The sequence below is a fragment of the Emydura macquarii genome, unplaced genomic scaffold, assembly GCF_026122565.2.
Source record: "Emydura macquarii macquarii isolate MOO-44397 ecotype Brisbane River unplaced genomic scaffold, CSIRO-AGI_Emac_v2 contig_3328, whole genome shotgun sequence".
NCBI lineage: Eukaryota > Metazoa > Chordata > Testudines > Chelidae > Emydura > Emydura macquarii.
Genome location: NW_027133465.1, coordinates 1,375,220 through 1,663,577, shown reverse-complemented (window position 1 = coordinate 1,663,577; position 288,358 = coordinate 1,375,220). Strand labels below are relative to the sequence as shown.

Sequence of the window (288,358 nt, the reverse complement as noted above, 5' to 3'; positions counted from 1 at the left end):
TCCATTTTTGAAGTGTCTATATTTGGTATAGAAAAGAGGTACAGAATTAGCATCATTGGCTTAGCTAGGCAACACTTAGACCCCCACTTACTTTAAGACTTCAGGGACTATCAGCATGGAATATCAATTAAAGAGTCTGTCTCTCCATTGATGTCTAATGACATCACTTCTGACAAAACAACAACAGAAGCCAAAAAACAACCTCGGGTACAATGCTGAAAGCCTCTAAGACTTTAAGGCATTGGATGGAGGCAATGCTTCTCTGACAGAAAGCAGGATGTCACCTGTGTAGAGAGCAATTTTATGTTCTTTTTCGTGGATTATGATGCCCCGAGTCTCTATCACTGCAACCACATAGTAAACGGAAGAGGTGACAAAAGACACACCTGCCTTATGCCACTCTTTCAGGAGAAAGTCTTTGAATAGCTCCTGAACAATGGAAAACATATGGAGAAATGTAGAACAGTTTGATGGAGGTAATCAATTATGTCCGAATATTTAAATTTCTCCAATGCTAAAAAACGATAATCCCAAAGAACCCTCTGACCACCATCTCTGCTTCTAATGATAGTAGGTTGCTTGTATTTGTTTAGTGTGATGAATGGTGTTTAGTGTTTACTGAACATAATGATTGTTAGCTTAACCTTGGACTAAAGCCAGATTGGTCAGCCATAAATTAGTAGTGTTAGGTCTAAAGATAACTGGTCTGCTAATACTTTCGCCAGTGTTTTATTGTCAAGATTAATTAATTAATGATAATGGTCAAGAGTATGGTAATATCCTGTTTGAAAACAGGAATTGGGCAATGTTCCCCGCTCAGTGGAGTGTCAGACTATTTGAAATATCTGAGACACTAGCAGCTCCTGAAAAGATTTATAGAACTCATTGCTAAACCTGTCAGGCCCTGTAGATTTGATATTTGGAAAGTCCATTGTTATATTTTGGACTTCATCACTTGATATCTGTGCTTCATATTGTGCTTTTGCTCTTCAATAATCTGTAGAATTTTTAGGTTCTCCAAAAATTGTGCATTTATGTTGCTGCAGGAGGTTTCTAAAGAGGAACAAAGATTGAGTGAAACTTAAAAAGTAACCACCTTTTTTTAATCCAATCATTTAGGATTTTTTGGTTACAATTACAGGTACAATGGTCAAGGCATTAGTGGGATGATATATTTCTGAACACCGATGGCTGGTTTTATTTCCATATTCAACAAACAGATTGATGTGATAGAGTTCTCAAGTTGAAACTGATTCTTCAGCTTAAACTTTTATTTCTTGGGAAGCAACAGTGAGCAGAGTTGTTGTAGAAGAGACTACAATTTCTTTTCCCAGATGACTTATTTTGCTTTGGGTTTCAATCACATGCCTGTATATAATGGTCAATCCACTAATATATGCCTAAAATACTTCTGAAACAACATGTGAGGATTGTCATTGATTTCAAAATGATGTTGTCTATACTCTTAGGTAAACCAAAAACCTTTCATATTAGAGTCAACTCTCCATCTGGGTTTCTGGTTTTTGCCAAGATGTGTTTCAAGCAAGGTGTATATAGTGCTTTATGTGAGGTAAGTATCGCACCTATCTTCAAAGCTAAATATTTCCAGGCTGCTTCAGCCATATAAAAATCAAACCTGTTCTCAAAGAGGAACCACAAACTTTGTAATGGGAAAGTAAACTCTTTATCAAAACTACGCTTTGCCCCCTCTAGATATCAACAAAGTCTTGTTCACAGAGGCAGAATTTAGTGTTTTATATTATCTTATTTATCTGAAAATTAGGGGAGTTTCACCCGATACAAGTTTTAGAAGACCTTTAAAGAAAGAATTCGGTACTTATAAGAAAGCGGGACCTGCTAAATAAATCTGATAGAAAGTCTTCTTCTTTCATATGGCTTGAGTAGGTAGAAAGGATTACAAATGTATATGTAGATTTGATAGGAAATGAGAGATACATACACCATCAAGACCATCAAAGGTAAGGTTGTTATTAAATCAGAACTGAAATTGTTCCCTTTTAATTAGAATATTATCACTGAATCCAAGGACATGCATAGGGCTAATAAAAAAACCTGAATTATTTAAATTTCTGTCATTTAACAAACAGTATTGCCATTTTAATTATATATCTACATTGATTTAACACACACACACACACACACACACACACACACACACACACACAAGTTTCTTTCAAGACTTTTTTGGGTTAAGTTTTCTGCTCTTGAGTCCCCAGTGGAGTTAGTAAGATCTATGTCCTTCATGGCAGCTTTGAACAGAATTAGGTATCCATAAAGTTATCTAGTCTGAGACCTACAAGTCAGAGACGAAGACCATTTCATACAGTGCAATTTGTGTCTCATGGGCTCCATCTATTTGTAGCGCTAGTAGTTTTGTGATCCATTCAACATAAAAAGCTTCTTGAATCAGAAGTTTTGCCCCTTCAGTGAAACCCAGCAGTCATGTACTGAGTTGATAAGTAGAGATGATGGCATCTACCAGTATTTTCAGTCCCTTTAGTTTTATCCTCAGAGTAATTAGTTTTGTTATTGTCGAGTGGCATATTGGTGTATTCAAATACTGCTGTTTGTTTCACTGATGTTGGTTTTAAAATCTGTCTACCCTTTTGGTGAGATGGTTGAAAGAAGATTTCAAGAGTCATGTGGATTTCTGAAAATATTATTCATTAATGTGATCCACTGTTTGGAGGATCTTAGGAGCTAGATCATGAGTTCTTGCAGACTGCATGGGTCCACCATCTTGACCGTCTTTCAAATTTACTCCCACCTTTTCAGACCTGCGGGTTTTGGCAACAAAATTTAATAGGGCTGTCTTTCTTAGTGCTCAGAGAACTTATCATAGAGGTTTTGAAAGTTATTTCTGTGATTTAATTGACTGAGGAGCCAAAAATTAATACTTGAAATGAGGAAATTGGAAGAATTCAGCCAGCAACTCAGAGAGATGCAGTTTAACTATCACATGACCTTGTTCTTTCTTGTTTTGACACTGCTACCTTGGCTCCAGAAAGACTACCCTGGATCCTTTGCAAAGGAGATTGAAAGCTCCATGCAGAGAGAAATGGTTTCCTTTAAAAATCCTGTTACAAATAATATAGTGTATTCACGATCTAAAAGCAACAATCCTCCAGTATTTTTTTAAACAAATGTCACCATTTATGAGGTTGTTTCTTAAATACAAAACTATTTGGGGGTACATGAATTATATAGGAAATTTAACTGGCATGGGGGGAAAAAATCATTCTGAATCACAGCTGCTGCTGCTTTGTACACACAAAATAGCAGCACAAGAAATACACTGCCTGGTGTTAAGTAAGGCAACATCTGCCTGAGAAAAACATCTGGACTGCTGCTGTATTCAATAGACAGTAAAACGTGTCTGAAGGAACCCCTGTGGGGATTGGCAAAAATCAGCTGCCTCTTAGAGTTGATCTTTAACGGTCAAACGTAATTGTACCAGGAACCTTGGGGACACTTTAAAGTGGTCATATTAGAGAAGAGATTGCCTCTTGGATGTTTGAACATTACAGCAAGGTTTCATTGTGTTTAAAATATAACCAAAAGATCTTAAAGATACATTACAAAAGCTCCATTTGCGGACACTTTTCCAAATTATTTTCCATTGTCCCTTAACAGTTTTCCTTCATTTTCTCCCCTACCGTGTTTCTAACAACTTATGTCAAAATGAGTTCCCATGTTTACTTGTTTGCATACCACTACCGTCAGCTATGCTTTGAGGAATGACTGCTGTTAATTATCTTCTGTTAAACCAAAAAGTGCACAAAACATTGTTTTCATGTAGGTCTCACATAAACAAAAGCAACTGGGTTTTCCCCTTTAATGGTATAATTAATGGTATAATTGGAGGTAGATGCTCTGGTATACTCTGCTCCTTTTGTATACTTCTGCTCATTCAGGTGGCACAAATGGAACAGAGCTGGCCACAAAACCTTAGTTGAGGATTTCCCAACATGGGAGTCCCCCTTGGAAGCACAGAACCGGTAGAGCTGGTGCCTACACCAATTTCCCACCAGATGCCAACACAGGGGACATGTTGGGGGCTGGGAGGGAGAGAGGGGGGAGAATGTTATGCTCTGGCAATCCTCAGCTGGCAGAGGTCCTGTGAGGATCATTGCCAGCTGGTTCATATTAAATCAGCGCACTGCCTGCTCTGACCTGTTCCTGAGTTTGAGCCAGAAGCTGGCTGCAGCAGGGAATGTGGCCCTCTGTTTTTAACGAGCTATCTATAATCCAAATGATACGCCCCAAATTATAGGAGTTTCAATTTATTTCATACACTGGTCCTAAAGTGACTTGATAAAAGCCAATTCACTCCATCATGAGCTTTGTGGCATTTGTCAGGATCTTTTGAACTGCCTCGTGAGACAGAGCCACTGTCTCTACAACAACATGCAACTACTTGCAAAGACTGCAAAAATCAGGGCAAGAACAATATTGACCACAAGAATAAACTGCCTGGCACCGGCACAGTAAGCCATGAAAAGTGGACTGAAGACACCGGGGTCCTTGCCTGTCTCTCCTACAAGCCAGGAGAAAAGAGGAGCGAGATTGTGCCAAACGACACAAAATAATCACACCCTGACACCAAACTGCAATGTGTACTTCATGGCGTTGCATCAATGCAGGAGAACGACGGATTAAAATGACACAGTGCTTGGCCATAATTTTGCAGCTCTTCACAACATCATTTGATGATAAAGCAGCTCTCCAGCTTTTAAGCATCTAATGAGTACCACTGACTTAAACAGAAAGCCTCTTTCTACAGATCCACTGGCCTTCTTTCCCAGAGCCATTCACAACATAACATGAAGGCCCTGGGTCCTTCAGGGTGAGAAGGGCTATCTTATAGAGATTTTCACTGTAGATCATTGTGATGGCATGGAATGACAACAGAGTCTTTTTCACATCATCCAACGAATGCTTTGCTGTGCACTGTATTGTGACCCCCCCCCCCCTTGTGCTAGGCGCTGTACAGATACTCAAGGGACACTCCCTGTGTCAAAAAGCTTACACTCGAAATAAAGATAGACAAAGGATGGGGAAAAGGAAGCATTGGCTACTTTTTACATCTGAGGAGCGGAGGCAGAGAGAGACTCAGGCTTACGTGCAAAGTGGCTCGGGGGGGGGGGGGGGTGTCCCAATTTTCGGCTCTTTTGAACATCTTAAAGTCCTAATTTTTAGAATGTTGATGCTCAGCACTTTCTGAAAAACAGCCCCTTTCAAGGCATCTCAGGATGGGTATCCCAAAATTAGGGCACCCCAAATCGTTAGACACTTTTGAAAATTTAGACCTAAGTGACTTCCTCAGGGTCGCACAGGAAATCTGTGGAGTAGGTGGGACTTGAACCCAAACCACCAGTCTCCGTCCAGTGCCTTAAACCATAAGGCCATCTTCCCTATGTACCTGTAACTGCTAGTTCACATTCACAAACACATGCAGTGATGTTCTTCCTTAGTCTCAGACGCGGCAAACACAATCGGCCAAATTCAGGCCTGGTGTAACGCCACTGATTGCAATGGAGTCACACCTGGAATGAAGCTGGAGCAATGCATGGCTTGGGCCATGATAGTTCTGTTGCCCCATAACAATCCACTTCAAATACTGATACCCTCAAATTATAGTGTTACTATGATAATGTTTGCAGTTAGCCACCGTGCAGTAAAGTTACAGGGCCAGCTCCTCTGCTAATGTAAATCAGCATAGCTTCACTGACTGCTTTTATGCCAGCGGAGAAGCTGGCTCAACATATGTACCGCAGGGAGATAACTGCCTTTATATGTCACAGGAGGCAAGTCTGGAACCAACAACTGGAGTTATTACTCAGATACAAGGAAGCTGCCTTCTGCAAGGTGTAATGCAAAGTAATCAGCCAGCGTCATAATACAAGGACTACACAGACACAGCTTACTCAGGCTAATGGCCTTGATAATATCACTGCAGAGGCCTGGAAAGCCGCTGCCTCAACATCCTCTGCTGTCGCTGTCAATATAAATTCCACAGCAATGGAAGTAGGGGCAATGTCTGGATCTTCACATGCCACGTGGATGAAAGGAAGGAAATCTATTTTGGTGCTTAAAGGATGGAGTTGGCTTCTGGTGCAGAAGGTCAGAGAGATACACTAGTAAGTTGCTGAATAGGAGCAGACTCAAAGGGGACTAATGAAATAAAAGCCAGATAAGGGTCTGGAACAAGATCCTGTACACTATCAATGCCCTGGGATAGTGTAAGAGAGACACATGGGAACTGAGACATAAGGGAAGCAGGGTTTTCTTGCACTGTTGACAATAAATATGTTTGTTCTACGGTGGAAAAAAAAATAGTTGGAACGAAGAGGCCTCGCAGCTCGCTATGGAAGAAAAGGCTGTTTGTGCTGCACACAATGGAGAATTTGTTCAGTCCAGCACAGACAGACCCATCACTGAAAAACTGAATTTGGTTTTTTGACCCCTGTTAGCTCGGTGTATTGAGTCCACCAGGCTGGTATTTCTCCCTCAGAGTGAGCGAAACTGAGCTCTCTCCCCTTTCACAGGGTCATGTGAAAACGGACTGTGTCGGTATATTCCTAGAAAGCCCAAGCCTGCAAGGTGCTGAACATGTGCTGTGTTCCACCCAGCACCGACTGACCACACTGGCCTCATTCTGATCGCACGTCGGTTAGTGGCTAAGGGTTTGGTTCTCTGTTGTATCCGAGCCCTGTGCAGTGCAGTGCAGAGACAGGGTGGGAGGATCACAGGCCGATGACTGCAGATCCTTCATTCTGTGACACCTGGTTCTGGCACAAGTTAATGCTGCTGAAGGGCTGCTCAAAATTATGCCAGCAGAAGAGCAGCACAAGGCAATTCTGCTCTGCCATGCCTCTTTCCTTACCCCTCCCTCCTGCCCTCCCACAACGTGCCCAGCACATTAAGGCCAGGGAGGGCAACTGGTGCAGGAGTTTGACTAATGCCAGCAAAGAGTTTGCCTGTTCAATGAGGATTCTCTACTGGCTCCTTTCCATCCGCTTCACCCCACTCAGACATTCAGCAGACTGGCCGAATCCAGGCCCAAGTGTTTTTCTCACACCACTTGTGCTTTGGAACATGGGCCTTCCACATTAAGAGTCATAATCCGTATTTCTGCTCCTGGCCCATGCTGGAGCCCAGGAGTTCAGATGTGGGTGAAAAAAATGTAAAAATCTGGAAAAGGGGCAACATTAACTAACCTTTTTTCAATCTCAGTAAATATTTTGATTCAGTTTGAGTTTTGGGTGAAGGTTCGAGGAGGAGGAAGAGGGTATTTTATTCCAGTCAGGCCACGATCCGGGCCAAGTACTTAAAAATGTGTGCTACTTCAAACGTGAGAGTAGTTTCATTGAAATCACTACTCATGCACTTACAAATGTGCTTTGCTGAATCAGGGCATTATTCCTCATAAGGAGACGCAAGACAGTCTTTGGATTAATGCACAGGGCTGTGAATCAATTGTCCCAGGTTCTATTCCTAGCTCTACCTCCACCTTCTATATGACCTCTGTCAAATTGCTTGAATGGCTCTGTGCCTCCGTTTCCCAACCTCTAACATAGTGGTAATATTACTTCCTTATCTTGCAAGAATGTGTGAAGCTTAAGTAATTTGATGCTTTTAAACACGGTTAGATCCTAGGATGAAAGAATCAGCTTCCAGATAATACTTTAATATAAACAAAACGGTGTGGAAAATGAGGGAAGCAGGTTTGGATATTTCTGAACTAGCTGGTGCCCAAATTCATAGATTCTAAGGCCAGAAGGGAGCACCAGACCATCTAGGCTGACCTCCAGCATAACACAGGACAAGTGAAAGTTGTCATAGTCCTTGATAGCCCTTATGGGCTCATTATGGGCACAATTCTGAAAGAGCTAAGTGCTCCCATTGACTTCAAGGAATTAGACAGAATGAGATCTGACTAATTCCAGTTATGTAAATTGTGCCGACACCTGGGACTTTGGATCGATACGCTGTGTGTGTATGCATGCCGGGAGAGAGAGAGAGAGAGAGAGAGAGAGATGGATGGACACACACACACAATTCCAGTCAAGAGAGCAATATGTACAATAAATAAAAATACTACTAAATAAAAGTAGAGTGGAAATTCCCGTAAGAATTCTTATGTGATCTTCAGAGGTTGCCTGTTTATGGTCAGGCTGAAAATCCCAAAGGAATATGGCTCTCGTTAGGCAACAGGTGAAGTGAGATTTTGTTTTTATACAGAAATCTGTTCGCTGTATTGTTTCTCGTTTTTTCCTCCGTTTCTTCCACCAGTTGTGATCTGTCCATCATGTGGACTATGAGCTCTCTGGGACAGGAAATGTCTTCTTTGTAACTTGTTTGTACCCCTTCTAGTATACTGGTGCCTTGACCCTTAATGGGGATTCCTAAGGCTCAGTAGTTGAAACAACCATCAAAAAAAAATACCCCATCAACTGCTGGTGGAATATAGACCATGATGCCCCCAACTACCCATCAGGATGAAAGAGCATAAACTGGAAAGCAAGGCAGCACTGTTGTGTTCTTGTTGTACGGTTGCTGGTGAGTATTTGCTCAACCGTACACCATACAACAAGAACACTAACCTAGCAACCTATCCCTGCAACGAACCCCGTTGCCTACTCTGCCCGCACATCAATTCTAGTGATACCATCACAGGTCCTAACCACATCAGCCACACCATAAGGAGCTCATTCACCTGCACATCTATTAATGTAATATATGCCATCATGTGCCAGCAATGCCCCTCTGCCATGTACATTGGCCAAACCGGACTGTCACTACGCAAACGAATAAATGGACACAAATCAGACATAAAAAATGGTAACATCCATAAACTAGTCGGAGAGCACTTCAGTCTCCCAGGACACTCTGTAGCTGACTTGAAAATTGCCATACTTCTACAAAAAAACTTCAAAAGCAGACTTCAGCAAGAAATTGCATAGCTGGAACTCATATGCAAACTTGACACAATCAGACTGGGTCTGAATTGGGACTTGGAATGGTTCTCTCATTACAAGAAGTAATTGTCACTGTTCACACATTCTCACCTTCTAATCAACGGTTGTGAATAGGCCTCATCTACTCTAACTGAATGGACTTTGCTAACACCTACCCTCCCCATTGTTGTTTCTTACCCTTGGATGTATATATATACCCCCTATCTCATTTTTATTTCTTGCATCTGACAAAGTGGGTTGCAGCCCACGAAAGCTTATGCCTGAAGAAATCTGTTAGTCTTTAAAGTGCTACAGGATTATCATTGTTTTTATAGACAAGGCTGTGACTACAAATGACATCAGCTTAGAAGCCAAGTTGGAGCATTTACATTGTATTTAAAGAAGATTAATCATCCATGATGGTCGAGGTTATGTTTTGGTGGCAAAAACAAAAGAAAAAACACCTTCACCTGAATGATTGAAGTCCCCAAGGTGTCTGGATAAACCTGAATCTATGAGAGAGGATTAACTGCAGAAGCAACAAAGGTTTTATCTCCCTTCTCACCTTAGTGCCATTTCCCACCTCACACCCTCCTGATTTCTGAAGAAGAAAAAAACCCAAAACCTCTGCCTTTGATTTTGGTCACAGCCCACAGCAACTGCTGCCTGGATCAGGGCTGTGAAGCAAACACACTCAGAAATCTCTGCAAAGCACTTGACATCCTAGGCAGCATGAAAATACAATTACACACTATAACGCTGTACCACGGCATACCTCTGACAGCAATGCAAAAACACCTGTTCCTTCCTCCTTCTGTTCTGTGGCATCCTCAATTATGATGTCCCAGGTGCTGTATGTTATGTTGCTGGGTTGATTTCCTCCCCCATTTACTAGCTCAGCTATGGCTGGCTTTTATTTTTATTTTTCATTTATTTTTAGAAAAACTAAAAATAACAGAATGGTTTGTTCCAAAAAGACAAACAAAATGAACTTTACTGTGGCATTTGGAGCTGCAAAATGGTGCATATGTTTGGACTGAACAGAATGATCTGTAGACATTCGCCCACTGCCCTGTCCTGCTCCTCCTGAAAATCACTGCTAACATATCATAATAAATAATACATACCACCTAGCTCTTATGAAGTGTTTTTCCATCAATAGATCTCAAAGCATTTTACAAAGGAGGTAGGTACCATTATCCCCATTTTGCAGATGGAGGGGAAGTGGCTTGCCCAAGGTCACCCAGCAGGCCAGTGACAGAACTGGGAACAGAATTCAGATATCCTGAGTCCCAATCTAGTGCGCTAGCCACAAGGCCCCACTGAATGAAATCATCACTGACTTCAGGAGCCCCTGCACATGTGGGTATGGAGGAATAAATCAGTCTGGGCAAGGACTGTCCTGAATCTTTGCCTGAAATTAACTATTTTTAGTGGTCTGCAAAACAGTGAGATGGGTTTTGAATGTGCAGTTGCCATTTATGCCTGGCTCTCACTTCCTCGTTTTCAGCTGGTACCAGAAGTGGAAGTATCCCAATGATCTCAAAGTGTTTTTACAAACATTACTGTAGTATATCCATGTGACCTAAGGAACTATCAACATTAAAGATAAGTTTTAGTCAGGGGTATTTTTAGTAGAAGTCATGGACAGGTCACAGGCAATAAACAAAAATTCACAGCCTGTGACCTGGCCTTGACTTTTACTATAAATACCCCTGACTAAATATTAGCTGCTCCTGGGGAACCGCTGCTCTGTGGGGCCCTGGGGGCCAATGCCTGGCCCCTGCTCCAGCAGCGGGGGCTAACTGCCCCTGGCTGCCTGCTGCTCCGAGGCCTCCAGGGGACTGCTCTCCGACATTCTCCAGGGCCACCACTCCAGTGAAATCCATTACTTCCGCAACCACCGTGACAGACTCGCAGCCTTAATTATCATCACCATTTTGCAGACAGGAAATCTTGAGCAACTTGCTCCAAGTCATTCAAGAATCTGTGTCAGAGCAAGGAAGACAGCAGAACCAACTCCCAGCCAGTTGTTCTCACACTGGACAATACGGTCCCTCTTTTGAGAGTACCAAGCAGACCTTTAGACAAGAGACACTGTAAACATGGAGACTTTAATGGATACTTCGTCATGTTGAGGTTTCATTTGAAAAACCACCTCCAAACTTGGAGTTTTTACCAAAACTACATAACGTTTAAGCTTCATGCTGTGTGGATTTGGGAGTTCAGCTAGACTGAACCCCTTTCTCAGTCTGACATATTAGTTTGGTGCATAGGAGTTACATCAAAAAGGCCCAAACAGCCAGCATCCATAACCACAGTCTAATCAGATCTACAAGTTGCCATTAAACAGTCAACATTTACCAACAGTTACCACAGAGCAGAGATACGACGTTTCCACATCTACTGAGAAGGGGAAATAACTGTGGGGATCCTAGCTAGCACTGTGTGGTAACTCTTGGTTCAATAAGGGGTTTTTAGGTTGGTTGGATTCTGAGGATTTTTTTAAGTGACAAGCACCGTATGAGCACACAAGGAGAGCTAGAGAGACCAAAGCCTAGCGCTCAGCCATTATCGTCAGAGGAGGAACAGAACACTCCTGTCAATGCCATTGATTACAAATAACTGTTTTCAGTAACTTATAAATCTATCTATATCGAGAGAGAGAGAGAGAGAGAGACACACACACACACACGTCATGTTATGTTATGAAAATTAAGAGGAGGGCTGAGCTTGTGGTTAAGGGTATGGAACTGGATCTCAGAAGATTTTAGTTCAGTTCCCTGCTCTCCCATAGATTTCCTATGTGATCTGGGCACATCACTCAACCGCTCTGTGCCTCAGTTCCCAACCTGTGAAAAAGGGGGGAAAGGGGGAATGATCATTCTTCCTTTCCTCCCACCCTTTTATTTAGCTTGTCTGTTTAAGGTAAGTCTGCACAGCAAAGACACTCACAGCTGGCCCATGCTGAATGACGCAGGGCACAGGCTGCAGGGCTGTTTCACGGCTGTGTAGACGTCCCAGCTCTAGGCCCATGCAAGGTGGGAGGGTCCAACAGCTCAGGCTCCAGCCTGAGCCCGGAAGTCTACACCACCACGAAACAGCCCCACAGACTTAGTTCACTGGCCCGGGACAGCTGCAGGTTTTTCTCTGCTGTGTAGACAAACCCTCAGACTGTAAGCTCATTGCCTCAGGGATTGTTTCTGCACATACATGCATGGTCTAGTACAATGAGACCCCCAACCTGGTAACTACAGATAACATTTTCATAAGTAGCTAAGGCAAGAGTCTGAAAGTCACTTTTGAAAATGGGACTTCGGCTAAGTCACTTTGCCTCTTTTGAAAATGTTCCCAAATGTAATACAAACAAACCATCATCATCACAGGTGATTCTCTGTAAGGCATTTCCAAGACTAAGCAAAAACCTACTTTCATATTCAGAAATGACTTCACCCACCATTGACAAGCGGCCATGTGATGAAACAGAGCAACTCCTTTCCGTCAGAAAGTCAAAAGGAAAAAATGAATGCAATTGAAACTGCTTGAGAAATGTATGCAGACAGAAAGCAGTTATCCAAAATGGAAGTTCGCCAGGGCACTGGGGCTAACATCCTTGCTGTTGTACCAGGTGTAATAGGACCTTCTAATGAAAAGTGCCATAGGGTCTTGCGGCATCTCTGTTTCATATCACACCCAACTAGATATCACGATGCCTGTCTAGGACTGTCACGGGGCTGGGTGCGCTGTGCTGTAACATGCCCAGCAAGAACTACGCATAGTAACTCCCATCTTCTCATCATTTTCGGAAGAGTTCAAGAGGAGAAGGCACACGACAGCGGGATGGACACGGCTCTGAGTGGGGCGCAGTGGACACATTGAGGACACAGTGTTATTATACCTTTTTGTCTGTTTGCCCAGATTCACACTCATCCCTCATGATCAGTGAGACAGCAGCAAAACCACTTGGCGCAGTGCCACATTTTCATTTTTTCCTCCATCTAATTGTCTTGGATACTAAAACATGGATCGAAACATAAACAGCAGCACGCAGAAAGGAAATCAAGAGCTAGTCAGCTGGCCTGGCTGAGAAGACATACCAACGCAGGACTGGGAGCAGAATCAGCATTACCCGATTGAAAAAACAACTAGAGTCCTGTAGTGCCTTAAAGACTAACAGATTTCTGTGGGCATAAGCTTGTGCCCGCAGAAATTTGTTAGTCTTTAAGGTGCTACAGGACTGTCATTGTTTTTGCTGTATTCAGACTAACACGGCTACCCCTCTGGAACTTATTACCTGATTGGGAGGCTTTCTGGGTTATTTTTATTTTTTTACATGACTCAGAATGGCAGCCAGGGGACTGAATTCTGAAAGAAATAATACTTCAAATCCTCATGCCAAGACATAAAAGCCCATACAAAGAAATTGATTCCATTCTGAGCTTGCTTCGTAGAATGCTTCCTCCTCTGTCATGGCCTCTGTATTTCAGCAATTTACAAGAGCAGAGCAAGTCCAGGTTTTATATTTTGCCATGCAGGCAAAGGACTTTTGTGGTATAACTCAAAAGCTTTGCTGGCATGTCCCTCCCGACCCTCCCTAACTTCTCCCACCCCCAAAGTTGGACTTTGTTTCAAGGAGCAGCTTGTGCATTTCAATGCAGCCTTAATTTGATTTCCCAGTAGGGATTGATTCTCTCTTGCATGTGCTCTTCATATGGCAGTGAGGCTGCTGAACCTGTTTTTCTAAGTGCAGGCTGTTGATGCCTGCTCAGCTGTTTTCCAGTGAGTCACTGACTCCACACAAATCAGTTATACACTGCTCCAGGAACAAACACTGAGCCCTGGTCATAAACTGATACACTGGACAAGGCAGCAGACAGGAGAAAGCAGGATACGTCGCTGTCACAAATACTTCCACAAGCTGCAGTAACCACAGTGAGAAACTGACTGGGGGTGGCCAACTTTTTACCCAATAACTTGCTAGAACCCGGAGTGCTGCTCCTACCTGGCACAAATATGGAGTAAATATGGAGTAGCAGCCAGTGGAAATTAAGGGTTTTGACATGCTTCCTCTTGATTCACACAGCCTCATACACACAATCATAATAAAACTATCTAATTCTTATATAGCACTTTTCAGCCATAGATCTCACAGAGCTTAACAAAGGAGGTTAATGTCATTATCCCCACTTTACAAATGGGGAACAGAGGCATGGAGAAGTGAAATGACTCGCCCAAAGCTGCCGAGAAACCAGGTCTCCTGAGACCCGGTGCAGTGCTGTATTCACTAGGCCGTACAACTTCCCTGCAATTGCAAAGCTAATGGCAATCAGGAAGTTCCCCTATGCTGACCCCATGTTAGAGAGGAGCACTGGAAGTAGCATAACAATTCTACATGCTGCGTTTTCCAGGGTGGAAAATGAGAGGTGACTAGGACAAGATGGGTCTTCCATTGTTCTTCCGAAGGAAAGCAGGTGAGAAATATTCTCCCAGTTCTCTGGCAGATCAAATACATAAATAAATAAATCCAGCAATAACCTCTTCCCTAAAGAGAAACCCATTTTCTTAGCAGCTCTCAGGTCTCCACACTGATCCTTACACCTAACAGATGCCTTTGATAAACTTGGTGTTTCTAACATGCCGGTGGCTCGCAGGAACAGACAGTGTTTGTGGTGGTTTCATTCCATCACCCTTCATGTTCTTAGCATCTATGGAACACTGTTGGGGGAGCTAGCGAGATGAACTGGGCAGCATGGAATCAGCGCGCTGGCACCTCTCACCCCTGTATTGTCTATTTCATTTGATTCAGACAACGCAGTCACTTGGCTTTCTGCAGGGGCTGACTGAGATTGGGGCTAGGGTGGGATCTAGCGGGCTGAAGGAACCAACTCAAATAAGAAAGGTGATGTCAGTGGAGCGAGGGAAGTGATCAGAGGTGGAAGGGAGATAAACAAGCCTGTGTGCATAGGAGGGTGTGTGTGTGTGTGTGCGCGTGCATGCGTGCGCTGTTTTACCCAACAAAGATATGCCTGCCCTTTGTGGCAAAGGTGTGCAATATAGGAGACATGTAGCATCCCCAGCTGCTTCCAATGTCTGGAAAGTGGTAGTTGCTCTGTCTTTGTCTGGCTAGCAGCCTGTGGTGTGGTCTGCATCCAAAAGGAATATATACCTTTGTCACTGCCAAACTAGGTTATATAATGCATTCTATTTAGGTCTGCAACTGATGCCCATCCAGATATGTCAGCCAGTGCAGCATGCTGATGACCTGCTTCCTTAGGGAGTTTCACACATAGGCCATGATACACCCAGTTCCACACATTGCACAGGTTTCTCATTCATATCTGGGTGCAATTCAAGGTGTTTGTTTAGACCAATGGTTTCAATTCTCCTAGATACCATCAAAACTGCTTCCTTCCTTGTACTCTTGCTCATGACTTAAAAAGTGTTGAAAACGTCTTGATTTATACGACATAAATCAGGGCATTCTCAGGGGAATGATCCTTGATTTTGGAAATCATTAGTTCACTCAAGAGAGCCTTGCTAACCATCGGGGTATTTCAGGGCCTATCTATTTATTCAGGCATTCCCTGACTAGCATGTTGTTGGGGATGAAAGGTTCTTTTGGAATAGCTGACACTTTGTCAAGGTAACTGATTTTTGTAGGTGGCCTTGTAATTTCTTTAGGGTAGGCAGAAGATATACTTTTTTTGTTTAAAGTGCAACATGAGACATTTGGCAAAGAGGATTTGATAGTATTTAAAAAACTGCATTTGAAAGAAAGCAAGCTACAGATTTCTAGGGACTTTATGTCTTCTGATATCAAATTTGTCCTCTCCTTTCTTCATCTTCTTGAACTCTCATCTTGACAGCTGTAGGTTAAGCTGCTACCTCCAAAGGCAAAGGGAAAAATAGGCACTCTCTCCAAACCAGACACCAATGCTGCACGAATGAACTTTCTGACACACGGATGCGAGGGCAGTTTTATTCATCTGCCTTTGCCCACTTGGAAACACGGAGAATGGCAAATCCATGCATTATGCTACCACATCCCTTCAAGCTGCGATTTTGTAACATATCCCCCAAGAAGGGTATAGTCAGACTAAACAAGGATTTGGAGGGAAAGCCTAGACAGTTCGGGAAATAGGCGACACTCTTCCTGCTCATTCAGCATGATGCAGAGGAAAGGGATGACTGTGCCGCTGGCAGTGCCATCTTTCAGATGAAACACAGAACTGCGTTGTGCCCTCTTTTCATTAAAAATCCTGTGACCAAAAGGATTTCATACTGTAAAACAAGCTACAATTGCAAGGAAAAAGAGTTAGATTCTAAGGAGTTTGTTCGTTATAGCTCTTTTCACACATAATGACAGGGGATGGTAGCTTTATTGTCCTGGCCCAATTTCACCTTGATTTATTATAACTGTCCCTGTATTGTCAACTGGTAATAGTATTTCTCATGTCCTCTCCAAATTTGTGGTGTGATGATGCAGTGAGCTGTCCATCTATTGCTGTTTCAGCCCAGAGGTAGTTGCACTACAGAGCGAGGCATATTTTACAGTAACAGCCAATAAAATCTGTAAAGCACTTTGGGTTCTAGATGGATGAAAGCGGCTACACAAATGCCAGGTCACAACCATCAAAACCAGGCAAAAATAATTCAGTCTCCTCTGCAGTTTGGTGTTCCCCAGCTGATGGCTCAACAGCTTGCCAGAGGCCTCTGAAAAAGAAAGAGCAAGGGCCCACCTCAAATTATTCTTCTGCTCCATTCCCTCCAGGAACACACACGTGTCTAGACAAATCCAGCGACCTGCAGAGAGCAATTAATACTTGATCCTCCAACTAACTAGCGATACAGCCTTATGAGCCCTCCTTCAGTATGAGGAGTGGAATGTGCGGTCAAGTCAGCCTGAATAATGCCTGTCTCGTTTATATCAGAACATTATTCTATTTGTTTTCCTGTTTGTTCTCTAACCTCTTTCCTTGCAAATGGCAACGCCATTATTAAAGCTTGTGCTGACGAACATGATCAACATGGAAGGAACATCTTTGATGTATTTAAGTGAAGGCTCTGAGCCCCGGCGCAGAATTGCTCTCCTATTATTTCATAATAAAATGGTATTTCCACTGATTAAAGACTCAAGGTGAAATTTCAGACTCACTGACGCCAATGCCAACACTCCCACTGACTTCAGGGGACCAAGATTTTACTGTGATACCCTGCTTCAGCTCTCACTTACCTTGGTGTCACTCCACTGACTTCAGCAGCGCTGCCGTCTGATTTACACTTTCATAAGCACGAGGAAGGTTAGGCTGCGTTGGTACACGTTGCTGACCACGGCAAATGTTTATTCCTCCTCTCCCAGAGTCTCCCTTTTGTCTGATCCCAGTTTTAGTCACAAGTGTCCACAAAACACAACTCCTCCTTTATGCTCACCTGGCCCATCATTATCCCACATCCCTGGTCTTCATACTAGCAGCACGTAAAACCGAATTAATTTCAGGCCTTAACAGAACATACATTTCCACCACTTCAGTTAAACTGGTTTGTCACATCTTAAGCTAAAGCATTGCAGCTTTGTATACAGAAAAGCCATCAATATAAGTGTTCATTAAGCCTTCTCTACATCATTCATAGTATACACAATATTATATCTTAGCATTCCCTTTTCCTTTCTCAATTAAACAGCCATAGGCTTTTCAACCTCTTCTCATAGAAAGAGCCCTTACCACACACCACCCTGTTCCTCTAAGAATTTCTAGAGATCTCTAGACATGTTCTATTTCCCTATCCTGTTTTAGCAGACGAGACCAAAATGATACCACGTTCAAAGACAGGACCTAACACTGATCTATAGAACGGCATGGTAGTATTTTATGTAGTAGTCTCTTCTTTCTTTCTCACACAAGCTATCTATTTGGACCGCCACCGTGTGCTGAGAGGACATCTTCACAGAGCTAACCACAACTTTGGCCAGGATTCTCATTCCCTAGAGGTTACAGCTAATTCTGAATCTCTTTTTTCAGTATTCTATTAATCTGCCCTCCTACATCAATTCCTCCAAACCCTTCATCATCTTGGTAGTTCTTCCACAAAATGAGATTATTGCATTGTAAAAAAAATGGGGCACTCAATCTATTATACCTTAATTATTTTAACACTTGAAGATATAATGGTTCCTTTAATCAAAAAAGCTAATGAACCAGTTATTTTTTTTTATCATCTAAAAGTTCCAAGTCCAGTGGAAGTAAGCAATCTAAAGAAGGGTATAGGTTGCTAGATGCCTTCTGGATTGCTCCTTCCATAGTCTAATTAAACTCATGCTAGAAGTTTCCTACTGCATATCCTTTCATAACTTCCAAGAGGTAATGACTTTTTTTCTACACTCATCCTTCTCTCTTTCTCATTTGCTTGTGAATTCCAAATGGATTCTGTTTGTTGTAATTACTTTGATAACTAGAACTCACTTGCAATGCATCAGGTTAACCTTAATGGCATTCCAAGCTGACACTCTCAATGTTTATTCATTCTTCTAACTTCTTCACTCCCACATTATGTAATTGTATTTTCTTAACCCTAACCAAACTGTGCTTGTTCTCCCCTGCCTTCTTTGGGATGATTTACATTTTTCTAGCCTGTTTATCTTACTGTGTTTATTATATCTGCATCAGTTGTTTTTACATCTTAATACCAATGGATTTTCCTTTTAATTACAGCAATCTGATTTCACTTTATTTAAATGCTGATTTATGTTTGTGCTATCCTCTTGTATCAATTTTATTCCAACTAGATCCCAGTATAACCTAATTACTTGTAGTCTTGTCATTCCAAGCTAATGCTAATTAAAACAGTTTTATCTCTGCAAGGTATTTAAGATTAACCCTTCCATTGGTCTACCGTGAAAGTGAAAAAAAAGGTAAATTTAAGGTTTAAAGAACTGATGCAGAAAGCACATAGAAAGGACTGTTGGTTCTATGTAATTCCATCATACAACGTGATATAATTACCAAAATTCATTGTCTGCTGTGTAAGTGATCCTGAAAAATCCACCCGTGTCTCAACCCATCTCCTGCCAATGGCCCTTCTCATGATTATAATATATAATGTCATCTGTGGCATTAAAAACCTGTGGAAGACTAGCTTCTTCCTTTCCCACTCCTTCCCTCTCTTACTCTAGTCCTCTGCCCAATCCACCTACACTTTCATTCCCTCCCTCCACATTAATTCCATACCCCTTCACACTCACCCCCAGCTCACTTTCTCTATGCTGCTCTTCCCAATCACATACATACAGTCAAATGCTCTGAAAAAGTAATTGGCATGCAAATATTTTCCCCTTTGGACAAGGGATGTAAACTGAGGCACGGAGTTTAACTGACTAGTCCAAGGTCACAGAGAAAAGTTGTAACAGAGTAGGGTAGCCCTGACTCCCAGTCCTGTGACTTTAAATAGAGTCAATCACATTTATTTCTTTATCCATAAACGATTAACTTACACGCTCCATTATTCCATGTCAGTGTGTGGAGTCAGAGCCACGTGACAGGTTTACCTGGACTTTCATATCCCATCATTCATAACCAGAGAGATCAGGGGGCGACCATGTCTTTGACTATAACAATATAATAATATATTATGGTGATACCCTCAGCAAACTAGTAAAGTTAGTACAGAAATCTGGCAACAGTTTTCCAGCTGAATCCGAGAGCAGTTATCATATGTACTCTGCTTATGAACTTTCCCTGCTATCTTAACACTTTTCAATAACCCCTCTGATCTCCGCACTGCCTTACATCACTGCAGACTCCCAAAGCCTCTCCCAGTCTCATACACCACTTTACCAGTCTCATACATCGCTCTCCCAGTTCCACTGCTCCCAATCTTACATCCAACTCCTGGCAGGATAACTGGTTTACTGCAAAGGATCGTCTACACTGTCCTGAACTTAAACTGACGCCCCCACTCCTTTAATACTTCACAATTTACCATAAATCTTTCGGTGTATCTACGAATATGCATGATATTCTATCTTATACAGGTGTTTGGCCCTCCAAAATGATTTCCACAGGTTGCCAGGTAACGAGAACACTGTCGATGCATAGTACAAGCGACAGCAGACTTAATTGTTTTTCACATGCACCCAAATTAAGAGACAGCTAAGGCTAGTGCTTTTTCTAGCTGATGAGTAAGTGACATCTTTGGCAACACAGAAAGCTACACAGTGTGTCTGTCTGAGGCTAATTGATTTATAAAACTTGCCGACAGACGGATGTGAACAAACACTCCCAATAAACAACACGATTATAAATTAGCTTCTTCCAGAGGAGGTAGGTTAAAATACACAGCAAGAATAAGTAATGGGTGCTGGAGATGACAATTATTTATTTGCTGCACTCAGTGATGCAAGGCAGGCCCTACTCCTCTTGCCTGGCCTGGTTTTCCATTGCACTTGTAGATGGCGGAAAGAAAGAAGAACAAAGGGTCATTTCAAAGAAAGAAGAACAAAGGGTCATTTCTACAAACCCAGAAATATATTACAGGCAATCTGCAAAGCTGGGGGCAAAAATTGGCTCAGTGCGTGTGTACGTAGTAGTAGATGGTTTTTAGGCACAGAAAACTGATTGTTTATATTGCTATTATGGGACTCTTTGTTCTGTCTTGTTTAATGACCTCCATGCCCCCAACTCTCAGAACAATGCAACTTCAGAACCTTATCACTGGGAAAGGGGAGTAATCTCCAAATACAGTTGTGTAATTTTCTTAAGACTTCTTGGTCTCAATCCTGATCAATTTGAAATCAGTTTGATGGAAGGAGATCAGGGCCTGTGCTAACTGGACATCTCTTATGTGAATGACCTGAACACTGTTCCAAAAAATGGTAGGTGACTTGCTCAGTGTCACAGAGCAAGTCTGTAGCAGAACCAGGAATAGGAGGAATATCTCCTGGCTCTCAAGGCTACCTTTCAGCTGCCAGACCACCTTGTTTCTGGGCCAGAGACCACTGCTCTTAGCTCCAGCAGCATTTCATTCCATTTCTGAAACCAACTAGGAATTAATTACAAAGAAAAGTGAAACTGACTATGCTAAATTGCACCCTCTCAGCTGCATGAAATGCAGAAAACATATATAAAAAAGTCAAACAAACAGGCGAGATAGTAAAACGTAGATCATCAAAATCCAGTTCCATTTTGAATAGCCTCTCATCTCTGTTTTCTTCTTGAGTCCTCAACATAAACTCAGTACAGTCTTCTGAGTGTATAAATATCCCTTTTGGTGGGGTTAATTTATTGCCACAAAGTCCCACTACCATAAACCGGAATCCCCCCAACACAGGCCAAACAGTACATTTGTCCCAACACTGCAACACCAAATGTGACTCTGGCTTCTCTCACAAAGCTCCAAGGTACGGCTCTCATGTCTCGTCACACCTCAACCTCGCTCCTCCAGCTGGGTTGTTTTACCACCCTTTTTCCTTCCCAGGTATGGTTACAACTCTCGCACGGAGATATCCGCCGCTCACCCTGCCACCACTCACCAGCATTCAGCCCTCTCTGGCTCAGAGAGCCAGCAGGCATCTCCCTCTGCTGTTCTCAGCCTTCACCCTCTCTGGCTTGGGGAAGTCTGTAGGTGACCCACGACTGCCTTTCTGCCTTCTGCTTCCATCAGCCTGATGTGGCTTCACTGCTCAACCAGGGAGCTCTGCCCCTGAAACTCTCAGCCCAGCTCTGCTCTTCCTCTAAGTTCTCTGGACTCCCTCCCTTTCTAAACTCCGGGTCTGAAACAGGATTCTGAACTCTCATGTACAACTTCCAAGGGCAACGCCGCCCTGCTTGAACATCACACGAGGGAGCACACGGATTAGAACAGGAGAGCTGGGCCCAGTTTCGTTTAATGAGCCAGTTACCCTGTAACTCTCTGCTTTTCCATCCTCAACACACCTCAGGGTGCTAAGATACCTCAGGCCTGGGCGCCATGTACCGTCTGTGCAATGGCTGGGCACAGCGGAGTGAAACAAAAGGATATGGCAGAGAATTAAGGCTGGAGTGTCGGCGTTTCTGCTTCTGTTGGCAGTTTGTGTCACACAGTTAATTCCCTTTGCCTTCGGGGCACATTGTTTGTGTGCACACATGTTTTTAAACGTCATGGCAGTTTAGCTGGCGCACGGTTGATCATCGCTCCCCGAAGAAGGGAAAGGGTTAACCTCCGTGCGCCCCTCCAACGTTTTGCACAGGGGAGGGGGAGCCTACTGTAGCTGCGGTGACTACACGAGTGTGCCCTTAAAATGGAGCAAAAGTCATTAGCCTTTAATCTTTATAACTGAAGGGTGATACTCAGCCTTACAGCTCTGTGTTTAGACACAAGAGCGGAGTTAATTGATCTCTTCATAACAACCACCTTGCCCCTCTCCCTCTGTCGCCCAGCAGTGGCATTCCTTCCCTCCCGTTAGAGAGTCCCAACCCCTCCACAATAAGCAGGCGCTCATGCTCTCTGCTCCCCATCCCTCTCCAGCATGACAGCCACTTCTGGGCTTTGAGCCAGAAAGTAGCAGAACGGGCTTCCTCCGAGCCACTCGCCCCCTTGCTCCCCCATTGTGAGGCAGACCGCAGGATCCAGCAGTAGGAGAGGGAGAGCTAAGGTCTCAGGCAAGGTGGAAGAAGGGGAAGGTGGAAGTAGATGGAGGTGGGACCGGCTCCTCCAAAGGCATGGCCCGGCCTGTGTGCGCAGCACAGAACTGCGGTAAGGATCCTCCCTGCTGGAGCTTCCCCAGGGGCAGTGTGTCTCTGCCCTTACTCAGGGCCATGTGCCATTTGCACAGTCTGGCCTCTCTCATTTACCTGGTCAGGTAAGGGGAAGGATGATCTTGTGGCTCAGGGAATCGGCAGCCCTGGGTTCTGGTCCCAGCTCTGTCTTGCCCCTGGCTGAGTCACTTAGCCTCAGTTTTCCCATCTGTAAAACAAGGGGAGTACTTCTGACCTACCTCACATGGTTTAACACACTGGTGTCTGCAGAGCAACCCGCCCATGGAAGAAGCTACAGGGCGCTACAGGAGATCTGCCAAATTCTGAACTGCTCCTTGAGACATATTTCTCCCAGGGGTGAGTTTTCGTAGAGGGGTGGGCGTGCAGGGAAGTCTCCCCCACCCCGCCCCCACAGACACTGCAGCAGTCAGCCCTCCTTTACCACCACTGGCTGCAGGGAGGCGGGGCAGGGAGCATTGAGATGAGCAGAGAAGAGGCAGACTGGCTCCCTAGGTGCACGCAGCTGCCCAGAGCCCCCAAATGCAGACACCCCACTGTCCTCCCACCCAGCAGCCCAAAGGATGAACCCCAGCACCCACCCAGAGCTCCTGCCTCCAGTGAGGATGAGAGACCACTGAACAGAGGGGCTAGCGAGGTAGGTGGGGTACCTTGGGGTACTGTTACAGTTGGGTGGGTAATGGGCACTGAGTAGCTGGGAGATGCTAAGCAGGAGGGGTGTTGGGTAGCCAGGTGTGGTGCCAGATGGGACTGGGGGGTCAGAGGCTACTGGAGATGGACAGGTGCTGGGACATTTGAGGATACAGCAGGAACTCGAGGACCCAGGGCCTGCTGGAGATAGGTGCTGGCAGTGATGCTTGGAGCTAATGGGGGTGCTCAAACGTTGGGGGGTTATGATGGAGGAGTCTGTGCCGCTCACTTGGAGAGTTAGGATCCTGGGACCAGTATTAGGTGTCTTGTGCTGAGATCCAGCAGGGGGAGTAGAGAGACCGGCTCCCAGTCAAGAGCAAAAGTGGAGGAGGCAAACGCCTGCTGCTGGCCCAAAATTCAGCTGGATGCTGAGACTCAGGCTGAGATGCTGGCAGGTCTGACAAGGCTGTGAGATGCGTGACTCTCGGCAGCTCTGGGAAAGTGTCACTAATTACTGTTGTCGTTAGCAAGCAGCAGGATAGAATTCCTCGCAAGCAGCTTGCCACGAAAAAATACCCAAGCCGGCCTTGAGGAGAGGAGGCTGCTGCTCAATGCAAAGGAAACTAAGTCAATATTATCTTTCAATAACAAATCCAAAAGTAGGCAATCTGTCCCAAAGAGTGAGCCAACATAAAACACGATTTGCAGGAATATGACAGATCAAGGGGCCTCAGCTGAACAAATTTGCATGTGCAAATATTTGGGCCGATGGGCTTGATGGAAATTTAAATGACAAAGATTGCATTAGCAAGGAGAGTCACAAACTTAAGCTTTTGTTGAAAAACACAACAACCCAACTTTTCTTCTGTTTAACAAAAGAGATGTTTCCCTTGGTCCGGAAGCAGCAGCCCCCTTTTGGGTCTCTCTCTGTTCTGATGACTCTCCTAGTCTAATAAACTACTGTCAGGCAAGTGTGATTAAAGCTCACTTCTTCCCTTGGACACGAACAGCACAACTCTGGCAGAATGTCGCAGTCACAAGTATGATGCAATGCAAGATAGTAGCAGTGCAAGACAAAAGCAAGATGTTTATGGAGCACTGACGCACGGTTCTGCTGCTGTGGGATATAAGCTCCAAGAAAAAAAAATATTCTTCAATTTATGCTAGTCTCTCTTCACCACAGCTCACCTGGGGTTTATACAGCCCTCTCTGAGTTAGTGGGGTCGAAACAGCAGCGTGACACCACCTTAGAGAACACTGCAAAGAGGGAACACATCACTTCTATTCCTTTTGGTTACTTTTCCATGCCTCTGGTTTTTTAAGGCATGAAAGAATGGGTCATTCAAATGACAGCTCAATTTTCCATCTTGAGCAGATGTGGGGGTTCCATCAAAGAAAGAAGGGTCTGCATCACTTACGTCCTTCTTTGCTTTGCTTAAATTCAGCGCTGGCTCTTCAGGGGTAAAGACGTTCAAACACCAATCCATGATTTACATTTTCTCCTTTAAAAAAATGCCTTCTTCCGTATTGTTATCAAAGCTAATGTGAACTGTGAGAGAGCAAGCCATTACTTGGGTCCACCAATGTGAATTTAAGTGACTAACTTTACCCACCCATCCTTGAAAACGTTAGCTGTAGTCTGATAAATATGTAATAGGAAAGGATGGTGCCAGATTTTGGGTTTCTTATTCTATTGTATTTCTGAGGGCACAGCAGAGCCTCGCTGTCATTTTGTTCTGCTCACTGCAAGAGGCTGAGGAATAGCTTAGCTGCGCTCAGCAGTCATGTTATTTTTTTATTTTGTACAGGCTGGGATTTTCCAAGGCATTTAAGGGACTTAGACTTAAGGGACTTTTCAATGGGATCTGAGCACCTAACTGCCTTCAGGCACCTTTCCATATCCCAGTCCCAGAGCCCCAAAACATGCAAGGTATTTCACAGTACAAGCAGAAAAACGTGTTCCCTGCCCCCCAGAAGCTTGCAATCTAATATTAGACATTACACCTTCCAAGGCAGGGGAGGATTGAGGCAAGAGACCGGGTTTGCTGCAGTAAGGGGCCAGGCTCTACCCCCACCCCACACAGCTTTCCAGAGAAGTAATTAACCACTGGGACAATTTGCCAAGAGTTGTGGTGGATTCTTTTTTTTAAATCGAGACTGGATGTTTTCTAAAAGATCCACTCTGGAAGAATTTCGGGTACGTTCTATGAACTATGCTACAAAGGTCATCAGACTAGATCACAATGGCCTCTACTGGCCTGGGAATCTATGAATTGAATTCCCACCACTCTTTTGCAGTGGTACCATAGCACTTACACTACAAAAAAGGGCATATATTCCAGCAGTAAAGGCACTGGACTGGAAGACCTGGGTTCTAATCCTGGCTCTGCCACTGACCTGATGTGTGACCTTGGACCAGTCACCTGACCTTTCTTTCTCTATCTTGACTGACTTGAACTATAAACTCTTTGGGACAAAGACAGTCTTCTACTGTGTCTTGTACAATAAGGCCCTGGTCTTGGTTGAATCCTCTCAGAACTACCATACTCCCTATAATAAACAATAATCATTTAGTCTTCCACTCCCACGCAGGAGTTTGTGCACACGTGTGCATCCATGCACAAGATACTGGAGAAAGTGGCTGGCCTTGATTTTGGTGAGTTTTTCTTTTACAGCTCCTTGGTTTCTGCGGGGCATAGGAATTGCTAGTGATGATCCAGAATAAAGGAAGAGAGTATGTTGCATGAACAACTGTTCGAAAGGAGGAAAATAAACCTGTACTATCTGAGTAACAGCTAGACAACTGCAGAGGTCAGAGTAGCCAGGGCTGTAAAAAGCTTCTTAAACTGTATGCACTGCTGTTCAATTGCTTTGCCCTTTCTCCCAAGCCTCCCAGGGAATTATACTCACTCTGGAGTTTTATGAAGAGGAGCCCCGTGTATCTGTGGTCTGCAGCATTTCTGTCTCTACTTTACAATGCTGTTCTGGGTGTCTTTAAAGATTAAAAATGAATTTAACTTTAGCTTTATTTGTGTGGAGACCCCCCCTCCGCCCAACCACGGAGGACCTAGGAGGCTTTCTGCCTTTCTTTCCCCGTCAAAGATTATGCACAGACCCATCACCCAATTACTCTCTCTCTCTCTCTCTCTGTCCACTCCCTCTCCCCCGCATCATGTACATGTTTGATCACTGAGAAAGTCTGTAAATAACAAAGAGTTTCATTCTAATCTCCTGCTGTGAGAGGACACTTTTTGAAAAGGAGGAAGACCGGAGGAAGGGAGTCAGTGTCACAGGAAGCCTGTATAATAAAGTATAATATAGTTGTTTCTTTTCTACATCCTAGTTTAAATTATATTTGATTGTAAGTGCCTAGCAGCAGGGACTCTCTCTTACTGCGTGTTTCAGTGACAAGCATAATGAGACCCTGATTCTGACTGGGTATCTAGAAGGCATTGCAGTCTTTAATTATACTAAGTCTCTGATTCAGCAAAGCACTTTACGCATTTCTCAATTTTGAGCATGCGTGTAAAGTCCATCTCTATCCAAGGATGCTCTGAAGCACATGCTTAAATTAAGCACATGCTTGTGGTATTTTGCTGCCTTGGAACCCAATCTGGACCCAAATTTATTTTTTGTAGAAAGAAGTTATCAAATCCAAAACCAAGAGAAAGGTTCCCATTTAAAACAAAACAAAACAGGAGCAACAAAAGTTATTAAACAAATAAATAGCCCCTGGAAGTGCAGCAAACCCAAGTTGGAAAGTCCCTTGAAAAGTCTCTTGAAGTGCAGCAAACTTAAGGTGGAATCTCCATCCTTAGAGGTTTTTAAGGTGCGGCTTGACAAAGCCCTGCTGGGATGATTTAATTGGGGTTGGTCCTGCTTTGAGAAGAGAGTTGGACTAGATGACCTCCTGAGGTCCCTTCCAACCCTAATCTTCTATGATTCTATGAAAACCAAACTTTGCAACACTAAGAATCTGAAGAGTTAAACAGACTATAAACAGAAGTGAAATTGTTTTTATTGATTTTCGTTGGCCAAGCCGAATGAAAGAAAAAATAACTAAAGAACATAAACAATGACAAGTCAACTAGATTTTTAAAAAATTACTAATAGCCATTTACATTTTAAAAACAAAGAAAGGAAGTAAAGAAATATCTGTTGACGGCATGCACAAATGTATTTTATCTGGCTGCATCCTTTAAGCAACTGGAAGAATTGTTCATTTCCATAAATGGTTTCTCTCTTTCTTTGGGGTGGGTAAAAATATCTGGTAAATATTGTTCCCTTCAATTCATGGGCTGTAAATAATGTCATATGCTTGGAAACCTGCTATAGAACTAATGGGTTCAAGTAAGGCATTTATTTACAAGTAAATACTGCATTCTGAATATATTATGATTTTTCAGTTCCTTGAATATCTAAACGGATCAGGCGACGGACCATATAGTGAATTAAAGATGGAAATACGCTAAATGGAATGGAAAGGTTTCCACATTCAAATGTTAATTGTATTTTTTTAACACTTTGTGTTGCACATATAAAGGAAGAAAATGAAGACAGTCACTATCATTGTAATGCCTGCACATGGGAGCTCAGACACCATGGTGATGAGCATGATATAAATACATAGGATGAATTTCTTAAGGCGCACCTTGGTTCTGATAGAAACTGAACAGTGAGCCAAGGAATCAACTCATGGAAAAATCCATCAACCAATTTACAGCACATTTCATATTTTTAGTCTATTTAGTAAATGTTTTCCTTTAAACATGACAGACAAATATTCTTAGAGATCTTTCTATGGATCCTAATATTTAAGTAAAAATAGCCAAACCTGACCTGAGAATTTTAGGCTCAGATTCAGCAAAACACTTAAGTCCCAATTCAGGGAGGTCCTTTTGCATGTGAGTAGTCCCTTTGATTTCAAAGGAGTTGCACTTAAAGTTAAGCTTAATCGAGGCCTAAAGTCCTTCAATGGGATTTAAGCACATGTTTAAAGTTAATTATGAACTATTATGCCTTAGTGAATTGGGGCCTTACAGTCCAATCTAATCTTTCCCTATGCAGGGGAGGCCTTCAGTCATTACATGTCCCAGAATACAATTTTCCACCTTGTTCTAATATAGAACTTTAATAGCTGAGATCTGTCTTCTCCACAGGTTGCCCCTCTGTAGTACAATTGAGGATGTAACCCACATGTTCCACTGCAGGATAGTAACGTGATCCATTAGCTCCTGATAATTTACTAATGTGGCTCTCAGTTAGACAAACGCTTGGATCCAACCTTGCAATTCTTCCACACATCAAATTCCCTTTCCTTTCAATAGGAGCCGTATGTACATAAGAACTGCAGGATCAAGAGCTATTATGACACTATTGTAGCTCTCCAAAAATTACTATTTTGTTCTTAAGCTTGAGGTTTAAATTCGACTTCACATTTTTATTTTTTAAGCAATAAAGTTAGTTTAAAATAGAGATCTAAAAACTAGACTGATTAACTGTGATGTTGTCTGGTGAAATGCTTTTCCCTCCCGTGCAGCTTCACCAGCAATGAGAGGAGGGTGGGATCTGAAAAGCACACTACTTCAAGAAGTCGATACTGTGGGTTACACAGTCTGTCTCTTCCCACCTTGGGTTGCAGTTCAGTGAAAAGTGCCAGTCGCACTTATAGGAGTCATAGGAGATAGACACATAGCACTAATTAGCCTCATGTCTGTCACTTTCCTCCCATAGCATCATCAGGAATTTTAATGGGATAGTGGGCTGCACTGAAAAGGAAAGTGATCTCTGATCCTAACAATGACCTTAGTGCCACAAGGCATAAAACATCTCAGTCCTAACATGCAAAAGAATGGTGAGGCCATATCCAGCAATGAAGAGATCTGTAACATTCTAGCTACATACAAGAGATCTGGGGCTCCCCACCAAGGCCAGGCAATCAACCACCCCACTCCAGGATCAGGACGCAGGGCTGTGCCTCCACAAATACTACTCTGGACTGTGGGTTGAAACAGAAACTATAGTTCCTGTGTGCATGCTGCGAAGGCCATTGGATCAATACAGGGGCAGATCCCATGGCTGCAATTAACACCATCCTCTGCAGGACTGAGAAGCAGACTCCTTCCCCCGCTCGGAAGGGAGATGCACAGATCACCTCTTCCCCAATGCAGTTCTTTTGCTGAGTGCAGTCCCAGTGTGGAACCTGAGTGGTGCCAACTTCCAGCAGAAAGCCCTCCTTCACAAGGAAAATCCTATGTGAAAGAATCGACTGCAATTCTAACCAACCACAAATATACAAGGGTAGCATGCTGGAGTAACAGTCAGGTCCTTTATACTTCGACGGTTCATGCTTGGGAGCATGGGCCGTCTTTTTGTTCTGTGTTTTGTTCTGTCTGCCTAATGCAACAGGGGACGACGTGTAAAAGGCACATTCCTTCCCCCACTCCCTTTGTGGCCAGGTGTGGCATTGTAGGTACGTCATGCCTTAATTTCCCCAATTGTGTCATCAATAAGTTCAACTAGTCTCTTGCGTATCTAACAGCGCCCCCTTCTGAGTGTCTGATTTATGAACGGAAAGTGCAACTGAAACACAAGAAGGACCTTCACCCAGGCTTCTCGGCAGGAAAGGCAGATTCGGTCTGACTTTATCAGTCTCACCTGAGGCTACCCACTCCCACATCCAGGCCCCCTACCTGGGAGGCACTTTCATTCCTTCCCTGAAGCCAAGAGCTCTGCAGGTCCAGCCTGCTGACTGCAGCTCTTCCCCAGGCAGCACACAACTCTTCGCCGGCTGGCCCTCTGCGGTTACCTTGAGCTTCCTCCCAAAGTCACTCTCCCTGGGAACCTCCTCTTCCTAGGAGCACCCCCTTCAGCTGAGCGATGGTAGCCAGTTATCAAGTCCAGGCGCTCGTTAGCCACCAGCCCAACGCCTACGTAGTTAGTTACCTAAATGTGGGGCAAGATGAGTTCATTCTCCTGGAAGACGCCTCTCACAGGGAGGCTCCCCTTAAAGGGGCCACCCACCCCATGACACTAGCCCTCCTAGTCATGACGGTAATACAAACAGTAAATAGAAATACTTCGAGCCCAAAGCAGCAAGGAAATACAGATTTCAGGTTGAAAATCTAGGCTACTGTGCTGTCTTCCTTTACTTAAAATAAATACATATTAGAGTATTCTATGTAATGGTCCAAATCCTGTCAGCGAAGCTACTGAAAACTGTTCTGTTCTGTTCTGTAAGGTTCCCCTCCCCAACTTTCTTTTAACCCTGTTGGGTCCTGGCACTGTGAGGGGTCTACGAAGATGGCCTTGTCCCTTACAACATTATAGTGCTCATATGACTAGACATGACAAAGTGAATAACAGACGAAGCCACGGTGTAGATTTTCAGCCTTAACTCTGGATTTCCCTAGTTTTGGTGTGCAGCACACAAAGCCTCGATACCATTTCTACCATGTGTTGTGTTTATACTGGTTCAATTTCCTAAACAGCAGAATCTGGGAGAAAACAACCACAATAACCACAAAAAGCTTTACTGGCTCAAGCCACATTGCTAATAATTCTCAGCGGGTGATCTGGCAGTCAATAACATTTCTGATTGTCACTCAGTCTATCGTGCAAATGCATCCAACTTCAAAGCTTTAATGATGTAGGCTTAGAAAGGGACAGGAAGGAATTGTTTTCTAACACATGGACATAAGATAAGACTTTGCACTTGGACAGCTGCTGAGATCTCAGAGCACTTAAGCAAAAATTAATGCAGCACAACTCAACACCCTGGGAGGGAGATAAGCGTCTTCATTCCACAGATGTAAAAAAAAAAAATTGGGCCACTGTTATCACACTGAAAAGTTTGTACCTGCTATGGCCTCAATCCCGCCACTACAATATCCACATGGGGGGAATCCCCACGCCCAGTCACATCTTGTGGCACGACGGTGGCCTGCAGCTGCAGGTGAGGTCTATGATACCAGAAAAATATATTTCTCTATTTTTTGTGTGTTTGACAAACCTTTGAGCATACCTGATTTTGCTATTTTCCCGTTGAGTCAGCTAGACCTCAGTCCTAAAACGAGATCTGTGCCAGTAGACCCTCATGCCGACAGGGAGGCCTCTGGGTATCAGTGGGTCATCAGACTGACCTCACTACAGGATCAGGGCCCTAGGCTATGTCTCCCTTGCTGGAAAGGCCTTTCTAAACACCAAGGGGAGCTGGGAAATCTCTACAGACACTTTTCAAAAGCTACTGCGGAAATCCGAGCATGCTATGTAAAGTGTGTGCCATCAGAAAACGGATTCACTTTTTACAGATCCATTTAAAAAACATTAAGTTGACACTGTTCCTTTAAGACCTTTGCCCAATGTTGCAGAAGAAATCATTGGCAGAGTGAAGAATAATACCCTGATCTCAGCCCTCAGATATGTGCTTTAATCACAAGACCATCATTTTCCCTCCCGACAACTTAACGGAGCTGGTGGTTTTCAGGGGGACAGTGCACATTATACTTGTCGGGAATATTGTTCGTTCCTACATCATTACAGTACCCAGCTTTTTTTAATGCATCTCCTACTGTTTGGATTCGGGATGCTTCTCGGTTAGTGAGGAAATCAAATGCGAATCACACTGGTGATTCCTCTGCTCTAGGATAGTGCTGTAGCTGCCAAGGGCGAAGCAGGCTGTCTTTCTGTTTTGAAAGAGTCGGCGCCCATTGGCTTCCCAAAGCTGAACATGCAGATGAGAGTCAAAGTTATGGAAATGTAGTCTTTTACTGTATCATTAGTTTTGTTTCCACATGACAGAAACTCATGATTTATTTTGAATATTTAAACTTGGTGTAGATTGTTTTTCAAACAAACAACCCCTACGACAGAGTTACTGCAACATTTTGGACCATAACTGTGGAGTACTGTAGGATTTTTTATTTTATAAATAGTTTAATTTATCTACAACATGTAGTCTAGTAGTGAGAGCAGGGGACTACAAGGCAAGATACCTGGGTTCTATGCCTGCCTCTGCCCTGACTGTTGGAAAATCACTCATTTTATATGCCTCAGTTTACCGATCTGTCAAACGAAATAGTACCTATGTTACAAAGATGCTTTCAGCCTTAAGTGATGTTTGTACAGGACTGTGCCATCTTTGGATACAAGGACAAGTACCATCTGCGCCACGTGCAACTATCAGCTAGGACGAGATTAACCTACTTCCTTGGCTGACTCAGCCTTTGGGAGCACTTCTTATTGATTTCTTGGCTGCTACCTGCACGTTCCTGGTTCAAGGCTTGGTTATGGAAGTGTGTGGGGCCCGGAGTCAATGAGATTGATCCTCTTTTCATTCAACCTGGTGTAAATCAAGAGTTAACCCCATTTAACTCAATGGAGCTATGTTAAGGGGAGACTGCTGGGAGAAGAGGCCCAGCAGGTTGAGGGAGTCCACTCAGTTATGAGATAAGGAGCTCTGCTAAAGGTACATTCTTCAGAGAGTCACACCAGATCAGTTCTGCAAAGTCCCATGCAACTCTTTGAAGATGGCTTTGCGTTCCCCCATCATACAATGGCCGGATTTACTAAGTCCCCGATCCAGCACGTCAGTACCCGAGTAATCTTATTAACATCAGTGTGACTACTCAGATGTGCAATAAACAAGTGCTGACGTGCTCTGCTCGACTGGGGCCCAAGTGTGTAGGAGAAACACATTACCACAGACAAGTCTCAAACCAAGAGCTTCAGGGGCAGCAAGAGGATGATCTACGAGGAGTTAAGAGGCACTCTTTGACTACGCCAAGCTGGCCTCATGTGGAAGTTGCTCTTTGCATATTTTACAGATCGAATTGGACTGTGAATAGCTGAAAAGAGGCATAAAACCCATATAGCCCATGCTATTTCCCTATAATTCTCTACCCCAGAGTACCTCTATATGGGCAGAGTTTTACTATTTGACATGTCATTTGAGCTTCTGTCTTGTGGAGGTGATCTCATGAGAGATTACAGACCCCGTTCTCCGCTCAGGTACACTAGAGTAAATCAGGAGTGGCTCCATCAAAGTCAAAGAAACTTCACTGACGTAAAGAGAAGAATCAGGCCCTACGTTTCTGTAGCTCTGTCGTTAATATGCATATGCAGTAGGATAGTCAGGGCCTGCAGCAGACTGCATCCCAACACGGATCTGATAAAGAGAGGATATTTACAGGGTGTGGTGCTAGACAATTTTTTTCCCACATGAGGCTAAGGATTCAAATTATAGAGGAAATTGTTCCTAAGCACTTTTTCTCCTCCCTGCTGGAGGTTAAGACAGCACGTGTCACACCATCCCCCAAATGCATGTTTATCGATGAGACGCGACATGGGAATCACCTTCAGTTGGTCAAAGACAGTTTGGGAACAAACAAAAAAGGTATAATTATTTGTGTTCGTCATTTTCTTTGGGTTTGTGTATTGGGTTTTTTAGTAACAATGCATTCATATTAATTCTGTGTGTCAACAGCCTGCCGAGGCATTCTGGGAAAGAAAGCTAAGCTATTGTCTAGTCATTTTCATCCAAATGTTTGGGAAATTATAGAAAAATAAAAAGAGTGACGTGCACAGTTTGCTTGTAATGACGATTGAAGTCCTTCCCTGAAGCCTGATAATGGCAATAATTTGGGCTGCTATTATCTGTCTTTTTGGGGTGGGGAGTGGGGCCTGCATTTCTAGATTTCAGAAATTTCCAGCCTCTGTTAAGCATGATTAACAGAAGCAATAATCTAGTCACTTTCTGTAACTGGATATGACTGAAGCAACGAAGGACTTCGGTGTGCTGCTTCATGAGACAAGTGCAGTGCTTGGAGATTGGAAATTCAGCCGTCTCTTATCTTCCTGCAGCAGTAGGAACGTCTGGATGTGTGTGGGGATGCCTGGAAAGAAATGAACTCATGGCCTTGGTCTCAGACATGTCAAGCCTCAAGGCATTTATTGCCCTTGAGTTCATTACAAGGCTTTTAAAATAAACTTTGTTAGGAGGATCACTGAGTTTCCAGCATATGTACTTTCCACATCTTCAGCAGGTTTCCTTTTTTACATCTCTCCCAAGCTCTTCTTTTAACTACACAACAAGCAAGTTCCATAGAGGCAAAATACAGCATTTCATGACCATGCATATTCTTTGAAAACCAAGATTCAGCCACACTGATGGGAGGTCAGGTTGCTAGAACCAAAGGCAGAACAATGGGAGCCAAAGGGAAGAAATAGTCTGCTGGCTAGTAAGGGGCTGAAAACCTCAGCGAAGGGTTTGCAGGCACTTAACCTGAATGGATCTGTGTGTGTGCAGATTGTTACCCCCCAAGTTAAGAGGAGAATGAAATCCGCATGTATAATAACTGCTCTTGTGAGTTCAGAAAGGAAAGTTTCATCTCCACCGAGATTAACATTTGCTTTCAGTCCTTTTCATTCTTTTTTTTCCTCCTTCCTTGACAACGACAAATAGGGTACAAAGAAATGGAGAGGAACAGAGGTGAGTGCTTCAATACAGCAGCCACTCAAGCTTTAAGTGGAATGCTAAAAGGACAGATACTGAAGAAGGGATGCATTATTTTAACTCGCTCCCTGCCAGCTTTAGCAGTTCAACCCATGTCCTATCTTGGAGGAGGAGGAGGGAGAAAACAAAAACATCCACTAAACTCCCAATGAATCTGCCATTGTTTTCTTGGGCTACCTTTTCCTTTGGTGTCCTCGTTCACAAACCTGACACTAGTGCTTTCCTGAGACGAAATGGCAGAGGGTTTAACTGCAATTGATTGAGAGTCTTTTAAAGAACAGGTATGATCAAAATGTATATAACTGTATTGCCTATCTAGCCAGGGCATATTCTTAGCAGCAAAATAGGACATGGAAAACCAAACCAATATTTGAATACTTATAAGTGCTTTTGATTTGCAAATCTCAAAGGAGTTTGCAAAGATGGGCATGCACGCTTGTCACCATTTCACATGAGAGGAAGCCGAGGCATATGAAGTTTGAGAGATTAAGCTGCACGGAGTCACAGTGGAAGAACTGAGAACAAAATGTACGAGCCCCATCCTTCCCCATCCTATGATGGAAAATAATAGCAATGGATTCACCCTGAGTTAATGTCAGCTTGGGCAGAGCCAGTGTCCGAGAATCCATTGGAAAGCCAGTAGATAGCAGTGGGATGTGTTTTCAACCTCACCCCACCACGGGGAAGTCTGTAAGAGACAGTGCAGATCACTTTAAAAAATAAAATAAAACTCAGCCATAGCCAAGGAAGAAGTTGCCAACTTGCTTCAAAATTAGTTCCCATTGGGTAGCAAAAAAAATTTAGTGTAAAGGCTCTATTTACTTAAAACTCAACGTGTTTTAATGATTATATCAACCAATAAGAATGCAGCTTTCTTTAGAAAAATAACTGAAGTACAATAGAAACATTAATTAAAATTAATTATTTAAGACTTCTTGCTTAGTGATTTAAATAATGATTTGAATCGCTGATTTAAAATCGCCTTGATCTAAATCAATCCACCCTGATACAGACTGATTTTCATAGCATCCACCCTTATGCTGTGGAATACTTTTTTGCCTTTTTAAATTGAAAAGGACGCCTAGTAAACTGATACACAGTGGTATGTTGTGTGTTCATAGCTAACAGGCCACTTGCACAGAAATATGAAACAACAGAAGCTACAAGATGACCATGCATCTGTAATTAACAGACTCAAAGTTTGGACAAAAGGCTCCTCCCCATATAGCACATCAAAGCATATAAATATTGCTAGAGTGGTTGCCACTAAACTGTCAACATTTGCCTGCAGATATTCAACAACTATTGCCGATTAGATTCCAATAGCCTGACCTGTGTTAGCACTTTATGCCACAGCATGTCTCATTGGGTTCAGAGGGACGGCTTGTTGAGGGAGGTTCTTAATGGATGAAATCCTGGGCCCACTGAAAATCAAGATGAGTTTTCTCATTGACTTCAATGAAGCCAGGATTTCACCCCATATAAGCACAAAGGGAGGAAATATGGGATCACAGATACCACTGGGCAGTAACAGCTGACAAAACACGCTGATTTTTGTAGTGATTATTGTATACACTATGGCTGGCTAATCTTCTAGTGTGGCTGTCCCAGAGTTCAAGACCAGAAGCAGAGCCCTCATGTTTTCATTTGGTGACAAAGCTGTTTTGTGAGGCCTTTCGCTACCACTCACTTGGTTTTACAACTAAAAAGTGCAATCGAGAGCAAAAGACAACACTTCCCACTCTTTGTTCCCACATCACTATAATGCAGACCACACAGTGCAGACTGCTTTATCTCAGCCCATCTTTCACGTGCCATCAATTTGCTGCAATGAATAAATTAGAAAGATTGTTTACGGCCGGGCATGAACCTCCAGGAGCCCCATTGGCTGGTCTGGGTAAACATCCACAAGTTCAGCTGCCTGAAGTTTATGCAGACGTTGGGCTGGACTGTCTTCTCCCACCCTCGCTATCCTCCAGCAATTCTAAGGCATATTCTGCATCTGCAGAATGAGAGAATATTCCCTAACTGCCTGCAAAACTTGTGCACAGCATGCATTCAACAAAGGGAAAATTGGCATGGTCAGAGGATGAGGTGGAGTCCTGGAATTACCAAGCTAAGTGGCATGCTTCCCATCCAAATCTGAATACTGCCAACGAGAACTAAAGCGAATGCTCTTTAATGCCATATTAACTCATACCTTGCATCTGTCTCAGTTGGAAGGATCAGAGACTGCAGATGCGATGGCAGCAACCAATGATAGCAATGTAGTTGTGGTGTCATTATTTGGGAGGGAGGTCCATCAGTGGAGTTCACCACAGACAGGCATAGGTCTGCCATGTTTCCACTGTTTTTCCTCCTCAGGATTGCCGCACAGTGTAGAATTTGGAGGACACGACTCCTACCTTTTCCACAATACCACTAGTCCTGTCATATCCAGGGAAGCACGTGGCAGATTTGCAGCAGCAGTGATAGCCAAGCCACATGCTGAATTTTGCCAGTCATAGCTACATTTCAGTATGATTTCAAGTGGAAGTGGAACATACAGCCTTAAACAGAAAGGAAATAACATTTACTTAGGGTTGACTCACGTGTGCTCTTTGCCACAGCTGATTATATTTGATAGTTATACTGGAGCGACCAAACTCCATCAAAGATGAGCCAAACTGTCAAATTGCCAGAAGCCTGAGGGTTGTTTCCAAACAAAATGGAACAGGACACAGCAAATCCTCCTCTTCGATATGAAGTTGCGGTCCATGGAGTCCACAGATACTAGTACCCATCTTACAGTCACCTTCGTCTTCAACTTGTCATGTTGAATGAAGAAGGAGCATTGCATGCATCATATTGTCTAATGAAGTGCATGGAGGAAAAATGAAAACTCAGTGGCCCAGTTTTATTACTGTGTGCAGGACTGTACACAACTACAAGGATTGGGAATACAACTGCCCACCAGCTATTCTAAAAATCTAGGCTTTGTTAAATCTGGAGATAGTTGCTGCAAGACAGAAAAGAGTCAAACTTTTGGAAGAGTCCAAAAGAAAAATCTCACTACAGAAGGAAGTGGACAACTGGAATTTACCCAGCTGCCCAGTTTGGCATAAGGAAGGCGAGGGGATCAGAAGGAATTACATAAGAAAAAAGCACATTTGACACAATGCAACTTGCTCATGGTCATTATCCAATCAGCACCTTTCCTATCATGTTTCAATCCTCTCTCAAACTTCTCCATGAAGTACATCTGATTAGGAACAAATTAATAATAGTGGAAACTTGCCAGAGTCAAATTTTCAGTGACTATTTAAAAACATAAAAGATATTTGGGAACCTTTTTAATGGCATTAAGCATATGCAGATGTATGGTGAACACAGAGCTCTTTAAAAACAGCATCTGCTACAATGCGATAGCAGTACACAACTCGTCAGGCTAAAATCAACCACGCACAATAGTCTGCATCTTCAACTACATTTGAAGAAAAAAAACATTGCTGTACCTTTCACAAAGGGGACGTATGTGCGTGAATGAGTGTTTTAATTTTAAACATCTGCCTTTATGAACTAAGGCATTGTCTGCACGGGGAAGCTAGTGTGCAGCAAGCCAGGGGGTGAATTTACAATGCACAAGCTAAACTCTGCACTAACTCCCCACATGGACACCCGTACTGCACACTAAAAGTGCCTTTGTGCAGAAAGCTAAACCACACAAAGGCACTTCTAGTGCACAAGAAGAAGTTAGTGCAGAATAGCTAGTGCACTTCAAACAACCTAGCTTACTCCACACAAACTTCCCTGTGTAGACAAGCCCTTGAGTGACTGAATATCTCAGAATCATGGAGGTAGGTGATGATGATAACAAAGATCTTCGAAGTTATCTAGTCCACCCATCTCTTTTATGACAGGTGTGTGTGTGGATGTGTGTGAAAGAGGGAGAATGATGGTGATACCCTTAAAAATAGGTAAGGGTTTAAAATAAAGCTCAGTAGTCCTTTGGCACCAAAAAGCCAGCCCTGAATGAAAGCATTAGGATTTATGGCAAACACATATACACACAAGAATCTGTTGAGAGTCTCTGAGTTAAGTTTGGAGGCAAGAACAACAAGAGTGATATCGTGGTGGGTATCTGCTATAGACCACCAGGCTAGGAGCATGAGGTAGACAAGGCTTTCTTCAGACAACTAACAAAGGTTTCCAGATCACAAGCCTTGGTTCTCATGAGGGACTTCAACCACCATGACATCTGCTGGGAGCGCAATGCACCAGTGCACAGACAATCCAGGAAGTTTTTGGACAGTGTTGGGGACAACTTCCTGGTGCAAGTGCTGGAAGAACCAACTAGGGGCCGTGCTTCTCTTGACCTGCTGCTCACAAACAGGGAAGATTTGATAGGGGAAGTAGAAGTGGGCGGTAACCTGGGCAGCAGTGACCATGAGATGGTCGAGTTCAGGATCCTGACAAAAGGAAGAAAGGAGAACAGCAGGATACGGACCAGGGACTTCAGAAAAACAGACTTTGACTCCCCTGGGGAACTGATGGGCAGGATCCTCTGCAAGGCTAATATGATGTGGAAAAGGCTGAAGTCCGCAATGGTGTTTTTGCCTCTATTCTTCACAGACAAGGTCAGCTCCCAGACTACTACACTGGGCAGCACAGAATGGGGAGGAGGTGATCAGCCCTCAGTGCTGAAAGAACAGGTTCAGGACTATTTAGAAAGGCTGGACACGCACAAGTCCATGGGGCCGGATGCAATGCATCCAAAGATGCTGAGGGAGTTGGCTGTTGTGATTGCAGAGTCATTGGCCATTATCTCTGAAAATTCATGGCAATTGAGGGAGGTCTCAGACGATTAGAAAAAGGCAAATATGGTGCCCATCTTTAAAAAAGGGAAGGAGGAGAATCCAGGGAACTACAGTCCAGTCAGCCTCCCTTCAGTTCCTGGAAAAATCATGGAGCAGGTCCTCAAGTAATCCATTTTGAAGCACTTGGAAGAGAGGAAGGTGATCAGGACCAGTCAGCATGAATTCACCAAGGGCAAGTCATGCCTGACCAGCCTGATTGCCTTCTATGATGAGATGACTGGCTGTGGATGTGGGGAAAGCGGTGGACATGATATACCTTAACTTTAGGAAAGCTTTTGATACGGTCTCCCACAGTATTCTTATCAGCAAGTTAAAGAAGTATGGGTTGGATGAATGGACTATAAGGTGAATAGAAAGCTGGCTAGATCCTCGGACTCAATGGGTAATGACCAATGGCTCAATGTCTAGCTGGCAACCGGTCACAAGCGGAGAGCCCCAGGGGTCATTCCTGGGGCCAGTTTTGTTCAACATCTTCATTAATGATCTGGATGATGGAGTGGATTACACCCTCAGCAAGTTTGTGGATGATACTAAGATGGGGGAAAGGAAGATACTCTGTTTCCTGTCCCTGCCTTCCAGTGTGACCTGGACAAATTGGAGGATTGGGCCAAAAGAAATCTGATGAGGTTCAACAAGGATAAGTGCAGAGTCCTGCACTTAGGACGGAAGAATCCCATGCTCAGCTACAGACTGGGGACCGACTGGCTAGGCAGCAGTTCTGCAGAAAAAGACCTGGGGGTAACAGTGGAGAAGAAGCTGGATATGAGTCAACAGTGTGCCCTTGTTGCCAAGAAAGGTAATAGCATATTGGGCTGCATCAGCAGGAGCATTGTCAGCAGATCAAGGAAAGTGATTATTCCACTCTATTCAGCTCTGGTGAGGCAACATTTGGAGTATTGTATCCAGTTTTGGCCCCCACTACTACAGAAAGGATGTGGACAAGATGGAGAGAGTTCAGTGGAGGGCAACAAAAATGATTTGAGGGCTGGGGCACAAGACTTATGAGGAGTGGCTGAGTGAACTGGTCTTATTTAGTCTGCAAAAGAGAAGATTAAGGGGAGATTTGATAGCAGCCTTCAACTACCTGAAAGGGGGTTCCAGGGAGGATGGAGCTAGGCTGTTTTCAATGGTGGCAGATGACAGAACAAGGAGCAATGGTCTCAAGTTGCAGTGGGGGAGGTCTAGGTTGGATATTAGGAAAACCTTTTTCACGAGGTTAATGGTGAAGCACTGGACTAGAAGATGACCTCCTGACGTCCTTTCCAACCCTAATCTTCTATTAGTCTATGAATCACAGTGAAAACCCATTTGCCCCTTACAATGGACATGCATCTGAGAAGTGTTCTTTTCAAAGACGCTAGTGCCACTTCTCTATTATGTCGTCTTTCCCACCCTTTAGGATTTCAGCATTATTCCTTGTGGAAATTCCATGAGAAGGACTAATGAAGAATAATACCGGGATTTCAAATATTCTTTGGCAGCATGCACAAAAAGGATTATTCTAATTCCTTTGTTCCACAGAAATGAGAAACTATAGCTAATAATGAATACGCTAATTGATAAATCTATCTTTTCTTTTGTGTTTCCATATTTGCTTCTGTTACAACACCACCAAGCTCTTATAGGATACTACTGTTAATCATCCAAATACATGATAACTGGCAGTGTTCCCCCACTGACTTTCTTTAACATTTCAATTCAGAAAAAATAATGGCTGGACTGGTAAACTGGACATTAGAAAGTTCTAATTAAGGTTAAGTTTGCATACTGATTTCAAGGTTGATTCCCTTTGCCCATTGGCACAATATGGACTATTTGTAAGTAACAGCAGGACGTTAATCACATTGAAAGAACGCATTGTCCCCCTATTTAGACTTGCTGAACTTGTTCTTTTTTCCCTAAGTGTTCTGTATTCAGCGGGAGAGGTATTACTATCAGAATTTTATAAAATCCAAAACAATACCTTTCAACAGCTATTCTGCAGGATGAATTAAAAAAATATTTGCTCCAACTAGGAAAAATAAAAGCTGTACCAACATCCACTCCACGTCATCTCTTTCTCTATGCTAAGCAATACTCTGGACTATCTTGCAAATAAGCATCTCTTTCTGCCAAGACATTCACAAGCTTAAATCGGACAGAGCCAAAGTGAAGATGCTTTCATTTGGTCTTCCTCTCTCTCTCGATGTTTTTCCTTGTGTGAATTAACGTTCTCCCCATTCCAATCCTCATGTTTTTAAAAACTGCCCATCTCATGGAAAAGTTTTGACAAGCATTCTATTTAGAAACATTTCTTCCTTCCACTATTGCTATGGACATTCTCAAGAAAACAAAACTTTTATTCCTTTTTTTCCCCCCTCTGGGTCTTGCTGCTTATTCTTTAATCACACATCTAGTAAATCATCATCAATTTCACTGAACCTAGTTGCAGTGTCAGGACAGAGTTAAGACTATACAGAGCAACATTTTCAAAAGGGGGTCTATTCTGGCATGCATTTGAGCATATACAAACATGATCCCTTCCATGTGTCAATGAGAAAATGTACATGCACAACCCTATTTATACTCAATCTGCATGTGAAGAACAGAGAATTGAATACCTCCATTCTACTATTTGCATGCACAAACTGTGCGCGCGCGCGCGCACACACACACACACACACACACACGAGGCTTTTTTTTTTTTTTTTTAAATATTTGCTGTAAATAAGGGAAAAGCAACAGAGAAAAGATGACACATAAAGCAACAAAGATGCTATGCTAAATTCTGCTCTGACACCGCTGTGAATCTGAAATAACTCCTTTGAATTTTATATATTCCCAATTTATACCAGCAGAATTTACTCTTCACTTACCCATCCTAATTCAAATGTCCCTTGTCGATCTTATCAAGGAAGGAAAAAGAGAGAGAATATATGATAAAAATAATACTTTCTACTTATTTAGCTTGAGAGAGCCAGGCATTAGAAGCCTTTATCAGAAGATGAAACTGAGTGCCTGAGATTAAATCATATACCAGTGCTGGACAGACAAAGGAGAAGTATCCACACTCCTGACTATCAATCACCTGTGCTCTAACCATTTGACCACACTGCTTCTGTAAAGGTTAATTGCCTCTAAATAGATTTTTTTCCTTCTTTTTTAATAAATTGGCAACAGCTCTTTAAAGCAGAATCTGTAATGACCCGGGAAAGTTTCCAGTAAATTAACTGACCGGGATTTTGGAACAAGCTCCAGGAGGGACTACCCTCCAGCCCATCCATTCCACATTTTGCACTGAGCCCAGTACATCCTGTGAAAGCACAGTGTACATGTACTCCCTGCAGGTGCTGACATGAGCAACAAAAATGATGATGAACCTCTCAGATGAGTCTCAGCTGCTTTGATTCAACTAGCACTAGACATAGTGGATTCCAAAGTCTTTTTCCACATCAGTCAATGAAGCAAGAGAAAACAGAAGAGATTTCAAAGCAGCCACAGGGATTGGAAGGCCCAATTCTCTGGGTTGATCTTATTAATGCCTGGAGACCTGGTACTTAATACTTAAATTATGATGTATTTAAACACTACTTATCTAATGCAACAACAAGTACATCCTGCAGCTGCCTGCATCCCGGAGCCTGGAAATTCAAAATGAAACTGCAGCCACCTCCTTACACAGCAATGTCAATTGCACCCCACAATTCCTTTAGAAAATCTCAGTTTTAATTTCCAGGTGAAAAAAAAGTCATATATAAACAGTAGACCTTCTGCTTTCACAAATTATCTCCATGATGACTCTTTGCATCCCAAGAACTTGCTCTATTCTCCACTCTTTACTCAGAGTTCCCAGGTCTCAGGAATTCAAAAGCATCTGAAAGATTGTCCAAACAAGCTCAGGGAAGCTGCTAAGAAAGGAAGAACCCTGAACACTCTAGCTTGGTTCCCATCCAACCGCGCCCTCTGCCAAGAAACACAAAAGGAACACTGTGGTATTTTATTTTTCTAGAACTCTAGACATAAGACAGGCTCTGTGATTTATTTATTTATGCATCTAACAGTTCTTCATTCTTTTAAAATATCTGAATTCCATTTCACAGTGGCAATGGGATTCCCCCGGGAGCTTATTTCAATGCTATTATTGCATTTCAAGTGTTTAGTCACTTGCCCTTCATTGTCCATCCTTGTGCCTTGTTACACACCACATAAGGCATTCAGTAACAGCCGGGAAATACACAGCTGTGTAGTGCTTTAACACAGAAGAATAGGAACTTTCAGCTGACTTAGCCTGGAAAATTAGAATCCGCAACCATTCTGTCCAGTTTTAGCTCCCACTCACTCCTGTTAAAGCTGAATATCTCAGTCTCTTGAGTTTCCAAGGGCCTATCCCTTTCTTGTGTGTGTCCATGGTCCCATCCTGTGTCCTGAGCATATATATTTCTCTCTCCAGTTCCAGGAGTTTCTCCTCCTTCTCTCAGCATGCTTTGCCTATCCTCTCAACACCAGTCCTTCCCCCACTAAGTCTTCTCTCTCAGCCATCTCCTACATCTCTTCCTCACCTCCCGACACAAGTCTCCCACGTGCCTTCTTCCTGGGATACTGCCCCAACCCTTCCACTACTTTTCCAACTAAAGCCTGCTTTTTTCTGTTCCCTGGAACCTTCTGGCATTCCCACTCCATCTCCAAAAACCACAGCATCTCCTTTGGCGGTTCCTCTTTTGCTCAGGGGTACAGGGTTTTGAAATCTATTAAGTCATCATTTGCTGCCAAGCGCACAGGCGAGGCCAGAATGCAGTGTTTGTGGCAGGTCCTGATAAAGGAGCATGAGCCAGTTGCTCAAGTAGTTTGGGCTAATCACGAAGTGGTGCTTTGAATACCAGGGGCCAGATCTTCAGTCGGTGCAAATATGCATCGTTCCAACTTCAAAGGAGCTGTTCCGATGCATGTCTGCTGAGTCTCGGCTCTTAGCATGGAATCACCGATCTTGACTCAAAGTGATACCATAATTTGGGACAGCTTCAAAATTACTTGGTTTGCATTTTACATCCTTAATCCAGATACAGATTCCTCCTCACCCAGCGAGCCCTCCATTTCCAACACTGGCTGCCTCAAAACCAAGGAATTATTAGATACTCAATCTGGAGTTAACAACACGGTGATTCTATCCCGCACCTAAACCGTCTTGTAAGATAATCAGACTTCTTTTGTTGTGCTTTGATTTATAACTCTTACCTGAAATGAAAAGGAACACGAGAGCCATGCTGCAGACTCAGCAAGCTCAGAGCCTAGTTTATAGATGGTACTGTACTTTAGGGATTAAATCTGACCCACTCCCCACCCTCCCGCATAACCCATTTTGGTTGATAAATCACGACCACGGTAATGAATAGTCTATCTCCATATGTCAGCTCAGAGGGTGCTCTTCGGGGAGAACATTAAAAGTGACCTTCCACTGATGATGTGACACAAAAATACACATACACAGGTGGTGAAGTGATCTATCTATAGAATATGTATTGGGCCAAACCTCAGCTCTCACACCACTATCAGCATGATGTAACATTTTGACTTCGGTGGAGTTATTCTGGATTGAAGATGGGATCAGACCAGAATTCAGCTCATGTGGTCTAAGGCTTCAGGTCGGCAAAGTACTGAAGTAGGTACCTAGCTCTCAGCACTTGAGTAGTGCCACTGAAGTCAACGGGATTACTCACATGCTTGAAATTAAGCACATTCTTCAGGGCCTTTCTGAACTGGGACTGCACTACCTGATAAAACAAAATCTGAACATGTCTCTGCTACAGCATCTGTTCCAGTCATGGTCAATGTTTCCACCCCTGGGCCAGAGCCTCAGATGACATAAATCAGAGTAGCTCCTTTGAAATCTATAGAGCTATGCAGATTTACATCAGTTGAGAATCCAGCCCCAGCCTTCAAAGCCTTCCATCGGATTGGCCCAAACTACATGCAGAACTGGCTCACTCGTGCTATCCTGGCCTCACCAACAACTCCGCGTTCATCCCATTCCCATCTCACTGCAGCAAACAGTTACATAATAGATTTCCACACCCACTGAAGTCACCAGGGATAGGCCTACTCTAACACTTATGTTGGTGTAAATTATGTCCCTGAGGGGTGTGAATAAGCCACCCTTTGAGTGACATAAGTTACACCGACCTAAGCGCCAGTGTGGACAGAGCATCTCCTACCAACATAGCTTCCAACGCTCATTGGGGGTGGATTAATTAAGTCGATGGTAGAGCTCTCTCCCGTCGTCTTAGAGCAGCTACACAAGTGTAGCCATAGTCTAGGACTACTCAGATTGCTCAAGGTAAACATGCGCTTAAGTAACTTGCTGAACTAGGCCTAACACACCTTCAAGATGAAAGGCACCAGAGATCTGTAAGAAAGTACACTCGTGTAATGATTGCTGCTTCACCCCCATATCTGCTCCCCCCATCAGATACACATACCTCTCTGATGCTGACACGCCAGGGGGTCAACACTGCCTCATTCATATTCCTCCCACTGACTCACTTCTTCTTTCGTGATGCCTGTAAACACTAACCCACCTCAGCCAAAAGCTCCCTCCAACTCACCCCTCTGGGGTAACTCCAGGGTTTATATATCTGGCTGCTCAATTTCAAGACATGCATGTTTAACCTGTGCTAACTGTGTGGCTCTCTGTCCCCTTCTAGTGGCCAGACCATGTATGGCAAGTTATGAGGGGGAAAAGAAAATAGAGCTGCAGTGTACACCCAGGTGCTTCACATGCAGTCAAGGAGTACAGGTCACAAAAAGCCACTACAGCCCATCTTGTTCTGCGCCTCGTTCCCTGGGTTCCCTTAAGGTGTCTGAGACCCTAACAGGTGATTGGTTCACACCCCAGCCACCACTCGAGGCAGAATTCCTCTCTGGGAGCTCCCTGGCACAGTTTGGTTCAGCATCGGTGTCGCCAATTCTTGCAAATTTTTTCCAAGTGAGGGGATTTTGGTTGGGGCTGGAGCCAGTCTCGTGATGATGCAGGAAGCTCTAGCTCCCTAGCAAATTTGAGCCTTATGACAGACTGCCCACTCCATTGGCCCACCTCCTGGCGCTGAGCAGCCAATCAGAGCTGCTGCAGGCAAAGCTATTCCCTCCCATACAGTATGAAGCCAATTTCACAGAAGGGGAGGACGGAGCTAAAGAGCCCAGCAGCTCAGGTCAGTTCCACTCCCTCTTCCCTCCTCATCCCACAGCAACTGACCTGGGAAGCGGCAGAGGGGGGTGAAGAGTCCCTGGAGCTGCCCACCTCATCCTGTAAGGGAGAAAGTGGACCCCACTGTAGCCCCCCAAGCATGGAAGAGGGAGGTGAGGGGGTGAACTGATGGCAGGGGCTGAACTGATTGGGGTAGGGCAACACGAATTGCTCAGCAGAGGACAGTCAGATGTGGGGGTGCAAGCTCCTTCAACAGAAGCCAAAATCACCTTACCCAATACATTTGGGAACATTGGCAACACGAGCTGTCTCTCACACACACACACACACACACACACACACACACACACACACGTACGTCCTGGAGATGGAGAGTTCAACGATCAAGAGACAGACCGAGAAAACACAATATAGTCTTTAAAAAAAAAAAAAAAAAAAAAAAAAATTCTTCTGATATTTTGGGCCAACCTCATGATTTTTTGAGGTCCAACTTGTGATTTTTGATCTCTTGAGGTTGGCAAAAACTGAATACTGCCCCCACACTTTGGCCAGGGCTAGGGAAGAACAGTAGAGCCAAATGCAGTTCCATCAAGATGTGCAATGACACGCCTCCTTGGTCATCTGTGGGGACCGAATAAGGGACCTGTGGATCTAAAGCACGAGCCACTATCACTTGAGCTAAAGGATCAGAACCATTAAGTCAGAGACATTCACAGACTCATGGCCTGCCATTTACAGTCTAGCCATCACAGGGAAACAGAGAGTCACGCTATGTTAGCATGCAAGACATATACATGTATTGAAACTAAGTACCCAGATACATAGGGCCTGATTCTCCACGCTGCTACACCACTTAATTGTCCCGTAGAACTCTACTGAGTATCAGTTCCATAGATTTAAAAAAAAAAAAAATATATATATATATATATATATATATATATATATATATATATATATATATATATATAAATAAATAAATGAGTAAGACATTAAATAAAAATAGACAAGATAACTAGCTAAGCCCTATACAATATGTTGGGTAATAACCTTCTCCATTATTTTTATGCATGGGAACCTTTACCTTAAGATGAGAGGCTACCATGCTTGAGACAAGGGGAAAAGGAAAAAAATAAAGCCAATGACATAGCTGGTTAAGAGTATCACAGAAAATAGAACAATTACTTCACAATTTCATTAGGAATCATCCACTTTTTAAATTGCTAATGGTCCTCAGTCATTAAAACAATTGTATATTATTAACCTCATTAGAAATTTCGGGTCCCTGATGGCGATAAAACCCCTTAGAAAAGGAGGAGAACATAAGTATTATTCTTCATTAATTAGGGAGAAAAGTTTCTTTTCAATTCCTTAAGTGTTTGGGAGTGATCTGAGAGAGAAGGAAAATAAAGAAGAAAAATTAACAAAAAACTAGAGTAAGTACATAAAGTTGGCCGATGACAACAAAGTGGGTTAGCCTGGGATGTGAGAAGCTGCCTGTTTCCACCTTTTTGTGCTAGGAGAGACATTTTACTAAATATTCAATTGTTAGGGATTTGGCCTACAATGAATACTATTGCTTGCCGAACTAAACAGTTTGAGAAAAAAACAACAACAAAAGCCGATATAACTTTGCACTCATGAATCACGGTTGCCCGTAACTATTTGAAATAAAGATCCGCTTAAACTCCCAAGACCTGAAAGCTTTCCTGAAGAGAAATAATGTGGTTCCGTTCCATAGCACTGAATAGCCACTTCACTTCTGCCTCTCCAGTTCCAAAAGCAGCCAAGTTGTTCACATCTATCCAGGGGCCCCGTCCCTCTGTCTCTAACCCTCTGACAAGGCAAATCTTTGATAATCACTGTCCTAATTGGGAAGCTTCAGATGGAATAAGCTGGGAATACAAATAAAAGCCAGGCTGAATTCTCTTCTACTCATTCTTTATGTGCTTCAGGCTATTAAAAGCATGTCCTTCCCTGTGTTTGACCTTAAAGCATTAAAGTCATGGGGACAAATTAAAACAAGTGCAATTCCACTGACATCATCTGCTTGTACCAGGGATATGTTTGGGACATGCTATCCTTTTGTTTGGCATACGCTGAATAAGACCATTAAACCACACACCCACAAACAGCCTGATTCTCCATTGCCCTGCACCTTGTGTAATCATTTTAATCAGGGCAAAGTGAGTACAAGCAGGTGTAAAACACAGCCACACTGGATCAGGTTGCATTCTGCACCTGTTTGGCATTCATTCTGCACTAGCGTAAATGGCTACATAAGGTGCAGGGCAATGAAGGATTAGATTTGTCTACCCCAAAAAGTTGCACTGGTTTAACTTCAATCAGTTTAAAAACAGAGTTAAGACAATGCAAATATACTGAGCAGATACACTTATATCGGTTTAAACCTGTCTTTTTTTGGTTAAGGTCAGGTCTACTCTTCAAATGCTTCAGCAAAGACACTACCTACACGAATAGGAAGGCTTCTCCTGTCAGCATAGGTACTCCACCGCCACAAGATGCAGTAGCTATGTTGACAGGAGAGGGCCTCTCATTGACCTAGCACTGTCTACACCAGAGTTTAGGCCGATTTAACTGTGTTACTCAAGGGTGTGGCTTTTTTACACCCCTGAGCAATACCAACCTAACTTCCTAGGGTAAACCTGGCTTTAGCCTGCACTGTGATTTATGGGTTCAAACTAAACCAATATAAGTCAAATTTAAATTGAAATAAGACAGTCCCAAATATTTTGTCACACCAATTTAACTGAACTGATTTAAAATTACACCTCTAGTTAAACCTGTGCAACTCTGTGCGTAGATTAGGCCATGGGCCCAAACAGGAGTTCAAAGAACTTAAATTCACACTCATAAGTAAAGCTTCATCCATTCCTCTTTTGTCCACATTGTGTCTATTGTTGACAACACTATTGCCCACCACTTCCACTCCACCCTTGAGGAACTCCTGGATAACACAGAAGGCTGCTTGATACTTTACAGTCACCATGCCCTGCCATTAATTCTACTATATCAACTCAATTCTATTTCATGTTATATAACAGTACATGAAATTTTGCAGATTGTGCTGTATTCATATTCAATAAAATCATCAAAAATGTTTCCCCCTTTCCAAGGTTGCCCCAAAAACAGACCCCCACATGGTTAATGTGAGATTAGAGTATCTTGAGTCAGATTGATCCTTGTTTCAAGTCCATTGCCATTATCAAGAGTAACACTAAGGACTTGTCTACACATACAGACCATCAGGAACAACCCCATGTGTAGAAAAGCCCTAAGAGCTACAGAGATATTACAGTTGAGTTACATGAAGCATGAAGTCTGGTGCCCCGTCTTTCTTCAACAGAATGAATTGGGAGGGGAGGAAAGCAAAGAACACAGTGTTTCCCCTTCCTGCTCTCTTTCTTTGCTTGGAAAGACAGAGATGGGTTTGTCAGCTTGCTCAGGTTTTGGACACATGCATTACTCAGTACTAAAATAGCCATGGTAGCATTGCACATGGGGCGAGAGGACAGCAACTTAACATGGGACCCAGGCACACATTTAAAAACAGAAACTGGCCCATACTGAGCAGCCTCTGCTCCTGCCTTGATTTGTCTGGATTAGGGATAAGCAAACCAATTTCAGATAAAATAAAAATCACAAACCTGCCCCCTCCAAAAAAACTAATGAAATTGTGCCCATTTTTAGACCCAAACTAAATATTTTTAAAGGTTCTGAAATAATTTCATTTTTGCATCTATTTACACATTAAAATTCTGTCTGTGGCCAAAAGTGGCAGAAGTTTCAGACCTGATTCTGTTGCTACCCACACCAGTACAAAATGAAGGCAGAGCGGGTGTCTTCTTCTTCAGCTATCCCTCGATACAAGGATAATGTCTGTACAAAGGGTTCATTGGTGGATTTTTAGGTGGCTAAAGAGCCAATTCGTGCCCTGCAGATTTTCCCACAGAGGTGACAGGTGTAATCTTGGAGGAGACATAGTTGTTGACTAGAGTGTTGTGTCCTTCCTTTCCTCCTGTGTCGCTTCTGTCTCATGATCACGCCTGTTCTCCGCAAAATGGGCTATAGCTTGATGTATGATAGGATGCCACTGCGTTCTGTTCCATGCCAAGTTCTCCCACTTTGTCTGATTGATACCACCCTTTTTAAGGTGTACTTTCAGTATGTCTTTGAAGCTTTTCAGGTGCCCTCCACAAGCCCTTCTTCCCTGACTTAACTGAGAGAAGAGGACTTGCTTCAGGAGGCGAGTGTCAGGCATATGTACACAATGGCCAGCTCAACGGAATTTGTGTTTCATGACCTGAGTTTGTACACAGCTGATGTTGGTTGCAGTGAGAACGCTGATGTTATTGCTTTGGTCCTCCCAACTGATCCTGAGGATCCTCCTAAGGCAGGGCTGCTGGAACCACTCTAGCTGCTGGAGATGTTGTCTAGAGATCACCCAGGTCTCACACCCATAGAGGAAGATGCCTTGTAGACCAAGATCTTGGTACCTGTTTGCAGATCTGGGTCATCGAAGATTCATTTAATAGTCTTCCAAAGGATGTGCTGGCACAGCGGATCCTGTATTCAATTTCTGTGTCAATGCTGACTGTTTGGGAGACGTGGCTGCCAAGTTATGGGAAACGCTCCATATTCCAGGGGTTCTCTGCATACTGAAGGTCGGTGATGTCAATTCTCGTGATTTAGATTTTGTTTGGAGACGTCTGAAATTGAAGAGTTGGCCATCCATACAATACTCAGTCCTGAGTCCATCAGGAAGGCGGTCACGGATGAGAATCAGGATCATGTCACAGTAAATGGAAAAACGTGTTGGCGCGGTGACACAGCCCTGTTTGACACCAGTGTGAATGATGAATGGGTCGGTCTCTGAGCTGTTGCACAGAATGGGTGGCAATCATCCCATCATAGAGTAGTTTAATGGTGGAAATGAATTTCTGTGGGCAGCCAAACCTATACAGAACCTTCCATAAGGATCATGACTGATGGAGTCAAAGACCTTGGTTACGTCGATGAATGCCCTGTACATTTCCTAGTGTTGCTCTCTGCATTTTTCCTGAATCTGTTGCACCATAAAGAACATGTCGGTTGTACCTTCAAGATGACCTGAAGCCACACTGTGATTCATGTTGAAATTCCTCTGAAAGGGGGAGTAGGCAGTTTAGTAGGACCCAGGCAAGGATGTTCCCTGTGATGGAGCGGAGGGCAATACTTCCGTAGTTCTCGCACAAGGATTTGTCCCATTTTTTTGAATATTATAACAATGTTGGCGTTCTTAAGGTAAGGTAAGGTGGAGTTTCTTCACAGATCCAGATTTTGTCAAAGGAGTTGGTGGAGTTTGCGCTTGAGCATTGTTCCCCCAACTTTAAAAACCTCAGCTGGGATGCCGTCTGGGCCAGGTGCCTTGTGATTTTTTTGTCTTGGTGATGGCACATTAGACTTCCTCAAAAGATGGGGGATCAGGAAAGGTGTTCCATTGCTAAACAATGTGGAAGAAGCTCAATGATGTCTTCAGAGACCATAGTTTCACGGTTTAGTTGCTTGAAGAAGCTTCTCATGTCAACCTGATCTATGAAACCCTGGATCTCAGATGCCTTCTTTTGCCAACACTTGTTTTTGATGTCACGGATGGATGTAAACTTATCAAGTCACAAGGGATTTACGTTCAATTTGCACAGATGTAAATGACTACACAAGGTCAGAGCAATTGAACAATGAAGATCCTCATAAGCAGGAAATTTGTTTCAGCCTATTTTTTTCCCCAGACACGGGAGGTGTGGGTAAGTCAGATCAACTCTCAATAAGCATGCAAACTTCTGGATGGTTTTGCAAGTCAAACCCAAGCTCTGAAACATCACTCATCACTGATCCAGAACCACATTTACAGGGTGGGGAAAACCCTAAATGCTAACCACACAAGAGGTTGTAAAGGGGTAACACTCATTCTTCTGAGTATCAAAGCCAATATATTATGTATTCATAGATTCACAGACAGAAGGGACCATTATGACCATCATATGACCATTATGATAATCTAGTCTGATCTCCTGTATGACATAGGCCATAGGACTTTCCTCAATTAATTCCTGTTTGAACTAGAGCTTCTCTTTTAGAGAAACATCCAATCTTGGTTCAAAAATTTCCATTAAAAGAGAATCTGCCATAACCCTTGGTAAATTGTCCCAATGGTTAATTAGTCCCATTGTTAAAAAATTGCATCTTGTTCTAATCTGAATGTGTCTCGCCTCCACTTCCAACCATTGGATCGTGTTATACCTTTGTATGCTAGACTGAAGAGCATTCTATTATCAAATTTCTATTTCCCATGTCGGTGTCAAGTCACCCTTAACCTTCTTTTTGTTAAACTAAATAGATTGAGCTTCTTGAGTGTGTCACTATAAGGCATGTTTTCCAAGCCTTTAATCATTCTCATGGCTCTTATCTGAATGTTTTCCAATGTATCAATATCCTTCTTGAATTGTGGACACCAGAACTGGATACAATATTCCATAATTAGGGCCCTGAGAAAATCATGGGGTTTTGGTTTTTTTTTTTTTTGGTTTTTTTTTGTTTTTTTTTTTAAAGAAAATTCACAGTAGACTCACAGGTAAAGTAGCAAATTTCACAGAATGTGCACAGAACGCAGTCAGTGAAAGGTCACCGTAGCCAGTGCCACCACCACTTGGAACATGTGCTACAAGCCACATGCTGGGTAAGACCCATAAGTGTGAACATCCGCTTCCACCTCTTTGCTGAGGCTGTTCCAAGTGCTAGCGGCACTGGCTATTGCGCCTCGCCTAAAACCGGCCACTGAGTCCTCCCTGAACACAGGCACTGCTGCAAGACACACCAAGCATGAGACCGGCTCGTGCAGATGCCCGCTTCTGCCTCCCCACTGCTGGAAAAAATATCACAGGATGGGGTTAATTTCATAGTTTCTGTGAAGTCCGTGAAATCATAGTTTTCTTAGGACCTTATCCATAATACTCACACCAGTGCCAAATACAGAGCTAATATAACCACGTCTTGTTCTTATTCAGCATCTAAGGATTGAATTAGCCACAAGGAGCCCATGTTCAGCAGATTATTCACATCATGAACCCCAAATCTTTTTCAGAGTCACTGTTTCCTAGGATAGAGCCCCACCATCCTGTAAGGATGGCCAGCATTTGGATGTATTGAAACACAGAGTTTGTTTGCGTTCACCTTAACAAGTGATCCAGATTGCTCTGTATCAGTAACCTGTACACTCTTCATTATTTACCACTCCCCTAATCTTTATAGCATCTGCAAACTTTATCAATATTGATTTTATGTTTTCTTGCACATCATTGGCAAAAGTGTTCATTAGCATAGGGTCAAGAACTGATCCCTCATAATCTTGTGAAAAGTTAGAGAAAGATATACAAGAAGGTACACGCAATAAAAAAAGGGTTAGAGATTTAAACACGACATTGGAAACAACCGTCTCAGGCAATAAAACTTTCCTTAGAAATGCCCCCCTTGTATGGATGGGGATTAGTGCATCTAACTCTGACCTACTTATGCCACCGTGTCCAATATCCTTTATGAAGAAAATATATTTCAAATTAATGCACTGAGGTTATTAGGATTCAACTGACATCTACAGAGGACTAAAGATAAGACAAGGGAAACTGAAAACCAGTATATACGTGCTCCTCTCACAAAGATGTCTTCAAGCTCCCAATTTTCTTCTCATTTACAGTATGGTTACTAAAGCAATTATGCTGTCAGCACAAGACTTTGTTCATGTCACATACTGCAAGAACCTCTGGAACCTATTTCTGCTACCATAAAAGAATTCTGTGGTAGGTTTCTTTTGTTGTTGGTGGTTTATTGGGGGAAAAGGGGAGGGTGTGGAGGTAATTGAAATACACAAAATCGTGGTTCAAATGATTATTCAGCAGTACCTCTGTCTTTACATCCATCGCTGTTTATCCAGGGGAAATAATATGCCTTGTAATTATTAATGATCCCATGGCACTTTTTACCAAAATTAAGAGGGGTCTGAAGAACATATACCAAGGAAACCCAGGTTGTTTTGGTATCACCAACCCAGTTATCAGTCTTCCTAACAGTCAAAGTTTTTTTTAATTAGTATCACCAAGATACAAATTCCATGTGGGAAAGTTAGGTGTAACTATCATTACTTCAGTTTTGACCCCAGGCCTCTTTTTGTCTCACCTGCCTAACCTACATTGATATCAAGAACACAAACTGACCTGAATTTCTAGAGAAAGCCTAACCAGAATGGCCACAGGGAAGGGTGAACATTCCCTCATATTTGTTAGCTAGAATTCCCAGAGATGCACCCAGGACAAACACCCCTTCCAAGACAATCTCATGAAGAGAGGAACCTAACCAATTGGATTTTCAGATTGATGAATTCCGACGGGGATGATCACCCTAATGAGACATGGGGCAGGGGAAAAAGGGAGATGATGCCCTTAAGGCCGCGAAGGCTGTTTCTCAATTTCTCCTCGATGAGGAGCTCTGTGATATCCATGGTGAGGCAATCCCTATGAGTGGCTACTGTAGGCTCATGAAGTCTGCTTTACCTGGATGAACACTATACAATTTTACAGCTTGTCTGCCTAAGGAGTTGGCCTATGCAGAGTTTTCCCAGTCTGTCCTTAGAATGCCCAATACAGCACATGTGAAGGAGATAGATGCATGGAGTCTAATTTTGACCTTGATAGAACATGTTTTCTGGGAATTTCCTAGTCTCCATCTCTGCTTTTTGGGAGGCTCATCAGGAGGGAAGATCTAAGCCCACAATGGCTCTCCTGAGCAAGGTCTCAAAATATTAAGGATTTTTATCAGCTAATTTTGGGATCCCTTCACCTTGTACCTCAGGCTCTGATTTGGAGATCTGGCCTTCTTCTCATAAGGGTGAACTTGACTCCTCCTGTTTTTGCCTTACTGTGGGCCTTCCACCTCACTTGGTCCAAGGAACATAAGGTTCATGAGGAAACAAGGGTGGGGCTCTTTCTTCACCCCTTTAAGTGATGTTCCTAGGCAAAAGCATGCTGGACGTGTTTATCCCAGCTGAGTCCTGGCTCAGATTCAGAAAGGGAAATACCGAAGTCTGGATGATGGCTGGTATGACCTGCTTTTAAGAGGATCTAGTAATTTTGTACTTTTTGGTCTTGCCTTTTGGGGTGTCTTTTGTCACCCCAATGAAGGTGAGGAAAGGGAGCTTAAGGACCCACCCAATGATATCCTGGCAGATGAATCTGTTCCTATTTTGGGCTCAGACTTCTCCACATTGGGTTGGCTGCTTGTGCACCTCCCCTCAATTTTAAAGTCTGTTGACTTAAGGGCCACAGAAGAGGGTTCCAAAGCAGAGGCTCTGGCCCATGAGCTGAGATCCTAGGGAGTCAGCCATTCTCAGACCTTAGGTCTCTGATGAATTAAAAGAACCCTGAGAAGGCTCCTTAGGCACCAGTCTCTAGAACAGAAGGTCCTGGGAAATGTTGTTGAAGCTGGGTACAGGCCATCTGAGTGAGGCCTGCTGAACATAAAGGCTGGTTAAACCCCTGGTTCAGAGAAAATAAGTCCAGGCAGATAGTGGTGGTTAGATACCCCCCGACTCCTCTTATTGATGCTGAGTATCTCCGCTGGGTCTGAGCTGTCTTCCAAACCATTACTTCATAGGGTAGGGGTGGTAGCAGATGGTAGAAGCAGGAAAAGGGTCTACAGTAAGAAGCAGTAACTCCAGGGTAATTTTGTACTCATTCCTGCATTGCTCTTGTTCTTTCCTCCTGGGTGGAGGGATTACCTCTGCCCAAAAAATGTCCTGTCCAGAATGTACTGGACAGTGGTTCAAATGCATGCTATTAATCTCGGACAAATCCTGGTCCAAAGAAAGGATACAAATACAAAAACTGTGGGACTGCCCAAGATTCAACTATTTTGGCAGATCAAAGCGATAATTCAATTCATTTTTAAATGTGACATACAACTCTGCTGAAATATTCATACTTGGGAATACAGCTATACTGAACACAATGTATTATATGAACTAACAATCCTGGATCTTCAGAGCCACTATGACAGCTACATAGCTAATCTTTCCAAAATGGAAGTAATACTCAGCCTAATGCAGAACAATGAGTTTGTAATTTACTAAATCTAACAAAAATTTAGAAAGGACTCCTTGCTGGTGTTTAAAAGGAAATTAGCAGACGATCAGACCTGGAACCCTTTTCTAAAATGGCACTGAACAGATCAAAGCAATCACAAGTAGAAATATAATAAAACTAAATACCCCAGAAGACAGGTTGACTAGATTTTTGCTTATCGGAGTTGCAAATGTGACTCTTATTTTAATAATTTCAGACAAAGAATGATGTTCTGAATTTCTATAGCATATTTAATCCGAGAATGATTGGCGGTCAGATATTACTATGCCATAAATAAATGGGGGGAGGAAGATATATCCTGTCACCTGGGTGTCTAAGAGATTTTGAAACCAGCAATTGTGCTGTTTAATGTTATTATAACATCCTCTATACCGAAGATGTAAATTGAGGCACAGAAAGTGACTTGCTTCAGGTCACACAGCCAGCTGAGAACTAGAAACGGAAGTCCTGACTTCCCAGTCCTTTAGCTTAAATTAGGGTCACACTGCCTCCCTATTGACTAGTTAGTGTAATTAAAACTGGAGGTGGACTAAGCAGAGAGCAGTCAGAAAGTCTGAGTATGTGGTTCAAGTACCACAGTGCTAGCACACAAGGAAGTGGGGGAAAGGGATGTCAGAGCCTGTTCCTCACATGCAAGCTGAAAGGCAGGGCTCTCTCCATAACACGCAAGAGAGCTAAGAAAGTAGACCCGTTATCTTCCCCAATAGGAAATGGTGTGCTGGCTGGGGGTTTCCAGCCCCCCAAACTGTCTAGCACATACGCTGTAATATACAGGAAGTGCAAGCTAATGGAGCATGTACTCGTATCCAAAAACAGAGCACAGTGCCTTTTACTATGTGTCCCTGTGGAATCCTGCCCTGACTAATAGGATCCCTACAGTTTAGGACATACAGGGCAGAATCTATGCTAATCAGGATTTAGCTTTCAGTATCAATCCATCAGTCTTCTTTGTTTTCCCTTAAAGGGGGACCCTCCCAGTCAGAGTGACCTTATCTTCATTCCAAAATGATAGTTTCTTGCTTTTTTCTTGCTTATGGTAAGAAATAGATGTAGAACCAAATTCCACTTTCACTTTCAGTGGGATTATACCTATGCAGAGGCATAGGTTAATACTGGAGATGAACTATACTAAACTTCCCTTACTCCCTGTTGCAGAAGACTTCAGGTAAATTACCTTGTGAGACAAGAATTATCTGGAGCTGGTCCAACTCCATCACGCTCAGAAATCTAACAATCAATGCAGCATATTTTGCTGAAGTTCCAAAAAGACTCCGGTGAAATCTCAAAGATGAGCTGAGCGACAAGAAATGGGGACTTGCTCTGGAAATACCCCACATGCACCACCTAGTCATGGAAGAAAATTGAACCTCAAATACCTCTCCGATTACCACTTGACTGGAATCGGAAAGTGGCTGATTATGATATCTGGTGAGAATTTATTTTTAAAAGCTTAAAATTGGAGGATTAATTATATTCGGTAAGTACTAATGGCAGAGATTCATGAAATGATCAACAATTATCTTATTCATCCATCAAGTGTCAGAGAATCACACAAGGATGTGTAGAGGGAACCTGAAGCATTACATTCCGAATGGTATTTTTGAACAAAGCAAAACAAAACACCACAAAAAGAGTTCAGCTTCTCTTGAAGATTTCTCCAGACCCTCCCATACCCACTGTTCAAATAAAAAGATTCCCCCATCTTAGGTTCTTTTCCACTCTTTTTCTGGACACTATCAACCTTATAAATCCATTCCAATATCACACTCAGAACAGGCCTGAGCTGTCCAGGATTTAATGAAGTTTCTGTTTAATTTGAGAACAAATTAATGCACTCTGATTAAACCTGGACACTGTTTAACCTGAAATAGATTGAAAAATGCTGCTCCATTGACATGCAAAACCTTCTTGATTACATTGCTACTCATAAAACTACATATGCAATGGCACAGTTATGCCAAACCACTCAGACAACAAAAAATCTAATTTTCAAAGATTTACATATGTTCCTCAAAGACAGATATTTCAAACTCACAACATAGTCACCAACCAAACTTTAATTAGAACTACAATTACAATACCATGCATTCCACAAAAGGAGATCTGCTATTTATATCTGCATATGTATATTTCACTCGGATTCCCAGGTGCTCTGCACCCTCACCACTACAATTTTGTTTAGTTAAGAAAGCCAAAGGTTAGCGCTTAATATTTGAGCTTGAGAGGGATGCCAAATGTACTGTACAAATGCAAAAGGAAAGCTTTGTATCTTTTGATCATGGTTTTTCAAATGAAACTTCTTCCACCTATATCTACTTCAGATCTTTTGCTTTCAGATATCCCCCAAAATGCAGTAGTTAAAGTAGAGAGGGAAGATAGGTCTGGGAGATGGTAAAAGACCTGAAACTGCAGCTAGACTTGCCTATGGAGAGTTAATTGGAGGCCATCCCCAGACTTCAACAGGACTCCCACACAGGAGCAAGGGTTCACACATGCAGATCTGTTGGCAGGAAAAGGTATAGCAGTGCAGTTAAGGTAACCATTGTTAACTAAGGTAGTATAGTTAAGAGAGGTAAATACAGTAATGCAGTGAAGCTACTGCAGTTAGCTCAAGTGTTCGCTAAGTTAATCAGCGAACAGTTATACTATTCATTTCAAAACACAAAGGTTGAATTCAGTTGATTCCCACCCTCAACACCGAATGTTCAATGCTGCATTTTGACAGTCTTCTCTCAAATCACAACTCCCACAGACCTCAAGGCCCAAGAGGGGATTTTTGAGAACAGGGCCCACATATGGTAGAACGTCTCCTAATGTCGATGTGCCACAGTCACCCTGAGAAAGTCAGCATTTGCCAGCAATCTGGGAATTGAACTTAGTAAGGACTGAGCATAAACTAAAGACAAAACTGGGGCCTCCCCTTACACAGGTGTGTCATTAGAGGGAGCAGAGATGGGGGCGAAGGAATAAGGAGCTTCTCTCTCCCTCGTGCAGGCTGCATAATGGGTCCAGAATTGCAGCCCTTGTGCTCCGGTAAGCATAGGATCACTAACAGGTTACTGCCCCAGGAGCAATTTGCTAGAAAGAAGGCAGTAAGTACAAGAAGACACAGCTCTACTCACCTCACATACAAGCTAGCACAGCTGGCCCACCACACAGCAGGGAAAAATATGCTGAACTTCATAAAGGCGTGGCACAAATGATTTTTCCCACAGTGCAAATGCTCTTGATCCCTAGCAGCCGTGCAGATCCATGCCACCCCAACTATGGGCTCCGTGCTATTAGCACAATCTAGCCTTGAGTAAGGACATCAAGACGGTGTCATTAATGTTAGTGAAATAATAATGATGGGGTACTTTTTAAAAGAAAAGTTTCCCAGCTTGTTTTAAGAGCTATGCATAAGAGCTTGCACAGAATAATCCAACTGTGATTCTATGGGTGGTAAAAATTAGGAGTTCTTACCACCTAAAAGAGTCATTTTAAATTTCACAAATTGTTAAAGGGAAGCCAAAAGAATGACACGGGGAAGAATGTGAAGTCTCCAATATACCACAAATAAAAACAATTATTGGGTTATAGAACACAGGGCATGGAGGTCTGATCTTGATTTACAGAAGGCTGCCTGTCAGAGCTGGATGTCTACTTCCAAATATCCATTAAAAGCCTACAACATTAATTACGAATGGGAAAAGATAAGAGTTCAATTCATTTTGTTATTTTCTTGCAGACACTCCATGGCTGTCAGTTTAACTTTAAAAGAGGCCCAGAGTGAAGATAACCCTGTAATGAGGATAACTTGGAGCTTAAAAAAAAAAGTGTATTTACCCCACATATGGTTCTAACAGATGTGGTTTTAAATTACCTTTGGGACCTAATAATGTTTTTTGAATGGACTGAATGCTAAATACTTGGCTTCTCCTATGACAGACACGAACAGTCAGTGGTTTAAGCAGAAAACTCCCAATTCATGTCTTTAGCTGGCATGCTTTTCATTTTCAGCCACATTGGTTTGCATGATTTAATACTTCGGACCGTAATGCCCTCGCCAGCAACAAAAAGGATGAAATATCTTTAAAGAAATAAAACAAAACAAAACAAAACACTTCTACACAATACCAGTCTGTCTGTATTGTTTCTTACACAACAAGAAATCCTGCAGCCCGGCATTGGAAACTCACCAGAGAGGACAGCCGAGGAAGAAAAATGTTAAATAATTCAAAGCCACTAACATCAAGTCTGATGTAGGTATAAAAATAGTTACAAAATACCACACTATACATGTTTTCATTACAGGAACTTTGGCTTACTTGAAGACATAAAAAAAACCCAACCTACCACTAGTCCATTCTATAGCAACTTCATTAAAAAGGCGTTCACAACCACATCTATTTCCAAACCAGCCTTCAGATTTTCATAACGATTTGATATTGCTATATTGAGGAAAACAGCCCTGTTCCTTTGCTCGAGATAAGGGCCTGATCCAAAGTCCATTAGAGTCCACGGAAGGCTTTGAATTAATGGGCTTTAGATCCAGCCCTAATTCAGGCAAGGTGCTCCTAATATCAAACCCCTGCACCTTGTGCAATCCAAAGTGATGGGATTATTACAACCAACTCCCCACCCTCTCAGTAAATAAGTAAATAATAAAAATCCTCTCCATCACACTGTCCACTCCCAAATACAGCCTGAAAGAGAGGCCTTCGTGAAATATTCAAGGGAATATGATGTAAATGACCATGTAGCCTGTGCCATTTCTGCAAAAGTTACTCAAAGTATTTTATTTGCATAGAGGGGAGGGACAGATAAACAAACCTGAACATCAGTGTGCACATTCATTTTATTAGCAGCGTGTGTTTTTGAAGTAGGGGAGAGGAAGTAACTAATATGCAAAAAAAAAAAAAAAAAACCCAAAACAAACAAACAAATTTAATCCAGGCCTTTTTGTTTCATGAACAGCATAGATGTCACATTATTTTTATAGCTCAATGTTCTTGGGGAGGGAAATGGAAAATCAAGTCATCTCTACAGAACTAGCATCCCAGTACTTGGCAGAAGTTGGTAAGCTCCTTTCCCCTTTTCCCCTTCCTAAAATCAGCCTCTGATATCCCTTAATTTGTTTTTTGTTCCTTTCTTCCAGCTAGACACTTGCTGCCTGATTATCTCAGAAGTAAACATAAAAAGCAAAATTTTTTCAACAAAACATTAATTATGCAGAAGACATAAAATCATGCAAAAACAAATGATGCAGGTGCATAATAACGCAATTCCCCAGAGCCTGTGATCGGCAGCTTCTAGCGCAGACATCTGCAAACAGCTGACATTTAAAGGCATGTGTGGGGTATGCATAGGAGAAGAGAGGCAGATGGGGGCACTTCCATATGAGTCATTTCTTCTTCTCTCCAACCCCAAATGATACTATCATTAGCACAACCAGTAAACCACTAAGACCCCAGTCCTACAATGAGCCCCATGCAGGCAGACCCCTGCACACATATTCAGCCCCACTGAGGGCACTGCGGTTCCACGTGAGGGCAGGTGTCTGCCTGATCGGAACCGATTGTGGGATAAGATTCTAAACAGAATCCTGGAGCATATCAGTAACTTCCAAGCCATGCTAACCTTGAATCTAGTGACCAGATTAATAATTTTAGCACAATTAATTTTAATGAGTCGATACGTTCAAAAGGTTTTTGTTTTGTTTGTTTTTGTTTTAAATCATTCATGGTGGAATTTCCAAAAAACTTGGCTTATAAGCTTTGAGGAGCCAGCATTTTCAAGGCGAGGTAACTAAGTAGGGTGACTCGACTTGTACACCCAAAAATGGAGATACGCACTATTTGCACCAGCTTTTAAAAATTTGTACCACCTTTACATTAGATAATTTAATCCAAAGTGCATCTACTACTGAACTGTCTGCATTCCAGGGTTTTATGTCCCAGTGGTTTTCAAAAGTGGCCAGTAATTTTGGGTCTCCAGTATGAGACACATTGGACCTGTTCCTTTAGAGGTGCCAAACACCCACAGTAAAACACTTCAGTAAAAAAAACAAAAACAAACAGAGGCATCCAAAATTAGGGGCCTTTTTAAAAAAAACATAGGCCTAAGTGACTTGTCTAAGGTCATACCGCTAGTTTATTGCAGAGATGGGAATACAATCCAGATCTTCCAATTCCCATTTTGAGGCCTTCAAATCAAGGCCATCTTCCTTCTGCTTTGTCACCCAGAAATGATATTTAGCTTTGCTTTTCTAAGCATGTAAATAGTTATGACAATATTCTTTGAATGGCTGAATCACATTAACAGGGTTTACAAAGGAATAGTATTGTCTAGGCATAGTTCCATGCATTAGAAATTTCCTTCCTCTACCTCTTTACATATATTTTCCACATGTGTTGAAAACATGGCCCTAGTTTTAGAGAAGAGATTCTCTCACTATTTCAGTTTGTGATTGTCTTGTACCCATCCTGGGACCCAGCATGCAATACACAGCTGACAAATCATGTGTCTTGGAGAAATCCCAACATCTGAATATAGTTAAGAGGTAGTCCACAGTAGTAATGCTATAACAGCACACAGAAATCCTGGGACAAGAGGGTGTGAATCATAGCAAACGCAGATGGGAAAAAGTCATTGTGACAGGGTGAACTAGCCTTAGCTCATTACCAGTAACTATAGAAGTTATCGCCCCATTCATGTCTCATACAGGTGTTCAAGGTCAAGTAATGAGGTAAGGCTGGAGACAAAATGCGCTGCTCAGAGGAAATACCAGAAACTCATAACCATAACAACAAAAAAGCCCAAGAAAAACCCAGCTACTCAGTAGGGGAAAGGGAGCAAAAACTTTTGAGAAGGCAGAACTTCCAGTGGTCACAAGCTGTTGTACTGTGATCTGCAGGGGGAAAGGGAGCAGCTTCTTTCCACTTTATCAAAATTTTGCTTTGTTGAGAATGTTACTTTTCAGACAGCACTCGGAAAAGCAAGTCTAAAAGCCTGAGAGTCTGCTTTTTCACTGCCCAGCCAGCTGATCCTCTCCACAAGCTTCTACTCACAAAGTTCAACCCCTCGGTCAAGATAGTGTGCAGTTCTCTCTATTGAGTACGAGTGAGCCTACTGGCTGGTTAAGGAACAGCAATGGATGGCCATTACGGTAGTGCTAACCAGGAGTGACAAAAGACCTCAACCATGAATAGCATAAGACAGAAGAAAATACAAGAAAGGTTTCATCAGGACTTCACAAGGATAGCCACCTTTATAAATGGGCTGTGAAGACACAAAGAGGACACTGAGACCTTGCTTCTAAACTACCGCAAGGTCCTGTCACCCCACTCTGGCAGCATACAGGGGCCTTAAAGTGAGCGTAAACATAACGGAGGCTCATTTTAAGACACCTTTACACTGCAAGACCCATGTGAAGGGAACCTCAGTGTAAATGAAAAACAGGCTTAATCTAAATCAGATTTGCAAAACTGCCATGAAAATTTACAAACCCAACCGCAAGATTTAGTAATCCATCCTCTACAGAAAGTTGAAGATTAAAAAAAAAACCAAGTAATGATATACTTTCCCATTTTTTGTCACTTGTCTGTGGTTTCTAATCATCAAAGTTATTGTTAGAGTACGGCACTGTCATCTAAATGAAGATTCTTCTGACAGAAGGCATATGAACACAGAGGTGTGAGGCTGGGCAATTTGCATGACTGCTCTGTCAATGCTGCATCTCCTGGGATTTCTTTCCTTTTAATCCCATTCTACAAATCCTGCAATGCTGGATCCCTTTGATGCAGCTTTGTCTGATTCTCATTAATTGCATTCCCTTCTTCTCCAGGAAGCTTGAGGTTTTGTTACGTGCTAATCTATACATGTGATTATATGTTTGTTTTATATATATAAAACAAACACATACACACACACACAAGTAGATGACAAAACTTCTTATTAATAGGCGGGGCTGGAAATACTGCCTATTAAGGTTGCCCAACATCTCCCATTATAAGACCCTTTTTTCAGTTGTGTTTAATTTGGTCAAACTAACTGTTCAGGCTGAAACTTTCCATGCTGGGTGTCTGCCCGAGACTGAATTTTTTTTTTTAAATCTCAGAACAGTTCAGCTGTTTCCAACAACAAGATTAGGAAACAAGTACACTGTTTCGCCCGTGCTAAAAATATTGGTGACCACTTTGTTTGAAATGCTCTAGTGCCTGCTGTTTTGGACTTGGGACTCGAAATTTGGAATAGGGGTAGCCTTTATGTCAGGGAGATGCTTTTTGCCATGCCCATTAAAATCCCCACAAATCTGGCTGCGTTACTAAGCCATTGAAAAAAAATAACAGTTCACACATTGCTCACTAGAGTCTCTCTGGAACTTACCAGCTAAAATCTCCAAAGATTCCATCAGCCCTGAGCATGCTCCAGCACGGGCCTCAGCCAGGGGCGTTGGAGCTGGGAGTGGCTGGGAGAGGGACGGCGTGTGGAGGGCCCGTGCTCCCTGGGCAGTTCTTACTTCAGCCAAGCTCTGGCTTCCAGCCTGACCCCTGGGCAGGGTCTCAGGGGGGGGAGAGGAAGAGCAGGAGGCACGGCCCCAGAGAGGGACAGTGCCTCGTGCCTCCCCCTCTCCTACCAAGGTTCCGGTGCTGTTGGGCTGATCATGACTTTGCCCTGCAGTGGCAGCTCTGGGCTGCTGAGGATTGAGCCAGATCCCAGAAGTGAGCACAGGGAGACTCTCTCGCCTGTGTTCTCTATGCCCCTCTGTGGGTGCCCAAGCAGCATGGAGGAAGAAGCGCTCTATTCAAATGCGGGGGCAAAGAGCCAGACCTGGAAGGGAGCAGATTGGGACATGGAGCTGAGGGGGGACAGGAAGGAGAGAAACAGAGACTGGGAACCAGAGAGCAGAAACTGGGACTGGCTGGACAAGGAGACTGAGATTAGGAGACAGCAGTGGGGGAATGATGGCAGGGGAAGGGAGACAGAGCTGACAAGGAGCCAGGTTACATATGTGACCATGTCATTAAAGACTATCATAATGCATATGCACAAGGGGGCCAAAATTAATGGTGTACAAGCAACCTTAATTCTGGCATTTCTCACCGTGTGACTGCTTGTCTTTGCAACTTTAATAATGTCCTTTTAACACAGGTTGTGCTTTTTTTGTGAGTTATATGCATGGTTTTGTTTAGCGTTGACTCACTGATAAAAACAAAAGAAGACATTGTACTATTCAACAATAATCCCAAAGCTAAATCAGTGGACAGGCAAACATCCACCAACCTCATGTTTTATACTGCTGTAATAGTAGTACATATGCTGCCAATACTGCATGCGTTAATTGTAGCAGTGAGGCAGAATTCTGAATTATGGCAGTTTTCCTATACTGTAGAAAATGCCACTGTACGAAAGCTTGAGGTGATATCAATTAAATCTAATTGAATTCTCTCAATTTGAATGGATTGATAAATGTGATTAAGTGTGGCTCAGCAGGTCTGTCCACCTAAATAAGCCATCAGCAATTTATCCCGCTGTTTTTTTCTAATCTCATTTAAAAGTAGGATGTGTCAAAACCTAGAAAGGAAATCTTATCTTGGAATCAGAAATCTGAACTGTCAACTTTATTCACTTTTTTCCTTCTGTTGACTGCCAATATATTCATCCACCCTACGACTCAGCTCTGCAATCACACATCAAGAACAAACATTTCAATAACCAGAATTTTTGTTAAGATTATTTTATCATAAAAAATATTTCTGCCGATATTTTCTGTTGTTGATATGAGACCGAGTGTCAATCTGCCTTCAGAACAAGCAGCTTCATTCACAGCAAGTTTATATGCTAGCCATAAGGTTTTATGTGCATGAGGATCAAACTTCTCAAGGAATGTAAACTTTCTGCAAGAAGTATTTGTCACTCCACACACCAAAGAAACTTGCCCTAATATTCGTATTTCAACTTTACGGCTGGCTTAAAAATTTTATTGGAAACAATTATTCAAGAGAACTGGCGAAGAAAAATATTTATAGGAAAATAGTTTGACTATCAGCAGAGTGACAGTGGAATGGCACAGAAGAATGAAGATTGGATTTTTTTTTGCGTGTGTAGAACTACGAGTAATATAACAATCTTTACCACCGCTCGTTCTGTGGTAGGGAGATTAGGCAAAGATCAAAATTTTCACTCTGATTTCTTTAATCTATAACAAAGTGGAAAAATATTTTTTAAAACTATTTCATTAGAAGCTTTCCCTCTGAAAACATATTGGTCAAGGATCCATGAATAGCCAATTCACTGGCAAATGGTCCGTATTATTCTGTCAAAGCACCCAGAAATGCCAATCTGTCAGATCAAAGCAGAAACAGAATATTTCAGCTTCTAGTTATAATAAACTAGACTAGACCTTGTAACAGAGCAGGTAACTATTAGTCTTTAAATCTGAACTGAGTTAACAGAGTTTCACCTCTTTGAATCAAACCTGGAAGAGGCAATTTAAAAAATTCTGTTGTTTCAGTTTTACATATTGTGTATTAAAAACACACACACACACACACACACACACACACACACACACACAGGAAGGGGTTTAATAACCAGGGCCAAAAGATAAACAAAGAAAGAACAAACGAACAGGAACAGGTTTGTTGTTTATTCAATTATTATTTTTGCATTAAATGTTAAAAATGACATTGATTTTAAATCCGAATAAAAAATCATTCATGTCACACAACATAAATCTTGCCAAATCTCTCTCATCATTCTATCACTGCAATATTTGTAACTTTTGATCTGGGAACATCAAGTTACATAAGATTGTGGCTCTATTCCCTTGCAAGGATGTGATTCTGTCAGAAAATGAACCACTGAAGCAGAAATTCTAACAAAACTGGAAATGACTTTCCTGGGAAGGAGGAGGATAGTTTTGTTTAAGTATCTCAAGTTATTTTTGGGTGGAACCGCAGTCAGTTTTTTGTTTTGTTTTCTTGGGCAGAGAAATAGTATAATGCCAGGTTTAAAAAAACACTAATAATATGGACAGACTATTTTAACTGAAGCGTTGCACACATTGGAGAAGGAAAGAAATGGCATTTGTTATAATGCTCCCTAGGGAGAAAAAGAAACCCTCATATCACAGCTACATCCCTTAAACAAAACGAGAAATCAGTATTTCAACTACCATCATGCTACCTGCACACAAAAATAGAGCGACTGCATTTTAACTATTCTAGTAAATTAATTTAGAGGTTACTGCAGTAAACAGAGAATGCAACTTTCCCTCTCACAAGCTTCCTCCTCCCACAACCCACCAAGAAGAGAGATGGCAATTTGCCCTCTCCCACCAGCTTAGCAACACCATCAGAGAAGGGCACCTCCTTCCCCCTCCAAAATCAGACAAGCAATTTTCCTCTCATCCACCTTTTTCTTCTCCCAGTAGCCTTCATTTCAGCCATACCCTCTAAAATCAGAGAAAGCTAATTCCTTCTCCCATTTCAGCCCCTCACCTCCTTTAAATTAAAAAGAAATCTATGAAGACAATTTGCCCCCTTTCCTCCTGCCACAAAAATATTAGACAGCTCTCCCCTCCCACCACCAGCTCCCCAAAACCCATATCTGAGAAACACCCCCTCCAAAAGGTGATCTCCTTCACAATGGAACACACAACAAGTACAAGAGACTGAATCCCTGCTCCTGTAAACACACACACACACACGCGCGTGCGTGCACACACAGACAGAGACAGCTCTCAGCGGGATCCCTGGTATGAGCAGAGCATGTTAGTGCTGTGATTGGAGCTCCCCATAGCAGTGGCTTTTGGAGGGAATCAGGCTGAGGGGCAAAGAGGAAACAGGTTGTTTGCAAACACCCCCTACCCTAGCTCTACACAGACCTTCTGCCTCTTTCCCAGGAAGATCCCCGGCAAAGCAGTGGAACCCATCCCTGAGATGAGCAAAAACACAGGTAAGGATTAACTACTGCTTATAGTAAAAGCCCCCTCCCCACAGGCCTCTTACACAAACCCCCCCATCTGCTGGAAACAAACACCAGACATTTCTCAGCACAAGCCTTTGCTTCCCAATCGCATTGTTAAGGATCATGGCAGCAGGAAATCCTAATGGCCCTGAACAGCTTGAGCTAGGAGGATTTATCTGGCAGCTTGTAAGAGGCTGGGATCGAAGAACCTAAGCAAGGAGGGAGACTTGGCAACTGCCACAAAATAGCAAACACCAGGGCGCCCTTATCACAAGCAGCATCAAAAGAGGGAGCCCAGCCCCACTGTTTTCAATCCTTACTTTCTGGTGGGGGAAAAAAAACCCCTCCACTCTGAGGGTTAGAGGGATTTTTTCCCCTCTATCGTACATACAAATATATATGCTGCTCTGCTTTCTTCATCAGAGCCTATAAAAGTGTTACAGGCTGACACAAAGGGGGCGTCTGTCGAAGTGGGTTGCAGCCCACGAAAGCTTATGCCTACAGAAATGTCATTTGTTAGTCTTTAAAGCACTACAGGACTCTCCTTGTTTTCGCTGTATACAGACTAACAGGGCTACCCCTCTGGAACAAAGGGGGCGGTGTCTGACTCTGAAAAGCCAATGAAATACATTAAATACAAACTACTGACTGAGGATCATGTGCCCACAAACTCCACACCCCCCTCAAAAGAGAGGAATCGGTGTTTACTCTGACTGATACCCAGCCCTTGACTTCTTGTTCCTTGGTCCAATGTGGACACATGTGCCTGGGTGCTGCTGGCACAGGTGGTTGTGGTACATTACAGGTGTATGTGGTAGTTCCTGAGTACTGCAGGCACAGATGGTGCACATGTTGGAAGCGGAACACTTTCCACCGGGGGAGGGGCTACCCCAAAAGCAGACTATTTTATTGGGGTCTGCTAGGCAGAAAACTATGAGACTTGGGTTGGTTACAGCATGTTTAATTTGTCCTCCACCATTTCTATAAACTATGGTCCATAGCACAGTAACATGGATGACCTGCAACACCAAAGGACAAGTGAATGTGCAAAGGTCACAGCTAACTTCAATTTCAAATTGTCTTTTGATTTTGTCATTTTGTGCCATAAAACCTTAACTCTCTTTTAAAAGTTGAACATGAAAAACTCAATTTAAAAAGACAGGGAGGCAGATTTGGGGAGGGGTGTGAAGCCATAAAGAACAAAACTTTCCTAAAAGGAACATAAACTGAGCAATAGGCAACCCAAAGACTGGAAAGTTTTGGCATCAAGTATTTAGGCAGACCTATTTTGAATATATGAATAAAGCATTTTAAAATGTGTTCATAATCCAGCCAATTGACTGGAAAGACAGTCACAAATACATAGTTTCTAATCATGTTTTCAAAATATGCACTATTACTCACCTGGTTGACACCATAATGGTTTTCAACCCAGGACAGTCCAGCATAATAGCGTAAATAAATAGTTCCGCATGTAACCTTTATGACATTTCTTTTAGAAGTACTGCATGTACGTTAATAGTTGCCTCTTTCAGAGTTAAATACCACAGCAATTTTATACCATTAATACATTTTTATCAAAATAAATACATCGCTCTAATAAAAGTGGCTAAGGAATCAGTGTGTTCTATGTTATGCAATCACATTTCATTTTTTGATATCCAAGTTATTTAGAATTTAAAACCGAAATATTTTCAAAAATGCAAACCAGTTGTGGGGATGCTGGAGAGGCTGGGGCAGAGGTTACAAATATAATTGCCAAGAAAGGGGTCTGTCTCCCAAGTTGCAGCCAGGCAGATTCCCCCCCCCCCCCTTTAAACTGGGAAGTCTACCCTTTTGCAACACAGATCCAGATGTAAACACACAGGCGCACGCTGATGGAGAGAGAGGGGCATAGGGGAAAAAAGGGCTGGTGGCAATAAATAATGGCATCCTCTTTTTTTGCTGCTATTAGTGATGAATAAATAACATGAATACCTCAATACAATCAGGATGAATCTTGCAGCCCATCTCAAAGAGAGATCTAGCTAGCTCCTCTCCTCCTTTCAGCCTTTCTAGGAGGACCGGCCATCCCCACCGACCCAGAGTAGTTGGGAGAGACGCCTCCCAAAGACACCTACATCTTACAGGCTCGGGGTCCCGGCTGCACAGGAGGGATCCGGCCAGCCAGCCTCTCTCCCCGCCGCTGGGCTGAGCTGGGGCTGAGCTAAGGCTGCGAAGCGGGCAGGAGGAGGAGCGGCTAGACCGTGTCTGCACAGGGCTAGAGGGAAACCAAGCCAGGCACGGCTGGGGGAGAAGCCAGCCAGAGGGGCTCTTGGAACCGGGCGTGGAAAGTGACCCCGGGGCGGCGATTATTTTTTTTTTAAGTGTCTTGCTGCACCAAAGGGGATTTTTTTCCCCCTCTGGCGGCGGGTGGGCTGGAGGGAGAAACAGCGACGGACCGAGAGGGCTCCGGCTGCAGGCTGCTCCCCACACCCCGAGTACGCGTGTGGCTGGGAGGGGAAGAAGGGGCCAGCTGGAGGCAGAAAATACCCACGCACTGTCCCCAGCCCGAGGCCGGCCGGCCGGCTTACCATTGCTGCAGGCTTCCCCCGCCCGTGCAGCGCCGCTCCGGCGTGCGGCTCCCGCGGCGCGATCCCCAAGCGGGCAGCTACCGCCCGGCACGGCCGCTCATCCCAGCCACACCAGCCCGCCCCCGAACGGGCTGCTCCGGCTCCGGCTCCGGCTCCTTCCCAGGCAGCAGCGCCCCTCCTCGGGCTGGGCCCCCCCCTCCAAAAAAGCAGCAGCAGCGGCGGCGGCGATCCCCAGGCTTCATGTGACGCCCCCGGCTCGCCCGGCTACACACGGGCAGCGAGAGGCGGCGAGCCCCGCTCAGGTCCCATGAATGGGCGGCGGGAGCCAATCCGCCACTGCCTGGGAATGAGAAGCGCACATGCACTCCCAGCCGGTCTGCACCACTCAGGCGCGAGAGGGGGAGGCCGGCCCCGCGCAGGTGAGGCGGCCGCGGCTCGTCCCCATTCCGGAGTGGCACGGTTTCCACTCCCACTCCGCTTCGGGGTGGGTTCCCTGCCGGCCGCTGCGGCGGGGTCGTTCCCCCCCGCCGCCTCGACGAATGGAAGGAAGAGGCGCTTCCTTCCCCGCCGCTGGTTTATGCTCCTGGCAGAACGTCTCGCCTCTCGCTGCGATTTGCTCAGAGATCACACATGGAAAGACGGTGGTGGGCTTGTTTTTTTTATTAGGCATCTGTGATTGTATTGCTCTTTCTCTCTCTCTCTCTTTTACAAATGCGGCCGGGGGGGGAAAGGAGGCGGGCTGCAAACACTGAGCTGCCGAGCTCAAAAAAAGATTATTTCTTAATGATGAGAAAACACCCAGTGCTGTCAGCTGGTGCCTTTGTAAAAATCATCATCGTTCTGGGGTTTTGGGTTTTTTTTGAGCTGAACTTCAGTGGCAGGCAATCAAAGTGATCACTGCCATTTAATGCTCTCTTAAGAGAGGAAGGATGGTTATGTGATTACGGTACTGGCTGCAGATCTGGGTTTAATTTCTGGTCCTGCCACTGACGTCTTGTGTGACCTTGGGCAAGTCACTTATATTCTCTCTGAGTCTTGAATCAGCACGGCTAAATACTATTTCCTTTCCCCCCCAAGACTTTCTCTCTCTAATTAAAATCCAAGTGTCTTGGGACAAGGGTTGTCTGTACAATGGTGTCTGCGCAGGGCCTAATGTAATGGGGCTCCAATTTTGGTTGGGGCATTAGATGCTACTTTAACACAAGTAATATAGACTAATAATATTTTACTATGCAAAAAGAGGATGTGAATGTAATGTAATTGTGAAAGTTTAATCATTGCATGTTGCCTCCTACACTTGGACTTGTCGTCTTCTCATTCATGAAACAACTGTCCTCTTCAGTGTCAAGTATCTCCTCAATATTCACTCTTGCAAAACCTTTCAGTAATTACCAATGAATGGTTTCTGCAACATCTTAGACTCGAAGCCTCATGCACTGTGCTATATAAGGCTAAAATGTTTCATCTGTGTGCATATTACATGAAAGCTCCTTGGGACAGGGACTGTGTCTTCCTGTATTTTCACAGTACTGTTTGCATGAAAGACGTGGTGCCAAATAACGACTAGATTCCATGGAAATCCCACATGCAGAATAATTGCAGGAGTGGGCCCTAAAGTTGTACTGTGTGAAGACTGTTAAGACTGCAATACATAATTCAACAATTCAGTGTACACTGGAATTGGCTTTACACATAGTACCTTTAAACGAGGTAGCGGCAAGACTGTTGCATCTTGCTTTCCCTTCTCTCATCCTATAATTTTCAACCCTTGGGAAGCGTGAAAAGGTTCTTGTGTGTTAATCCAAACCCAGAACACAAAGCAGAAGGGCACCCTGCGAATCAGTATCATAGTAACCAGCAGGACTCTCACTGCTATATGGAACAAAGATCTATTATGCAGAAGAGCAGCTGTTAATGCTTTTAAAAATTATATATATTAAAAATGAACTATATTTTAATTGCTGTTATTGATTCTGAAATACATTGCAAACCAGGAACCCAGATTAGGGGAAAGGTAATTTGGGTCTGTAGAAGGCTAAATTTTAATAGGAAAACGTATGTATCTTCCAGAATATACCTCACCCAAATTCAATAGTAATTGTATAAACCTTTCAAAAAATCGTACAGTATGCAAGCTTCCAAAATTTCTGAACAAGAAACATTTCCATTAAAATGCCAAGAGGCAATTTTCCCCTTCTTGTTCAATACTAAATCAGTCACATGAACAGCTTGCATTTGATTTTAGAAAGGAAATGGAACATCTTCACTTGCAACTACATATAACTTTTGCTTTTCCTGGTTCTTCTAGTGCTCTCACTGGTTTGTAATGCTTTCCCATAGTTTTGAAGTTCTTCCATTTCATCAAAACATTTACTGCAACTATTGTATTTTTGAATAAATTTAACAAAATTATTAATAGAAACTAGTGCGCCTGAGTGCATGAAGGCATATTTAGTGTTTAGATGCTGCCTGATAAATTCAAATTTAACAGATCAGCATTCTTTACATGATTGGCCGTTCCTTGTTAACTGAACGAGACAATGATGCTTTTGGAAAATTGAACAATAGTAAATTTAATGGGAAATCTACTTTGCTTAGGAAAATCTCCTTGCTTCAATTCACAACAAATTATTGTGTTTGAAGAAGTGTGCTGCATGCAGATTTTCAGCATGTTTTTATGAGGCAGTTCATTTAAAAATGCCTGTGTTCACCAGCACAGACGATCATATCATGCACATGTCCTGTAATGTAGTAAATATGCAGCACTGCCCTGCTCTATGCAGATGCAGGGTATGGAGTCATATTTTTTTCAAACACAGTGTTTTTGCAGAATGTGTAGCTTCTTTACCTTTGCGAGGTGACTGAAAAGACTAATGCATTAGCCTATTAGACCTTCTGCTCCAGGGGGGGACAAAGAGATCAAGTCCTGGAGCTGCTGTTCAGATTATCACTTAATGGTCCTGATGTCAGGTTGTGTTTCCATGCTGACATTTGCTCCCAGAAAACAATGAAAACGCAGATCATAAAGTTCTCATTCATCATGCAAAAAGTAGCAACATCTGCTGTGGTCAAAGGTGTCTTGCTGGAGAAGTTCAGCAGCAGAGGTGTCTTTAGCTGATTAGGTGTGCCCTTTCCTATCGGTACCACACCAGCTGACAGCCATTGCTAACCAGTTTTTTTTTCCAGGAGGATAATTGAAAGGCATAGATGCCTGTATTTTAAATGAATGGTAATGAAACACTGTACAGACCTATCCAGACCCTCACCTTTAGGGGACATAAAAAGTACATAACCCATTGTTTATAATAATTTCCCCCCTCCATTTTTTCTTTATATTTTTAAAGGAGAAGCCATACCCTTTCACCTTCTTAATTCTTTTATTCACATAGTCCCCTTCTTCAGTCCTTAAAGCTTGTGCGGTCTATGCAATCCAAATCTAGATATATACCGTTCTTCTCTCTTTCCAGCACAGGAGCAAGCCATTTTCATAACTAAACAGATTTTGCAAACACTTACTCTTATGAGAGTAATCCTGTTAAAGTCATTGGTATTATTCACATAAGAGTTTGCAAGATTGGATAACAAAGGTTTCATCCTGAAGCGCCTACTTGGATGAATCATCCTGTTAAAGTTAATGGGGTGACCAACATGAATAAGGCATATAGGATCAGGCTCCAAGGACCACCCAGAACTATTCACAGAGCAAAACATTAAGGATGTGCATGCGTCTTTGAAGGGCAGGGGTCCCAATCCCACAATTTGTCATGCATTGGCAGCCCCTTCCATCCATGCAAAAGCAGATCAGGACCTGAATAGGTAACAAAGTCTTCCGATCTGATGCAATCAAGATTCAAACCCCCTCTGTGTCTAACTTGCTCAATAAATAGGAGCATTTACATTAGGATGCATGACATAGTGATGTTTTAGGACCAAATCCTGCAGTCTTGACTCTCAGCCAGATTGTACCCTCTGTGCGAAAACCCACAGGACGGGGGATCATAAGGCGAGCTCCACTCAGACCCTTCCATTGTGGAGAAGCAAACAGCTCTGTGCTCTCGTGCCTCCAGCCTGATTCTAAGGCCCTTTGTATCTGTCCCTAGCTCTGCTCGAATTGCTAGGGGTTCCTCCAGTGCTGGCTTTGTGATGAGGGTTCCACTGAGTAGAAGGGGAGGCGATGCTATGTCTGGGATTTTATTGCTTTCTGAGCTGATTTCCTGCCAGATGCTAGAGGGTGGGGAATGATGCACTTCCCTCGTGGGCTGACAGTAATCCACTGGATCCAAGACCTGGGGAGGACAGGACTGAGCAAGGACATCAGCACTGGGCCCCAAAATAGCAGGCTGATTACAACAGCTTGAGCTACAACACCATGCCCGAAGCCTCCCTTTCCTTGACTACAAAGGGCCAATTTCTGCAGTCATGCCATAAGGCCCAGTCCAATGGCCACTGAAATCAATGCACATCTGAGATGGAGTTGAAGATAGGAGCAGGCCCTCAGTCATTACCCAGGCAAAGCGCCTACTGAAGTCAGCTGGAGGTTTGCCTCGGTAAGGATTTCAGGATTCGGCCCACATTCTTGCAAACCTTTTTATTTGTGTATTGCAGAATATGCTTACAGTACAGTGCCAATAAAAAAAAAGCTATATACGGTAAGCACAGTAAAATCAGGAGCACAGTTAAAACCATTTACAAACAGCAGCTGAGCTCTGCAACTGACATCCACTTCTATAATTCTGTCAGGGACCATGCACTCTTACGGGTAATATATACAAGATAATTATTTATAGGCAATTAGATGTAAGGTCTTGTAAGTGTATAGGTCTCTATTCTCCCTGGCCTGGGCCTATTATTTTCTCTTTCCCTCTGAATTATTTATAATTTAACTCTGTAAATGTATTTTTTTAAAACTCCAGAAAGCATTTTGCAATGCAGTTTGCATGAAAGGCGCTCACTCTACAAATAAAGTGGCCGACTATTGTATAAACATGTTTCACAGACCATATGGGGCCAACTTAAAATGTGAGACTGATTCTCTCATTCTAATTTATGTGGAACCAGGGTTCTTTCATCTACAGAAATCCTACTCATTTCTTACTCAAGGAGCAGGAATATTTGCATAAGGAAGAAAAGGTTCATGTCAAAAGGAGTATGAATTGCCCAGAGGATCAAATTACTCCTCTCTACTCATGTATTTTCCTCTCTGAAAACTTAAAGCATCTTTTTAAATAAAATCCATGTGATATGACAGAACAGCTTGGAACATTTCTAACTTACTGGGTATCCCCTGTGTCACTAGCCATAAATGCATTGAAACAGTCCCCAAATTATTACTCTTTTATTGTACCAATATATGACATCCTATTGATTTTACTCACCTCACTGTACAAAATGGACAGAATAGATAATCAAAATGTTTCTGTTTTTTAGTAGTGATTTAAGGCTCTGAATCATGAATAAAGACAGTTTGATACCAAATCTTTTTAATAAAGGCACTTCGCTACCATGCTAATGGGTGCAGTATAAGAATCTATTTTAAAAAGCCACCAGAGTCGGAACCGCTGTTAAATTATAATGGGATATTGTAATCTATCAGACAATATTCGGAGTCGAAACATAAGGCCACATTTTCCTCCCATGTAGAGCACACCCCTATTGCAAAGGGGAATTTATCTTATTGGGACAAATGCTGGTCTCTTATACACCAGTGTAATATCATCCCCTAGTTCTTAGATAATGATACCTAGTCCTGCTAATTTTAAATGAGGTACCCCAGAACTATGTTTGTGTGAAACGGAATTTGGCTCAGTTAAGATTGTATACGTACATTATTTCACATGCCATGGGAAAGAAACAACTATTTCTCTTCAGAACAGTCTCAGTATTATCAAAAGAATAGATCTGAACTGGGGACATTCCTCCCTTCAAAGAATAGCATGTGAGAGAGAATTACGAATCATACTTTGCACTTCTCTAAGAAACACCTTTCATCCAAGCATCTCAAAGTGCTTTAACAAACATGAACTTACTAACGACCTCTGAGATGACAAAGCAAGCACACTGTTCTCTGATTGAAGGGAGAAAAGATGGGCTTGTGCTAGGCTTGAGAAGATATGGATTCAATTACTGACACTGACGGGTTTACCGTGAACCTGGCTGAACACCCACTCCAGGGAGGAAAGGGCATCAAGAAATCACCTGCATGGGCTACCTACATCACCAATCCCCACAGGGGAAGGAGAAAGAGTAGTCGCCACTGAGTTACCGCTCCCCATCCTGCACAGGGGAGGTGGGAATAGGCAGAGCCTTGGCTCCTCCCCTCAAAGAGTATTTTCTAATATATGCACTGGTCCTGCCTCAGCACAGGGAGCTGGATTAGATGGCCTCTCAAGGACCCTTCCAGCCCTACATTTCTATGATATATGTTTCCCGTGTATTCTCCAGATAGATTATCTTAGTTTCCTGACAAATCCAATACCGATAAGGAGGAATCAGCTGAAATATATACCTTGTGTGCCATTAATAAATACTACTACCCATAAAAATGTAGCATTTATAGAACGCTTGACATTTCCCATGCATTTATTATTAATATTAACCAATTTATCTTCAAAACACCACACTGAGGTAGACATTATCATCTCCCTTTTACAGAGCAGACTGAGACACCAGGCTAATTTCTGCTCCTAAATTACATTGGTCTGAGTCTGGGTGGTCCAGCCGCTAGAGTGCTAGTCTGGGACTCTGAAGATCCAGATTCAGTTCTCAGCTCTGCCACAGACTTCTTGGGTGACCGTGGCCAACTCAATGAGTCTCTCTGTGCCTCAGATTCCCACCTGTACAATGGGGATAATAGCACTTCTTAGCATTAAAGATTGTGAGGTACTACGGTGATAAGGGCCATAAGAACCTAAAACAGATAGATGTAAATGACCTGATACAAACTCAGGGATATTAGATACACATCCCTATGTGTACACAACCTTAAACCAGGGCTGAAGGAAATTCAAGCCGCCCTATGGAGTTAAAAAACCCTGCTTGCAGACATTCTCTTCCTTGACTTATTCTCCACTGAAGTTTACAGGTAACAGGCCAAATTCAGTTCTCGGTCATGCTGCAGTAGGTCTGCTAAAGTCAGTGGTTTTATTCTAGTTGTTCACCAATGTAAGTGGCAGCCCATTGTCTGGGCTGGCAGACTCAGTCAAATGGGAAGAATTCAAATTTCCAATCTGCAAGGTAATTTACATTTCCAACTTGCATTGTAATTCGAAACAAACAGGGAAGTCAATAGTGTTGCCTGAGGTTGAGGAAGGTCCTTTATCATTTATATCCATTTATATCCAGAAAGAACAGAATCCAGTCCGTCAAACCCTTATTCACATCTGTCTGTATACATGTGAAAGTCTAATTGAAATTAGTCACCTAACTAGGTGTTTGCAGGGTCAGATCTAAAATACATTTATATCTGAGTTTTCACGAGCAGACACATTCTTCTAGAATTGCAACCCAATGGAATTTTGAAATGACCTTAATATTCTTTCAGGTAAAATAAAATCCCACATAAGTAAATTTCCTGCAATCTCTTGAAAACCAAAAATAGAAGAATCTCATCATGCAAATCCTTATATTCTTGAGTACCTATTAGAAGTCAGTGGCTACACTTATGTCAGTAGGGGTTGAAGACCGAACCCTCTGTTTTGCAAGAGCAACTTTACCAATTGGTGATATCTAAAGAGAAGGAAGAAAGGGCTGGTTACTATGCTTGGGATGTTAAGGAAGCATAAGATTACTGGGAAATATAGAGTGAAAGCTATTCTGAATGCTCCAGCAACGTCTCTGCATGTTTTGTACTGCACTGAATAATATTAGGTGTGCTCCTTATTTCAAAAAAGACAGGTAGTGCAGCGGATGGGTGTTTGTTGACATCCTGCAAATCCAAATAAAAATGAAACCAGTGCCGTTTATTTCAAAATGCAATGAACGACATTACACTATGGAATCTTTTATTTTCTCTCTTTTAAGGCTGAGTCTAGCACTGCAGATAACAGCCATAAACAAGCATTAAAGAGTACAAATAAACACAACATCAAGGAGCATTTTAAACTTACTGTTTCGTCTATTGCTCTTCAAACCATTAAATCAGGAATTCAGGTTGACTGCGGTTTGTTAGTTTTCTTTTTAGTGATGTACAGGGCCTGATCTCACATCCGTTTTATACCAGTATGACTCTATGAATTTTACTGGAGTTTCTCCAGATACAAATCAGTGTAAATTAAATCAGCCAGACCCTCTGTAAGCCAGTGGGTTAACTCACTGGCCTATGCGCCAAGGTGATCCTCAAGCTATCTTTACTGAATGATTTACTGAAATCAGAGTAATTGCTAAACTACCTGGAGAAATGTTTGTATTTCAGTGACCTGATCCTGCAATAGACTATGTAGCCCAATCATCTTCACACTGAAGTTAACAGCTGATTTTCAGGTTCTTTGTTAGTAAGTGGATTGATTAATCTTTAATTCTATAAGGATTTTAGGGTATGGTTTTTGTGAAAGAAGCCAAACAAAATGAGCAGCTGATTTTGCAGACTGTCAGTCACATGAATAGTCCCCTGGGTAGATCTATGCTGTAAGTGAAGGTGTGATTGTAGCATGGGTAGGCATATCCATGCAAGCTTTCATCTAGCTAGCACAGGGTAAGAATAGTAGTGTAGACGTGGTGTCACCCAGGGGCTCTAGTGGACTTGTGCTCTGCCCGCCAGCCCATGCCGTTACCCTTGCTAGCTAGATTAAAGCTAGCACAGATATACTTACCCGTGCTCCAAACACACCTTCACAATACATTCAAAATTTTCCAGCATAGAATTAAAAGGTGCTCCTGTTACACAATGATAAAAACAACATGGTAAGCAAACCCTATGATTTACCCAGATAGCTTAAGCTTCTGCAGTGCTAATTGTTATTACAACCTCAAGCTAATATTTGAGCCATTCTCTTTAGCAAGACTGTGTAACAATTAGATTATGGGATTTGGGGCATTACAAAGCGAGATAAAAATGACAGTTTTGTCATAGTCTACGGTGTTTTGTTTATACAGAAATAATAGTAATGATGATAATAACGATGATAATATCTGTCCTATTTAGGGCCAAATTCTGTTCTGTACCTGGTTAAAAATCTGGTGTAAGTCCCTTGACTTTAACAGTTATCCCAGATTTACATCAGAGTAACAGAGATCAGAGTGAGGCACTTAGATCTTAATTTTGGGCCCAATTCTGCAAACACTTCCGTGCAGATGCTTGCCACCATGAGGAGCCTCGTTAGCTACTGACAATAGCAAATGTCGCATTGACTGCATTTACAGAATCGAGCTCCTATGGCATCTCAGCGCAGCGACCATGTTTTGAACACTGCTGGCATTTAAACAAATACATACCTTTGCCAAGGATTAAATAACAACTGCAGCAAATGAGGTGGGCACCGTTTCTTACAATCTGCACTCTTTATATTTCTCAGTGTGTGAAGGTTCTGAAATAATTTGGGCTTGGATCCTATGGGAATGGGTGCTAAGAAAAAAGCTCAGTTACCTAGAATAACATAGGCTTCATCTAATTGCCATCAACATGTTAAGCTCCAAAGGGTTGGTACCGAGATCTTGAAAGCATTTGAGCGGGGCCAGCCCTAGATCAAACGGTGCCCCAGCCGAGGAGAGTCTTTGGTCCCCCCCCAGCATTTGTTAAACTTTTGAGTACCTTATTTTTTATTGCATTTGAAGCCCATTTCACGGAATACCTGAAACATTTTACTTCATACATTCTCTTTTCCCTTTTGTCGCTAACAAGAAAAACAGCAACCCGAGCCCAGCACCCCTGAAGCCTGGTACCCCAGGCAGTCACCTGGGCCATCTGCCCCTATATCTAGCCCCGCTTTCTAGAATTTACAGATGAAAAGAAAGACCGTAAGTCAGGTAAATTCTTAGGAACTGCATTGATTTTCTACATCATTTTTTATAATTAAAAGCAGAATATTCTCTTTTATCTCCTGACGAACAACGTTGTTCCCAAAAAGAGCCAATAAAAAATCAGCTCTGTAACTTCCGTACCAGGGGCCAGATTTTCAGCTGGTATAAAATTCGGCATAGCACCCTCAACCTCAACAGAGCTAGGCCACTTTATACCCGCTGAAGATTGAAGCTTTGCTGCCTCTGACCACCTGCCTAGAAGGCACTCAGCCACCTTTGTGCAAAAAACATCTCCAGGTTGTGCTGTAGTTTGTTGAACAAACCGGTTGCAATTGACACTTACTATATTTCTTTTGAAATAAATGTGAAGGCCAAGTTCTTAAACTAGTGATGTGGATGTAAATCCATCATAGCTCCATTAAAGTCACTCTAGAATGTACACCAGCATCAGTGAAATCAGAATTTGCCCCTTTAAGTTTATGAAATGCAACATAAATATCTTCTGTGTTACGGCTATCACACAAGAGACCAAAAATAAACATAATTAATGTCAATGGAGCTGCACCAATACAGCTCAGGATCTGACCCAATATTTGCAGACCAAACCAAATTTCTCTATTGAAGCAACCTATCATTTCCCCCTCCATCTATTACAGATACCTTATAAAAGCTACAAAATAGAAGCACTGTCCAAATATTATGATGTTTCTGCTTACCCATAGGCTCCCTTTTCTTCAAGGTCCTTCAGTAGGAATTCATCCTGCAGACCGTAGATATTTGGTTGGAAACTTGAAATACCGGTTTTAAGCAAAATTAATTTGAAAATTAGATCCAGACTCAAGAAGGTAAAATGTGTCACTTAAAAATGCTGATTTAATTTATTCAAATAAAAGCCACGTAGTTCAAAGAAAGTTCGGGAGGTAAATATGCTGTCACCAGCTTTCCTCTGCAAAGAAAGCTAAAGCAAAAAACGCCTGTGCTAAGGTAGATCTCTGCATGTGAAATGAAGGAGCGTCAGGTTTAGGCATTTGATATATTTATTTTTTTTTAACTATGGCACAGGGGAACAGGCACTCGCTCAACCTGTTGTAATAGAACATGTGGGTTGCTAGTTGTTGCAATGATATTGCAGCAGCCTGTTCATTAAAAGAGAGACTGTGTCTTTAGTGGTAACGATTAATTTCCTGTATATAAAAGTCTCTGCATTGCTAGCGCTGGTATTGATCTTTGTTTTGTTTGTTTTTTCCTTTCTTTTAGAGGGCAAGGAGGAATGCTGTGAAGGAAGGAGAGGTACTGTATATGATTCTAGTTTTGCTGATCTGACAGTCCTTTTGCTACCTGATTTCACTTTAATAAGATCTTCCTGTTACCCAGATACTGCAGCTCAACAGGGAAAATCCATTAATCAAAAGACTGAAAGCTTGAGGTAAAAAGCTGCTTTCCTGAGGTTGAGCATATGGAGGGTAAGGGCGGGGAGGGAGATAACAAAGTCATCTATGGCTGCTTTGCAAACAGGTGGGAAGATAGCTTGGGTAAGTGAGAGATAGGGACATTATCTTCCCTAGAGATTAATCTCCAGTGGAATTCCAGCCTTTCTAAGGGCAGAGGGTGAGAGGCAAAGGGAAAAGTTAAATACACTTTAAAAGGTAAAAACATTGGAATGGACTGGGGATTCTCTGAACATGGGATATGGACACACTTTTTGTCATCTGTGTGTGCAGGTGCACGTTGGAGAGAGAAAGACCTTATGATGAGGAGACGTATATGAGAGAGAGAGAGAGACTGGCTGACCTCTGGCAGGGAGGGTGTGTGTGAAAGAGAAAGATCTTATAACAGGGAGGACTTTGGGGAGATGCACTTGTATAAGTTTGAATGTGTGTGCGTGTGCATGCATATAGTTTTCTTTTGCTGTAGGAATTCCTGTTATTGTCCAAGCCTGTTTCTAAAAATGAACTCCCATGCCAAAATGTTTACTGTGCATCCCTCTCAGATCTGCCCCTGTGAATGTCAGGGAAAGACAGTCTAGTTTAAAAGTTGGTTCTAGGATCTAGTATGAAAATGCTACATTTAGTGTTTTGCGATGCTTAATGTGGAAATTACAATCCATTAGCTACTTCAGGAGCTTTGCTGGAGGCCCTCTTTCAGGGGTCAGCTTTGAAATGCTCATTTCTTGGCCCCAGGCTGTTGGAGGTTACTATTTTTGCAGGCTTTCAGGGAATAAAAGGGATTAAAATAGCCCCCCCACTCCCGGCTTGAGAAATTTCAACATAGTAAAATACAAGAGCTGATGTAGTTCAATCATGAAAAAAGTGCCAAGTTCTCTTTTCTCCCCACCGCACTCTACCCTAATAGTAAATACTGTCATCATCATACAGTATTTGCTTCATAAACTGGCTGGAGTGCCTGTATACAACGGCCCTCTACTGGAGGGAATCAGAACAGCTCACCTTTGTGTTAAGGTTAACAGTTAATGGAGGCTCTCCTTTTGTTCAAGTGGTAGGAGATTCTGTCCCTGCTGTGACTGAAATCCCAGATGGCTATGTTGTACAGCGTAGCAAAAATCATGGCCGTGAAGTGGCCAGGGGTTATGACAATATCTTGCATTTATACAGAAAACTTCAACCACAAATTGGTCACACTAAAATCGCTTTCCCCGCCACTGAAATGCAGCTGCAGGGGCAGAACACAGCAGCTCTTTAACAGTGCACAGAAACACTAACAAATAATTTACAGCAGAAAGTGGGGGAACAATACAGTATCCAACTGATACAGCAGGGAGAATTTAGGCTGGAAAATTTCAAATTTAATTAAGTACCGGGGCTCAGGCTGGCAATATTGACAAGAAGGGCAATGAAATCTTTAATGAGCATAGTTTTACATCTCATCTGAAAGCGTGCCTGCTCCAGAAGCAAAGTACTCCCGTATGCCATGCTGTGCCATAGGCTTAATCCAGACTCAAAAAAGAACAAGTGTCCTTTACTAAATCACCATTAACACCCTCTGCAGCGTCTTTGGCTGGCCTTTCACCAACCACGAACCGATCAGGTTCAACCCTCCACAGCTTGCAAGATCAGACAAGGTCTAAGGCAATGGGTTAAGCAGTGGGAAAGAAGGAATGAATGGAGAGTGGAAGAACCTGCTCTGATGCACTTTTTCCTTTCCCCACCTCCCGCGAAGCCCCCATCCAATATGCTATTTGCATTAGAGAGCTATCATTTAGTGATTCAGTATAATTACTGATATATTGGGTTACTTTATCATAAGGGTTGAGGTGTTGCTGTTCTTTCCCCCGACCCATCACTGAATTTTTCATGTCCAACGAAAGATATTAAAATTATACTGTCCAGGAGGTGGGTGAAGGTGGCAACCATGGCTCTTTCCAGTAGCCTCCATCTCTTCTTCACTTTTCCCCCCCAACGCCTTTCTTTAAGGACCCACACAGGGAATGATAGCTGGAATAGCCCATGCCCTCATCAAAATTTTGTCCATCAATTAGGCCTAATATCCGACACACCAATTTTGGTTCATTGATTTCTGTTTCCACATCTTGTTTTCCAAGCATGATCTCAACATAGTCCTTGAATTAGATCAACATGGCCTTTTTGTCTGGAATAATCTGGTGCTCGTGCTGTTTCCCATCAATATTTGTTCTTATAAGATAGTGTAATATCTTACGGACTTTCGCCTACTTTCCACAGCCGAGTTCACAATTAGGGTAAATTTGTAGTCCCAATTGTCAGGGCAGCCCCCCCAGCCACTGGGCCATCCTTCCACTCCATTTTGTTGTATCACCTCTCAGGAAATCTGAGTTGCTGCTTAGCCCTCAATATATTAAAAAAACGCAGTGCCCGATCCTGCCTGAGATCACTGCGCAAGATGGACCTTCTGCCTGAGGCTTTCTGCCTCCGAAAGGAGCTCATCATCCTTCATAGTAGTGTTCCCTTCAGGCCCTGCAGCCTTGGGATCTCCCTGGCTCCAGAGACTGGACAATGGGGAGGGGACAGGCCAGGGGAGGAGTGAGCGGCTGAGGGTTCTCGTGAGGGGATTCTCACCACCCACCCACCAACCTCGCAGAGCTCAGGAAGGAAATCTGGGCCCATGTTGCTTTGCCATGGCTCATAACCACTCTGGGAATAGCCATATAGAAAGGTCCTATGGGCTGGCATCAGAAGCCCTGTCAGTCCAGCGACATTGGACCTGCAATGCCAGGAAGAGGGGAAGCACTGGCGTCCCAGAGCCGGCAAGGGGAGACAGCACCTCCATGTGAAAGGCCCAGGCCTCTCATTGGTCCCCTGGCAAATCCTGCCGCAAGACTCCTTGCAATTTCCTCTTCTTCATCTGCCCTCTGATGAGTTTTCTGCAGGAAGGGGCTCCCAGGCCCTTGTTTAGTCTCGCCCTCTCACAAATACGCTAGTCTTTAAAAATATCCCCCTGGAGCCAGAAGACCATTCACTGACAAGTGCATGCAGGTTGTCTAGTGCAGTGCAGAGCTAGAAGACAAGAGTTGTAGGGTGTGCAAAGCTTTGAGTCACCGGATGACAAAAACCAGATTATGTTTTAATCCCAGCTCTTTCACGCCTCCGCCTACTCCCCCAGAGCCACCTGGTTTTGTTCAGGATGACTGTTCACTCCATCATCCCTCAAGATTGAACTATGTTGTCTCCACTGCATGCCTGTGCTAGTCCAGAGAATAGATTTCCATTTTGCTTCCCATATCACGTTTGCCCATCCTGAAACACAATGGCAGAACAAGGCCTGCCTTACCCTTAGCATGAAAGATTTAAACTCACCATCAGTGAAACACAACAGAGACATGAAAAGGAGGGGTAGCAGAGGAATAGAATGATCTATCATATCTTCTTATTCTCTTTGTGACATTTCTTCCTCCTCCTTGGAGGCAAAATCTGCACTCACTAAATTTGCACCTGCAAAATTAATTACAGGGGCAGATCCAGGTACTGCCACTTCTAGCCATATGATTTGTACCTGCATTTCCAACTACAGGTGCAAATGGCACCAGCAAAAGAGAAGCCCATCCTTCAGAAAATTTGGCCCACTAGCTTATCTTTTGAAATAATGGGCTACATTCACACCTGGCATAACTCTACTGAAATCAGCCATATTACACTGGGCCTGAATTTGGCCCTTTATGACTTGCATGCCAGTGCTAAGGAAGAAATGGTAAAATATAACAGAAAAATTGTGTAAAATCCATGATGAACCCTAATGGCAGTGCTCTTTTCGCTGTAAAAGAGCTTCGCACGTTGGTCTCTGAGGGAGCAGAAAAGAACAGACTTTCCTTCTTGCTGCCTGATAGAAAACCAGAATTCCCTTAGGTTCAAGCAAGGAGAAACAAGCAGATGACATAGAGCAAACTGACCATAGGACAGATGCTTTATTTGCAATGGCATTTGGTATACATCTGAAATCCCTGATTACTTCCCACTGAATTCATTCATTTGGCCATAAAGATTACACACATCCCTGCCGTTAGGTGGTAATGCTGCAAATATATCCTGTAAAACTGCTGCCTTCCTGTTTCCCAGTGAATCTGTCACTCCTGCTTTACCAGGACTACACAGATCACACACCTGTAAGTAAAATCCAAAGGCAAACTAAGTTGGAGGTTGATTTTCCTTGCAACAGGAACACCCAGGAAAGCACTTTGTTTTAGCATTAGGGACACTTCGCCTTCTTGTTTACAATAAGCAGGGACCTGGGAGCAGGGACCTCATTTGTTATGGGGTGGGGGAGCAGTTGCCCACCCAGTCCTTGGTTGTCTCTTCCTCCCTCCCCCTCCACCACATTTTTCATAGTTCCTCGCCAGCCGGCCCGCTGGTGTCTCCCTTAGGCCTGCAAGGGCTGCTTGTTGGTATGTTTACGTTGCAGCTGGGAGCCTGCCTCCTGGCCCACCTAGAGAGACTTGCCCTAGCCTGGCTCAAGCGGGCACACTAGAAATAGCAGTGTGGACATGGTGGCGCTGACAGCAGGCTGGGCTAGCCACCCGAGGTCAGGCCCGCCCTGCCCTTTGAGTTCAAGCTCAGGTTCCAAGCCGAAGCCAGCCCCGATGCTCCTCCAGCCACACTGCTATTTTTAGCATAGCCAAGCTAGTGCTTGTCTGTCTGCCCCAGCTGGGAGGTCCATTCCCAGCTGCTGTGTAGACACGCCCCGCGGGTGAGGCTAGGGCTCCTAATTGCCATGTTGTCAGTTCCTTCCCCCTCTCTGCACCGCACAGGAAGCAGCAGTAGCAGCCTGCGCTGAGCACAGAGCAAGCTGGGCTCTGATCCCTGCCCCAGGCTGGCCATGGGTCAGACACCACCCTACCCTCACACACACTGGCCTGCCTCCTCTCCACTCCCTGGGATAGGACCAGCCTGCCACCTCCCCACCCCCTTTGAGGTGGAACCAGCCCCTAGCCCACCCTCAAGCAGCTGCGGCCTCCACGGGGCAGTGGAACCGGGGTTGCCGGCATAACTCACCTTGAAAGGTTTTTTTCTGAAATGAGAACCCTGCCTGGGAGGGGACACCATGAAGTCAACAGGCAACTTTTCAGGGACTGCCACGCGTGGCAGCACTGCAGCGAGTCCTCCATGCCACCGTGGAAAGGATGAGGCTGGGAGGTTGATTGGGGATGAAGCAGTGACCCTAACCTTGTTTCCAAAGGTGCTATTCCTTCTGTAAGCTGATTTGAAAAAACCGGATGTGCTGTATAGAATTACAGCCCAAAATAATATGGCATATGCTTAGCAGCAAGCGTCTACCATTTACGTCTGTACCCATGAAGGCACAGCAGACATCCTGCCAGGGAACTACTGTAACCTGTGTGACCTGTCTCTCCCCCCAGGACTAGGAAGGCAGCATTGCCTAGCGCTTAGAGCTGAGAACACCAAACTGACTCTCCAAAACCTGGGCCAAATTGCTGAACTCCTGTGCCTCAGTTTCCCTCATCTGTAAAAGGAGGATAAATATTATTACCCCTTCCTCCCACCTTTGCAAAGTGTTTTGGTGACCTCAGGTGAACAGATATATTAGCATACAATGTGGTTATCACAGCATATTTCTACCTGTGGTCTTTTGCAGTAGAAATGGGGTTTTTTTTGTTTTTTTAAGAAGAGCTGCACGGAGTTTGAATAGGAGTAAAATGGACTGGTCACAATTGTAAGAAATAATACAGCTAGACAGGCTTTTTTGCAGCTCTTGTGAGCCGGGGCTTGATGTGGCAAGACCTTGAGTGCCCTTAATTCCAGAGAGTGCAGCGCCTCTCAGGATCAGGCTCTTGCAGATGTGTTTCTTTGTGCTCTGTCCTGTACAAATGTTCGTGATGGTCTGCAAAAAATCAGCGCAGGGACAGAATCAGGTGTACTCGGACAAGTGCAAATTCATATTCTGTCGTTGGAGCCAGCCGCAGCAGCACTCCAGCCTCATCAGGTAGCTCTGTTTAAATCTGTTCCCAATCACTTGGTTTCTAATAATACCAGAGTATTGTCATCCAGTGGATAACCCTCCAGACTCAGAATTTGGTGGCCTGCACCCTATTAATGGCTCTGCCACTGATATGCTGGTGGCCAAGTCACTTAATCTCTTTGTGACACTGTTTTTTCACCTGGAAAATGGGGACAGTGATGCTTTGTAAAACTGCTTTGAGATTTATGGCTGAGGAGTGCTACCTTGGGGATTTGGCCCACTAATATAGATGGAGCCAAACTGTCTTAGAATCATATGTAAGAAAAAATGTCCTTAAAATCCTGGGGTCCTTATCGAGGCTACAGCATTTTAACCCCACCCCCAGCCCAAACTAATGTTACTAACTTATTGGGGCCCGTCCATGCTAGTCAACTTGAAACAAACCACGTTGAAATCATTTCCACACTCTCTTTAGGGAACAGTGCAAAGAGGTTTTTTGATAACTATTTACATAGGGCCAGATTCTGATACCTACCCTGAAGAATCCTGCACTGTGCCAGCCACCTGTACTGATTTCAAAGTAGGGTTCTACTTCACATCAGGAGGGTTTGGGGATCCATTCTGTACTGAGGATCTTGTCCTGCTGCCACTGAAGTCCAGGATTGGGCCCCAAGTCTAATTTAAAGTAAATAATAGATCCGATTCTTGATCTTTGGCATCAGTTTTGCGAAGTGGTCTGTCAGTGGAGGTTAGATGAATCGATGGTCCCTATATTGGAAAACACTTACAATGGCAAGGTTGTTTTTTGTCCTTTGTTTTAAAAGTCCATAACGTAATCGGCACAGTAGCTCTTAACCCTCAGCACTGAAGAGGCTTCTACTACATAGCGTCGGCCCATGTGAAATTATTCCCCCTCGTTGACAGCAAGTGACATTGGCGGGCCAGTCCCGTTCATATGAATTTCCGCACTAATGCAGGCCTAGCATTAAATGACAACAATGGCAGTTTTGCTAATTTATGCAGGCACTGAAAGGGAATCTAACCCATAATTTTGTTATGTTTTCAGGGCTTGACTTTTGTTTTAAATGTCAATAGGGTGTGCAAATGTCATGCTCATCTCCCTTAGGGTTTGGCTCAAATTCATATGTAGATACTTCTGATGACTCCACAGATTCATGAGCCTAAGGAACACAGTTTAATACAAGGAGGGGAGAAAAAACTGACAGCAAATAAAGCATAAACATTGTAGAAGCAATGGAATGTATCTGTGCACCAGGAATTTAATGTGATTTAGATTTAAGCAATATTGACACAACACTAAAAAATCCCAAGCGAGCCATGTCCTACTGTACCTGAGTTTTCATCTGAGCTGCTTACATTATTTTTTTGGTTGTCGGTTTATACATTTTTCTTGTTTATTTTGAGAGTAAATGTAATGAAACATACCAGACTGACAGCACTGGAAATCGTGTTCACAGAAGCAAATTTGCACAGATAACGGCAGTGCAAACACCCGTACACTTCCCTTAGGAAGTGACTCAGCCGTGTGTCATGTGGTGCCCCTGCTAGATGTGAGAGGGTAGTTCTGTCCTTTGCGCCTCGGTCAAAACTTGCCACCAAATTAGTGGCAAGCTTTTTAAGTGGATCTGTGGTTCAGGGGTGGAAAATTTGTGCCTCCTGCACTTAGCACTACAAGAATTGCTCATCCAGGATTCTGGGGGCACAGTTCTTTCAGGGTGTGCTGTCCCTTTAAGGTAGACTACAAGTGCCTACCTGTTTTTTCTCAAGATCAATGGCAAATTGGAACAGGTGCAGAGAAGGGCTACTAGGATGATCCAAGGAATGGAAAACCTGCCTTATAAGAGGAGATTCAAAGAGCTTGGCTTGTTTAGCCTAACCAAAAGAAGGCTGAGGGAGATATGATTGCTGTCTATAAATACATCAGACGGATAAATACCAGAAAGGAAGAGGAATTATTGAAATTCAGCTCACCAATGAGGACACAAGAACAAATGGATATAAACTGCCCATCAGGAAGTTTAGACTTGAAATTAGATGAAGGTTTCTAACCATCAGGGGAGTGAAGTTCTGGAACAGCCTTCCAAGGGGAGCAGTGGGGGCAAAAAACCTAGCTGGCTTCAAGACTGATCTTGATAAATTTATGGAAGGGATGTTATGAGGGGACAGCCTAATTTGGCAATTGACTGGTCTTTGACTATGGGCAGTAAACATGCCCAATGGCCTGTGCTGGGATGTTAGATGGGGTGGGCTCTGAGTTATTACAGAGAATTCTTTCTGGGTGTCTAGCTGGTGAGTCTTGCCCACATGCTCAGGGTTTAACTGATCACCTTATTTGGGGTTGGGAAGGAATTTTCCTCCAGGACAGATTGGCAGAGGCCCTGGGGGTTTTTCACCTCCCTCTGCAGCATGAGGCACGGGTCACTTGCTGGTGGACTCTCTGAACCTTGAAGTCTTTAAACAATTTGAGGACTTCAGTAACTCAGCCAGTGATTAGGGGTCTATTACAGGAGTGGGTGGACGAGGTTCTGTGGCCTGCATTGTGCAAGAGGTTAGACTAGAGGGTCATAATGCTCCCTTCTAACATTAAGGTCTATGAGTCTATGCATCCTGGAAGTGGTGGTTCACAAGGTGCATTGTCCTCTAGGGAAGAGAAGTTGTCTAAAGCTCGCCCAGTTCCTGGGAGAGAGGCAAGAGCTGTGATGGGCCTCCCTGATTGATGGAAAACGCTTGGAAAGGGTTCTGGGGAGAAGTGCTCAGAAGGGGCTTGGGAGGCTAGAGAGCCGGATGCAGTCAAGTGCTAAGAGGGTGTTGGACAAAGGAAGCTCAGAAAATGTGGGACACAAACTGGGCACTAAACCTTCCTGGTTTGGGACCTAAACCTTCCTGGAGCTTCCCAGAGAGGATGAGAGGAAGTCTCCCTTTCACTTCCATTGCACCAGGGCTTGCGGATTGCATCCTACATGCTCAAAGGAGGGCTGTGCCCCAGAGCTGCAGAGAAACAAAGATCTTCTAACTGTGGCTCTTCAGCTTTCAACACAAAACCACCCTCTTCCCATTCGTAATCAAAGGAGTCATTGGTTCTCTTCCACTTTGCTATTATTGACCTTTTTGCAGGGAAATATCATGGATCTGGAGCCTTGCTATACAAGAAAGGAGCATGTTATAGGTATCTATAGGGTTATAGGTATCTATAGGGCTCCAATTTTGCCATGGATTGTTTCACAATGCAAACAGATTTATACATACACCCCTCCCTTCAAGCTAGAGGGTTGGCTTTTTTTTAAATAAAACAAAAATCAATAAATGAAATGTTTCTTGGCCAAAGGTCAGTCCCTATTGCAGTAAGTGGGTTTATATCACAGAAAAACTTTTATGCACTGTAGCAATTCCAGTCATTGGTGGAATGAGGTTTAAATGAGCATGGACAGTATCTTTTGGAGGGTAGTCCCTCAGATCATCAAGGATGACATGACAGAAAGAGATGCACATTTGTACTACTTTCATTCTCATATACCTTTATGTTGAGTGTATCCCTAAATAAGTCAATCAACCTTATTCTTGCCTGCAGAGTTTAGAGTAGAGATGGGTCCAAGAAAGTAGCTGAGATCCAGATTTTCCTGAAAATCAGGAGGTGTTTGAATCCCCGTCTTTGATAAAAATGAGCCCATATCAGAAATCTCGATCCAGAAGTCAACTTTCCAATAGCTCAAGGATATTCGGCTCCATCTCTGCTATTACCAAGAATATCAGAAGCCATAGTGATGAGCCCTCTATAAATATTTGTAATAAAATAATTATAATAAGTTTAACTAGATCACACAACAAACACCTCCCAATCTTGATCTCAGAAATAAAACATTTACTATCGAAGACTTGCTTGTAAAAATTCAGTCTTCCTAGCCCTCCACTTTCAATTATTGTCTCTTTCTTTTGTCCATCTGCTCTCAGACTGGTTGCTTCTCAGATCCCTTTTTTGCGAATAGTGAATGTGTTTGAAGCTGACATCAATGCCGGTCCTTTCGGCAGCACACAGAGGGTGTCCAGCATTCCAGAGATGTTGGCAATTACCCCCGCTTACAGCTTGAACATTGCTTGGCTAGGTGACATTCCCAGCAATGTGCGCAATGTCTGACAGCCTAAATCGCCCCGTGTCAAAGCAGCAGTGTTACTCTATGCCACAGGGCTAGCTATGTTTGCACTGCTCCTCAAAAAAAAAAAAAAAAAAAATGCTAGCAGCGATTGTGTTTTTGTTACTTATTCTGCAAGATGGCTTCAAAGTAGTCTGTTGCACATGAGTCCCAAAGACATGGCAGATTTTACTGCCAATCTCTCAGTCTAAAGATGACATTTAATATACATTACAATAACTGCGTTGCGGGGTTTACATGGCTAATGAGTGTTCCCAGAAATAAGTCTTGGGTGCCACAAGATATTGAGTTTCATGTTTCTGTGTAATTTTATAAACTAACCCAAATCCAACCGTTCAAAATAGCAATCCGATGTTCTGATAATAACTAAAAACTTGGACTGCTACAGGCTTGCACCAGAATTGCTGACTTAAGCCATAACATGAAGGCTGCATAAAACTTGAGATTGTTGGTTCCAGGGTAGTTCACGCAAACCTTTCATTGATTTCAACTGAAGGATGTTTCCCAAGAACTGCAGTTGATTCTGATGCAAAAAAACCCCAACAGGTTCACTCAACCAAACACATTTAATAGCACAATTATATGGGCCGATCTTCAGCTGATGTAAATGGGTGCAACTGCAATGACTTTAATGTCACTTCACCCATTCACCCCAGCTGAGAATCTGGTCCTCATAGTGGTTAGCTTTTTCTTTAGGTGCATAAGGCCCAGTCTCTTGCAATCAGTGCATGACCAGTGAAGGGAGATACAGAGAGATTAAACAGATACCATTTGCAGACAAAATATTTGTTCTAAGTTCAGTTTGACTATTTCTCTTTACCATTTGCAGCCCTTTTTCTCCACTTGCCTGAATTGTATTCTACTACTGATCCATCATCAGAACATACCACAGTCCAGTCACTTAAATCTGTTCTCTCTCTCTCTTTCCTTGTGGTGTTAAAAAAGCTGCTTCTGCAGTGATCCTGGCCACGTCTGACTTTCTTAAAGGACTAGATTTGCCAAAGCAGCTCCCTCTGTGCCACCTACTCTGGAATTCAGATCCTTTCAGTGATGCCTTCACAACTATTTCTGCTCACAGCAAGACCACATGCACACGCACAAACTTACCCTTCATCCAATGATTTCAAAATAACCTTTCAAACATTAAAAATCCCTCAGCTCCCCTGTGATGTAGGGAAATCTCCTCTTCCTTCACATATGGGGAAACTGAGGCACACAGAGGTTTCATGACTTCCCTAAGGATACACAATGTGACAGAGTGGGGAATAAAACCCAAGGGTCCTGAATTTTGGGCCCATTGAACTCAATCGCAAAACTCTTATTGACTTTAATAAGGCCAGGGTTTTGCTCTTCGTCTCCTGTTCCGATTGCATTTGCATGCTTTTCTTTGCTAGTAACTGCGTTGCCTGACAATTTGAACTGTCTCCCTGGCATTTCCTCCAGCTCTGTTGCTTACTGTGTTCACAACGCTATCATTACCGGGATAAAATCCTGTCTCCTATTCTATACCTGTCTTCTGATCTGGTTTTTTGCCAGCCCCTCACTAGCACAGATCTGTGGGTTATCTGTCTTTCAGTTTTAACTTTGTTTTTACAGAAGCCATCACCCATTGACGCCACTGGGAGTTTGCCTGAATAAGGGCTCCAAGAAACCTCCAAAAAATCAGGCCTTCCTGATATGCCCACCAATTGTTTGGCCTTTAACACCACAAAGCTTATACTTCGCTACATTTCACTGCATGAGTCATTTTACACCTACAAGCCTAATTCAATTTAAATCTCATAGAGTTGTTGCTGAGTATTCCCATGTCAACAGCAAAGATAGCCTTTTGTACACTCCTCCAAATCATTTTAATAAGCAACATGTGGTCTGATCCTGCATTTTTTATACCCACAAAACTTCCTTTGATTTCAACAGGCATGCACAAGAGAAGCAGCATCTTCCGCAAAGATGGGATCCCTGAAAAACTCCAGTTATTTTACCTTCTCCTTTCTGTCCTACCTTGTTCCTCATCTATGAATCAGAGAAGAAAGCTGATCTTATAGTTAAAGCACAGCCTAGGACTCAGGAAACCTGCTCTCAATTTCTGCTGCAGACTTCCTGGGTGACCTGGGGCAAGTCAGTTCCTTGTCTGTAAAACTGAGATCACAGCGGCTATTTTCCCCCACCCTTTGTCTCTCATGTCATCCTTGATGATCTCAGGGACTACCCTCCAAAAGATACTGTCCATGCTCATTTAAACCTCATTCCACCAATGACTGGAATTGCTACAGTGCATAAAAGTTTTTCTATGATATAGACCCACTTACTGCAATAGGGACTGACCTTTGGCCAAGAAATATTTCATTTATTGATTTTTGTTTTATTAAAAAAAACCCCAACCCTCTAGCATTTATGGAGGGAGGGGTGTACATATAAATCTGTTTGCATTGTGAAACAATCCACGGCAAAATTGGAGCCCTATAGATGCCTATAACCCTACAGATACCTATAACATGCTCCTTTCTTCTACAGCAAGGCTCCAGATCCATGATATTTCCCTGCAAAAAGGTCTATGCAGAATATAAACTCCTTGGGGCAAGCAATGTCTCTCATTAAGTGTATGTACATTGCCTAGCACACTGGGGTCCTGATCTCAGCAGGGGTCTCTAGGTGCTACTGTAATGCAAACAAGTAAATAATCATATTAATTTGTAATCAACTTCCAAATCAACCAACTTCTGTTCAGTGTGATGATTAAAACAATCATTTGTGCAAGATAAAAGCTTTTCTGATACAACAGTAATTTTTCATAGCAAAAAGCTGTTTTTCCACATTAACACAGTATTGTTTGGACAGGCAGGTAGAATTTGGAAACATTGCTATAGCAGCCTTCAGCTCTTCTCTCTAAAAGCTCCATTTGAAACTGCTGCCTTCCTGTACTTTGCATTTTATTACTGTAGCACTGTAACAATGTACTAAAAATAATCTTAAATGTAGTTCCAGACGACCATCTTGTCACTTGAGGATTCTAGCCATTTATGAGATGTGATAATCTCCCTTCTCCTAACTACTTTTCTCAATTAACGATCAAGTGCTTTCCCTCCACCATAAACAGGACTTATCTCCCCAGGATAACTGACTTTGAACCAGATGTCTGTCTGTCAATCAAATCAAATCCAGTTTAGGTATTTCTATAGCACCCATTGCGCCAACACACAAAATACTGTGTCTGTAAAGCATAAACAGAACTTTACTGAGTAAAGTTAAACCAATTAATCAAAAGCCAAATAAAATAAATGTAAAAAAAATCCAACTAAAATCCCTACAGTGTGCCTTGAAGACTGACAGACTTGGGCCATTGCAGGAGTGTCTGACAAGAACCCTTTGACACCCATCCCGGAAAGCTCCAGGCAAGGACAAAAAGCACATCCTGTGGAGGCTCAGATAAGTGGGTCACAAATGTAGGCCTTAGAGATATTATGTATATTCTAATCGTGCCATGAAGGCCCAGCTGAGACTGGGGCTACACTGCGATTGGTGCTATCCAGTAAGAGAAAGTTCCGGCCCCAAAGGGTTTCCGATTGGAGGATGTGCATTATAGGTTGTGCCGGAGTCCCAGAGGAACAGGCTCTGGAACTACGCGGGGTGAAGCCAGTCAGGACTCTAGTGGAGCGGGTCTACCCTCGGCTCCCTTCACACCCATGCAGCCGCCTTCTGAATCTGGCTTTGCAGCGTTCAGTCCCCCCTGGATGGGACAGTTGGGGAGCTCCTACAAGCTCCCAAAGGTGCCGTGCACCCTGCCTTGCAGTCGGAAGCGATTCAGAGCCAGCGTGGAAATCGAAAGGGTTTATTAGTTCTCAGGATCACAGCGTAGAAAGACTTTGTTAGCCGATGAATCAAAAAATTACACCAAGGACCAACTGCATCCCCCACAGGGGACTGGCCCTTCCAGCCAGCTGCCCCCAGACACACCCTCTTGCCCCTCCTCAGTCCTTTATCTCTTTCCCGGGCAGGGTGGCCACCTCTCCTTGTTTCTCCCTGCTGCAACCGGTTCACCCAAGGCAGAGGGGTCCTTGCCAGTGTCTGTGTATGTGTGGCTGGAGAAAGGCCCATCCGCCCTCTGGTGGTCTCTGCAATGATCACATATCCTGGTCCCGTCACCAAAATACACAAGTAATACACAGGGGAAACTGAAGCACGCACACAGTATTCAGAGACAGCATTAAGAATTTCTCCACTTCGTCACATAGATCTCTGTTCCTAGATACAGGTAAAGAGACATGAACTGCTACAATTCAGACGTACTGAAGTTTGGTGAGCAAGGACATATGGCCGTCAGAAAGGAGGGAATAGAGATGAAGAAGGAATTAAAAAAGAGTTTGAACAAAGAGTGGTCAAGATAGAGTCTAATGCGGTCAATGTTTATAGGGCCTCCAATTCACAAACCTGAGATATATGTAAGTGACAAAAGTGTCCAGGGACAAGCTGACCAGTGCCCATGTTTCCATTACGATACCAAAGCCAGCTTTCTAGAAGGTAGCGGTGAGGAGTGTAAGGTGACGATGTTCTTGTTATAGTAAGCACTGAAAACACTGGGCCTAGTTCTCTCACAGTAACGCATACCAGGAGCAACTCCACTGAGAGAGCTGACTGTATTTTAAAGAAACCTTATTGAGGGCACAGGAACAAACCATCCCGATATGCAGAAAGAATAGCAAATATGGTAGGCGTCCAGCTTGGCTTAACAAAGAAGTCTTTGGTGAACTTAAACACAAAAAAAGAAACTTACAAGAAGTGGAAGCTTGGTCAGATGACTAGGGAGGATTATAAAAATGCTGCTCAAACATGCAGGAATGAAATCAGGAAGGCCAAAGCACAATTGGAGTTGCAGCTAGCAAGGGACTTGAAAGGGAACACGAAGGGTTTCTACAGGCATGTTGCCAACAAGAGAAAGATTAGGGAAAGTGTGGGCCCCTTACAGAATGGGGGAGGCAACCTAGTGACAGAGGATGTGGAGAAAGCTGAGGTACTCAATGCCTTTTTTGCCTTTGTCTTCACAGACAAGGTCAGCTCCCAGACTGCTGCACTGGGTGGCACAGAATGGGAAGGAGGTGAACATCCCACAGTGCTGAAGGAACAGGTCCAAGACTTTTTAGAAAGATTGGACATACACAAGTCCATGCAGCCAGATGCAATGCACCCAAGGGTGCTGAGGGAGTTGGCTGATGTGATTTCAGAGCCATTGGCTATTATCTTTGAAAGCTTGTGGCAATTGGGGGAGGTCCCTGATGACTGGAAAAAAGCAAATATAGTGCCCATCTTCAAGAAAGGGAGAAAGAGGATCCAGGGAACTACAGACCGGTCAGCCTCACCTTAATCCCTGGAAAAATCATGGAGCAGGTCCTCAAGGAATCCATTTTAAGGCACTTGGAAGAGAGGAAGGCGATCAGGAACAGTCAACATGGATTCACCAAGAGAAAGTCATGCCTGACCAACCCGATTGCTTTCTATGAAGAGGTGACTGGCTCTGTGGATGTGGGGAAAGTGGTGGACGTGATATACCTTGACTTTAGCAAAGTTTTTGATATGGTCTCTCACAGTATTCTTATCAGCAAGTTAAAGAAGTATGGGTTGGATGAATGGACTATAAAATTGATAAAGAACTGGCTAGAGCATAGGGCTCAACGAGTAGTGATCAATGGCTCCATGTCTAGCTGGCAACCGGTCACAAACGGAGTGCCCCAGGGGTCTGTCCTGGGGCCGGTTTTGTTCAACATCTTCATTAATGATTTGGAGGATGGGGTAGATTGCACCCTCAGCAAGTTTGCGGATGACACTAAGCAAGGGGGAGTGGTAGATACTCTGGAAGGTAAGTATAGGATACAGAAGGACCTAAACAAACTGGAGGATTGGGCCAAAAGAAATCTAATGAGGTTCAACAAAGAAAAGTGCAGAGTCCTCCACTTAGGAAGGAAGAATCCCATGCACAGCTACAGACTGGGGACCGATGAGGTAGGCAGCAGTTCTGCAAAAAAGGACCTGGGGGTAACAGTGGATAAAAAGCTGGATATGAGTCAGCAGTGTGCCCTGGTTGTCAAGAAGGCTAATAGCATATTGGGCTGCATTAGGAGGAGCATTGCTAGCAGGTTGCGGGAAGTAATTATTCCCCTCTATTCGGCATTGGTAAGGCCGCATTTAGAGTATTGTGTCCAGTTTTAGGGCCCCCCACTACAAAAAGGATGTAGACAAGTTGGAGAGAGTACAGTGGAGGGCAACAAAAATGATTAGGGGGCTGGAGCACAGGACTTATGAGAAGATGCTAAGGAAACTGGGCTTGTTTAGTCTGCAAAAGAGAAGAATGAGGGGGGATTTGATAGCAGCCTTTAGCTACCTGAAAGGAGGTTCCAGGGAGGATGGGGGTAGGCTGTTCTCGGTGGTGGCAGATGACAGAACAAGGAGCAACGGTCTCAAGTTGCAGTTGGGGAGGTCTAGGTTGGACATTAGGAAAAAGTTTTTCACTAGGAGGGTGGTGAAGCACTGGAATGGGTTACCTAGGGAGGTGGTGGAATCTCCATCTTTAGAGGTTTTTAAGCTGAGGATTGACAAAGCCCTGGCTGGGATGATATAGCTGAGGTTAGTCCTGCTTTGAGCAGGGGGTTGGACTAGATGACCTCCTGAGGTCCCTTCCAACTCTAATATTCTATGATTCTATGATTCTAATAGATGGTCCCTTGCTTCCTAGCTCATTCATGAGTGCTAGGTGGAAACTGACCTGCAGCTCTACAGGGTGGAAGCTACCCGTACTTCTTCCCCTACAACAGAGAAAGATGGGGAAATTGGAAGAGATCAAATGAGAACCAACCAAATTCCTCGTATGAATTGAAATGAACTTTTTTGGAGGTTCACAAAGGATTTTATTTCTTTTTTTCTTCACTTATGTGCATCTCCACTTTTCTGGATCCCAGCCATGGCTGGGAGCGGAATAGCCAAAAATACCTCAAGAAAGATGGTTTGCATAGTATATGGGTTTTTTTTAATTTAAAGCAGCATGCAGTGGGAATCTTATAAGATTTCCTGCCCAGTTTTTCAGAGCCAAGAAGTCCTGAACTAAATCAAACCTCCAAACATTGAGATATACTCATCCTAACTGGTATGGTAGTTACAGCAGGGGACTGGGAGTCAGACGATCTGGATTTCAGTTGTCTTTATCACTAATTCACCAAACTAGATTGGGCAGGACACTTTTTCTGTGCCTTGGTTCTTCTACCTAAAATAGTGATACCACCTTTGTAAAGGGCTTTCAGAACTACAGAATGAAAAGCGCTTAATGAGCGCTAAGTATGGCCACGCCTCTTATCTGCACAGTGCTGTTGTGAGCCGGTCCACAAATTTGTAAGGCACTTTTGAGATCTTGGCAAGCAAAGTGTTAAGCATTAAGATATAATTATAGCAATAAATTGTTAGGAAATTAAGAAGAGACAATTTTTAAACACTGATTTTTGTAGAGAAAGAAATTTTTCTGAAGCAGTAAAAAAAATAAATTTGCATCAAGACTATCTGATGTATTAATAATTCCATAACAGGGATAAGAAAGATAGAACAGTATTAGATATGAAAAAATAAATTCCACAAATGACAGTGGATCTGGGAATGAATTATGAAGGTGATTTCTCATTAGTATGGATCTTTTCCATATCTCGTTAGAACACCACCTTATAACCCCTGCCTACAACGTATACCTTACGTTATTTTCTTCTGCAATAGCTTTTTGTTCTCTTAGTGGGTTTTGTTTACAAATTATCTTACTAGGTCGTATGTTAAAGAACTTCAGTTTGCTGGCACATTCCCCTTCTTCAGCCTGTAACATGTAATATAATTGATTCCCATTGTTTTCCCTTTGTGTTAAACTGCTAAAAAACAAACCCCGCGCAAATTAACTGCAGCCTGGTGACAGCTGCAGTGAGAGGAGAGAAGATGACTTCGTAAACTAAAGAATGGCTGAAATACTGTGCAGCTGTAATAATAAATGATAATAATACTTAGCACTTTGGTGGCGCATTCCATACATCATAAAGCGGTAGTTTGGCAGCAGCTTTCAATGCAGCCCTGCTTCCTCCTGCAGGTGTTCTCGAATTTAGGAAACGGTTATGCTTTCAAACGTTCCAATTTAAATTTCCTATTAGTCTTTAGAGATCGCTTAAAGCAGTGGTTGCCATCCACTGGCACATGCACCTGTACTGTGCTTACTGGTACACTAAACTCCCCCCTCGCTCCCGTAAAGACGGGGAATGTGAAGCTGCCTGTGCTGTGCCACTGGTGTAGAGCTAATGTAATGTAGGCTTCAGTCCCCTTCTGCCGCTGGGTTCTACAGAACTGGGTGGAGTATCGTTTTCCCCATTTTAAACACGGAGAAACTGAGGCACTGAGATAAAGTCTTCCTGACTTCAATTTTTGAGTGCCCAGTGTCACGCTGGCTGGATTGCAGGGGTGGGGGGGGGGGGGAGAGACATTTATTCTATTGTTTGACATCAGTATGTCAAAATCATAGTAATTTATGTGAGATATGCCATGTCAGGTACTGTTAGAAAGGCTGTAATGTGCTAAGTAAGATGATGATGTTTGTGTTCATGTGTTATATGTGTAATGGAAGTTATGGATATGTTTGAGATATCTATATTTCAAATTGTGCTGTCTGGGACACACCCCAGACAGGATGGCTATAACAATAGCCTGCTTAATGGCCCATTGAGACATTCACAGGTGCAAGGGGCTCAGGGGGAGAAGCCAGGAATATACCTGATGAGTCACCAGGACTTGCTCATGTGACTCTGGACTCCATTTTGGTTCGTGTGAAATTCCACAAGCAGCATGGCAAGGGCCAGAGGACATCAAAGGTAGAGGCCCGGGATCCATTTTGTCTTCAATCCTGTTCAGCTTTCAGCCACCTATCTACCTCTGGATCAATTCATCTGCAACTGAACTGAAGCTGTGAAACAAAGGACTGCGACCCATCCAGATACTGGATGTACACCAGAGGGACTATACAAACCTGCAAACTCCACAATTCTTCTAGAAACCTGATATATATGGACTTTCAAATCATTCGTATGTATCTGATTTGCTTTAATCCTGTAACATTTCTCTTATAGTTTGTTTCTTTCTTTTTTATAATAAACCTTTAGTTTTAGTTACTAAAGGATTGGCTGGCAGCGTGGTATTTTGGGTAAGATCCAAACTTGTATTGATCTGGTACTTTGGCTGACCCTTTGGGGTTAGGAGTAACATTTTTCGTAAAGAGCATGGAGTTTAAATAACTGGTCTCTTTACTGGACCTAGTGGCTGATTGGGAGCCGGAGATTGAAATGCAGTAAAGGGGGCTGTGGGCATTTGTGTACTGGCTTCTTGATAACCGGTTTGGGGAATCAGAAGCACAGTCTGTGGCTGGTTGGGAAGTCTGACTTCAGTATCACCCATCAGTGTTGGGAGAATCTGCTCTCCTTTTGCAGCCCGCCCTGCCCTTGGCATTTTCAGGTGGCTACCCTGGCCACGGACGGGTCACACCCAGCTTGAGACTCTATGAGGATAATGATGATTACTCACTTGAACGCTGGGGCAGAGATGAGACTTGAACTCTTGGTTCCCTGCCCAAAGTTCCAACTAGTAGACTGTACTGCCACCCCAGCAACGCTTGGGGATAAACAGACAGCGCCATAGGTCACAGAGCCATCCAGGCTACAACCCAGCCACTTTTTGGCTGAGTGGCACTGTAACCCCATGTTCCAGGTCACCATGCCACTCTCTCAAATTTGGAAAGGGGGATTGGGAAGTTCATGAGTTGGGAGGGGTCAGGCAGCTGGTGGAGGGTGGTGCACCTACACAGTCCTTGCACGGTACGGCTGCCTGCCACACTCCTATTTAATTGTGAGAAATCTAATGTACATCACAGCTTGTGCTGTGCTATCTCCCAGCCTCATGATTTACTGGTGACATGCCGATCCTTACCTAAAAATGTGATTTCAGCATTTTTAATTGTAAATTGCATTTTAAAATATATTAAATGTATTAAAATATATAGTAAAAGAAAAAGAAAAGAAAAGCCCCAGGACTTGGGCACCCTTAATTAATGGTAACAATCATCTCAAACTGGATTGCTCATCTCACCAAATACAAATCATGAGTATACGACAAAGATAATAAAATAAGGCCTGTTCATAGCAGGAGAAATTGCTCAGCCCACTCCCTGCGATAATAGATGTGGTAATGTTTTGACTACCGCCTCATGTTTACTGTGGGCGTTAGCCGAGACGTTTCCATGTAAATAAAACTCTTACCAAGCTCAGAAAAAATGTCTGCACAGAGCAATTATTGCACAGGAATGGAGAGCATCAGGGAAATTGGCTTCTACATTGATTTTATGTAGGCCCATTGCAAGGAGAAAGTTTATCATCATCACAGGAATTAGGTCAGGTCTCCTGTTCGAAAGCCGTGTTGCCCAAGGAATAGGGCCTGGATTGTATTCGCATAGTTGCTGCTGAGTTACTAGGTAGCCTTGGGCAAGTCCCTTTGTTTCCCCATCTGTAAAACAGGGATAATGATATTATCCATTTTTGTAAAGAGGCTTGAGATCCATGGATGAAAAATGTTAGGGCTATTTTAACTATGTAGTCCATCCCCCGGCCACTGCAAGCCTATCTCCCAGAGTATATTTTCTACTGATTTGGTAATAACTTATTACTATAGATTAGACAAAGAGTAGGAGAAACGAAGTGTTATTCCCATTTACAGAAGGGAAACCGAGGCATAGACAGCTTAAATAACTTGCCCAAGGATCCACGGGAAGTCTGCAAGCAGAAAGGAACTGAATCTGGGACTCTGGATGTCCAACCCATTGCCTTAACCACAAGTGTTTCCTTCCTCTGTCACAAGCAATGGGGTTCCCACTGTACTCTCTGGGAGACTATACCACCATTTAATTGAACTTGTTACCAGAGAGCCTTTTCCAATATTCAGACTATACTTTTCAATGAACCCAATTTATATACTCCCTACATAACCGCTATTCCTACAGAAATGCCACTTGCACCATGCAATGCTGGATTAAATATAAGGATTTGTTAAATACTAGAATAAAGTTTCTTCTAAAACCCTAATGTGTTAGGACAGAAGTTCCAGCTATCATAGGTAGGAGTTAGTTGCTCCATTTTCATCAAATTTATCCTTTAAAAACATCCCTCATGATGGATGTTAAGGTCTACTAGCACCTGAAATATCTCTTCTCTTTCTATGGCTGGCATTAGGTTCCTCTGACTTTCAGACACCTCCAGTGCAGATAACTGACAGCTATCTCACATGCCTAGCAAAACAGAGTGTAATCCACCATATGACAGACAAATGTACTCTGATTGCTTTAGTGCTTAGCAATGTGCACAGTAACATCCTCCCAGAACTGGCACTCTCCAACAAACACTGTATTATTTCATCTCCCATGGTCATTTGGGATCTGTCTGTAATCACCTGGGCAGCATAAGTAGGCTGTAGATATTTGTTCTTCAGCAAGCCAGCATATGCAGGCCTACTGAGGCATTGCCCTTCTCTCCATCACTAGGAAGATTCTTGCTAGAATGTAACTGAATCGTCTGCTTCCTCTCCCAGAGTCTCAGTGTGGCTTCAGACCATCATGAGGCGCCACTGACATGATTTGTGTAGCTACGCAGATCCAGGAAAAATGCAAAGAGGCAAGAACAGGAGCTGTATATGGCCTTTATCGATCTGAGCAAAGTCTTCGACTCTGTCAACCATGAGGCTCTGTGGAATATCATGTCAAAGTTTGGTTGCCCAAGTAAATTTATCACCACTATAAGATGCCTCCATGACCAAATGACTGCCTCCATCCTGTGCAGTCTCTGAGCCCTTTGCCATCTGAACTGGAGTAAAGCAAGGTTGTGTACTCGCACCCACTCTCTTCTCCATTTTCCTAGCAATTATGAAAATGCTAACCCAAGACCATCTTCCACCAGGTATTGGCATCCAATATCAGACTGACGGCAACCTTTTCAACCTCTCTTGCCTATGTGCCAGAGCTAAAGTAACATCGGCAATAATAACCGATCTCCAGTATGCAGATGATTGTGCTGTCGTGCACACTCACTGGAGAATTTACAAACAGCCCTTAATTATGTCTCTGAAGCTTACAAAAGCCTAGCGCTAACTCTGAGCATTGGCAAAACAAAAGTCTCCACCAGCCTACTCCTGGTCAATCATCAGACCAAACAAGGAAGATCTACATTGACAGAGAGAAACTGGAAAATGTAGAACATTGTGCCTACCTTGGTAGCCATCTCTTACAGAGGGCAAATGGATTGGATTGGATTGGCACTCTTTCGTCTGCGAGAGATGGTGGAAATTGCAGCCTATGATGAAGATGGTTTGCAATGTCTCATGCGACTAAATAGTGCAATCCGAGACTAGCATAATCTTTGGCAGTTATTGCAAACGTGTGTCTTTTTCACTTGCCAAGGTTTCCCATCGGTCAGGTCAATTCCAAATTCCTTCATATCTTGCTTGCTTGCTTGAAGCTTGGAACGTCCTGTTGTTCTTGTTCCCTCTGATAGCTCCCCATATAGTATGTCCTTAGGTATGTGTCCATCTTCCAACCTGCTCAGATGGCCCAGTCAGTGCAGTCATATTTATTTGAGCAGGGCTGTCACACTAGGTACATTTTTCCTTTGAAGAATCTCTGCATTGGTAAATTTTATCTTGCCATTTGATGTTGAGCTTTCAGCATAAACGCATAAATGGAAACTGTTTAACCTTGTCTCCTGATGAACGTACGTTGTCCATGTTTCCCCACCATACATGAGAGTGCTGAGGATGCAAGCTTTGGTACTCTAGCATTTTGATCTTGATGGTAAGCTTGGATTTGTTCCATTTTCTTTTAGCTAGTCAACTAAAGGTGGTGGCAGCCTTTCCAATGCAAACATTTAGTTCTTCATCCAGTGAGAGGTTGGTAGTCACTGCAGAACCTAAATAGCTAAACTTTTGGACTACTTCTAGCTGACTGGCATTAAAGGTGATTAAAGGATCTTGTGGAAGCCCCTGTCCTAGTACAACCATTTTCTTAATGCTGATGGTGAGAGAAAATGCCTGACAAGCACTTGAAAGGTGGTCCTTGAATTCTTGTAGTAGATCTTTATCGTGGGCTATAAGGGCAGCATCATCAGTCAATAGAAGTTCCCTGATTAGCACCTTTTTGACTTTAGTCTTTGCCTTAGGTCGTGGGAGATTGAAGCGTTTCCCATCCAATCCTGTGTGGAGATACATTTCATCTTTCACATCCTTAAACACACAGTTCAGGAGTACTGAGAAGAGCAAAAATACATCCTTGCTTCATTCCGCTTTTCGTCAAAGCTGTCTGAAGAAGACGCATCAGACTAGACATTTGTTCTCATGTTGCCATGAAATGAACGTATAAGACTTAACAAGGTTGATGGACATCCTCACTTTTCTAGTTTTGCGAATAGACCTGCTCCACTGACTGTGTCAAATGCTTTGATTATGTCCAAAAAGGCAATGTACAATGGTTGATTTTGCAATCTACACTTTTCTTAAAGTTGACACAGAGAAAATATTATGTCTATAGTTGATCTTCCAGCCCTGAATCCGCACTGTGATTCAGGGTAGACACAATTTGCCAGCCATTGTAGGTGTACTAAGAAAACTTTTGCGAAAGCTTTTCCTGCTACACTTAGTAGCGAAATACCCCTGTAGTTGTTGCAGTCAGCCTTTTCATCTTTGTTTTTATACAGAGTGATGATGTTTGCACATCTCTTGTGGCACCTCACCCTCTTCCCAGCATTTAAGTAGCAACTGATAGAGATATGGTAGTAGGCTTTCTTTCCCACACTTAAGACTTTCTGCTGCAATGCCATCTTTTCCAGGAGCCTTGCCACTTGATAACAAATCAATGGCCTTGCTTAGCCTTCTACAGTGGGCTCCACATCTAGCTCTGGCATGACCTGTAGAATTGATATTTGATCCAGTGATTCACTGGTGATGTTCCTTTCTTGTGCATATAGCTCTGAATAATGTTCAACCCAATGAGACAGCTGCTTACTTTTATCTGTAATAATTTCACCACTTTGTGATTTAAAAGGGGCAACTTTATTGACAGTGTGGCCTAGAACTTTCTTCATCATACATACTTTGAGATTTCCTGTATCTGAAGCTGTCTGTATGCAAGTGTACGCAAGTGGTTATGCTGGAACGTAATGTAACATGGCACCATGTTATTACATAGAAAATAAACTTTAAGACCAGAAGGGACCTTTATGAACATCTACTCTGACCTCCTGCATAACACCTAGTAATTCCTGGATCAATCCCAATAACTTCTGGTTGTGTGAAAGCATCTATTTTAGAGGGACCGATCTCTATTTAGAGACTTTGGTGAGGGAAAATCTACCATATCTCTCGTAAATTGTTCCAGCGGTTCATTGCTCTCTCTTAAAATCTGTGCCTGATCTTCAGAACCTCCCTAGTTTCATCTTTCTGTCACTGGATATTGTCATACCTCTACAAGTGAATTAAAGAGCCCTCCACTACTGGAAATCTTCTCCTCATGTAGGTACTTATAGATAAAGTCACCTCTTAACCATCTCTTCAATAAGTTAACTGAATGAAGTTCCTTTGTCTCTCAGTGTAAGACAGGTTTTCCAGACCTCGACTCATTCTTGTAGCTCTTTTCTGAATGCTGTCCAATTTCTCAACAACTTTTTTAAAGGGAGGGACACGAGAACGGGATACAATATGCCAGGTATGGTTTCACCAATACCGTATGAAGAGTTAATAATTTCCTCCTCCTACTCAATATTTCTCTCTGTTCATTTAAGGACAACGTAAGCCTTCTTAGTGATAGCGTCACACTGGGATCTCATGTTCAATATGTTATGTTCCATGATCCTTAGGCCCTTTTTAAAATCATTGGTTTCCCAGGATACAGTCACACATCCTCTGACGTTCTTTGTTCTTCATTGTAGGACCTTGCCTTGGCTGTATTTAAATAGATTTATATTACACCTAGAGCTGCCGACTGAGATCATGGCCCCAATTTGCTAGGCACTTTATGAACACACAGTGAGAGAGAGAGTCCCTAACTGGAAGAATGTAAAGAGTGAACTGCCTCCCAGGTCTGAACCAAACATGAGGGAGGTGATGTGAACAAATCAGGGTTGTAAAATCAGAGGAGGAGGGAAGTGAAAACAACACGGGAATAATTTCCTTCAGTAGCAATTTCTAATTCTTTAATGTGAGGCCTCATGTTTCTGGTGCTAATATTTAACAGGAACAGAAAGTTGGACAAAAGTACATTTGGGTCTGATGAGAGGGATAGTCAAAATGTTGAGCACGTTGACTTGCAAGCAGTGTGGAACAATGTGATATCCAGTGCCACTGCTGTGTGTTCCTTCCCCCCCCATACTTTCTTTAGCACAGTCTGTTACATAGGGTTTGCAAGAGACTCTCTCACTCGAGTTTTTGCAAAAAGTTTTAAAAGGCTTAAGAAGGTTTGTTAAATATATGATCTACAAATTAACTATTTTCATAGTCACTGAAGGTACCCCTGTGCACATCACAGTCCCACAGCAAGGGGTAGAGATGGAGAAGAACTGGTAGTAGTGGAGAGTGGGAGGCAAAAAGCTTATTTTCATGAGCTTTCCAGGCCTGGGCAGACCTGTAACTCATGAACCTGTGGAGATGGTGAGGTTGCTGGTAGGAATTTGTGTAACATTTTTTCAAGGCTCACTCAAGGCTCCTACTCAAATCAATGGGACTATTGCCATTGGCTTCAGTACAAAAAGGATTGAGGCCTAATTTTGATCATTTTTCTCCTCCCCTTCATCACCTTGTATTTTCTTCCATAGGCTGAGCTATTCCAAAAAAACCGCACGAACCTTGGTGTATCAATCAATCAATCAATCAATCAATCCTGCCTCTGAATGAGCACTGTTTTCTGAAGACAATAATGTAATAGCTGCATTTAATCATAGTGTAAAATATTTTCCAGAAAATGACATATGACTTTATGTGGCTGGCTCATCAAGGCCAGATCCTGAGCCGTGCGGGGCACAATCCGGTTTCACGGATGTCAGTGGGAATTGAAAACACTCAGGGCTTGATACCGCACCCATTGAAATCAGTGGAAAAACCCCCACTGATGCCTGGCACTCAGTGCCTTCCAGAAAGTGTTCAATAGCAGTTCAGCTATCCTCTGCTCACCATACTGACTTGTAATAAATGACTATGTCATATTCAAGGTCTTGGCCCTTATCTTCAAGGCACTAAATGGCCTTGACCCAGGCTACCTAAAAGATTACAGGTCCATCCAGTGCACTGAATGAACCAGGTGTCCTGCGGAAATAAAAATAGTATGTGATCATGTAATTAAAGACTGTATCATAATGCATAGGCAATAAGGGTGGGGGTCAAATTCAGGTTGAATGGGCAAGCTGAATTTTGGCATTTCCCAATTTTTGAGTGCTTGACTTTGCAACCTTAATAAAGTTCCTTTCGTAGATTTTTTGCATGTAATACATATATTTCATGGTAAAATAAGTCCCCATCTGGGTTGTAGCCCTGAGGAAAGGAAGATAGAAAGAGACCTAGATGTGTTGAGTGCTAGTTTCATAGCTTAATGCACTTCCAGAAGGGGCTCGCATGCTGTGATGATGAGGCCTGGATAAGAACCTGAAGTGAAGTAGGAGCAGGTCATATGCTGTCAGTAATATACCTCAACTGGTTAGGTAATTCTGAGCGGGCTGGTCCTGTGAGGCACCATATGCGCTCAACTCCCACTGAAGGCAAGAAGCGTGAAGAGCGTTTAACTCTCCCCGCAAGATTGGGCCCTTCATGGTAGACCACCCTCAGGCGAAATCATGTGAGCGGCTTGTTGTGCTGCAAATTCTCATGGATTATAAACACACAGAACTATCAACATAGTAAAGATGGGACAGAAGATACAACGGGCCGTGTCTTCAGTGGGTGTACAATTGTGAAGCTCCTCTGGTTTCAATATAGCTATGCTATTATAAACCAGCTGAGGATTTGGCCTAATATTTCTCTCGCCATACATTTTTTAAAATGGATGGATATTGGAATAGTGTTAACACAGCCTACTGTGCATGTACATTTTGGGTTAGTGTATGGAGGAGGAAAGGATCTTCTTGGCCCCTCACTCCTGTCTGGGGCTTTCCTCTCCCTTCGGAACAGAGCTATGTTAGTAACAGTGCCGGTGTGTCTACACACAGTTGTTGCTAGCAGGGTTTGAACACGGTTTCCATGACTACATGCTAAAACACCATCGTGGTGACAATGATATAAATGGTCTGGATATACAGAGACTCGACACTAGGCTGTTTTTGCCCTACATTTCCCACTGTTGATATCTCCAGGTCTGCTCCACCAGAGATAGCAATGGTGGGGGCACGAGTGGAGACAGGTCTCCAGGCAGCTATGATTGTTCTAAGCACCGGTGCCTGTCCCTCTGCACGACGGGGTGCTTGAAATGCAATCAGGTAACACCATGGGCTGAAGCGTGCAGGGAAAATAATCATCCGCACACAGGCCACAGAGAGACCGTGGAGTTACTTCACAGAAGCTCCTTAACCCAAATGGCTGAAGCAACCTCCTCCAAGGACCCTTATGCACCCTGTGCTTCAAACACAGTGAGTATGACAGCAGGATCAACGTAGGGAGTGGATCCTTTGACCCTGACCCCTCTCCAACTTGCCTGTGCTCCCTCCCCTCCCCCTTCATGCTGTCCTAGAAGAAGATCAGGCACGGCAGGTCACCTCAAAAATAGGGGACCTCCCTTATGCGCCTCATTCCAGTGCCAGTCACGTCCTCTCAGTGAGCCCATGGGGTGTGTACAGCATAGTGGTGCACTTCCAGTGCAGTGTCCTGCTCTGCATAAGCTCTTTGCACGGAAGCATGCAGAGAGGAGAGGATGGCCGTGGGAGGGGAAAGACAGAGGGTCCCTTTCTTGGTGCGTTCCCTCGTCCTCCGCACCACAGCTGGGGGGATTAGTGGGATGCATAAAGGCCTGTGGAATTATTTCAGTCACTTGAGTGATGCAACCAAAGAGGTGTCTCTCCTTTGCCTGGTGACTTTGGGTGAGTGCTGAGCTGTTGATATACAGCCTATAATACTGCAAGAGAGGATTTCAAATATTTACCCCTCCCCCCCAGTCCTGGGGTCCAAGATGAAATAACCCGCCCTAACACATGTGAGCAGCAATGCAGAAAAAAATGAGTGCCCTCACGTACAAGACTATTTCCTCAACTGTACTTGCACATCTTAATGAATAGGCTGAAAGTGTGATGAATTATCAGCAGAACAATTAAGCCCTGTGTTCCAGAACAAAGTAACATTACACCGCAGGATGCTCAGAAACATGAAGCTGATATGCTCACCCTAATGCTACAGCTGCCACTTACTTAGAAGAATATATATATATATATATATATATATATATATATATATATATATATAAAATAAATGTGTGTGTATATATACACACACACAAAAGTTGTATTGGCAGTCTACAACAATGAAGAATAATTTTCATTCCTTGTGCAGAAGAGCTCCAATTATAATCTAATTCAGTTCAGATTAACTATGCTTTGATGACATTTTCATTACATAAAAAATAAATTTATTAGCCAAGTATAATGTGTTGTGACTATAGCACTAATGCTCATAAGGAGACTGTTTAACTGCTTTAATGCAGCATTTTAACCACAGTTATAAGCTACGCCTTTCAAATTTATCATCAGAGTGAGCAAATATTACATGAGAATCTGTGATGGGGTGTCCATCCCAACACAGGACTGATGGGGGTAAAATGGCCAACTAGCCCAATTGACTCCACAGGCTGCGTGTGGAGGAGGAGCCAGGGAACAGGGAGCTAATTGAAAGCAGGCTCAGCTGGGAGGAATAGGAGGGACCTAAAAAGCCAGGTAGCTGGCACCAGAAGGTGGCTGCTGCTGGGAAAGGGCAGTCATTCCTTGGGAAGAGGGAGGAGTGTTTGGAGCTGGTACACCCAGAGAGAGGAGGGAAATAAGAGGGGTAGAAGAAGTCCAGCGAAGGAGAAGTGAAGGCAAAGAGAGGAAAGCCCAGAACTTCTGGGTTGAGGACTGGACTGGAACGTAGAACCTGGACTGGAACCTAGAAAAGAGGGTGGCCTTGGGTTCCGCTACTAGCCACCAAGGTGTGGCAGAGGCTGGCAGGACAGTGAACTGGAAGATTGCCTGAGTCACTGTGGGAATGACAAAGGATCTAAAGGACTGTACTGAGGAAGGGGGAATGCTGAGTGACCTAGCCAGAAGGCTAAGTCACGAAGAAGACACTGTGGTTCCTGGGGTGAGAAAGGGGCTGCAGACCTAAGAGTCAGAGTCAGAGTGATGGCGAAGGGAGTGTCTGCTTTGAGAGCTAATCCCCAGAGTGACCAGGAGGACGCACCAGCCCAGCTGTGGGAGGTGCATCCCACGATAGAAACCCACACCAAGGAAATCATCATGATTTTCAGGTGAGCTGTTAATAATGTCTGGTAATCCAGGGGTTTAATATCCTGTCTGTTCAGAATTGTCATGAGAAGCCCTCAAAGCCTTATTCCAGATTCTTTTTCCCCTTCAAATACAGTCCACAGCATATGTTGCTGTGGATGGTCTAGGGAAGGATAGTAAATGGGAAGAGAGCAGGGGTTATATGCATGTGTGCAAGTGAGAGAGAGAGAGAGCGAGTGAAATCTGCTCCTGTTGATTGCTACTGAATATTCCAGGTACATATAGGCAAAATACACCTGTGCTTTACAATTCAGCACAACAGGTATGTCCACACACTCCACTAATAGGAATCAATGGATCAGCATCACAACAGCAAGACATTGTGGAGAGATGAGATACTTTCAAGACCCATACATTAGCCTCCCAAGCAACCCCATAATCATATTGCCCTCTCCGTTATCCTTTTATCTACCCCCTCCATGTGTTTTTGTCTTCTCCTGTCTGTCCTTGTGTTATTTAGATTGTTAACTCTTCAGGGAAGGGAATCCACCTTTACCTGTATTGCAGTCCCATTTTACAAGGAGAGAAGTTGGGTGCTTAGCAGTTCTGAAAACCAGGCCACTTATTTAAGAACTTAAATATGGATTTAGGAGCCCAAGTTTCTGCTCTGGTTTTTGAAATCTTGACTGTAAAAAGTTTTCATCCCAGATAACAGCCCAATCCAATCCCCTACTAGCCAATGAGAATCTTGAAGCTGGATCAGCCCCTCAGCACCATAATCATTTTTGTTGATCTTCAAACTATCAATGGCCTTTTAGCAGTCTGTGCAAAGGAATCGGGCTTTAAGTTTGGGTGAACCAAGGTTGACTCCTCCCTGAACCAATAGGATGCCAATGTACGTGGGGTCAGTGTTAACTATACACATCTGCTGTTAAGCTATTTACCTTGAGAAAGGCTTGGCATGTATTCATACCATTTACTGCTGCAGCTATAGTATGAATCTCCCTGGTTATAGACTTCATGCTAAATGATAATATTCCTGTGATTTGGGTTCACATTAGGGAGATCATGACCATAGGTGGTGCGCTTTAGTCAAGAAGCAGACTTTGCTTTAGGACCATCCAAAAAACCAAAAAGATAGATGCACTGACAGCAGAAAAATTCTGACTACTCCAAATTTATATCTATGAAAGCTCCATTTTAATTACTTTCCACAGTGACAGAAAACCAGACCCTTCTTGTACTTCCGAATTACATTTCATTCAAATTTATTTCCTCATCGATGCTGTTAGTTTATGTGAACCAAAATTATCATTTTGATTTCTGCTTCTATTCTGCATTTTCACTGGATAACTAAACATGATTTAACATGGAAATCATAATCAAATGTAAACTCCATCCAGGGAAAAAAACACTGAAAAAAAGTGATATAACGGGAGGATGAAAGCTGGAAAGCAGAAAAGCCAAATTAAATATGAACTGATAGTCAAGCCACTCAAAGTATTTGTTACGAACAATTTACCTTCCACATTTAATACTTTTGGGGTGGAGCGGGAAATAGAGGGTAAATTGTCCACAGACAGGTCAACAGTTTACCATTAAGTTTTATCCAATTTATTTTGACTTTATAAGTGTTTCACAAATATTCTGTGTAAACAAATTTAAGCCTATGGATTGCTCATGAGCTCTTCTTCATAAGTAGAGGTACCTACTTGGGAAGAAGATTTCTGATATTAATCTAGTAGAACATGATATAACAAGACCTAATGCCTGGAAGCTGCAGTTGAACAAATTCAGATCACCAATACGGTGCTTAAAAAACCCAAAACAAAACAAAAGGTAGGCAATTGGCCAGTGAAGGCAATTAACCATTGGAATATTTTACGTAGGGATGCGGTAGATTGTTTATCACTCGATGTCTTTGAATAAAGATTGAATATTTTTCTGAAGGATGTGCTGTAGCTCAACCAGAGGACAGGAACCCTCTGGTGAAATTCTATGATCTATGCCATGCAGAAGGTCAGACTAGGTGATCAGAGTGTGATTCTTTGGGCCTTAAAAAATTTATGAATCTATTAAGTACTTATCTGAATATTCATAATGTGGGGAATAAAGTAGTAGTATTGCTGAAAAGGATCTGGGAGGTTAGTGGATCCCAAATTGAATATAAGTCAACAATGTGATGCAGTTGCAAAAAAAAGCTAATATTCCAAGATGTAGTAAAGGAGTGTTGTATGTCAAAAACCCGATTACTGCTTTCTACTCAGCAGTGGTGAGGCCTCAGATAGAGTATTGTGTCCAGTTCTGGGTGCCACACCTTTATAAAGATGTGGACAAAGTGGAAAGAGTCCAGTGGAGAACAACAAATATGATAAAAGAAAAATATGATCAAGGTGATTTTTAGCTGTCTAAGCAAAGTCCACATCATGTCTCAGATCAGGAAGGTAACAGCCTCTTTTCTATGTGCCTCTGGTGAAAGAAACCCTGGAAGAATGTTCAATTTGAACACCTCATTATCAGAAAGAACTAGTGGGAGTTCAGAGACAAGCGACTAAAATGATTAAGGAGGTAGGAGGCCTGATTTGAGAATAAAGATTAAAACAATTTAACATGAATATCTTAGCTAAGTGACAAGTAGGGGCCCAATCCACCTCATGTTGAAGTCTATAGGAGTCTTTCCAGTGACTTCAATGGGAATTCGATGAGGTCTTAAGAGTGGGGACATGCAAATCAGTGACAAATATTTGAAGCATGGGAGGGAGAGGAATTATTTAGCTGTGGTAAAGGAGTAATGAGATTAAATTAAGAAAAGGGAGTGAGACTAAAATATCAGGAGAAAATTCCCCAGGGGAAGAGCAGATTTCCTAAAACATTTCAATCCAGATTGGGCAAATCACCATAAATACACTGAATCGAACAATCCTGCCCTCTGATTATTCTCAGGCACATTTTTATAAACTAATCTCACTCATGGAAAATGTTATCATGAGCTAATACCCACATCTCTTACTTCTTTGCATTTCCTAAAAGTGGGAGATGGATCTCAATCAGATCCCCAGAAATTTTGGGGGGGCTCAAAATGAGAAGCCAAATCCGAATTCAGACATTGCAGCCCCGACAATGGGCCAAACCAAAGTCTCAGATGCAAGCACACCTGAACATGGAGGACTTTGAAACCCAGATACTGTGTGTTTTGAGTCTGTCTCTAGCAAAAACCCAGAGCAAATATTGAAAGTTGAACTGAGCAATTTCACCTGGTTTCACATCAAAATCGTGCCGCGAAGGAGCTATGTTTTATTCAAGGAAACAGCTGCCAATGCGCCATTCAGCAAAAAAGGGGAACCACTAATTGACAAGAAGATCCATAAATAGGTAAAGACACACTCACGCACGCACGCACACACAGGGATCAGGTTGAAGACCTGTTGCTAATTGCACATTATGGGAAAATCTGCTTTCAGTGTAGGAAGATGAATTTGGCATTTGCTAAAACAGTGAACAACAAAAGAATTTGCGGGGAAAACAATACATAGGACTTGAACTTTTGACCTGCTCAATGAAAAATGTCATGCCACTTTTCATCCCCTGCCTTATTACTGATTGTCTATGCACTCCTAAGGGTGCTGGAAGTAGGGGTGCTGGGAGTGCGGCAGCACCCTCTGGTTTGAAGTGGTTTCCATCATATACAGGGTTTACAGTTTTGTTCAATGGCTTTCAACACCCCCACTATAAAAATTACTCCAACGCCGCTGTGCACTCCCCTCCTAAATATCTGAAGTGTGAATAATGAGGAGCCACAGGAAGCAAATCAAAGTCCGATATTTCCCTTAATTGAGATTAATTATCCCAATTTTTCTCTTTTTTGGGAGAAGTGCTGAAAGAAAAATAATCAACTCTATAAAGGATGCAATTCATAGATGCTTAATGACTAGATAATAAACCAGATCATGTAAGGCACTATGAGCCTTTAACTTCCACTGAAGTGAATGAATGTTGAAGGTACTCAGCACCTTACAGGAATGCCTTCCCCCCCATTCAAAAATACCCAGTGCATAGAAGTGACCGTGGTGAAAGCGATAAGACACTTATGGTCTAGAGAAGCTCCTTTTCCCTAACAGCACATAAGCAAAAAGCCTCAGATTTCCTTCTAAGTCTGCAGCTGCTTCAAATGACACAGAAATAAAAGGCTGGGTGTAGAAATTCTTTAATAACTGGCAACAATGCTGAGCTCTTTCTGTTCCCCCTCTCCTACCACATGGCCATCTTTTTGTCCTTTGTGGAGATGCTGGCTAATGACTGTTACATGTTAAAGAGAATCTTTCCAAAGAAAGCAAGAGAGAATATAAGAGGTTAAAGAGGGGAAAGAGGAGATCCATGAGGAAGAAAAGAAATACAAATAGAAAAGGAAACCAGAAAGGTGTGGACTTGTTTAATGAAATATTAAATATCTTTTGGGGGGAAAAAAACAAGTCTCTCTCCTGCTCTGCACAAATATATTAAAAACTGCCCATTAAGTCCCTTCTGGACAAGACTTTAAGGCCAGCTCAGTGACTGAGTAACTCGGCAGTACTGCTGGAGCCAGATAGGGAAAGAATCTTCTCCTGCACCTCCAGACAGCAGCCGTGTTCTGCATCCTCAGAACTGCTGGAGATATCACGGCTGCTTCATTCCAACCCTACCTATAGGAAATGGTTGATGTATTCCTGTCAAAGGTGCACCAGCCTGACCCCAGATCTTCACTTGGCCCAGTTGCATCCAGGTCTGATTGTCCTACACCCTCAAACTCCCCCATACCTCCAACTTCCTTTCTCTGCTTTGTCCCATCCTCAGTCTCTAAACAGCCTGCAGCGCTGAATTGCGTGCAGAGAGTTCCGGGGAAGCCCAGCTCCCTGGTACATGAGAAGTGTGGAACCTTTAAGCAGGGGCTCAGCATCAATGTCCATTGTGGCACAGCTAAACCTGGGATGTTCCAGTGGTCAGGTCCCTCTGTGCTTGTGAGAGGGCTGGGGTGAGGTGGGGTGGGGGAATAGGACTGGACCCTTGAAATCCCAATTGAGAAGAAAATAATTGCACTGATTAAAAAAAAAAAAAAAGACTGACACATTCCACAGGTCCCAATCACCAGCATGGACAATCACCTCACAGAGCAGGAAAGTGCTAGACACATGACCTGTGCCAAGGTTCATACTACCTGAAATGAGAAATCACCTATATATGTCTATATGGGGACACCCAGGAAAATTAATCCAAGTTAACTAAAGCTGTGAATGTAAAGGAGATTGGTTAGACTGCATAAACCCTTATGTGGACACTCTCTTTCAGAATTAAAGTGGTTTTAATTTGGTTTAATTTAATTCATTTTGTTCCTGCCGTTTCAATCCTGGCAGGGAAAGTTCCTCTGCCAGCAGGATTAGCCTCACCTCGGAAACAACCCAGAACAGCCTCAACAGTTCACTAGACATGCACCTAACCAGCCCTTTCGATCCTACTCCCCGAGACCAAGGAGAACCATCCAGCAAAACCGCTGATACCACTGAAACCCATCCGATGCAAGGAGAAGACAAGGAGAATGGCTTTGTCTACTTCCAGTATCCTCTTACTACAGATGTGTTCCACTGACCTATCTGCTACCCACTCCGAGAATACCAACTCCTCGGTGGTATCAGCAGGCACATGAAGAGATGCCCCAAGAAGTTTGTTTATTTAATGGTTTATTTAAAAACCAACCAGTTAAGCAATATGTTTTAACATAAGCTTGACTGGGAGTTTCCATAGGTCACATTTAAGCTTCTCGAAAAACTAAACTAAAATTTGAAAATTGCCAGAGGTATATAGATACAAAGAATATAGGTCACACTTATAAAATGGCAGATTGTATCCAGGAATACGATGACACTGACAATGACTTAGGGGTCATGGCAGGTAACTAATTGAACATGAGCTCCCAGTGCAATGTTGTAGCTAAGACAGTTAAGACAATCCTTAGATGTATAAACTGGAGTTTATTAAATATGACTAGGGAGGTGGTACTGTCTTTGTATGTGGTATATAATGAGACATTTCTGTGTCCAGTTATAGCATCCACACTTCAAAAAGGATGTTTAGTAATTGGAAAGGGTTCAGCAAAATACTACAAGAATGATTTCAGTTCAGGAAAACATGCCTTATAGCAAGAGGTTACAGACGTTCAGTCAGTTTAATTTTTCCAAGAGAACTTTAAAAGGTGACTTGATCACTGTCTGCAAGTACCTACATGGGGGAAAGATTTCTGCTAGATTAAAGTGCTGTCGGCTGTCAGAAAAAGGCATAACAAGATCTAGGGGTAGGAAGTTGAAGCTAGACAAATCCAAACTAGAAATAAGGTGCAAATATTTAACACTCAGGGTAATTAACCATAGGAGCAACTTACCAAGGGATGTGATAGATACTCCATCACTTGATGTTTTTAAATCAAGACTGGATATCTTTTTAAAATGTATGCTCTAGCTGAAACAGAAGTTACGGGCTTGATGCTAAAATTACTGGTTGAGGATTTTTGGCCCGTGTTACGCAAGAGATCATATGAGATGATTAAAATGGCCCCCTCTGGCCTTACAATCTATGAATATGACAGTCTGTCTTTTCTGTTGGACTCAGATGCTGAGTTAGGCTATGTCTACATTGCACTCTAATTGCAGACTTGAGGGATGTGCATTGGAAAGCACACCGAAGAGTCACACTCTAACTCCCCTATATGGATGCTGCTGGTGCCAACAGAGTCCACTCGGGGGAATTAGAATCATTGTGACTCTTCGGTACGCTCTGCAATTCAAACCCCTGTAGCCAGCTCTACAGCGCAGTGTAGATAAAGCCTTAATCAGACTGATTATATGTAGGAAGATGAGATCTGTTCAGAAAACACGTTAGGTAACATTGCTAAATTAACACATTTTAAAACACCATTTAGGACTTAGTATAGATGGTGTTTAATGTCTTGGTCAACCATAGAAGGCTAATATTTTTAAACACTGCTTTCTTTTTCTACACTAGATGCTAAGTGGTGCTTAAAAACATCTTAATGAACACATTAACTAACATGTTTGCCAAACACAGCTCATTTTCCTAGGCTAGACAGGGCCCATTTCAAAGGACACGCTCAACGTGGACTCTGGAGTAAAATTAGGAAAATGGCAGACACACCAGCCCTACTCATGGATGTGGAAATACTAAAACACTGAATTTCTAGGTATATCTGAAAAGTTCTTTTGAAACTACAGTTAAACATGAATCTTTCAGATGGTCGCAGATGTGGATCATTCTATACTATCAGAGCTGGTCTTGTGACCACATCCAAACCTTTTAAATCTCTCTTCAACAAATTTTTTTAAATAAAAAAAAGCAGAGATTTAGAGTTACCTCTAGATCATTTAACTTACTTACCCACAAATACTGTAATGGAGTAATATAGATCAATTCCAACATTGTTGACTAATTATCTCATCTTGAATGGTGTTCCTTGTGGTATCCAGCCCATCGCTGGAAACTCACAGAAATTAACAGGTAAGCTGTCTTCAAAGAGACGATGTGCAACAGCTTGACTGGCACAACTCAGGACCAGTCCTATATAGCATCACAGCATCTCTCTCTCTCTCTAGTGAAACAGTCATAAGTTCATCAGCAAAGATCAAGTTTTAAGAGACAGGGAGTAAGGATAAGAAGTGAAAACAGAAATAGTTGCACATATAAAACAAAACATAAAACCCAATCCGAGGTCTACACTTACCAATGGTTACCTTTCCTATTTAATAAAGTAGATTTTCTCCCAAGAATTTAGTCTTTGACTATGGTTTTCAGTCAAAACCAGGATCCAAATTTTCATGCCCTTACGTGCCCAACACGCCATGCACTTCAAGGGGTTTCCTCTTTGAATGAATGACAAAATGTCTTTATTGTTCCCCAGTTATAGTCCAGTGAACCTTTCAAATGCTCTCCTGTTTGTTCTCCGGTATGCTCTTTCCTGTTCATTTCACATCCCCCTGTTGGTTCCAAATGCATATTTGGTGTCCATTGTATTGACTTACAATGCTTAATTCACATCTGACAGAGATACACATCTTATCTCCTGTCTTGAAGAAACCGGTTTGTCAACTCTGCCTGGGACCTAGTCTTGAAACATATTTTCAGTACATACACACAACTCCTTAAACATCATCTGTACATACATCTTGCAATGATTATGAAGATCAATATGATATAAGCTTTTATTAGATACTTCACTTGACACTATTGGATAAATACCGTGAAAGCAATGTGTTGTGAGTGTAGTGAGTTTGTCAGGATTCTCAAGAGTTGCTGATACAGAGCAGTGAACCATTTGCCAGTTGTCATTGCGGGGGGGGGGAGGGGGGAGGAGGGGGGAATTTGCCAATCAGACCTGGGGGAAAATTATTTTTCAATCCCAGACCTGGGGGGGATCTGGATCCTGAGCATGTGAGCAGGACATTGGACAGGCACCTAAGAAAGAGGAGTCTCTGTACCACTTCAGAACATCGGACCACCTCAACCAATGTCCTGTCTCTGGCTGGGGCCAATAGCTGATGCTTCAGAGGAAAGCCAAAAAAACCCAGAATCCATCTGGCCAGTTGTGAATCAGGGAAAACAATTCCTTCCTGATCCCTGCAGTTGACCAGCTGAGGCCCTGAAGCATGAGATTTAATTACAGTCATTGTCTTTATGCAGAGCTGCAAGAATACAAGTATGTTGAGGGTAATGCAGCCAATCCTGTTCTTCCCATGGCCCGTGAAAGAAGGGGACAGAGACTATAACTGCTGTTATAACCAAGCTTCAGACTGAATCAGTTATGATCACTTTAATGAACCACAAATCCTATTAATAGTTCTTGTTCTATATCTAAACCATCACATTAAAAATGCCATATTCTTAAAAAAAAATAAACTGTTGACCTTCCAGAGGACAGATATCAGCCTGGGAATCCCAGGTCAGGTGCAACTGCACTCTGTATCTGAGAACTAAGATTATAGAATCATAGAATCATAGAATATTAGAGTTGGAAGGGACCTCAGGAGGTCATCTAGTCCAACCCCCTGCTCAAAGCAAGACTAACCTCAGCTATATCATCCCAACCAGGGCTTTGTCAAGCCTCAGCTTAAAAACCTCTAAGGATGGAGATTCCACCACCTCCCTAGGTAACCCATTCCAGTGCTTCACCACCCTCCTAGTAAAAAACTTTTTCCTAATGTCCAACCTAGACCTCCCGCCCTGCAACTTGAGACCGTTGCTCCTTGTTCTGTCATCTGCCACCACCGAGAACAGCCTACCCCCATCCTCCCTGGAACCCCCTTTCAGGTAGTTAAAGGCTGCTATCAAATCTCCCCTCATTCTTCTCTTTTGCAGACTATACAAACCTAGTTCCCTCAGCCTCTCCTCATAAGTCCTGTGCTCCAGCCCCCTAATCATTTTTGTTGCCCTCCGCTGGACTCTCTCCAACCTGTCCACATCCTTTTTATAGAATCCTTATCTCCATAACTTTTGTCTCCATCTGCACTTCAAAAATATGAGGATCCCACAGCTTTGTGCTCAGTCATATAAATTGAATGGGTTTTGCTGCTTTATCTATGCCTTTTAAAAATACCGGTAATGACCTATTTGTTTGAATAACAAAATATATCTCTGTGTACCTGTTACGTATACACAGGTGCGCATTTAGTAAATATCTAAAGTATTACCCTGATTGGTAGTCATTACTTCTCTGAAAGGAACCTGCAATGTCAAAAGAACTTTGAGAACTCACACTAAATGTCAAGACAGCGTTTCTGCGCTTAGCAATTGTGAGTTGAAATCCAAATACCGCACTTCAGCTAGGGAACAGGATTCAGAACGTCTGAGTGGAAAGTTTCACTGTTACATAAAGGAAGCATTGTGGCTGATAGAGGGAAGTCATTAGGAAGAGGTCCTCTGAGTGGGTTAGCCATTCAGAGGGTGCTGACATCTCAGCATTTCTGAGTAGCTATCGCTGTTGTCTTGGGACAGCTGTCATTGCCCGTGGACAGAGATTGATGGGATTGTAAATAATGAACATTGGGGTCCTTTCTATCACTCTGCTCTCTTGACAATTCCATCCTCAGCTTGTTCTCTTAATCTCTCAGACATGGATATTTCGGCTTCCGTAATTTTGCCACATTATATGTTGTTTTTTGCTGTCAGGAAAATAAACCTTGACGACTTGTTTAAAAGATGCCTGGTCTATGAAAATGAGCTGGTATTTATAGAACACGTTTGGGTTTTTTTTAGTTACAAGATTTTCAGGAGGCTAAATCAAACGAAATTAAACATTTCAATAAAAATGACACTGTCAGGGTAATTCTGGCCATATACACACAAACAAAAATCTGTCTGACCCTGACAGCTGGTCTGTCTGGCAAGTCTCAGCTCCTCTAGTCCCCAACTGGGGCACAGCATTGTTTTACAACCAATCCATGCTAAACAGGAATAATTCAACAAAAACGTGGCATGCAGCGTCCTGTCAGCCTAACTAGTTAAACAAAAAAGCAAACAAATGGGCACACACCGACTCTTATTCAAAAGGCACTTGTGTCCTCTCCTGTTCACAGCAAACATTATTACGATTATTTCGTATTTCTATAGCACCACAGCTGTGCATGGCACTTGAGAGGTGCCCAACTTTCCCACCCCTGCTCCTCTTAAAAACGAAAGGTCCCTGCCTCAAGGAATTTACAGACGCAGGCCTCAGTCCTGCAAATTGCGTCATGGAGGCTAATCCCTGCCTGTGCCAATGGGGAGCCCCGGTGAAAGTGATGGAGTGCGGCACAGGTCCTCTCAGAGCAGTTGGCAGGATTGAGCCCTAAGGTCCTTATTCTGCAAACATAGGCCCATGTGGACATTCACTCGCACACACTCCCGTACAGAGTCTCAGGCTGCAATGGAGCTCCATGAGGCAATAAAAGCCCTTGTATGATCTGTGTGCAGGAGCAGATGAAGAGTTAAAGTAACAAAAAGGGTAATAAACATGGGGAAGAAGGGACGGGAGGAGAAGAGTGAGAAAAGGAAAAGGTCACGAGTTTGGCTTTCATTGTGCACCTTTCTAGTTTCTTGTCTGCTATTACTTTGCGTGTGACCTGTGCCATTCCTTGGACCTAAATCCACTGGTGCTGTTCTTGTCTCACAAGCAGCTCCATGCCAGGCAGCCTCACTGTCCTTTCTTCAAATCCCTCCTTTCCAGATTGCTACCTTTGGCGAGTGATCTCCCTCCTTCTTACCAGCCATTCCTCTGTCAGTACTGCTATCCGAATAATTTACTAAGTACAAAAGCAGAATACATAAAAATGAAAAGAAACTAAAAACATATGTGATATATAACCAGAATTACCTTTTCGGTGCAATGGGATTTTTTAAATCTTCCTATTAGATTTCTGCTTCCTCCTCCCCTCCTGTGAAAAAAGTATCAGCTATTGCTTCTCCAGCCCCCACTTCTCTTCTGTTGGTTCTAGAGGTGAGTAAAGAGAGAGAGTGCTGCCTGCCTTCTGCAGCAGCTCTGACTGGCTGTTCTTTCCCAAGAGGTGGGGAAGTGGAGAAGGCAGCCAATCAGATTTGCTGGGCGGAGCTGAAAACCACATTAGACTGGAGCTTCTGAGATTATGGACAGAATGGGCTCCAGGAGGAGCCATAATCACGTTACTTGACATGGAATTGTGAGAGTCAGCAACACTGGGACAGGGACTTAAGATCTCCACTTCAGGAAGTTTTATCTGACATTTAGCCTGAATTTTCCACATACTAATTTAATACCATTACTCTTAGTTACGTGCCCACTTATCGCTCTGAACAACTGCAGTACGGCCAATCCCTAGCATTCAAAAATCATGAATCATGGCCCCCCCCAAAATCATAAAACTGGCTTAACAATTATGAGATTATTTTAAAATAATACATTTGGGGTTATTTTTGCCCAACGGCTGCACGTACGTCACATTTGCAAACTTTTCTCTGCAGCATCAGCACTAGACTCTTTTTAAATGAAAGCCGCAGTTCTCACACAATATTTTCATCTCAACAGCTGAAATTTAAGAAAAAGCACACCAAATAACACAAGACTTGTGTGAGACAGTGAGTGTTGGCAAAATCCATCTCCTGTTTTGGGGGGGTTTATACACTTTTATTATGTCTCTAGATTGTTCCCACCCTCACTTTAGTTATTCCTTAGCCAATCTGCATATGTTTTGTTGCTATTTAAAAAAACAAAAACAAAAAAACAAAAGCTTTTTGCTATATAGCAGGCAAAAGCTGAAACACAGAGGGCCTGATTGTGTTCTTGGATATACAAGTTTTTTTTTTCCTTCCTTTTTTTTTAAGGAATAACTTCACTGCTGCCAATGGAGACACACCAGAGTGACTGAGACCAGAATCAGTCCTTGAATATTTTACAAATATTGGCAGAGAACCTGACAATCAAAAACTACCAATATCAACACAACCTTGCCATTTTACCAGTGGTACCACTCACAGGGCCAAATAATTAAATCCTTTCTCTATTGTTATTCAGGAAAAGTTTCCATTGACTTCAGCAGGATTTAAGGACTGGGTATGGACTTCAGGACTTGGCTCTCTAGGAATACGTGGATTCTCCTCAATCCTTGAATATGCCTGCTGAAATGGACTATTTTCTTTTGGTTTTTGAGGTAATCTCAGTATAGTGACCAGCTCTGTTAGTGATACTCTCATATAATATATCAATTCAGGTCCAAGGTTCAATATTTATCTTCAAGGTGCTCCCTGGCCAGGGCTCGGGGAACCCAAATCATTATCTAAAGCTCTGAGATGAAGACCCTGGTTGACAAGTCCACCCCCTGGCACAATGGAAATTTCTACCCTGACAGTAAAGCTAATCTGTACAGGCAACAGAGTTTTCTCAGGGGCTGATTTGGGACTGTGGAACAAATCCCCCGGGGACTAAGGACCATCACAAACCTCCCCACCTTCTGCTCCAAGTTCAAAGCATACTTCTTTGAGCTGCCTTCACTAACAAAAAAACAGAGCAGCATGGCCATTAAAAGCAAAACTCCCAAACCTTACCAGAACAATCCACTTCACTGCACGCACAGTTCTCCACTGCAGGGAGAATGACAGAGAGAACGGAATACACAGGACAGCTGTTAGTCATATTGTTTAATGCGGCAGGCACTCTGATACTATGGTGATAAGTGCAGAATAAGAACCTGAATAGAACAGAACATGCTCTTTTTCCATTACATTTCTCATTCCACTTCACTAGCAATCTCTCAAATGAATGTTGGCCAGCTCTCTCTCTTATTAGGTCTCAAAATAATTTGACACAAATTATTGATTTCCTGGTAAACATTCACTCAACTGAAGATAGTAGTCTAGGGAAATTATCCCCTAGGGCCCAGCCTAGACAAAACACTTTAGCTTGCATATTATTAAAAATCTGAAAGGTCCTAACAGGCAGAAGGTTATAACAACCATGATTTAACAACAACAATAAAATACTCCTTCCACTGGATTTTACACCACTTCCTGCTTTCTCTGTGTTTTGGACACTGAGTATTATTATTGTATTATTTGTTTAGTTCTGAGGTGTACTCAGCTCTACAAGACACATTAATAAAAACAATCCTAATCTCTAAAGAGTTTACTTTCCAAAAAAGGCATCATTCGTTGCTGCAACTCGTGTTCTGACTTGTTACAATTCCCTGATTTTCTATCTGGTAACTGAATAATTAATTGAAACCAGGTGTAAGTTATAACATTAGTTGCCATAATATACATTCAAAATGTAAACTCTTTGGTGCAGAGTTTGTCTTTATTTTTGTGCCTTGTACACAGCTGACCATGTCCTCAATACTGCACAAATAATAAATAGTGTCTTTATTTAATCAAAGGTAACCATTTTGTTATCCACGAGTGCTCTAAAATACTTTAAAACAAAACACTTAGTTGTCAATAAGACAATCTTTACAACTTCAGTCATTTCTTGTTCTCTAAATTTCCTCTAATTTAAAGCCTATGCTAAAGAGTTGCTACCTTTCAGGAAAAAAACGCCCACTACTGGCCACACAATTATGACATGTAATTGCAAACACTATAATTATATAATTAGCTATGACTGTAGGTTCTCTTCTCTTTTGCTTTCACAATCTAGTGCTTAATGTAGTGATTAAACTACTCCAGCGTTAACTCTGTTAATTGAAAGAAAATTGTGTTTACTGTTGACCGGCCTTAAGGTAAAATACATCTACTGTCTGTCTTTTCTATTCAGATTGTAAGCTCTTTTTAGAACAGGAACCATCCTCTATGTTTGTTCAGCACCTACTGCAGGGGGACCTCTAGACATTATGGTAATGCAAATAAATAATAAATCGTTTAAATATCATTGGGAGAAACTCAGTTCCAAAGGAAAGCTCCTCTAGAGAATGGTGCCGCTGAACTTCTGTGCTTCTATTTTAACCATCAACAGTTCTGTTAATTTATTAAAGCTACCGTGAAACACATTACTGGGAAAACTGCGGGTATGTCTATACTACCAGACTGCGCCGGGGTTGCATGGTTCGATGCAATGGGATCGGTTGACCGGGCAGAGGAGACCCTCACAATTGATTCCCGAAGTACTCTCTGGTCGACGCAGTAAATCCACCCCACACCCACCCGAAAAGAGGGAGGCTGCATCGACCGGAGGGTGTTTCGCATTGATGCCGCGCAGTGGAGACTCCGCAGTAAGGGAACGTTAGTAAGTCAACAGGAGATACGCAAGCTATCTCCTGTCGATGGCTGCCAGCCGTGTAGACCAGGCCTGCATGTGAGCAAACCTAGAGGGCACCAAAAAAAAGTTGTTAGGAAGTGGCCTTTGTCCTATAGCACCATGAGACTCATCATTATTGCACAGCACCCAGTCCAAGCTCCCAGCCTCCATTTCCCCCAGTGGTAAACACTGACTTGTAGGCGCTAACTAACAACTCTTCCATCATCAAGACACTCTGCTTTCAAACTGTCCCTGGTGTTCTGTCTTGCCCTGTTTTCCCAGGGGTTCGTTCTTGCTTCATTTTCCCCATTATTTTGAGGTATTGCCGAATGGAAAGTTATACCGTTTAAGCGTCTACAGACCCCAAAGTAATTCCTCCTTTATTTAGTTGCAAGCTGTTCATAGATCATGGTAAAACAGTGACTGTTGCAATGCATTTTCTAATAACAGCCTTGCCTATTATTATTTATTGACAGTCACAACCCAAGCGTGCTGGACCCACAGGTGGCCACAATTCCTAACTCAAAATGTCCACAATCAGAAATATACCCGTCTCAAATACAAAATAACTGATTATATACAATAGGCCACATTTTTCATCAACATTTGTTGCTTAAATTAGGCTCCTAAATTCAAACTTAGGTCCTGATCCTGTAAAAACTTAATTGGAAGTGAGTATTCTCATTTCACAGATTATAAAGCCAGAAGGGATCCACCGTGTTAATCTGTTTTTACTTCCTGTATAATTCCCTGAATTAATTCCAGTTTGAACTAAAGCATATCTTTTAGAAAAAACATGCAATCTTACTTTAAAAATTGCCAATGATGGAGAATCCATGCGAACCCTTGGTAAATTGTTCCAATTATTAATTACCATTATTCTTAAAAATTTGCACCTTATTTCCAGTCTGAATTTTTCTAGCTTCAGCAATGTATGCCTTGTTATACCTAAGTCTGCGAGACTGAAAAGCCCATTATCAAATTTTTGTATCTGAGGTAGGTACTTACACACTGTGATCAAGTCACCCTAGAACCTCCTTTTTGTTAAGCTAATTAGATTTAGCTGCTGGAGTCTACCATGATAAGACATGCTTACCAATCCTTTTATCATTCTTGTGCCTCATCTCTGAACCTCTCCAATTCATCAACATCCTTTTTGAACCATGGAAACCAGAACTGGGTACAGTGTTCCATCAGCGGTCACACCAGTGCCAACTGCAGAGGTAATATAACTTCTTACTACTATTTGATATTCCCGTTTAGATTCCAGGCACCAGGACCCCCATTTTTTAAGTTAAGGGATCTACCTATGTGCATAAAATTAAACACAGATTTGCAGGATCGGGGTGCTATGTAACTAAGTGGCCTCATTTTCAAAGGTGCTTCATACAGACTGTAAAGAGGACCTACGTATGATCAGCACCTTTGAAAATCTACCATTTATTTTTATGCCTAAACATGGATTTAGATGCCTAACTCAGGTATCCATGCTTGAAATTTGGCCAGCTTTCATCCTCCATCAGTCATTTTCTTGTTCCCATTTTCTGGCTGGGAGGTGAATACATGCTAAAAGCTGTACCCTATATAGTGCCTATTATGAAGCATATGGTAGCCATTAGACTCACTTTCAGTCGTGGAGTTTTAAAATTTCACATCTGGAGAAAATCCCCCTGCTTTGCAGAATGAACTTCTGTGAAAGAAATGTTCCAGTCCCGATGGACAGGTAGAATTCTAGAACTCTTTCCCCTTTGGGAAAATTATTGTGGGCCTGATCCAAAGCCCACTGATGTCAATAGAAAGACTTCTTCAAGGGACAGTAGATCAAGATCCTATGACTACAGTAGATGGTAAGTAGCTGAACCATGAGATGCAATCATCACACAGTTCAATTAGAGTAAGAGGACCAAGTGCAATATAACGAGGTAGAATTAGACAATCCAGTTTTATCCACACTGAAATGCACAAGCCAGGCATTACTGGGTGAAATTCTATCCTCTGTGCTATGCAGGAGTTAGAACTTGATGACTCTTCTGGCCTTAAAAGTCCATAAATCTATGAAATGTATTCATTGCTGCAAGTGGGTGCAGCTGAACATGGTTTAACCAGGAGAGTAGCGAAGGACAAAACAGTGCTTGGCACCATTCCAGAAACCATGATTAAAGCCTGTTCAGAGTGCAGTGAGGAGAACCAGAAGGTGGGAGGAGGATAGGTCTCATGTCATGGGGTCGGAAAGGCTGGGGGCAGCGTGTGAGGTTTGAAATAATTACACACAGAGAGAAAACCAGATGATAGGATAAGGACAAGGGTTAAACCAGACTATGTGCTTGCTGCTTTATCTCACTGATTGGGTGGGGGAGGGGATGTCAAAACATTTTGTTGTTCTTCCTATAGGAAAAAAAAAAGGCTGCTTCTTGCTGGGAAATTAATTATTAAGAGTTCCAGGGCTTTATAATAAATTTATACTCCCCCCAGCGCTTGTGTCATCCCATTTCCATTCCTCCCGACTTTGAGCAACCGACGAGATGCTACACTACATGAAAAGAAAGGCAGGCACCAGAGGAAAGGGAAACACCCAGCAGTTCCCACTAGTGTTGCTCCAGTTAAAGGGCTTATCATGGATTTCCATCATATGGCTGCTTTTTTAGGATTTTAAAGACACTGGTTTCAGAAGTTTGTTCAGGCTGAAGCTTGACATACGAGGTTGCAATTCAGTGGGGGACATTTCTTCTTGTTTTGCTATTATTAAGAACATACTTTTGCCCGGTTCTGACATGACAGGACTTTTCCATGTCATTTTTTCTTTAATCATTCCCCACCCCACTATAATGTACAAATCCGACAGGTTAAAATTTGAGTGGGGAAGTAGGGATGGTAGGGGGATTTTAATTAAGGGCCCCCAGAGGAGAATTAATTTGGCAAGATGGCAATGCTTCTAATATCCTCTTTGTGACCCAGACGAGGAGTGTGCTGAGTCTGCAGACAAGAAAATGATGTTAATGGCTGCCCTTCCCAAAGCCTGGAGATTGTAGAATTGTAAGACTGGAAGGGACCTTGAGAGGTCTTCTAGTCCAGTCCCCTGCACTCAAGGCAGAACCAAGCATTATCTAGACCATCCCTGACAGGTGTTTGTCTAACCTGCTCTTAAAAATCTCCAATGACAGAGATTCCACATCCTCCCTAGGCAATTTATTCCAGTGCTGACAGTTAGGAAGTTTTTCCTAATGTCCAACCTAAACTGCCTTTGCTGCAATTTAAGCCCATTGCTTCTTGTCCTATCCTCAGATGTTAAGGAGAACAATTTTTCTCCCTCCTCCTTGTAACAAGCTTTTATATGCTTGGAAACTGTTATGTCCTTGCTCAGTTTTCTCTTCTCCAGACTAAACAAACCCAATTTTTTCAATCTTCCCTCATAGGTAACTTTTTTTTTTTATACATTTAATCATTTTTGTTAATCTTCTCTGGACTTCCTCCAACTTGTCTACACCTTTCCTGAAATGTGGTGCCCAGAAGTGGACACAATACTCCAGTTGAGGCCTCATCAGCATGGAGTAGAGCAGAAGAATTACTACTTGCTCTTGCTCACAACGCTCCTGATAATACATCCCAGAATGATGTTTGCTATTACCCTTGTTGACTCATATTTAGATTCTGATCCACTATGACCCCCAGATCCCTTTCTGCAGTGCTCCTTCCTAGGCAGTCTTTCCCCATTTTGTATGTGTGCACCTGATTGTCCCTTCCGAAGTGAAGTACTTTGCATTTGTCCTTATTGAATTTCACCCTATTTACTTCAGACCATTGCTCCAGTTTGTCCAGAATATTTTGAATTCTCATCCTAACCTCCAAAGCACTTGGGACCCCTCCCAGCTTGGTATGATTGGATAAAGGCCCTTTGCAACTTGGCCTCTTAGGCTACTCATTGAAGCTTCAGAGAGCTATGCAAACATGAATTCCTACTCACATTACCTCTGTGACTTGGTGTTAATATCACCCCCAACTGATAGTGGGGAAGTAGACAGAGAAACCCTGGTCCTGCTCGAGTCAATCGGCGCTCTGTCATTGATTTCACTGGGGCCAGGATTTCCTTCAGAGAGGTTAAATGATTTCCTCCAGACCACACAGAGAGGACTTAGCAACACCAGGGAGTGTTCCTAAAATTTGCCACTATCACCGGTGATAGCCAACGTGCTGCTACAGAGACGGTCCCTGAGGTCACCGTGCCAGGCAAACTCGCTGTGAGCAGACTTAGACTACACAGTGTTTAACGAGGGCAGCCACATGGCATCCTTTTTACACTAGGTTCCTGCTTTTGTCCCCACGAGGAAATTGCAGCAAATAAATCCTAGTGCAGACACAGACAGCATCAATGGCACAGCAGTTCCTGTTTCCCCAGCCCATGCTAAGCCCAATGGACTACGTAACAGTATTTTGGTACAGGACCTAGTTTTCATGGTTTGCCACCAACTTGGATAAAATGTCTTCAATAGACCCAAAGGAGTCAACATTTTGCATTGTTAAAAGGAGTGCCTGAGAGAAGTCTACCAAAATAAATGATAAGTATTTTATAAATGAGACGTGCTGTACACACATGTAAAACTCGGCACGGCATGTAAGTTGAGGCAGAACTCTGCCCACAGACTGTACTATGGTACTGTATATACATACTTCAATACGCACACACACTACAATGACAGTATGAGGAGCTATTACTATCTACTGAGTAAATTACATGAATTTAAAAACCACACAGTGAAGTATTTACACTAGGGATTACCGCTTTATTGATCTAGAAGACAAGAGAGTTTAAAAATTATATAATGTAGCATCTCTATGTTGGAAAGTAGAGCGGATGTTGCAGTCTATTAGCAAAATAGTATAGGTCTGGTTATCCAGTAATTTATGTCACCTTTACTCCAGTGTATCTCTAGTAACTCTAGTGCAGTTACTCCATATTTACACCAGTCTGAGAGAAGAATCAAGCCCAAAGTGTTTCAAAGCTTGTGTGAACACAGCACTCAACCATTGAAAAGTGCTTCCAAAAGGATAAAGTTTATTTAATTCTATCCCATGATAATTTGAGGAGTACCAAATGGCTCAAACTCTCCATCACAGTATGCAGTGACCATCAGATCTTTTTAAAAGGAGAAATTTCATGCACCATATTGGTTTTATAATGTAGAACTATCATCTCATACTATTCTAAGATTTCATGTTCAAAAACAGACCAGTGATTTTGGATACCTCAATTTTCAGGAGTGCAACTTGAGATGTCTTTGAAGGGCCACATTTCCACAACCCATCCTCTGAAAAATTGGGACTCCTTTAAAGAGTTTCAGGTGGGGCACACAAAAATCACCAGTCACTTTTGAAAAAGGAAGGCCCGGATATGCACAGTGCTTACGTCCATATGCCCAGAATGAACATGGTTGCCACAACGTCTCATTGGAACCTAAACCCTAAATTCTAGCACTGTCAACCCCAGTTTGCAGGGAGTGATGAGTAGTGGAGCAGAACACAGCTGTACTCTACAAAGCCCAGCTGGGATATGGTCCCTTAGGGGCTATAGCCAGCTGTGGTAAATCAGAGCAGTCCTTAGGTTGCTCTACTTTACGTACAGACTGAAGCTGCTGCAACTTGAGAGTGAACTCTGCAATCCCACTTTCCTGCCAGGCCCTTCCTCCCCCAGGCCAGGTGCAGGAGAGGATCTTGTCCTTAGCTTTTAGACTCTGAGTTCATTTAACCCTGTTATTACCTTGTAAACATAATGCCCACACAAATCACACACAAAAGTTCTATTTTGTAAACAGATGTGTACTGAAACAAAGCCAGTGAGCCTGATTCTGATATGCAGTGGTGTAACATATCCACTCCTGAATTTAACCAGTAAAAGAGAGATCCGATTCAGACCCGATACATTCATGTGGTGGAGCTGATTTATGAACGTAATTACACCACAACAGATTAGTATTGTATATTATGGGATGTGACTAGCTTTCAGCTCAGAGCAAATCTTCGCAGCTTATTTATCCTCTTTGTCTTCCCAAAAAACAAAGGGGGCTAACAGAACAGAACAGATCTTTATTCAAAGAGGCGATAGCAAGACTACTATCATTTCAATTTAAACATTCATGTGTTCTATGTTTGTATTATGGTGCTATACTGCCTGATGTTCTAGTCATGTTATAGATCACTGTACTAATCCCTTTTAATACCCAAGATATATGGGGAATACATCTCCTCTCTCTCTCTCTCTCTTTTTGAGTGAGCTTTCAAGAGCAACATAATGCCAGTATTACATTGTTGATAGTCATTTTCTTAAAAGCTAGATAAGAACATAAGAATGGCCATACTGGATCAGACCAATGGTCCGTCTAGGCCAGTATCCTGTCTTCCAATAGTGGCCAATGCCAGGTGCTTCAGAAGGAATGAACAGAAGAGGTGATCATCAAGTGATCCATCCTCTGACATAAACATTACCAGGCTAGGGACGCTTCAGAGCATGGTTTTGGATCCCTGCCCATCCTAGCCAATAGCCATTGATGGACCTATCCTCCATGAACTTATCTAGCCCTTTTTTTGAACCCCATTTAGTCTTGGCCTTCACAACATCTTCTGGCAAAGAGTTCCACAGGTTGACTGTGCATTGTGTGAAGAAATACTTCCTTTTCTTCTTTTTAAACCTGCTGCCTATTAATTTCATTTGGTGAAAGGAGTAAATAACACTTCCTTATTTACTTTCTCCACACCAGTCATGATTTTATAGACCTCTATCATATCCCACCCCCCGCATAGTTGTCTCTTTTCTAGGCTGAAAAATCCCAGTCTTAATAATCTCTCCTCATCGGGAAACTTTTCCATACCCCTAATAATTTTTTGTTGCCCTTTTCTGTATCTTTTCCAATTCCAATATATTATTTTTGAGATGCATGTAGTATTCCTTAAGTACAGAATATCACAAAATATTCTCACCTTCACAACTATCTATTTTTTCCTTTCTCATTCTCCTTTCTCTGTTTCTCTCCTCTTTCCCTTCTTTCCCCCACCCTCCTTATGTATTTCCTTCACTCCAGCTCCTCCTAGTTCTCCATGGTGGACTTCGTACTTTCACCGTTACCGAGCTCATCTGATAAAATGATCAGCAATGAAATAGTCAATGATCACATGAAAAAAAGTGTCACTGGGCTTTAGCGTCAACACCCCCTTCATGGGGGTGAGGGTGGGGGTAGGATGGGGCAGGAGAACGCACATGTCCGAGAAGCATTGTTTCAGGCTTTCTGCCAACTTAGGAAGACAATACTGCAGCCATTACACTCACGCTACATTTGGAAGCTTTTCTTCCGAACTAGGCAGCATACTTTAAAAATAAAACAGCTTAGATTCTGCCAAATCTGAAAATGCCATGGGGGCCACATAAGCACATGAAGCAGGCTGGATCCAGCCCTCAGGCAGGATGTTTAACGCCTCTGTTCTTCATCTCCTATTCTCTCTCTTATATCCAGGCAAACTGTAAAAAAACAAAAAACATTCCGCCAGCCTTATTTGACTTTCATGCATCTTTATCAAAGCACTTCGCAAACACTGTCTTCACAGTAGTGGTGTGTGGCAGGTGTACAAATCCTTCACATTTTACAGCTGGAAAAGTGAATGATGGAGAAGTTTACTGACATGGTCAAAAGTCACTCAAGAAGATTAGGGGCATACCCAGGAGCAAAACTTGAGAGCTCTGACTCCCAGGCCCCTTCACAAACCACTAGATCATACTTTTTTCATCCTCCTCTGTCATTTTACAGTGAACTACAAGGACACGGCATAATGTCTAAATTATGGTTTGATGAGTTATGACATTTTGACATTTGCCGAGCGCATTGGTGGTTCTAAAGTACTACTGAATTTTTACCATCTTCAGAGAAGATTGTATTTTGCATTTGTACCAGCACAGCCTATTGTATCTGTTCTTCACTTAGATTTTGGCTTCACTGGATTGAAATGCATAACAAAATACATTTTACATCCCTTTAATGCCAAATGAATTAACCCTAATTTATGGTACAAAAATGAACATCTATTGTCTTTTCATAAATCAGGAGAAACCGACCATGTATTTGTAATGGGTTTGATGGTCTAACTACAGCCCATGCTTATAAATCTTTTGATTGATTTTAAAAATGGCAGGTAATTATATCATCGTCCCAAAATTAGTGAAATGGTGTGTCAACAGAAAGATCGAAATTCGGTTTTGTTAGCAGAATAAGCTAACTCAGAGCTATAAATCCCTAAGGGGAGAAGAAGGTTAAGAGCCAATGGTCACGCCACCAGCCAAGAATCTGGGAGACAGGGCTCAATTCTGTCACAGACCCTGTATGACTTTGGGCAAATCACTCCTACTCTCTATCCCTCAGTTAACCGTATGTAAAATCAGGATGAACGGATCTACCACCTCACAGAGGGGTGGTTGCGGAGGATAACTACATCAAAGGGTGTGAGATGCTCAGATACTGTGATGGTAGGGGCTGTATAGGAGCCATAGATAGTGTAGTGTATAATGCTACCAGAGCAGCAGTATAAGGCTTAGGCCTCGCATGTGGCACAGAGCTAGGAAACACAGCTATTTAGACCTCACTCTGCACACATATTATTTATGGTGTGTAAAAAGGAAAACACACAGCAGATGGTTAGCACGCAGCACCGCGAGTCATGTGATTTGGGGTCTGCTCTTGTCCCACTGCAGGGGGAAATCTCCTGACCTCATTCTGAGGCAGTTTCTCCATCCATCTAAAGGTGAACCTCATTCTGAGCGTCCCAAAGGAAACCCTCCCATCTCAGCCCAAAATACAATTGGCAAGGTGTAATGAAGAGGTTTTTCCCCCTTTGCTTCTGAATCCTCAGGTACTAGCATTGGGTCGCTCTTCCAGTTTAGGGGTGTAGATCACAAGTGTCTTTTCTTGCTCCTGACCTCCTTTCAAAGCTATTGGCTGCAGCTTTCTGTCCAACTGCTGGCCCATCTTGTGTGCTGGACAAAGGCAGAACCCCCCCCCAAACCTTATTTATAGAGTATATGTATCTGCTTTTTTATTTTTTATTTTTAACGTGACAGACAGGTCTTTGGCCCACATTGGCCTTAGCGCACTGAAAATTACATGATCTCAGCTGGCCATAGAGCTGGGTCAGTGGTCCTGAGATCTGAACCCACAGTTCCGCAGAGACTGATATTTCACCCTTGAACCGCAGACCAGTAAACCACCCTGATGCTGGCCCGAAGAATCAGGGTACCAGATCAGATCAGACCAATGCTCTGTACTGCTTCAGAAAATCTTATAGGTCAAATATTGTATTGGCTCTCTAGGTATCAGCCTCCTGTTTTAATTACAAGGGAAAAAAAGCATAAACTTGATTGAAGTAATAAAATAAATATTACTACTACTAAGCTTCTACAGCATCCTCCATCCAAAAATCTCAATGTCCTTTAAACTCATTAATGAATTAAACTCACATGGTCATTTTGAAGCATTGTAACAAACCATTAGCCACCAAAACACTTACAGTTACCACTGTGGTGCAAACCATGGCCTCTGGGAACTTGGAGTCAGTGGGGACAGAACTCCTACTCCAAGTGCAGAATCATTTGAGCTGAAGGACAAACTCCAAAGCTACTAACCGTCTGGGGCCACCTGTACAAAACTGAGCAGATCTGATTTCTTCCAGCAGAGGACAGCTGTGCACATGCACATATTAGCTAATTCATCACCACTGATGAGGAAAGAGATGCAAGTGGTGCAAAGATGATTAAGTGGCTTTCCCAAGATCACCCAAAAATAGAGTCCTGATCTCCTGAACCCCAGTTCTGTGCCTTAACCACTAAACCCTCCTTCCACGCTGTAAACTTTGTAGAAGAGGTGTAAGAAGGAAGTTTAAAAGGGAAAACCCTCAGATTTTACAGATCTGAGCAACAAGAAGCAAGAGGTTTTTGGCTGCTGCATTTAGATCATAGCTTGTATGATTCATGAAAGATGAACAGCATTCCAGAGATTATCAGGTGATTCCTGACTGTAGAATAGCTATTTTTTTGCAGGTAGGCTGACCCCCTATTCCCAACATGGCTCTGGGCTGTGCCAGTCCTCTTTATGTTCACTTCCATCACCACCCTCATGCCAACAACTGAAAGATGACATTGAGTAGCTGGGTTCAGCACAGGAAGATAAAAACAATGTGAAGTGACGGAGATTGGGAGCTTATCAGCCAAACAGCACACATGATATAAAAAGTAATCAACTTAAAGCTCTTATCAAAATGTCTCCTGGGAATAGTTTTTTTGTTTTGTTTTGTTTTTTTATATCTGTCATTGCTCAAGGAAAAATTATAGGATTATTTTAAAACAATTTCATCTGATATACTCTGCGTGTGGGTGGGTGTGTTATGAAGCATGCACATACTTTGTAATTTGAGGTGTTTTAAACCATGGGAATCAAGTCATCAAAAAGAAAAAAACATTTAAAAGAGAAACACAGACATAACATTTTCTGACTTATTTAAAAGGTGAATGGAAAAGTTTTTTAAATAAAACAAAACAACAATATATTAAGTTCCCAAATAAGAAACAGAATATTTAGACTGACAAATTAATATAATTGCATGTTAAAACAAAATAGTTGCCTATCCGTTCCTTCTTCACTGGATTCTATAATGCTTCACAATGTTTCCCTGCATGGTTTCAAAGGTTAGGAGCACCAACCAAATCCTAAACACATGGAATCCTGAAGTTTGATTGTGACCAGTAAGTGGAAGATGAAACAATTTTTGGTTTTGCTAATGAATTTCAATGTGCTAGTAATTTTCAATGTACACATATATACTGGTACTGATTCAAGCTGTTCTTCGGAGCAGAGAATTGAATCCAGGTTAGCACCTTGACCAGTGGACCACCTTTTCTTCCACCTACAAAAATTACAATTTCATTTATTTTATCTTACTTCCCATATGTTTCCAATTATCTACGGTGCAAGAAAGCCCTTCACACCAACAACCTAGTGTTCATTTTTGTTTTTCTGATTAAAAAACACCTCAGGCTCGTAAGCACTCATTTTATGAGCAAGACAGAATGTTTTTTAAAATGCATAGTTAATATGAGAGCAGTAAAAGACAGCTAATAAGAGAAGCCAGTACAGATGCAAGGATGTCAGACAGACACTTTAATTAGATAGGCCCTGATCCCGGGCTGATTTTTGAGCTGCATTTGGCACAGCTTGTATGGGAACTGGGTTGAAAGCCAACCAGCTTTTGTGCCACCTGTACACCGCAGGAATGGGTCCAGTTGCCAGCATAAATTAGAAAAGTTTCAGGGCTGGAATGTCAAGGCATAGCATTGCTCCATACATTTCTCCTTGACTCAGGTACTTTATGCAACTTGGAGATTCTCCAATACTTGGGGAATCCACTACCAGCCAGAAAATACTTCCCAGGACTGGGAACATAGATGCCACCATAATAATTGACTGAGTGAAGTGAGGTCTTACGCTCAGCTTGATATTGTTTGCCTAGCTGCCTGCTTGTAACATGATAACTTATGAGCACAGTACTTGATCAATTCCAAAATATCAGGGAACGTTCTAAGTATCAGTGGTCCTGTTGATTTTGGTAAAAACTGGAAAACCAAGGGAAAACCAAGGGACTCTCAGAACCCCTGGCATCTGGTTAGCAGAGTAAGCAGCTTCAATCAGCTTGGTAATTTTCTACAGATAAAAGAAGCAGCTGATGGCAGCCATTTCCCAGATCTGAAGAAATGCTCTATGTAAGCTTGAGAGCATCTGTCTCTCTCTCGCCAACAGAAATTGGTCCAATAAAAAAATATCACCTCACCCACCTTGTCTCTCTAATATCCTGGGACCAACATGGCTGCAACAACACTGCATTAACACTTTCTGGCATAACAGCAACCCTCATTTCGGCTCTACCCATCCTTCCAAAACAGGTTAAAAATGTTGTCAGCCTGAATGACTTGTCTCTCGGACAGAAAAAAAAGAAATGAGAATCGTGAGGAGGAAAGGAGGGGCATGGTGAGGAAGAGGGGAATGGAAAGGGGCACATGGAGACCCTGGCTTAAGAGGGACAATAGGGGACGTTGGCATGGTGTGGGGTAGAGTGGAATGGTGGACCACACAGAGCTATTCTGTAGGTTCTTATGCCACGCTCACGACCACCTTCCAATAGTGCATTAAGCAATGTGATTACACATTTGCAGAGCCCCGCAAATCTGTGGATAGCCGCGGACCATTTTTTGAGGATTGTGGATCGGGATGCAGACGGTCATGGAGGTCACGGATTCAGTGACCTTCCGGGATCTCCAGGACTTTTGGGGCAGGGCTGGAGTAGCTGTCAGCCCTGGGGCCCCCGCCGAACAGCTGATCAGCCGGCCATCCCGGGGACCCCCCTGAACAGCTGATCAGCCCCGGGGCTGGCCATGGATCAGCTGTTTGGCAGTGGCCGGGGCTTGTTGGAGCCAAACAGCCAATTGACAGCCCTGGGGCTGCGGATGTGGGTGCGGATTCAGACACCTAAAAGAGGAAGCGCGGATTGTGGGTCAGATACAAATTTATTCTGGCGAATGCGGATCAGATGTGGATCCACATTTTTGTATCTGTGCAGGTCCCTACACATCTGTGTCATTTGTTCTCTCATCCTCTTTCCAGGGAGAGAAGCGTGTGCAGTGGAATGTCTTGTTTTGGTAGGGTTTTGTTTTGTTTTAAATACATCTGTTGCTGTGTGTTTATGTTACAGAAGGTAGGTCAAAGAAATGTACCTTTCACTTGGAGTGGAAGGTGGGAAGGTTTGTGATGGTCCTTAATTCTTGGGATAGGTCATTCCACAGTCTCCGACTGGCCTCCCAAGAAAATTCTTACTCTTGCACAGACAAGGGTAGTTATCAACTATGATCTTCCTCCCAGAGCTTTAGGGGACCTTTTAGATAGCTTGGGCCCAGGCTGTTGAGTGCCTTTAAGATAAAGACATAGACCTTGAACTTGATTCAAAATTCTATGGGAAGCCTCTATAGAGAATGGAGGAAAAGTGTGATGCGCTTGCAATAACCTGTATTGCTGAGCGCATACACTGCAATGTTCTATACTAGCTGGAGTTTCTTAAGTACTGAAGGATTCATGCCCAGATATCCAGTATTGCTGTAGTCCAGCTGAGAGGTGACAAAGGCATGAATTACTGAGGACAGGTCATTGTCCTCTAAGATGGCACAGAGTCTCATAGCAAACCAGAGATGGTAGAAAACATTGCTTGCTATGTAAGAACTCAGTATCAGCAAGGAATTCAAGAGTATTCCTAAACTATGGGTGGAATTGACCAATTGGGGCTGTGTGCCTTCAACCAAATGTGAATGCTCCTTGTCTATAAACTCTTCAGAATGCTTTCCTCTTCCCACCAGCATCACCTCTGTCTTGCTTGGGTTCAGCTCCAGCCAGCTATTCTTCATCCAAGCACTGGGCCATCTTGGTGATAGTGGTGTGGTTGTATATAGGAAGGATGGGTGGAGCTGTTTGTCATCGGTATATTGCTGGCATTTGAGTCCATGCTGTCTTACCAGTTCATCTAGTGGATGCATGCAGATATTGAAAAGGACCAGAGAGAGAGAACAGATCCTTGTGGAACCCCACAAGTGAGGGATCTACTTTGAAGGTTTGGTTTCATTGGATGGGTCCCCTCCAGAAAGGACTCAAACCATTACCCTGGATCCCTGCCACCTGTCTCAGATGAGACAGCATGGATCATGGTCAACAACACTTAATGCTGCAGAGAGATCCAGGAGGACGAGAATGGATGTCTATCCTCTATCCATTGATAGGAGGAAGTCATCCCTCAATGCCACTAAAGAGCCCCTGGAATGGGGAGAGAATGGGGGACCCTGGAATTGTGGGAGGGACACATGGGAGACGACATAGAGCCCTTGGCATAGGGGGGAAATGGGAGACATAGAGAGCTCCTGGCGTATGCCAGAGAGAGGAATGAGGGGGGAATAGACCCCCCGGCATAGGGGGAACAGGGAAGGGGAATTAGGGAGCAAATGTAGCTCCTGGCATGGGGGAAATGGGGGATCAAGCACCCCTGACATGAGGGGCCCTGCAGTGAGTTCCTGAAATAGAAGGGGATGGTAGGGTAGGGTAGATGCTTTCTTCTAGGAATCCTCTGCTCTTCCCCAACTGGAAGCTGGGATTTTCAGCTGTGGAAGCCCTAAACTCTTAGAAACATCAGTTTCTTCAGCCGCTGGGGATCCTTCTTAACATCATGATCCTCTATTATCAAAAGTGAGCTAGAGACCTCCAGGTGCTAGAGACAACTGTGATGCTGGCAGACCAGGTGCCAGCTCATGTCAAGATCCCAGGCCTCACTGAACCATGCATAGCTGGAAACCGGTCTGGTTTACTTGTGGGTTAGTATAGTTAAAATAGAAATGAGTATTATAAGAGTGTGTTTGGACTTTATGGAATGCTTGTAGGATGCTGAGTATATTGATCCAACTTATAATATCTGTATTCCATGCTATAAGGTAATACTTAAGTGTTTGTGCTATAATGGTAAAATGTTTGTTCTGAAACTATGTAACTTACCACAGGGGAAAAAAAACCCCATCATCTAATGCAAAATGCTGGGTTCCTACAAGTGATGTTATCTCCTGCCCATCAGGAAGCACTATTGAATCCAAATGGGCCATTGTGGAACAAAGATTTTGTTGATTGCTCCCCCCACTCATGAAGAGGTTACCTGCAGAAGCTCTCATCCCATCAGTTTGGACTCTAGGGAGGTGGGAATAAAGATCTCTGACCAGAAGAAATTAGGGACTTTTTATGCTATTTGAACTCCAAGGGGCAAAGATTCCTGGGCACCACATTTCAGGAAAGATGTGGAGAAAGTCCAGAGGAGAGCAACAAAAATGATTAAAGGTCTAGAAAATATGACATATGAGGAAAGACTGGAAAAACTGGGTTTGTTTAGTCTGGAAAACAGAAAACGAGAGGGTTGAGGGGTAGGCATAACAACAGTTTTCAAGTACATAAAAGGTTGTTATAAGGAAGAAAGAGAAAAATTGTTCTTGTTAACATCTGAGGATAGGACAAGAAGCAACGGGCTTAAATTGCAACACGGGAGATTTAGGTTGGACACTAGAAATTACCTCCTAACTGTCAGCGTAGTCAAGCACTAGAACAAAGGAGGTTGCGGAATCTCCATCATTGGAGGTTTTTAGGAACAGGTTAGACAAATAGCTGTTAAGGATGGTCTAGTTATTACTTAGTCCTGCCTTGAGTGCAGGGGACTGGACTAGATGACCTACGGAGGTCCCTTCTAGTCCTACACTTCTATGAGTCGATGAACATGAACAAGTGATCCCCAAACTGCTTGGCCTGGATTAGCTCCAGAGGACGTAACAGATTGCTTATTACAGAAGCTTCTACTCCCTTTTGAATTTAAGATTGTATCTCATTTGTGTGTGTATACTTACCTGCTTTAACCTTGTAAATAACTCTCATTTCTTTTTAATAACTCTTTAGTTCGTTAGTTACAGGGCTGGCTACAAGCATTGTCTTTGGTGTGAGATCTAAGGTGCAAACTGACCTGGGGTAAGTGACAGGTCCTCTGGAGTTGGAGTAACCTGAATATTTTGTGATCTTTGATGTAAAGTGACCATCTATCACAAAGTCAAGCTTGCCTGGGTGGCAAGATAGATCGGAATGCCCAAGGGGACTCTCTGCGACTCCATGTTAAGGCTGTATGGTGCCTGAGGAGTTTGCCCTTGTTACTTGGTTGGTGACAACTAGTTTGGGGTTGGTGCCTTGCTTCTTTCTTAAAAGTCTATCCTGAGGTTGGTATTCTCGCTTGTGAGCCACTCCAGATAGCATGACAACAACAATATTAATGGATATCAACTATTAATGAAACACTAAAAATGCGAAGTATATACCATTATAGTTGCCTTCACCTTGGCATGTTTCAGTCAGATGGAGGAACTTGCATGGCTCATACTGATGTGGAAGGACTGACTGAAACTGGAGAGCAACCTGTGAGTTCCCACAGTATGAAAGAAGCTTTAAGGTAGAATAGACGTAATGGGGCAGGGTGCTCAATGGGAGCCCGTCCCTCACCTTCTTCCCCCGACAGTTGCCCTCCTCCCAGCTCCCTGTTGGCTGTAACTACTGATTTCTTTCATGATCCTCCACTTGAAAACAGACTAAGCTTTTTGTCAGCTACTGATGAAAATAATCTGACAGGAACCAGAGTTTTGACAAACTCACTGTAGGTTTTCGTTCACATAGGTTTGCACTCCTTAATTCTGGTTTTGAGTTTTCTGGTTCAAATGAAGCCAAACAACTATGAAACACCATTCAATTCAAAACTGCCCAGGCCCCTGTCACATGGAATTTGTCCTTGGAGGATCCTCATAGTGCCAAGGACAAGTTCTGGGTTCATACTTAAACCTGAAACCAAGGTAAACACAAAGCCCACAACATTTAATGAAAGTTCCACTCCTGACGTACATAGCAGAAATGAGATAATTACAATTCCATTTCCTGTATATCTTTATCTGGACAGGCGTCTCCCTGCTTGCCAAAGGCAGCTCCCACTTTGTATTTCAAGTTCAGATACAGGATGTGATAGAGTGAATCACCATGCACTGTCTCATGGAGATATTATTGCCTGATTTATTATTTGTATTGAGGTAGCTCCAATGGACCCTACTGATGGATCAGGGCCATTATTATGCTACAAACACAGAACAAAAAAGGATCCCTGAAGACTGTGCACTCTAAGGGTATGTCTACAGTACCGGCGACTTGGGGATCGATGCAGCGGGATTGATTGAGCGGGTTGTGGAGACCCACTCAATTGATCCTGGAAGTGCTCTCTGGTCGATGCGATCAAACCACCTCCCCAAAAGTTTTACTTTACGTAGCTTGCATATCTTGCGTCGACTGCCGGCGGCAGTGTAGACCAGGCCTAAATAAGTTCTTTGGAAGGTAAAGACGGTTTTTCTGATCGGGATCCTTCAGAGGTTTGTCTAGGCAGATCCAATTGCAGGATCGGGGCTATAATCCTCTCTTGTTTTCCTTAATCTGAATGAGGAGCAATTTAAGTACATTTTCTTCTCTTCGTGCATGAGAAAATCTCACATTGGCTTACTTCCTGAACCAAGTAAAGAGTCAGCTTATAATTAGGTGAATTAGCCACAGAAGAGAAAGCAAACTTAAAAATAATCACTAATGTTCTTTTCTTAAATCAACATTTTTCTAGGATAATGTCACCTGGGTAACAGTATTTGTTTTCAAGCCACCCAACTGTAAAGTTTGTTAGAAGGCTGTGTTTAAAAGGTCTTAAAGCAAAAAACTCTGTTATATCACATACTCAGCTTTCAAAACCCATTCAAAAGGAAAAGATTGGCAGACTGAGCTCCCATACTGCACGTCTTCCAGCTGGGACAGTGAGACCCCCAGCTCAGAGCCAAGGAAGCAGAATTTTACCCTTTAAATCACACCAAGTACACAGAGGGAGGGAGGAAACTAGTGATGACCAGAAAAACTACTAACCAGAAGAGTTTGACGGCACCTGATCACTTCTTTGCATTGACTGAAGCCTACATGCCAGATAAATTATGAAATACAATAGAACCCCATTTATCTGAGCCTCTATTATCAGGCTTTCTGTATTAACTGAACCACCAGCACTTGAATTGTCTGGGGCCCCACACCATAGGGGGTTGTGAAGCTACATTACATGCTTCAGCCCCAGGCTTCAGATATTTTCTTTGATGCAATGTTGTTTATTTACAAGGAATGTACTAAGTCCTGCTTCCCCAAACATGGGAGGAATCCAAAACATAATGGGCAGTTTCTTAGCTTACAGCCTCTATGGCCAGCACCAGACCCAGCCACGCACTCTAGGCTTCTCCGAGGTTCACAGGGGGCTTCCAGGATAATGCTTGATTTCTTTCTCTGGAACATGCACATGCATGCCCTTTTTCAAACAATTCCCCATGGAACCCTCTGGCCACACAATTTTTGGGCAGACTTCATTATGCCTTGTTTTAGGTGGGGCTCCTGAATTATCTCTTTAATGAAGGGTACATTCATGCTCATCAGTTTCAGTGAGGTTTTAACCCAGCTCATAATACAAGGTTTAAATGAACCCGAAATAATAGAAACAGCAGTTGGTTACAGCTGATTTATTTTTTAAACCTACATAAAACTATACATATTTTGATATTATCCCTTTCCTTCCCACTTTTTGTGCAGAGTTCTGCCTGTCTTTCTAGGGCCAAATCATGGCATGTTCCATGTGCCAGGGCAAAGATGCAGAAAGGGTACAAGGCACTGCTTGGCTCCTATTCACTGGTGTAACATGTCGCAAGCAGGGGAAGTGGACACTGCAGAGCTACTAGGTCTCCCCATCATGTAGTTGGGCAGGATGGAATGGGAAGTGTATGCTGTGTCAGCACAGACTGTCCCAATTTACTCCCTCCCCAGAGCATCAGGGAGATAAGGTGGGAGTCACAGTCTCCCTCATTAGCTGATCCAAATTGGGGATCTCAGATTTTCAGCTCTTTACAACAGGGACCACTGCTGAAATTCTTGCCCCACTGAAGTAAATGGCTAAGCTTCCATGGACTTCATAGGGACCACAATTTCACCTCATGTTTAAATTGCATTAGCATAATTAGGCTCTTATCTTGATCAGGGCATCTGGGCACTACCGCAATAAAAAAATAAAGCATCATCAAGGAGGGTCCATACATAGTGTCTCTTTTCTCTTCCCCCAGCTTTCATTTTCTCTTCTCCTCCTGTGTTCACTTCCCATTTCCCTTCTTCATGTTTATTTGTCCCTACTGTCATAACCCAAAGATCTAGACACAGGGGCTGCACGCTATATCACAAGAATGAAAGTGACAAATTCTGCTCCCAAGAAGAGCTTTGGGAAATGTGCTCCCCCCTTCTTCACTCTCCTGAAGCTCCTTATCACAGTGATGTCTTCTCTTCTTGTTTTCACCAATGCTGCTCCCTTTCCTATAGTCACATGTCACAGGAAAGCTATGAAATTAATGAAGGCACTGGTCTTTTTTTCGAAGGTTTCATTTGTGTGGAAGTACTTGACAGCACTCATCACTCCTGCTACTCAATTACACGCACAGACTGCCCTTCTTAGAAGAACGAATAACTTGGAAACCAGACATGTGACATCCACCAGTTCCCAGCTTATGAGAAAAGCTAAGTGGCAAAACCTAAATGTGACTGTTTGCAGATGCTCCTGCTTTTGGTAGACAATATCTGAATTCACTGCATGGATGAATACTTGTATGGTCAGCTTGGCTGTAACACTGAACTCTTGGAACGGCACACATTGGCTAATGTCCTGTACCCATTAAAGGCACATTCTTGTCATTGTTAACTGATCATGAAAAACATCCTGGAAATTCACCTCTTCCACCATGTCCCTGAAGGCAATACTGATCACTGCCATGTCTTTATCTTCCTTATACATATGTATGGAACTAACAGAGCCACCAAGCCGTGTCCAGGCTGAGTGGCAATGGTATACCTGAATCCTCACCTTATTAGACCTATTCCCTCCATATCGCTCATCACACTCACCTGTTCATGGCTAAAATTTAGTCTGTAAGCTCTTTGGGGCAGGAGAGCATGTCTTTAGTCAAGCACTTTTGGGATTCATAAAATAATAGTCATCTTGAAACACAATGAGCTTCTGAAAAAAAGGCAAAGGAGTATTTTCACTGGATGCAATGCCTCTTTCCTGAATGATGAGAGCATGGCATGGTATTGAGCTGGAATGGATAGTTTCTACTGTCAAATTTGTTGTGCTACTGAGAAATATAATAATTTTATCTTGGCTGTGACCTTACCTGACTTACTGTGCTATTAGATATCACAATGATAGGTGCTTTAGAAATATCTAAGATGGATGGACTGTAGGTGACTTTTGAAATATCTAAGATAGGTGGACTCTGAGCACAAACACAGGAGACCCAAGGACACTGCTTGGTAGTCAAGTGTTTCCTTTTGATCTCACAATAGATGTGGTTTTACATCAAATGATGGTGACTTAAGAATTCCTCATGTTATGGTTCCTTATCACACCCTGTATTTCTTTATCAGGCTTGCCCTTGGTAGTCAAGGACCTCAGAGGCTATCATAATTTTTGAGGGTATTAATACTGACACTGGCTGTGGATGAAAGGCAGAGTTGTTTTATAGGACTGACTGGCTATTGACTGAGAACAATACTAAAGAGCTGCAATTCAGATCCCTCACTCTGGAAAACTCCTCTGAACAAAGTGCAGGGGTGCCTCTCTGCTATTTATCATTAAGAATGTTTCTATCTTTTTTTACCTAAATGCTAAAGCAGACAGAGAGCAATAAGAGACACTTTCACCTCTGAATTAACAGATCAAATCCAAGTCAGGTTCACAGTAACAAAAAGTTTTTAGCATACAGTGGCTTTTCAGTAGCCAGTGTGAGATGAGTTCACCATTCTCAGCTCATTTCCAAAACGTCCATAATCAAAAAACCATCACTGCTGGTACCAATTCATAATTTTACTGGTGCTCACAGAAAAAAGGTCAAGGACTTAATGGGCAATGGAGAATGAACTGCCTTCTCACCCATTGAGGTGGTCTCTCCAGATCAGGGATTTAGTCACAGTAGTGGGACCATGTCAGGCAATTGTCCCACTCTACTCGACACAGGTGAGGCCTCAGTTGGGGTAGTGTGTCCCATTTCGGGCACCACCCTTTAGGAAAGATACAGACAAACTGGAGACAGTCCAGAGAACAGCAACAAAAGTGATAAAAGGTTTAGAAAACATGACCTATTAGAAAAGGTTAAAAAAAATATGGGAATGTTTAGTCTTGAGAAAAGAAGACTAAGGGGGGGACCCAATAACAGTGTATATTAAAGGCTGTTTTAAAGAGGATGTGATCAATTATTCTCCATATCCATTGAAAGTAGGACAAGAAGTAATGGGTTTAATCTGCAGCCAGGGCGTTTTAGGATAGATATTGGGAAAAAACTTGATACAGGGTGGTTACATTTTAGAATAGGCTTTGAAGGGAGGTTGTGGAATCCCCATCATTAGAATTTTTAAAAAATAATTTAGACAAACACCTGTCAGGCATGGTCTAGGTTTACTTTGTCCTGTCTCAGTGCAAGGGGCTGGATTTGATGACCTGTCAAGGTGCCTTCTAGCCCTATATAATTCTATTATTCTATATTCTAGGGTACCTTGTACTTAGTCTTAGTGCTTGTCTACACTTACCTCGGAGATTCAGAGGCAGTTGACCGGAGTTATGCAAACTACGCCAAAAACTTGCATAACTCCCGTCAACTTCTGTGCTTCTGTTCTGCACTCCGTCTTCAACGCAGCGCTACACCACTTGAGGAGGTGGTCTTAATATGTTGATTTCTGGATCGACTGAGCGGGTCTTCAGTGACCATTCAGTCGATCCAGATAAGTCGATCTGACGGCGGCGAATTTGCCGCCATCAGCGTAGACATAGCCTTAGTCTTATCCTGTTGCCTCCATCTTCCTATCACACACATACTAGCCTCACCTTGCAATGAAGAGTGAGCTCATATGTTTATGTCATGTCCATCAGTCTAGCTGGCTCTCTCTGTCCTTTTTCTGATAACTTGGCAGGCCCTGCTTGGTAAGAATGAAAAGGAATAGTGCTATGAATACCCATTACGTAATTTAAGAACACATAAAAAAACAATGCAAAAGACTTTTCCTCCCACCTTAAACACACAACTAAATATCCACCGGGCAATAAAATACAATACATATATAAACCCAGATCCCTCCTGCCTGCCTCCTTGCAACAAGCCAGAGGAAAAATATGCACTTTGCAGAAGGTCTGGAATGTTAACAAACCAAGTCCATCTCACAGAGTATGTCTTACCAGCAACACTTTCTCGTTTACAGAAAGGATGCTCCAATTCAAATGCCTCAGCTAATCTCAGCTGTGGCAGTAAGGCATGGAGAGGGAAGTGATCTTGCAGGTAATCAGGTACCCAACCCATTTAGGGCTTTATAGGACAATGCTGATGGTCTTGTCTGCACCAGCATTTTCCTTGAAATTCCCCACTGTTTCCTTCCCAGGTGCAGCTCTGTTGTGTTTATAACAGTGGGGAGAGCTTGGAGATCAACAGTTTAGCCACTGGATCCTCTAGACTTGCTCTGAAGACTGAAGGAAAACCAGGCTAGTATAGACTGCCTGTGTGGGAATCAAAGATGGAGAGAATCATCAAGGATGCAGCAGTGCTGTTAAAGTAGTGGGCAAAGGCATACAAATCAGAAAAGGAAAATACAGGCTGAATACTGGGAATTCTGAAACATTCAGCAATATGCTTGTTCCAATAATGAGAGGTTGTTGTTACAAGGTTTCCAGACCAGAGTGTTTTTATATTATATGTAATTGTTTGTTCTGAGTGCTGAGTTGAGCCAGAGACAACCTCTTATTTTAATTCCTTTTCCTCATAAACAGCTGCTTGGTTTATCAAAATGCAAACATTGTTAACAAGATCCGAATGGGCACTTTGCAATTCTTCCTTGGGTTCAAAAGGCAACCCCTAAAAGACAACAATCCCTCAAGCCTGTGGATTCAGGCATGTAATCCACTTTGTTCCTTATATAATTTGCAGAACAATAGTTTTACACTAGAAACTTAACTTCTAATTGGTATATGCAGGGCCAAGTGTATTCTATGGGTCTGTGCCCAAAGAATCTGATGCACAGCTGTGCTTCAGTATCAAAGTTCAACTGAAAAATGTTTATAGCCCTTATAGTTGTAAAGAAAACTTTAATGTGAACAAAGCATAAGTCTGAGCCTGAAGCAGTAGGCCGAATTCTTTGACCTGTGTTGTCCCTTTTGCACTGCTTCCCCTCAAAAATTGAAGTGTGTGCAGACAACCCATGTGAACAGAAACTAATAGCCCTGCTTAATGCAACGTTCCTGACAAAATGAGGCCATGCCAAGTTAAAGCATCCATTCTGTGCCACTTTCACTAGCTTATTCTCCTGCAGTGGTCTCTGAACAGTGTGAGATATTATGGATGATATTCATGCCAATGGGAGGCTAATTAAAATTCCTGTGTAGCTTCTCTCTCTCTACTTTTTTTTCCAGCTGGGGGTGGGAGGGTTGGAAACTTCATTAGCAAAAGTTGTCCTTCCCTGTACAGGATTTCCTCAAGCTGTATTTCTGAAAATGAAAAAATAGATGCTACCAGCAGTTGGCTGAATCCCAAAGATCTGCTGTCTGTGGATCCAGTATCAATGTCCTTCCATATCAACCAAGGGCCAGCATGGCATGAAGGCTGCCAATAAAGCAGCATGTCTTTTGCTGGACTGAGTACTATCTTATCAACATAGTAGGACAGTCTACAGATGCAACAGCAGCTCCACATCTTAAACACAGAGTCCTCATTTGAGCCCTGATTTGTTTTTCTATTTTACATGTGAATTGAATCGGAGATGGAAGGTGCTTCTGCATTACCAATTGTAACCACCTGGCTGCTATAGAATCTGAGCACCCCACAACATTTTATGGATTTATCCTTCCAACACCCCTGGGAGGTAGGGCAGAGTTGCTGTCCCCATTTTACCAAAGGGGAGCTGAGGTAAAGAGAGACTAAGTGATTAACCCAAAGTCCTACAGGAAGTCCATGGCAGAACAGAAAATTGCCTTGAGTTCTTCTAGGTCGCAGGCTAACACCCGCCTACAGGGATTTTCAGATAGCCTAAGGGAATTACCATAAAGGAATTCAGTGGGAGTGGGGGGCTTAATTCCATTATGCTCCTTTGAAAACCCCAGCCCAAAGTCAATCTGATAGATCATGGACAGCCTCAGGTTCTCCTGCCAATGTGTCTCAAGCTCAGCCTGTAGGGACCAGCTCAAGAAGAGCAGCAGTTTGGTCTCCAAGGCTCATACAGTCCTTGGCCTCTCTGCTGAGAGAGCTAAAACAAGGGGCCAATGGGGGTGGTTTTGATGTTGTCAACTAGGAATTGCGCTGACGACACCAGCTCATTTCACACACCTTGGATGGCAACATCCTGAGGTCACTAGCGATCAGGGATGGATTTGAACTAGTGAGCTAGCAGCGAAGGCTCTGTAGCCTAATCACTAACCCCTGGTGTTACCAGTACCACATGGCTCTGCTCTAATTTTAAGACTGAATGAAAGGTAGAAATCCAGCTCTACCTTGTATGCGTTTTTCTAGATCCCACCTTTAACACTGCTGGTTCAATTCAGCAGTTACTGAAATGCAAGACCAAAGAGGCCAGCACTCCTCTAAGAGATCAAGGGCATCAGTGCTGACCCAGTCCCCATAAAGCTACCTGTCCAGTCACCAACAATCATAGGGACATGCTCCTTGCGCCTGTTTCTGACCAGGTACAGCAACGTCACAAAACAAGTCAGGCGGAGAGTTTCCCTAAACTATGAACTTGTTTGGGATTCACACATCCCCAGCATGTTTGAAGGCAAGACAGTTATTTCTGATTTACCCCAGCGTGAGAGATCAGATTTGGGATCAGAAAACACAAAAGCATAGGGTCTTAAACCACACTGCACACTAGCAGCTTCGATTGTTTTGAATAAAAATAAATGCACAGTAATTAGCCTGGCACCACTCTGAAATGTGCTCAATGGCTGAATGATCAAAAGTTTTCCTCTGTCATCTTTAGCTGAATCTAAAAAGGGACGTAAATCTTTCCTTACACATAATTTTCAAAGTCTGAAGTGACAAATTGGACTGAACTCAATTAAAGCAGCAGGTCTTGTGTACTTAATTGCAAGCAGTGTCTACGAACGTGTGAAGGACTCCAAGTCAGAATGGAGCCACGAAGGTGGATGTGGCACAGATCAAGAGAGAGAGAAAGATTCAATCAAAGAAAAGTTGTGGACAAGGTAAATGTATGAATTGTGCCATTTTCAAGATTTCTCAGACTTCTTGTGAAGCTCTAGCCATGGGCCAGTCTTCTGTGGATGACTCTGTATTCATATCTATATAAGGGGACTAATAATATTCATTTACCTAAACAAACTCAAAGGGGTGCTGTGCGGATTGATAAGCTACTATTTGTAAAGCACTCTGAAGGTCAGAAATGACGTGTGAATGCTATGGGTATTTCCAATTATTATACACTGACAATTGATTCAGTGACTTCTGGCATCTGTCGAATTAAAAAAAAAAAGGTTTGTGCTAAAAATGGTAATGAAAGAAGTGATTTTGTAATAGCACACTCAGTAATTGCGGAGGGTGAGTAGGAGGAAATGCTTTGGGGTAAATTGTGTCCTTGAATGCACACATGGCTCCCATTTATATTAATGGGAGACATACATATTTCCAAGAGCAGCACTTAACCTATAATAGGAAAGCTAAAATTAAAGGAAGCATAATAGCAAATCAAGTTATTCTTAAAACTGACTGTGAAGTGAACGAGCCATGTACTAGCATTTTACACCCTGCTTTCTGTGAAACATATCAAGACATGAAATAAGCAATGGGATCGATTTTAAGCAATTGTTGTATGCATTAATAGGAATAGCACCTCCATCAAACATCTAAACAACTAAAAGGGAAATCTGAATTACTGCTTAATTTCAGTTCTTGGAAAAACACAATTTACATAGTGGATAAAGTGTAAGAATAATTGTAAAAGACTCAAATCATCAGGAAATGTCAGAATTGATGACCTTATAGGCTGAACTTGTCAACTTCCGTGAATATGATAGGGAAAAGAGAAAAGTTGAAAGAAGAATTATATTGTTAATGTCACAGAGTCTGTATTATTGATCTCTTACCATGCAGTCTTGGTAATACAGATTCTTATTAACATAGATGGGCTAGGACAAAACTCCCTTATCCAAAATCCCCTGAGCTTTAGGTAGTTTGGATCCAGATTTTGGATCTGCAGAATTTTGCAACTTCACCCTGTTTTAGGTTACAAGTAGGAATCCTAATGGGAAACAGAAGCATATGATAATATCTTTACACTTATCCTTAAGAATAGTGAAGGCTGCTTGATGATTCAAGTCGGTTCCCTGTTACTGACAACTGAACATCCACAAAAGGGTTTAATGTGCTTCAGAATCACAACTTCCATTAATTCAGCTTAATTTCCTGTGTCTCCATGCAGACATACTGTTAATAACACCCTGAGTCAAAATCCTGGTTCCAAATCACCTCCAGATCCAAATTTGGCAGTTCAGACCCATTTATTTATATGGATTTTAAGTGAGGATTGGAAATAGACATAACAAATTAGTACATGGAAATAATTCGTGAAAAATTCTGAGCACCAAGCACTACCAAAGGTTGCATGAGAAAGTCTGTTCTTGCAAAATCTCCTGTCCAATTTCAACAGAAATGAAGTTTCGATAAGGTTTATCCAAACTCAACCTCTGAAAACCTTAAAGTTTGCCCGTCTCTTGGATAAAACCTGTTTCATTCTAAATCTGCACATTTCTGTATTTTATGTAAGGTTGGTATAATTCAAATCAACTAGTGCTGCATTGAAGAGCTGTACATCACACAAAAATGTCAAAAAACACAGCTTTAAATGTAATGAAATGTTATGAATGGAGAAACAGAAAAGAAATTCTTTGGCTGTTAAGTATTGATACATGAATTACTGCACCAAGAGATATCAGAGCTTTGATCTTACATACACCTAAAAATATCCAACTTCAATAACATGCTCAAGCAATCCCATTCCTTCACAATGAGCCAACATGTTCTTTCAGCACAAGAAGAAAATTAGTTTTTACTTCTCACAATTAAATGCTAAAGAACAAGAAAAAAATGTAGGTCATACCAGTGGAGCTGTGGTCTACTCAGCTATCCCAAGCTAAGAAAGGTCAAGTCTTGGCAATACTTGGAGATGGGGAAGGCTGTTAAGAAAATCCCAGAATGCTGCAGAAAAGTGGTACTGCTGATTCAGTAGCTATCCCTCCCCTCCCCTTTCAGAATCAGAACTGAACCAGGCAGTTCAACCTAGCATGAAATTGGGGCTTTAAGAGTTACAAGTGGAGCAGTCTTTCAGATCACATACAAAGGCAATGTCATGACAACTGGTGGTCATTAAAGCTTCCATAGTACTTGTCCCAAGAATAGTGTTATTAGCCTTGGTGTCCTAGATAAATTCCAATTTGAGTAATGATATTCTGCTGACCTAAATTCCCCCTGCAGTTTGAATTGGCTATAATATTTTTCTTCATTTCCTGTCCTAAACTGTTGTACGTTATTGCTGTGCACTCTTAAACAGATGCTATGTTCCTCCCCAGAAATATATTTATACCCCCTACATTTTCTTGACAGCCGCGCGATAAACCCAGAATGATCAGCTGAATTGTGATTATTTTGCATGTTTGATTTTCTGCACTCTCCACGGATACTGTCTCTTTCTCTATGTTTGTCCAGCTCCCTAGCAGATTGGAGCGCCTTATCCTCATCAGGGATTTGTGCTATACCATAATATAAATGCATATTAGTAACAATATCTATTAAAGAACCACACGTTAGCATTAGTATCAGTGGCATGTACTGTTTGTTAGAACTTATAAAGCAAATGGACCATCTTAAAATAACTAGGACAACTTTTTAATTTCTTTTACAATACTGCCTTACCACTTACATTGGAAGACAAATACTGCTTGCATAGTATAGCCTGGGAAACTGAGGCACAGAGAAGTTTAGTGACTATCTCATGGTTACACAGCTAGGGTACATCTACAGTGCATGCTTCTTTTGGCAGCATGTAGGGTACGGACTCACATATCCCCCTAGCACGGGCATAAATAGCCGCATAGCCAGTGAGGCATGGCTCAGACAAGCAAAGACATACATGATGGGTGTGGGTATGAATGCAAAGGCATACCCTACACGCGCTCTACTCGCTCAAGCCATGCCTCCCCATCTAGGCTGCTAATTTGAGCAGTGTAGTGTTCTGCTGCCTGCCAGCTGCTGGAGCCTTTCCCTGCCGCCTCTGGTAGGCCGAAAGCAGTGGGGAAAGACTCTGGCAGCTCCTCCTATTGGAGCCCCTGATCCATGTAGTTATATCGACAGGAGTTGGTAGTGTAGACCAAGCCTAAATGGCACCCTTTTTGACCGTCTCAGCAGAAAGACCAAGGAAAGAGGATGGAACCACAATGACCCGCTCCACTACAGAGATGGTGCCTCCTGTGGGGAAATTTGCGATGTCACCGAGTGAGTGGTACACATTCTACGCATTGAAAGAGAACTCCCTTTAGGGTGTTGTCAGTCTAGCACCATTCTCTTTCTTTCCCCCCCAAAAAAACCAAGCCTAAAACAAAGCAAAGAAAAAATCAGACAGAGAAAATAAGTGTCGAGGCAATGTCTGAACATCCATCAAACTAAGCCAGGCTTTCTATCTCCAGCTCTCTAGTCTAGCAGAGGCACGTTTCTTTTTTGCTTGGGCTACACACCATGCTGTGACCTGACTGCTCCCATTATATCAGTTTCTTCTAGAGGAATGAAATATTAGCCTATTTTCCTAACTTCTGTATTAAGAAGACAAGTTAATTTTTCACCCCTCTGGTGAATTATTGTATGATCGGTTTATATGAGAGATGTCCCAGGAGTGAGAGAATGAGTCATAACTCACAGGAGGTGAAGCTACAAGTGAGTAATGAAGACGACGAAAATCATTCTTTCCCCTCAACACTTGCACAGGCTTGTTCCTCAATTAGGAGGAGAGGGAAATTGCTCAGAATATAGCAGCACCACAAAGTACCACTCCACACGCTGATCTTTTACCAATCATTTTTTAGAAGTCTTCTTCTGGTTAGAAATTCATATTTGCTGCTTTGAAATACCCCTAATTTTGTGTCTAAAAGCTCCATTAGCAGAATGGGCCACAGAGCGGTTTAATGAAGATGGTGACAACGGCTGAATCCAGGCTCCGATCCTGCAAAGCTGCTGATGGCCTCCTGAAGGGCTCCGAGAGGTTTCCACTCCAGTTAAAATCACCTTGCAGGAGGCGCTGTGTGGCAGGATCGGGCCCGAACAGCCTCTGCTGTCCTAGCTGGGATCTCTGTGGGAGTCCTAGATTCTGCAGAGGGAGGGTGAAGCCACAGTTATAATCAAATACATGTTAAAATTGATTTGCCTCAGTCTACATCTCCTCATCACCCCTCCCTGCCTTGAGCGCCTATCTCACCGACATGTCCACTCACAGCACCCGGCTCGTGGGCCAGGTCTAGTCCGGGTCACGTCTGTTCTGTTTTTAGTGGGAACTGACAGGTGTGTACACAGGACACCTGCTGGGGCACAAGTGGACTGGTGGCCAGTTCCTGGGAGATAACAGCCCTGGTGGCTGAGCAGAAAAGAACGGGAACTGCTGTGGGGCGCAAGAAAGCAGCCATGAAGTCAAGTCACCATGAATCCCTCTGACGTGCTTCCCGCTCTCATGAAGATAGGTCTTGGTGTTAAGTGCTTCCCCAAATTCTCTCCCATCTCTTCCAAACCTCCCTCTCCTCCACAGGTGCACACGTGGGGCAGAGGGTGCAGGCAGTCCTTCCCCTGTACATCTTACACGAAGGACAAGAAGAAACCTTCTCCTTGTGCACTAGGACTGCAGAGTGCGAGGGAGCAGGCTCCAAACAGGACACAGCTGAGTTGGAAGGAGTCTATGGCAAGCCCAGTGCATCAGCTGGCTGTCCGAAGCCGGCACTGGGTGTGCACATGGAAGACACTTAGTGTGTATCATAGTGTCCCTGTGGTGGCTGACCCCAGCACACAAGCAAGTATTCAGAGATCTTAGCTCGAGGGGAAGAGGGGCAGGTCCGATTTTTTTAAACAGGTAGTTAGGTTTTGCAACACTGAGCACAGCATCGCCTAATGGGACGTAGGCTCCTAAGTGCCTAAATCCCTTTTGAAAATGAGATCTGGACTCCAGTTGAGTTCGGCATTGCAATGCTGAGCGCAGCAACACCTAAATGCTTGTAAGAATCTGGACCTCAGTGTTTTTAGTGCTGAAGGTCCCGGTTTCAATCCCCTCCAATGCTGTGACGTGACGTCAGCGTACAGGGCCCGCTCGCTCCACAGGGGCTGTGGACTCCAAAAAGATGCTAGCTCCATTGCTCAGAGCACTAACCTTAGTGCTGCTCAAACCCTGCTTGTCTTCCCCAGTCCCAGGACCCTCCACTGCACCTCCTCACCTTTTTGCTTCAGCTGTGGCTACAAAGGCCACACTTTAGCCCTTACTTTGCTTTTGTAAATGGCCTTTTCACTTGAATGCCGGATGCACCAGATTGCACCACATCCACACTCTGATATTGCAAATGCTTATGAATTAAAAACAGGGGCTTTTACGTTCAGGGCAATGGAGGGGCTGGGAAAGAAAGCTGCCTGTATGTAATAAGTTATATAAAATGCCACAGCTGTTCATGTGTCTCCCATCACTGACTTCAGGCAGATTCAGCCACCCATTGAGAACAGCAGATTTCCTTGATCCTGAAAGCCAGCTGAGGCAGTTTCAGGTTACATTAGGGATCTGAGTGTTATCGTTAGCTTTGTTCATTTACACAAAGACACCCAAACCGAAGACCTGGATCTGAACAACCCCAACATTTGGAAAGCTGGAACTCCACTTAAACACTATACTGAACCCAGCTCCACAGTGGGCTTGTCAGAAAGTCTGGGGGCCCAATCAAAGGCTCTGGGAAACCAGAGCTAATGTCATCTCAGCTTATCCTGCCCCTCTCTGCATAAGCATTCAGGGGAAGGACTATAAAAATGGAAGCTGAGAAGGGAGAGAATGGCTTTGAGAAGAACAGACTCCACCCCTAGGAGAATAAGGCTGCGTGGAAACTTCCATTAGAGAGCTCTTCTGCTAAATTTCAAGTTACGTTAACTTGATTTTCTTATTATAAACATTAACATTTGAAGGAAAGTCCTTGCTGAATGAAATGGGGGGTTTAGGTTTTTTTGGCTGAGTCATTCCTCTAACTTAAGGGCCAAACTTCTTCATGCTCCCTAAATCCAAACACACATGAACACAGGGGGAACCTGGATCCAAACTCTGTGCCTTGGACACATTTCTGAATTCCACTTTAGTGTTTCTCAGATGACCCCTTTCCTCAAGACCACTTCCATGCTGCCTGTATGGCTTGCCACTGCGGTCATGGAGGAATAGAGGTTTTGAGCTGCTTCAGAGACGTAGTATGCTGCAGACTCAGAGGGTCTTCAGAACCAGATCACATTTGGAGAAAGTTCAGAGCCATTTGCTTCAGCTAGTGGGGGAGCTCTTCTGTACTCAAAAGTCCAAAAACGAACTTAAGGAAAAAATAGATTTAATGGAAGCAAAGACTCAAATTGGTAGCAATTCTCACAGAACCCCACCCCCCAAACAAACCAGCAAACCACCCCACCCACCCACCAGTCCCCTGGAAACCACACATCTGCTACCAACCCATTCTAAACACACACTTGTGCCCTTCATATTGTGAAAAACAGTAGCAGCTGGCACTCTGTAGTGAATAAGGAATGAAACAATTTATTACAAAGGGACCTCTCTGAATCAATCTAGAAATCAGTACCAGAGGACTGGAAGCAGATGTGACATGCAAAACTCTAAGCCATCCTAAGCGAAACAGTTTATTCATTCTATCAGTGTCTGGCGGATCCTTCCCCAGAATTTGAAAAGATGCCTAAATACATTTTAAGTGGCAATATGTGAAAAATCACCAATTAGAAGAGATCATTTCCTTCCCCTCCCCCATGAATATACAAATAAAAGACTTGACGCATTTGAGAGCCAAATACAGGTGATACGTTCAAGTTGTGTTTTCCTTGCTCTGCAATCTTAAACAGAAGCTACGGCAATACATGTACATTAAACAAGAATGCTTTGCACTACTGCTAGAATCAAGTCTGGTCTTGCAAACCTTTATTCACACAGTGTGCAGAGGTCAGTGGGACTGCTTACATGAATAAGGATTTGCAGGATCTGGCCCCTGTAATATTTTTGTGGGTCTTTCCCCCTCTCAGATGCGCACTATATGCAAAATACGATTTTTTATATTAAATTACTTGGTAGAAAAGCAATTGCAGTCAGCAAGGGCTTTCCCTTAAGTGGACACATTTCCAGTGAGAAAAATCAAGTTCACGTAACCTGTAACTCAAAAGAAAAGCTCCCCTCGCATAAGTTTCCACTCAGCTGCGTGCTCCGAGGTGCGGAGTCTGATCTTCTCAAACACATTCTGTCACTTCCCAGCAGCTCTTGCCCCGAACATTGGTGCCGACGGAAGGGGAAGCAAAGAAGGAGTAAACTTTTGTTTCCGAGAGACTTTGGTAGTGCTCCTTGACCTTCTGACAAGCCTATTGTAGAGATTGCTGAATAATGGGAAACATTTGTAATGCAAGCATTTCCCCCTAATTAAATATTAAACTAGCTAAGTAAGGATTCCCTGTAATTTAGCATAGAAGATGGGATTTATCTAAAGACTTTAACCTGTTGAACCTTGCAAAAGTTACACATGTATAAACAGGGATATAGATATCCATTTGCCTGAGAAATATATCCCCTCTTATAACACATGCCAGTGCTTTTAGGACCCAGTCCAGCCAAGAATTGCCATGGCAGCTGTTAGTGTTCTGTAATTATTGAGGCTGATTGCTTTACTGAGGGAAGTTTCCAATATCTCTTGCTGAAGGCCAAATTAGACATTGCTTCGGGGGTACAGTCTCACGTCAGGGCAAAAGTGGGCACTCTGGGCCTGACTGATCGTTGCTCTGCATATTGTGCTGTCATGCAGAGTGTCTTCAGACAACTACTATTGGGCCTTGGCAGTGTTTTGCACCCATTTTGCAGTTGTGTAAATGACTACACAAGCCAATGGTCAGTCAGGCCCCCTGACTCTGCTTTCCTGACAGAGTCATTGTAACCGATCATCTTCATGTATGGATGGGCTCTGTCTGGCTAGCTGCACCTTTCCTCCCAAGGCTTTATGTTTAAAGTGCAGTTCTACTGTGAAAAATGGCATTGCAGGGTTCCATGTCTGTTGTATGTCATCATGGACATACATGTAGTCTCTGGTCTTATGCTTAGATTGTAAACTCCTTGGGGAAGGGATCAGCTTGTGATTCTCTGTTTGCACAGTGCCAAGCACAATGGGAAGTGATCCAAATACGGGTCTCCTGTGCACTACGATAACACAAATTATTAGTAATAATAATATGCAAACTAAGCAAATTACCACATAAAGATTTTCCTTTTTTCCCCTGATTGCCAGCCCCGCGAACTCACCTTGGGCTCTGAGAGTCATGTGGATTTCTTTTCAAGAGCTTGTCAAAAACAGTTTTGGTGGTGTGTGTGGGTTTGTTTTTTTTAAATGGAAATGTATTTTCAAACAATGTAAAATTGTAATTAATACAAAAGAGGAATGGGGAAATTAGGGAAGAAAATGGAAACTATTTTCTGTGAAAGGTTTTTTTGTTTTTTGTTTTTAAAAGGAACGACAAATTCTTCTTCCCCGCCACAAATTTTCCAGAAACGTTTGATTTATTTTTTAAATTAAAATGGGTTTTTCTTTCTTTGTCACCCACCCCTCTTTTCTTCATTTTAATGGAAAACAGTTGACATCTTTTGATCACCCTAGTTCTTTCCTTCTTGGGGTACCATCACCTGCAGTAAAGCTTGGCAGGTCAAAACCTCTCTTCAGCTACAGTTGTATAACCTCACTGCTTTCAAATTATGCTCTCAGTCATATCTCTGCTGCAAACCCATTATGCTTCAATGTGGGCAAAATCTGGAAAGCACAATTTTTATTACTGGTGGTGATGCATGAAAGAGAAATAACCCAGCTTGCCTTCTGAATGCCCTTCACAGGGTGGGCAGCTGAATAACACACACTTCTTTTTACTTGTAAGCCAAAGTCTGGTCTACATTTAAAAAATGGTACTGGTTTAATTTGCTATTAATTATTTGTATGGTAGTAGCACCTATAGGCCCCACAGCTGCTCTGAGTTAGGTATTGTGCAGAGTAAAAGATGGTCTTCCATAAAGAGCATACAATGGGCTCGACACAGGAGTAACTGGGTGAAATTCTCTGGCATGTCTAGGTTTACTAGGTCCTGCCTCAGCCCAGGGGGCTAGACACTTGATGAGTTCTCAAGATCCAACTCGGTATTTCCATGATTCTATGCAGGAGGCCAGACTACATGACCTAATGGTCCCTTCTGGCCTTAAAGCTGATGAATCAATCTAAACAAGCAAGGCAAATTGGGGGGAGAAGGGATATAATAGACAAACACAGTGAACAGAACACAGTGGTTTGCCAGTGTCTCAGAGTTCCACCTTTTTTCCCTTTTGTTTGAGGTTCTTTTACTTTGTAACTAAATGAATTTAACGTTGATCGAGTTAAACTAGATGCACTTGAACTGGATTAGTGCTGAGTAGTAGCCCCTTTAATTGGTTTTATTTAGTTAAGTACTTTGCCAATGCAAGGGAAACCGGTTCAAGCAAGGATTAAAATGGTTTAAGTGCATCGACATTAGGGGTTTGAACTGGTTTAACTAGCACAATTTTAAATTGATTTAGTTAAGCCAATACAACTTTTCTAATGTAGCTAATTTAATATGCAAGTCCCTGAAGCATTAAAATGGTACTTTTACAGTCATTTTTCAGATCAGAGCCAAACTTTCTATGGCCAGAAGACCCTGTATAAAGTAAGATTATATTTATCAATATCCAATTCTCTCTCCTTCTAAATGACAAACCGCCATGAACATGATGAATAAGAAATACATCATGAACTTTAAGGGAGCCTAATTCAATCCATGCTCCATTCATTTATTAAGCACTCAAAGCAAATCTCTACTTGATTCGGAGAGTTACAGAGGGAGCTAAAATCTTCACTGAATTATAGGCATTGTCTAGTTTAAATTCAGAGGTAGAGTGTCAACAGATCTTCAGTTTCAACCAGGGAATAGCCATCTGTTATGCTGGATTGTTCTCTGAATCTTTCTGCTCCCTGCCCTCCCCACACCCCTTGTACTAAATGGCCTGTTTATTTGATAACCACTTCTGTTGATTCAAGTGGTGCTTTGCTGGCTAAAAGGAGTAATGACTAACCCGTATAGAGCATATGTAGTCAAAAATGGTTAACCCTCTAGCCTTTGTGATCAAACATTTCAGATGTGCAGGAGGCTTGGCTATTTAGGAGAGTGCAATGTACATTTTTATTATACTTGGGAAGGGGCATCTTTGTTAAAAGGTAATGGGTCTAATTATCGTTATCTGCAGTGTCCTTTCCAGAAGTTATCATCTACAAATGTATCCGTTACATCACTATGGGATCACTACATTATCAAAAGATAATGTAACCCTAGTTTTCAGACTTGCCCAATTATAGCAAACCATATGTGGAAATCAAAAAAATGCTACTAGAACTTTCAAAAACAGTTATAAAGAGGGAGTTAATACGGATTCATTAATCCTACAGTTCTCTGCCATATTCCAGTGTAGGGTGAGAGAAGAGAAATGTATCTACCTAGCGTTGCAATTTCAGATGTGACCAGCCATGCACACAGGAGAGGAATGGAAAGTGCTTGATGAACCTTATTAATGTGGGGCTGTTTGGAGAACACTGTGAAATTAAAGAAAGAAATAGAATCTGGAAAGTGGTATCCTACTGAGCAACAGTTCAACAGAAGAACATTTGCACTACAAGCTGTCAGCTGTCTATAGAGTTCATTCCCTTATGGAAAAAACTCCCATGACATTTGATAGGGTAAGGTAATAGGGGTATATAGAACTTACTCTAAAAACACCCATGGAAGTTAATAGGAAAGTTTAAACCAAACCAAGAAATGTAATAAGAATTATATCCCCTCAGAATAGAATTCTGTAAGATTAAAATTTTATAAAAAGGTTATCACTCTCTATTACATGCTATATGATTTTTCCAGAAGGGCTAATGGAACATAATTCTTAGACTAATCTCAAAATGGAGTTGTTTGGCTTCACAAAATGGTGAGATGTAGAATAGAATATAATCATATCCATGTGTACAGTATAATATTATATATATATATATATATAATATTCCCTCTCTCTGTTTTACAATACACATGCAATGCCATAAATGTGCACAGTACTTTACAGACCATAAAACCCTTTAATAAACAGGTGCCTTATCCTGAATGTCTTATAATTAAAACCTTGAGAACCACACTATGCAGGACATAAACTGAGACATGAGAAAGTGCTGGGGAGGAAACCAGCAGAGGAAGGTTACTGATTGAATAGGATAAATATATCTTCAGTGACCTAAATCTATTTTCCTTTTTGAACTTTTGAACACATTTATCAGCCCATTTGATTAGGGGAGCATGTGGTGTCAGGGGAGGAGGGATGAGGGGGGCAGGGGACTTCCATAGAAATGATTGGAGAACTAACAACACTGGTCTTGGGGCACTGTTTATAGTCCCCCATCCCTGTCTAATCTAATTCACAGCAGAGAGGTCACAGAATTAGAAAACCAAAATATTGCAAAAAACTGTTTTCTAAGGCCCACATAAAATCCTTATTTCCCTAGTTATCAGATGAGACATCTTACTTTTGCAGCTCCGATTATGTTTTTCAGCTTTCTCAGACTAATTCATTTAGGACCCGTTGGATAACTCAGTGTTGACACTTATTAAATGCCACCTTCTAGAGTTTCCCTGAAATGGAAGGGCTTTTGGCCTGTTGTACTAGATGTATTGCTTTCTTGTAAAATTAGATCCAACCATAAAGAAGAAGCATCAGCAAGAAGAAAAGGGACATCAATCATCGCTAACTGGTGAACCTTAATTCATAACAAAAATAGTTAACTGGAGCCTGAGAAGCTTGATTTCACGAACAAGTACTAATCAAGACAAGCTTAAGCTATGGTTAGGGTGACAAGGGGATTTTTTTCTGTAGGGACTTCTTACACTCTCATGGCAGTCACACACAGCCATTTAAGTGAAAAATATTTACAATATTATCTTCATCGGGGAAGACAGAAGAGACAGGTGTAAAATTAGTAAGGCCTGATCATATGAATAGCTCCAGAAATGATTGACAGGCCACACTTTTTGCATGATTTGCCCAATTAATTATATTCGTATTCAAGAGCACTGCTCTAGTTAAAGGGCCTGTCAGCATTGCTTCTATAAACCTTATATGCAGGCTTTTATAACAGCTGTAAGAAAATCAAGTCTGGGCTGAATCTAAGTACTCAAGAGGTATCTGGCTTCTTATAAACACTCCATACAAACAGCATTCACCATTAAAAAAGTCAGCAGTGGCCAACAGAGGGATGACTATGATAACAATTCATTTCCCTTTACTTACAACAGGAAATAATTGCATTACCCCAGATATTGTGACACAGTTCCAATTGATAACAGGGTGCTTTTTAATAGAGACCAGAGTTATATAAATAAAATACATCCTTTACCATCTATTCATTCCTTGATAATATAGTAAATACTCCTTTTTCTGGAGGTAGGCAAGCTGGCTAACATTGAATATGTTTGCTATCCATCACTTCCACGTATTTGCTTTTATGTTTGCCTCTCCAGTGTAGTTCTTCAGGTACATCAAAGAACATGTGCCTAGAGATGTTTACAATGTTTAGATGTTATTAAAGATAAGCCCATGAAACAAAATTTAAATGTAGAGCTAAATACTCCAAAAATCTATTGGTTTTCTAATACAATGCTTTGGTTCAGACCCAGAGTGTAGCAGGACAGAGTATTCCAAGTATAGATTGTATCATACTTTAGGTTTAGCAGAATTGTTTTTTTAATTTCAGGAGATAATATCAATGCTTATTGTTAAATATTTTCTTCTATTTAAATTTTCACAGTTGTGGGAAATTATGGGGGGAGGAATCAGACAACTATTTAATGACAGTAGACATTGAGATTCAGAATGTTGCAGCTTTATAACGGTTAAAACTTAAATAGTCAACATCACGTTAAATTATACAAAGTAAATAGCCTTAAAACAAACTCGAAGAGTTCTCTAGCAGCATTTTCCTTACTTTCTTACTTTTTGTAAATTTCAATTATTATAGATAGAGATTTTTTTCAGCAGTTTGTTTCGATGGTGAAATTGACATTTACCGACATTTATCTATAAAAATCAAATCCTTCCAAGCCCATTTATGTTATTATCATACTTTAAAAAAAAATCAACCCAAGGCAAATGCCAAACAGAGAAATCTTCCGGCTAAATAATTCAATTTTGACAAAGTTTTAAACAACTGAAAACAGAGGTCTAGAATGGAAAAAGTGTTGGGCAATTTTAATAGGTGGGGTTCCTGCACTGCCAATAATTTCAAAAGCTCACTTCTTCATTTGTGTCTAACTGGCACTTGTACTATTTATTGAACAGTTTATATTTCTGTATGCTTATGAAAAATATTGTTAAATTATTTAACTAAACTGAAGTTAGCAGGCAAATGTCCTTATTCAAGCACTCAGTGTAACATACTATGCAAGTGAGGTTTTCAGAACAAAGCATCTTTGTTCTGAAAGTCTGCCATAACAGTGTTTTAAAGCTAGTGATGCCTGAGTGTACATTTTGTGTACATTCATGCATGCTCTTACAAATTCAGTTTCCAAATGATTAGTTTCCATTTTTTAATTTGTTTTTAGGAACTTAGCCTCACCTTTTTTTCCATGGAGGTGATGTGAACACAGGGTCTAACAGGGAGCACAAATGCCACTGAAAATCAATGGGATTTGTGCTCTGGGGGCTCTGCTGAAGATTCTACCCCTCAAGAAGCGGTGAGAGGTTTAGTCAACAGAAGGTGAACTGTAATCAGCAGCGTTGCTCAGCACTTCTGAAAATATGGCTGTATATTTAAGTCCCTAAAAATGGGTTAAGTATCTAGCTTTAGACATGCAGGTTTGAGCATGTTGGCCTTAGTTCATTAAAGGGAGGCGGGGTGGGGAGGGGAAGGACAACAACAATAGATGTTTGCTTCAATTAATACAAATTTGAATCCTTCCAGGTCTGATTGCACCGTGCCTCCTAGATTTCTTAAAATGGTAACAAGGTCCCAGTGTTTCAAATTCTCTTGAGGTGTTTGAACTCCTTCCACCCTTCCTGCTGGCACTCTTCAGAGATTTTTCCATCACTTCTATAGTTCTGGCTCTCCTGAGATTGGGCAGCTATCTGCTATTTGCACTTTCAGCAGGGTTTGTACTTTCCTATTGGCATCATGGAGCTGTGAAGTCTTATTACAATTTTCTTTCTCTTCCTCTTCGGGTACTACACTGATGCTACCCAGAGGGCAGGTAATGAATGAGAAGGACAGACAGGTTGCAGCCAGCATGTGTGTACACACATACATATTTAGAAAGCTGCTTACAATGTAGCTGATTTAATGCTATTCAGATTTCACTGGCCTCTCCTGTGAAAGCTGCCCTTCAGCATGGATCGGCTTCATAAAGCGGTCCTAAGCTCTTATCGCCTGTGTTCATGCTCTGTCGCTGGGATGCCTACCCTGCAGTCAGGGGTGTGACTGCAGCATGCAGAGGCATACCTGGGCTAGCTTTGATCTCGCTACCACCAATAACAACAGCAGTGAAACTGGGGCAACACGGGCTATACAAACCTGTCCAGGACCCTTCGTATGTACTCAAGAGGCGAGATTAGGCTGCTGCATTTTTACTGCGCCATAGTATGGCTCCAGCTATCAAGGTCAAAGGTAGCTTGGGATGTCTACAGTGCTGCAGTCCCCTCTAATTGAGTGTGGACATGTGCTCAGTCTTTAACTATCAAGACCTTCTTAAACCCTTTTAGTAGGAGCCAAAGCTATAGGATGCTAAAACAGACACTGTGTTTCATCACATGGGTTGCATCAATACCACGAGGGGCGAAGCAATCATTGTTTGTCAAGGGCTTTAAAGACCTCTCAGGATATACAAGTGGATGGAGAGCTGGGTTTGGGGTTTTGCAAAACCTAAAGCAGGGATTGGTTTGGATCCAGGTTCCATTTTATCTGAACCACCAGAGCTCCTGCTTGCACCAAAGTGTCTTTGCACCACTCACATCTCTTAAACCTTTAGCACAGGGTTTCAAGTAGGTCTTAACTTACGTAGTGTTTAGGTCTTGGTATGGCCTCTGCACACGGCTGTGCCGTCAATCAGAAGGGAAGAACTCCCCAGAAAATAGAAAGGCTGTTGGCTACTCCCATTCAATAAACTGCCTAAACAGGACCCTGTCACTGGATAGCGTTCCACCTCCACCTATTCATCACTGTTTCTATAAAATACCTATTTAAATGCATTTCATATACATTCCCCCTGACGGCGCCCAATCCTGCGCCATTAAATTCAATGGGCAACGCCCCTTTTGATTTCAAAGGTGCAGGATTAAGTTCATTCTAAACCTATGTCCCCTCGTTCTGGTTTGTTCAACAACCTGAAATATATAATCAAGCTGCTAAATAGATATACGTAGATAACATTCTTAGTTTAAATATCCAGTTATGATGTCATACCTCTCAAACTAAACCCTAGTTCTGTTGATCTCTCTTCACATATAGTCTTGTATTCCTTTATCATGTTGCCAGCTCTATTCCTTGGTAACTATAAACTTAAACTTTACATTTTTTGAAGATCATACTCTAGACGCAATCAAGCCACATTTTGATAGCAGAAATCCATGGCTTTATGTAATCGACCCCTGTTCCAGCAAGCCAACATGGTAAGACTTCCTTACTGCAGCTGCAAACTAGACACAATGTCTGATGTTGTCCAAGATTTTCAAGAGTGACGAGTGGATTTTGGGTGCCCCACTTTTTGGGTGACCAAACTTACACACTTTAAAGGAGCCAGAGTTTTAGAGGGTGGGTGCTCAGCAATTTTTGAAAATCAGGCCCCTTTAGGGTAAAGCAACCCAAAAGTTGAGGAACCCAGGATTACTAGTCACTTTTGAAAGCTTGGTTTGTCAGATCCTTTCCCTGGTCTATATTAGCTAATTTGATGCCATGTAAACTATAATGAACTTGGGCTTTATTCTTATCTAAATGTACTGACACATTAAAGTGCATATTCTACCTGAGATCACAATTTGCAAAACCGTGCGGGGCACTTTGCTGTAAAAATACAAAGACCTGGTTTTAATAAAGCTAACAGTCTAGTTTCAGACAGGACATGAAGGATTGGGTTAACAAACTATGGCGATACTAGGGTGAGGAAGGAAAAGGGTTACAGAAATAAGATGAAGCAGTAACTCACTGTCCATTCTGGTTATGTAAGGGTTAACCCTTGCATTAGTTCAGTGACCTCCAGATTCTGATCCAGTGTGAATGAACCAGGCTGATTGCTTTCCCAGTTGGCAGGCTTGCTGCTCTGCATGTGCGAACAGGGGAGAGAATTGATTTTGCTGCAATGGTTAAGATCTATGTTGTGCCAGTGGAAAGGGTTCATTTCCATGTTATATATGTGACCTTTCCCTCCCCCCACATGGGTAGGGAGGGCTTTTGAGGACAATGTCCCAGTAGGAACATTTGATTATATGTAACAAAATTGAGAAATGCAGCTTACTGTTTTCTTGCTACTTTTGCAACCTTTTCGGCAACATCCCAGGAAAGCAGTCACTCCTTGGATAATATGGAAGCATCAATCCTCAACATACCTTCCTACTTCAGAGCTAGGAAATGCATCAGATCCTAGTGGCTGGTGGTTTTGATTTACTGCCTCGAAGACTGAGGTCTAGAGAATGTTCTATATATTACAGGTATGGATACTATTTCTTCCTTGTCACACAAGTCCTTATAGAAGGTGGATGGTTAGTTTACTTCTAAAGATAAATGTGGTGGTTGAATGAGTTTAGTTTTCCACTGGGCCTGAAATACAAATTTCATCAGGTTACGCTGGCTGAACTAAATCACTTATAATAGGGATGGACGAAGTGTGGCCTGACTTGCCAAATGCCAGACTGCTGGGATGAATATGGAGCCTGTTATATATAGCCTGTGCGAGCCACACCTCTGTGAAAAGCGGAGGGAGTGGCCCTCTGTTTCCTATAATGCAAATTAGATGTGACCCCACCATATAGGCAATGTTTGGTTGTCCCTAATTTATTGCAGTATCTGAGAACCTTTAACTGAACAGATGATCTAAAACTACTATTAATTATCATTATTATTATTATTACAGCTGTGCCCAAAATGTGCAAGGTGTTGTACTCATGTACAGGAAGACCCAACCCAGTTCCTGCCTCACAGCCTTTACAATATAAAAAAATGTAAGAGAGACTGGAAGGAAGGGTACAAGATACAAGCAGAGATGATAGGGTGATGACTGCCACACATCCTGTGTGTTCCACTTTGTTTATATATGTATAATCTGCTATCCCATCTACTGAAGCATTATCGATTCGGAGCAGAATTGTCACTTGTCCCTCCGCCTTCACACGGAGGAGTTAGGGGGTATACGTTTGTCAGTTTCCCTGTGATGCCTGCCCTGATCAGGAGGCTGGGCATGGGGTGCACAGCAGGTTCTGTGGGGTGGCTATTTCCTTCCACAAACAATTGAACCAGTTTTGGCGCTGCCCCTCCAACGTGCCAGCCAGCAGAGCTGTGATGGGAGGATGTAAGTTTCCCCCAGTTAAATGCTGCACTAATATACTTCAGGGGGCCGAGGGGAAGAAGGGCAAGATCATTCAGGGAAGGAATGTGGCACTCTCTACCTCGTCGCCCATACGTGCTCTCCCATGCCTGATGGGCATGGGGCCATGGCTGAAAGTCTATTGGGAGAAAGTATTGGTAGGAATGATACCTGTGCCTACACTCTCAGTTACGGGTGTATGCTTGCAACTGGCTGAAACAGACCGCAGAATAGGAGGGCACATGTGATTGTTGCTATGTCTGGATTCTGTGCCAGCTGCCGTGGCTCATCCTGCTGTTTTTCAACTACTGCTATCCAGGAGGTTGCAGCCTCTCTGCTTGGATATGGATCTTCCTAGAGCGATCCATGCCTTTGTCATGCCCAGGCCAGATTAATTAGTGTGCTCTATGTGGGGTGTAATTAGGCAGCTCCAAGTGATTTGAATGTAGGATGCAGTCGATTGTTTCCTGAGAAGGGCCCTGCAGTTCGTGTGCTGATGCTCCATTCTCTGCTCTGCTCATAAGTGGCGGTTACCATCATTAAAGCTTTATATGGTCTAAGAGCAAACGAGCGGAGAGATTTCCCCTCTCCCACTGTCTTGCCAGCAGCACTGGAGATTTTCTGGAGATGCTCTCACTTTGCTCACTTTGTTTGACAAGATCCACAGCAAGCATTCTGAAACCTTCTCCTGAGGCGCATCCTCACTCTAGCAGGCCACAGGTGCCCATAGATGCCAAGCATTAAAGCACAACACAGGGCATGACTGACTACTGAGGCCTCTGAATATCAGAGAGGATCTTGTGTGTTAGCACATCAGCTGTCTGAACTCCGACTGCTGCTTATCGCACTGATCACGACCCAATCACTCCCTCGCGCTCCCACTCTGTTCGTTGCACCCACCTGTTGTGTCTTGTCTCATATTTTGTAATCTCTTTGGGGCAGGGACTACCTTCTTTGTACTGTTACGTGCGTGTGTATAATGTACCGATCAGGGTATGTTACGTGTCCCCTCTCTGTGCAATCCACAGAGCAGGTGTGTTACTTGACTCTTTAGTTCAAGCTGTAGAGACTCGTGCTTCTAGGATCCCTGGTTCAATCCCCCATGCTGGGCAATCGGAGAGCCATCCGATGTACAACATCTAGTCCAATGGGGCTGAGGCCTCTAGGCATTACTGTAATACTAACAAATAACCATCATCTTCATGGCACACAGTTTAAAACTTGTATGTCTGGAAGATCCAAGGCAATCAAATGAAGACCATGATCAAGCAAAAACATTTACATACACATGAATAGTCTCATTGAAGTGAACTGTGTCTGCGGTCCTAGCCAGCTGAAGTGGACTAGTCAATGGAACTACTCATTTAAGCAAGTGTGTAAGAGCTTTGTTGGATCAGGGCTTTAAACTGATGGTTTCTTACTGAACAACCCAAAAATCACACACACAAAAAATATTCTCAAGTCCAGTGAAGTTTTAAATGACTAGGCTTCCAACAGATCCCTCAGGAAGTTGTCTTGTACCATGTGTGTGTAATATGAAATCACCTTGCTGACTACTTTTCCATATATTAGCCTATATTTTCCTTTTTTTAAAAGCTTTTACTTATTGTTATAGTCCCAGGGATGACCCTAAATTCCTCCTCTTCCTCCTGGGTGTTTACACTTTTAAATTCTTGTAGACAATCATTTTGGCCCTTCTCCTCTGCCCCCCCTTAGTTGTAATTTATTCTATTTACACAATTAATTTCCTCTAACCCAAATGTAATGCTCCTGTCTCCATTCTTGTCCCTGTAAGAGCTCATATCGCTAAATAATTTTGCATGCTTCAAATCTTTGAAGGTTTGTCCTTAATTGGTCATTCAACAGGGGCACTCCGTTCCTGGAAGTTTTAGGATCGAAGAGGCACACTTTTCTGCCAGTGCACCTGGTGGGGTAAGATTAATTGCAAGACTCAGTGCTGCAAAACTTGTCTCAATAATTGATGATCGAAATTACAGTCAGATTTTTCAGATCATATTTCCATTTCAACTTCTGGTTTCAACCAAGCAACCACCAGCCAAAGTTTTAGGCTTTATCAAGGATTCTGCTGCATCAAGATGAAACAGAGACCTTTCAATAATTTTTTTTTTTTTTTTGAAAAAACAACAAACAAACAAGAGACACCCCACTACTCCAGAATAGCAAACAGCCCACTGACTAGGACACACCCCTGGGATGTGGGATACACAAAAGTCCATGCTCTGCCCAATTTGGTCAGTTGTTCATTTTGGAGCATATGAGTCTCTCTCTCTCTCTCTTCCTCCCACCCCTACCCACTTCCCTAGAAATTTTTGTCAAAATTATTATGTCTCCATGAAGAGTTTCAGTTTCAATTAACTGGATTTTCATAAAAAATATATTTCTGCAAAAAAAACCCCAAAACACAAAAAAAACCCACCTGACCCTTTCTACCAATTAGTGTATGATGAATAGATCACCAAGGTCACCGACAATATTAAAAAACGCCCTGGAACATGCTCATTAGCCACAGATGTTTGGAGGTCCTGTATGAAAGAGCAGGAGGATAATCCCAGATACTGATAAAATGTGCTACCTACCGTGCATTGATTATGGTGTTTATCCACATTGGGAATGTTTAGAGAGAAGACAAATGAGAGCGGGACTTAACTGGGAATGAAACAATTATAAACGGTATTGAAAAGGTAAATCAGGAGTTCCCACTTACCTCTCCTCATAATTCAAGAACAAGGTATGCTCAATGAAACTGAAAGGCAGCAGAATTTAAAGTTGTAAAAGGATTTTTTGGCTTGTGGAACATAATGCCGCAAAATATCACTGAGGCCAAGAGCACAGGGCAATTGAAATTAGAAGAGAGAATGTTTAATGATTATGAGAACATTCACAATTACATTTGAGGTTAAATGCAGAAGGGATATAAACTACGTGCTGCAGGGCGGAAGTCAACCACTAACTGATGGGAGTTCGGAAGAAACTTTCCCTGTGGCCTGGTTATTCCATAATCGTTTGGCTTTGTTGTTGTATTTTTGCATCTATTACTAGCTATTGAAGCATGTGGTGCTGGCCATTGAGAGAGAGGGGATATGTAGACTAATGATCTGACCAATGATCTCACCCTATATGGCAATTTGTAAATTCCTATATTTCTGTATCTGTAACCATAACATGTTGGATTATGATCCTATCATAAGTCATCAGCTAAGAAGGGTCAGAAATAGTCAGTACTGTGGTGGGGGACACTTACAAGCAACACTTTAAATGCTGCAAAAATTATGTTGATTTAACAAGCAGGACTCTTCCCTCAACAGTTAGACTTTAACCAGTGTCACAGCATGGTGCTCTGGGGCTACATATCATGAATGGTGATGTATTACAAAGCCAAATTATAATAAAAGTCCTGATTAGTTATAATGAAAGATTCTACAGCAACTTGAGTGTGTGAGAGAGAGGGTGTGTGTGTGTGTGTGTGTGTGTGTGAGAAAGACAGTGACACACAGAGTGTATGTGGGGGGTAAGAACCGATATCCTCTGTCCACTGGATATAGATTCCTTCCCCTTCAATTCCTGCTCTAAATTAGTCTGTAATGTTGCTGTGTGCTGTTAAAAAGCTGCTACGTTCCACCCCAGAAGAGTCTGTTTCAGTGTTGGGCGAAGTTAATCTTCTTATATGAGTACATTTAAGTTTAAAAGTGCCTTTGGAACCTTGTGAATGAAAGGTAATATATTCATATAAGAGGACAGTATATATTATTTTCATGTGTAGTTTAAAGAAAGGTCTTTACAGGATGCAGATATTATTAAGTCCATGGATGCTACTGAAAAGGTTTCCAATACAACAGCATCCTGGAAAAAATTAAACCAAATATGATTATGTTAGGATCCAAGTGATATAAATAAAGTTATTATTCTTGGACAGTACCTGCTTGCATACACTGATGAGAAATTACAGGAACATATTCTACCCTCTGACACTTATGCACAATTTCATGAGAAATTGTATGTGCATATTTGGTTGATTGCGCTAGAGCAACAGTATTTTGGAGGCTTTGGTTAGGATTCCATAGTTATACTTCCACTTAGCCCAAGACTAAAATCTCCATTTTACACTAGAGTGAGTGTTTTTAGCCTTCAGATTTGCATATTAAGCCAGAGGGCAACAGATTTTTTCCAAAGAGTATTTTCTATTGCTGTCAGAGGAAACATTGTTATATGTCCCCTTTTTGTAATTTTACACAAACTATCTCAGTTTCTTGGGTCCCGGAACCAAAGAGAATCTTACACACGTTTCCTCATGACATCTCAGATGTAAGTTGTTTTCGAAATTTTAGAATGAAATATTTAAAAAAAAAAGTAATTCCTCTTTGTGACCAATGGCACTGCCATCACTCGTCTCCTACCTCATCTTTCAGTGTCTCCCGCTGCAGCCTGATGGCAATGCAACTCACTGGCATGGAACATTTTGGCCCATGCCCTTGACTGAATCTGTGAGGGGGGCACAGGTTCCAGAACACCTTTATTTTTCAGCATTTTTCATTAGATGTTATTGGGGTTCCCCTTTCTTTAGGAAAGTCTATATCAAGAGACCCATACAAGAGTGAGCTTGACTAAAACAAGATTAAAACACTGAAAATAGAGTTAAAACAAATTAAATGATTTGCTTAATATATTTAAATTTATGCTGCTCAGACTATAAGTATATGATATCAAAATGAGTATATTCTAGTGTTGGGCAATTATCTTTCATTTATGGGAGTATCCTCTTAGAGATTATAAAGGTGGGTTTTTTTCACGGGGGTATAGAAAAGCTTGACCTTTTCAGTGATGATCTTCCCCACCTCCCTGGCAGATAAATCTAAGTGTTTTGCTGCAAGAACTCTACCTAAGTTTATCTCACATTATCTAGGGCATTATTTTTACACTGTCAAATTCAGACACTTAATTTGCAAGGGTTTGTGACACTATTTTCTTTGGTTTTGATCCATGTGGGCTCACACCCCTCCCCTGTGTTATGCTTTGCATTTTGACAATGAATATAGTAAAGCTTGTCAAAACCACAGAGTTTTACCTAGCTTTGTGTCAAACCCATGCAAAACTATAAGTGAAGCAAAATTTTGATGCAATTGGCCCGTATTTCCATTAAATGCAAAAGGTTTGTGAACTTTTTCATGATCTTGAGCCAAGGTTTCAGTTCATCATTAAACATAAAACCTGGAGAATTGCACAGTCTTAGGTTGTGCTGAGAACATTTTGCTCAACTACAGATCCTGTTTCAGGTAGTATATTTTGCCCAAGAATATTGCAAGTACCTGTTTGTTAGAGATTAAAAAGAAAGAAATGGCAACAAATCAAAACAAAAAATCCAGCACAACATCTCATCTGTGGTCAAACCCTTTCCCCAATATTCTATTTGTCCATTTCCCTCACAAGGCTCAATTGCTGTTATTTATTGAAATGCTGCCCCCTATATTGGAATACTCTATTGCCACCTCTTCATTCAAATGGTTTAGAAAGGCTCATGGCTGAGACACAAAAAGAAATCAACAGAAATTATTATTAAGTATCCTAGCCATGCTCTCCTGAATGTCTGCCTTGCTTGGAGCTTTGGGTCAAGGATGGTTTATGTTGTGTAGTGCTGCGCTAAACATATTGCTAGCATTTAGGAGGGAGATTTTCGTCAAAAGCATCTAAAGGATTCAGGACCTCAAATCCCACTGAAAATTAATGGGACTTGTGCTTCTAAATCCCTCAGGTTCTTTTTGAAAATCTCCAGCTGCATAAATGATAAAAGAAGTGATTCTCCATAGATTCTTGAAAAGGACCCAAGATTCCGAGTACAGATTTGGATCCAAATATTTCTAAAGCTTAGAGTGTCTAAAGCAGGAGTTTCAGTCTCTCCTGCACTGGCACAAAGAGAAGGGCCGGCTGCAAAGGCTGGATGTTGACGCCACCGTTTCCACTGGTTAGGGGGTGAGGTTGTGAATGTATATTTGGATCCAGGCCCATCTCTAACAATGACAGTACTCAGGATTTTCACATTCTGAGGTATGGATTGGCTATATTTAGCAAGGAGTCCAGTTTAATGGAACTGGTGACAACATGGACATTAAAGAGTCTTCCTGAAGTGAGGCCCAGGTATAAACAAGCAGGTGTTTTAGTGCTGATGTGATTAGATCAGAGACCTGTTAGAGAAATTCCCATTTCAGACTACTTCATGTGTAAATTCTGTGACATGGAAGCATTCTCCCATCTAGATCAAAACTAGTTATCAGACTGTTGATATATTTGCATCATTTTTTCAATAGACACAGAAAAGCCAAAATAGTATGCAAATATAACTTTTGGCAAGCAGACCATGTCAACCCAAACAGACTAAAAGTAGCTGATGATTTTCCAAGTACAAATTTACATATAAAAAGAACAAAACCATTCAGTACTGCATTCGCTGATTAAAGTCCAGGTTAATCCAGAGGGAAAGGATGCTTCTGGAGTAAGGCGGCTGTCCAAACAGTTATGATTAGGAAAAACTAAGCTAGTGTTTATTTTATGGTCATGCACAAATTGCCATGCATACGTCTTTTCTATTCATATTTGATTCTACTCATATCTGTTCACAAATTTTACACACAGGCACACTTTACCCCCCTCCGATCTTTGGTAAGATTGTATTTTCAGGGAGATAAGATAGGGTTCTTCTTCACCAGGAAAATGTCTTTTGTTTACATTTAATTTTTAACCATCACGTTGTCATGCTGCTGATTAGCCAGTGGGATCAGGACAAGTCATGTTTGACATCATGTCATCTAGTTGTGTGTCACCACTACAGAGATGAGGGCTCACCAATGGCGAGCTGACACTACTGAACACAACTTGATCCGGTCAGTCCCAATCGGCTTGCTCGATTGTTAAGTTTCCTAATGAAGGCAAACCCATAGAAAACGTCACATTTTGGTCATGGTTTTCCATATGAAAGGTATTGTGTAAGTTAGGTATTGTTACTCTTGATACCTGTACCAGCAAAGACTATTTCCTGAAAAATGGGTTAGAGAAAATGAACAAAAATTGCTCTCACATCAAATTGACAAAAAAAATAAAATAAAATGTGATGACAAGATGAGTTTTAATTGTGCTAATTCAAGGTAGGTCAGTTTCTTTCAGGAGGTTCCAGCTGTCCTTCCTTCAAACTATGTGCACAGCCTGTGAGATTCAAGGGAAAAAAACTTCAGAACAAAAGGAATTCATATTCTTTCTGTTCTACTGAAAGCAGCAGTGAATACAAGAACTGGCTTCCAAAGAGAGGGAACGTTTGAGGATATGGAAACTCAGTTCCAACCTGCACACATGTGAAATGGCCATTACTTGCAGATTTTCTCTTTGATATTCAAAGGTCTGATCCAACACTTACTGAAGTTAATGAAAAGGCTACCATTGACATCAAAGGATACTGAATGAGACTTTAAAGTAAATTTGTGTCACGTTTAATTACAGCACATAGTAAAAAGAAGGCATGCTTTGTTGTCATCTTTACATCTATTTTGTGTGAATAACAGTCCTTCTAGCTCCACTGTCTTCAACCTCTGAAAATAAAGGGTCCGAGATCAACCTGCCCTAATTCAAAAGATGATAGAACTTATTCCATACTATTAATGACTAGGGCAGGAGATACATATGTTCTAATCCCAGCTTCTGCCACTGACTTGCTGTGTTACATAAGAGATAAACAAAGGTTAAGGTACTTGCCCACGGTAACAATAGCTAAGATAATGCTTACATATTTTATGGGTGTTGTGAGGCTTAATTAATTTATGGGTGTCAATTGCCATGCAATCCTGTACTCAAAGGTGCTGTTTAGGTATAAAACAAGAGAACAATGTTCTTAGTCTTCACACACACATGTTAATAACAGGAGGACATCTTAGAATAGGGGTGTTTGTATGCATGAGTCTGAAGCTGTAGTTTCAGCTCTCTCTCTCTCTCTCTCTCTCTCTCTCTCACACACACACACACACACACACACACACACACGCAATATTGTGATGGTATCATATAGAAAGGGAGGGACATTGTTTATATCAGCAGCTCAGTAAAACCCAACCGATGTAGCATAGTCAATAAAAAATATTTAGAAGTGTCTCCCTCTTCTCCTCCCCCCCCAAAAAAAGCCCTCAGCACAGTCAAAAACAAACCTTTGAGGGCTTTAAGCCCTTCCTAGATTATTCTGGTAAAACCAAGGCAAGGACAATAAACCCCTTCAATGCAAATTTACTAATGCTGGGTAATCTATATAGAGCTCTCAAGGTATTTCCTTTCTTCTTTTTAAGACACAGTTCACTCAGAGTGCTCAGGAAGTACAGCACATACAGAGAATTCTTCCTATCCTGAATGTCAGCCATAAAAGCAATTATTTTACTGCAGACAGTAATTAGACAAGCGGGCTGTTAGTAAAATCCTGCTATAAACAGTATGTTGGCTGCAGTAACCCTTTTTCTAGCCCTACATAGAGCTGCCATTTCCTGTCCCCCTTGAATATGTGAATATGCTTGACTCATTTTCTTCATGAGTCTGTAGGAACCCAGGGCACATCCTGAATGGATATTTACTGCAGCTGATGTCTGCTGAATTTGAACACGCTTTAGCAACACTGGAGTGCTGGATGTTTAAAAAAAAGACTTGTTTAATTTGTCTTTTCAAAGGATCTGCTTCTTTCCTACTGTTAACCTACAAACCAGTGGAAACTACACCAATAAAAAAAATTAACTAAGAAATTCATAAATTCTAAGGCCAGAAGGGACCGGTGTGCTCATCTAGTGTGACCTCCTATATAAAACAGGCCATAGAACTTCCACAAACTAATTCCTAGAGCACATCTTTTAGAAAAAACATCCAATCTTGATTTCAAAATTGTCAGTGATGGAGAATCCTTCACGACCACAGTAAATTGTTCCAACATTAATTACTCCCACCTTTAAAAACGTACACCTTATTTCCAGACAATTTGACTAGCTCCAACTTCCAGCCATTGGATTGTGTTACACCTTAGATTGAATAGCCCATTATTAAATATTTATTCTCCATGTAGATACCTATAGACTAATCAAATCATCCCTTAGACTCAAGGAGTTCAACCTTCTTTATCTTAACAAAGAGAAGGCTAACACTATAAGGCATGTTTTCTAATCCTTTAATCATTTTTGTGGCTCTTCTCTGAACCCTCTCTATTTATCAAATGATCCTGCACAAATCTGGATGAGTGAATGTTTCCACTGATTTCAGACTTGGAATGTAGGGAGATCATAATTTTATAATGCATAATAAGAATAGTGGAGCGCTACAACGTGACTCTGAAGTAGAGGGGAGGAGGGCAGGTAATGGAGCACCCACATCTCGAAGAACTTCAGTTATTGCACAAGGTGAGTAACCCTCTTCTTCTTCTTCGAGTAGTGTCCCTGTGGGTGCTCCACTTTAGGTGATTCTCAAGCAGTGCCCTAGCTGGCTGAGGGACTTTGGAGTTGAGAGGCTGTATGGAGGAGAATACTGAAAGACCAACAGTCTTGGTCAACCAACAGTGCTTGGTCAATCACATAAAAGTGTGGGCTGAAGACCAGGTTGCTGCTTTGCAGATTTCTATTATGGGTACATTCTTTAGGAAGGCTGTGGATGTGGACTGTGGACTAATAATTTGAGGTGGTAAGATACGTGATTGTTCATAACATGTATGGATGCAGCCTAAAATCCATTTTGAGAGCCTTTGTGTGGTTATGGCTTTTTCCTTGCGACTACCCGCAGCTGATACAAACAGTTTGGGTGATGCTCTAAACGGCTTTGTTCTATCCAGTTAAAACACTATAGCTCGTCTCACATCTAAGGTGTGGAGAAGTGTCTCGTGTGGTTTTGGATAAAAGGTGGGTAAATTAATAGGTTGATTGAGGTGGAAAGGTGACGTGACTTTAGGAACGAATTTTGGGTGAGGCCTAAGGGTCACTTTGTCCTTGTGGAGTATCGTGTACGGTGGATGAGCCACGAGTTCTCCAAGTTCCCCTACACTTCTTGCCGAAGTTATAGCCACTAAGAATGATACTTTCATCGACAGGAGCATTAGGGAGCAGGTGGCGAGTGGTTCAAATGGTGATTTAGTGATGGTTTTTAAGACTAGGTTGAGGTCCCATGGTGGTGTGGGAGGACAAATGTCTGGGTATAAGTTCTGAATGTCAGACATGAAGCGTTTCACAACTGAATGTGTAAAGACTGTATTATCGTCAATGTGGTTGTGAAAGGTTGCAAGAGATGCTAGATGCACTTTAAGAGAAATAATTGATAACCCTGTTTTCTTCAGGGTGAGAAGGTATTTAAGTATGACTGCAATTGGCACAGATACAGCCGGAATCTGCTTCGGTTGAAATCAGAATGTGAATCTGCACCATTTTTGGAGGTACGTCTTTCTGGTAGAGGTTTTTCTGCTGTTTAGTAATAAGTATTGGACAGATTCTGAACATTCTGGTTCCTCTTGTTGGAACCAATTAAGAACCAAGCTGTTAGATGTAACTTCCTGAGATCTGGGTGAAGGATGCGTCCCTTGTCCTGGGATCCTTGAGGAGAGGTAGAGAGATTGCGTAGGGTCTTGTTTATTAAAGGGATGGGTGGAAATGTATAAAGGAGCTCCCTGCTTCAACTGAGGAGGAATGTGTCCCCTCTTGACCCCCTTCCTAGCGCCACTCTTGAACAAAAGTGGGGGTATTTGTGGTTGTGGCGAACAAATTATTGTGGGGTGACCCTATTTTTGAAAAATGTCTTCCAGGACTCCACTGTGCACATCCCACTCGTGGTCAGTGGCGAATCTCCTGCTGAGGATATCTGCGGTCATGTTCTGGATTCTAGGTAAGTCAGTCGCTGAAATGTTGATACTGTGGTGTATACACAAATTCCATAATTTGATTGCTTCCATGCAATGGGAGTTGGATCTCACTCCTCCCTGTCGATTAATGTAAAATATGCATGCGATGTTGTCTGTCATTATTTTTATGGATTTGTTCGCTATCATAGGTAGCAAATGGAAGCAAGCATTGCGAACTGCGTGTAACTCAAATAGATTTATAGTTTTGTTTCGTATGTGGATCATTTTTCCTGAACTATATGTTCCTGTAAGTGTTCTCCCCAGCCTATGAGGGATGCATCCATGGTTATCATAATTGAGGGTGTTTCCTGTGTGAATGGAATGCCCGATGTTAGATTGCAGGGATGCATCCACCAAGTCAGCGATTGTTTGATCTTGTTCGGCAATGCTATTGTCTTGTGTAGTGAATGTCTGTGAGGTTTGTACACTATTGAGAGCCGTAATTGCAGGGCCCGCATATGAAGCCATGCGTGTTGTACTACAAAGGTAGTTGCTGCCATATGTCCTAACATTTGAAGGAATGTGCAAATAGCTATGGTCAGGCTGTTTTGTATTGTGGTTTGCAGGCTCACTATAGCATTGAATCTGTGTCTCGATATGGATGCTCCGTCTGTAAGGCAGTCTAGGTGTGTCCCTATAAATTCTATTTGTTGAATGGGTTTTATGGTGGATTTCTTGATGTTTATCATCAACCCAAGCTTTGAAAAAGCAAGATTGTAATTTGAACTTCCTGCCTGGCCTGAAACTGGCTGTGTACCTTTATCAAGCGATTGTTCAGGTAGGGGAATACGGTGACTCCTTTCCTGTATAGGTGTGCGGCAATGACGGCAAGTATCTTGGAGAAAACCCTTAGGGCAGTGGAAAGGCTGAAGGGTAGCACCGTGTATTGATAATGATTGGTTCCCAGACTGAGGAACCTGAGGAATCTTTTGTGAGCAGGATGGATAGCAACATGGAAATACGCATCTTGGAGGTCGAGGGCTGTGAACCAGTCCCCCTGTTCCAGCGCCAGTATTATGGTAGACAAAGTGACCTTCCTGACTCTTTGTACTTTTATGCATTTGTTCAGCTTTCTGAAGCCTAAGATTGGTCTCCAACCTCCATTCTTCTTCTGGGTCAGGCAATACGGGAGGTAAAATCTCTGCCCTTGTGTTGGAAGGGAACGTGTTCTATAGCACCTATTTGCAGTAGATGTTCGACTTTGTCTCAATAGGTGCTCGTGAGATGGGTCCCTGAAAAGGGATGGGAAAGGGGTGTGGGTAGTAAGTGTGGAGATGAAAGAGATAGTGTACCCAGATTGTCCAATCTCCAATACCTGTTTGTCCATTGTGATGTTCGCCCAAGATGGATACATAGTTGTTGGTTGAAGAAGATGGTGTTTGTCTGTGGTTCTGGAAGCTGGGGGAGGTCAGGCAGATCCTTGACCAAAACCTCAAAACTGAAGTTTGGAGGGAGACAGCCTGGGATGTTGATGGCTGCTAATTCGATTGTCTACGTTGTTGGGTTCATTGTCTGTTATGTGACAAGTCGTATCTCCTGTGTTGTGGATTGTATTGGTACCTGGAATTGTACGGCTGGTATCTAAAAGGCTTTCTTCTTGTGGCAGGTGTGTAGATGCCTAGGGTGCAGAGCATGGCACGGGAATCCTTCATGGTGTGCATCACGTCATTGGTTTTCTCCGCAAACAACTTTTTCTTATCAAAAGGGAGGTTCTTGATGGTGGTCTGAGGTTGCCTGGGCAGTGCCACTGAACGTAGCCACGAAGCTCTATGCATGACCATTGCTGTTGCCACTGTCCTGGCTGCTGTATTGGACACATTGAGAGAGGCTTGCAGAGCCATCCTTGCGACCAACTGTCCCTCCTTTATCATGGACTGAAATTGTTCCCTCCTGTTCTTTGGGATATGTTCAATAAATTCAGATAATTTCCCGCAGTAGTTGTGATCGTAATTCGCTAGCACCACTGCATAATTTGCAACTCTCAGTTGCGGGGCTGCAGAAGTATATACCTTTCTCCCAAGGTCAGTCAAGTCTCTTATCCTCCTTGACTTGTGGTATTGCTATTTATTCTTCTGGCTGGCAGCTTCTACAACCAGAGAGTTCGGTGGTGGGTAGGTGAAAAGGCATTCTGTGTCCTCGGCGGGGACATAATATTTTTGGTCAGCCCTTTTACAGGTGGGAGGAATGGTAGCGGCATCTGCAAGATGTTATGGGCAGGCTCCATCAGGGCATCATCCATAGGGAGGGCGATTTTCGAAGAGGCTGCAGTTTGTAAAATTTTTAGGAGCTTCTTGGAGTGGGATCTCTAAATTGTCGTCCACTCTTTCGAATAAGTCCTGAATTTGTCAAAAGTCATCAGTGGTGGTGGGTGAGTGAAGGATTATGGCCTCATCTGGGGAGGAGGATGAATTGTGAAGGGATGATGTTGTTTCCCTCTGTGGGACACTACTCAAAGAAGAACCAGAATAATTGCAACCTATTCCTCACATAATGAACTTATATCATACGTACAAATCCAAGGAAAAATACCATAGAGAAAGAAAAACATTTTTTGAATCTTTAGGTTAGAGACTTAATTAGTGCACTGCTGAGTACCCGTTTTCCTTATGATTGAGAAAGTATTACCATGCATATTTTGATTCTCTATCATTCCCTCTACGAAAAATATAACAATTTTACTTGATCCTTCAGGGTCACATGACAAGAAATAGACAATGACTTCAGAAACAGAAACAAAGATTTCGATAAACTGTGATTCCAAAAGATGACTGGACAACAGCCTTTAACAGCATCCCATAGCGTAAAACTTTGGTATGCAGTATGCACAATGCTGATGGAATATTTCATTATCTGCAGATGAAATTTTTCCACAATTGTCAATAAGATATAGCTCATGTTACTATCCAGTAGCCCTAAATGACTTTTTCATAAGATAACATTTTATCATTGTTTATGGGGAGAGTGCCAATTTATCCATATATTCTAGCCCCAAATCCACACATTTTATGCAAAAATTCTATGGCTAAAATTTTCAAAAGCGACTATTGAGTAGGGCTGCCCAACTTAAGATATCTTCAGTGATTTCTGAAAATCTTTTAAAGATGTTGTGCATCAAGAACATGAGCCACCCAAAAATTACTAATCACTGATGGAAATCTTGTTCTTTTATTAAATATTACCCATTCATTATGTTTTCTGGGTATAAGGTTGCAATAAAGACTAGATTTAGATATTACTACATTTTCATTAATAGCTAAGTAGCAAATATTGAATATTTGGATTTCAGATTTAAAACCAACCTTAATACATTGGAAACAAAATTTAATTATTCAAAATTAGTGAAGATGGCACATATATTGGAGCCCAACAAATACTACGAGATATGGTTCCTTTATAAGAAACAACTGGATTTGGAAGAATAGAATGATACGATTCCATTGAAACTCACCCCAATATAAAATGAACTACTCTTCATTCTGGGGTTAGCATCTGTATCTAGAAAATTATATATTCAGTTATTGCAATAGTACATATCTTTTGGTCCCACTAGTAAACCAAGCTAACATTACGCCTGGGAATGATAATGAAATGGGCAGTATTTTGCAATAGAATTAATTTTTATGGTGGTAAAGGCTCAAACACTCCAGATAACTTTTAGGAAAACAGATTTGCTCACCAGTTCAACAATAAAACCACAAAAAATGTTTGGCAACTTTTTCTGCCTCTCTTCTGCCACACATACCTCGCGGGGTCACAGGAGAGGAGGCAGAGAGGATTATTATTTGCAAAAAGCAACAGCCGGGTGGGAAGGAAGAGGAGTCCATTGCCAGGACTATTGGATTTTTAAAAATAAGTCTCTGCTTCCTGTGCTCCTGTTCCAACTTGTTGACATTCTACAGAGTCACCTCAGAAGATTAACAAAATAATATGTACAAAGAGATAGTACATCTGCCTAATTAAACTGCTCAGTGATAAATTTTCAGCCACCCACTCCTGGTATTTTCCTTCAGCCAATGTCAGAATTTAAACAGCTTGTGCTGTCTCTCTCTCACCCATGAATTAATAATGGATATGATGGAGATGGATTCAACTGCACTATTATATTATCCAGAGAGAGCCTGGTTGCAGACTCGGACTCAAGTTTTATGGCTTTAGTTCTGGCTCTATAGCTTTAGACAGAGAATCATAGTTCTGTAGGCATGCACTCTCACTCTACCACTGATGAGCTCTGAGCTCCGGCAATTTCTTCCTTCCCCAGTTATTAAAGGGAGGTTTTACTCTGATTTTCTTCTGCTGCAAAGTTCTATTCCCCAATGTTTCCCTATGGGTAGCTCACACCACATGTTCTATTCCTTTAATAATCACCAAAGCTTTATTTTAAACCCAAAGGGGAATCTTGGTCCTCCCCTTCCGCCCCACTATTTTGGCTAGTGGTTCACTAACATACAATTGTCCCTCTTTAGTCTAAAGAGCTTCAGTTCAGTGTTAACAACTCTTGTGATGTCATCTTGAGTCTCATGCTATTTGTTTTTTTTCTTAAAGCTCCAGCTCCTGGAGTCAAGTGATTATGCAAGACTCCATTGAAAAGAAAGTTTCTAGCCCTCAAGGTAACATGGAAGAGATTGGAAATGTGAACTCTAAAGGCTACAAATAAGCAAACAAAACCCTTAAGGCTACAAGAAAGTGATGATTTTTTGTTTTGGTTTAAAAGTTGTGGCCAGAGTTTGTTAAAGTTGTTTTGGCGTGGTCAGTTCAAGTATCATAAAAAAAATAGAAGAAAAACACATTACAAACTGGCCCCAACCCTCCAGCAGGACAGGCAGGTGCAAATGTCTGTAGAGATGCCCTCAAGGCAGAGTTGTGTTGGGAATGCAGGGTATGGGGAACCTTCAGGACAGAGATGTGGAGGCACCTCAAGGTTAGAAGATCGGAAGGAGCAGGACCTAAACACTTGTTTTGTAATTGACTAGAGGTCAAGTTGACAGCAGTGTCCTTTACCCTCCAACAGAGGCTGGATATCCGTGCTCATTCCTCCAATCACTAGGGTGGGGTGGGAGGGCTTGAGTGTCTGCACCCAACAGCTGGCTTCAGCACAAAGACTCCTGGGAGCCCTGCGGGGAACTGGTACACTGGGGCTCCCTGTCCCAGCCCCATGCACGTGGGAGGCACAAGCCCCAACCTGTTTGGCCCCATTCATCCAGGCCTCTCTGAGCCCATCCTCCAGCACAGCTGGGCAGACATGGAACTTAAAGTCGTTGAGATTGTGCAGGAGCTGTTGTTGCTTGGCAGGCCGGGCCAGCACGACCTGGTAGAGACAGAACTGCACCTGGGTGATATGCGAGGACAGCACCAGCTGGGACGCATGCACAGGGTGGCACTCTCTGAGGAATCAGAGCAGAAAGTAGCTCAAGTCCCCCAGGGTGGCTCACTGCAACCCACACACATCCCTGGCCCTGTCCGTTTCCTCATACACCTCTGCCACTGCCCCCACTGGGTCATGACTGAGGGGCGGCCAGGACAAATTTCAGTGGCATTATGACCCTGTTTTGACCTGGCAGGTGGGCTCTCAAAGCCACTCAGATTTGCGGCTTTGCAGATTTGTGGCAGCTATAAAAAGTTGTGGTGAGTGCTGAAAGTTGCAGTCTCCGCAACAAAACCATGGCCCACAGTTTTCTTACAGCCTTACCAATGAGACGCTTTTTAAAAATCTCAGGATTTTTAAGACAGTCTCATAATATTGTGAATTTGGAAGACTTGGGGCTCAGAATGCTGATCTTGTCACTGTGGAGCCTTCTGTAGCTCACTGTCACCGACCTGCTTTTCCAGTTCAGGCTGCAATGAACCCCTCCTCTCCCCCATCACCCACTCCAGTTTAATCAGAATTCAGCAGAAATCTCACCTTATCAGAATTTTGGAATGGGTTTTTGTTGTAAGTAGGTAACACAACTCATCCAGTTACTTAATACTTTCCTCCCTCACAGGAGCACAGTGAGAATGATCAACTTTTGATAGCTGGTGAAACAGAGGCAGAGAGTTTAAGTGACTTGCCCACTGCCACAGGAGTAATCAGTGTTGGCGCCAGGGCAACAGCTTGAGGTGGGGGGTCCTGGCTTCCACTCCTGAGCTTAGAGCATTCGTCTTGTTTGTATTTCAGATTCGCAGGACAAGAGGACACAAGAACATAAGAATGGCCATACTGGGGCAGATCAATGGTCCATCTAGTCCAGTATCCTGTGTTCTGACAGTGTCTGATGTGGCATGAACAGGGCAATCATCAAGTGATCTATCCCGTCATCCAGTCCCAGCATCTGGCAGTCAGAGGCTTAGGGACACCTAGAGTATGGGGTTGCACCCCTGACCATCCTGGCTAATAGCCATTGAGGGACCCATCCTCCATGAACTTATCTAATTCTTTTCTTAATCCAGTTATAGTCTTGGCCTTCACAACATCCCCTGGCAACAAGTTCCACAGGCTGACTGTGCGTTGTGTGAAGAAATACTTCCTTTTGATTGTTCTAAACCTGCTGCCTATTAATTTAATTTGGTGATCCCCTGATTCTTGTGTTATACAAAGGGATAAAAAAACCACTTCCGTATTCACTTTCTTCACACCATTCATGATTTTATAGATTTTGTGATAGCCCCCCTTAGTCGCTGCTCTTCCAAGAGTCCCAGTCTTTTTAATCTCTCCTCATATAGAAGCTGTTCCAAACCCTTAGCCATTTTTGTTGCCCTTCCCTGTAATTTTTCCATTTCTAAAGATATCTTTTTTTGAGATGGGGCTACCAGAACTGCACACAATATTCAAGGTGCGGGTGTGGAAGAAGAAAGTTGAGATGCACTACATACAACTATATCCATTTCCATGCCCCAATAGGAATACGAGATGCTTAAAATGTACTTATCTCTTTCAGATGCTCTGTCTTGCAAGTTTCCCCCAGGCACCTTATACAGTTACGGTAAATAATACAATTGCATACTTAAATAATAAATAATAATTGAGAGAGCACAAAAATAAGTCAGGGGGGGGGGAGAGAGGGGATTACATTTTCAAAGTGGATCTGAAGTGAAAGGTCAAGTCTATGAGGCAGAGGAATATAGAAAGGTTGCTTCAGGTGACAACAGAGTCATTTGATAATCATGAAAAACATTTATTTTGAGTATACACCAGTGCCACGAACATGATTCCTGTTAAAACAGGAAGCAAACAAGGTTCAGCAAACCATAGCAGGAGAAAAAAAGATAAATGGATGCTCTCCTTGCCTTGGGAGAATCCAAAAATTCTGCTCAGCAGCCTACTTAGACTTTCCATTGACATCACATGTGGGTGGAGATAAGGTGTGCCAGGGTGTGACCTGAATTGAAACCGAGTGATTAGGATTAGACAAACATTGAACTACAGTTTGGCTTTAAAGCCATAGCCCTACAGTAAGTGTGCATGGAGGTACATGGCCTGATGGCAGCTCCCAAAAGAATTGTGCAGTGCCTCAAAAGAGCAGGGAAACATCAGCCAGAGCAATCCCTATGTAGCCAGTTACTTTTTTTTTTAAATATATTTTTTCCCCTTCACTTTAAAAAGCAATCACTATTTATTAGTGTGAATATAAAACCCAAATATTATCCCAGATGGATGAGGGGAGACAAAGATTTCAGATGGCCAGTGGAAATCAAACAGCACTGAGAAGACACTCCACAGGCATTGGAGAAGACACTGAGCAACAGGAATCATTAGTGAGGGGAAACAAAACAACAGTCAAAGTTTGGTCGTAAATACAGGCATGAACACCTGTTACTTTATACACACGCTATGTCACGTTGGAAGGGGTATTCCACCTCCTCTGCCCCATCTAAACGCATGGCCAGTGTCCCACACCCTCCTGGACCAACCAAATGCTGCCACCTCCCAAGATGGTTATTAAATCTCACGTGGGAACTGAATGTTTCTATTCACAGCCCACATCTCAGGAGAAAAGTCCTGCTGTACCAAGCCTGCCCTTCCCCTGTATTGTGGGTGAGGGGCTGTCGGGGCGGGAACTGGGTTCAGATATGTTGTGCAACTTTACAAAAATGAGTGGAACTCAGTAGTGGAGTTAGCCCTGAAAAGTGGGAAGACAAAACCCTTAGCACACAGGGCTGGTGACTCACTTCCCTAAGCCAGAGAGGTGCATTTGCTTGGGGCAGATCTAGGGGACTGAACCTTCAAAAGGACATTTATATACAGTCAACTGGACCATCGCCCAAAGCCTCTTCCTCCCAGCAGGCTTGGGAGTCACCTTTGGGCTTTAACTGTTCTCTCGCCCAGCCTCCTTTGGGCACAGCCAAAGGCTTGCTTGGCCTCTCCACTTCTAAAAGGCAGGTGCTTGCCCTGGTGGGATCTGCAGAGATGTTCCCAATGCAAGTGGGAGCCACGGATGCCACCACTGGGTTAAACTGAGCTAGAATCATGACACAGAGCCATTAGATAAAGGTCTCTCAAGGGAGCTCATGGGATCTGCAGGGAGATGAATGGCACACAAGAGCTACGGCATACATAGCCACGGTCTCCAGTTACAAGAGGCAGAATGGTCTCTCTACCTCTGCTGGATCAGGTCTTCAGGCTATTGGTGTGGCTAGCGTGATATAAACAAGGGGGAACAGCTGTCCCCTCACCCTACTTGATTTGGATAGAGATGTGGGGGTAGCTACAACTGCGAATTCAGATTGATTTTGAGTAGGCCCCCATGCAGGGGTGAAAGAAGCCTACTTCAATCCATCTTCCTTGCACAGATACACAGGACTAGCCCACTGTCAGTAAAGATTTTCATGCCATGTGTCGGGGGGTCGTGTTTGAGAAAGGCATGGTCCAGTGACCTGAGAACAGGGCATCAGGAATTCCTGAGTTCTAATCAAAGCTTGTTCTTGCTGTGCTGCTGCCAAAACCCTTATTCACACTTTAACTGCAATTTCCTTTTTTATTATCTTAATTTCTACTACGTGAATTTCACGAGATGCAGAATGCTGGAAGCTAAACTACCCCGACTGCTTCTATTTCCACTCAACTGGTTCATCACTACTGTCCACCTTTCTTCCACGATCTGATAGCCACCTATCCCCTGTCACATACTAGCCTCATTGTCCAGTGCCTGGAATTTTAGGAATCAGACACAAATAAGTGCTATTTCTATCTGAGCCTAAAAGGAGAAGACCTTTTAGCTCAAGAACTAAGACAGTTAACTTTTGGAGCTGAGGTTCCTTGTTTCAAATCCTAACAGGAATGCCTCACCAACGCAGCTTGCTATTTTACTTGCGTGTTCATTGTCTTGGAGGCTACCAGAACTAAATCACCTTAAATCTCCTTCAGTGACTAATAAAATATTTTTCAGATCAGAATTATGTCTCAGTTAAAATAAATCCACAGAAAAAGATGGTTACTTGCCTTCTCTGAACTGCTGTTCCATGAGATGTGTTGCATATGTCCATTACGTTGCAGGTGTGTGCACATCCTGTGTGCCTGTGCCAGGGAATTTTCCTTAGCAGTTGCCGCAGGGGTAGCCCTGCCAACACGCCAGCTCCTTCTGCTCAAAGTGGCGGGTATAGAGGGGGAGCCACCCCACCCCTTCTTCAGTGGCTTCACACCAAACTACGTCATGCGTTGTGGAAAGTGCGTGGGTCGTGTAATAGACAAATGCAACACGTCTCAAAGAACAACAGTTATGAGAAGGTGAGTCATAGTTTTTTCTTCAAGTGCTTGCACGTCCATCACACTGTGGGTGACTCCTAAGCCATTATCCCAGCAGGTGTGGGTCAGAATCTCCTTGGAAGACGAATGGCAGGACCACTTTTCCTATGTTTGCATCTTCCCTTGACACAGCAGTCAGTGCACAGCATCATGTAAATGTGTGGCTAGAAGATGCTGCTGCTGCTCTACAGCTATCCTCAACAGGGACGTGTGCCACAAACACTCCCGAGGTTGAATGTGCTGTGGTCCAGCATGCTAGAATTTTCTTGGGAAGTATTTTGCCTTCAACAGGGTAACACCTAGTGCTGCAGCTGGTAATCCAAGTTGAGAGTTGCTGTACTGTAACAGGCTGACCTCTCATATGCTCTGCAGAGGAAACAAAGAGCTGGGAAGAGATCAGGAAAGACTTTGTGATGGCCAAGTAAAAAGTCAAAGGCCTCAGCACATGCAGCCTTCGCACATCCTTGTGAGCATACTGCTTTAGGAAGAAAACTGTTAAGTATATAGACTGATTCAGATGGAAACCAGAAACCACCTCCGAGAGGGGAACTTGGGATGGGTCTCGAGGTGTACCTTGACTTTGTAAAAGGTGGCGGATCAGTGACAAGGGCATTTAATTCTCCCTCCCTCCTCACCAAGGTCACGGCCTCTAAGAAGGCTTCCTTTGCCAAGCAGCATAGAAGTAAGCAAGAAATTCAAGACTTGTAAAGAGATTCCATATAAGCAGACAACACTAAGTTCAAATCCCGCATTGGCATTGGATCCTGGATAGGGGTGAACAATCTATACTAGGCCCTTCAGGAAACTCCTTGTGAAAGGATTAGTAAACACAGTTCTACCATCAATTTGAGGCTGAAATGCTAAAGTAGCAGCCAGATCCACCCTAATGGAGCGGAGGGCAAGATCTAAGAGGTAGTTCAGAATTGTCTGAATCTTCGCTTGAGTCAGGGGCACATTATGGGAGGCTGCCCAGGTAGAGAAGCATTCCACTTACTCAGGTCTTGTGGAAGGTTTCCCACTATTGAGGATGACATTCTAGACTGCCACTGAGCAGTGAGACCCTCTTCATTTAACCACTGATGAACCATGCTGTGAGGTCCAGCATTTGAAGATACAGGTACAGCACCCAGCCACGGTTCTGAGTTATGAGGTGCCTGGTTCGCAGGAAGAGGAAAGGTTCTCAAGTGAACAGCTTTAGTTCTTTGGAATTCCATGGCCATTTCAACCAGGCAGGAGTTATAGGGATTATTCTGCCTCAAACTTGGTTCAGCTTGAGAATGACTCTGGGAATTAGGGGAACAGGTGATGCATACAGCAAGCCTTGGTCCCATAGAAACAGGAAAGCATCCAAAGTTGACCCACAACTGTGACGCATCCAGAGAAAACCTTCTGTTCTGCTGAACTGCAAACAGACCCACCACGGGAAAAACCTCTGTTCAAAATTCCAAAGCTAGAATGGCTGCATTGACAGACCACTAGTGAACGAAGTTGAAATATCGGCTCAGGTGATCCACTGGGCCATTCTGAACACCTGGCAAGACTGACTGAGCTCTTTATGCATACATTCCACAGCTTTACTGCCTCCTGACAGAGTCCTTCTGACTGGGCGTTTCCTTGTTTGTTCACATAAAACACCACTGTGATACTGTCAGTGAGCACCTGGTCAGTCTTGCCCTGAATGCGAGGGAGGAACTTCTGATGTGCACGGAATTATCGTTTGCAACTCGAGAATTTTTATGTATAACTTGACCTCATAGCAGTCCACGAATCTTGAATCTGCACTTCACCTAGATGTACTCCCCACCCAAACGACTAAAGCATCCATTACCAAAGTTAGAGGGGGAGGGAAAGCATCTTCTCTGTATACTTCTTCTGTAGCACTCAAAAGAACAGAGTCTGCACTTCTTGTATCTGTCAGACTCATGAGAGGGGTTCCAGAAGAGGGACTCAGATGTAGGCTGTGAAGATGAGATAGAAAATAATTGAAGGGTAATTCTGTTTCCACCATGATTAGCACACATTAGTCCAGGATGATGACCTGCTATGCATGTAGGAAGTGGAACAACCTGTCCTGGAAGGGAGGGAAGGGCCAATAAGATCGAGGTTGCTGAATTCACTGTCCTTGAAATAGGAGTCTCACAGGCTGCTTTGAGGCCTGTGGTTGGCCTAGATGATGAGAAGGTGGATGTCTCTTCCTTTGAGATCTTTGCCACCTCTTGGAATGATCAGGCTGTCAAAAGGAAAAATGCTGCTGCCTCAGCCAATATTGAGGTTGACAGTTAGTTCTCTTCATAGCAGGTGTGTACAGACCTAAAGACTTCAGAACTTCTCTAGCGTCTATTAGTTGTGTGAAGCTTCATATGTTTTGGATGAGAATAAGGTACAGCCTTCAAAAAGGAAGTCCTCAATTGCCTGTTGCTATTCCATAGGGATCCCCAGCAAGTCCTGCTAGCAGAATGTAACACACCGTAGGAAGCTGGCAGAGCCAATCGAGAGACTAGGCGATCTCCTGCAATGGATGGACTGAAACTGCAAATTTCAAGGTTTCCAGCAAATGATTTGTCAACAGAGATTGCCTCCTAGTTAGAATAATCATACTGGGACATTAAGGCCTGATGGTTGGCAACTCAGAATTGTAAACTTGCTGCAGAATCAATCTTTTCCCCAAAGAAATCAAGCTTCTTTGGATCTTTTTCTTTGTGGGTAGCATTAGTTTGGTCTTGATGACTTGTTTTTTCCACTGCGGCCACTGCTCAAAACGCTGGGATGGACCCTGGCACTTATGGTTTTTTGTCTGGCTACAATTGGAATGGAGGAAAGGGTTCACTACAGAGTCTTGGTAGGCAGCGTAATAGCACTCTGTAGGGGCAGGGTATCCACAAGAATGTGTGGAAGGCACTCTTCCCACAACTTTTTTTTGTCCTGGTCTTGAAACTGCAGCAGATCGAGCACCTGTCTTTTATGTGGCCCTCACACAAGCACCCGAGACAGCAAATCAGGGTCAATGACAGCCATGGGTTTTCGGCAACCCAAGCAAGACTTGCAATCTGCAGACGTCGGCATAGACTCCCCTGATACAGGTTGAGGCCCCAAAGGCCAGCCTGACTGAAAATTTTAAACTAAAACTCAAATTCCTAATAAACTGAGGAAAAAAAAAAAAAAGAAAAAATGCCAAAGGATGAAAAGAAAACAGTATCGCTAGGCAAATACAGGTAGGTCACAGCTGTTTTGTTCACAAAGAACACAATGTTCTGACCACTGATCACTGACATCAAAGAGGAACCGAGGGAGGGATGGGGCAGCTCCGCCCTTTATATTCACCCTTCTGAACATGTGGAGCTGGGATGCGGCGGGAACACCCCTATGGGTACCACTAGAGAAAACTCTCTGGCATGAGACGTGCACACACCTGCAGTGTAATGGATGTGTGCAAGAACTTGAAGAATTATATTTTTTAAGTTAAAAGGGCACATAATGAATACCAAAAATCAGCAGAAATTGAAATGAGAATCTGTAAATAATTAAAGGTCACAGTGTCTGGTACTGTCTGCCACCTGGTGGTCAAGCTTTGTAACTTCAGACCTTTTTGTTGGATGGGGTAATTAGAGTGAAGACTGCTCGGAGGAGAAGTGGAATATTAGTGGGTGACACTAACTTCTGTTGTCTGTCAATCTCACTCTTTCTATTAGTACTTCAGCTGCTTCCACACCCCAGTCGAGATCAGCCTGTATAATTTGTTAAAACTGATCTCTCTACCAACCGTTTAAACCATGACTACCAAGGTTATGAGGTTCATAATGATCTAGTCAGTGCTGCCGTTCATTCCCATCAGTGAGCTGTGCAAATCCAACCCATGGTTCAGTTTGTGTCACACACTCTCCTCTGTGATTGATCCATAGAGAACAGCATGTAGAGCAGTTGCTATCATTATATGAGGATGTGCCTACAGAGACCAAACATCACTCTCCATCTCGAAAGTTCAGAGCTCAGAACTTCGGGCAGCCCAGAGAATTGCAGACAGCAGGCTCTGGTTACCCTGTTATGTTTACATTAAAACAGTTTAATTGTCGAATACAAACCCTTTGTGCCTTACTGAAAAGAACAATACAATCTGTTTACAGCTACGAGCTCTCGTCCTCAACCTCTAGAGGCTTTTTTGTGAACACTTCAGATTTGGTTGTGACTGGGGATTAAACTGAGAGCCTGTAGAATTAGAAGCCTCTAAACCCTGTAGCTAGAGTCTGTAACTGAGGCTCTGTTGTGGAAGTTTCAAATGCATGCTGGCTGACTTTTTACAACTATACAATACCTAATATATGAATCCATCATATATTAGAAGTATTTGAGAGATTATTCATACAAAAGAGCAAGGCTCTTGGGACTTCAAATTAAGCTGGATGTTGCCCAGGTAAGAAATATGACCTTATATGTTTCTTTTGTATTATAACCTAAGAAAAGAGAGAAGAAATATATATAAAGATAAAGAGCTAGATTTCACAATTAATTTACAGTACTTGCCAGATTCAATAGGATTCAATAAGGAGTTAAAGCAGGAGATACAGACCTTTCCTTTTGCTTTGGGCTTTTTCTGGGCCTAGATTTCTCCCTGAAGCCTGCAGGGGTACCAGGGGAAGTGGAGCTGATGGGACAATCACTGCAGAAGGCAAATGCAGTGCCAGGACACAGCTGGGAACTAGGCAGACACACTGAGCTAAATTGTTAACCAGACACTTTATTTCAAGTTTGAATTTCCTTCAGAAAATCTCTGAGGCACGGAGTTGTAGTGGGGTTGCCAGCCACTATGGAGGCAGAAAAAACCTTAAGTATTCCCCTGCCACTGGTGACTGATAGGTCTGGTTCTGAACCCAAGCAGCAAGCAGGCTGAAATACTCATTGTAACAGATCCATGGACCTTAGCATGCTGAAGAGAGAGCAGAGAGAGGAGGGGCAGGGATAGAGAAGCACACGTCTTGCAATCTACTTAAGCCATCAGTCAGGAACATGGTTTAAACAGAGCTGTAGCTGAATTTGATTCTAACACAGCTTGGCTGGGACCTGTTTTACACACGTAGAGAGAAATCTCAGCTAGAACATGGGTGTTCAACATGATTTGGCCGTATCCATAAGCCATGTCTGAAGACTGTTCATCCATAGCTGTATTCAAACTGAGCTAATCATGGTTGTTAGGCCTGTGTAGATGGGGCAGCAGGGAGCAAGAAGCAGAAGATCATAAAAATGGCCATACTAGGTCAGACCAATGGTCCATCAAGCCCAATATCCTGTCTTTCAGTGCTTCAGAGACAATGAATAAAACAGGTAATCATCATCAAGTGATCCATCCCGTTGGCAACTCCCAGCCTCTGGCAAACTGAAATCCCTGCCTAGCCTGACTAAAGCCATTGATGGACCTATCCTCTATGAACATAGTTAGTTCTTTTTTCAACCCCGTTATAGTCTTGTTGTCTGTACCCTGTGTGAAGAAATACTACCTTTTGTTCATTTTAAACTTGCTGCCTATTCATGTCATTCGGTGACTCCTAGATCTTGTGTTATGAGAAGGAGTAAATAGTACTTCATTATTTACTTTCTCCACACCAATCATGATTTTATAGACCTCTATTACATCCCCCCTTCGTCGTTTCTTTTCCAACCTGAAAAGTTCCAGTTTGATTAATCTCTCCTTATATGGAAGCTGTTCCATACCCCTAATCATTTTAGTTGCCCTTTTCTGTACCTTTTCCAATTCCAATATATCTTTTTTCAGATGGGGTTACCAGATCTACATGCATGCAAGATTTGGATATACCATAGATTTATAAAGAGGCAATATGATATTTTCTGTCTTATTATCTATCCCTTTCCTAATGATTCCCAAAGTTCCCTTAGCTTTTTTGACTGCCACTGCGCATTGTTTTCAGAGAATTATCCACAATGGCTCCAACATCTCTTTCTTGAGTGGTAACCGCTAGTTTAGACCCCATCATTTTATATGCATAGTTGGGATTATGTTTTCCAATATGCATTATTTTGCATTGATGAACATTGAATTTCATCTGCCTTTTGTTGCCCTGTCACTCAGTTTAGTGGGATCCCATTGTAACTCTTTGCAGTCTGATTTGGACATAACTATCTTGAGTTGTTTTGTATCATCTGCAAATTTTGCCGCTTCAGTGTTTACTCCTTTTTCCAGATCATTTATGAATATGTTGAACAGTACTAGTCCCAGTACAGATCCCTGATGGACACCACTATACACCTCTCTCCATTCTGAAAACTGACCATTTATTCCTACCCTTTGTTCCCTACCTTTTAATCAGTTACTGACCTAGGAGAGGACATTGCCTCTTTTCCCATGACCACTTACTTTGCTTAAGAGCCTTTGGTGAGGGAGCTTGTCAAAGACTTTCTGAAAATCTAAGTACACTAGATCCACTGGATCACTAGTCCACATGGACCACATACTTATTGACCCCCAGAAAGAATTCCAGTAGATTGGTGAGGCATGATTTCCCTTTACAAAAACCCTGTTGACTCTTCCCCAACATATCATATTCATCTATGTGTCTGATAATTCTGTTCTTTACTATAGCTTCAACCAATTTGCCTGGTACTGAAGTTAGGCTAACCTACCTGTAATTGCCAGAATCACCTCTGGAGCCTTTTTTAAAGGGAATACAGGCTCGATCTTCAAAGCTGCTGACCACCCTTACCGTATCCAGCAAAGCAGTATAGCAGAAGTCAATGGGACAACTCATATGGTTAAATGTTTAGCATGTGCTTAAGTGCTTTGCTGCAGAAGCACTAGAATGCTCAGAACTTTGTGAGATAATCCCTTTTCTGCCTGTCTTTTAGGGTAAGTATAAGGAGTACGAGGGGTGAGAGGAAAAGAGAGAGGCAACAGAGGTCAAAGTACAAGTCAATTTTATTAGCAGCACCTTACCACTCTAGTAAAGACGACTTATTAACTAGATACTTCACGGCACATATTTCTGATCTTTCTTAAAGCCTCCAAGTACTTTATTGTACCTAGTCACTGATCCAGTAAGATTTGTTAAATCTTAAGACACTTGGCAAATATATAAAAACATCCAAAAAGCAAATTCTGTGCCCTGTATTTTTTCTAGACATCTTCAGTTATACTTTTTTGTGCCATCTGTCTTGGCACCCAAGACAGCAATTTTCCATCAGTTTGGGTCTAGTTAAATTGAAGAATGTGAGCATTTAACAGCATATTTCATGGACAGCATTTTGTCAGCCCAATCCCACAGTCCATAAATTGGAGCCCATAAATATCATTTCTACGGAGTCTGCTGACAGTCCTGTTTCTTGCCCACTAACCATTGTCCATCAGTGTGAATGTGTAAACTAGACTTCCCAAGAGCTACTATCTTGAATCAGATGTGACACGGTATTGTCCTTTTAATCCTACCGGGAGGATAAATATGCATGGCAAGAATGCTGAGTGGAAACATCCTTGAGTTCCCTTCTCCCTCTAACCTTTAACGATTAGGCAAATAAGTTCCCAGCTATAAAGGTTTAAGTTGCATTTGTTTGGCTGATCAGCCTAAACACACCTATCACATTTGGGTGCAACTGTGAAATAAGTAATTTTTAATAATATAATACACAATATGTGGATGATATGGCAAATCCAAAATCATGTTAATAAAACATTTATAGCGCGCGCGTGCACGCACACACACACACACACACACACACACATCTGGTCTCTCTCTCATATATATATAATAGGCCTCATCCAACTCCTATTAGAGTCAATGAGAAGTCTTCCATTGACAACTTTAAAGGAGGTTGGTTCAGCTCCTATATTTATTTTTACTTATATAACCCTATAACCATACACAGCACAGAAGAAAACAAACAAGAAGAGATGTTCATTGTCCCAAGGAGTTTACAGTCTTAGGGCCAGATCTGATAGGTGCCAAACACTCTCAACTCCCACTGTGATATAATGAGAGTCGAGGATGCTCAGCAACTCTCTGGACTGGTCCTTATACCAGACAAAAATAATTTTAACTGCCACTGAAGGACACTGGGCCAACATCTTTGAGCAATCCATGGTAACTCTTGAGTCTCTGGATCTGCTTCTTCATTGCTCTGTACCTTAGCACATTTACATCAGTACTGAGTGGGTGTGAAATGCTAAGAAATCAGCCTTGGTGGAAGTGACTGTCCAAAGTGCAAAGCAATGGTGCACTACACACCTTTTCCTCAGAGGACCCCAAAAGCTCAAAGCCCAGCAGTATCCTTGTCAAATTTAGACCATGTTAACTACCAAGTTGTGCTTCATTGCCATCATGATGCCCATTCCCTTTCGGATTGTAAAGTCTTTGGCACAGGGACTGTCATTTACTCTATGTTGTAAAGTGTCTAGCACAATGGGGCAACAATGGTTAAGGCCTCTAAGGTTCCACCACAATATAATAATAACAATCCTTTACTCTGACCCAACACTTGCCTCTCTCCACTCTGAGTCGTTCACTAGTCTTTATTTCACTTAATTTTTAAATCCACAGCAAAAGTCTGCTCCTTACCCTGTGGAGATTTATTTTCCTTAACCGTCTTTTATGAGGGACTCTATCAAAAGCTTTTTGAAAATCCAAGTAAATTATGTCCACTGGGTCACCTTTATCTACTGTTTTATTAACTTTTCCAAAGACCTCTCACAGGTTAGAGAGGCACAATTTTCCCCTTGAGACTGCAAGATGGTTTGATCTTATTCTCAAAGTACTGCACTATCCTCTTCTTAATTAGGCCCATATCATCACCTTGTCCTTTTTATTTGCAATTTGCACCTTAGTTGAGGTAGTTTATATTCCAATATATTTGTGGCATTTGGGTAGGATTTCAAATTCTTTAAAAGAAAGCTTGTTCAGCCGTTATAAATCTGTGCTCTTTTCTAGTTAGCCAGACAGATTATACAGCCTCCATTTTCTTCCTCAAAGGCATGGGAAACCGGCTGTGCTTGATTCTGATCCCTCACCAATGTAACACAGACTTCAGGGGAGTTATTCCCAGAGGCAAGTTCTCTGCTGGCAAAAAGGGGCAGATCTCCACTGACTGTGGAGCGATGCTGCTTTACAACAGCAGAGACTATGGCTCCTTATTTGCACATCAGTGAGGGTCAATGAGATCAGAATCAGGCCCAGTTTCCTTAAATCACTGCCAACCTGGTGCGATGGCTCAGGTTCTTTTTACTTTGCCCTTTCAGGCTGCCATTAACCATTTTATTCAGAGTTTTAAAATGCCTGCCCTTTAAAAATTATTGTCAATACGACTATATCATATTTCACCGGAGATCATTCCTAGCCAATGGTGCTCTTACACACACCTGTTAACTCCAGTGGATTGCTTCATTAAAAGTGCTTTAAAAACCCCACTTTCCACAAGGCCCACATGCAAATTAATTGACCAAACAACTTTTGGATTTTTCCTGTGAAGGGCAGTGGTCCAACAAAGCAAGTAAGCACCTGTTTCACCTTAAACGTGGGAGTAATCCTCATGGACTGAACTCCAAACATGAATATTTCTATGTGACCATGTAGTTTGCTAGATCTCCGCCTTTTAAAATGTAAACCCCTCAGAGTAGGGCACTGTCATTATTCTTTGAACAGCCCAAATACACGGTTGATGCTAAGCAAACTACAAGCAATCCGTTTACAGCAAATACCTTCTCCTCCACGTTGCTACCAAACCCAGCAACTTCAATAAGCAGCTAGTGGGATTGTTGAAATCTGTCATTGTTATTGTACTAGCAGAACTTGCAGTGTTCTTAGGGGTAGATTGGGATGTTATATATATCCTTGTGTAAGAGGTGGGGTGTAGCTGCACCATCCCAGGAGCAGACCAAGTTCCTCACATGCCCCAGAGGAAGTACAGTAGATGAACACATGCCAGTAGCAGATTATTGGCCCATACTAGTAGCATATTGCTCCCCCTCTTTCTTCCCATTTCTGTTACACTGGCTGGTACACTAGGGAGGGCAGAGTCCAGGCTCCATCCATTCTCCCTATCAACTGGCAAAGGGATTGGTAGCAGCTGCTCTCCCAACCTTGCTCAGACCAGTCATGTTAGTAGCACGTGCAGGTCAAGTAAGACAACTTATTTCTTTAATACTCTGCAAAGACATGTAGGGAAAAGAGGCAATCTTGCTTCTAATCTCTCAACACGCTAGGTATCTTACTCTGATTTGGGGCCTGTGGCATACTGTATTATTCCATTATTTTTTAAACCAAGTTGAATTCATGCCATGATCATTTTCACCCTGCATGTAGTCATCTTCCCTTTATAATGCATCTGTGGTCTCCTTTACATTATAGTGCAACTCTCTCCCCAGTGACCTAACCCATTCTTTCCATCACCTCCATTAATTTTTCATCCCACCATGTTTCAGACATGTTACATTGAACCCACACTGTCACAAACCAAATATTCCAGTTCTCTCATTTCTATTTCTGAGCTTGTACAGTGTTTTGCCCCTGAAAGTATAGCTATGAGAGCTGTGCATTCATGTTCCACGGACACCTGGTTAAAGCTCACAAAGTGATATCCAGGAGAGCCCAATCTGTAAATGAAAAGTACCAATCATTATTAGTAGTAGCAATAACAATACTAAGCACATACTCAGTTGCCTTACACATTCAAAATGATGTACAAACACTGGGCTAATTAAATCCCTCGTGTAACTATCCTTGCTTTAGAAGAGTTATACTTGGAATAGATTTGGTCTGTCCGTATAAATTCCATATTAATTTAAACATTCATAGATTCCAAGGCCAGAAGGGATCACTGTATTCATCTGGTCTGACCTCCCGTGTAATACAAGCCACAGAAATTCCCCAAAATAATTCCTTCTGAACAAGAACATATCTTTAAGAAAACCAAACAAACAAACAAAAAAAGCCCTTGATTAAAAAAATCATCAAAATTGTTTCAATGGTTTATTACCCTCACTGCTAATTTGCATCTTATTTCCAGTCTGAATTTGTCTACCTTCAACTTCCGGCCCTCAGATCACTTTATTCCTTTGTCTGCTAGACTGAAGAGCCCATTATCAGTTATTTGTTTGCTATATAGGTACTTACAGAAAGTGATCAAGTCGCCCTTTCACCTTCTTTTTGTAAAACTAAATAGATTGAGCTCCTTGAGTCTATTACTATAAGGCACATTTTCTAATCCTTTAAATCATTCCCAGGGCCCTTCCCTGAACCCTCTCCAATTTATCAACATCCCTTGTGAATTGTGGATACCAGAAGTGGACTCAATATTCTAGTAGTGGTTGCCCTAGTGCCAAATATGGAGGTCAAATAACCTCTCTACTTCAACTCCAAATTTCCCTGTTTATGCATCCCAGGATTGCATTAGCCCTCATGGCCTTAGCATTAAATCAGGAGGAATGTTCAGCTGATTATCCACCATGATTCCTCATCTCTTTTTCACTTAAGCACCCATCTCCCATTGTGGCTCTTTAGTCCTTTACTCTTTTGGGCACAGAGAAGTACCTCTCATTTGATGCTATAGAAATCAGGAGGCTCAGCACAATATCTACAATAGACAGCAAAGACTGGTAACCCCTTGGTAAGTCATTGAGACCATTCCGGAATTCAGAAATTGAAGTCAATTTTTTTGGTGCAACGTGCTTCTTGGCAACTTCAACTTCTGCATCCGAATAATCAAAAATTAGTGCCTTTGATCCGTAGTGATCTGTAATTGTTTTCAGTTTCTCATAATCAAGAACATTTTCACTCTGTGGATCACAAACAGTGAATGCAGAAAGCAAGCTGAAGTTGGGGGTGAATCATCTATCAAGCTTTGCAAGAATTCGGTCCAGAACAGGATAGTAGAAATCAGATTTTATAGATTCTTGAGTGCTCTTGAACATTACGTGTAGATGATGGACCCAGTGTACTAGAAACAAAGAACAAAGCCAGCTTGGAGGATATTTTGTTAGGTCTTCTTGCCATTTTTCTATTGCTGTGCTCAGCAGTTGCGATTGCCTGACCCGGAAGAGCAATTCCACGTTCCTTGGCAATGATTTCAGCGTCATCACATAGCTACTTCCATTTACTTTCAGAGGTTCTCATTTCTTGAAGAGCAGCAGCATTGCTTGCTCCTCATTCCATAGCACTTGATACATTCAGGTTTTCATTTTGCAGTTCTTCTGAAGCACGACGAAAAATCTTGAACAGTCTTTCCAAAACCAAGAGCCTCAGCAGAAAGGAATAGTTCTTTAGCCTTGCCATCAAGCCCTTTGTAGTGCTAGCTGATGGGTCATCAGCTCTCTGAGCTGGAATGGCTTCCAGTGTTTCCACTACAGTGCCATATCTTGCATTTAGTTTTTGGAGGGAGTCATGCTGGCACAACCAGTGAGTTTCACATAATCTGCCTAGCTCAATTACCGTCTGACCTAGCTCCTGCTGTGCCTTAACAAACAGTTAATAGTGCTTGTAACTACTGCTAAAGAAGGTGTACAGTTCCTGAGCAAATGCAAAGACTTCTTGACACTGGGTGATGCTGGAACATGTGTCTGCAATGACAAGATTAAATCTGTGAGCATGGCAGTCACATAAGTGATGTGTAATCCTTTCCTGAATTTGAGTTTATACTCCTGTTAAATGCCCACTCAGGACAGAAGCTCCATCATAGCACTGGGCAACAATGTCATTAATATTAAGCTTCAAATGCTCTAGTTCTTCAGCATTAAGACTTTCCACATGGAAGCAGCCCAGTGCTCTTTCCTGAATGAATCCTTTTTGATGGTAGCGTAAAAGAAGACTGTTGTTTTCCTTCCCCCCGCCCCCCCCCTTTTTTTTTTTGATGCATCTTTAGTTTCATCAGCAAGTACAGAAAAATACTTGGCTTGTCTGACCTCTTCAACAATGCTTTCTCTCAGGACTTCTGCAGTAGAATGTATTATATCATTCTGGTACTGTTGAGAGGGATAGTGTTCATACCTGCTTCTTAGCTGATTCAAAAGGCTGGGCTCAATGGAAGCAACCAGCTCAAGAATTTCAATGAAATTTCCTTTATTGCTAGATTCATGTGTTTCATCATGCCCCAAAAAGCAATACCCTGGCTTGCACAGAGCATGGAGACCTTTAAGAGTGTGTCAATAAGCTGGCAATTTTCAGCTATGCAGCCTGATGACTGGAAACAAGTTGATCTGCCACACTTTTCAAACTGCTGATCCTAATTTTCAAGTAGTCTTGCCATGAAATGAAAGCTGCCTTATGCCTGGAACTGAGTGAATGTTGTTTTAACAAACTGTGAAAAATCTTTCCATTTCTTAAAGCCATGCTCAATGAATGTTCGGTTGTTGAATTGTTCTCCTGGTCCAATTGTGCTTTGACTATCAACCTGATGGCATGGAAAGCAAAAAACAGAATCCTCTACACTGAATATTCAATGAAAGGGTACAAAGAAAACCAACTAACTACAGGATCTATAACAAACAAATTTTGGCAGCCAAATCTTACCAATTGTTCAGATTAGTTTGGGTTTATGTTCACTGAAGGGTTTATACAAAATAGTTACGATAAAAACAAAAGGATTAAGTTGGAAGGAGGTTTCTGGTGTGTTGCTGTAAGGGTTGGAGAGAGTAAACGTTAGCTCAATGAAATTCATGGATGGTATACAAGTTTGTGAGACTCTGCCACCCTCAGAAATATCAAAGAGTGAGTACAACAGGAATTAAGATTACTTACCAGTTGGAAGGGAAGGAAATACAGCACAGCAGGCACACAGCTGCTTGAGGACAGTCGTTACTTGTATCTGCACATATACAGGACCAGAAGCTCTTCAAAAGGTATTCTGGGAAAAAGGTCCTAGAAAAGTGCAACCCTGGGGAGGTTTGGTAAGATCAAGGCATTCACAGAGCAATTGGCATTTGTGTGTAACAGTATACATGGACCAACCTGGTAACCTGACCCAAGACCCATTATAGGCAAAGGAAAGTCTCTCACAGACAAGTGGGACTAAATGGCAGAATAAATGGCCACACTGGGGTATTGCCATTCACTAAAAAAAGAGAGAGTTGGAAAGAGAAATGGGAAAATTTTAAGTGTAATTTAAACAGTATTTGTGGCGTGACAGAATATGCTTGTTTCTTCACAGCAGTGAAAAGATTACAGGCAGGTCATTCTTCAGCATTGCTCTTACAGCCTGAACCTCCAAAGCTGGGCTGTCTGTGAGGATAATTATCCCCTGAATGCGCCTGCGGCAGCAGCCCCTTCCATTGCCTGAGCAGCCCTGTGTCTACTGGTGTCACAAAGGGCTTGATCCTGCCTTTTTAACATGTCGACATGTGAAGGTGAGAGGCAGATCATGATGAAATCCACAGCAAGCATCTTCCGACCTAGGCACAGAGCTTGAGACCTTCCTTCGTCCCACCAATACTTGAGCATGTTTCAAGAATGCAAAAGTGCTGCAGAGGCTCCCAGCACTGCTATTGGCTCTGCCAGATACACCCCAGCATTCTTATTGGCTGAACAAAGAATAGGCCAGTGAGAGGAGACGAGCAAGGAACATCACTCCTGCCTGGTGAGGGAAAGTGGGAGAGGAGCAAGCAATGTCACTCCTAGCTGGTGGTACAAAACTTGGGGCAGGGGCCCCTCCGTGACCCCCCAAAAGCACCCCTGCACCTCAACCCTAACTTGGACTCTGGCAGGAGCAGTCCTTCAAAACTGTGGGCCAGGAGCCCTGTTCATTTGCTGGATCAAGACGACCCGGAGCCAGTGTAAAAACAGGTTATTTCCTCCAGAAAACGTTTCTTTGTCTGTTGGTCCCTGAATAACCCAGTCTGAATTAGTATATACAAACAGGGATAACAAGAGGAATTATATTAGCATCCCCAAAGTTACATACACTCTCACAACTGCGCACAAAACAGCTGCATTTTTAATATAACAGACTTCCAAGGCATTGAACTTAATTCAGTGTTTATCTTAAGTCCATTAGGTTTGTCCAGGATATCGTCAGATCTGTCATAAACTGCATAGCCTTTTGTGCCAGTGGTGGCATCATGAAGGAGCACGGATCTAAGAGTGGTGATCCATTGACGTACTGAACTTGTACTATAGTTTACCATAGTCAGTTTCATAATGTATCATAAAACTTCGTCATCGCAAAAATCACTGCTTCCATTTCTTATATACTCACTACAACTACAAAATCATCTCAACCCATGGAAAATTCCTTTCTGTATATCAGAGAAAGAAAAAAAAGTTAGGTACTACTGAAATACAATGTATTTTGACGTAAAGCAATTTAAAATGCTATCATTAGGAAAGTGGGTAGGAAGTGCAGGAAGGCTATTTGAGGTGATGTGTTCAGATTAAGTCAAAACACAATTGCCATGAGTTATTGGCTGGTTTCTATGGGACTTGTGCAAGTTTTATGCAAATGTTGTACAGAATGCAATTTTCCATATTGTTCCTCTATAAGTCACCTTTGTAAGCAGTTCATTAACCCTAATCTCTCATTCCACAGTACTGACCTAGGTTTGCAACACTCGGTTTTGTTTTTTCAGGGTTACAAACAAAAATCCAATAAAGCTATATTCACCAGAGAATTTTTCCTTCAAATTCTTTTGCATTAATTTTTTTTTTTAAAGAGCAGCAACAAAATGGCTCAAATGCTCAGAGGGGGAAATGATAACAGCATATGAATATTTGACAAGTTTAAATTTCAAGAAGGGTGACAATGAATTTAAGGTAATGAAAATCGTTATGACTAGAAGTTACGGGATGAAATTGAGATAGAAAATACTTGACGCGTGTCTGGTCATCAGGTGGAAGACAAGGGAAACACAGACCTATTAGACAGTGAGACCTATTAATCTCTGCAGTCATCTCCAAAGGGTGAAAACGTAATCCCATTGCTTGACACTTAAATGTAGATTGAACAAAATATGAGTAAATGTACAATGGGGAGCAATTAACCAATTATCTAACAGAGCTTTGCTTTTTGAGCGACCCGGCTAGACGAAATGTGACAAGACAGACTGTACACAACATTCTTTCTCTCAATACCGCCATCGGACGGACTGGCTAACATTCCAGAACTCTGAGCAGATTCCACAAACCCTTAATTTTGATCAAAAATAAACCAACTACCTGCCAGGGAAATTTTCTGATTTTTCCATAGATATAATTACCCTTCAAATTTACTTGTCTGAGCCCCAGATAGTCAATACCCGCCCCTGTAGCAGTTTTAAGGTAAAATGTGTCAATCTTTTCCTGGCCCTTGGGGTGGCTTTGGGCACTGGTGCACCTCACCCCTCCTATTCTATGCCTGTGGTACATAACAGTCTAGTCTCTTGTGGGCTGTAATGCTTCTAATTTTGTTTTTTGGGCTTAGTGTGTGGGTACTGGATGGTGGTGGTGGTGGCGGCAAGTAATATATAGAAGGTCAGATTAGATCATCTGGTGGTTCCTTCTGGCCCAACACTCAATGACACATCAGGAACTATAAATGGGAAATGGTGTTGGGGCACCAATGGGACAAGGCATTTATTCCTAGCCCTGGTATACCTTAAGACATTATAACTTAAAGTGGTGATGTTATTTGGAGAATTTCTCTCTCTCTGCTTGAGGTCTATGCATTGGAACTCATAAAAGGAATCTGGCTTTGCCGATAAACTAACATTAACTATAGCACCACTAATATATTTTTTGAAACTCTCTAAGGCATATCTAGGAATATCGTATCAGACCTGGAGTGCAACCAAACCAATATATTTTCTGACAGTAGCCAGTACCATATGTTTCAAAGGAAGTTACAAAAATCTCTGCAGCAGACAATTAAGGAATAAGATCCCTATAATGGAAGTTTCTTCCTAACCCTTATAATTTTGTGATTGGTTATGCCCTGAAGCACAACGGTTTAGTTCACTAAGACTTTTTTATTCAATCTAAATTACTGCATATCCACATAAAATGTAAACGTAACTTGGGTTAATGGGTCTGATGTAAAAGGGAGCCAAACTTGTTGTCAGGTAGATGAGAAATGGGAAAGGCCAGTGTGCTCACCTTGCCAAAGGCATTGAGCCTTGTGATTGGGCGAACTTGGGGGACAAAAGGCTGACTAAGCCTATCAGAAGGGGGTTAAGAGGAGGACAACTCTGCCTGAGGTAGCACAGGGAATGCCCTGACAGTCCCCCGAGCATGGCCGATCTCCTGCTGGTCTCCCCCCACCTGCTGTGTTTCCTATTTTGCCCTGAAAGGGAGTTGCTGAACTACTCTGGAACACAGAAGCTGGACTTAGAAATACAGAGGAGGACCCCTATGCCATGGGGACATTTTCCCCTATGAGTAAAACCTATGGCTGCCGCAGAGAGGTTAGTCCCTTGGGCGAATCGGTACCCTCATCACCTCACTCCACTCAAGCACCTTCAGGCCTTGATGAGTTATTGCAGGCATGTAGGTTCCTCCACTAGTGGGGCGTAATCTGGATTTGTGAATCCAGGGAAGTCTACTCAGGAGGGAGTGTTACATGGGGGTTGTTTGGTATTACTGATGTACCCACTCCAAATCAATCTTTCCCTTTCTTTATAGGCTTCCTCTATATTTCCCATGGTAAATAAAAAGTATACCTTGCTTGTCGGTTTATCCATTACAGAGCTGTCAGAAGAGCACATATGCAAAGTATCAGGCTAGTCACAAGGGTAAATACCAGGTTGTGGATAGTTGAAACCACATAGGGAGTTAAGGTAGGGCTCCTGACTACCTTGAACAGTTAGGTGGAAGCACCACCTAAACAGCTAAGAAGCCAGGCTGCTGCCACCCACTGATCAAAGCAGAGGGACACCAGATAAGAGTCCTGTTGATGATTAGCTGCCTTTAGGAGTGTGGTGACTCCTAAAACCTCGTCACATAAATAAGAACTCCCTAATTTACCATATTTAAATCATTCATTGTTTTACATATCTCTATTGTGTCCCCTTTTATTCATTTACTTTCTAAACTTATGCAGCCCTAGTTATTTCAGTGTCTCCTCGTATCTGATCTTTTTCATTGCTAATCTCGGAACCCCTTCTATTAGTGCTGCATTCTCATGGATACCAAAATTAAATGCAGTCGTCTCCAGGCCAGCATATACTGTACCATTCTATTATAATTTCTTTCAAAGCTGTATTCTAAGCTGTGGATCTTTTTGTGAACATGACATGAGAACTTGATGGCTGGGTTACAGATGGAGTTTAAGGTGTCAAGTTTTGGTTATTTGGGACCTTCCTGGTTGAGAGATCACTTCCCTACTTGTGAGATAAGTGGAGGAAGCCTAATTTGAGATTTAGTGCTCTATCTGTGGACAAAAGGTAATATGGAATCAGGTATACAGTGAATTTAAAGCAATTTAACTATTCCTCATTAGCTTAATCTATTTTAGAAGTAGATGGATGGAAAGAAAGCCACACAAACATCGACACAAATTAAAAATCAAGAGAAAAAAAAATCTGTTATTTTTTTCTCAGGGGTAAGAACTACATTCTGGTAATGAGAGGTCTCTACAGCAGAGATCTGCAACAGGATGATAAACTTCGCAAAGTGTGACTGACATTTATCAGATTATCTTCTTAATCACGCTTTCATTTCTATTAAGAAAGCCTCACACACAGCATGTTTCAAATATACATTAATGCTCAGTGAGCAACTACAGAATCAAAGGGATGTGTGCACAGAGACTCTGTGCTGGCTTTTAGTGGGATAATAAATTTAGTCAACACCACAAGAAAAGGATTGCTTTAGTGTCCTTTAGTTTAAATTCCCAGACAAACTGCAAGTTAACCAGAAGTTAAGGTTGAGCATATATGGGTTAAAACATTACACGGATGTTGTAATTATCCCCGTAACTGGTGTAACTGACCCCACTGAAGGGTGTCTCTACAAGTGTTCAGTACGCCAACCCCCTAGACGTTCCATATGCTGCATGGTAGATCTAAACACAAGCTTGGAGGCAAATGTTCTAGGTCAGGGGTGGGCAAACTATGGCCCACGGGCTGTATACAGCCAATCTGAGCTTTTCATCAGTCCCTCCAGCTCAACCGGTGACCCGCGGAACGGTTACGGAACAAGCTGTGTGGCGCAGTAGTGTCTACTCCCCCTCCCAGCCCCGCCCTTCCCCAGCAGCGCCCTGACTGGAGCCGTTCCTGGCCCAAAGCTGTGCTCCACAGCAGCCGCTCCTTCCCCCCACTCCCGTCACAATCCTGCCCCTTTCCCCCACCCCTCTGTATGGCCCACCATACAATTTCTATATGCAGATGTGACCCTCAGGCCAAAAAGTTTGCTCACCCCTGTTCTAAGTACTCTAAGCATTGGGTTCATCAGGCTCTAGGCTGAAGTGGTTGCTAGGAAACCCTGCACACGTCAAGTGACACAAGATTCCTTTACTAAGGTTGCTAGAAATAAGAGGTACAGAGACCCTGGGCACTCTTGCTTTAATGGTTATAACCAAATCAAACCCCAGACCTCTAGTTCCCAACCCAGCCTATGGGTATCAAAGTGGCCGAGTCGTAATGTAAATCCATCAGTCATGTTGTCTTTGTGCCTGCCATCTATAGCTTCAGGTCTTTCTGCTGCAGCTACTAGTGGCTTCCTGACAGCAACAAGGGGATGTTTCCACCCAGTTCTCCCAACCTCCAGATTTACATCTCAGGCTGCCAATTATCAACCCTTCCCTCCACAGCCAGCTCCTAGGCTGCAGCTGGTTCTGAGCACAGACAGCCTCTGGATCCTTCCCGAGACTGTTCCTCTCCTGACCTCAGTCTGGGGCTCCCTTTCCCGTGCTGGAGGAATGATAGAACCCTCTAGCACCTAGAAGCTGAACGCAGGGTTAACAGAGCACTTAGCAATGAGGCAGCAGGTTCATCACACAACTGTTACTGGTCCTAGAAATTCAGAGTTAAAGATAAAATGAGAAAGAAATCCAAATACACTCAGGTATGGAAGGACTCAGTAAAGACACCCAAACAACATTTATTCCACGCAGGAGTAAGGCCATGCAGAAACCACCCACTTATTATTAGTATATAAAAATTGTAGTCCCAGATTGGATTACATTGATTTTTAAAGATTCCACTGCCCCATGGTTTCACTAGAGGGCAGAGGTGAGGATGTCCAGATGTCTTTGATAGCATAGAGTACCACCATCATCCTCAAAGCCAGCTTTGCCTAGAAGTGGCCATTATTAAGAAGGGCATGTGAGGCCAAAGTCCCATTGAGAACAAAAGGAGGTAGCAGCTATTTTGAAGAAGCAGTTCTCATAGATTTCTCTTTAAAGATTTGTCAGTCCCTTCTGAAGGGTGTACAGTAATGGTAAAAAAGTTACCATTATTCCTTACACATTTTTTTCAAATGTAGACACTGCACAAAATGACTGAGTTTTAACTCTATGGAGAGCTTGATTTTAAGAATAGAATAATGCCAGTTCTTCTTTACGAATGACCAAAAAAATAAATTCTGACACAAGGTGCTAAGTTTCTTAAAAGAGTCATTTTATAATAATTTTAACTCCTTAACTAATTAATGGATTTACTTGTGAATTTTCAGAAAATTCATTGTATACTCAAAGAGTAAGCACTATAATTTTGGGGAGATACACTGTTTTCTGTATACATAACAATGTGGTTGAATCAGCTTTAAGCATAAAACTCAACTCAAACAGACTATGGAATTGTGACCAGCGTTTCCAGAATAAAAGACTTCACTAATCAATAGCACTTATTAGAAAAGAGTTTGCAATTTTGGGAGAACAACTTCCTTAATGTGTTCAGAAACGCAGCAAAAAGTGAGTAACTAAACTTTAAATGAAAAGCCTGGTCTTCATTTCTTTTAGGAAGAGCACAAGTTTCCATTTGTATGAGGATTTTCCTTTTTATGAAACAGTAACCGAGACCATCTCAGAAGAATTAGTGCTATCTAGAAGCATTTTAGGAGGGCATGAGTAGACAAGTAATTTTCTGCATGCATTTCAAATTTGGAACCAGGTTAGTAACTTCATTTTTTTTTTTAAAAAAGGATTGAATATACAGGACTTTTTAGTCACTGCAGTTTTATAACTCATCAATACAGAAACCAGCATCCAGCTACAGATTCTTCCTTACATTTCTTGCATTGAGCAAAGACTGAAATGTAGTGCCCCACTGATGCTTAGCTCCATCATTTTTACACCAGCTCATTCTCCTTTCTTTGTGGTTATAAACACAGCTTGATTAGATGGGGAGATATAATGGTAAATATATATTTTTTTCAGCCATCTTCCGGATTTTTCTGTTTCTGAATTGACCAACAGCAGCTTATGAGTTTCTTGAAAAAAATCTTGGACTACACATTGTCTGCAAGAAGTTAGATGATTTTAAATTTGAGATATGTTGGTTAGCCTTGATTAGCCAAATAGGACACACTGTATTTCTGCTCTGTAACTGTAAGAGTTTCTCATCCAGTCAAGTTTCTAAAGCAAATATCCTCCATATTATGAAATCAGACTTTGCTTTCTGCAGATTTTCTGCAATGTTCACTTAAAGTTTGCAGGTTCTGAAAAAATTCCTGCTAGTTTAACTCATTAATTATAATTGTAATGGAAAGTAAACATAGAAGAGGCATGAATACACTAAGGAAATTTGATCAGAAATTCTAAAGAATACTTCCTGGAATAGCTGGAGAAGGTGCGTAAACAGTGGATAGCTATGATTTCCTTCACAAACACAAATTCATAAATAGAAGAGTGTGAATGGAAGGTGTTATGTACACGCTGGAGTCAGATGCATGATCACAACTGCAAACCCCCAAAATGCTGCTGACCACATCTTCACAAGGACCTGATCAACTCACTTGAACATTTCTTTTTTCAAAATCTTCTAAGGTAAATAAATGTATTTGAAAAATTAGTGGAAAAATTATTTTCCAATTTAGTCTTTGGACTTTTTTTTTAAAAAAAATAATCATTCACTTACACTGTTTCCCTCATTTCTCCTTTGTTGAAAACACACAATGTTAGGGAAAGACCCAAAATACCCTTATAACTTTAAGGGCTTAAAACATTAAATACATACCATTTTTAAAAATGCCTTATCAGAAAGGAGAGAGAAAAACTCAGTCCAGGTAATATCTTTACCTCTAATATCTGAAGAAGAGCTCCATGTAAACTTGAAAGCTTGCTTCTCTAACTAAACAGAGGTCGGTCCAATAAAAGATATTACTTCATCCACCTTGTATCTCCAATATCCTGGGACCAAACACTGCTACAACAACACTACAAACTATCAGAAATTGGCATTTTTTTTTAAATGAGTGAATTTCAGGCATGTATTTCCTCTTTTCCAGAACCCTTACACTACTGGAAAGAAAAAATGCCTTGTTTAAGGATTCTCCTCTTGCCACTGTTCTGCCAACTCCTATTATTTTACTGCAAGCCTGTCAATATCTCCATATATTATGAGCCCCAGCTTCTGGAGTCGTGAAAACTGAGTTTCTCACAGGCACATTTATTTCTTACGGTTGTGGAGAAAAAGCTTGAGAACATTTTGTTGCCTGACATGATTTTTGAACTCTTGGAGTTGGTAGTATTGGATGTTTCTCACAGTGAGTAAAGTGAATAGAAGCAGAAAAATCACAATACTTTTCATAGAGACGATTGCCCCCACAAGAAACAACCACCTGGATGAATAACTTTTCTTCTGAGAGCTTATACAGCATAGTGCATAATTGTCCCCCGGAAAGGTGCAGCTGCAAGATCACTTATCTTTTTCTTGTGTGCATGAAATTCTTTATCCTTCCAATATGTTAAGACCTGTTGAGGCAAAATGTACTTGGACATCCAATTTTAATAAAGTTTGAAAATTCTCTGCACTAGGCATTTTACCTTATATAATTTTCATACTACATTATGGTTTGGTTATGGCGTAAAGCTATTTACTTCACCTTAGACTGTATGTTTGTGATGAATTACTGCTGGTATGTCTTATTCCATGCCTTTAAAAAGAGGACTTTTAGTCCATTTTAATCACTGATGCTAGGCAGAATTGCTATACTATCGTACAGGGAGATTTTGGCGGACCAGCAAAATGCCTGGATCTCTACTGATAATTGGAATATAGATTATCACGCATGTTGTCAAAAGCAGCTAAATCAGTAGGTCCTAGCAGGCCTCTGCAACGACCTTAGCATATCTAAGGAAGAAGCCAGGAGGGGAAGGAATTGAGGGAGGAGCAGACCAGCTGTCCTTCCTGATAAGATCTCTGTTGAAACTGTGGAGGTATATGTTTTGGAAAAACAGGATGCTTTTCTACATCTGCCCTTTGGGATATGTTTGGCAGGACCCTCAAGACATGCAGACTCTGCAAAAACACAGCTAATAGTTTGGGGAAACCTTAAACTTTGGAGTTGAAGGTTTTTTTTTATTGACTTATTGTTACCCTAAACCAATAAATAAAGAGAGAAAGTATGGGGTGGGCAGACTTAACAGGGACTCTTCAGGGAAACTTTATGGACACAGTTTAGGGTCCCCGATGGCAGCTGAAAGACAGGCAAATTGGATAGCTGTTATTGTCTGACTCGAGAGTCATACCAAACTTTGGTTATTATTTATTTTTTGGGGTGTTTTACACACATCTGCAAAAGGTTTGTAAGTGCTTGAAACTACACTAAAGTGCGGCTTTATGTGAAAGCACTCGTATTGTACTGTTTGTGCCAGCCATCTATTGGGCAGACAGCCGTGTCACCATTGATTTATTTCCTATTACCACTTTGCACAGAGTAAAGTTACCAAGAGCTTTGGGTTGAAAGAATCCCGAGTAACAACGTGAATGGAAATAAACTTTCAGACTGTTGCTTGTTCCGTCTGTCAACTTGAGAGTTTTTAGAGGGCCATGGGGGAAGTTTAAGTCAATATATTCCATGTCATTTTTAAATCTGGAGAATAAATAAAGAGATAAATCGTTATTGCTTACTGTAGAAGAACATAGGAGTCCAAAGTTACAAGTTAGAAGTAACAAAGGCATGACTGGTCTGAGAACTTGACTTCTTTAAGTGTGCATTATGATTGCCTTTTTACTTCTCTTAGCCTACCTATCAAAAGTTATCAGGTCCAGAATGCAAATCTTTGTGCTAAGGGAACATGAGAGGTGGGGTCTATACAGCATGCTTTTTATATATAAACCCTTTTTACTGTGCTCTGATAATTGACAGCTGTAATGTAAGCCTTCTAGGCCACCAGACAAAACTGGAGCCAACTTTTGGGATCCAGGACATAGTTCTGCTGAATATAGAATTGGCTTTTAAAAGATATGGGGCCTTTTCTCTCCTAAGTGAATTGTTTATAGTGAATAATTTATTTCAGCCATTTAGCTTCTCTTCTTATGGATGCATTGTCAAAAAGCAGCTTATGATTTTTTTCAATCGTATCTGTTATTTAAAGCTATTCCTCAAAAGTTCTTGGCAAATAACTCAGTCTCAATTGTTTGTAACCAATTTATTGAGAGGATCTGAAATGAGAGCTGTGCTGCCTCGTTTGATTGGACACACATTGATCAGATGCTATTCTGGTCATTCCATGATTGGATGAGCATAATTAATTCATAGAGTTAGGTTGCCTTTATAAACAGAATCATAAGACTGAAAAGGGTCGTCTAGTCCAGTCCCTGCACTTACGGTAGGATTAAGTATTATCTAGACCATCCTTGACAGGTGTTTGTCTAACCTGCTCTTAAAGATCTCCAATGATGGAGATTCCACAACATCCCTATGCAATCTATTCCAGTGCTTTAACTACCGTGGCAAGGCACTTTTCCTAATGCCCAACCTAAACAGCTCTTGCTACAACTTAAGCCCATTGTTTCTTGTCCTATTGTCAGAGGTTAACAAGAACTATTTTTCTCCCTCCTTGTGACAACTTTTTATGTACTTGAAAACTGGTACTATGTCCTCCCTCAGTCCACTCCAGAATAAACAAACCCAATTTTTTTCAATCTTCCCTTACAAGTCATGTTTTCCAGACCTTAATCATTTTTGTTGCGTTTCTCAGGTCTTTCTCCAATTTGTCCACATCTTTCCTGAAATGTGGACCTCAACAGCATGGAACAGAGCAGAAGAATTATTTCTCATGTCCAGCTCCAGCTGATACATCCCAGGATGATGTTTAGGTTTTTTGCAACAAATGTTACACTATTGACCTATAGTTAGCTTTTTGCAGTTGTCTTTATTGAATTTCCTACTATTTACTTCAGCCCACAAAATACTGGTGTTATGGGTTCACATCCCTTCCAGTAAACATTGTGAGTAGGGTATTCACAGAAGTAAAACATAAAATTAGTGTGAACAAAAATAGTAATTTCTCCTACCTCCATTCCACAAGCCCCTATTTACAGGAAGCATTTACCCAGCTCTAGCATTCAAGGTAGGGGGACGGTGGAGGGAACTAATCGTGTCAAGGAGACATGCAATGACCATCAAATACATGAAAGTTGCTTGAAGGTGCTGCATGAGTGATATAGAATAGTACGCATCGCCTTTTGTGGAGTGGGCACATTAAAGGCAGACTGAGCGGGCTACAAAACAAGACTTCTTACTAGCTTGTTTGGATCATTTTGGATTTAAAGAGGAATGGGAGGTACCTGATTACTACAGTGAGCACTAATTAGTTAATTTGTCGTTTACAAGCTAGTCACACCAATTAGTACTGATAACACTTGTACAAACTAGTTTTAATCCTTCCTTGCAGCTACTAGTAGGCATGTTGTAAGTATTATCCCCATTTTATAGATGAAGAAACCGAGGCACAGGCAAAAGTGATTTGTCCAAGGACCTGCTGTGGATCACTTACTGGGCCCTAAATAGTGAATTCTGGCTCCCAAAGACCTGCTGTAAACAATAAGCTAACCTTTCACCTCTCTTGACTAGACTTTCTGAAATAAGTTTATATCCATGCATCAAGATCTTGGTCAACAAGAGAGTTGTCACCCCCACCCTCCTTTATGGGTGTGAGGCCTGGGTGACCTGTAGACGACATCTCAAGTGGCTGGTGTGGTTTCAGCAGCGCTGCCTTAGGAGGATCCTTAAGATCTGTTGGGAAGACTGACACACTGACATGAGCGTTCTCTCTGCAGCTAACAGCAGTGTAACACAGCTTCTGAAACACCAACTCCCTGGGGCTGACCATTGTGTACGTTTGCCTGATACTTGCCTCCCAAAGCAAATCCTCTTTTCAGTTAAATCAGAAAAAGAAAGCTTGCGGAAGCACTTCAAAAGACATATTGAAAGTACACCTTAACAAGGATAGTATCAGTCCAACAAAAACCGGAGGACTTGGTGCAGAACAGAACACACACCAAGCTACTGCCCATTTTGAGGAGAACAGGCATGTTTATGAAACAGAGAAGCGACAAAGGGAAGAAAGAAAGGACAACTCTCTAGCCAACAAATATGTCTCCTCCAAGAGTATACCTGTCACCTCTGTAGGAAAATCTGCAGGGTACAAATTGGACTCTTTAGCCACCATTGGCTAAAACTCCACCATTGAACCCTTTGTGCAGACATCCTCGTATCAAGGGATAGCTGAAGACAGATTGTTTTCTCTATGCAAGGCCTGTGCTGGGTTATATCCTCTCAGTACACAGTAAATGCCAGAGAGTCATCCCAGATAACCAGTTCTAGAAATATTAAAAACCCCTTAGCATGTGTGTGTGCATGCACACACATACACTATGCAGGGAGACTGGCAACAGCTTTTTTTCGGGAAAAGTAGGTCACTGGAATTAACCTAGTTTTTGCTCTCTTCAAAAAGATCTTAGACTGCAAAAACTTATATTATCTGAGTTAGTAGTCAGCAAGACAACCACTATTAAATGAGACTGCAATGGAATTCTCTCTCCCTTTTTTCCTGCTATTTGCCAGTGTAACACTTCTGAAGAAGAGTGGAGGATCCAACACTCGAAGTTGGAGCGTGGGTGAGGACTCACTTATTATAATCAATGGCACAAGAGCCACGGACTCCAGTTGGTTAGAATCAGCCCCTTTCTGAATGTCAGGGTTCTGGGGTCCCTTGATTTTGGCATTTTGGTTGAGCCCCAAGTGACAAACTGTGTGTGATGTCCAGATCTGGTTCCAAACCTTAAAGCTGCACAGCCTTGGAGTTTTGATTCAGGCCCACAACACTGACGCATAGAAACTAACCATCATTTGCCGATAGGATATTTCCATGACAACCTTAAGCTAGGTTGTGAAGTTGCATTACTGTGCATTCCGTGAATGTCATTCTGTGTGTTTTCTGTTATAAACACTGAGTTTTCCTGGTGTGCTAAACCAGAACGCTCTTGTTAATAGTCCCCTGACAATTCATCAGCCCTGCAGCCAAATTCTGTGAGCAGAAAGCAGCCCTTAACTGAATCCAAGGTACCTGATGAAAATTCATTGAAAATATTTGTTTATTAGTTTAGTCTTCTGGAAAGGGTAAAGATCAAAATGTCTATTTTTTTAAATTCTACAATCAAAAGCATATTTGCTACAGGACAGCTGAGAAAAGAAACCTTGAGTTTAACCCTTAGGAAGGTAACTGTCTAGTGGTTAGCTCATGGGCCTGGGTGTCAGGAGGTCTGGGTTTTATTGCCATCTCCATCCTCAACTTGTTATATGACAGTCATCAAGCCACTTAACCTTTATATATCTCAAATTTCCCCATGTGGGAAAAAATAGCACTTCTCTAGTCCGTAGGAGTGTTGGGTGATATGAGGCTTAATTAATGTTTGTAAAGCACTGTGAGGTCCTTGGATGAAAGGTGCTATAAAACTTGGAACTATTATTGATTCCTTCGTGTTCCTTGGTAGACTAAGCCCCATAGGTGTTTGAATCATGGATCTCTATTAAACAGACTGCTCGCTCCACTGAATTTTGCAGTTGTTGGCTTTTTAAATTGAGAAACAAGTGTCCAGTGAGAAGTCGTATTTATTAGTGAACTAACCCAGGATCCAAATCAGAGCTTCAGCATTCTGAAGTGATAATGCATGAAGTCATTCTACTGCTAACCCACCTACCTACTATCAGCACACATGCAATCCTTGATTTCTGGTTGTTTTATAATCCCCGTCTAATGTATAAGCGTATTTCCTAGATAAATTAGGTCTAATGGATTTCATGAAGTTTTCTGCTCTTCTTCACCACTTAGTTCGAGGATCTGCTTGTGGACTGCATAAGAGGTCATTCTGGATTTGGAACAGTGAGAAAGTTTGGACAAGAGATGTAGTTTTTTTGTATCATGCCCTGAAAGTGCCTGACCTCTTAACTAGTACGATTCCTTTCTGGAAGTTTGTTCCACAACTGAGCCCCTTTGCTCAATAACACTATCTCCACCTCTCCCATATTTCATCCAAGGCTTTACCAACAGCATGGTCCCAAAGGATCCCATCCATCGTGGATGGACACACAGCCTCTGACAAAACAAGAAGTCAGGGTTCAGTTACACATAAAGAGCAGGAACAAGGCTCTGAGCTGACAGTGACTGTGGGTTGGGAGGCAGTGGAGGTATCAGAGCACAACGGAGTAAAATGTGCTTTTTTACCAGATAAGAGGGGCTGAGCCTATGCAGTGCTGGAATGAGAACTAAGTTATCTATAAAGGATATTGCCTGAGATCACCAAATTTCACTTGTCATTTTAAAATGGAAATTTTTAGAGATGCATGTGAAGTAGCAGATATCTTCTACAACTAAACTGGATGCAAAGAAGATGCCTGTAATACAAAGAGAATCATTCCATTTGTAACAACTTGTGTCCTATTATTTGACTAATGGGATACGCAAGCCAGAGAAACGTGTGTTCAGCCCCGTGCTTTTTGGTTTTGTCTTACATTTCTAAGGCACCACTGCAGTTGCACGGCACCAAATGAAAGTTGGTTTTGTTAGGTAATGCAATAGTGTCCATCTTGCTGCCACAGGGTTCACAATGCTACATCATTTTTTAAAGTACCATTTGGATGAATCAATTGCTATTGATTCAGACACTGATTGACTCAGATTAGCTAAACATTTTTTTAATCATCTGAAAAATAAGTATTTGCATTTCATGTTAGCATCCATAAGCCAGCGGACTAATTCTCCAGCCTGTGCACTGAAGAACACTCTTGTCACACAATTCTAGTCCCCCCTCTCCTCAGGGCTTCAGTTTCAGTTCTTCAAAGCCAGTCCACTATATCAAACTTGGCCTCTTCCCCTGACTTCTGCAGGACCTGTTAACACCTTACAGAATTACACTCCTCAGGCCATCCACCTAGGAGCAGAGCGGCTCACCTTGACTCCCACAGGATTACACTGTACAGGCCTTTTGCCCAAGAGTCATGTATAAACTGGGTCCTTTTCCCTGACCCATGGACTTCTGCAGGATCCTTCCTACTTCTTGTGTCTTTCCAATTCAATGGAGCTACTTACTTCTCTAATATCAGAGGACCAGGTGATCTTCAAGCTGTCACCTGATCCAGAGCCTCACAGCTTCAGTTGGGTGTCAGCTGATTAATCACAGGTGGGCTAGGCCCTACTCCCCTTCAAGGACCAGCTATCCTGTGATAGTGTCCAAAATGTAGATCTGACTACACATTTATTTTTGAAGAGGATGCAGACACTGGCCCATTCAATTATAATTTCAGACTGAACAGTATTTCTGAATGTGTAATGCAACCCCAACACACACTTAGCCATGCTGCATAGATTTTTACATAGAAGTAGACAAAAGTTCAATTTTCTCCTGGTTGCATTAAGACTCTCTGATGTGCTGGATTTATTTAACTAAATCTGGAAGCGACACAGGCAGAAGCCTTAAAAAAACAAACAACTTTTCCTTGAAAAGGCAGCTAAAACCATATTGCTGCTCAGTTCTGAACCTTGTGGCAACACCACCTGCTCTCTATCGGGCTCAAGACAGGCATTTATTCAATTCAGATGCATGGTCATGCTGAAAGATTCAGTAGGCACATTCATTGTCACTTTTAACTGGCGTCTGCCATTACACAGTTGTCGTTCCTCCCCACCCTCCCCCTCTAACTGAACAGCACTTTATCACCTTGCATTTAATGTAAATCCATGGGAAAGAGGGGGCCCTGCTATTGGTTAGCAAATCTCAAGGATGCACAATGACAAAGTCAGCATGAGCTGTTAAGCCGGATATAACCAAATGCAATTGTATGGAAAGGAATTGTGGCAAGTAAAATTCCAAGCAAGTCAAGTGTGTAAGCCCAGCTTTTCCACAGGTGGTTCTGAACAACTGAAGGGGAGCATTAATCAGCAGGTAGCACAGTTCTACAAAACCATTTTAGAAAAACAGTGGATGATGATGAATGTAACTTTTCTGGAGTAAAACTGCATTTTTAAACATTCACAGAGGAGGGCTACATGTTTTCCTCCAGCAAAAGCAAGATTAATCACTTTCCCCTTGACCTGGGGTCTACTGCGAAATAGAACCTGGGCTGTAGTGCTCAAATAAGAGTTGGCAGGAGCTTCCAGTTTCTGCCCTAGTTTGTGTTTAACTCTATTTAAAATGCTCCAGCTGCGGTTTGAATCTCGCAGTCGAATATTCTTGTTTAACCTGCATTGAAATGAGAATCTGCCAGAGAACTTTGATCAATGGATTCATTTGTGAAAGGCCATCTGGTGTGGCTCACCGTGGCTTCTGCGGAGAGCCCCTGCACTTCTAACTCTACTCTTGCTAACCATTTGCATCTCTTAAGAAAACATCTTGAGCAGGGAAGTTTTCATTTTTATTCTCATCCCCAACACATTTCCAGTTATCAGCTAAAAACACTGAGCTATAAATGTTTAGCCCCACCTTGCATGTGGCATTACAAAGCAGTGCCAGTGCATTAGGTAGTACTATCAATTTTAGTCTGTGTGGTCAGTATTCCAAGATAACTTCCAATGATGACACAGAAGAGCAGAGATAATGGGACACTGTCAAGAAGTTTAGGTCCAAAAGGTTGGTATCTTATCGATTAAGGTGTGACAAATAGGTTTATCCAAGATATTGCCCTTACTAAAGTAAAGTTAAACCTTTTTGACCTGGCATTTAAGGTCTTTAGAATCCATTGTATTAAATGAATAGAATGTGTGTCCTTGCAAGCCAAGGATGGTATATATTTCTGTGGGAAGGGTAAATCCAGCTCCTTTAGGAGAACAGTCTGGGGTGATTAGTCAAAGTTGTAACATCTCCAGAGAAGCACCACCCCCAGAGAGGTTCGCATGATCCAGTTTAAACTGGATTTTCCATATACCAGACAGACAGACCAAAAGGACTTTTGGAAAAATATCCTGGTGGTAAACTGACACAGGGCCTTCTTTCTGATCCAATGAACAGACAGGACCTCTGGACCACAGAGGGCCCCAATCCTTAGGAAAAGATTGGAAGGACTGTGCCGTACTGAGGCCTCATAAGACAGCGTTCTTGTTCTGAACAAAGGGTGTTATGAACTTGAAACCACAGGAAAACCCTGTGTGAGGTTTGAAGGACTGCCCACCTGACAAAGCCCATGGTGGAGTTGGGGGTGATCCCTGGTTAGCTTAATAGTATTGTTTTTAACATGTTGTCTCTGTAATGCTTTTACCTTAAGAATAAAATGTGCTTGCTTAGAAAGACCTGTGTGGTAGATTAATGGTATAATAACCAGAGTTAATCATATGTGAAGAGAAGACAAAACAAGCCTGCTTAGGCAGCTTGGTTTTGGCTGGAGCCTACATCACAGTGTAAGCCATGAACTATCCAGCCTGGACATACCTCTGTCAGAAGGGTGATCTTGCTGAGCCACCAAGGAGGAATACAGCAGTTGTCTTGGATTGTGACAAAAGGGTTGCAGGATTTATTTTTTTTTTTTTAAATATTTTTTACTCCAACAATCCCCTGGAGCCGTAAAACCCCAAATATGTAACTAAGGTATGAGAAAAATGAAAGAGACTAAACAAAAACCTGAAACAGACAGTCTACTCTGCCATGTTCAAGCTAGTGAAGTGCAGAAAAAAATGCTATAAACAATAAAAAGTGAATTTGATTTTAAAAAGCCTCTTTTAACTTTTAATAAATCTAATATTTTACTAGCCATGCAAGTAAGGGCTGTTGTATAAATGTTATAGAACAATTCAGAAGTGCAGAGCACTACATAAATGTTAACTAATCAGTCATTAGAAATATCTCACTAATGAGGTAGGCAAGCATTATTTTCTGCTGGAGGGAGGAGGATAATGAATCCAAGCATTTGGAAGCGGAGCTGCTCCTCAGTGTAACTAAGAGGTAGCATGGTTCAAAGGACATTGGCACAGGACTCCAGAGACCTTAGCAAGTCATTGGCTGAGCTGGAAATAGAAGGTGTGACTTAGGGCAGATCATGTCCTCTGTCTTTTTTGTTTATTTAGGCTGAAAGCTCTTCAGAGCAGGGATCACTATGTATACATACAGTAAGAAGGGGCCCTAATCTCAGCCAGGGACCTTACTTTCTAAACACCATAAAAAGTAATTAAATCCAAACAGCTCCATCATTTGCACTTGTAGAGGATGCCTTTGAGTCATCTTTATACTGGAAGTTGGAAGATTCCCATAAGAAACACAAATTTTGTATCCAAGAGTATTTTAGCCAGTAGTGCTGTAGCTTTGGGTGTTAGGACCCTAAAACATGTAACTACTAGATATCTGTCCCAATGCCCCTCAGGAAAGCAGAAGAGTGTTAGTTCCTTTGTACTACATATCCTGTGTAAAAAGCAAAAGCCATGTCAGGGTAAGGTGGGGCTCAAATGACTGCATATACTACACATGTAGAACATACACGGCTTCATTACATATCATGATCCTTTTTTGATCTGAGCGGTTAGGCAAAATTCAGGTTCTTGCAGGTTATTACAGGTGAAGGAGAAATGGACCATGGAGCCAGATATTTCTGATGAGATCCTGTTTATTTACAAAGGAGGTAAAAAATCCTGTTTCCTTGAATGCAGCAGGAGACCGTTCTTTGCTCCCATCTCCAAAACTCCTTTCTAGAAAGCACTTGGCCCAAGAGTGCCCCCCCCCCCATCTGCTTTTTAACAATGCTTCTTCACTCTGTATCTGGTGCTTCTTGCTCTCCATGGCTCTGCCTTTCTACCTCTCTTTCACAGACACACAAACCATCACAAAACAATAGCCAGCAAGACATCACCACCTGTGTTTTCAGGTTAAGCTGTTTTCCAGCAGCTTTCTGGTTCCATAAAGGAGCTTTACTGTTTCTTAGGCCCTATCTACACTTACAAGATTACAAGCTGTAAGAGCACTCATGTAGCTGTGTTATGCTGATGGGAGAGAGCTCTCCCATAGACATCATAAAAGCAGCGCAACAAGCTGTTCTCCCACAATGTTCTTGCCAGCAAGTTAAAGTAGTGTGGGTTGGATGAATGGATTATAAAATGGAGAGAAATCTAGCTAGATTATTGGGTTCAACGGCGATGTCTAGTTGGCAGCTGGTAACAAGGGGAGTGCCCCAGGGGTCAGCCCTTGGTCTGGTTTTGGTCAACATCTTCATTAATGATCTGGAGGATGGGGCGGATTGCACTCTCAGAAAGTTTGTAGATGACACTAAGATTGAGGAGGCGGCGGGGAGAGCGGTAGATACACTGGAGGGTAGTGATCGGATACAGAGTGACCTAGATAAATTGGAGGATTGGGCCAAAAAAAATCTGATGAGGTTCAACAAGGACAAGTGCAGAGTCCTGCACTTAGGATGGAAGAATCCCATGCAATGGTACAGACTGGGGACCGATAGGCTAGGCAGCAGTTCTGCAGAAAGGGATCTGGGGGTTACAGTGGGGGTTACAAGAAGCTGGACATGAGTTAACTATGTGCCTTTATTGCCAAGAAAGCTAATGGCATATTGGACTGCATTAGTAGGAGCACTTCCAGCAGATGGAGGGAAGTGATTATTCCCCTCTATTTGGGGGAGGCCACGTTTGGAGTATGGTATCTAGTTTTGGGCCCCCCACTACAGAAAGCATGTGGACAAATTGGAAAGAGTCCAGCAGAGTGCAACAAAAATGATTAGGGGCTAGAGCACATGACTCATCAGGAGAGGCTGATCAGGAACTAGGCTTATTTAGTCTGCAGAAGAGAAGAGTGGGGGTGGGGGAAGGGGATTGGATAGCAGCCTTCAACTACCTGAAAGGGAGTTCCAGGGAGGATGGAGCTAGGCTGTTCTCAGTGGCAGCAGATGACAGAACAAGGAGCAATGGTCTCAAGTTGCAGTGGGGGGACGGGGGTGGGTCTAGGGTGGATATTAGGAAAAACTTTTTCATTAGGTGTGTGGTGAAGCACTGGAATGGATTACCTAGGGAAGTGGTGGAATCTCCATCCTTAGAGGTTTTAAAGGCCCAGTTTGACAAAGTCCTGGCTGGTTCTGCTTTGAAGAGGGGGTTGGACTGAATGACCACCTGAGGTCCCTTCCAACCCTATTCTTCTATGATTCTAAGCAGTGGTAACTATGATGGCGGGAGAGCATCTCCCATCGACATAGTGCTATGCACGTGAGTGCTTCTGCTGCAAAATCTTAAGTCATTCAGGGTGTGTGGTTTTTTTCAGATCCCTGAGTGAAAAAAGTTTTGCTGACATAAGTGGTTGTGTAGACATGGCCTTACATTTATCCCAAATCAAGAGTAGCTGTTATGCCCATCAGTTTCAATGAGGTTTCACCCAACCCATGGCTTCAAAACAGCTGATTCTCTAGCAAGGTTCTGGTGGTTCTGAAACCTAGATGACAGTGAGGGCTGTTCAGAGGGATACTATCCTATTCCTATAGGTTACAGAGAGCTAAAAAGGCTAGGGACAGATGTTGATCAGCCGCTTTTCTTTTTTTTGTACACTACCTGGACTTGGTGACAACCAATCTCATAGGCAGAAGGAAACTGTGTTAAGGTATGGTAGGTAAATCCAGACTAGATATCCAACTATGATCTACCCCCCTTTAAAGATAACACAGTGTTTAAAGAAAGTCTGAGCTAGATCTTGCAAAATGAAGACGAAAACTGGTGACCAGCCAGTCACAAAAAACATATTTTATCTTCTCCCATTTCCCAAAGGGACCATCAGGCATTCATTCTGCTGTTTGTCATACAGACCTATTGCCAGAGATCATATGGTCAATTACCAGGCAAACTGCACCTCTGAGCCCTCTTGTCTTTGTGTGAAACCCCCTTCAGGTATCAGGCCTCTCTGGTCATTACCCCTCTTGGAAGGGAATTGTGCAATTCTCCCACTCAGACAAGGCCTTGGGTATGTCACCCAGAGTTATCTCATCGGTTCCGACTTGGGTGCAGCACCTGCAAGTCTGTTCCTTCAGAGAGCCGTGACCGTGGTAACCAGTGAACAGTACTTTGCTTTAAGAAGGTTGTTTACAGAGAACAATCACTTTTCAGAGAAAAGGGATCTTAAAACAATAAACAAAATTACACGTGTATCTAGCTAACCAGTTAGCTAACCATCTCCCATGTGGGGATCCTAGGAAGTCTCAGCTTCCTACAGACACTCCCCCCCTCCTCCCCGTACCCCATACACACACAGTTGCCTGCCCGAGACCTCTCTGGTCTGGCATGGTTTATTCCCTTAACTCACAAGCACTCTTCTCTCCCCTCCTGCAGGGAACATTGCCTTAAAAAAAAAATTAGTTTTCTGGCTCTTCAAGCTACGAGCCTGGCAAAACAAGGCTTGTATCTTCATTGGGGGCAATATATAGGATCCTCAAAGCTAATTGCTTCCCCCGCCTCTTTCACACATGTGCCTGTTTGTTCCTATCTGGTACCAGTGTGTTGCTTTCTGTCTTGTTCTTCTCACAATCCCCGCTGAATTCATCATGGACATACAGAGCTATGTTAATATATCATTACAGAGCTGCTCCACAACCATCACACATATCAACACTGGGTACAAGAGGATGTAAACTGCCTTCCTCTATACAGAGATTTGTCTCCTGTCCACCCAATAGAGATCCAGGCAGTACGCACAATTCCAGAGCAGACATCTCAGAAATTTACTGCTTGCTCTTTACCGTTTATTTTCATTAGGTCATATGTATTTATTATCTGCAGGCATTTCAAAATGGCGCTTCTTTCAGCTAGCTACACTGCAGTCAAACCAGGAGTCTCTCTGCTCTCTATCAGCCTACAGGATATGTAGGACATGTGTCTGCATGTGCCTTTATCACTTCCTCAGAAGCAGGTAGGGGAACCTAGGCCTGCCCTCTATTCTGGGTTCTCTCTCAGGGGCCCTCTCTTCAGCAGCCTAGGTCTGCACTGTCCTATGCCTTGCTGCCTTTCTTACTGTCCTGGCTTTCCCCCAACTCTCTGGGTTTGCCTGCCAGCTAGCCAGCCAGCCAGACACACCCCTCTCTTTTCCCAGGAAGCAACTGTGGACTACTTTCCTACTGGCTACCCTCAGCTTCTGGCATTTATATAGGTCCCTCCTGTTCCTGTCCAGCTGAGTCTCATTACTAATCAATCCCTCTTCCCTGGCTTCTCCTCTAGGTGCAGCCTGAGCAGTTAGTTGGCCTACCTAGCCACCTTAACCCCCTCAGATCTCGTATGGGGTTGACTCCACATCACAGTCCTGTTTCATTTGCAATGCACAGCTCTGTGCCTTGCAGGTCAGACAGACAGAATCCCTGATTTGAAGAGCTTGTGATCTAGATTTCATACACCGCATGTGCAACAAATAATGGGAGCATTGCAGGGGAATGGAAGGATTACACAAGCTTCGGCAGTCACTCAGCTAGTTAGCTAAGCTATATTTTAAATTTCTTCACTGTTTGTAGGCTTCTTCGAAGAAGTGGGTTCTTGGGCAGATTTAGTGAGTTTTGAGTAGGTTTTTATTAGCTGTCTGATTAACTCACAGATTATATAGTGTAGGGGGGGAATCCCAGTTCATACATTTGTTGGATTCCTTTGCAGAAGACACAATTTTCCCCATTTTACTTTTGAAGAAAAAGAAGAGAAGCAACATGACATGCTCAAGTTCACATTGTAAGCCAGTTACTATAACCATTCCTTTAGATTTTGATATTTGATGGTATCCCTTTAAATACATCTCTGTATTTGATCTCTGAATAGCACTAATGAGACAGATATAAGTTAAATTAGCATTTATAGATGTACAAAACATCAACTGCCAATACAATACTTCAATAAACTCCGTGCACCAAGTACACTCCAAAAAACAAAACAAGATTTCTCACTCATGCACAAGTACATATGAAACTCAATGCCATGGATTTTGAATAAGGGAGCAGCAGTACATAAAACATTGTCTACATAACCCCATGATGCACCAGGAAATATAATGGCCTGCTTGCAAATTGAAAACATCATCTTTCAAATGGTGGCATAAATGTAATTTGTGGACATTGAAGTTCTTCAGGAAAACAGAGGATGCGAGAAATTTAGAATAGCTTTTGATTTTAAGAAATGTTTAACTTACCAGAAATTTGATTGCAAACCCCTTAGTGCAACTCAAGATTAAAAATTGCAAAAGAAGAATAAAGCAACCCGCTTACCAGTTTAGTTGTTTGCTGAGTACATGCTCCATTCAATACTTGCAGAACACTAATTCCTAGTGATTCCATGTGCTGTTACCCCAGAAGAACCCTGTATAGAGAGGAAAAAAACCCCATAAATTCTTCTTTGGGATTTATGAACAAGGGCCACAACTCCAATATTAGTGTTAAAATTACATCTTTAAAACATTTTAAAGGCATAAGAATACCCAAAATAGGATCTAGTAGAAAAATCGAGCAGCTACTGTTTTTTAGTCTCTTTATAACTGCAGAGAATAATGAGATTTTGATTTCTCCAATTAATTTTGCAGATTTTTATATTGTACTGGAGTCAGTAATGAGAAGGTTAACTTTAAACTGTACAATTTATTTTTTTAAAAACAGACACTTAAGACATTCAGAAAAACAATAAAGTTTTAGAAATCCTGCGAAAAGGGAAGTGTCCCTCCATCTGCCCTCTCCTCCCTCCCCGACACACACACACACACACACACACACACACACACACACACACACACACACACACACACACACACACACACACACACACACACACACACAACACCAACAGTGCTAGAAAACCTAAACACGAACCCACTAGGCACCAAGCGAAACTGATTTGAAACAAGAAGTCCACTTTCACTATCTGAGTTAACTGTGGAAAATACAACAAAATGTAAACGTGTAGTTTGGTTACACTAAGCTAGACCTCAATCCTGCAACCTGATCCATTGAACGGGGTGCGGAACACCACTGACTTCAGTGGGACACCTGTGCTGGTGCAAATGTTCACCTATATGAATCTGAAAAAAAGGTGTGCGCTACCGCCCTCCCCCCCCGCCACCTTATGGCCACATGTGACACTGCAGGAACACTATGCCTTCATTTCCCCAATTGGTTTGTCAATGGTTTCAACACATAAAAGCCTTGCTGAACAGCGCCCTCTTCAGAGCATTTTGTTTATTAAACAGAAAATTCAACAGAAACAAGAAAATCCTTCACTCGGGCATCTGAGCAGGGAGGCAGAATCGTTCTTAGTTTCACTTTCAATCCCACATCTAGGCCCTTTGTCTATGAGGCACTTTCAGACCTTGATTCCTTCCTGGAGCCAGAGTCTGCAGGGCCTGCCTGCAGCTCTTCCCCAGGAAGCTTTTTGAGGCTGGGCCTCCTGCGGCTACCTGGCATTCCCTCCCTACATCATTTTCCCCAAGAACTCCTCTCTCTAGGAGCATCCCCTTCAGCTGAGCTCTGGTAGCCTTCTATTAGGTCCAGGCGCTCCTCAGCCAATTAGCTGCCAGATACCTAGGCAATTACTTACTTAATATGGGCTGAAAGGGGATCTTTTTCCTTAAAGAAACCCATCACTGGTCGATTGGGCCTGGACTCCTCTAAAAGGGACAGCCCCCTGTGAAAGTTACACTGCAGAACTTCACACAGACAAAGGCACTGATCCAGGAAGATCAACTCTTCATATGAGAGAATTACTGCAAATAAGCCTATGTGGCATCTCCTTAGAGGCCTGCATTGACAGGGAGGAGAGAAGCAAAGGGGGCAACTCAACTGGGTGCTCACGCCATGCAAAAGGAAGAAATAAAGTATGTGGTGGTTGTGTTAGGCATGCAGGGTCCTCTTTTAGCTACTGATTTTACATCAGCAGCATTAGCAGGATTCATAAAGCACTGTTTTGAGAGAGAATGTGCATCCTGTACACATGCTCTGTAAATGTTAGTATCTTACAAGTGCTGTCGTGTAAAATATTGTTATTTGAGAGTAACTGCACATACTTTCTTGGACTTTGCAACTATATATCTGTTCTATGGATAATCATCATGGCACAATTAACCATCCTATGTAGCTAGATAATTTCACAAAATACAGGATGCTTGCTCAGATACAGCGCAATCTGCTGAAGAAGAAGCTTCCCAGTTTCAATCTGTTTTCAATGGCCCATAAAACAATCTTCAGCCTAAGAGCTGTTCAGATTTTTTTCTATCCCCCAGACACACACTAGAGATGATCACTACTATGCACAGGGAGAGCAGATGGCCAAAATAAACATCCCTGAGCCTCAAGAGACTGTATGGTAGACCTTCCTCACACCATCACTGATGGAGGGACAAGGTGAGTGAGGTAATATCTGTTGGGTGAAGTAACTTCTGGTGGGGAGAGATAAGCTTTCAAGCCACACAGCTCTTCTAAAGAAGAGCGCTAGGTAAGCTCAAAAGCTGGTCTCTCTCTCACCATCAGAACTTGGTCCAGTAAGAGATTACCTCATGGACCTTGTCTTTCTAATATCCTGGGACCAACATGGCTACAACACTGCACACCGCCACTAATGGCAGATGTAGGCAGGAGCATCATCCATTCCATAGTTGAGCATAGGAGTATGTACCCTACATCTCCTGCACGAGCGGTGCATAGGAGTGATTGAAGCCCTAAGACTGCCACATGTTCCTTGACTTGCCCAGCCCCAGCAGTACAAGAAAGGAGGGAGCAAAATACGGAGAGCAGTGGTGCGTGATAGGCAGTGAGTGCAGATGATTTATTCTAATTAGGTTCTTACAACATGTCCATTGCCATGATATTTGAGCACCTTGATGTCCCAAATCCCACACAGCTTGACGACTCCCAGCTAAGGGGTGGATTTCCGTTCTCTGTATGTTAAGCCTTAGGCAAAATGACACATACACCCTTCCAGACACATGCTTGCTGAATGGGGCCCGATAGGGTAGTATGAGGACAAGCTGGATATTTGAGATTAGATTCAACCTGTTCATTAAGGTAACTAGTATTGCCATCAGGGATCAATTAGGCTAAAGGTCTTCATACACTAGTCACAGCAGGCAGAAATCTGCAGAGAGGGGGAAAAAAAAAAAAAAGCCTACACCGAAAGCCAGGACCTGAATACTTCACATTTTGGGGGGAGAGCTTTAAAATCTGTACATAGACCTGATCCAAGTTTTCCTAGTGGAGCCATTTATTTATATAAGGCTCAAACCAAATGCCAGATCTAAATATCCCCAGGCTCAGAATAATAACTACAAAGACTAAGGAGTGACCTGTCTTGTGTGTGAAACAGCAGAACGAACTAAGTCCTTGCAGATATTCACACTGGCATTCAAGTGTGTCTGCAAGATTTTCCTCTCTTCTCCCTTGTACATTGAAGGCAAATTGCAGGACATAGATGTATGTGACTTTTCTGTTAACAGGTTAGCTTTCCTAACAATGTCTTAATGCAGCAGGGTTTTTTTGTTTTTTTTTTGGCATTGAAGACGCTATATTTCTGAATCTAATTTAAGCTGTTTTCCTTCAAATTTCCACAATTCCAGACATTTAAGAAGACTGATTCGTGTATTTTGGATTTTTTCCATTAAAAATTTATCACATACACACTATGAAAAATTGTGAGAAGCCATTTGTTTTTAACCTGACTTGTAAAATTGTGTAACACATTGCATGCAACACTAGAGGCTATTGTGCTTTGATATGTCATCCTGAATGTTTTCTATTTAGGGTAAAGTGTTCCTGCTAACGTTTCCATTGTTGCTGGAGGCTTTCCTGTCTTTTTATACTGTGCTTTTCTAGCAGGTCTAATGGCTCTATTCAAAAAAGAGTTTACTTTTGCATGCATTACTTTTTGTCCTTCACAGATCTTGCATAGGTGTATGCATTTTGGTGACAAGCAAACTTCAAAGCATTCGGATCTTTAATTCAAATAAGCAAGAGTCAAAAAGCCAAGATGTGATGGAGCAGGGGAGGAGGGGGGGAGGATAACTCCTACCTCCTATAACCTCACTCCTGAGATTATCAATGAAGTCCCAATTACAGTGGTCATTTTGTTATGTGGTTGCCTTGTCCACTAGGAACTGGACTCGACCTACCTGGCATTAGTCCAGTATACTGGGGCAACTCTACGACTGTTTTGCTGAATAAAAAGGGCAGCATCCAGCTGTATGCCACTATTGTTTGGAGTGTTCTCATTGTCTCTCTCACATCTTCCCTTTGTATGTTCACATGGTAGTTTATTGCAGGTATCCTCCAAGTCCTGACCACACAGCATACCCCTCTTCCTGGAGTAGTTCTTTAGATTTGCTGTTAAAACAACAATTCAAAATATAGCTAAGCTTAAATGCTCTCAGATCTACACTATTCCTATGAATTTCCTCCAGGACCTCTCTTCCTTAGACTCTAATTCCACTTGTGCAGAGAGCCACTCCCACCTACCTTATTTGTATTATGGTAGTGCCTAGAGACTCCAACCAAGATCAGGGCCCCATTGTATTAAGGATTGTACATACAGCATTTGAGGAAAGTCTCTGCCTGAGAGAACTTGTACGCTAAATAAAAACAAGACAAACGATGGGAGAGGAAATTGAGGCACAGAGAGGGGAAGTGACTTGCCTAAGGTCACACAGTAGGTCAGTGGCAGAACCAAAAGAGAACATAGGTGTCCCGATTCCCAAGGTAGAAGACTATTTACTAGAGCATGCTATTTTATATCTAGGATGGGGTTAACAAGCTCCACCTGCCAGAGAAACGTTTCCATGTAGGGTTTCAGTACCTACTACTCTGTTACAAATCCTCATGGCAGCTAATTAGAGTGTTACAGTTAAAATAAAGTATAAAAAAATCCCAGCTGAACATGAGAAACTGAGAGGCCACTGCCCCATAACAAGCTGAAAATATCCCTTTCGTGTTTAGAAAGCCAGGCTAGAGTTGCAGTGAACAATGACGGAGTTATGGCTGACAGCTGATAAATCAGGTCTGCTTGGAGAAGATGTCAGTTCTCATTTTCCTTCCTGTAACCTTTAAATAAAAATAAGTGACATCCTGACTTGTACCAGAATCCCTAATGAAACTGAAAGGCTGTTGAAATAATTACATGGCAAATCAATGTGTATATATATATATAGATCGCTCTCCGGTACCTTCTCACTTACGCACCTAACTTCTCCTATCAATTTTGTTATTAAATCAGACACAGAAGGGAAAAAAGAGGTACAGCCAAATTATAGCTTGTCAGATTTATGATAAAAGCAGGTAGCATGAGATTCAAGGATGAAAATCTGGCCCTGATTCTCTTCTCATCTCCATTTTATAACAGGCAATCAATTCAAATAACTCCCGAGTTACATTGGTGCAGGAGAAAAATCAGGCCTAACTTTGACTCCTCAAAGCAGTCATATTTTCTGCTGGTGTAAATGGGTGTAGCCCCTTTGGGTTCATAGCCATTTCACTTGTTTATATCAGCAATGACCCATTGTTTCTAGGCATTACAACAATCATGGTGTAAGAACAGGCACTGTCTAAGGTCTCCTACAGTAACTGTTACACACAGATTGATAATGTATCACACAGCATGACATTTGATGACAAGCTGGTGGCCTATGGGAGATGAATTGATGACCTCCATCCAGTTCCTAGGGAACAAACATCTACCATCCACCGACCGGCAGGATGACTAGCTCTTCGTTGTCAGAGTCAAGCACTTCACCACACCGTTACTTCAAGTTCAACGTTCACGTTTGCTCTCCTTTGAGCTATGTTGTCATAGGGTAGAACAACACTTGAGCTGCACAGAGTGATAGATCCGTAGCTGGGAGGGGAGGAGAGGGGCATGAAAGAGAATTGCCCCCGAAATTTCTTTGCCTCCCCTGTAGAAAGAAGACATGTTCCAATTTTTTAGTGCGAGTTTCCTCAGATGAGTGATTGTAGTCCTCAGCCACAGAGCAGTAGTCACAATTCTAGTGGCTTGGGAGCAAAGCGGGTGTTATTGACCACATTTGAACTATGCAAAGTGTGGTGACTTCCTTATGTCACTGCTATAATAAGAAAATAGTTTAAGCCCGATAAGAAAGCGTCCTCAGAGAGGGAGACTTACAAAGGATACAAGAAGCAGCAAAGAGGACACATATATCTATGCTGGAGTGTGTGACCTGACCCTGCCTACCTATTTGGAGGGGAGAGAAGAAGAGAGTTCCTTTCAAATTGAGAGAGAATTGAGAAAGTTCCTTTTGGAGCACATGAGAGCATGTGGATGGGCAGACTAGAACTGGAATGCTCCTTCAGAACTCAGAAGAAGCCTTAGATGGACTGACTAGGGGACTGTGACACTACCGCAGAGTCAAAGGAAAGTCCCAGATTGTGAGTGCCATTTCTGTTAAAGCTGATAAGGCCTTTTGTTTTCCTTGTCGGTTGCGTGCGCACCCTGGCAATGCTAGTGGAGTGGGAACCGATATGGTTCTATCAAATTTGGATTTTGCAATTGGAGAAAAATGCACTCTTGCAAGCCAAAGGTTTAATGAAATGTGAAAAAACAGCCGAGTCCATTTGAATGCAATGGTTGATCGGCCTGCAGCAAGGAGGAGAGAAGCTACAGGTCATTTACTTTGCTTTTTCTACATTGCTGTGACAATCAGCGTCCAGACACCTCAAAGGGAGAACAGGGGGTCTGAACCCCAATTAATATGCAATTGAATCAACTGATTGTATACATTTCCCCTCATTGCCATCAGGTTCAGAACATTATAAGCTTTCATAAGAGACCTTACTTGGCACGTTACTGTATATAGATATTGTATACAAACTGTGGTTATGAATTTATATATTGGTGTATATAAAACTGTGCTCAGAATTTGTGCTTCAACATTCAGCTACACCTCACAACAGGAAGGTGAAAATAATACAGGGATGGGCCACCTTGCCAACCAGAAGAGACTAGCTCCAATACTGAACACTTCAAATGGTCTTTTTTGTAGGTTGTAAAGTTAATGGGAAAATAATTAAACAACTTTAAATGGAAAAGAAGGCCTAACTCTGGAAAACTAAAAGGAGGGAATTTTTGGTTTGAAAATAATTTCATCACACCAGAGGATGAGCATGACCCATGAAAGAAAGAGAACCTAATTCGAATAAAAGTGATTCGACTTCAGAACTGAACCCGGATGTCTCTATGAAGACATCCAGATGCCATTATTCAAGACAACTTGGACTTTAGTTTCATGAACTGCCTTTATGTTACACTGCACTTTCGTGTTAAGAACTATACTTTTATATATATCTATACTTTTATTTTTCTGAATCTGAATGTGTTGAATGATTGAATATTTGTTATACTGATCATGAATTTCTTTTCTTATTTCATAAGAAAAAAAGGAAAGTAAAAATCGGCTTCTGATGGAGACTGCATTTTCGCTACATACATACGCTTCTAAGGCTGGCCCAACTGCCCCTCTTCTCTTTCAGTCTGCCCCCATCCCTGTGTTGATGTCCTAGCTATGGGGTATGATTGCATCAGCAGCACAGAGTAGCTGAGTCCCCACTGTATTACTAGCATGAGCCTCTGCAGTACTCAAATTTCAACCCAGCCCTTGACAGATGAGCTAGCTCAATGTTAAAGCACCATTTAACTCCAGTTAGAGATCTGTGTTTGAGAATGGGAGTCAGGGTAGGGGCAATAATCAGGTTACACCTTGAACTCACACTGAAGTGAAGACAAGCTTTTAGAACTAGCCAAGGAATAAATGGCCATGGAGACTGAGTCATACTCTTTCATAAATGTTTACTTGCAGTTATTCAGCCACTAGATGTCTGTGTACTGCACAGAATTCCCTGGTAAACAAAAACGAAGTCTGTGTGGAAACCGTTTGTCTGTTGTTGTAGCGGTTTTCTTTAAAGACCACCTCCTTCTTAAGGAGGACTATGATTCCATGTGGCATAATACATTCCTAGAAGTCTTCTCTCCTGGTCAATAGCATGATGGTCATGGCACTTACTTGGAATGTGGGAGAATAGCAGCCAGGGATATGAACCTGAGTTTTCCACATCCCTGATGAATGCCTCAACCACTAAGTTTCTCTGGGGTGCCTATTGTGTTCACATTTGACCAGAAATTCCATCCTAGACCATGGAAACTTTTCCTGATTAAAGTTTGGTCTAAATTAGTATATTCCCATGAAGAGTTTCAGTTTCATGAAACAGACATTTTCCAAAGAATTACTGTTTTGACAAAAATTCCCAACCAGCATTATCCAAAGCTCTAAAAAAAATCCAGGTTGAATAAGCAAGAACTCCTTATTGGGCTTCTATTGAGGAGTTACTCCTCTTCCCCCAAAAGTGAATCATAACATAAAACCCACAATTAGGTATATGCTATTTCAAGCTCAGTCTGGAGTGAGAAGCATCAGAAGCCCTGCATTAAAAGTAAATTACGATGAGATTTTCAATCCCATTTTGCTGATTAGGTGTTTTGTATCTAACCTGCCAAGGTGTGCATCTAATATGAACCTAGCCTCCAAACTTTGAGGTTCTCCCACTACAATTTATAACCCCCCTGAAAACCAGAAGTGTTTATAATGATACCAACACTAAACAACTGAAAATGTAAACAATGGTAGGAAGTTTCTAGCAGAGAAGGCACATTATTGATAGACGTAACTAGTAAAGAGTTCACAGTTATGTAATAAGTAATCCCAAATCCACCCAGAATAAATGCAGTGGCTGTCTGAACATGGCTTACATTTATCAGTGCTGGATGTACAGTAGTGTTTCACTGACACCAACCTCTGTCAGAATGGATTCTTGACAGTATCTGGATGTAAAAGCACTCCTAATGAAAACAAGGAAGGGGAGTTCAATACAGCTGACTGCTAACTAATGATATTCAGCTAAATAAATGAAATTCACTTCTCTTGTCACATTTACTAACAGCACTGATGAATAGACACTGCCACAGTTATTCAGAAAGCTCATATAATGGACCAGAAAACCATCTACTCTTAAATAGGGGATAACATCAGGAATCTTGACATATTCCTCCTCAATGACCACCTTACATATTCATGACTTCATGCAGAGGATGCGTCTTTGTTTTTCTCCTTCCGTCTTTTAGTAAACATGAATGCCTAGTCTCCTTTGAGCAATTTTCATACTCTTAAAGACATGAGCTCCTGTTTGCCTTCTATTGTTCTCCTGCTATATTACACACTGAGGACTTATTTTGAAAAGTAATTTTACATCTAAACCCATATAAGATGAACACGATGGGTCTACTGTAAGTACATTGAAGAGATGGAAAAAAATGGCCTTAATATTCCCTTGAAAAGTTATATTGGAATCAAACCTTGAAGGTTCCAGAAGGTTCTTTGGCCTTTGTTTCCTGATATTTGACATTGAGAAAAGATAAAAAGTTCCAGAGGGGTAGCCGTGTTAGTCTGTATACAGCAAAAACAACGAGAGTCCTGTGGCACCTTAAAGATTAACAAATTTCTGTGGGTACAAGCTTTCGTGGGCTGCAACGCACTTCGTCAGATGCATGAAGTGGAAATCACAGATGAGAGGTATATATACACATCCCAGGGTAAGAAACAGAACAATGGGGAGGGCAAGTGCTAACAAATTCAGTTCAGTTAAGGTAGATGAGGCCTATTCACAACCATTGATTAGAAGGTGAAAATGTGTGAACAGTGACAATTACTTCTTGTAATGAGATAACCATTCCAAGTCCCTGTTCAGACCCAGTCTGACTGTGTCAAGTTTGCAGATGAGTTCCGGCTCTGCAGTTTCTCACTGAAGTCTGTTTTTGAAGTTTTTTTTTGTTGAAGTATGGCAACTTTCAAGTCAGTGACGGAGTGTCCTGGGAGACTGAAGTGCTCTCCTACTGGCTTATGGAGGTTACCATTTTTTATGTCTGATTCGTGTGCAACGCCATCCACAGCCTCAATAACAACTCTGACATTATAATCAAAGAGGCTGACAAAGCAGGCGCTGTAGTCATCATTAATAGGTCGGATTACGAAGAGGAGGCTGCCAGACAACTCTCCAACACCACATTCTACAAGCCACTACCATTCGATCCCACTGAGGAATACCAAAAGAAACTACAACATCTACTTATGAAACTCCGTAAAGAAACTCAGGAACAAATCTACATGGACACACCCCCTGAGCCCCAACCAGGGTTATTCTATCTACTACCCAAGATCCACAAACCCAGGAATCCTAGACGCCCCATCATCTCAGGCATTGGCACTCTCACAGCAGGATTGTCAGGCTATTTGGACTTTCTCCTCAGGCCCTATGCCACCAGCACTCCTAGCTATCTTTGTGATACCACTGACTTACTGAGAAAACTACAATCCATCGGTGATCTCCCAGAAAACACAATCCTAGCCATTATGGATGTACAAGCTCTCTACACCAACATTCCACACAAAGATGGACTACAAGCCATCAGGAACATTTTCCCTGATGATGATATGGCACACCTGGTAGCTGAACTTTGTCTCCAAACCTGAAGTAGTTGTAGGTCAGGACAAAGTCAATCTATACCTTCAAGTCAGTGGCACAGCTATGGGCACACTCATGGACCCACAGTATGCCAACATTTTTATGGCTAACTAAGACATTGCTTCCTTGACACTCGTCCCCAAGCACCTCTTCTTTGCCTACACTACATTGATGACATTTTCATCATCTGGACCCACGGGAAAGAGTTCCTCGAATAATTCCACCGGGATTTCAATAATTTCCACCCCACCATCAACCTCAGCCTGGACCAGTCCACACAAGAAATCCACTTCCTGGACACTAAAATACAAATAACGGATGGTCACATTAATACCACACTATACTGAAAACCAATTGACTGCAATACATACCTTCATGCCTCCAGCTTCCACCCTGGACACATTACATGATCCATTGTCTATAGCCAAGCCCTAAGTTACAACTGGATTTGCTCCGATCCCTCAGACAGGGACAAACATCTACAGGACCTCCATAAAACATTCTTAAAACTACAGTACCCACCTGGAGAGGTGAAGAAACAAATTGACAGAGCCAGACGGGTACCCAGAAGTCACCTACTACAGGACAGACCCAACAAAGAAAATAACAGAACACCACTGGCCATCACCTACAGCCCCCAGCTAAAATCTCTCCAACATATCATTAAGGATCTACAGCTATCCTAGAAGATGATTCCTCACTCGCTCAAGCTGTGGGAGGCAGACCTATTCTTGCTAACAGACAGCCCCCCAACCTGAAGCAAATACTCACCAGCAACCGTACATCATACAACAAGAACACTAACCCAGGAACCTATCCCTGCAACAAACCCCACTGCCAGCTCTGCCCGCACATCGACTCTAGTGACACCATCACAGGTCCTAACCACGTCAGCCACATCATAAGGAGCTCATTCACCTGCACATCTACTAATGCAATATATGCCATCATGTGCCAGGAATGCCCCTCTGCCATGTACATTGGCCAAACCAGACTGTCACTATGCAAAAGAATAAATGGACACAAATCAGACATAAAAAATGGTAACATCCATAAGCCAGAAGGAGAGCACTTCAATCTCCCAGGACACTCCGTCACGGACTTGAAAGTTTCCATTCTTCAACAAAAAAACTTCAAAAACAGACTTCAGTGAGAAACTGCAGAGCTGGAACTCATATGCGAACTTGACACAATCAGACTGGGTCTGAACAGGGATTTGGAATGGTTATCTCCGTACAAGAGGTAATTGTCACTGTTCACACATTCTCACCTTCTAATCAATGGTTGTGAATAGGCCTCATCTATCCTAACTGAAGTGACTTTGTTAGCACTTGCCCTCCCCATTGTTCTGTTTCTTACCCTTGGGCGCACGTGCACACGCGCACGCACACGCACGCACTCCCTCCCCCCCCTGCGATTTCCACTTTATGCATCTGCCGAAGTGGGTTGCAGCCCACGTAAGCTTATGCCCGCAGAAATTTGTTAGCCTTTAAGGTGCTACAGGACTCTCGTTGTTGAGACACAACAGAAATTCTCATGTTGACCTAGTTGAAGGCAGGAAGAATTTGGCTGGAAAATCCTATTTTGGGGGAGATAATAGGGCTCATGATAATTATTGATTGTCTAGCATAGCTCTTGTTGGTTGAAATCCAGCCCAGCCCATTAGTGATTCGAAAGTAATACTAGGCCATTCAATGCCCTGTGTGCAAGAGCTTGTGATCCACATTCTCTCCTGGTTTATACTAGTGCAGATCCATTGACATTAATGGAACTACACCAATACCACCAGAAAAAGATTTGGCCCTGCAGCTGTTTTCCCCTATGGAAGAATCCTAGAGAAACTTAGTAGGGATGATGTCAATAGAGTTTTATTTTAAAAAAAGCTTCACTTCTATGCACTTCCATGCAAGCCTATAACAGAATGATCTCCTTTTCCATATTGTTGTTTGTAGTGTTGTTGTAGTTGCGTTGGTCCCTATTGTATTTTATCACAATTACCATTTACCTCTGTCCTTCACTACTTTCTCTTTCAAAATTTGTTCCAAGACCTTGCATACAGCTGAGGTCAAACTAAAGGGCCTGGAGTGTCCCAGATCACTTCCCCCCCTCCTTTCTTAAAAATAGGAATTATATTAGCAATTTGCCAGTCATAGGGTACAAGACCTGAGTTTACAGTTATTGCTAATGGGCTTGCAAATTCATGTGCCAATTCCTTTAATATTCTTGGATGGAGATTATCCAGCCCTCCCCCCGCATTTGATCCTATTAAATGTTTGAGTTTTACTTTCACCTCAGGTGTGGTAATTTCTACTTCCATATCCTCATTTCCATTAGCCACTACCCCTAAGGTCCTCATTACCCTTATTAAAAAGGGAGGCAAAATGTTCATTTAGGTGGATTATCTTTAATCTCCATTGCATCCTGAGTGCCTAGTGGTCCCACTTCTTTCTTCGTTGTTTTCTTTTTATTTATATGGCATAAAACCTTTTGCTGTTTGTTTTAGTTTCCTTTGCAAGGTCCAACTCTGCTTGGCTTTTGGCAGTTCTTATGTTTCCCCTACACATTCTGACCTCCAAGAGGCAACTTTCCTCGCTGATCCTTCCCATTTTCCACTTTTTGTAGGTTTTCTGCTTTCTCTTAATAATTTGTTTAAGATGCTTGCTCATCCAGTTTGGTCTGCAACCCTTCTGTACAGATTTTTTTTCTTCCCCATGCTTGGGATTCAGGCTTCTGACACTTTAAGTCAAATTTAAAGAAGCTAACCGTAAGGCTCCTCCACAGATCCTTGAGTTCTTCTGTCCAACCCAATTCCCTAAGAAAATCCCTTCATTTTTTTTTAATTTTACCCTTTTGAATTCAAAGACCCTCATTCCAGACCTATTTTTTCCTTCCATTTAGTTTAAACTGAATTAGCTCATAATCACAAGAACCAAGGCGGTCTTCTACAAAACAGTTCTTCTATGATGTCCTCACTACTTACCAATACTGAATCTAAAACAGCATCCCCACCTGTGCTCCAGTCATTACTATTCCATCATGTTTCTCTTAACCCTATATTATCTGCTTTCACTTCCTGTATCAATGGCTCTAGTACCTTCATTTTGTTACCCAAGCTCCGTGCATTGGTGTAAGATATCTTAGTGGTTTCTGCTCAGCTTCACTCAGATTCAACCAACTGGGTACAGTCATTCCTATTATCTCCTACCTGACTGTTCGTGCCAATACCAAAGACAGTAGATTTCCTCTTGATGCCCATTATCCTATTCTCTGTTGCGCCTTTCTCTCTTGCTCCATTTCTCCTCTCACAAAGTTTCCTCCCGCTCAATGTTAGAATCACATATGGAGACTACATGAGCATCTCCTAGATATCTCCTCTAAATTCCTAATATAAAAACTCATTTAATCAGTTACGCCATCCTCCACTGTCCCTTAACCCTGATCCAGATAGACTTTAAAGTACAATTATTATTTGGGTATGGAGAGCGTGTAATAACTGACACTCAAAGTGGCCAGTGTTTTTCCAGTCTGAAAGGACTTTTTCATTTGCTTCTAGGAGTAACAAAAGCTCTTGCCTCCTCCCCCCCGAGCTCTCTTTAGCTCCATGAACTACACTGCAGTGAACCATGCATTATTCTGAGGAAGGGCTTCCTTACTAAGTAAAGGAAGAATACTTGCTTGTTGCGTAGATGCTACATTTTAAGATCAAGCCATGATAGCAACCACATCTTCTGCCTTTTCATTGTGTGCAACTGAATATATTAGGAACTCCTAGTAGCTCTCAAAACATCCCCCACCACTTACCCAAGCCCCGACCTCTTAATTGACTCGGCTTTCAGAGTGAGGATAGGTGAGACAAGCAGAAATGCCTGCTCATCATGGTGACTTTCTATAGTGACTTGAAAGAAAAGTAATTGAGTCTGCTCAGTAATTACCACCCCCTCTTGGAATTTTCTGATCATTATTAGCCAAGTCCCATGCTCTGCTCCTGTGTTGAGCCAGATTCTTTCAACAAATGCATTCCTCTTGCCCCTGCTGCTCTTCCTTTATTTGGACTTAAAATATGCTGCACTATGAAAAGCATGTGTGTCCATGTGCAAGATAAAGCCCTTCTCACACTGATATAAACACAGAAAAACAGGTTCAAAATGCTGGCTACCCTAGCTGGGATGGGTGAGGCAGCAAACAATTACTCTTGGCAATGATTACAAACTATATCCAGGCACTTTAATATTTGCATTAAATATTGTACTGAAGAAGCAAGGTGTGAGACATTTCCGGTGTTACTCAAATACTATCCTCCAGACATCTCCACACTAACAGTGGCTTACAGTTCTGAGTGACCTGAACAGGGTGTGTCACACCTCCTGCATAATACAGGCCATAGAACTTCACCCAGTTACATCTGCATTAAACCCCTTGTACTTGTTTTTGGGTGACTTTCTGGAAGACATGCTTTACTCAGTCTTGTCTGGAAGACATAGGAGTACTGATCTCAATAATGAATCTCCCTCATTTTTAAAAACGGAGGCTTATTTCTCATTTGAATTGGTCTGGCTTTAACTTCCAGTGATTTGTTCTTTCCCTCTCCAACAGGCAGTTCCACCTATCCCCATGCAGAGGCATGATAAGAACCAATATGCCACTTTCTTTGGTGCTTGGATACAACAGTGATGATCAAATAAACATCAGAAAGAGAAAGCCAGACCATTGCCAATCACTGCTGATAAGAATCAGCAGGGAGAATTGGATTCTTTAGTGATGAAGTTTGTAAATCCCACAACTGTGAGCGTAGAAGCCAGCTAAAATAAGTGGAGTCTAAACGTTTAGTCAAAAATTTCCCCTTTCCAGCAGAGTTTGTCAACAAAATTGTAGTCAGACCACTCCAACTGCATCTGGATTTCACGGCTTTCTTTCAAGCCTATCCATCTGCCTGGGAATGAAAAATGTCATATTTTTGGTTCATCATTTCATCCTGGAGATGGACAAAAGTCAATTTTCCACGCTCATTGTTATAATTTATTCAGCAGTTTTCAATACAGAGGACCATGAAATCCTCCTCTGCAGGACATGAAAAGAAGGGACCAAGACTCATCGGGTTGTATGGGCAATTGAACACATTCCCCAAATAAAATAGAAACAGCAACAAGCACTTTTGTGCTGTCTGGCAACATTGGGAGATTTCTTCTGGGCATTCTGGAGAGGCAACAGACAAAACTAATTGCTGATTTCTTTGGGTTGAGGTTCTTGCCTCACTGAACCTGGTTGAGAACTGCATGTTAAGGGGAAAAAGACCACAAAAACTAATAGCTAGATGACATTTCACTGGAACATGATGTCATTTTGAAATGGGTCTGAACTGTGAAGCTGAAGTTATGATAGAACTCTCCAAATTCAGATGTTTGAATTCAGGGTTCCAGTTTGGACCATTAAACAGAAAGGTCGTAGCTGTTTAGTTCTGAATTTTTAAATTTTGTATTAGTACTACGGGATCAGCTCATGTGTTCCAGTGTGGGTGTGCAGTTAGTCAAATGATGTGTTTTGAATGCAACAGCCTCATGTTGTGTTGCAACAGTGCCGTAATAGAATCAGGATACACAAAGTTATTCCTACCAACAAACATTCATAAGTGACAACCCTAATGGAAGTCTGAAGTATTTTATTATAAAGTCAAGGGTCACTTCTCCTCTCAGGTTAAGTGGGATTAATTACATTTGTTTATCAGTATCCAAATATTCACAATGTATTCACTTTATGCAAGCACTTATGTAGCCCTTCTTTAGGTTTGTTGATTGGGTCGTTAGCTGCATAACACAGTTACCAACAGAGACATGAGATTTCACATTGAACAGCAGCTCAAATTGCTGCCTGGGCCTTCAAATTTAACTTTGCACAATCCATTTTCTCCCCTTTCTTTCAGCATTTCTTCTCACAACTTCTCTTCAAACAGCTTTAGCTACATCTCTCCATTTCTAAGTTCTAAACCTCCCATCAGGCATGTATCTCGCCAAGACCATTTTCACATTTAAAATCTCCCGTATTACTTCAATAATGGTTTGGTACGCTACCCCCACAACCATAAGTGTATTAAAAATAGCCTCAAATAAAATTGAACTGAAGCTTTTATGGAATGAAAATGATTCATCCCAAAGATACTGAACTAATTTTTGAGTTCACTTCATATAAGTGGTTTACTTTACTGCAGGAAAACCATATGTAAGTCTGTAGCAAATACATGAATAAATAAATCAGTAGGAAGAAAATGACCACCAGAAGTAGTATTTTTGCCCCTAAGAGAGAAGTCAAATGTTCATACAACATTCTGCAGTGAGCTGTCAAGAAGATGAGCTAGATCATGTAATAGGTCTTTTCCATGTTAGTTTTGCGAACCATCAAAATTTCACTGACTTTCCCTCGGAACATTATTTTCCCCATCATACCTTAATGTGAAAAATGCACATGTTGAGAATAATATGTTTAGATCCAATTTTACTTTATTTTTGAAACTTTGAATGAGTGCAGGGCTCAGAAGAGAGTAATATGCAGTGTTAATGGATACGGTACCAACATCTCCAGAGTTAACACATCTCACTTTAGGTTTGCAATACTCCTACTTCAGACCCAAGCCTCTCTTCAACCTAACTGTATGATGGTTTGCTAACAGAAGGGATGAGAACTGGTAAAACTATTGTAAATTAAACATTTTCCCATTGGAAAGTGGAGTTTTGTCAAAATCAAAGAATTCGCTAGGAAACAGATTTTTCACACAGAAAAAAATCCAACAAAATTCAATACCTTATTTTATCTAAGGTCAATGAACAAGGACAAAACATTGTCAAAAATGTCAACAAAATATTTTACATTTCCCATTTACACCCATTCTGATATGGGACAAAAACAAATGTCAAAATACCAGAATTTCCCCACCAGATAGGAATGTAGTTTTTCCAGTTAATTCTATTTGTGACAGATGGATTGGAACCCATGTCTCCAGAGATCAAAGTGTATTGAACAATCCCACTGAACTATTTAACTCTCATATAGACACACGAGAATTGTAGAAACATAGAAATTGACATATTGGATTGGACCTGAGATCCATCTCACCCAGCATCCTCTCTCAGACAATGGCCAGCAGAAAATGATTGGTCAACGTGCAAGAACACCACAGCAGACAGATGTTGGATTATGTGTTTCTCCCCCCATTAGTTGAAGAATGAGGTTTTAATCCTTTCCATCATTCCTTATTTGCCTTAGATATAGCAAATATGGATATTCTTGTTATCCATATAAATATCCCATTCCTTTCTTAAAACTAAATCCTTAGCTTCAATGACATCCCATGAATGCATAGTCTAATTATGCATTGAGTGAAAAAGTATCTTTTCATCTATTTGGAATTCACCACCTTTCAGTTTAATTGAAAGTCTCCTTGTTCTTGTGTTGTGACACAAAAAACAGAAACTGATGATCTAGTTTCTCTACCATGTATTATTTTATACACTTGTTTACCTTAGAAAGAAGAATAAGAGTCAAGAAATTCCACTCTTTTCCAATCTGAGAGATTTTTTTTCCCATGCCTTGGTCATTTTCATTGATCATCTCTGATCCTCTAATTTTGCAGTGAAATGGGTTGACCAGTACTATAGGTTAGGGCATACCATTCATTTATGTAATGGCATTAAAATATTTTCCGTATTATTCTCCATCCATTCCTTATGCATCATTACATCTTTTGCCTTCTGGCAGCAGCTGCACATTGAGCAGAAGTATTGTAATGAATAAAGCTTTTTTTAGTCTTTAGATTTCTAATAAGCAGGAAATTAGATTGAGAGTACACAATAAAAAAAGAACCACTTTTATCTCAAGGTTCATTTTACCTTGAAGCACACAGAGCCACCTTTCTATAGAAACATTCTTATTAGCTCAGTCAGACTATGCAACTCGTTCATGTGTTGAGTAGCGCTCATTCACTAATCATGAGTTAATTATGCTCAGTATGAGAAGTGATTGCTGAGTTAGAAGGATGACCTCGAAAACTGGTGTAACAGAAATGGGATGAAATTTAACAGTGCCAAGTCATGTACTTAGGGACTAACAACAAGAATTGTTCCCAATTTATAGCAACGTTTCACTTGGACGCAACAGAGGAGAAGAAAGGCCTGGGGGTGCGAGTTGATCACAGGATGACCATCAGCTGCAAATTACCATCATCTGTGAAAAAGGCTAATGGGATCCCAGGCTGTATCAGGTGAGGTACTTCCAATAGAGATTGGAAAGTGTTATTACTATTATACAGGCACTTGAGACCTCAACTGGAATACTGTCTGCAATTCTGGCCTCCCATGTTTAAGAAAGATGAATTCAAACTGGAACAGGTACAGAGGAGGTCTATAAGGATGAGCAGAAGAATGGAGAACCTACCTTTGGAGAGGAGACAAAAGGAGATTGGCTTGTTTAGCACAACAAAATGAAGGCTGAGGGGAGATACGATTGTTCTCCATAAATATATCAGAGAGGAATTATTTAAATTAAGGGCTAATATTGGCTGAAGAACAATTGAATATAAACTGACCATCCATAGGCTTGAAATTAGACAAAGATTTCTACCCATCAGAGAAATGAAGTTCTGGAACAACCTTCCATGGGGAGTAGTAGGGGTAAAATACCTAACTTATTTTAAGACTGACCTTGATAAGTTTGTGGAGGGGATGATATGATGAGATTGCCTACACTGACAAGTAGCCGATCAGCGACTGCTATTAGCAAATATCTCCAATGGTGGGAGATGAGACACCAGAGCAGGAGGGCTCTGAATTACCATAAAGAATACTTTTCCAGGTGTCTGGTGGGTGGGTTCTGCCCAGATGCTCAGGGTCTAATTGATCACCATACATAGGGTCAGGAAGGAGTCCCCCACCCAATTCACATTGGTAGAGAGCCTGGGATTTTTTCCCTTCCTCTGCAGTGTGGGGATACGAGTCACTTGTTGCTTTTGAACTAGGATAAAATGGTAGATTCTCTTTAACTTAAAAACTTTAAAAATCAAGATTTGAGGACTTCAGTAAGTCAGCCAAAGGTTATGGGCCTATTACAGAAGTGGGTGGGTAATGTCCTGTGGCCTGCAATATTGAGGTCAGACTAGACTATCATGATAATTCCCTCTAACCTTAAAATCTATTAGCATGAGAAAGGATTGCAGAACCTGCTTAGCTTTCAGGGATGAACTTGCTTTCAGTCAAATGGAAGATGCTATGTTATGACAATTCAGTTTCAAGTTGGTTCTCTTCTTCCTGACCAAGAACCTTGTCTTTCCCTTGATTTTATCAATATCATGAAACGTCCATGGCATTGAGTGAGCGCCAACTATGGCCCTAATTATTTTACATCTCTACATTTAATTGCATTTGCTACTTACTGACCCATTTCCTATACAACATCAACTCCAACCTATTTTGGGTACAATGTCTGTTGGAGCTCCAGGACATGCAAGAAAAGTGTGGTAGCTATGTGACCTTTTAAAGGTGAACAGTATCCACTGTATTCTCTGGCCAGCTATTAGAGCAGTTTGTGTGGATGGAAGTTGGGTCATGACCCCACTTTCTTCCCCCATTGGAGAAGCTAAATTCAATAGGGAGAGTAGACCTGATGTGCTCTTATGCCCCTAAGATTTTGGATCCAGCCTGTAGAATGGGAGCACAAAGATGGAATACAAGATAGGGAGGAGGTTCTTTCTGTCCTGTTCCCCATTGAGAATCATCTCGTGGGCCAGGAACAGCCAGATACAAAATGATTAATAATTCCAAGATCACAGTCTATGCACAGTTAGAGGCTGTAATCATGAACAATCCCATTGCATTGTTTTATTTTTATTTTCCTAAATTCAGTTGCTTTGCAGTGACTGATGTGATTCATGACAGTTACATACCAGGTCATCATTTTCTATAGAGTTCAATTAGTGAATAGAGGATATTATAGATATAATATTTTAAAGAAACCTTATTGAGGGCACAGGAACAAACCATCCCGATGTGCAGAAAGAATAGCAAATATGGTAGGCGACGAACTTGGCTTAACAAATAAGTCTTTGGTGAGCTTAAACACAAAAAAGAAGCTTACAGGATGTGGAAGCTTGGTCAGATGACTAGGGAGGATTATAAAAATACTGCTCGAACGTGCAGGAATGAAATCAGGAAGGCCAAAGCACAATTAGAGTTGCAGCTAGCAAGGGACGCGAAGGGGAACAAGAAGGGTTTCTACAGGTATGTTACCAACAGGAGGAAGATTAGGGAAAGTGTGGGCCCCTTAGAGAATGGGGGAGGCAACCTAGTGACAGAGGATGTGGAGAAAGCTGAGGTACTCAATGTCTTTTTTGCCTCTGTCTTCACAGACAAGGTCAGCTCCCAGACTGCTGCACTGGGTGGCACAGAATGGGAAGGAGGTGAATATCCCGCAGTGCTGAAGGAACAGGTCCAAGACTATTTATGAAGAGGTGACTGGCTCTGTGGATGTGGAGAAAGCAGTGGACGTGATATACCTTGACTTTAGCAAAGCTTTTGATATGGTCTCTCACAGTATTCCTATCAGTAAGTTAAGGAAGTATGGGTTGGATGAATGGACTATAAAATGGATAGAGAACTGGCTAGAGCATAGGGCTCAACGAGTAGTGATCAATGGCTCCATGTCTAGCTGGCAGCCAGTCACAAGCGGAGTGCCCCAGGGGTCGGTCCTGGGGCCAGTTTTGTTCAACATCTTCATCAATGATCTGTAGGATGGGGTAGATTGCACTCTCAGCAAGTTTGCAGACGATACTAAGCTGGGGGGAGTGGTAGATACCCTGGAGGGTAGGGATAGGATACAGAGTGACCTAAACAAACTGGAGGATTGGGCCAAAAGAAATCTAATGAGGTTCAACAAGGACAAGTGCAGAGTCCTGCACTTTGGACGGAAGAATCCCATGCACAGCTACAGACTGGGGACCAACGAGCTAGGCAGCAAGTTCTGCAGAAAAGGACCTGGGGGTAACAGTGGATAAGAAGCTGGATATGAGTCAGCAGTGTGCCCTGGTTGCCAAGAAGGCTAATAGCATATTGGGCTGCATTAGGAGGAGCATTGCCAGCAGATCACGGGAAGTGATCATTCCCTTCTATTTGGCATTGGTGAGGCCGCCTTTGGAGTATTGTGTCCAGTTTGGGCCCCTCCATACAACAAGGATGTGGAGAAGTTGGAGAGAGTACAGTGGAGGGCAACAAAAATGATTAGAGGGCTGGAGCACTTATGAGGAGAGGCTGAAGGAACTAGGCTTGTTCAGTCTACAGAAGAGAAGAATGAGGGGGGATGTGATAGCAGCCTTTAACTACCTGAAAGGGGGTTCCAGGGAGGATGGAGCTAGGCTGTTCTCAGTGGTGGCAGATGACAGAACTAGGAGCAAGGGTCTCAAGTTGCAGTGGGTGAGGTCTAGGTTGGATATTAGGAAAAGGCTTTTCACTAGGAGGGGGGTGAAGCACTGGAATGGGTTACCTAAGGAGGTGATGGAATCTCCATCCATAGAGATATTTAAGCTGAGGCTTGACAAAGCCCTTGCTGGGATGATTTAGCTGAGGTTAGTCCTGCTTTGAGCAGGGGGTTGGACTAGATGACCTCCTGAGGTCCCTTCGAACTCTAATATTTTATGATTCTATGATTATCCTCCATTTTCTTAATGTCAGTTTGTATAACTATTTTTAGTCCCATGTGATTAGCACTGCTTTCTTATGTTTGCAAGATGTTTTAAGCCACCATGTTTAATCTTCAATATCAGGGTAGCTGTGCATACATTACCATCAGCAAGTTCTTTCAAGTTTTCTTCTGCAGGATAGATGCTCTTTTATAGCAGGAGACATAAGAACTGAAGCCAGGGAAGTGAAAAGAGAATTTCATAGTGTGCACCAAACAAGTATGCTATCTCATTACTCTGTTCTGTTGAAATTGCTGTCTGCTGCATGTTCTTGGTTTTACAAAAACTGTATCCTACTAAACTTCAGTTGTATTTGATACTTCACTATGCATTCCATGTCTGAACATTTACCCTACAATCCTAATTTCAATATGAAAACTAGGTTTTTATCCAATCCTTTACTTTTTGCCAGTGGAGAATGGACTAGCACTTGCTCATTGTTTTGAAGCACATACTTCATCAGCTGTGCAGTGCTCAAATTCCAGCTTCCAACCTCTCCTTTCTTCCCCTTCTACCACTTCCAAACAGCACTGCATCTGACTCTTCTCCTGCTCCATGTTGCTGTCATCTACTGTCAACCCAACTCTTCCCCAGGAGCCTTCCTGTCTCATTTTGACTCTTGACTCTCTTCCTCTCCCCACAATCTCACGCTCTTCTTTGGTGATGTCATCTTCCATGTTGATGACCCATCTGTTCCTTAGCTGCACATTTCCTCACCCTCCCCTCTTTATTTGACCTTCAGCTCTGGTTCAAGTCTCCCATTCACCTGACTTGGTCTTTCCCTAAGCACCCATCATTTCCCATCGGTGCCCTGTGCTCAACCCTGTCACTCACTCATTCCATGACTTCCAGCAGATCGGTGCTGATTACTTCTCATCTGCTCTTAGCCCTCTCCTCCCAGCCCTTTCTTCCAATGGCATGGGTATTGATTCTGTCCATGCTTCGCTCGCCTCCACTCTTTACACTTTTTGCAAAGGGAGACAGGCATGGTCCTCCCTGCCAACCCCCACCCCTGGCTCACCACCACCATCTGCTTCCTTCACTCCCATTCTACTGCAGAGCTTCTCTAGTGGAAATCCCATGACCATGCTGACTTTCTCCACTACAGTTTCATTCCCATTCATTTCTGCCATCTGCCTCGCTAAACAACTCGACTTCTCCAGCTTAATTGAATTCCATGACCACAATCCCAGCTGTCTTTTGGCCACTGTGGACTCTCTCCTCAAACCCCCACTTCTCTCTACACTGCATCTGGCCAATTATTTCCTAAAATATAATGTGACCTATTTTCTTTGTCATTCTTCTTTCCCCCTCCCCAGCTTGCCTTCCCCTTCTTTCCTACAACTTTGTCCTCCTCCCCAGTGTATTTGTTAAAAAAATCCCTCATCTATCATATAAAACATAAGCTATTTGTCTTTGCTTTCAAGACACCCATATGAAGTTCCTAGTCATCTCTCTTCTCTAATCCCTCCACTTGCATCAGTGACCCCATTGCCTTCTGATCTCCCTCACAGACACTCATCCATGCCTTTACTCTTCTCCTTAACCTCACTGCTCTCTGACTCTTCCCCTCACAGTAAAAGCATACCTTAGTCTCTCCCATCTAAAACAAACACCCACCCCACTCAGCCACTTGCTTAGCTAACTCTACCACCCTTCTCCCTTTTGAGTCTTAGCTCACTGAGTGCTCGGTCTACAGTCAGTCTTCCTCCAGTCTCATCCTTGATGTTTTCCAATCTGGCTTCTGCCCCTTGTGCTCCATTGAAAGCACACTCACCAAAACTTCTAATGACCTCTTCCTAGCTACAGCTCAGAACCCGTATTCCATTCTCATCCATTTTAGACCGGTCAGTGGTCAGTAGTAGCCAGTGCTGCTATTTTTGAAATTTTGTCCTCCCTTGGCTTATGTGACTCTATCCTCTCCTAGTTCTCCTCCTACCTCTCTAATTGCTCCTTTAGCATATCCTCCTTGTCCCAGGACTGCCTTCTCCCTCTACACTAAAGCTGGGTGATTTTTTTGGGGGGGTGAGTGGGGGGTTAGCGGGGCAGGGTGGAATGAATAGTCTTTCACCGAAGAATCCCTCAAAATGTCTCCCCCTTTTTCCATTACATAAAAGCATAAGCTACTTGTCTTCACTTTCAGGGCCATTAGGACCTATCCCCACCCTGCCTATTATCTCTCACTATTAAGATGTTGACATATGTCTTTGATCACGGATTGATGCCAGCCTCTCTCACTCTTTTAAAATTGGCAAACTAGTGCCTCTTTCTGCTTTCGTTCATGCTCTGACGTGCATACGAGTTGCTCACTGTAAATATCAGCAAAGCTACCCCCGTTACCTCTTTCAAAATGATGCTTAAAACAGAAAAGATCAAACACTTGAAAGCATACTAACAAATCCAAAAAATTAATTTCATGTCAATCCTAAATGAATTCATTTCAGTTTGGTCACTGAATCAAAAAAAAGCCATTATTCGTTCAGCTCTACTTGACCCAGTATGTAAGGAGCCTTGGTTATTTATTGTTGGGAAGGACAACTTCTGCTTACAAGTACTAGATCTTCCATTACTCAATTTGTGCTTGTTTCAATGCATTCAAATTCTAAACTTTTGCAAGTGTGTGCATCTCTATCCTAGGCAGCTTGAGGAGTGCATGCTCTTCCAACTGTTGGGGTCAAACTGCTCAACGAATAGAACTTATTTACTCCATGCTTCACATGGTCTGACTGTTCACATATGGGTGCACTGCAGGAGTTTTTTATTCAGGATTTAAAGATAAAATCCCAGTCCTCCTTGAAGTCCTAGGGAGCTTCACCACAGACTTCTATGAGGCTCAGTTTTCACTCTCAGTCCCTGAAAGGTTTGTGGTTGTTACCAGAGAAATCACTGCTCTATGTTCTATCAGCACAATCATGTTCTGCTAGGCAGTTGCTACAGTAAGTTCTTGAAAGCTAACTTTACTAGACTGGACAGAAGATGTTCTCAGGGGAGGAAGTTCCTTTCTGAATTAGCACTCTGGCAGGTGTGCTTAAAGGCTTCAGTTGCTACTGAGGTCTGTCACTCTAATTCAGAGGAGCACTGCTTAAGTATGTGCTTAATTTTAGCCCCATTGGACCACTCATGCTTGCAGTTAAACATCTGTACTCAGTTGAATCTGGGCCCATGAGTCTGATTCTGTGGTACTGAAGATAATGGGAGCTTTGCCATTGACTTTTATAGAAGAAGAAGATTAGAGTTGGAACGGACCTCAGGAGGTTTCTAGTCCAACCCCCTTCTCAAAGCAGGGCTAACCTCAGCTAAATCATCCCAGCCAGAGTTTTGTCAAGCTGCAGTTTAAAAACCTCTAAGGATTGAGATTCCACCACCTCCCTAAGTAACCCATTCCAGTGCTTCACCACCCTCCTAGTGAAAAACTATCCCAATATCCAACTAGACCTCCTCCTCTGCAACTTGAGACCATTGCTCCTTGTTCCATCATCTACTACCACTGAGAACAGCCTAACTCCATCCTCCCTGGATGCTGGATTATAGAAGAAACACAGCAGACCTATTTTAAAAGCAGCAAAAACCATCTACAGCAATCTTGATTTGCTTATTAATTGTTACTTATTTGTATTACAGTATTTCCATGTGACCCCAATTATTGACCAGGATCCCACTATACTAGGTGCTATGCAAAAATATCAGTCAGTCTCAGATGACATTCTCATAGGCAAACTAGGGAAATGTGCTCTAGATTAAATTACTTTAAGGTGTGCACACAGCTGGTTGATATACCACTCTCAAAAAGTAGTTATCAATGGTTTGCTATCAAACTGGGAGGACATATTCATCGGGGTTCTGTCCTGTGCCCTATTCAATATGCACTGTGCACTATTCAATATTTCCATTAGTGACTTGGATAAGGAATTGGAGAGTACGTGTATAAAATTTGTGGATAACACCAAGCCAGGAGGGGTTGCAAGCACTTGTAGTAGAGGATTAGAATTCAAAAATGACCTTGACTGATTGGAGAATTGGTCTGAAATCAACAAGATGAAATTCAAAAAAGAAAGTGCACAGCACTACATGTAGGAAGTAAACAAAAAAACCCAAACAAATACAAAATGGAGAATAACTGACTAGGCAGTACTACAGAAAAAAAGGATCTAGGGGTTCTAGTGTATTACAGATTGAACATGAATCAACAATGTGATGCAGTTGCAAAAATGACTAATATTTTGGGATCTATTAAATGGAGTGCTGTATGTAAAATACGGAAGGTAATTTTTCAGTTCCACTTGGCACTGGTGAGGCCTCAGCTGAAGTACTATATCCAGTTTTGGATATGAACACTTTCAGTGTTGGTCTAGGTATATTTGGTCCTGCCTCAGCATGGAGGGAAGTACTGGATGACAAACTCCATTTCAGTCCTACATTTCTATGAATCTATGATTCTATAACAAAAATATAATCCTTGCCTTGAAGGCCCAGGCGTAATTTACCAGGGTATGGTTGCTTCAACTGCTGGGCCCCAACAGTAAAAATACATTATAGCATCTTTGCGTTTAGGATTACAAAGGGTAATCAAGAAGTGCTTGATTTAAGAGCACAAATTTCATTGAAAGTAAGTGGGACTTGTGCTCCTAAACCATGTAGGTGGGTGAGGTAATATCTTTTGTTGGATCAACATCTGTTGGGGAGAGAAAAGCTTTTGAGCTTATACAGAGCTCTTCAGGTCACATGGTCACTTCAGCTTTGTGTAAACTTGAAAACTTGTCTCTCTCACCAGAAGTAGGTTCAAAAAAAAAAAAAAAAAAATAGATATTACCTCACCCATGTTGTGTCTTTAACATCCTGGAACCAACCAGGCTACAACACTAAATCACATAGGCACTTCTGAAAATCCCATACCTAGGCCTTAACACAAATCTTACAAATGGAGGCACAGTCAGTTTAAGTGACTTTCCCCAACGTCACTCACAAAGTCAGAATCAGAGCCAAGATTAGAACTCAGGACTCCCAACTCTCAAGACCTAGCTCTAGTCACTTGATCACCATAATACTAACAGTTGAAGTATGACAGCTACCAGTTTTACTACAAATAGCAATATTTGTATAGCACTAAAGATTGCAGCTTTTTAAAATAAAAATATTCCAGATAAACAAATATTTATACAAGTATTGTCTGCAGCTGAAGAGGCCTCTAGAAATTTAAGGAAAGGGCATTTTGTAAAACTCTATGAGAAACTCAATAATAATTAGAATTCCTACCAGGCTGTTAACTAATGCAGACATAGTAAAACATATTTTTAGTAGAGCTTATTATGTTTTAATAAAATAAAAAGAGCATAGCTGAAGGGTAAGAAAAAGTAGCATCTGGTCTATTATCAATTCTACATGGTGGAGTGCATGCGTGTGTGCTTAAATGAAGTGTTGGATTGATTTGTTATTAGTTTAAAAATGTTTGCTAATACATAGACTGTCTTTAAAGTCTGTACTTCAGTTTTCTAGGGGTGGTGTAATGCAGAAAATGGTGGTATAGCTTATGGAGACAACCTAAGAGTGATGATAATGCTTTATCAGAGAACATGCTCTAAAGCCAGTGTCCATAGAGATTACAAGTGAGTATAACTGTGATGTTATCTTTGCTCATTTAATATCCCACCGGCATTAGATCATAATTGCAAGTTAGGCTATTAGATATCATCGGGAAATCCCTCGAAGTCGAGGATGATTGTCTTTTATGGATTGCCCATTTCAAAATTATCTGTGGGTCTGCTGATGGCTGATAAGGCCTACTCTGGAGCCACAGACTGTCACATTGCAGACATGTATTTTGGAACAGGACAGACGAACCTGAGGTATTGGTATGGGCCATACCACGTTCTGTCGCTTCCATTTTCCGTTATGTATAGTCACATCTGATTCTCGAAGTGCTAAGTTCCCTGCCTCAAGCAATTCCTCTATCGTCATTGGTCCTGGGTTATATGTTCTATAAGTTGACCTCAAAGTTGCATTTCCTCACATTTGCCTTAAGGGAATCTCTGTAGCATTTTTCTACCCTCCTCCAGCACATTTGCCTTGACTGAATTGAGAAAAGACAACTTGTTTGGGTAGTCTGGAATCAGGCATCTGGACAACATGGATGGACAAGTTGATGATAAACAATAATTGCCTCAATGCTCGTAATATTGGCTTGTGAGAGGATGTTGATGTTAGTGTGTCTATCATCCCATTTTGATTCAGAGAATCTTTACGCATACAGCATTGATGATACTTCTCCAGCACCTTTAGGTGTTTCCTGTATGTTGTCCACATTTTACAGTGGGCGATTAGATATATTATAGCTCTCACTATAAACATGGGCTTGATTCACTCCATCAATGTAAACGAAGGCGCAGGACCCCCGTGATGAAAGAGCTCCTGATAGAAGGCCCATTACTCTATGGGGCAACCAACTGTTGAGACCAGGGCCAGGCACTGAGGCATTACTCTCCCAATGATGCAACCACATGTTTAGCACCAACAGGTGTGATTTAGATTCTATTGACCAGATTTTCTATTGCCATGCACATGGTGTAGTCATCCATACCAGTGCTAAGTGGATGCGAAACATGCTATTTTGAGTGACTAGCTGTGATGATTTGGGGTGGTGTCTGTACAACTTATGAATTCTGGTTGACATTATGAAATTGTATCCTGAAATTATGCTCATAGAAAGTCCATATGGATGTGGATCCATCACTGCGACTGGACAAACATCAGGTACACGCCATACTGAGTACAACAGAAAGGTACTTCAGTTTAAACAAGTGTGCTTTGCCCATGGTAGTTATGCCAAGTAGGTTTGCTCACAGTGGAGAAAATACTTCCTCCTCCATCTGAAGGGAGAGGGAAGGGAGGAGCAATGGAAAGTTACCACACAAGTCACCCAGCATACAACAGCCTGAATGAACAAGGGGCAACCCTGCCGGCCTGCTTTCCTGAGCTCAGACAGATCTCCCCACCAGAACTGCCAAGGGAAGGGTGAGTTAGTAAAGGGACTTGTGATTGGGATGTTTATTGTTTTCTATTTGATCTCAACTCTTGTGCTTTATATGATTAGATAAAAGAACAATAATGCGCTAGATTCTGGGCAAAGTGTCTTGTGTGTGTGTGGCTATGTGTTTCAGAAATGTCATAAGTCTCCTGGGAGAGAGAGAGAGTTAACCTGTCAACCACAAGGCTTGAACCTTGCAGTGGGGTTTTGGAAAAGGGTGTGTTGAAGTAAAGGGGAGATTGAAGGGTCAGCACTGGGCCCAGGGAGGCTAAGATGCTGGACAGTGAGTTCCAGTTGTCAGGATGGGCTTCTAGACAAAGGATCTATGCCATGAGAGGGTGCCTAAGGATCCCAAGATTGGGGTAGTGAATAGACTCTGTTCAAGCTCCAAAGGTTTAACATACCCTGAGATCCAGCTTCTGCTCAGAGTAGTCTGGTGGGTGGCCAGTAGGCAGCACCCCACCGCATCTAGTGCACTAGTATTTTACACCCTCGTTGCACTGGTGTGGATGACTACACAAGGTTCAAGGCAATGGAAAAATGGAGCCAGGTACTAAAAGGTCTCTCTAAATTTTCTTTGTACTGAGCGGGCTACAAACTCTGCCTGAGGCGTGCACGAGTCCTCTGGCAAACTCTGTTCTTGGGAGGGGAGAGGAGGAAGAAAAGGGGTTTGTTTTTAAACAAAACAGCCCACCCCATTTCTCTGGCTTCATTACCAGGGCTGCGGTAACTTCTGAACATTAGCCACATGGTTTGAACTCATGAACCAGCAGCAAAGTGGCCACAGAGCAAGAAGTAACTCTAAATGCTGTGCCATTGCAACACGTTATTGCCTCACAGAACCTGGAAAGTTGGCACAGCTCTATCTTATTAAACTCAAGACAAGAGGCCACAAACAGTGCCTTGAAAAGTGGAAGGTGTTTTAAATGTGTGTATATATACTGCTTGACTGCCAACATCGCAGGCACTCAGGGCTGCAGACCATGTGGTGGGGCAAGGGATTGTGGGCTGTCTCTGCCCCACATCCAGCCCTGCTTCCCTGACCTCAGGGCCCCAGGAGATAGTTGCCATTGTGCCCTGGAGCAGGTAATAGCCCACAGAAGGGACACCCCGACCCAGCAGGAGCACAGGCTCCCCTCCTCTTATCTCTCCCCCAGCACCGTAGATGCCTGCTGGGATTGTCTGCCATGAGCTCAGTTCAGCACTGTCAACCCCCAGATGTTGCTGCCAGCAGCAGGGACCTGCCTCTGCATTGCCAGCTCCATGTGCCCTGGGATGGGAGGGGACCAGGAACAGCCTCCCTGCTGACAGGTTGGCTTGAGTTGGTGGATTGAAGCACCGGTACTCATAATGTTGGGTGAGTTAATATTAGGACAAGAAGCTTACATTTTGAATTCCTTTCCTTTTATGTTTGAAGGCCTAGCCTTGGCATTGTAATAACACAAACTGTTTGCATTTCATTGTTGAAGCAATAGAACTTCTCAATCAATTACAGATTTATTCGCACAATAACCCTGTGGTACAGGGTATTATTGTTTCTATGTTACAAGATCAGGAACAGAAGTACAGAGGCCAAGAGTTCCAAAAAGAGGAGGCCAAAGTTAAGCTCCTACATCCATATTTAGGCATCTAAATGAATAGCCTAATTTTCTAACGCAACATCAAAGTTAATGGGAGTTGCTGCATTCTCAGCACTTTTGGGAAAAACAAAAAACAAAACCCCAAACAAATCAACCCTAAACAGGTGCATCAATATAAATTTAGAAGCTAAATTTTAGGCTTCTGTTTCTGAAAATCTTAGCCAAAAAGTAAGTGACTTGCCCCATGATCACACAGAAAAATCTCCTTAACTAAAAAGGATCTTCTTTCTTCTTACACACAGATGCAATTCACACCAGACCAGATTGTGTCTTTTAAGCCGTGGCCCATCCGAAGGGGCTAGGCTGCTGGAGTAATTCTGACTTGGATAGTGTTCTTCTTGGGGCATGTGGGGAGCAGCTATGATTTCAGCAGTGGCACCATCATTTCAAATGGTGTTCCTTGCACACCCTCCAAACGGCATGCCTACCAGCGATAGAGTTCATGTGCTGGGGCGCCAAGGATCTGAACACTTCCCATGCTCCAGAACAGGACTGAGCCCTACCCCACGTGTCGATAAAGAATCGTTGTGCCTTTTTACAACTTGCGCATCATTGTAGAAATGGTTACGATCAAGTCTACAGTGTTTCCCATGATATCAACAGGCATTAGGGGTATACAAAAAACCCCCACACTCTTTGAACAAACAACCAACAGAAACAAAGCTCATTTTGTGCAAAGTAAAACATTCTACAGGTTCGCTTTGAATTATTTCATTGTTTCCTGCAGAAAGGAAAGCCATTTTTGTAGGATGAATGGTGGACATAACACATTTTACCGGGCACATTTCTATGAAGAATCTTAGTTGAGTCCAGAGTGGAAAGTGTCCCATCCCTCTCTCCTCCCCCTCCCCCCCCAGAACATTTGGGTAGAAATGGTGTCATTTTGCTTGTGTCTAGACTTTGAAGTAGGAGGTTATGTTTCCTGAGAATTTGAATGTTTGAGAAAATTGGGGGCTAGCCAAGTAACAAACTCAGAGAACCACGTTTTACTCTGAGATGGTGCTCCCAGCCAAGGGCATGGAAACCCCATGTATATACCCAGAAGAGAATTTGGCCTGCAACATTTCATCTGACTTCTGATCTTCACAGGTCAGTTCCTCAGCTGGTGTAAACTGGCATGGACCCATCAACTTTAATGTAGCCATACTAATTTACACTAGCCAAGTGTCTGACCTCTTGGGCTATTTTATGGACAGAGCACTCTTAACAGAGGGCCCTTGGTTAGAAAACTTGCTTCTACTAGAAATCAAGATGAAACTGAAGCTAGCTAACTGCAGATCAGGATACAAGAATGTTTAGAGAGCCTTGCCTAGTGAAGTGAGAAAACAACAAAAGTCCTGGAAAACAGTCACTGAGGCTTATTCCATCAGGAAAGCAGGTTAACATATGGAGTAGAGTTTTGGTCTCTTTGGGTGAAATTCACCCTTAATTGAGAGTTATGCAGTACACAGACCATCTGCATAGGGCAGAATTTAGCCTTGTGTGATATACCCGGAGCCTTAAAAATTCAGTCTCTTGCAGGAATGGAGTTTCTTTTGTACAGGAAATCAATTGTATTTAATGGAATTCACCTTCAGGGCAGGTGATAGGTACATCAGAAATGCTTATACAGATAGACAGATTTAAAGCGGTCATAGAAACTTGAGCTGGGAGACACCCATTGGCACATTTAATCTACCATCTCTCCTTGCTGGTGCAGGACTGTTCACTGTGGTATATTCTCCAGGGCCATAAGTACATAATCTTCCTGTATCTCAATGTCATTTATAGATGTTAGCACTAATGTCCAGTCCTGCCTTGAAGGCAGTGAAAACTGAAACTTAAAGTCTGCAGCAGCAGCTTTCAAACATGCTCACCCACAGCAGACTGTGCATCTTTTTTGGTTTAAAAAAAAGTTAAATTAGGATTTTTAAAATGTTGTTTCAACTAACATTGTTAAAACCTATCAATGTACATAGGGAGAAAAAGGGTCCTTTAAAAAAAAAAATAGAGGGCCACCCATTAATAAAAAGTAACAGCTAAAAGCCTCTGGGGGAGTAACTGCCTTTAAACACCACAGCCAGAGATTAGTGCTTCATAGGCATTTGGACATGCTGACTTTGGGAGCACAAAGTGTGCCTATGCCTCCCCAGGGCCTAGAAGGAAGCTTGTGGCAACAGAGGGGAAAGAAGCAGAGTCATGAGTGAGACAGCAGAGTAAAGTATACACAGCATGAGAGCAGGTGAGCCAACGTGACCATCATCCTCTTGACCAACACAACAGGCAGTTGTGGAGGGCAGGGATTGAACTGGAGACCTTTAAAGCAAGAGGCTCTGGACATCAAACTAGGGTGCTGCCTTCCATAGCTATAGACTGTTACAGACTCTCAGCTCCTGGTCAGGCACTGGAGCAGGGAGGCATAACACACAGTGACCAGTAGATTGCACAAGGAGCTGCTGAGCGGGGTAGGACAACTATAAAGCTTGTTAAACTCATTTTACAAAGGTTATTTGCAAGCCTGACCAGGCAAAGCATTCTAAGGCTACATTTAAAAAAAAAACAAAAAAAGAAAAATCCCAGAACATGCTCTTTTCCCAATTGCAATGAGACCAGCTGACCCGCAGTGGTGTTACAGCCTCATTTAGTCTCAGTCCAAGCATAAATAAAACAGTCATGACTCCATTTGGCCACAGGACAGAACTAAAACACACACACCAGAAGGCGGGTTTCTTCTGCTAATTTAAGCATCCACCAACCGAACCAAGGCAACTTCTTTTGGCAAACATTCCAGCCAGAGTAAATAAATAAAACCAGACCTTACTATGTGTCAAGTCTCTGGATACCAACATAGTCCTCCTCAGGATAAAAGTAGCCAGTAACTTCCTCCAGCCGTGTTATCCCAAGTCAGAAATAGCCACTGAGCAACCTCCTTTCCCTTCTACAGAACACTCACTTTTTTCCCTTGTCCCTCATCTCCCAGCACTGGGTGCTGCTCTCTTATCATGGTTTCCTTCCACTCAAGCAGCACAGCTGTCAGCCTCACCCTGCAGCATCCTAATAAGCCACAGCTGCCATCTTTTCTTTCCAATTGTGATTCCTCCGGCAGCCTAAAAAGGCAGTCTTTTTGCTTGCTGCCCAGTGAAAGAATATAACCATTTCCTAGTTCACACTAGGAAAGAGGCACATACAACTACACAAAAGGGGACAGGGTGATAAATATATATATAATCTCTAGCAAACTCCATTCAAGGATCTCAAAATACTTTATAAACAACATATTTATTCTTGTAAATATGAAAAGAGTAGGTATAATCCAACTATACTAGGTACTTACCTTGCCCCATTACCATCGTATCTGAGGGCCTCACAATCTTTAATATACTTATCCCCAAAACACACCTGTGAGGTAGGGCAGTGTTATCATCCCTATTTTACAGATGAGGAACTGTTGAACAGAGAGGCTAAGGGCCAGAGTTTCAAAGGCATTTAGGTGCCTAAAGATACAAATAGGTGTCTGGTGGGATTTTTAAAAAGCAGTTAGCTGCCTCACACCTATTGATTTTAAACCTGTTTAGGTGCTTCTGAAAAAAGCCCACAGGCCATCTATCTGTATCCTTGCATACCTTTGAAAATCTGTCCACATGGGAGTTTCCCAAAGTCACACAGGAAGTCTGTAGTAGAACAGGAAATTGAACTTAAGTCTCTTGAAGCTTAAGTGAGCATCCTAGCCATTAACCCGTCCTTACACACACACATGCCCTCCTCCCCACCCATTGTTTAATATGCATTCCTTTTTTTGGCATAGCGCACATACTTAGCTGACCAGTCTTAGGCTATGTCTACACTACACACCTCAGTCAGCAGCATGGAGGGTATGTGTAGCGACACTCAGCAGTGAAAAGCAAGGGGTGTCCAAGCTGGAAAGGAAAATAGAGCAACTGTTCCCCACGGCCCAACTAATAGCTGAGCATCAAGAAACTGGGGAAAATACTGTACAGCCAGTGGAGACACTGTGGTGGGCTATACAGAGGCGGTAAGCTCGTACCCCTTGATTCATATGTTGAGCCTTAATATTAATGGACGTTCAAATGATTGCAACTACTGTAGGCTTGGGAAAATGTGGCTGAGTGATAAATTTAAAAAATAATGCTCAGAAAAACAGAATGGAAATGAAAGGAAGGCTATTATAAAAGACAAAGAACAAAGGCAGTGGCACGTAGGCCTGGCTTGACATGAGTAATTAAACATGGGGAAAGCCTCATTTCTTGGAAGACTGGGTTAGGGAGGTAAGCAGATCAGCGGCCTGAAAATAGAATGTCTGTGCTAACTAAGACAGGTAAATGGATCAGTGAGTTAAGAGACAGAATGTCTGAACTGGCTAAGACAATGGGAGTGAATGCAGGGAACCATTTACAAAGAACAAAATAACAATGGACAAGATAATGTAAAGAGTAGGTCGAACATGGACAGTGCATGGAGAGAGCACGCTGTACAGGAATTGGTTGCTATAAAGCAGGGGTGGGGAATTTGGTCTGGCCCGCGGCAATTCAGCGGCAGGGGGGGAATTCGGCGGCAATTCGGCGGCGGGGGGGATTCGACGGCAGACACTCAGCCGTCTTCCACATACCACCATCAGGCCCTTGCCAGAAAAAAGGTTCCCCACCCCTGCTATAAAGGAACCAAAGCAATCCCAAAACGCACCATGCAATGTATAGTAAATGCAATGAGATGTGTAAATGTATATAACAGATGAGGTTTTCTGTGTAACTTTGGATCTGTGAAGTACCCTGCATCCACCCCCTGCATTTGAATCTGATCAACGCTGCACAGCATTGCTGTGTGCCAGATAAGACAACTGAGTGATGAAGCCTGGAATCGAGCTGAGTTCTTGTGAAGCCAGGTAAAAAGAGGTCTCAGAGGGAATCCCAATAGCGGACATGTTGTTCTCAGATTATATTTTGTTCACAGATGACTTGCACCACCCAGCAAGTGTCTGTCTTTGAGTCATGGACCAAGAGGTCTAGAGCTTGCTTGATAAATGTATAAGGAGCACCACCCTGCACAGGGCATAAAACCAAGTACTAGGTCCAAGAAAACCCTCAAAACCCCTTGGTGATGAAATTACATTTTTGCACTTAAGCAAAAGACTGTTGTACTGGAAATGCAATGAGCTTAAGTCCTGCTACTTCTGGCTGAAGTGGTACCAGAGCTGCAAAATTTAGATCAGATTTTGAACACCCATAGGATGAGATAGGGAGTTGTATAATGAACCCATTATACAAATAAATCTCTCGGTGAGATTCACTTGAAATGGAATTGTACTTTCCAAGTTGCATTATGAGGTGGGTTTCATTGTAGCCAAATTCTCTGGTGACAAGACACAATCTGAATGAGCCAAGGTCTTTTTTTTTTAAGAGTTTGACTTCATGACACTATTCAGAACGAGCTCACTAATAAGGGAGATCTCAGTTAAGAGCTCATTAGTTCTGGTAAAGCACCCACTCTAAACTCAATAAAAAAGAGCAGGTCGTTTCATCAGCTTCTCACTGGAATAGATACTGTACAGTTCACCTTGTTGCTATCTCCTACTCAAGTGCATACTTCTGATTCTTGAAAAAAATGCTAGACTGATTAAAAGATATCTTTTGCATTTTATAAGCCACTACACAGAAACCCCCCAAAACATTTCAATTTTTTGATGAAAACATTTTTTAAAATTTTCATCTAATTTTTTTTCATGTGAATTTTTTATTCCTACTAGCTTGTAACAAAATGTCTTTTACTAACGGTGGGTCAAATGCTGCCCCACTTTCTGCTGTAGGCCACGAATACACTAGACCCGCTGTTGTCCCCAGCTTTGCAATGTCTCTCTCAAACAGCATGAACAAGTGGTGGTGGAGTAGGGGAGTGGTCAGTGGACCCACCATTATATAGTTCCAATAGGCTCAAACTTTCTACATAGGGGCATGCCAGACAGCCAGTGAAGACTATAGCCCTTGGTCCTGTAGTATCAGAATCATACTGCTCCCTGCTAAGCCCCTGGATTCTTTTCCACAAATTCCTTTTCGGTTCCTCTGCACAAAGACTGCTTATTTTGAAGAAATCTAAATTTGGCCTAGTGGAACTGGACCTCAAATGCTAATCAAAGAGAAAGATGCTTGTGAAGACTAATCCCACCAAAATATAGAAGTTCCATATACGGTACCCTAGCTAAGTCAGTAATTACTATTTATATTGCTATAGTTACTAGAGGCCACAACCAAAATCAGGGTCTCATTGTGACAGGCACGGTACAAACCTTCCGTAACTACTGTTCTTTAACATGTGTTGCTCACGTCCATTCCATGCTAGATGTACGTGTACGCCACATGCAGTGGTGCTGGAGATTTTTGCCTTAGTGGTATCTGTAGGGTAGGCTCTCACACCCTCTACAGTGGTGCATCTAGGTGCCGGTATAAGGGTGCTGCCGGCCCCCTCTCCCTCTCAGTTCCTTCTTGCCGGAACTATGACAGAGGGGAAGGAGGGTGGGTCATAGAATGGACATCAGCAACACATCTCAAAGAACAACAGTTATGGAATGTTAGTAACCATCTTTTCTTCTTTAAGTGCTTGCTTATGTCTATTCCATACTAGGTGACTCACAAGCAGTACCTCTGGAGGTGGGCCAGGAATTCACAGATGTGCCAATTGCAATACCGCCCTGCCAAAGTCTGCGTTGTCCCGAGCTTGTTGTGTGATGGCTTAGTGGGACATGAATGTGTGAACCGAAGACCAGGTTGCAGCTCTACAAATGTCCTGTATTTGGCCCTGGGCTAGGAAAGTCACTAAAGAGGCCTATGCTCTCATCGAGTGGGCTGTCAGAGAGGCAGGAGGTGTGACCTTTGCCTATTTGTAGCAAGTATGGATGCAGGAGGTGATCCAAAAGGAAATCCTTTGTGATGAAACTGGTAGACCTTTCATTCACTCAGCATCAGCAAGAGCTGCGTGGATTTCTGGAAGTTCTTTCTGTATAGAAAGCTAGCGCTTGCCTGACATCTAAGGTGTGTAGGAGTCTTTTCTCATGAGAGCTGTGTGGTTTTGGGAAGAACCCTGGCAGGAAGATGTCCTGGTTGACATGAAAATGTGACACCACCCTTGGTAGGAATGCAGGGTGACGTTGCAGCTAAACCTTATCTTTGAAGTATAAGGAGGCTCCGATGTTAGAGCCTTGATTTTGGAGACATGCCTCACTGATGTAATTGCCACTAGGAAGGCGACTTTCTAAGACAAGTGGAGAAGGGAGCAGGGATCAAAGGGGGGCCCAGTGAGACTGGACAGAACTAAGTTGAGGTCCCACGGAGGAACCGGGTCTCTGACCTGCAGGAAGAGCTTTTCTAAGCCTTTCAAGAACCTGCTTGTCATATACTCATAGAAGATTAGGGTTGGATGGGATCTCAGGAGGTCATTTAGACCAACCCCACTGAAAGCAGGACGTACCCCAACTAAATCATCCCAGCCAGGACTCTCTCATGAAAGAAGATTGAACTGCCTTGGATATGTGGGTGAAATGCCGAGCTAGCCGCTAGGTGTAACTTGATCAATGATAGCTCTAGGCTTTGATGCTTCAAGTGGAGTAAGTATTCTAAAATGAGAAGTATTGGTATCTGGGATGGAGAGAGGATACCCTCCATTGCCCAGCAGGAGACGTGTTTCCACTTCAACAGGTAAGTTGCTCTAGTAGAGGGTTTCCTGCTCTCCAGCAGGACTTTCTGGACTTGGCGGAACAGGCTTGCTCTTCCTGGTTTAGTCATGCAGCATGCACGCCATCAGATGCAAGGAGGCGAGGTCCGGGTGTAACAACCAAATGTGACCCTGCAAGATTAAGTCTGGATGGGCTGGGAGTGTCCAAGGGGCTGCCACCGCAATATCATGCAGCATGTCAAACCAGTGTTGGTGAAGTCATGCTGACGTGATCATTATGACCCATCCCTCTTGATCTTTACGAGGACTCCGTGGATAAGAGGAATTGGTGGGAAAGCATACGTGAGATCTTCCCACTTACCGAAGGACAAAGGCATTGGTCAGCAAGCTGCTGTCAAGTCCCTGAAGGAAACAAAAGCAGTGTCACTTCCTGTTCTGTTTGGCAGTAAACACGTCCACTCGGGGAATACCCAACTTTTGGAAGATAGCTTTTGCCATCTTAGAGTGCAGGGACCACTCATGATGAGAAGAGAAAGACCTCCTGAGGTGATCTGCTAATGTGTTCTTGGCCCCCAGGAAGGTGCAATGCTTCCAGGTGGATCACGTATCCCACACACAAATCCCAGAAGCTGAGCGCCTCTAGGCATGGGGCTGAGGATCTTGCTTCCCCTTGCTTGCTGACATAGTGCATTGTTGTCATGTTGTCCATCAGCACTCGCACTATCTTTCCTGACATCTGGGGAAGGAATACCTCGCAGGCCAGGTGGATTGCCCTGGGCTCTCTAATGTTTATATGTAACTTTAGATTCTCTGAGAACCCGACACCAAGGAAAACCTTGGGCATGGGGCTGCAAAGGGAACCCCCTCTGCTACGGGCACAGGGATTGTCCACCAACCCAATGAGATAAGTACCTGGGGGAGGATCGTGAGGACCATGTCCAGGCTGTGTCTCACCGGGGAGTAGACCAACATGAGCCATATTTGAAGTGGTCTGCGGCATAGTCTTGCGTATTGCACCGCATAGGTACATGCTGCTATGTGACCTGAGACAAACCCTTGCTGTTTGATCAGGTCTGACAAGGCGTGGCATCTGGCATGAGGTAGGAATGCTCTGGCCTGGACATAGTCCAGGACTGCCCCAATAAACTCTATCTTTTGTACAGGTACTAACGTTGATCTGTGCTCATTTACTAGTTGGCCCACATCTTGGTAGGTCGCCCGCAGCACTGGGATACTGTGCCGGGCCTGAGCTTGATAAAGCGGTGCTTGATAAGCCAGTCATCAAGGTAAGGGTAAATCTATATCCCTTGATGTCTGAGGTGAGCCACAGCCACTGCCATGCATTTTGTGAATACCCTTCGTGCAGTCGATAGGCTTCATGGGAGGGTAGTAAATTGCTAGTGGTTGTCCCCCCACCATGAAGCGCAAAGCTCCTGGGGCCATGGAATATGGAGATGTGGAAGATATGGAAGTCTGCGTCCTTCAGGTTGAGTGTGGTGTACCAGTCTCCTGGATCCAGGGAGGGAATGATGGAGGCTAGTGAAACCATATGGACCTCAGTTTCTTGAGATAATTGTTGAGGTGACATTGGTCCACCATGGTTCACTATGCATCGCAGGCCCCCTTTGGCTTTAGGGACTAGAAAGTAATGGGAGTAAAACTCTTTTCCTCTTAGGTGTAGGGGAACTTCCTCTACGGCCCCTACTCGCGCCAGGGCTAGTGCCTCCTGGGCGAGGAGTTGCTAGTGAGAGGGGTCCCTGAAGAGGGACAGGGATGGGGGGTGAGAAGGAGGAATCAAAGAGAATTGAAGGATGTACCCCAGTGCAGTGGTATTTAGAACCCACTTGTCTGATGTTATAGCCGTCCATGCAGAGAGGAAAGGGGAGAGGTGGTTTGAAAAGAAAGATGGGGTTGGATCCTGGGTCGAGACTGCTAGGTTGCCTCCGGGTACATCCTCAAAAGGCCTGCCTGCTGCTTGGTGGATAGCGGCCTGAGGTCGACTGGGGTGCGGCAGTGGTATGTTGACCCTGACAGTACCATTTCTCCTCTTATAGGGCTTGACCCTAGCCTGGCCGGCAAAACTGTTGCTGTCACTGGGGCCTGAAATGCTTCCTGGAAACCAGTGCATAGCCCTAAGGAGCAGAGTGTGGTCCTAGAGTCTTTAAGGTCGTGCAGTCTGAGGAAAAAATCTTCAGCACTGGTGCATGTGGCGCACACACACATCTAGCATGGCTTGGACATGAGCAAGCACTCAAAGAAGAAGAAACATTCTCCGCCCTGAGGAGCTTATAACCTAAATAGACAAGACAGAAGGGAATCCTACCGGAAGAGATGAAGCAGCCGGCCAGAGGTCACACAGCTGGTCAGTGGCAAGGCTGGAAATAGAACTCAGGTCTCCTGATGCCTAGTCTAATGCCCTTCCCACTGGACCACATTGCCTCTGAATGACAGTGTTAGTTACAGAACGATGGTTAGCGGTACCACCATCCCCCTGTCTCAGAAATGTAAGTAAATAAAACAATACAGTGAGTGCAAGGAATGGTGGGAGCAGTAAATACTGGCCCAATGCAACAAAGATGCCCTCATCTTAACCTAAGTGATGGAATGTGGCAGCTGAGCGCACATTTAAAAAACAAAACATCAACATGACATTTGTCAACCACGAGTCTGCTTGAATATCGCTTCCCTTTCCAACACTGTCTGTCACAAGAGTAGCTGTGATCTGACACTCTGTGCTTGCAGCTGAGTTTACATGGTGCTGCATTCTAAACATGGTAATCATATGGCAGAAAGGGGCATGACATATGTTTCAAAGTTTTATGGCTTCAGCACTGAGTTCTGTTTTTCCCCCCATTTTCTGAATTCCCCTACAACCTCTTTGCTGGTACTGTATTACCAATCAGTTGTCTCCTACTAGGGAACTCTCTGTGAGTTCTCCCAGCATGCATACTCAATAGCGTTTATACATGGTTTCTCCCACATCAGAGCAAAAAAAGCAATTAATCTGTTAAAAATACAGCCATCTAAGGAGCAGGTTGGCTATTCTGAGTTTAGTGGATTTTTTTTATGCCATACAAGTCAGAACAGAAGTCATGGTTTAATTCTTTCAGGATTACAGTCCAATCAGGACTTGTTTAAACTACTCCCACGGTAATCCACAAACAAAGAAAAATAGGTGTTAAGTTTACATTTCAAGGACAAAAAAACCCTACTTTGAAAACCAGGGCAAACAGAATAGATTTGGCTTTTTCCATTCTGCAAAGACTCTTGCAATATACGGAGTAATGTACAACCTAGAGGAAATCTGTTCAAATTATATTATGAATTTGGCGCTAATAGAAAATCCACTTTCCATGCCTGCATAGAAATAAACCAGCTGCTTTCACTAGGACAGGAGGGGATTCATTGTTATTTCATCTTGATTTAGAAACTCCCTTATGGCAGAATTTTAAATCTTTTTAAAAAAATATAACAATCCCTTTTCCATTTTCTAAAAAATCAAGATTCAGAAAGTAGCACATGCTGTTTCTTGCAAAGATTATCCCTCGCAGGTTACCATGAATTCATTTGTGTACAAGTGACTATTCAATATCACTTTGGACACCTGATGCTATTTAATATAACACAAAACATTTGTGTTTTGTGCAAATAGAAAAACCATTTCCTTGTGGGCTTGACAATAAATACTAATCAGCAGGACAAGTAGAAATAAACGTATGCTACTCTGCTTGGTAATGTGTCCTTTTTCACTGTTCCTCTTCCAACACTGTGGATAGTTAATCTAAAAGTCACATGAGTCTATATATTTAAAATATTCTCTGTAGCTGGGTTTTATCACAGTTAATATTTCACCATTCAAAGACTTTTCCAGTAGTGTGCACTTCAGTGGCCATTTGAGTTCAGTAACTGGACAGAAAATTGAATGATACATTTGACTTTGTTCAGAGAGAATTTATGCAATCTGTTCCAATTTTTTGTGTCTACTGAACACGACCAAATATAACAAGCTGTGTATATATGACTGCCTATATGCTGTGCACATACTCTAACTGTAGTGTGAAAGAACACCTGAATAAAAGGCTCAGAAATTGGAAACTGAAGAATGTTTAGTTTAGCTACTCTGCATAGTAGATTCACACAGACGTCCTTGAAGTCAATGGAGTTTTGCCATTGACTTCAGTAGGGCTACAATTTTACCCAGAGATTTTAAGGCCAGAAGGAACCATTATGATCATCCAGTGTAACCTCCTGCATCATGCAGGCCATAGATTTAATCTAATAATTCCTTCACCAGATCCATAACTTCTGGTTAAGCCAGAGCATCTGTTGTTGAAATACATCCACTTTTCATTTGAAGACTTCAAGTGATGGAGATTCTATCATGTCCCTAGATAAGTTGTTTCAAGAACTAATTACTCGCAAAAGTTTAAAATTTGCACTTTATTTCTAATCTGAATTTGTCTACCTTCAACTTCCAAACACTGAATCATGTTATGCCTTTTTCTGCTAGACTAAAAGGTGCTATACCATTAGAAATCTTCTCCCCAGACATAGACCATGATTAAATCACCTCTGAATAATCTTCTCTTGGATAAATGAAATAGACTGAGCTTCTGTAGTCTCCCGCTGTAAAATATGTTGTTGCACATGTATAGGCCTGGATAAAGTTTGAGTTAATATTTGGTAAATGGAGTCACTATTGCCAATTACATGCTGATGGTTCTAAAGATGAAAAATCAGGTAGTGTAGGAACAGCTTTTTGCATCTCTGAGATGGGAGTGAAGAAATCTAAAAGAATATCCAATTTTATAGCCATTATGACAGTTGAATTGAGGGGAATAATGTAAACTGGATAAAGGACGTATGGCTTACTGCAGCTATCACCTTTCTGGATAAGTTATCAGGAGTATCGGCAATTAACAGGGGTCCCTTAGAAACCAGAAGAAATCTAAAAAATGAAAGATTGTTTTTGACAATAGAGTAGACAATAGAGTTTGACAATTCTCAGGTGTGAACACAGTGCTAGCATGGATTCCAGCACGTTGCAATACCTGGCAATGAAATGGGCAGATAAGAATGTGAAAAATGCTTTAAAATTAAAGACACTGATATAAAAATTCCTTTGAGTCACCAGGAATTAAAATGTTTAGTAAAAAAAGGATTTAAAAAGGAATGGCAAGAAATGTGGACCAAGGAAAAAAGAGAAAGTTGATTCAATGAAGTATGCCCCAAAATAGAGGATAATGTAATACTTCAAGGTTCTGACAGTGACATGCTCATATATAGAATGATAACTGGCCACTCTGCGTACTAGAGTCACACAGAAGTCCTTGTATTATTGAAGTCAATGGAGTTTTGCCATTGACGTCAGTAAGGCTATGATGTAAATCTGAATTGTAAGGATTTACTATGTCATTTTTAGATACACATACACTGTATATGTGTGTGTGTGTATATATTTTAAAGGGACCCCTGTATTTAGGTTGCCTAACACTTCCCATTATAAAAGTGAGATTTTTATGACCCTTTTTGAGAAACTCTAAAGGGGGAAAGTCCTCAGGTTACAGAGGTACCTTTTCTTTGTTCCATTAAATCCTGTTCAGGTGTGACAGAGATAAAGTTTTGAAATATCACTCTTTCCCTTTTCTTGCTTGGGAAAGTTTGGGTACCATGCCAAATACAGGACTGCACGTAAATATTCTAAAGGGCCGGGCCCACATTGCTGCCAAAGCAGTAGTAGCACACACCCTACTGGGAGTCCCAAGAACTGACAGCCTCTCCAGAAGAGGTGGGTAGAGAGCTGGACTGTGCTCCTTGTGACCCCGCCCTAAGCCCAGTGGCACATTGCCCTTTTTGGGGCACCATCTAAGGAAAGGGCTCCCCTCCCCTCCTGTGGTGGGGGAGAGGAAGGAGAATGAGAGCAGGTTCCCCCCACGACTCTGCTTTGGACCCAGCACATGGTTTAGTGGCCCATCCCCTGAATAACAACCTTCTCCTGCGCCAAGCTGTTGTACTAAATCCTGTAGCTCAAGTGGTAAAAGTCAGTTCTTCAGGGTTCAACTCATGATGATGATATAGAACAGTACTGTACAATAATATATTTTTTTTCCTTTTACCTCCCCCAAGAGCGACATAAAAAAACCCCAAAAACGTTAAAAACATTATTTCGTTTGCAGAGTCAAGCACTTGAAAGTCAGGAAATGCCAGATTTACAGCTGCCTAAAGCAACCTTGATTCTGCCCCCTTGTGCATGTATGCATTATGATACAACTTTTAGTTACATGCTCACATGCCAATTGTTTTTACACGGGACCTCTCTCTCAATTGGTTCACAAATTGGATACCCAAGGGGGCAGATTTATGGTTGCATGGGAAACGATAAATATGGCATGTCCGAACTTGGGAGTGCTTGTAACAGATATTGTGTACACATATGTATCATACAGAAATGTTGTTACATACGTTAAGCAAAGTGAATTGCTCAAAGGTTAGGAAATGCCAGAATTAAGGTTGATTGTAGCAGCTTAGTTGTACTCCCCCCCTCCCTTTTTGTGTGTATTATGACAATCCTTACTTAGATGATTGCACGCTATGTTTTCCATAGAACTGCTTCAAAGCGGTCAGAAATTATGAAATCACTGTCAGATCTTCTTGCCCAACTCACACTGACTGGTAGTTTATTCCATGACTACTCTGGAGTTACCATATGCACTCAGAAGGGGCCAATGCATAGTTCCCCTGCCCTCAGAGCAGACTGGGAGCAGTGCGGTAACTCAGAGAAAGAAACTATATGGTCCCTGATCGCCTTTTGCTCTAAAACAGAAGAAGTAAGATGCACCAGTCCTTTACTCAGCACAGATTGTACTTTCTCCTTACTCTCTGGCTCAGCTGTGTCTACCATCATATTGGGGTGACTGAGGAAGTGGAGTCAAGGTTTGGCCATCCATTCACCTGTGTGGAAGCAGAAATAACTGCCCTATGGAGGCTGCTCTCCCACTCAGCCTTGCTTAGCCAGCCTTCTTTTCTTCTTCTTCTGATTGCCCATGCTCGATGGGTAATGTTTTCTGCCCTGGGTGGCAAAACACCTAGGGCTTGCCCTCTTCCCACCCATGCTGTGACCTGTGAAACAGATTGCTCATACAGGAGAATAAGGGGGTGCATCACACACCTTTACTCTCCTGGGAGGGTCACGCGATGGGTCATGGGTTAGGCCTACTACGAGTAAGTGGTTTAGAATCTTATCCTTTTTTAAGCCCCCAAAATGTACAAGATACAAAATGAAGGCTGGAGTGATTGGAAGGACACCACTATATTAAGCAGCCGTGGTTTAGAATATTACTGTAAAACCCTGTAATATGATTTCATAAGGGCTTCTCAAACTTGCTTCCCTCTGCAGAGCCTTGTTTCCAATGTCTTTTCCCACGAGGCTGAGCCTGAACTATATATCGAGGAGTAAGCTGGAAATGTGATGGGAAACAAAGAGGGCATTATTTTGAAAATTAACATTTAACTTTAATTGTCCATTCCAACATTAGTTTGGAAATGATTCCTCTGTGCAAACGGAATGAGAGTAGAAAAGGTCATGTTCAAAAGTAGATTAAAAAAAAAAAGAATCTCAGTTTACCACCTTGCCTCTGTCTTAAAGAAAGCAAACGACTACAACCCTGTTTTGCATTAGAATCATACAAGGAAGGTTATAATGGCCTCTGCTGCACCACTGAAAAGAAAAATAACCAATTTACTCTTGTATGGTTCAGGGGAAAATAGCCTTGAGAAAAAGTTATTGATGTAGTGTATTTATGTAGGGTTATAAGACAGATTATGCCATCAGCAAATAAGGTCAGAGTAGCAGAGTGTATTTCTGGTAAAAATAGGTTGCTTAAAAAGGACAAAGGTTGATTTAACCGTATGTGAACTTTGAAGTAAGCTGAGAAGAAAAAATAAAAGGATTCAATGTGGAATGTAACTCTTTTTAAGACCTCAAAGCTATACATGATCTTTTCTTTTATATGAATATTGCAACATTTTTGGTAAAGGTAAAATTGAATGCCCAAGGAAATACACTTACTCCTTTCTCCTTCCAGTGAGTTCACATCTGATGATTTCTAGTTAGATTAAGGACCTCACCTAAAGTCATTGTAGCCAATGGATTCGCTCCTGCTGACTTTATTAGGTTTTGGGTCAGGTCCTAATTGCAGAAGAAAATGTTACAATTTAATAACCCACTCCTAGGCTTTGTCTACATTAGGAAAAGCCTCTTTTGCTGGAAAAGGGAGCAGCTGGACCAATCAATCAAATACATTTTAGTAGCTCACATATGACATATGTCTTTTGCAACTATCAAAACAAAACATACACAATCTAAAACACCAACATCCATATAACACACTAAAATGTCAGTCAGAACTGATTTGAATACTACCCGGGATTGAGAAAATACTACAAACATTATTGTTTGAGATGGTGATAGAGATATTTTTATATAAAGGAGGTTAAATCCAGCCTGCTGGCAGACGCTGGAAAATTCTACAATCCTAAAGATGATGAGGTAGATCTTCCAACGCTCCAGATTCACATGAGCAAAAACAAAGATGTGAAGGAACTTTTCCACATCTCCCTTTCAGGATCTTTCTATGGTTTGGCATCTTAACTGAGTACATAAATGAGGACAAATGGAGCAGCTGGAGAGGTGCTGAACGCACAGTTTAACCACAAGAGTTTACAAGGACAAACTGTTCAGTTTAGAACCACGTGTTCTGGAATGGTGCTAAACATGGGTTTGTCTTTGGCTACTTGTGCAGTAAAGCTGTGTTTTTCATTGGTTCTGCTCCACCTGTTGCTGCCATCCATTTTTAGCAGCCAGTGCTTTTCTTAGTGTATGTGCCTTGTCCTGCCACATCCTGGACAAAATTCACTGAATTAAGTTAAATCTCGCTGAATTAAGCTTAAGTATTTTAGGAGTTCATTGTAATAAAAAATGCAAAATTTATGTATTTATAGTGAGATTGGATGTAATTTCTCTGGGATGGGATGTGACCAATATAAATCTTGGGAAGTGTTATGATCTTCAAAGGTCTATTTTAAACTTTGTTTGTCTGGCACATAGTCAAGGGGGCTCCTAGGAAATACCTGGGGAGAAGTGAATGCAAATTACCACCTTTGCTTATGCAAAGTCCCAACCTCTGGAAGCTTTCCCCAGAGGGGATTATTGTCTGGTGGATTACCTATTCATAGTGTCTGCAGATCAAAGACCCAACTGTTTAAAGGAGTGACTTACAGATTCATGGGGGTGCTTGTTCTGAGCTACCAATTTGTGATGACAGAAAATCCCCTATGTGGGGTTTGAAAGACTAATCACCTGCCAGAGCTCTTGTTGGAGTTGGGATGATTTCTGGCAAGTTTATTAGCATGCATGTAGGTTCTCTTATTGCATTTTGTGACTCGTCTGTGCCTAGGGTAGCCACCTGAAAATGCAAAGGACAGGGCAGGCTGTAAAAGGAGAGCAGATTCTCCCAGCCCTGGTGGGTGATGCTGAAGTCAGACTATTCCCAACCAACCACAAACAATACTTCTGATTCCCCACACTGGTTATCAAGAAGCTAAAATAAAAATATACACAGCCCCTTTACTGCATTTCAGTCTCTGGCTCCCACTCAGCCACTAGGTCCAGTAAAGAGATCAGTTATTTAAATCTCTATGCTTTTTACCAAAAAGGTTTCTCCTGACCCAAAGGGTCAGCCACATTACCAGATCAATATACGTTTGGATCTTACCCAAAATACCACGCTGCCAGCCAATCCTTTAGTAAATAAAACTAAAGGTTTATTATAAAAAGAAAGAAACAAGCTATAAGAGAAATGTTAAAGGATTAAAGCAATCAGACACAGACAATTGATTTGAAAGTCCATATATATCAGGTTTCTAGTAGAATTGTGGAGTTTGCAGGCTTGTATAGTCCCTATGGTATACATCCAGTACCTGGATGGGTCTCAGTCCTTTGTTTCACAGCTTCAGTTCAGTTCAGTTGTAGATGAGGTGATCTAGAGGTAGGCTGGAGACTAAAGACAAAATGGATGTTGTGCTGCTGCCTTTTATGTCCTTTGGCTTTTGCCATGCTGCTTGCGGAATTTTAAAGGAATAAATGGAGTCCTGGTGACTCATCAGGTACATCCCTGGCTTCTTCCCCTGAGCCCATTGTACCTGTGCGTTTTCTTAATGGGCCATAAGCAGGCTAGTGCTGCAGCCATTCTGTCTGGGGTGTTGTCCAGATACAGCACAATTTGAAATACAGATACATCAAATATATCCATAACTGCCATTACACACATAACACATGAACATAAACATTATCATCTTACTTAGCACATTTCAGCCTTTCTAACAGTACCTGACACGGCATATCTCATATGAATTATTATGATTTTGACATATTGATGTTAAATAATATAATAAATGCCCCTCCCCCCCAATCCAGCCAGTGTGACACCCCCAACGCGAGATTGGTGTAGAAGGGAGTAATCAGAGCTCCTGAATACACCTCAAGGCCCCCCCCTAATCCAGCCAGCATCACACATTCACCTTAAGAAGAAATGTGCTTGCTTAGAAAGGGCTGTGTGGTAACTGGTACCAATGGACAATATAGCCTCTAAAGGAAGGCAAAGCTGGCCTGGTTAGGCAGCCTGATTTGCTGGGGAATTCACAGCAGCCTGGAAAAAATCAGTCCGAAGGAAAGGAATCCCAGGTCTCTACACAAGAGAGGTAACTGTTGAAGACTGTAGAGCAGGCGCTCTCACTGGGTCACAGAGGGGGAATACAGGTGCAGTTGCCATGAACTGTGACATGTAGACAACGGTTATGAGACTAGTCACAGGTGTATGGCTCACCCATAGGAGTAAGAGTTTCCTGGATCCATCTCTTCTATTGGCTCTGAGCTAGCAGAGTTACATCCCAATTGGAGCTCTTAAAGAAAAATGTCTGCCTGTTTGTATTAGTTTGGTGAAGAATTAAAAAACAAAACCAAACACACAAACAAAAGCAACAACAAAAAACCAAATGAAAGGTGCCTGTTATTTGCAATTGGCATTACTGGGATTTTTGAAATGTAAAACACAATCTAGTGCCGTTTTGAAACAATCAGTTACAATCTATTTTTTTTAAAAATCATGCATTCTTCTCTGTGATGCTTTTAAGCCCTTAAATATCAGTGCAAGGGAAAATATACCATCCTTTACTCATGATGACATATTCCACTATTCAGTCACTCCTGGTTAATTGACAATGATGGCCGCTTTCTTATGCTTTATACTGATTGTTTTTAAGTTCTCCAAACTTTACAATGTAATGTCACCTTTTATTTGCTCAATAGGCAATATGTTGCCACTACACTTCTGCATCCCGAATATTACTCTGCTATGAGAATAGCTGGAGAATGGACTATCCTGGTAAGGCTTGCTCCCTCCCCATCTTGGTCCCAGAACACCTAATACTCTTGAGACGTAAGATCTATTATGGTAGCTGTCTGCTACCCAAACAGTCAGGTATTTCATGGAGGCCATTTCCAATGGTTGACTAACCTTTTTAGGCCACCAGAGTGGGGTAAAGAGGCTATATCATGATGGAGAATCTGGCCCTCTGAGTGAGAGAAAAAGCACTTTAGGTAGGAGATGGAATAGAGTCACTTAAACCAGTGGTTCTCAACCAGGTATGCAGGGGTCTTCCAGGGGGTAGTTCAACTCATCTAGATACTTGCCTAATTTTCCAATGGGTTACATAAAAAGCACTAGCGAAGTCAGTACAAACTAAAATTTCATACAGACAATGTACGCTGAAATGTAAGTAGAATATTTATATTCCAAATTATTTATTTTACAATTATATGGTAAAAATGAGAAAGTAAGCAATTTTTCAGTAATAGTGTGCTGTGACACTTGTATTTTTATGTCTGATTTTGCAAACAAGCAGTTTTTAAGTGACATGAAACTTGGGGTACGCAAGACATATCAGACTCCTGAAGGGTGTACAGTAGTCTGGAAAGGTTGAGAGCCACTGACTTAAACTGTCTGAGAAACACAGTTCAGTGTGTCTTGTGACATGCTGTTATTATTGCTTTTTCTCTTCTACGGTCCAGAGAGTGCCATAGAGACACAGCCTAGCAAAGTCACGAAGAGTCAGTCCATAACCACTGCGTAGCAACTGTACTACATAAAATAACTTTCTGTCAAAGGATATTTCTACACAGAGTGGGGAACAAAATGTCAAGCCAGCTCCATTTGGCTTTTTTGCAGATATCTTTAATAAAAACAGTAACATTTTCTGCCTGGAATGCTTTGTATTGATCTTGTGTTCAGGTTACCTGAGGATGGTACAACTTTTCACATCTCTGCTATAGCTATTTAGGAAATGTTACAAGGGGCTCATGTTTCTCTCTCTGTCTCATACTGAAGAAGAAAGGAATATTCCCCTTTGGGCCTTGATGCAGAAGTGAACATTTCCAAGCTGCTATTTAGGTGCTTGTATGGACCCTATTACAATAGTATCTAAGCACCTCACAATCTTCAATGTATTAATCCTAACAACAGCATCATGAGGTAAGGAAGTGCCATTATTGTAGACCTGGCTTGATATGACTAATTGGACCTGGGTGAGGCATCATTTCTTGAGAGACAGGATTAGGGAGATAAATAGATCAGCAGGCTGGAAACAGAATGCCTGTAACAGTTCAGATAAGGGGAACACCAAGGGAACCATTTACCATGGACAAGACTACAATGAATAAGGTAAGTTAGGAATGTAAAAGATGAGTAAGTCGTGAGGGCATGGACAGAGCATGCTGTACAGGGAATGGTTCCTACAAAGTAACTAAGCCAGTCCCCAAATATGTGATGCAATGTATCATGAATGTAATGTAATGTGTAAATATATGTCAAGGGAAGTGGTTTCCGTGTAACTTTGGATGTGTGTTACACCCTATCCCGATCCTCTACACTTGAGTCTGATCAACTCAGTGTAGCTTTGCTGTGTGACAAATAAAGGAACCTGAGTGCTGAGACTGGAGTCAAACTGAATTATTGGGGAACCAAGTGGAAGAGCTCTTGGGGGAACCCCAACAGTTATCACCATTTTGCAGGTAGGGAACTGAGGCATAGAGGTTGCATTTGTCAAGTCCAGAGAGAAGGATGTTGCAATTATTGAGATGCGAGACTATGAAAGCCTAGGTGAAAATTTTAGCTGCCTGGATGGCGGCTGCATTTTAGAGACATTATGCAGAAAGCAGCAGTAATATTTAGATATAGTCTTAATGTGATGATCAAGAGAAAGGTTCGAGTCGAAGATGACAGACAAGTTATGGGCCTGAATGATAGGCACCATGGTGGTCTTTTCCACGTGTCAACCTGGAGGTAGTGGGAAGTGCCTGTGGGGAGGAGATTAAGAGTTCTGGTTTAGCCATGTTGAGCTTGAGCTAAATGACTTCCACGAGGAGATCTCAGAAAGAGAGACTGAGATATTAATTTGGACAGAAAGAGACAGATCTAGAGTAGAGAGGTAGATCTGTGAGTCAGCTGCATGGAGATAGCCATTGAATTTTTCATCTGTGGATGAGATTACCCAGAGATAAGGTGAAGAGGAAGAACAGAAGGGGACCAAGGACAGAGGATTGTGGAACCCAAGCAGGAAGCTGGAGAGGGGATGAGGAGGATCCTTCAAAGGACACAGTGAAGGAGTGATTAGAGAAGTTGGAAAAGAAGCAGGAGAGGAAAGAGTCACAGAAGCCAAGGGAGGGCAAGATTTCAAAAAGAAGAGCATGATTAATAGCACCAAAGCAGCTGGGATGGGAATGGAGTACTGGTTCTGAGATTTGGCTAGGAAGGGGTCATTAGAGACTTTACAAAAGTGGTTTCATTGGAGTGCCAGGGGCAAAAGCCAGATTGAAGAAGGGCTAGGATGGAACTGGAGAGAAACTCCTAACAGTGATTGCTGTTTGTCAGAGGCTGGGAATGGCTGACGGGATGGATCACTTGATGATTACCTATTCTATTTATTCCCTCTGAAGCATTGGCCACTGTCTGAAGACAGGATATTGAGCTAGATGGACCATTGGTCTGACCCAGTATGGTCATTCTTATGTTCTTATGATTGTACAAGTGCATTCAAGAAACATTAGGATGAAAAGGAGACTAGAAATGGGGTGGTAGTTGGAGTGGCAAGTGGGGTCAAGGATGTTATTTTTTTTAAGGTGGGAGAATCTAAAGCATGTTTGTAGTGTGAGGAGAAAGACCCAGAGGAGAGGGAGAGGTCAAGGTGAAGATTAACAGAGGGGATGAAAATGGGCATAAGAGAAATCAGAGGATGGGGTGGGGCCACTGAGGCAAATGGAGAGATTAGAGGAACAGAGAAGATGGGAAACTTCTGCATCTGTGACGATAAAGAAGAAGGAGGGAGATGGGGGAAGTGAAGGTAAGCCAAAAGGAAGGGGAAGGTCAAGAAGTGGAGGCAGGAGGAATGCAGGGTTTGAGAAATGATTCAAAAGTGGTGAATATGTGGCTGCAATTGTGGGTGTGAGGTTCAATTCAGTTGGAGAAGTGGTGTTGTTTAGAAAGGAAGGTGGCAGAACTAAGGAGGAAAGGATGATTTTATAGGGAAGGTAGTGAGCCTTGTCACAGGATTGCCACCAGAGGTAGTCCACAATGTGAGAGCTGGGATGAAGGAGGCAGATGTTAGGGGTGAGCTAGGGATGGAGGTTGGCAGGGCAGACCTTGTGAAGAGAAAGAGAGGAGCAAACGAGTCAAGGGTGGAGGAGTGAGGCAAAAAGGGAAGAAAAGGCAGATAGGAAATGGCCTAGAGCAGATGAGGAATTATCAACGCTGATAGATGGGAAGTCATAGAAAGCCTGAGTAACAAGGCATGAAAGATGATGTCCAGACGATGTCTGGAGAGGGGACTGAGCAACGGGAACATCAAAAAGATCAAAGTTTGGTGAATATTATGCCCAGTTCTGGTGTCACAATTCAAAAAAGGTGTTGATAAATTGGAGAGGGTTCAGAGAAGAGCCATGAGAACGATTAAAGGATTGGAAAACATGCCTTATAGTGATAGACTCAAGGAGCAAAATCTAATCAATTTAAGGAGAGAAGATTAAGTGGTGACTTGATTGCAATCTATAAGTACTCACCATGGGGAACAAAAATTTGATAATGGGCTCTTCAGTGTAGCAGAAACAGGTATAACAGGATCCAATGGTTGGAAGTTAAACAAATTCAGAATGAAAATAAGTCATAATTTTTTAACAGCACGGGCAATTAACCTTTGGACCGTCTTATCAAGGGATCTGGTGGATTTTCCATTGCTGGAAATTTTAAAATCAGGATTGGATGTTTTCCTAGGAGATAAGCTCTAGTTCACGCAGGAATTAATTTAGGGAAGTCTTATGGTCTGTGCTATGCAGGATGTCAGACTAGATGATCAATGTGGTCCCTTCTGGCCTTAGAATCTATGAAGCAATAAGACCAATTCAAGTGAACAGTCCTTTTGGCAAGAGGAGTAATGCCTCAAGTTGGGCACTAAACACTGAGGTACCTAAAAAGCACTAGTCCTTTTTGAATATCTTGGCCTAAACCAGTTGCAGCATTAGAGAGACCTAAGCCCACTCTGGTGCCCTAACTGATAGACCATTCTTCCCCTCATAAGTTGCTCTTCTTCATCATGGACATCTGTCATGGCATACTGTAGTCTCTGATGTTATATTAATCGTTATGAGATACTTGAGGATTTGTGACTTTTTCCTTTTCCTTGTTTTGTTTTTCTTTAGTTCAAAGCTGTATTCAGTGGTGAGCACAAAGGTCTAACAACAGCATACATCATTGACGTGCAAAGGATCTGAGCTCAACTCCCCAGCTCAATTCCTTGCTACAAGACCAAGAGGATCATGGGAGTGCTTTCATGTTCTCCCTCTGGGGAGACTGCCTTGGTAACTAGTAAGTGACTCTTTCAGACAGATGCTTACAGTACGGTTCCAAAAGAGGTAATGTCCAGCCAGAAGGATGTTTGCTGAGAAAGGGAACCCTGCTAAGGATGTGTAAGGGGAGTTAGAGAGGAGTCTGAATTTGAGACCATGTCTTACCTTCACAGTTGTAATTAGCTGAATCAAAACCACAGATCTGAACTCACACCCCACTTTGAATTTAGGAAAAGGTCCACTCTTGTTCTAAACTTTGCAGCTCAGCCCCATCTCTGGTTGTGACAAGTGAGATTATTAACTCCCAGTTTCAGATCCCAGCAGAGAGTAAATCTGCTGACGTCCACTGTCAGTGTGAAACTGCAGGAAGGGGGAGGGGAATCTTGTTTAAATCAGTGGCCCCCCACTTTTAGGAGATTTCAGGCTAACAACTCTGCAAAGCACAGGGTTGGTGGTGAGTCATGCCATCAGGATACAGGATAGCATCACTTCATTACATGGTGTCATCGTGATGAAACACAACTGTGTGATGCCATGCCACAATCTGTGAATGTAGCACTGTCCATTAGCGCAGGTCTGCGACACTTGTGAATGAAGTTAGGAGAGCAGGTGAGTCCTTTCCAATTTCATGTCCTAGCCAGCTGGTGCCAGACTTGACAAGTTCAGATATGGGTGGAATCCAGTACTACAGTGCCAGGCACTGGCTACTGTGTATGTTACTTGTTGGAATTAGACATGCTCAACTGGGTGGCAAAGGTTTTGTACTGCTAAGAGTGCTGAGACTCGCCGTCAGTTCCAGTGGAAGGACCTTGTACTTTTGGAAAAAGCGCACGTGAGTTTAAGGTAGCGGAGAAATGCTTAACAAGAACCAATTGCTGGAAACTAAAACCAGATGAATTCAAGTTAGAAAAAAGGCACACATCTTTAACAGTGAGGGTGTGATTAACCACTGGAACAAACTACCAAGAGAAGTGGCGAATATTCCATCTCTTGGACTCTTTGAGTCGTGACTGGATGCCTGAAGGATATATTTTAGTGAAAAAACAAATTATTGGGCTCAATACAAAGGTAATGGGGAAAATTCTCTGGCCTGTGTTATACAGGAGGTTAGACTTGATGATTTAATGATCCCTTCTGGCCTTAAAAATCTTTGACTCTATTAGTTCTATTTCTGTTGCTGCTGTACAGTTTCAATTAGCCATGGTGTGCGGCACAGTAATGATCATAAAGTCCAAGACGAACACTGATCGGCTGCCGTAGAAATCAGTCCATTTTAATGTGAAACAATACATTTTTAGAATAAAGTGAAAGGATACCGCAGGTGGCTCCAAAATCAACCCAAAAATGTGAGTGTGAAAAGGAAAGATGAGATCCTGGCTTCATATGTTGTCCAAGAAGCTAAACAGTTTGTCAGAGATCTCTCTCTCTGAGTCACTGGTTTCAATTTGCACCAACCTTCCAGAAATGATTCAGTAAAATCGTGGCTGTACAATACTTCCAACTCCTGTGAGGCTGAGCCAGGCCCCTGTGTAACCCCCCCAGGATTGCTGAAGAAAGAAAGTGATAATTAAAAGAGAATGTGGGAAAGCAATGGGGATCTTGTTGAAATGTGACCAGATGTCTGGGAGGAGGAGGGGAAAGGTGCATTAATGGAGAGTGTGTATAAAATAATAACAATAATGGTAATAATGATCTCTTCATTTCATCAGAAGGTGCACTTAAAAGGAGTGCTCTCATCCATAATTAAACAGAATGCTTTACATCTAATGCCACTTTCTAATATTAATTAGCACAGATCTAAAAACCTGCTCCTTGAAGGAGGCCTTTAAATGATGCAACAAACCATTGTGATTCAAGACCTTTCATTTTTGTACTACAATTTTTTAAAAAGTATTTACACTGTGTTCCATGGCTGATGTGGCCAGAAAGAGTCAGAGCATCAGCTCCTGGCTGTGCAATTTGTCCATAGCATTTAAGCAGGGGACAGTCATTCTGAATTTTAAAAATAATAATAATAAGATGTCAGAATCAAGAGAACAGACTCTTCACAAGAGACCTTAAGAGAGTCTTTGATCAGATAAACGTTATAAGCAGAATATGAAAAAATAGAGAGCCAATAAATAACGTTGAAGAGTTTCTGCCCCACTGGAAGGAAATCTGGTCTGATGATGTACAACATAACCAGACAATGGACTGGATTAAAACTTTAGAGAAAAAATAAAAAAACACACAATAGAGGAATACACTGGAATATCAAAGAGAGAAATAGATGAGGGACTGAGAGGAATGAAAAATTGGAAAGCACTCAGACCAGATGTAAGTAAGTCAAAGAAGAACTGAGAAAAGAATATTACAGAATTACTCTAAGCACAAAACTCAACTCGAAGAATGTGATCTGAGCCATTAGTATGTGGGTGACAGCATACTGAAGTGATCAAGAAGAGAAGAAACAATCTGACATTCAAACAAGAAAGTTTCTGGAGATGCATAGAGTAATGAATATCAATCAAAATGTGGACAGGATGTACATCCAACTATGTTATAGAGGAAAAGGTCTTCTGTCTGTGCAGGAGGCAATTGACAATGAAGAATATAACATCAAATTACATGAGGAGTCAGCCAGTATGAAAGATCATCTGGTCAAGATAACAAGTCATGGCCAAGTGTGTATCCCAACCCAAGAAAGCATAAATGAAAGGAGAAAGGAGATCATCAAAGAAAGACTTCAAAGATTTACACTGAAATCAGCGCTTGGACACTGATGGAGGGAGAGCAATTGAAGATTAACAAACTGATGACTTGTAAAAGGATATCTCAAAAGATAGATTGACTCGTTATGAGTGCAGAAGAGCAGTCCTTAAGGCTTAACTACGTTCAAAACAAAATTGACTGACAGAATTGCTCCCCGAACTACAGAATGTGCTCCAAAAAGGAAAAGATGGTAGAGCATGTGTTCAGTGTCTGCAAGGCCTGAGTGAGAGAGAATATACGAGCAGACACAATGAGGTTGCCAAGTGTCTGCATTGGCCTCTGTGGCCAGTACAGATTTAAACCCGCCATGTGGTAATACAGCCACCAAATTGAAAGTACTCTAGAGAATGAAGAAGCTAAGATTTTATAGACTCTGACAAGTATCACAGACCAAACAGTGCAGGCAAACAGGACACCGCAGTTGAAGAGAAATAAGACCATGTTAATCGATTTTGCCATACCATCAGACAGAAAAATAACAAAGAAACAAGAAAAGAAGAGACTGAAGTCTGAAGAACTCTGCCACAAAGTGGAACAATTAATGAAAACTAGGACAAAACCGATCCCAGTGACTTATTGGAGAACCTGGAGTGATCCTTAAGGGTACAAATGAGCTCAAAGCATCAGGAGTGCCAGACAGTGACTTCCAGAAGACAGCGCTCTTAAGTACTGTGAGAATTTTATGGAAAGTCAAGGACAATGAGGGCAGGAATTCTGCGGCATGTTTAACAACATTCCTGACAACCCAAATCTATAGAATCAGTTTGTGGTCAAGATTTATTGGTGAATCATGGGGATAAATTTTAGATAGTCGCTATCCCCTTTTATGTTGTAGGTTGTGAAGGCTATTCGTTTAAAAAAAATCCCCATGATGTAATACTGATAGATAATAATAATTATTATTAATAATATTAATAAATGCAAGCTGTATTGCACTGGAGGGGAAAAGTTCCAATATTACACTAATTAGTCTGTAGAATAGGACAGAAGTGGAAGAAACCTACAGGACCCAGTGGGAATGGCAGGGAGATTTAGGGAGGCAGAATGCAATAAACTAAGTTGCAACCCAGCCAGGGCAGCTAAAACCTTGATCTTGCAACCTTTACCCTCCCAAACAGTCCCATTAACGTCGGAACTCGGCCCAGAAGTTTTATGTATTCCTCAGACACAGTTTTATCCCTTCATCCTCCATCTGTCCCTTAGTTAAACATGAAAACGAAAACACACACATTATTTCACAATTAATTACTGTAAGGCTAGTGGCTATAGATGCTTAGCTAGAATGGAAGTAGCACTACAAATAATAGTAGGTCTGGTGGCTGAAATCTTATACATCCCCAAAGACAATTTTCACATGCTCCCTTCCTTATTTTTCAGTCTTTTCAAACTCTGTAGGGAGGGTAAGAGGCTTCCTAGTTTGACAGTATGTTTTGTTCCACAATATCACCAGCAGCCTGGGCTAAAGTCCAGATGGCTGACACTTACTATTGTTTTTCATTATTTGTCCACTATACTTTTCCATATGCCAGGAAGTCCTCAACAGGGGAACCATGCTGAAGAGTTTTTATCTCCTCACATGACAATATTTCTCTCCCAGTGCCATTCTTGACAGGCCTTCACAAGCTCTTCCAATGTAGGCAGGAAGCTTTCTTCCCTAGCAAGACAGCACTCATTATTACTGATTTTTCCAGGCATTCCTTCCCTCCACCCTCAATAATATGGTGAAATGGTACCTTGCACTTATAGAATTGAGTTGTCTGGTTTTCTCCTGCCTTTGCGCAGCTCTGACAGCATATGGGGAAGAAAACTGACCAGATTTCACCAGCTGAAAATTCCTCTTGCATCGGGGTGTCCTCAGTTGGCACATAGACAATGAAGCCTACTAATATGCCATCAATCCTGGCTGGCTCTAGAGCAAGGGGCTGCTGGAGCTTTACCAGAATGCTACTGGGATTTGGCTATTCCCAGCTGGCATAACTTAAAACAGTCCCTGGTCTCTTCTCATGTATCTCAGAGTCAGCCAGCTCCTCGGAAGCACCCCGTTTTCTTGTCCTGCTGTACCCAGTGGAACCTGGGCCATGAAGCTCTAGGATCGCAAAGTCAGTGACCAACTTTAATGTAATTAAGCCTCTCAATACATGCTCAGCCCTGTGAACTAGGCTAAATGTTATTGTACACTTGGGCAAACTGAGTCTCACAGAACCAATGAGGGAGCTGGAATACAACCCTTGAATTTTAAATTCCAATCTTCTGTTCAACCCCCTTGATAATGTACCCTCTTAAATGGGGTAAACATATTTACAGAACAGTTAAAAACAAAATTATTCACACTGATCTGCACATACAGCTAATGGTGTATTTGTACATAAGCGATAAACATATCCCTGTCCATATACATTATTATAATGTTTCTATTATCTAATTCTCAAAGGGGAACAACCAACTATTGTCTTCCCCAAATCCTTTTGTTATTAATTCAAAGGTTATTTACATAAGGTGGAATCAGTGTGCTAAGCCAACAACTACATCTTGGGCTTGATTTTCTGTTGCCTTGGCTTTGTACAGATATTTAGATCTGTGCAGAATGAGGGTAAAAAGCTATCATTCTGATCTGGTAGCATTTTACACCCACTTTGCATTCTTTACCCAGGTGTAAATTACACCTGTAAAAGTTAAATGGTTAACTTTTATCTGGAAAAAAAAATCTCTTCTCAGATGCTGAGCCATCAGCATGATAGTATGCATTTTCTATGCTTAGCTAAATCTGCACATGCTTACCTGGCAGCTTCACCAACTTATCATAGACAGTGAACAAGCAGTTAGCACTGCTGGGAATGTTTATTCTGAACATCGCTGCAGTTTTGTGCCAGAGCACACAGAAGGCCTTGGTTTTTTCCCCCCCTCAAACTCAACCATTGAACTCATGGATAAACTTTAATTTAGAACGAGATTTTCTAGCTTATAAACTGAAAGTACATGGATTTTTTGTTTGTAACAAGCACGACTTTCTTGGTACAGTGTCTAATTCAGGGCCTGATCTTGT

At 42.4% G+C, this 288,358-nt stretch overlaps 1 long non-coding RNA gene across 1 annotated transcript; it reads right to left on the bottom strand.

The window, feature by feature from the left end:
* Positions 1-103,244: 103,244 nt before the first annotated feature.
* On the bottom strand, positions 103,245-261,885 carry LOC137143494 (uncharacterized). The gene is made up of 3 exons (XR_010917174.1): positions 261,749-261,885; positions 228,293-228,383; positions 103,245-103,700 (listed from the first exon to the last, which is right to left on the bottom strand). It is a non-coding gene; the product is annotated as an uncharacterized lncRNA (long non-coding RNA).
* Between the last annotated feature and the right edge of the window lie 26,473 nt (positions 261,886-288,358).